The 288358-nt window shown below is 40.6% G+C and overlaps 1 protein-coding gene, 1 long non-coding RNA gene and 2 pseudogenes across 4 annotated transcripts; 3 read left to right on the plus strand and 1 right to left on the minus strand.

Moving 5' to 3' along the window:
- Window positions 1-49252: 49252 nt before the first annotated feature.
- On the plus strand, window positions 49253-169340 carry LOC148363873 (uncharacterized). 3 transcript variants are annotated; one of them, XR_015850624.1, is made up of 4 exons: window positions 49253-49447; window positions 75425-75552; window positions 127652-127716; window positions 169007-169340. It is a non-coding gene; the product is annotated as an uncharacterized LOC148363873 (long non-coding RNA). The 3 variants fall into 3 exon arrangements; XR_015850623.1 differs by lacking the exons at window positions 127652-127716; window positions 169007-169340 and adding exons at window positions 136177-136276; window positions 147892-148026; XR_015850622.1 differs by lacking the exon at window positions 127652-127716.
- On the plus strand, window positions 148734-154543 carry LOC148363874 (protein CFDP2-like). Its single transcript, XM_088337304.1, has 3 exons — window positions 148734-148740; window positions 153250-154228; window positions 154261-154543. The coding sequence occupies exons 1-3, from the start codon at window positions 148734-148736 to the stop codon at window positions 154358-154360; spliced, it is 1086 nt and encodes a 361-aa protein (XP_088193430.1). The 3' UTR covers window positions 154361-154543.
- Window positions 169341-197964: 28624 nt separating the features above from the next.
- Window positions 197965-198091, plus strand: LOC148363875 (U2 spliceosomal RNA; annotated as a pseudogene).
- Window positions 198092-212101: 14010 nt separating this feature from the next.
- On the minus strand, window positions 212102-212271 carry LOC148363876 (U2 spliceosomal RNA; annotated as a pseudogene).
- Window positions 212272-288358: the final 76087 nt, after the last annotated feature.

The raw sequence follows: 288358 nt of genomic DNA on the forward strand, positions 1-288358 counted from the left end.
TGTTGGGTTGCACTACGGCATAGAGAAACTATATTTACTATTCTGTAAATATTTTACTCTCCTGGATTTACTACACTCACGGTTGTAAGAAGACCATGGTTACATATCATTAATGAACGTGAAGGCTGCAAGAAACCTTAGGTGAGCTATGCGGATTTATATTTTCCCGGTATCTTGTTTTAGAACGATCTTGATTTTTCTGTGATGAGTCTATTTTTAAACTAAATTCAATTCAAAGTGTTTATTGTCATATGCACAGTAAAGAACCCCATTTCTCTACACAATAAAATTCTGACTTTGCTGTCCACACAGTTGCCAGCAAAAAATAAAATGGAAACTAAGAAATGTTTGTTTGGTGACATCGTACGGACACCGCATCCGCACGTGTCTACGACACGTATTTGCTTCTTTGCAAGCTTTGGGAATGTTAAGGGGGTAATAAGTTTGACTGAACTATCTGACTGTTTTGTCGACGTTCCCATTGTAGCGCCTTATAATCCGGTGTGCCTTATGTATGGAAAATATAGGACCAAAAACTATTTTTTGGGGGTGCGCCTTATAGTGCGGAAAATACGGTACATTCAGGACTTCATGTTACCAGTTTTTCTTATGGTAAATGGTGAATTGGTACGTCCGGGAACTGTTCAAGAGCGGACGCTGTCGTTCCATCCATTCCAAAGTGAGTTATTTGAAACAAAGACTGAGCGAACTGACTTCAATTATCAGTAAAGGTAAGACGATAACATTTTCAAAGTTACTTTTTCCCTCTGCCTCGGTTTTTATATTGTTATAGGAAATTGCTGGTTGTTAAATGACACTTTAAAACAAGGGTGTCAAAGTCAAACGGACAGAGTTCCAAATTAAAACGGAATGGATCGAACGTTGACATTTTTACGAAATGGCGCTCATAAAAAACTACTGAAACGCTATAATGCAATATTATGAAGTAATAAAGCACTGTTTATATACCTTTGTTAACTTCAATGTTCAAGTCAAGTCATGTTTATTCGTGTAGCCCTTAATCACAAAGAGTCTCAAAGGGCTGCACAGATCAAAGACTATTGCAAACTATTATGACTCCATCCCCTCATCTAAAACCTACATGAGGGCAAATAATACACATATGCTATAGAATAGAAGTGTGTTTTAAGCTTAGATTTAAACATTTCCACTAAGGTTGCAGATCGAATCTCAGGGGGAAGAGCATTCCACAGCACTGTAGCCCGAATGGAGAACGCTCTCGGACCTGCGGATTTCCTCTTGGCTCTTGGCATCGTTGGTAGACCAGCGTTTTCAGAGCGAAGGCTCCGGACCAGAACATAGGGGGAAATTAAATCTGAAAGATATGAGAAATGATCTGCATTTGTGTAGTGCTTTTCAAGTCAAGACTTCCCAAAGCGCTTTACATTGTGCTTCACATTTCCCAATAGCAGCCGTGCAGCCATGTAAGGCGCTAACCTGCTTATTGGGGGTTTTACGGGTTCAGTGTCTTACCCAAGGACACTTCGACATGTAACACGGAGGACCCAGGATTCGAACTGCGATCTCTTGATCCCAAGACGAGGGAGCAAGTCCATGCATGATTTTGTATAATACCAACAGAACCTTAAAAATTACATCTTAAGCTAACAGGAAGCCAATGCAGGTGAGCTAAAATTGGGGTACAGTGGGACCTCGCTACTTTGCGGTTCCACGTTCGCGGGTTCAGAGCTTTGCGGGTCTAAAAAACAATAATAATAAAATAAAAGAATATTAATAAAAAAAAGTGTATATATATATATACATATATATATATATATATATATATATATATATATATATATATATATATATATATATATATTTATATATATATATATACATATTATTATATTTTTTTTTTTAAGCATTTTTGAAGGGGGCGTCGCTACTTCGCGGATTTTCACTTTTTGCGGGTGGTTTTGGTCCCCATTAACCTGGTCTAAAAAATAATAATAATAAAATAAATTTAAAAAATATATATATATTTTTTTTTAAGCATTTTTGAAGGGGCGTCGCCACTCCGCGGATTTTCACTTTTTGCGGGTGGTCCCCATTAACCGCGATAACCGAGGGATTACTGCAATGTGATCAAACTGTCTTGTCTTTGTTAAAAGTGCGGTGGAAAGAAGCACTACAGTAATGTCCTGTACTCGGAAAAAGGTGCACACAATACAAAATCTAACAGCAACGTCCGGATATTTTTCCACATCCCGAAAAAAAAAGGTTCGTATCTACCATTTATCGTAAGTCGAATGTTCGTAACTAGGGAAGCGTCTGTATATCCGATTGGTAAGATGTAAACCTTGGATTGTTTGCCATTTTTCCTTTGCCCACTAGCTTGACAAATTGTAGCGTATGCATGAACTCCAAATGTTGATTGAGATGGCTTCTGTTTGCTCCTTACATGGGCACCTCTTTGGGACATAGTTTGCAGACCGCTGTTTTGTTTTATTGAGGCTTGGTGTAAACCCAAAATGTGTTCAAAATACTGGAGTGGTAATTTATAACTGCATTATTCCCAACACCGGTAATGAGACTTGAAAAATTACATTCTTTACTGGCCTTTTTAGTAAGTTCTTCCACCAGTAAGCTAGCCACTTCCACCAGTTTTGACCAAGTCCAGTTGTTGGCTCTTTTCAGCCACTCCGGGTAAATCCTTCTGGCTTCCATAGTGTCTTCTTCGAATGCACACCCTTCAGCTCCATTCTAAGCTACAATGACCACTAGTGGTGAATCATTGCACACCGTCTCTTTAAATAGGTTTATTGGCAAAAAAGGTAAAAGAATAAAAATCCAGGTCATTCAAAAGGCCATGCAATAAACGAATCAATAAAAATACTGGAGCGTTTATCGGTTTGCAATGTTTGAAAAATAGCGTTCCTTCCAATATCGTATCGAAAGATTCACCCTTGAGGGACTTTTCAAAGTTTCTATCACGGGGTGATAATGGCGATGTGATGAAACACTTATATCGGTTCTTGGGAGACGGTTCGGATCGATACATCATCTGAGGGTTCATTGTGTGAGGCCAGAGAGGTTGAGTTTGCGCTTGGATGCTGAGATTAAGAAATTAGGTGTGTGGGGGTGTAGGGTATATTATATTTTCAGACGCTTGGACATACATTAGGTCTTTAGGACTTTGATTTGTGTTTTAATAAAAGGTTTGGCACTATCAATGGAAATCTGCATCAAAACTACAGTAAACACCCGGTATATGGTATCCCCGCCTTAAGACATTTTCACTTTACAGTGTGTAATAAGTAATATTTTTTTTCAGTCCATGTTTACAGCATTTTCTGCACTATCCAACTCCAACAACCAATTGTCCAAAAACTTACCCAGGCGTCTCTATCTTATGATGTTTTCATGCCCTTAGTTAAGGCATTTTCCCCTCATTCCGTCTACAACAAATTCTTACAAAATTCCAATTTTGCGAGAGTTGCGTCTCCCAAGATTCATGTCTGCTAATGGACAATGCGACATATGCTGCTTGTCTATTGTGTATTGTCACAATATCAATAAGACGCTATGCTATTGGCTAATTTACTTCCTACAATGCTTTTTTCTATGTTTGGTTTATAATCTTGTGTAACAAACTTGAATATGTTTAGCTAGGTGCCCTGGGACTTGGTTATGCTGAAGGGTGAGGCAATAACCAAGGTGCCTATGCGTGCTTGACATCCTTGAAAATGCTTGAATTGTAAAGTTGTTTTCAAGGATTGAAATGTGCTTGCATTTTGGTGAAGTGCTTGTAACTGCTTAAAATTGTTGCCATGTTTCTCAATAAGTCTGCCTTGAAACGACACACACTTCTCTCTGTTGGCTTAGTTTGGCCATTACATTTCTTCTTACCCTGTGATTGAGGGTATATATAAATCAGACATATTTGTGGCTCTGCAAAATGCATGATTCACCCTGGATTGTTTTCTTTCAATGGTACTGTTAGTCATAAAAACTGCTTGAATTTGGCCATGAAAAAGGTGGATCCTGAATAACGGGATGACCATGGAACTGAAGCTCGCAATATTCAAGAAATATGATGAAGGAACACCCATCGTTACCCTACTACAATTATTTGGAATAACCAGGTGATTAAAGTTAAGTTTTCTAAGGGTATAACAATCCTCGGAAGCGGAAGTTTTCAAATTAGTTTAATTTTTACCTTACCATCTTCCCTCTCTGCATCCACCCGCTTCACCACTCGACCAGCTCAAATCACCAAATTTCAGAACATTTAATCATATGCATGTACACTTATTTATTTGACATCGTTTTGTTATATTAAGATTTGTATTCGGATTACAGGGGTTCGGATGGAGTTTAACAACTACAACTGTTTTTTTATTTTGTGGTATTCGGCAATTTCCTTATGCTATTCCTACCTCACAAGGGATAATTGTGGTATCCCGAGGGTCTACTTTATTTGATGCCTCATCTTCAAATTGATCTTGTGAAGCCTGTGGTGGTGCGGATATACACCCATTGATTAGCTGTCCTTTTCTGGTGGGGATCAGTAATATTTGTTTTGGTTCACATTGTCAGCATCTGTGGCTGAAGATTTAATTTATGCTTGAGCAATTGGAGGGGGGTTCTTTTTGGATCCGGAGAAAACAACAATTTGAACACTTTGTGTGCTCTTAAGCCTTTATTGCAAGTTTTAGCCAAACTGACAAATATGTAGTTAAAAAAATCAATCTACAGAATACTTGGTCATGCAGTGCTGTAGACCACCTGAAGGGAGCAGTGTAGCTCCATTGATGATTCCTCCCTGACAGCTCTGTGGAGGACAGTCCAGATGTTATGAGATGACACACACTCACACAATTTCTAACACTGCACAAGTAATGCATGAGCAAACAAAACTGGCAGGACTTCTACCTCCCTATTTCTCCACCTGCGATCCCACCTGTGTGTCCATCTGTGAAGAAGTGCAGCACTTGAGCCGTTGCCTCTGTAGTGCTTTCAAAATATCCTCTTCACGTCTCACCGAATAGCAATGAATTGGTGTTGACAAGAAAAGAGCAGTTTGAAATTGTTGTTAACGATGTAGGATCACAGCAAGATGCTTTTAAGCAGGAGTCGATTGGAATCCCTACTGCGCAGAGGGTCAATGTTCGTTTACCGAGATAAAGTGTAATCAACAGTTTTATTTGAAAACTTGTCTCATGAAGGCTTTTGAAATAATCGTTTGAAGAGACAGTGTGTGACAATTCATCATTCAAGGTTGTAGTTTAGAATTAAGTTGAAGCGTGTGCATCCGAAGAAAAAATACAAAAGCGAGAAGTTTAATGGTAGTGTTGCTTGCTACTTTTGTGTCAATAAGGCAGGGCTCCAAATTGTTACCAATTCACTCAAGTAAGTTCAATAATTGCAGTGCTTGTGGATGAAAAAAAATATTAGAATACAAAATACGAGATGCGTATCCTGTTAGTTTTAACATGAAATTCAGTGTACTGAACCTGACCACGATATGGAAACGTTGGAAAAGTTAACCTTCCCTCCTCTATTTTTAACATGTCTTCTACCGCCCCCCCGCTCGCACCAATAGTTGACCTGAGTGGACCAGAATGGAATGCAGCTACATAGGTGCTGTTCGTTTTAGGCAAATAACAACATACAAAAAGAGCCACCATGCAGCAAACAAATTTGCTCTATAAAGCCACTACTCTCAGAAACAGTCAACCAGGATTATGGATCATGGACAAAACTGTGCATTTTATTTAATGTGGGCGTCAAGGGCACACTACAGCGGCTCAAACTGGAAAAAAATGTGCTCAGACGGCTCCTGCTCTCGGCAATAGTGGACTGGGGATACTGTATAGTGGGAAAAATTGTATAGTTGGGCCAGGGTGTCACGCTTCAGTGTCCCAAATTGGGAAAAAAAGTACTTTGCTAGCTCTTGCCCTTAGCATCAGTTGACTGGGGATAATGGATCGCGACCAGAACCGTGCATTTCATTTTAAGGGCTCGGTCACACAGCCGTTTGCGTCTGTATCGCGGGTAAAATTTTGCGGTTTTTTTTTGCCCGTGGTTGCCCGAGATGGAAAATGCGCAAAATTTGCCAACCCGCTGTTCATCGGTGGTATGCCCGCAAAACAGACGCCGGCGACTGTTCCGCTTCCTCATCGCGTCATTTCCGCGTCATTTTCTCGTGTGGACCACGGGTATAAAAGCTGCCGAGCCGGCGTTACGCCGAGAAATGCATCCTTGCCGAGATTTGCATCCCCTCGCTACTACAACCACTTTTACCTCGTTTTATCTCACTTTTATATCACTTTTAGGGAATTTAATGGCGAACATATAACCAAAACCACTTCGTCTTGCATTTGTTGGGAATGTAATACAACTTAAACCATTCCGTCTTTGTATTTGTTGTGAATGTAATCGAACGGTAATGCACGCCGTATACAAATCACTTTTGAGCACGTAACATGTTTATTTTGCCTTTTTCTATTCAAATCGCTCGTATTGAAACTGTTATGCACTCTACCATAAAGCTTATTTCTGCATAATAAGCTTTACGGTAGAGTGCATAACAGTTCTCAAAAGTGATTTATATACGGTGTGCATTACCGTTCGATTACGTTCACAACAAAAACAAAGACGGAATGGTTTATGTTGTATTACATTCCCAACAAATGCAAGACGAAGTGGATTTGGTTATATGTACGCCATTACATTCCCTAAAAGTGAGATAAAACGAGATAAAAGTGGTTGTAGTAGCGAGGGGATGCAAATCTCGGCAGGGATGCATTTCTCGGCATAACACTGGGCTGTAGAAATCATAACCGCTCAAGACACAGTCCCGTGAAGATCAAGATTTCAAGCTATGGCACCGAAGAAGCCAATATGTTATTATTGTAATAGTTTTTCATTTTTATTTTATTATCTTGTTATCAAATGAAAAGAAATGTCAAGAAATAAAAATGGATTAAGACGAGCTCACTACGGAGACGGGGATCCATGTCCACCCCTTGACGTCTCGAGCACAACTGACGTGTGCTCAGCAAATCGCGCTGTATATACGCGGAGAAAGGCGTTTGACCGTCACACGCGTAACACGCTAATTTCACGTAATAACACCGCGATACAGGCGCAGAACATGTTATGACCGTGCTCCACCCACGATTACCCGCTGAAATTTCCCGTCCTAGCCATGTGTAACCACGCCCTGGCCGCGGCCAGAGCACGTCGTTCCGCATCATTTCTGCGTCATTACCTCGTGTGCCGCCCGCGGTTAACACGTGGTCTAAAGTTTTGAGCAGCGCGAAACTTTTTCGCGCGGCCAACCGCGTGTGAATTTCCGACCGCGTGTAAAGCACTGCTGTATCTCGTCTATATGGCGATCTCAAAGCGTCCAACAACGTCTGCTTCACGGTCAGAAATTTCTGGCCGTGATTCAGCCTCGTTACGCCCGTGAAAGGCTAGGTGACCGGGCCCTAAAGTTTTGAGCAGCGCAAAAGTTTTGAGCAGCGCAAAACTTTTTCGCGCTGCCAACCGCGTGTGAATTTCCGACTGCGTGTAAAGCACTGCTGTATCTCGTCTGTATGGCGATCTCAAAGCGTCCGACAGCGTCTGCTTCACAGGCAGAAATTTCTGGCCGTGATTCAGACGCAAACGGCTGTGTGACCGGGCCCTAAGCGAGCCAAAACAGAACACCTCCTGACAAAAGTAGCTTTTGCTGGTCCCCACTTGCAACAAAATGTGATTAGGGATAATGGATTGCGGCCAAGCATTCACTTTATTTTAGGTGAAAATAACAGCAAAAAAAGAGCTGCCAGGCTCGACAAATGTGCTCAGCAATATGCAATTGGAGCTAATGAATCGCAGAATATTTTTCAGTCCACGATGCACTGAGGCGACCGTATGGTAAATGAAGAAAAACCCTGTAAAGTCAAGCCAGATACAGTAGGTAACATTTCTGAGTGACGGCATTTTCGCTAACTTGCTTGCATGGGGTTACCTGAGGTGAAAGCAAGGTGGGAGGGGTTTCTCATCTGGGTTTGTGTGGAAAATTGGCGCACTCCATCAAACGAAGCATTCAAGGGATGCAAACCTGGTCCCGGTTAACAAAGGCTCAAGAAAAAAGCAGGGGGACATGCGAGGTGCAGGTCAATCAATCATCCGGTGGCCTCCTTTTATTTAAAAAGCGAGGACCACCGGACCCCAAAGGCCACACTCCATATTCTGCCTGGTTGAGCTGGCTGTTTTTCCTTTCAAAAGAAAGGAAAGGAGAGAAGAGGATTGAGGTTGGAGGTGCAGAAAGCTTTGGCCTGTGTCCCCCTGGCATTCCGGTGTGCTTCATCTTCTGGGTGCAAGGACCTGGAACTGGTCCTTGATGGGATTTTCAGCCCCGTGGCCTACGCTGTCCCAGCATCCATTTGGAAAGAGCCAGCCGCTCTGCGACACGGCCATAAAGAATAACCCGTAGGCGAGCCGCCGCCAATGATCTGAGGCTGGCGCTTCTGTTTGGCGCTCGCTGACACATTCCTGTCAGGGATACGAGCTGATCCCTGAGCTACTGTGTGCTTGCTGGAACGGACTGCATGCTCCGCAAGGCAGCCTCCATCCAAAAATTGACCGCTTCGGAGAGTAAGAAATTGTAAAAGGACTTCACCTTGAATGATGAAACAGCAAAAATACTGTAAATGAGTGTAATGTAAAAGCTTGTAAAGCACTCCTTAAATCTTGTGTAAAATTGACATTTGACATTTGAAAAAGAGACGATTGGATTTGACTAAGTGGGACTGCAATTTAATTTAGATATGGTTAACACTCTTAGAACCAGGGTTATAAAATTACAACATTTTAATTTTTTCCAAAAAGTGTTTTCCTTTTTGACATGCTTCACATTAACATAGTCATTAAGTCAAGTCAATAAATATTTATTTGTATAGCCTTTAATGGTCTGCATTTATATAGCTCTTTCAAGTCAATGAAGACCTCCCAAAGCGCTTTACAATGTGGTTCACAGTTTCCCTTTTACACTCTAACCGATAGCAGCGTCAGCCATGCCAGGCAACTACCTGCTATTGGGTGGCATTAGGGATCCAGTGTCTTGCCCAAGGACACTTTGACTTGTAACACGGAGGAGCCGGGAATCGAACATGCAACCTTCTTGATTCCAAGACAAGTGCTTTACCTCCTCAGCCAATGCCGCCATAAATCAGTTTCATTGGGCTGCACAGACCACAGATTATTGCAAACCACAGACTGTTATGACACCATCCCCTGATCTAAAACCTACATGAGAGCAAGGAGAAACTCAAAAACCTTAACATGAGGAAAATGAAGAAGCCTTTTAGAAGGGACCTCACATGAGGTCATCCCCCTTTCAAGGATGACCAGGCTGCAATGGATGTTGCAATAACAATTAATACACAGCTATTGTCAACATAACATTTAGGTTATTCATAGGCTATAGAAGTTTGTTTTAAGCCTAGATTTAAATAGAAGCTATTGTTGTTGGGAAATTTGTATAGATGCCTGGCCCACAGGTGTAGACTTTTCAAAGTTTGGCTGAGCAACACTTAGTTACCTTGGACTGGATTTGTCATACATTTCCTCGTAAAATACTACTAAAAGAGACAACTAAATTTTCATCTACAAATGCCCTCTCTAATACACAGTAAGTGGTTAAAATGTATTTTATGATTTTCTATATCTGGGTCATACAGGGGATTTAAAATACAGTAGAACCCCGGACCATAGTTATTGATATTTTCACGTTTTTTTTGGTCTCACTCTTTGTAAAGAAAGTGCAAAGTACTACTGTATTTTCATACTCTTTATTAGCTATGGGTCAGGATTTGGTGTGTTGGTAACACAATACTTTTTTTAAACATGTATACTTATTTATAAGTATATATTTGTTTAAATAAATGTACATAAATAATAAAATAAATCCATTGTTACCTTTGATGGTATCTCCTTCAAGTCAGTACACATCTTTATTATGTTTCATAAAGTTAAGACCCATTCATCCATCCATTATCTGTACCGCTTATCCTCAGTAGGGTCGCAGGGGGTGCTGGAGCCCATCCCAGCCATCTCCGGGCAGTGAGCAGGGGACACCCTGAACTGGTTGCCGGCCAGTCGCAGGGCAAAGTTAAGACCCGTGTTTTTTCAAATGGGGCATACTTCAAATTTATTTGATTAACCTGTTGTTTTGAAAAAAAAGATTGGGAAATTGATTGTAGCAAATTATGACTTACATTTAAACTACCAGAGACTGGTGTCGGTTATTGCAATATTTTAAGTAACTAGTAAATTGTGGTCTTTAGCTGGGGTTTATTGTTTAAAACTAATTATAAAAATGTCTTTATTAAGTAGCCCTGCTTTAAAATAAGATCGTTTTTAAAACCGTTGTGTGTGTGTGTTACACCCCCTAGTCGCATGTTTATTGCGTTATATATTCCTTTGAGTGCAATATAACTGGCACAGTATCCGGAACAATAATATCCCAAATACATTATCCACAATCAGGACTTAATATGCAAAGACGATTATTACGGCATCTCATTGTTGTATCCAATTTGGGCCAGCCCCAGGAGACAAAGTAGCAAGTAATAGACCGCCACTACCGAGAGCAATATCGACATTCGACGCGAAAAAGATTCAACCCGAAAAAGAACAACCCGATATGACCGTGGAAAGTTTGGAATCGAAAAAGCTTTCGGCGTCTCCGCAGAGCTGCGGCACGTTATTAGCATATTTCTTTCCCACTCGCCTGCCGACTGTAAATTCAGTAAATGTAGCCCCGTGGTGGTAAGGTGGGCAGACGGCAGACTGTAGAAATAAACAGAGTCTGTCTTAGGGCAGCGCAGTGGCCCCCACCTGCCTGACATCAATCAGTATTACAGCAGCAAGTGGCGCACCGATCGCACTTTTATAGGCTTGTGAAATGATCAAACATCTGCTCATAACCGGTCTCTGTGTATACATGTTTTAAACATGCGGTTCCGTGGAAAAACCTATGAGGCAATTTTTGATAAGTGACAAAATTGGAGTTAGGCAAATAGCCTTTAGTTTGAGCATTTTTCTGCGATTTGGTATCGTCAGCTGCGGCATGGCGGATGAGCGGTTAGCGCGTCTGCGACAGTTCTGACGTCATGCGATCGAATCCTCTTGTGTGGAGTTTGCTTGTTCTCCCCGTGCTTGCGTGGTTTTCCTCCGGGCATTCCGGTTTCCTCCCACATTCCAAAAACATGCATGTCAGGTTAATCAGTTGGTCCAAATTGTCCCAAGGTGTGAATGAGCAAGTGAGTTGTCTGTCTCTGTGCCCTGTGACTGGCTGGATGGGCTCCAGCAACCCCGCGACCCTACTGAGGATAAGCGTTGTAGATAATAATATGTGGCTGGATGGATGGATGGTATTGTCAGCCTTCAAGATAATTAACGGGCTGATAAATACAGTAATGCCTCGTTTATCTCGGTTAATTAGGACCAGTACTTCCGTGATTTGCTAAAATCTGCAAAGTGGCCCCCTTATTTTCAACATATACTCTGCTAGCCCCTGCTTGCAGCAATAGTCGATTGGGGATACTGGATTATGCCTACATGAGTGCTTTTCATTTTACGCAAAAAAAACAGTAAAAGGCTACCATGCATGACACAGATTTGGTCTCACTGCCTGTGCCCTCAACTAGAGATAATGGTTTGCAGCCAAAGATTCTGCCATCCATTTTAGGCGGGCCACAATGGATTGCTGGACAACTGCATTTGATTTGAGGTGGGTACAATTCCTGAAAAAAGTTTCCTCTGCCTGTCCCCACATGCAGCAATATTGTATTGGGGATAATATATCGCGGCCAAATGGATCCTTTTGCATTTCAGGCAGAAAAAGATGGAAAAAAGTTGCTATGCATGACTCAAATTTGCTTTTTATACCCCTTCTCTTAAGAAATAATCAACTGGGGGTAATGGATCTCAGTCAGAACAGTGCCATTCATTTTTGGCCAGCCACAATGGCGCGATTAAGCGGCCGGAACCAAAAAGGTGCTCTGTCAGTCCGCGCTCGCAGAAATAGTCTACCAGGGATAATGGTTGACTTGCTACCATTCATTTTGGATTGGGGCGTATGGATTGTGGCTGCACAAGTGCTATTCATTTTAGACAGAAATAATGGGCAAAGACAGATCTGCCAAGCCCTACAGCAGTGCGCCCTTCCTTCGCAGCAAAATTTGATTGAGGATAACTGATTGCGTCCACACTAGTTATTGTGCGGAGGCAGTGTATGAACAACTTAATTTCCCTCCATTAAATGCTCTCCATGTTTTCGTTCGCCATGGATATAAATTTCGCCTCTTGTCTCGTTGAAAGCAGGATAGCGATGTGCAGATCGCATAAATGCTCTCGACCGTTTACACAGCAGAAAAGATCAGATATGTATCGGATTTCAAACCACATATAAACGTGGCCTGGGTCTGGTGTTAAAAAATTGGAAATGTGCCATTCAGACCGACCTCTATGGATTAAATGAAGGTCGCGTTTGTGCAAAAAATAAATCTGATTTCCCTTCAGTGATCCTAGCCTAGGTAGCCTAAGACTGAATACGGGATTTCCAGTTTAAGACCCCAAAAATCTTGAACTGGAATCAGGGATTTTCTTAGCCAAAGCAGGTGTTCTTTTTATGCATGATCATTTTCTTATTCGTTTTGATTATAGCTACTAATGAGTACAGCTCAGATAATCCCACTTGATACGATGAGTGACTTATTTTTCTTAGCCAAGTAATGTGTGATGTGTAAACTATTGGATCACTTGTATAATGTTCAGAAGTGATATATTTTAACCCCCGTATTTATAAACAATTTCTGGGATATCTATATGTCAGTGTTATAGTGCTCATAACAATATCTTATTAATATATGAATCGAAAGTAAAATGACGATTTTATAGTTTTTCTCTCATCTGGCACAATCTTGTCGATCCTGCAATATGATTTGATGGCCAATGTTGTAGCTCTCAGGAATGACCTTTGACGAGAGCTACAGGAATTCAGATGAGAGCTCTTCCTTGTCTTCAACTCAGAAAATGATCGATCAACTGCAGAGTTACAAGCGACTTGAGCTTGTTCTCTTAACTGCGCCACAAATTCCCTTTTCGCTCAGCAGCTAACATCCATTTTCTTGCGCTTTCTTGCATCAATCAATACATGTGGCGAGTCCTTTCTTTTTTATAGGACGCATGTAAAAAAAGAGAGAGAAAAAGCTAACTCAAATAGAACTCCAGTAGTTACCTCTATGGGACTTTAAAGTCTATCGTTGATTCAGGAATGCATGCAACTAGGGATGCATGGTAACTGTTTTTCCCTATCGATTCCGATAAAATTCTGCTCCTGGGGACCGACAACTGCTAACTGCCTATATTTATTTATGATTGCATAATTTGTCCATTAATAACTTTTTTATTATTCTTGTCATTTCTAAATTATTAAATTAAATTATTCATTTAATCATTATTACGTAACTTAATTTGTTTAGACAGTACTACACAACTTTTCATTATTTCACCCGTGTTTCATTTTGTAGCCAGAAGTGGCCTTGAATGTTACGTCATCCATCCATTTTCTCAGCTCAGCTCCTTCTTCACCACGACGGACCGGTACAGGGTCCGCATGACAGCAGATGCTGCACCGATTCGTCTGTCGATCCCCCAAAGACCCATTTTTATAGTCGGGCAAATAAATAATACATTATGATAAAGTAAATATTTGTGTTATACCTGTGAACCAGGAGCAGGCTCATTAGCAGCAGTAGAACAGTAAATAAAACTATGTGCCTTTTGTGAAGTACATTCAACAGTTTGAAACGGTTTTAAGAACCGGCGTTTGTCGTTTTGAACATTTTAACTGACGAACTGAATGCATTTACTTTCCAATACGTTTGTCAGGCACAGTCTGGCATAACACTCAAGCTATCTTTGATAGGGAAATATACAATAAAAGTCATTAATACCCTGTTGAATGATAATTGAATCCTACCGAGGCAAATCAGACTTCGTTTTGTTCAACTGTCCGACTGTTCTCTTTAAATGTTCATGGATCACCGAGGTACCACCACGATACGCGGGTCTGCTTTGCAAACTTTGCAAGTAGTCTATTCATTCAAAGTATTCAGGCTAAAATGCTCCCAAACTCAAGAAGATTTGGTACGCGTATTCGATGTTGATACCGTCATTTTTGTATGTTCCCGCTGGATACAGACTCTATAATGCATGTGCAATTCTCAGCAGAGACTATAATTATGTAGGGATGCCTCACTCTGTTGGAAAAAAGGGGTCTGGCGACAACAGTCAGCAATGTAAATTATTTTTGACTACCGTATTTTCCGCACTATAAGGCGCACCTAAAAGCCTTTATTTTTTTCAAAAGCTGACCATGCGCCTTATAATACAGTGCGCCTTATATATGGATCAATATTAAGTCGCAAAGTCTTGCAACTAAAGCAAGCATCCGCCGACTATATTTTCCCCCGAAGGCGAAGTCGTCCGCGGTGTATGCTGGGATTTATATACCGGCGTTTCATTTCCTAACCAATGTGTCAATCATCATTTGAATCAGTCAGTATTGGCTAAAGTTGTTCGGAGGTAAAAGGGGCGGATCCTTTTTATCATTTACAGGCTTGCATTGGCTAAAGGGGCGAAACAAAGCCTGCAATTGGCCGAAAAAGATGAATGTGAATCACAGGTTGGGTTGCACTACGGCATAGAGAAAACATGTTTTACTATTCTGTATTTGTAAATATTTTACTCTCCTGGATTTACTACACTCACGGAATTAAGAACACCATGGTTACGTGAAGGCTGCAAGAGAACTTAGGTGAGCTATGCGGATTTATATTTTCCCGGTATCTTGTTTCAGAACGATCTTGATGTTTCTGTGATAAGTCTATTTTTAAACTAATTTCAATTCAAAGTGTTTATTGTCATATGCACGGTAAAGATCCCCTTTTCCCTGCACAATAACATTCTGACTTTGTTGTCCACACAGTTGCCAGGAACAAATAAAATGAAAACTAAGAAATGTTTGTTTGGTGACATCGTACGGACACCGCATCCGCACGTGTCTACGACACGTATTTGCTTCTTTGCAAGCTTTCGGAATGTTAAAGGGGTAATAAGTTTGACTGAACTATCTGACTGTTTTGTCGACCTTCCCATTGTAGCGCCTTGTAATCCGGTGCGCCTTATGTATGAAAAATATAGGACCAAAAACAATTTTTTGGGGGTGCACCCTATAACCCGGTGCGCCTTATAGTGCGGAAAATACGGTAATTCTATTATCAATTTTAGTCAAAAAGGTCATCATTGCAGCCCTACTTTTAATGAACAAATATTTGTTATTAGCATTTTTTGGTTGCACTACACGATGCAGTGACATTTAATGCTCATTTATTACACACATCCCATTAAAGAAGTACAGAATAAACACCATGGTTGTGCGCCACGCTCCTCGACCATTCTAAGAAAGACATGGTGACGGAAGTTCAGCAAACGACAAAAGTTGAGTCGAGCGACTAGCTTGGCATCCGCAGCCGACACGGGTAGCAAAGGCCCCGTCCACAGAGGAAGGAAATGAATCCAAGTGGTCCAAGGTTAATGGTGGCTTAGAACAAAATAGATTCCGTGCCAGAGGTGCGCTGACAGGTGATTTGACAAGACTGAAGGCGTTCCATCAATCTCGCGTTGGCCTCCCTGACCCTTTCCCCGCCCCATCCATTCAGCTAGAGGGCGCCAAGTGTCACGGTGCCCTGACCCGGACGGATCTTCAGACAGTCCACCTGCTGTCAGCCTGAAGCTTCAACAGCCTACCATCCCCCATGGCCTAAGGACACAGCATCACTTCATGCTCGAACGGCGTAATGAAACTGTGATTGGAAGATAGTCGACTGTGACAGGTGAGCGCTCGCCCCCGACTCGTCCGGCCCAAATCAAACACCTCACTTCAGGTATCCGCTTTTACGGCCCGATTTTTGAAACGGACTGACGATTTAATGGACCACAAAAGAGTGATCTGCAAGTGGAACTCTAAAACTGCACACGGGGAAGAATCTCGTAAGTCATTCGAACTGAGAAGAACGATCAGGAAAAGTAAGCGTCACGGTGGTCATGACAGTACGGTTAACGCGGTTCACTTTTCAGTGATTTACATAATGTTCTGCGTTCTGATTGGCTAAACTGTCCCTCTGCTTCTTCTCTACCTGTGTGTCAATAATGGTTTAACACTGTAGGTAGACATACGTGAATCCGCTTGCCAAGTTTATGTTACATTCTCTAAATCTCAGAATATCGACAAAACTTTCTTCACCGACAAAAGTGTTTAAGTGTACTGCTTATCTCTGAAGCGCGATGACTCTTTACACCAAAAAACAACGCCGACCAGATGATGAAGGTGCTGTATCAGTCAGATCAGGAGGCTTTTCCTGCTTCTGCTAACTGTAGAAAAACAGATTGTCTGTTTAAAGATTAAGCCCTGCCCAAAAAACAGACATGGAGAGGGATGGGCACCACCAGGCTGTACTTGCCCAAGACACACCACAGGAAGTGGTGCCCCCACGACTTTAGTGGTTAAGGGATCTGTGAATTGGGATAATAAAACAGAAAAAGGGTTTTTACATAATAGCCAAATAATAAAAAAGATAATTTTCAGATTTGGAAATGTTTTTCTACTAGCATGCAAGAGCGTCAATTTTACATTGAAAGTAGTTCTCAAACAATATTCTCACAAAAAAAGAAAGAAAATGGAACACAAAAGTGGTAATCATTCGTAACTTTATTGTACAAATGGGTCTGAAGATAACATTATTATTTGTGACAAACAACTTAATTGTAAAAATCAACATTTTCAATAGAAAAATGAACTTTTTTTTAATTTTGATTTTCGTAGTTTTCATAGGAAACCGGTCCTTGGTCATTTTGTATTAACTGCCCCAGTAAACTACAGTACTTATTACGAATAAAATAAGGGTATCATATTAAAAACATTATGAATAAATCTACGTTTAAATTACCTTTGGTGTGATGTCAAGTGGAGTGGTGGGTGGGTGCAGGGGAAAAGAGATATAAACTGTGGATTAATAAACAGATTACGGACGCTGCCCTACTTACGAGCGAGACGATCGTTCGTAAGTTGCTTCAGTGCTATATTTTGTATGCTTAAGGTTTATATAAATAGGGTGTGAGGCTTGTATAAGTAACCGGTATTGTTTTGTACTAAAACATTTCATAAAATAATCGGCTCTATAAAATGAAGTTTAACTTACTTTTGGAAGATGGGCTTCAAGAGATAGGCGACCCTACTGACTGTAAGCGGTGCAGATAATGGATGGATGAAATCGAACAAAAACAACAAAAACACTACACTTCTCTTTCAAGCTGCTGGAGTTCCCTTTAATCCACGAGGAACGATGATGAGTGAAAGCAATTAGGTTGTTTTTGGCAGTGACCGCCAAAGACAAAAAAAAGACACGTTTCTGTGACGCAGCCCTCATTCTTGTTTTCCTTTCACACAGTATCAAATATGTGCTCGCCCTCTTTGATCACATGACAACATCACAAAACGGCGCAGCTGAAACATTCTCCTACGGAATGAGTTTGCCCCGAACGTCTCTTTCCAAAAGGCAACAGGAAAGCATATAGGTGTGGTGGGAAAAAAGCATAAAGGCTCTTAGAACTAAGTTCTAAAATATAGTCAAGTCATGTTTATTGTATAGCCCTTAACTCAAAAGATGAACTCTACTTTTAAGCTTGCAGCCTAATATCTAGTTAGGCTTGTACCAGGGTTGGGTAGGGTTACTTTAACTGGATTACTTTCAATTACTTTTGGATTATTCCAATACCAAATATGCTAATAAAAAACAAAAGAAACTAAATATGAATAAAATGACTAAATTTTCTGCAGGCTTGGGGAGTAACGGAACACATGGAACGGCAAAAATGATGATGGCAAGCTGTTTGGATTTATTTTCATTTTGTTTCTGTCGCATTACATGTTAGTTTTGCCGGAGATCAAAGAGATCACATGCCTCTCAATGAGGTGCGCGCTGTAGTCCGGAACTTAGGGTGTTTATTTGTGTTGTAATTGTAAAACAAAGGTTTGTAATTCATAAATTCTCTGATCACTGTTTTTTTTGGGACTTAACCCTTGGAATAAATGAGCACTCACTGTATCTGTGGTAGCTCCGCCTTCCTGGCAGCACAGTAGCCCGCAGGAGGCCTGGCTTCATGTTTAAACCTGACGTAAATTCCCTGTCACTAATCCCCGAGGCAACCGGGCCTGCAGGCGCAAAAGCAAATATTTCTGTTCCTGATCACGGCCGTTGGCTTTTAACATCCTCACCCCTTCGCAACCCGCCCTCCCGCTCCTCCGAATCTACCCTAGCACCGCAAGGCAGCCATTTGTCACAAAGTAATTATAGAATTATCGATTGGCAAGCAATTAACACCTTTCTTCTCTTCTTCCACCATCATCGCAGCAGTCGCCCTAACCCCCCGCTCCTCCCCATCATTTAATTTGAACTTGGAGAAAGAAAGGAAAACAGGGCGGGTGGGGGGGCGTTTGGATGTGAGAGTAACACATTTAATCCTGCTGGCATTTCCTAGTTCTCTTCAAATGAATAGGACGACAGGGACAAAATGGCTTTTCTTTTTCTGACGCTGTTTTTTCTCGCCTTGTCTGGTTTGGTGATCGTTTTGGGGAGGACGAGGAGTGGCTCGAGCTAAAGTCCTTCGATAGAGGCGTGTGTTTATTTAAACATGAAGGATTTGGTAGGAATGCAATCCATTTTTTGTCACTGGATTTTCTTTTTTTTGCCCAAAATGAGGAAAAGTGCATTTTTCTTTCAGACGCAAAAAACCCAACCCAAAATAACAATGTTGTGACCATGTCACGTCAAAGCCAGCTTCACCCAGGGAAGTTTTGTGCATGTCACAGTTGTATATTTTTCATTTTAGAATAGAATAGAATAGAATAGAATAGAATAGAATAGAATAGAATAGAATAGAATATACCTTTATTGTCATTGTTACAAAATGGGTTAACATATTGTGACAACGAAATTGGGCATGACCCTCCAGTTTCACACATTCACAGTGAGGTGAAAAAGCCAAGAAGATAAAGGATCAGAGAAGATAAGGTTATAAAACAAGGAGGATAAGGTAATAGTTATAATTTACACAATATTTACACAAGAAATGTCGGCATGTAGGATGTTACATACAGTTTGCACTAGTTGCGCATGAAGTTAGGAAATTGAGGTAAAAACGGGAGTTTTTACCAATAAAACATATTTTCAAATGTTTTTGTGTGCCTCTGCTTCCTCGTTTTGTTAGCTGTTATCTGTACCTTAACTAAGTTAACATGCTAACCACCACAGTGCTATCACTTTAAATCCCAACAGTTTTAATTGTTAAAATTCAATCTCTGTGTAATATATTCTGTTTGTTTGGACCTGAAGTTGATCACCTGGCGCTTAGTTATGTGAAATAATTTTAATTGAATATATAATAAGTATTATTTTACTTTGAATATTCAAATTCAACTTCATTGTTGCATTAGACTGCACCGACTACTGCACGGCCACCGTTATAGGCAATGCACTTCTACTCCTGTTTTCTTGTCATTCTCCTGTCTGTTAATTGCTAAAACTTGCACCTGATCAAAGGGCTCATTTTTGAATTACTGGCAAATTTTGCTTTTGAGAACTATTTAGTTACACATTTGTGTTGGTTTTTGTGTAGTCTTGATTTTTGTTTTGTGTGAATATGTAACATTTCCAGATTCTAGTCTACTCTTAAAAGGATTTCCAAAGCCTAAAAAATACAAAAATAGTAAGTTTTTGGGGCGGCAGTAGCTCAGGAGGTAGAGCGCTCGTCTTGGGATCAAGGGATCCCAGTTCGAATCCCGGCTCGTCCGTGTTACATGTCGAAGTGTCCTTGGGTAAGACACTGAACCCCCAATACAAGGCCGCTGTTGGGAAATGTGGAGCACATTGTAAAGCACTTTGGGAAGTCTTGACTTGAAAAGCGCTATATAAATGCAGATCATTTCATTTCATTTCATTTTGTGTTGTGTGTATATGAATATATATATATAGATATAGATAGTCATTGGTATAATTCCAATTATTTTCGAGATAATGCATTTTGAAGACCGCCAGTCTCGTCGTTGACTTCTTGAGCTCTGACATCATGTGAAGCACACCAGTACCATATCAACCAGGTCACCCTATTGCTTTACTGGTTAACTAGTCGAAATTTTTTTAAGTGTTTTGGTACCAAGTTTCGGTAGTTTTTGTGTTGCAGATGGGTACAGCAATGGTATAACAAACGGCAATCAGCCAAAATGGGGTGAACTGGCAAACAAAATACGTAGAGTTAACCTAGGCTAAACCAGCTGAGACATGGCAGGCTAGCCGGCTGCCATAGAGGACGAACCGGGACCGTTCGACGTAAAAAAAAAAATTGGGAGACTGGCTGACCGAAAACATGCAGTAAGAAGCCAGGATAACCTCGTGCCTCAAACAACATCCTACTACAGCAACAAACACGAACCTAGCCAGAAGCAAAAAAAATGAACTTGGCAGATTAGCCAGCTAGCCGACTGTTAAGGGAGATAACCTAGAACAAAGAAAATTGGAAGCCTTCGGGAGCCAGCACGCTCACAGGCAGCTATCTGGACGACATTATATCAATTGCAAGACAATTGGCAAAAACATGAGAGGCAAAGACACAATCACATACCTAAAATGAGGCGAAGTCTAAATAGGAATGCACGCTGTACACGATGGCAGGTAAACTTACCCTTTGATGATTAATTTGGACAGAATGGTCACAATTCCCCTCGTGAAGCAGTAAGCAAAGTTCGAATTATGCCAAGCTGAATTGAGCGCTATGCATTGACTGATTACTACAATCGCCGTTTGTTTTGCTTCTCAATGTCAACCGGTGACATCACAGCTCTAGGTCAAACTATCTACTTCAAAAAATAATTTCTCAAGATTCATTGCGCGTGAAATATTTGAGTGTGGAGAGAAACACAACACGTTCTGTGCCAAATTGAAAAAAAAAATCTTTTTAAAACCCACACATCTGGAAGTGCGTCTTATAAACAGGTTTTTTTAAAGACCAGAAAATACAAGATAGTAGCAACGACACTATTTATTTGTTATTATAACCAGCCACTTATGTAAGGTACAATGTTCTTGCTTGTGCTATTTTCATTTTAGATCTCGCTACAGTTTCCTTTGTTTCACTTTGTTGACCAGGCACTTAAATGCCTCTTCGTTTAATGAGATTTTGATAAACAAATTAGCAACGAGTAATGTGCCTTTCAGTTATTTATAATTTTCTATTGCACCTTAGCAAGTCAATGTAAAATAAGTGTTTTTCTGAGGTGTTTGTGTTTTTCGCTAATCGTTTGATTTTCACATTTTTTTTTAGCTGTTTGCTAAAGCCTAGGGATGAAAGTTATGTGTTGTATGGCCCCACCACTTATCTAAACATTTTGGATACTGTTTTTCTAGACAGTGAAGGATTTTTTATTTTATTTTATTGACTATAAGGGATTTAATATAATACAAATTAAATTATGATGAACGCAGTGGGTATTTTTCACAGAAGGCTAAAGCTCGCGCCGTTCGAACTGTAGAGGGTTTTGGCTGGGGAATTTTGATAGCGGGGCGCTGACGAGGGAATTAGGCCTTGTTTGATAAACGCTTGGCATTGCTATAAGCTGATAAGCTTTCTTGTTTTGAGCCCTCCAGACGTGGCGGCGTCTTCCGGCGAGGAGGAGGCGGCGGCACGCCCATGGGAGGAGGAGTTCCTGGCCCGCCCAGGAGGAGGTGACGTTGGCACCTGGCCCGCCCTATGGGAGGGGCCGATGCCCCGACGTATCAAAAGGACGGAACACGGAAGATAGACAGACAAGACAGGAGCACAGACAGACAGAACCAGAGACGAAAAGATGGGAGGCTCGACAAGACTAATTAGACTTATTCGATAATGATTCAGCAAAATTTGATGGAATTCACTTAATAATAAATTAAGAAAATAAATCTGCCCCCGTGTGGAAAAGCCTGTCTCTTGTCAATATGTTTCCCTAAATTAGGAAAACCAGCATGCATTTGTTAGGAGGATAAAGTTCGTGTTTGGTTAATGGAGTCAGATAACTAATCTGAACAATTTGGTAAACGCTAAATTTATATTATAGTTTTTTCCCTAACAATAGTTGATCAAAATCTTCTGGGATGGCCGTTTTAAGAGTTGGTTTTAAAGAAGAATAATGTCGATGTTCAGAACTAAGATAACAGTCAGGATAGTTCCTGGGTGAAAAGGTGCTACCCAGGCTTTTTTTTTTGTTCATGACAATATTTGCACTATGAAAGAGCTTTCCTAGAATGTAACAATTTCATACACTAATTTCGAAAAGTTTGAAAGAAAACAATGAAAAAAACAAAACACAAAACGAATTTGCCAAAAACCTGAAAAATCCTAATTCCTCTCAATGACCACCACCAGAGATGGACAAAAGCAGACTGATATTGTTTGCTTTACAATCACAAAAAGCAGTGTTTGAAGTACCTTTAATTTTTCTGTTTTTACGCACCTAAGGCAGATCTCTAGCATGAAATATTATCTTTAGAAGCATATGGACGGGCTTGGGCAGCCATGCTGATTTCCCTTCTGCTATTTAGATCACAGCGAGCGTGACTTTTGATGCTCTTGTCACATCCACAGAGACACATTAGCGATTTTTTTTGACATTTAAATTTGCACGACGTTACTCTTAGATCTGAGAAAATGTGCGCATGTATTTCTTAAACTGTGACTCAGATCCTCAAAATTGGGTCACGGCGCCGCTTTTAGTGTGTTCCCACAAAGTGAAAGTACCAATAAATATTAATGAGTCGGTATCCCGGGATGAGGGACTAAATTTCCAATTTGGGGCCCGGCGCTAAAAAAGAACCCTGGTGTTATGCGGATTTCATTTTGTTCCGCTTTCTCAAGTCAGTGGCGCTTTAAATGACAATTTTTTTGCCGATGGGAAGGTGCAAATGATGGCACCTACCACATTCATTTCAACTAAATGAATCCTATTGATCAAGCTGATTATATGACAGTAGACGCCCAGGATACGACATTTCTTTGTTATGAGGTGGTGGTCGCAAGGTGAAATAGCTTTACTGAGGCGCATAGAAATCTGTGGTAATTTGCTCCTTTGTCGCAAACCCCAGGTAAAAAAAAAACAACAAAATAACAAAATAGTGTTGTAAGTGCTACTTATATGTAAGATCATCTATATAATCCAAACCCATTAGACCTGAACATACATATGTAAAGAAAAATAATTTGCCTTTTATTTACCATTGGTTTCACATGATTTGGCCTGGTAGAGTGGAGTAGCGGGAAGATGCAGGAAGAGTAGGATACTGCAGATTAAAACTAATCTTAGAGCATCCACTTCTGTGTATTGTCATGCCCTTATACCAGGGCTCTCCAACTTTTTTTAAGCTGAGAGATACTTTTTGTTTACTAATTAGTGCAAAGGACACCCAGTTTGATATGCACTTTTAAAAAAATATTAACTTATCATGTTTTTGCTACTTTGTTACTATGTTATTATTGGAAGTTGGGTTAAATATACCTAGTCAACCACTTAATTTTTTTTACAAGAAAATCACAGTTAACCAGCTTTGGTGAGCTATTTTTAAAACAGGTCCGCAGGCAGGTCAACTGTCCTCAAAGAGCACCACACCCTAGACTCCTGCCTTAGAATATTTTCTTGCTTTTATTGCCTCCTTATTTTTAGTAGTTCTCGATTAGTTAGGCCATGCAATTTAGCAAGAGTAACATATTGATTGTCTTCTTTGTATTTCTTAATAATTGGGGGCTTGTTTTCCATGGTTATCATATTCTTGCTCTTCCCTTTTCACTGCAAGTCTTAGGACCTATAACTGATGAATACAGTGTTCTATTCGTAAAGCCTTTACAAAATACCCAAGATTTAAACTAAAGAAATTTATCATCGGAAAGAGTTCAACCCATACCATTTCTGCTTATCCGGCATGTGACAAAGGTCAAATTTGTAGGACGCAGATTAATAGCAGCGAGTTTGAAGTTTTTGGGTATATAAACAAATTTGTTGTTGATATCCTTATAAGTAAGAAAAATGCCATAAAGAAGGGTTCAGTGAACCTGATCGGAGACCATTTATCACAGCAAAATTGCTCTAGTTTTTTTGGGTGCATGTGTGAGTGTATATATGTGGATGTGTATTTGTGCTCTTCGGTAAAAATATTCAAAGAACTTTGACATTTCCCACGTCTTTTTCAACTCTTAGCTGACTCAAGATGTCTGGAAAATGGCAGAGGTCAAAGGTAGATGTAGCAGTTAAGCTGAAAAAACATCCTATTCCGCACACAAAGTGGAAATGCCAAATGGCATATCCCAGAGGATACACTATAGTTGAAATAGTGCGGAGATTATGACACAAACGGGATATAAACGGTCTTAATTTTAACTTGTACACAGCACCTAATGAAAATGTCAGCAGGGCCTTTAGCGCCAAATGAAGGACCGGCAGCCGACGGCTGGCGTTCAATATCACAACTGCTAAGAGCTTCGGTGAGTGGACCTTATTTTGCTGGAATTGAGGGACAATTTGAGGTCATTGAGGGACCTTTTTCTTCCATGCCGAAACGCCGATCAATAATTCCTCCCGGAGTTTCATTCAAACAAACATACAGCGGCGCTCCGGCTTGAAAAAACACGGCTGTATTGACCTGTTTTTCTTGCCCCGCGGCCTTTCTTATTTTCTCAAAGGGGGTAACCCAGGAGACAGACTTTACTCTGGCTTTTAGAACTCCAAACTGGGACTCTTGTTGCCAATCGCATCAAAGCCTGCTTGCGCTTTTGCAAAGAGATTTGTGAAGTTGACGTCTGAGATAGTTGGAGAAATCACAGGATGATTTCCAAGGATCGGAGTTTGCCAGTTAATGGGTGAAGGAACGATTCATGTGTGGAAAAAAAACAATCAATTGATACTTTTCACAATCTGCCCTCTAAAACATGTATATCTTACACCAGGCTACTGTGTCCCTATCTTATGACGATTGTACTTTACTTTGTGGAACAATATAGTTTTTTTAATGGTAAATCGGTCAATTATTTAATTCAAAAACACATTTTTGATTTCCTCCACTTTATTTGAATATTTTTAGACCGATAGAAAAATAGTGCACAAGACAATTTTGTAAAGCAAGCAATTAAAGAAAAACAGACGATCCCCTACTTACGACCGTTCGACTTACAAAAAACAGTAGATACGAAAAAAAATTCAGGATTCCAAAAAATATCCTTACATTGCTATAAGTTAGATTTTGATTTTATTACAACAATTTGATTGAAACAATCAATAATCGTGATGATTATTAATGAAGGGATGATTAAAGCAACAAAATCTTCTAAGGGTATGAGAACCCCGGATTGTGGAAGTTTTATATTTAATTTTGTTTTTTTAATCCGTCTGAACCCCCCCCCTGCATCCACCAAATAACTTCACTGTACCAGCTCAAGTCACGTCATGTGATTTATAATGTTTAATCATATACACATATATTACATATAAGCGGTACTTACATCTTCTATTCTGTCTCTAATACCATCCATCCATTATCTGCACGGCTTGGAGCCCATCCCGCCATCTTCGGGCAGTGGGCAGGGGACACCCTGAACTGGTTTCCAGCCAGTCGCAAGGCACACAGAGACGGACAATTTGCTCGCTCATTCACACCTAGGGACAATTGAGACCAGCCAATTAACCTGACATGCATGTTTTTGGAATGCAGGAGGAAACCGGAGTGCCCGGAGGAAACCCACGCAAGCATGGGGAGAACATGCAAACCCCACACAGGAGATTCAATCTCATGACTTCAGAATTGTGCCGCACACGCACTAACCACTGCGCCGCCGTTCTGCCCGACTCTAATACCTAATATGTATATACAATTTTAGTGTTTACCGGGGGTTCAGAATGCATTAGTCTCTATCCCCTGCCATAAGACACATTTTACCTCAGTATTAGTAGTAGTGTCATATCCAGGGGTTTAATGTATTTGAAAGCCCACCATACCAGAAAAAAAAAAGTATTTTGTCCACAGTCAGCCAAGAATAGTTGAGCATGAGTCGATATCGGCCGTGGCTTTTTCATAGCAGCGTGCTCAGCGATTGTTTGACGTAGCACTTTGGCAAGTTGCGGCTAGCAAACAATATATCTCCGCGACGGGTGTCAGCCCCTTGTCCCTGACTTTGATGAGCCATCGCCGCATTAATGCCTTTCATCACACTGCCCGTTTTGGTCCTTTCATGAAAAAGTGAAACGCCTCAGTGTCGCCATTTTTCCTCCTGCAGACAAACACTCATTTTTTAGGCGGTCGCTCATCAAATCAGAAACGGCACACTAAATGTCCAGTGTGTGGAGAAGTTCAGATTTTCAGTCATGTTACCACGCATTAAACGTAAGTATTTTTGTATGCTAATTTTAAGTTTTCGTGGCTGGTATCTACAGTAATATTTTTAAAATTATGAATGAGCATGTGTCAAGGGGTGCGTTCTTATAATTTTATTTTCTCTGTTCAACTCAATGAACAGGTAAAATATTCATATTGGAGAGTAATTTAATGCGTATCTTCGCAGTTTTTTTTGCTAGTGTAGTGTCGTGATTTGCCAATTGCCCTCACCTGCGCTCACTTGTTCAGCCCCAACTGCCACTCGTTCCCTAATTAGTCCTCCTATTTATGTTCTCGTTCACTCCTGGTCAGTACGTCTGCCCTCAGCCCATTCAAGTCTAGCATTTAGACTGTGGCTTTTGTTTTGATCCCGACCTGTTTCCTGTATCGATCCCCGATCCAAGCTCCGTTCTCCAGTCCCGGCTACCTGTATCCTGATTCTGTTACCTGTATCGATCCCTGGCTTGCTTCTCGTCCCGGCTACCCGACTTGTTCCGATCTCTGATTACGTTCCGTCTCCCGTCCCGGCTACCCGACTTGTTTCGATCACCGACTACGTTCCTTCTCCATTCACTCAATTTGAGGTTCATTGGTTCCATAATTAGCATTGGCGGCATTGGCTCAGGAGGTACCCGACTTGTTCCGATCTCCGACCATGCGCTGTTCTCCTTTCTCGGCTACCCGACTCGTTCCGACCTCCGACCACGCTCCGTCTCCTGTCCCGGCTACCCGACTTGTTCCAATCTCCGACCACCAGATTGCTGTCTTTTTCCTGTCGCTTAATATATGCATGTACTTGACGAATGAACTGCCTGAGTCTGCAATAAAAACTTTTAGCCAGTAGATGGAGGCAAAGGGTAACAGTTTCAAATTCCAGACAGCACCTTTAAAGTTAAAGAAAATTGTTTAGAAATGGTTTGTATTTTTATCTTTATTATGTTTCATCTTTATTTGAATAATTATCATAGTACAGTCACACATTTTTAAAAATATTTAGGGTATTCATAGTTCTTCAAGTACACATTTTATTAATATTTTGGATTGCGTGGGACGTATTAAAAAATATTGTTTATTTGTACTGAAAAAAAATTCGGTACTTGAGTAATTCGCTTGTCCAACAGCAACCCCAAAACGTATTGTGGTCGACTACCGGAGTGAAACAATTGTAATGTCATAATATAATCATTGATTTTGCTGTTAATAACCTAAAGATAAACTAATACTTAATCTCTTTTTTAAAGATTTGGATAAAAAGCAATTTACAAAAAAAATGCCGTATATTGACCCAATTTGATTTGACATATTTTCAGCCAATAAGATTATCTAAATGCTTTGATTGGATCTTGATGCTTTAGGACGTTGATGCGAACTAAAGAAGTCATCAAATCGATATTTACAACAGAATTAAATACATTGGGGGTGAAAAAGTCACATGTGCATTTAAAATAAGTTAATTAGCTTCTAAACAAGATATGTTGTTAAAAGTCTTCAAGTACAGCAATACTTCTGTTCAATTTTTAACACTACAGCTAATGAAGACATGGACAAGCAAACAAGATATAAAATATAAAATAGCAGTATGCGTATAACGCTGAAATATAGAAACTCATCACGAAAAAATACCCTCATGTTACCTCAGTATCTACAAGGACGTGCCGGTAGTGGGTAAAAGTGCTTCCTTGTAGAAGGACCAGACATGCACCAAGGCGAAACAATGTTTTATTCCTACAAGGTTTTCATCAATATTTATTTAGTTTATGTATTTTGAAAAGGACTACAGCATGGCGGCACGGCGGCTGGGTGGTTAGCGCACACCCCCACGGTGTAGAGGTTCAGGGTTCAAGTCCAGCTAACGCAGCCTCCCGTGTGGAGTTTGCACGTTCTCACCGTGCCTGTATGAGTTTCCTCTCACATTTCCCAAAACATGCATGTCAGGTTAATTAGCCGGTTCAAATGGTCCATAGGTGCGAATGAGTGAGGGAATGGTTGTCTCTGTGTGCCCAGGGTGTCCCCCACCCACTGCCCGAAGATGGCTGGGATGGGCTCCAGCACCCCCGTGACCCTACTGAGGATAAGCGGCGCAGATAATAGATGGATGGACTACAGCATTCACTCAATTTGAGGTTCATTGGTTCCATAATTAGCATTGGCGGCATTGGCTCAGGAGGTAAAGCGCTTGTCTTGGGATCAAGAGGTCTCAGATTAGATTCTGAAATTCTAAAATGAACAGCACCGGCTAAGATCCATTATCCTTGGTCGACTGTTCCAGGGAGTTGAGCGGGCAGAGCGCATGTTAAAAATAATGGGTGAGGGGCTTTTTGTTGGGTGTGGGAGGTTCTGGTTCCCATTAACCACACTAACCACCAGTTACCTTGCATGGCTGATGCTGCTATCGGTTAGTTAGTGTGTAAAAGGGAAGAGTGTGAAGCACATTGTAAAGCGCTTTGGGAGGTCTTCATTGACTTGAAAAGCGCTATATAAATGCACACCTGCAATATTAAGTACATTTCAAAGAAGTAGGAACCATGCTTTTTATTTATAGTATGGCGTAACAAAATCTCAAGCAGTTTCCCTTCACCTGGGATATTTTTATGCTGCAAAGTACTCTAGGCTGGTTGTACAGGAGCAAATAATACTGCAAACTCTGATAAAACAGCACATGAATACAGTACTTTATTCCTGTACTTATATTACTGTATCAGTCCCAATCAAATTTCTCCCACCCTGCTGGCTTTAATGCTGTCTTACTTAAATGACTTTACCCGGAGGAGTGCAACTAATTCGAACATTTACAACTAATGAAAGTGGCAAAGGTTAGCAAAGGAAAAGGGGAACAACAGGAAAAAACCCAGCCATGGTCTCAATTGAATCTGTGTGGGCTTTCCACTATAAATCAATGCACTTTCCCAGTCAGTTGGCCTCTTGAATGATGTATCCAATACCAACTGCAGATGTTACTTTTGCACAGAATCACATTTGTTTTTGTGGAATCCAATCATTGCAATGTTGTATCTCGTTTGATGGATTGCAGTTGCATGGCAAATGTCACCAATTTCCTGTACAGCGTAGACTGCGCGCAGATTTACATGATGAAAGTCTTATTTTTCACAAATTTAAAAAAGAAAGCAACTGTATTATGGTTGTATACGGTGTTCACCATCACAGATTTAAAATAGCCTTTTTTTTATTGATGTTTTATTTATGTCAGTGTCCGGAGTGGCACAAAAGACAGATCCCATGATTGTAGACAAAATAATATTTTAGAAAATGATTTCTCAAAAAGGAATTGGTATCTGAGAGTTTACAGAAGCAGAAGTTTGCGAGAATCATTAGAATTCAAGTACATCAAAGCTACTCCACCACAGGCTCAACGATACATCCCTGCTACATAATGTTGAAACACTAACTAGATCGAAAAGCAACAAAACATGAAAGGAAAGCGAAGAAAGGAATTTTGGAAGACCAACTGCTTCTAACAGGATAAAATGCCGCAGGGAACATAGTCACGCGGGAATAGAAAGACTACCGTATTTTCTGCACTATAAGGTTATAGGGCGCACCCCGAAAAAATAGTTTTTGGTCCTATTTTTGACATACATAAGACGCACCGGATTATAAGGCGCTACAATGGGAATGTCGACAAAACAGTCAGATAGTTCAGTCCAACTTATTACCCCCTTAACATTCTGAAAGCTTGCAAAGACGCAAATACGTGTCGAGAACATGTGCGGATGCGGTGTCCGTACGATGTCACTCAAATGCATCGTTCCATCATTCGGAAGGTTAAAGTCTTGGGATTCAAGAAATGCCAACCATTCCTTAGTATCTATTTTCTTTTTCGCTCTCAACTTTACTGTGCATATGACAATAAACACTTGGAATTGAGTTTAATTTAAAAATAGACACTCCATTCCATCCATTATCTGCACCGCTTATCACAGAAACATCGAGTTCAGTCTGAAACAAGATACAGGGACAATATAAAACCGGAGTAGCTCACCGAAGTCGTTGTGTTCATAATAATGTGCAGCCAATGTCCTCTTATATCCGTGAGGGTAGTTAATCCAGGAGAATAATATATTTACAAATACAGAATAGAAAAAAATGCTTTCTCTATGCCGTCAGCCACGTGCTATACACATTCCTCTTTTTCGGCCAATTGCAGGCTTTGTTTCGCCGTTTAAGCCAATGCCAGCCTGTAAATGATACAAAGGATCCACCCCTTGACCTCCAAATAACTTTAGCCAATAGTGATCGATTCAAATGATGATTGACACATTGGTTAGCCAATGAAACACCGGTAAATAAATCCCAGCATACACCGCGTACTACTTGGCGTTCGGGGGAAAATCTAGTCGGCGGCTGCAAGTTAGTTGGAAAACTTTGCAATTTTAAAATTGATCCATAAATAAGGCGCACTGTATTATAAGGCGCATGGTCAGCTTTTGAAACAAATAAAGGCTTTTAGGTGCGCCTTATAGTGCGGAAAATACGGTACATAATGTTCCACACTAACCAATTATGACAGAACAAAACATAAAAGTGAGAGAACAAAAGACACATTCTAACATGAGGATAAAACAACAAGAGTGCCATGACGATGAGATCATGAAATACAACGCAGACACACAAGCAGTAACGAAACAACAACATGAAAGGTAGACAACTCGGGAGATGTTGGAACACTAAATAACTCTAACTGAACAAAATGGGAAAGAGGAACGTGCAGGGAAAACTCAATCGTGGATATACTGCTACATAATGTCCGAACACCAACCACCTCAAACAGAAGAAAACATGAAAGGAAGATGACACAGGAAACATCCACACACGTGGACAGAATGAGATTGCCACGGCAAGACTCGGCAAGATTTGTGCCTGCGTCATATTTCAATATATGAATGAAAACTTTATTTCGAACATTAAATAAAAACAGAACAAAAACAACAAGTGCAGAACAAAATAATGGAACAAAACATGAAGTGACGTTAATGTAGGATATGTTGAACCAGTAATTAGCTTTAACTGAACAAAACACAAAAGGAAGATGCAGGAAACATACACATTTACGGATTGAATGTTCCAAAACCAACTAGCTCTAACAGAACAAAAGATGAATGACACAATACCAAACGTGGACAGAGCAACAGAATGTCATGATGAATGGACAATGAAATATAGTGCAGGCACACTAACTAGCTCTAACGGGACAAAACATTAAGAGGAGGATAAAGGATAGGTTAAAAGCCAAGACGACAAGACCACGGAACATAATAAACATTAACCTGGTTCTAACTGATCTAAACATGAAAGGTAGACAATGTAGGATATATTGTAATTAAACTTAGTTCTAGCAGAATAAAACATTATCGTTAGAAGACACAAACTTTCTTACAAGTAGACAGAACAAGTGTGTCATGACGACTAGACCATGAAATATAATGTAGGCTCATTAGCTTGAACTGAAAAACAACATGAAAAAAAGGACAATGCGGGATATGTTGGAACACTAACAAACCTCTGAACAAAACAAGAAAAAAAGGATGCTGGGATCAGTCACACATGGAGAATGACATCATGTTCCAACACCAAGAAATATTCCCACACAGACCGAACAACAATGTGTGTGCCATGACGACGAGACCGTGAAATATAATGCTGGAACATAGCTGTAACTGAACAAAACATGTAAGTGATAAAAAGGAAATGTTGGAAAACTAATTATAACTGAATAACAAAAAAACAAAAAGGGGATGCAGAGAATATACTCAAGCGTAGAAAGAATGTCTACATAACTTTCCAACACCAACCATCTCTAACAGAACAAAACATAAAAGGAGCATACATTGAAGAAAATAAGTGTTTGAACACCCTGCTATTTTGCCTATTTCTCCCACGTAGAAATCATGCTGGGGTTTGAAATATTCACCATAAGTGCTTGTCTCCTGTGAGAGAGATGAACTAAAAAAAGCATGCATTGTGATTTCTGGATTTTTCTTTTTAGTTTATCTCTCACAGTGGACGTTGAAAATTTAAGACCCCTCCTTGATTTCTAAGTGGGACAAATGGCAAAATAGCCTGGTGTTTAAATACTTATTTTCTTCACTGTAAGCATTCCCAAACATGGACAGAACGACAAAAACGTCATCATGACAAGACTGTAAAAAACAATGCAGGCACACTTCTTCTCACTAAACAAAACATGAAAGGGATGATGCTGGTTATGTACCTATGCGTGGGTAGGATAATAACGACTGAACAAGTACGGCGAGGCCATGGAACAAAATGTTGGAACGCTAACTGGCTCTGATTCAAACATGAATAAGACAACGCAGCATATGTAGGAATACCATTTAGATGTAACAGACCAAAACATGAATGTTGCATGCCAGAAAGATCCCAAAACATGGACAGAACAACGAGAGTCATGACGGCGAGGCCGTGAAATATAATGCAGGCACACTAGTTGTAATTGAACAAAAACAAGGAAGAAAGACAATATAGTATACGGTGGAACAGTAACTTATTGAACCAAAACATAACAACACTAAATATGTTGGCACACTGGTTCGAACTGAATAAAACATGAAAGAATGATGATGCAGAACATATTTCCAAACTTTAACAAAACATGAATTTGTGGTTTAAAACATAGTTCAATTTAATCTAATCTCAATAGAATTCACGACCTCAGTGCATGTGCTTTGCTAATCACTGTGAGGAGCATAGCAACAATTAGCTAAACGCCGCTCCGTTAGCTTGCTACAAAATAATTCCAACCTCTTTGCATAATGGACAAACAGGGAATACCACATTACATTGACCGGACAGGTAGGTCAGAATATCGTTTATCCTCTTTATATCAGCGTAACAACTCAATGAATTAGCGTCTTGAGAAAGCGCTAATTGAGCTAGCAAAAGAGGTTAGCCCCCTCCTTGAGTGGGTCTCACCAATATACAGAAGATATTTTTTTTCGGCGTTGAGGGGAAAACATGGCGGAAAACGGCGCCGTCCTTGTTCCCGGCTGAGCCAACTCGCGAGGCCTCTCGTTTAACCCTACACTCGCTTTCCAAGCTCTCATTTTCCACATGATTAGCTTGCCACCTGTCCTCCGACCGGCCCTTGGCCTCCAGGTTTTCACGTAGTGTTTAGTGCCGGCAACGCTATTATTAAGGTTTTCGGGAAATGGCTGTGGAACTAGGCGAAATTGTTTCTATATGCTGTAAATTTTGAGAAAGGGATTTTTCAATAGCAAAAGTTTGTTGAGTTTCTCATACTTTGATGCTATTAGTCCATATAGCGACCCCTGGTGCAACAATTTGTAATTCTTTAATCTAATATTTGTTCAAATACTAAACAAAAAACACAAGTACTATCTCATAAATATTTTTAAACCACTTGTAGGTTTATAGTTTATAATTATTTTACACAACTTCAAGCTGTGATATTTAGCCGCCATCCTACTGCTGCGGAAGCCCGAATGACCATTTTTAAAAGCTAGCTTGTCCTGGCTGCTTACATTCCACAGAGCTCTGTATGTAATGGTCAACTCGTCCCATCATTCAGGCAACTGGCTTTTTCCCATTGTTTCCGTCTCCAGCCCTTAGCTACAAACTGCTATTGTTATTATTAGCTGCTCTTGCTTCGTCCATGCGTGTCACTTGCCTTTCACAGCCGGTCATGCAAGATAATCTTTAAATTTGATGATTCAGGCCTCTCACACTTTTTTCCGATGTTTCCTTCCCTAGCCACTCATTTTAGCCACTTGGCTGCAATAAATGGCTTGCTGCTAGTGGTCATTGATACTTTTAGCTGCTCTTTTTCGCCCTTCAATGTCACTCACCTCATGCAAGTGAACATCGCAATAGCCAAGTGGCTAACTCGAGTTAGCCACTTGGCTATTGTAAGCTGCTCCTTCTTCGTCTTTCAGTGTCACTCACCTTCCACAGCTGCTCATGCAAGCGAACATCACTGAGTTCCATGATTCAAGCATCTTAAAGCTTGTTTTCTACTGTTTGCTTTTCTAGCCACCCACTATGGCTTGCTGCGAGTGTTATTGTTAGCTGCTCTTTAGTCATCCATCAGTTTCACTCGCCGAATCCAGTGATTAAGGGATCTTTCGTTTTACCCACTATTTCCTTCTCTATCCACTCATGTTGGCCACTTGGCTGCAGGTTGTGGTTTGCCGCTTTCCGACATTGTTATTGTTGGCTGCTTCGTGTCCTTCAACATCATTTGTCTTTCAAAGCTAGTCATGCAAGCGAACGAGTCACATGCTTCATCCATCTCAAATTTTGACAGCTAGTCATTATTCAGCGACGTTTACTGAGTTTGTGATTCAGGCTTTTAATGCTTGTCATATTCTACTTTGTTTCTCACTGTTTCCTCCTTGAGCCATTCGCGTGGTTGAGTTCCATGATTCAGAATCGCGAGGCTTGACAAATTCTGCTTGCCTCTTGCAATCTTGTGAACCCCGTTACTGGTCTTCGTCACTCCTGTGGCCGAGGGAAATTTGATATGTACAGAACAACTTGAAAGCATTCCTGGGCATGTTTAATATATTGAGGCTATGCTGATACTCCAAATGGCTCAAGTACAGCTTCAGTTTGGGTGCACCTTTTGAAGCAGTCGGGTAAAAATACCAGGTGACTTGCAAATGTTTATGGTATTTTAGTTGCCTTTCCTCCTAGCTACTACAGTTAAAAACTAACACTAGCTACGTAAGGTTTCAGCCCCAACCAGGGTTTTAAAGGGACAGTGTGTAATATTAAGTGCCTCCTAGCAGTACTGACCAACTCTAGCGTGTAGCTCTTTTCAGCCGCTCCGGGTGTATCCAGCTTACTGGATCTGTTGTCGTTTACAGCTTACATGTCCTGTTTCTGGCTCATTTATCTTTGTAAAAGCATGACAGTATCGGAATAAGCATCTGAATTTGGTCTTCAGTGTTCCGTAGTGTGTCACCCTTCAGCTCTATTCTAAGGTACAACTTCTAGTACTGAAATATTACACACTTACATACTGTCTTACTAGTCCAAACCATTTTATATGTCTCAACAGTTCTACAGTGGGTCCATGGTCAAAGCAAAAAAAAAAAACAGTCTGTAAGTCCGTTGTCGAACGCACTGTTATAAATCCCTGTTTGCTAAGCTGTGTAGTTCTCTTTTGAATCAGCGGGAGGGGCTGTTGACTACCGAATGTGCACTCAGCTTTGCTGACTGCCATCAAAAGAGCGTCTCCTCAGACAATATCAGCAGTCTTAACGCATTAAGAATTCATACACTGAAAGCAACAGCTGGAAATACATTAACATGACAAGATTAGATGCATCAAGACACTGACAGTCTTCAACAGGATTTTTTTCTCATCAGATTCAACAGACGTTCTTGTTTGCATAATGGAAAAAAAAATACCAGATCTAGATGTGTCCGGATCGTACGGTGTTTGAAAGCAGTTTTGTTTCCTCCGACTACATTTTCCACTTGTTTGATATGGAGGAGAGATCCTGCCATACGTAGAAATAATCGTTTAAATAAATGAACAGTTACAATTATTTGCCATACAAATAAATAACCGCATAAATAAATCTTGTAATACCAAAATATATGACAAAAAAGGCTATGAGTTAATTTTTGTCATCCATTTTGTTGTGTACTGTATTTTATCGTGTATTACGTTATGTATTTTTCAAGTAATTGGTTGTGTATTTTGTCACAACAAAAATGACTGCGCGGGTCAAACCTTTCACCCATACCTGATTTGTTCATCACAGATCAACCAATAGATGAAAAGATCAGGCAACATGGTTGCCTCCTCATTTGAATAATAGACCCACAACAGTTGGCCCGCGGGCCGTAATTTGGACACCCCTGATATACACAATAAAATAGACTACAAAGACACGAAATTAAAAAAAAACACAACAAAATATGTGAATAAACGTACAAATACATGGCAAAATACATGATGAAAACCGCAAAATGAATGACTAAGTACAAATAAAATACACAACAAAATGCAGAATAATATGCACAATAAAAAACACTACAAAAACAGAATAATAAAAATATACACAACAAAATATATAACAAAATACTTGACATGACAAAATGCGTGAGAAAGCACATGACAAACGACATGACAAAATTAATGAAAAAAGAACACAAAATGTGTCACGAGACCGGACCAGATCGGAGGTAGGAGGCAGGAAGGATGAACTCAATCGCGTAACGACCAGTTACTTTTATTTAGCAAAATAAAAGTTGTCCAACACTCAGGGACAAAACAAAACAAAAACAGGCTTACAGGCAAACAGGAACTCAGACTAGGAATACTGTACTCACAAAACAGGCTTTTGCTCAAAACGGGCAAACACAGGTTCCCACAAGTCAAACACAACAGATTAATGCAGAACAGAAAACGCAATGAACCAGCACCCGGCAATACCCAAAACCCCCCTTAAGAAGCACACAGTAGCTCAGGAGGTAGAGCGCTCGTCTTGGGATCAAGGGATCCCAGTTCGAATCCCGACTCGTCCGTGTTACATGTCGAAGTGTCCTTGGGTAAGACACTGAACCCCTAATACCCCCAATAAGCAGGTTAGCGCCTTACATGGCAGCAAGGCCGCTATTGGGAAATGTGGAGCACATTGTAAAGCGCTTTGCGAAGTCATTGACTTGAAAAGCGCTATATAAATGCAGATCATTTCATTTCATTTCCTTTTCATTTCATTTTACACTCAAATTAGACGATCTACTACAGCTGGTGCCCAGGGGGGGTGGGGGGGGCGTCTGGTGTGTGGTCAGCCCGTCGCCACGGCGACCATGCTGGACATGACAAAATGAATGACATAGCACACGGAAAAATACATGATAAAATAAACCACAAAATAAATGTAAAAAAAAATCACAGTATCAATCAAGTATATGACATACACAACAAAACCCAAAGGAAAAATAAATGACAAAAATAAACCAAACATATGACAAAATACACAACAAAATACACACAATAACCAATGAAAAAAAAAGTCAAAGTACATGACTAAATATACAACAAAAAAACAAACAAATACCACTGACAAATTAAATGACAAAATCCACAACCAAATCCACAACAAATATATGACAAAAAAACGTCAAAATATATTCGACAAATAAACAACAAAATCCACGACAAAATAGATTAAAAAATATCCTACAAATTCAGTCATTTCCCTACTTACGGACGAGATTCCAAACGATTGTTTGTCAGTTGCATCAGTGCTATATTTTGTATGTTTAAGGTTTATATAAATATGTTTAAGGCTTGTATACGTAACCTGTATTGTTTTGTACTAAAAAGTAAACATTTAATAAGATAATATGCTCTATAAAGATAGATAAAGTTCAGTTAAACTTATTTTTGGAAGATGAGCGTCAAGAGGTCCTCCTCCATAATAAAAACTGGCCAAAAAAAAAGCGATCCAACCATTTTCGCAACCGCATCAATCTTTCTTATTCCACTTTCATTCTGAAATAAACTGAACTTGGGCGGCAGTAGCTCAGGAGGGAGAGCGCTCGTCTTGGGATCAAGGGATCCCAGTTCGAATCCCGGCTTTCCCTGTTACATGTCGAAGTGTCCTTGGGTAAGACACTGAACCCCTAATACCCCCAATAAGCAGGTTAGCGTCTTACATGGCTGCAATACAAGGCCGCTATTGGGAAATGTGAAGCACACTGTAAAGCGCTTTGGGAAGTCATTGACTTGAAAAGCGCCATATAAATGCAGATCATTTCATTTCATCATCCCCTCTCCTTTACACTTTACACCGACCATTTTGAATGGATGCACTAGATATTAAACAAAAAAAATGTCAAAGTTCTTAAAGCGCTAGAGATACAGTACACGTAGTATGTTTACACACAAACCAGGAAGTAGAAGGCAGATTTCTTCTTCGGTGTGGATGCTGGGTGAACTCTCACAGCCCCACCACTCACCGGTAGCAGCACGACAGTAATGTCCCGTAGTGTGAAAAAAGGTCCACACAATACGAAATCTAACGTACATCAATGTCTGGATATTTTTCGACATCCCGAAAAAAATGTTCGTATCTACCGTTTTTTGTAAGTCGAGTGGTCGTAAATGTAATTGTAAATGGTCTGCATTTACATAGCAAGTCAATAAGGACCTTCCAAAAGCGCTTTACAATGTGCTTCACACTTTTCCCTTTTACACACTAACCGATGGAAGCGTCAGCAACTACTTGCTACCGGGGGCATTAGGGATTCAGTGTCTTCCCCAAGGACACTTCGACATATAACAAGGAGGACCCGGTAATCGAACCTGAGACCCCAGGTTCTCGCTCGGTAGCTATGATCCCAAGACCAATGAAAACAAAATAAATGAAATAAATACACAAGAAAATATATGACAAAATATAAATACAGACAAAACCACTGACAAAATGCACAGCAGAATACACGACAAGATAAATGAAAAAAAAAAAGACCAAAAAAAGGACAAATATACAAGAAAATCAACAAACAACATCCAAAATAAAAGTAAAATACCAGGCAAGTATTTGTCCAAATAAATGACAGAATGCATAATGCATGTATACTTATCGATAAGGGATATTTATACATAATATATATGTACCTTTTTTTCCACACTATAAGGCGCACCTAAAAGCCTTTTTTTTTTTCAAAAGCTAACCATGCGCCTTATAATACAGTGCGCCTTATATATGGATCAATATTAGGTCGCAAAGTCTTGCAACTAAGGCAAGCAGCCGCCGACTAGATTTTCCCCCGACGAAGTAGTCCGCGGTGTATGCTGGGATTTATATACCGGCGTTTCATTTCCTAACCAATGTGTCAATCATCATTTGAATCAGTCACTATTGGCTAAAGTTTTTCGGAGATAAAGGGGGCGGATCCTTTTGATCATTTACAGGCTCCCATAGGCTAAAGGGGCGAAACAAAGCCTGCAATTGGCCGAAAAAGATGAATGTGAATCACACGTTGGGTTGCACTACGGCATAGAGAAAACATGTTTTACTATTCGGTATTTGTAAATATTTTACTATCCTGGATTTACTACACTCTAGGTTGTAAGAAGACCAGGTTACGTATCATTATTGAACGTGATGGCTGCAAGAGAACTTAGGTGAGCTATGCGGCTTTATATTTTCCCGGTATCTTGTTTTAGAACGATCTTGATGTTTCTGTGATGAGTCTATTTTTAAACTAAATTCAATTCAAAGTGTTTATTGTCATATGCACAGTAAAGAACCCCGTTTCCCTGCACAATAAAATACTTACTTTGCTGTCCACACAGTTGCCAGCAAAAAATAAAACGGAAACAAAGAAATGTTTGGCATTTCTTTAATCCCAAGACTTTAACCTTCCGAATGATATTTGGAACAATGCATTTGAGTGATTGGTGACATCGTACAGACACTGTTTCCGTACATGTCTGAGACACGTATTTGCTTCTTTGCAAGCTTTCGGAATGTTAAGGGGATAATAAGTTTGACTGAACCAACTGACTGTTTTGTAGACATTCCCATTGTAGCGCCTTATAATCCGGTGCGCCTTGTGTATGGAAAATATAGGACCAAAAACCATTTTTTGGGGGTGCGCCCTATATCCCGGTGCGCCTTATAGTGCGGAAAATACGGTATACATAATATACATATGTATATAATATATAATATTATTTATATATATATATATATATATATATATATATATATATATATATATATATATATATATATATATATATATATATATATATACATTATACATGTGTGGATATTCATTTCTACATGTATTTCAACATATGTATTTCAACATATCAGTCCTCCTTGCCGGCTTGCATAATGAATCATTTCTGTGGTTTAACTTCGACGTGTCCGCATTGCATCCCATGTTCGGAAGCCATTTTCTTCCCCTTCTTCTCCTGCGAATACGTTTTCCACCTGTTTGAAGCCGCTGTGGGATACACGATGGCGACGCGTGACACGCCGCGTTATCCTTTGGCGACGATGCACGGCGCGGTGGCGTTGCGGTCTCCGCCAGAGCAGAGGATCGCTTCTGACCGTGTTGGCTGCACTTGTGACGTCGGTAGCTTCGGACAGTGCAGAGCGGGACGGAGGTCACCGTGTTAAAAAAAAAAGAAAAAGGAAAAAAAAATCCTCCATCTAAAACGATGACAGCCTTCAGTGTCCGTGTTCATTTTTACACCTGCATGAGTCGACATTATGAGCCAATGAAATTTCATTAGAACATTTGGTGCTCACTGAGTGATTTTTATGAATGTGGGATGAAGTTACTTTTGCTTTGCCTTTAAAAGGAAGTTTGCTTGGATAAGAAGTCGGCCTGCGGCATATTGTGTGAAAATTGTGAACTACTGTACGCCCCCGGGATACCGCGTCCCCCCCTTTTTGTACAAAAAATAAGTAAAAATACAGAGCCAACTAGGCGCAGTGCTCGGTCAGTAGAAACATAAACCAATTATTAGGCAAATGTCATAGATATAATAAAATTAACATTTTTCCCTTTAAACGGGCTCATTCGCAGAAGTAAAACAGTAGATAAAACATATATGTATATTTTGTGAAGTACATACATCGATCAACTGCAAAGTCTGTCATAAAAGTACTTAACGATTCTCAACAGTTTGAAATAGAAGGGTTTTAACAACGAATGTTTGTCGTTTTTCGAATATTTAAAATCTTTTGTTTTCAGACTGCATGCATTTTAGACACAGTCTGGCATAACGCCTAAGCTAAAATATACGTGTATAAAAACTACAATGCATTTCATGAAAACGTATTGGCTTGAAGGCTACATGAATTTTAGGTAGGCGCAGTTAATGTTGACGCCGACATGTTCATATTGCCGCTCCAGACAGAGATGCTATTGTCTATTACGCTTGAGCGACTCTCAGCAGAGATTATTCATGTAGAGATGCCTCTCTCTTGGAGAAACATGTCTGGAGTCAAGAGTTGACAATTAAACTCATTGTGGACTATTTATATTATCAATTTTTTTCGACAACATGGACTAATTGTTGCAGCCCTATTTGTAACAATGCAATTCCATTTACACCACCATATTTTCCGGTATATTATTCATTTATATATATTTGAGACCCCTCACGACCTTGTGCTTCGGTTATCGCTGGTTCATTCCCTCACTGATGTTGAATTGATATTCTCTTTATGGTCATTGATATAATTGTATCCTGCATTGTGTTCTGTTAGGACAGCGGAGACAGATTAGGGAGGGCAATCTGTGTTGGGTAGGTGGGACTGTTCGCAAGTGTGATAGGCTGATGTATGCTGTCAGTCAAACAGTGGGTGAGCGCTGCCTCCGTAAACAGACGTGGAAGCATCGCTACCGCTATCTTTTAGTTACTCGTTACACTGAAACAAAATCAATTATTTGATTCATCAATGAAATCGGACTTTGCGGAATGTCAAAACAGTGCAAAAAAATGGTGATCACCAGTGGGTGCTCGCTGGATTGTTATCGGGCTCCATACGTGACTGCAGGATTGTCTGTGAGAAGGCAAGAGTGGTGCTGCTGGTCCGACCTACTGTTAACGGCTAGGCTAACAAATCTCACCTCACTGCTGCGGAGCCTGTATCTTGACAATGCCTGGCTCGTTAGCTATGAAACAGATGACCTGGAGCTACAATTTGTGGGAAACTGCTGGATTTGACAGTTTCATTTAATCATCGAGGAGATCTAGCTTAATCCAAGGACAGCCAATGCTAGTGTGCAGCTAGCCGGCCGCTCTCTACATTGCTTTCTTTCACTGACGTCATCCCGAAGTTATTTGAACTCTTTGGGGGCTTTTATAAAGGTGTGATGCTACATAGCGTTTTTTCACTTTTTGTGGGTGGTTCTGGTCCCCATAAACCTCTAAAACCAAGGGAACACTGTACACCAATTTTGACCTTGACTTTCCACAGAATCCCAGGGGACTACTGTATAAAACCCCTTGACAGTCTCCCAATGTGCCCTTTGCTAGCGTAGGTCCACAGTTAAGCGCGGGGAAGGCCTCTGTCACGGCAGTGGGCAACCCAGCCAGTCAGAAGTCATTACACCCGCTATTAACTCCTGCTCGGCTTCATTAGGCATGCAAATTGAGGAGGGACAAAGACCTGAAAAACTTTACTCAGTCTGACGCACTCCTCGCCCCCCCTTCGCCCTCTCACGTTCCCTTCGAGACAAAACTCCAATCTGTGCTCAATTATGCCTGAATTTGTATTGAATAGAGGGAACTACTGTAAGAGTTCTACAGAATGATTTAGATTTGACAATATGACCTTAAGGACCAAAAAGTACTCAGAAGAAAATGCTTGAAGTAAAGACGCTCCCCTACTTACGACCATTCGACGGTACATACGAACATTTTTCGGGATGTTGAAAACTATCCAGACATTGCTGTAAGTTAGATTTTGTATTGTGTGGCGCTGTGAGTGAAAAAAAAATCCGCTTCCTCCTCCTAGTTCGCGTGTAAACATTCTATACCGTATTTCCAGCGCCCTAAGAACTTTGACATTTTTATCATTTAATATCTCGTGCATCCATTCAATATGGATGTTGTAAAGTGTAACAAAGAGGTGAACTGTTTCATTTGAAATGAAAGTGGAATAAGAAAGCTTGATGTGGTTGAGAAAATAGTTCACCTTTTTTTTGGCCACTCTTTACCACGGAGGTGGAAGTCGCCCAACTCTTAAAGCTCATCTTCCAAAAGCAAGTTAAACTTAACTTTATTTATCTTTAGAGAGCATATTATTTAATGAAATGTTTATTTTCCCTGTCGGGGGCGGCAGTAGCTCAGAAGGTAGAGCGCTCGTCTTGGGATCAAGGGATCCCAGTTCGAATCCCGGCTTGTCCGTGTTACATGTTGAAGTGTCCTTGGGTAAGACACTGAACCCCTAGTACCCCCAATAAGCAGGTTAGCGTCTTACATGGCTGCAATACAAGGCCGCTATTGGGAAATGTGAAGCACACTGTAAAGCGCTTTGAGAAGTCATTGACTTGAAAAGCGCTATATAAATGCAGATCATTTAATTTAATTTCATTTTTAGTACAAAACAATACAGATTACTTTTACAAACCTTAAACATACTTATATAAACCTTAAACATACACTCCATACAAAATATAGCACTGAGCATCTTACCAACAAATTAACCTTACGCTGCCCTATAAGTATTATCCAAGAATAATGCTCATTTGATTTGTTTTTTACCTCATTGTATTATTTATTATAATTGTCAAAATATTACATCTGCCTGATGTAGTTTCCCCTCTTTCCGTTTACATTTGCATATTACAGTGGTACCTCTAATTGCAAAGGTCTCGACATACGAAAGTTTCAGGTTACAAGGTACCTGAACGGGAAAATATGTCATCGAGTTACGAGGTCAAAAATACAGTACTGCTATTCGACGCTCTCAGTTTCCTGAACAATAGACAGTGAAAGTGCACCCCCTATGGCACTGTTCACTAACTGCTCTACATCAACAAACTGGCTATCGCTTCAAATCTGCCTGGCAACCAGTGCACATGCTTACTCCCAGCATGCTCTTTGTTGCACCATTATTGTTCCGAGTTTTACAGACGAGGAGGAGGAGCATTTCCGGAAACACGCAGCCATCATTGAATCAGCCCAAATTGAAGACATTTTACCAAAATTCTATGAAATTGCGGAATTTGTGGGAAGGAATCACCCCAAAAAAGTGTTGAAAAGTCAGGCTATCGCTACATCTTCCTCACGCATTTCCGACAGATTGTCAAAAGCTGGGATAAATCAGACGTCATTGGATCAGTTTTTCAAGAAAGGGGCGGGCAAAAAAACACTGCTCAGGATCAGTAAACAAAGAAGCCAGTAAAAAGTTAAATTCATATTTGTATTAATCGAATGAATGAAAACTTTATTCGAACATAAAATAAAATAAAAACAGAACAAAATCAATAACTGAACAACAAAATAATATTACATAATATGTTCGTCAAGGGGTAGTCAGAAGCAAATGCTTATATTCCCTACCCCTTCATCTTCCCTATCAACTACACCAATGATATAACAATAATAGTAATCATATTAATAATAACAGTTATGATATAACAACAGCAACAATAACACAAAGTTAATCATAGTTCTAGACCCACTCGTAACACCCGATTTTCTTCATCTCTGTATTCCGCCAGGAATGGTTTTTTTGTATTTAAATTTGAACAAGTGAATAGTTGGACATTGTTTGAAATCCGCTTCCTCTTCCTCGTTTGTGTGTAAACCTTTTTTTACTGACTTTGTCTATACAATCTCCAGAACTTTGGCATTTTAATTGTTTAATATCTCGTGCATCCATTCAATATGGTTGGTGTAAAGTGTAAAGAAAAGGTGAGCCATTCTATTTGAAATGAAATCGGAATAAGGAAGATTGATGCGGTTGAGAATATGGTTGGATTGCTTTTTTCTTTCAAAAGTAAGTTAAATAAAGTTGAGTTTATCTTTTAACGGGCATATTATTTGATGAAATGTTTATTTTTAGTACAAAACAATACAGGTTATATCTAATATATAATCACTGGCAGGTAAACGAGGCTATTGTGTATTCAGCACCTATTAGTTATAAAAAATGTTTTTTCATAAAAAAAAAAACTATTTATTTGAATAGTCAGCAAAATACATGAAATACCATATAGACCTTCATTGTTTTTAAATTTCTCGGATGTTGAGAAATATGCACTTAGTTAATGTAACGTGAGCCTCATCTGATAGGAGTTGACATATTGTCCACCATATTGCTGCTAAGGGTACTGGAAAAAAGAGGGAAGAGAGAATATAATAATAATAATAATAATAATAATTTCCTTGTATTGTCATTCTGTGTAACAATGTACACAGAACGAAATGTCGATTGCACCCGACCCGTTGTAGCGAGCCGATGCAGCCGCAGCCAACAGAGGGCGCCGCCGACCACTTTTTAAGTCTTAGGAATGACTCGGCCGGGGCGCGAACCACCGACCTCCCAGTCAATATGTTGCATTTGATAATTTTGAGTCATTATAGTTCGTATTCTCCCTTGTGTTTTGTAGCACCAGTTTTTGGTTGCACGTTACATTACAGCAACATCTCTTGGAAAAATAATACACACTTTCCCTTTAAGTTTCTAGCTAAGATGGTTATATTTCGGATATCATATTTTTCTTCGAGAGCTATCGAGGATTTCGTATAGCGTAAACAGAAGAATACTCGGAACTTAGGAATTGGCCCAAGTTTGACAGTCCAGACAGCGATCCCCTCCTCAACCCCCGAACCCCTTTCACAGCTGTCTGGCGCCTTCTTTTTCATCCCTGGAGCTGATGTGTTTTGCAGCATTTTTGGCGCGTCTCACAGAGAATTCAAGTTGGCAGCGATGCCCACACCGGCCACGCTGTGCCAACGTTCCTGCAATCGTTGACCGAAAGACACGCACACATTCACGTACGGTGCTCACGGCTACAGATGTAGACTGGACCAGCTCATCTCCGCCAGGTGTTGCTTTATAGCCGTGTCACTTTGAGGCTGACTCCATCTGCCACGCTCGGCGGGGGGGAAAAAACGAGGAAACGCTTTCTTCTCTCTCATGTAGAAAAACAGAGACGTGTACATGTTGTACATGTGCAATGTTGGCCACATCGGAAAATAATTCGATTGGAATAGGAAAATGTGGCATTCACTAACTGGAGCATTTAATGTACCACAGGTGCTACTTATCTTCATGTCCCTTTGAATTACATGAAAGATAGTACAGTGTTCCCCCAATTTCACGGTAAATCTATTCTTTAATCAAAAAGGTTTTACAGCTGCTTGAAATCCTGGAAAATGCTTGAATTTTAATGTTTTGTCTTCAAGGCTTGAACGTTGTTTGAATTTTGGGTGAAGTGCTTGTAAATACTTGAAGTTGTTGCCATTGTTCTCATCAAGTCTGCTTAAAAATGACGCTGACACTGCTTTCTGGTGGCTTTTCCTTGCCATAGCATTTATTCTTTATTTGTGATTGACTGCACCTGGCATTAGTTTGAATAGCATTTTCCTATGAAGCATCTACAGGTTGCTACACCTAAACAGGGCACTATGAAATGTGTATTCGTGCAAGGATCACGTATCATTTATTTAGTTATGGGCTATGCAAAAAAACTATGGTAGAATTTCCAAGTGGTAAATTGTAATGGGAAGAACTTCCTGCAACTGAAAATGTAAGCTACCTACTGTATGACAGTTATATACCCAACATCTATATGGGGAGAGATTTTTCTCCAAAATATTTATACACGTATTGTTCAGATCCACAAATATATTTGCGATTCACACAAGATTAAAAATCACATGAGTAAATTGAATATATATATGTATATATATATATATATATATATATATATATATATATATATATATATATATATATATATATATGGATCGGTCTTAAGGGCCGTTTTATGTGCTGGGAGGTACCAACTGCTCTTTGAAAGACAGTATGGTTGCAACCGGCCAACAGCGAGCGTGAATACATTCCACCGGACCAACTAGACGTGGTCAGCATTGGACGACGAGGTATCCCACTTCTGAGGCAGACCCTCTCCAACCAACCAGTGAGTTTTGATTCACTGGTCCTCTTTATTACAAGATTACAGCCAAACAGGAGGGTCCTGACTGACTTTAGGGAACCTACACTCCTAGCCCACCGTCAGGAAGCCTCAATGAGTGTTTAATGTTGACTACCAGGTGTGCCACAACCATTCATGACATCCAACACTTATTATTAGGCCTGTCCAAAAGCCATCTTTAAAACTACTGCCACACAGGAAGTACGACCTGGCCAAATGCAACCTTGCCCTTTCACCGCAGACCGACCACACCCCCGCCCGCCACTACCAGGTAAGACAGATGGAGCAACCTTTAAATACGGGATATCTCAAAATATTAGGGTTGGGACAAACAAATCGATTCATGTTTACATCGTGATTTTCTTTTCGGGGATTTTTAAGATTGACGTTTGTCATTGGAATCGTTTTTTGTGACATCATATCCGGGACGTAAAAAATGCTGAAAAAGCAAACTGAAGTGAACAGTGGAGGAAGAACATGCGTTCTCCACTGCTGGGGACATTGTTACACCTCAGTGGGACACCCTAACGGCAGAGCATGTTGATCAGTTCTAGATTTTGCACAACCACCTTGATACTCCTAATCACAAGCTCAATTAACAGAAGTAGATAAAAGTAACAGTAGCCCTTTTACCTGCTTGTACCAAAAAGTGCTGTAGGTTTTGTTAATTGGTGTTAATCTGCAATCCAGGTTCTGTAAAAACTGAATTTCACACATTTAAATTTCAAAGCTCACAGTTCAGCTGCCTTCTTTCAGACAGTTTTTGAACAAATGTTGTATTTTATTACCCTAAAGCATCACCCAGGACAGCAATGCTGCAGCACAGTGTTCTTTTGTAAGCTGTTTTTTATTTTATTCTATAATCTTACAGTTTTTACTGTAAATAGGATACCTAACACCACCACAAGCCAACTACTTGCCATCGGGGCATTAGGGGTTCAGTGTCTTGCCCAAGGACACTTCGACATAACACGGAGGAGCCGGGAATCAAACCTGCGACTTCCTGATCCCAAGATGAGCGCTCTACCTCCTGAGCTAATGACGCCCCCAAGTCAAGTCAAGTCAACGTCAGATTCTGGACTGACTGACTCAGGTTAATGCGCATCACGGTTTATTGTTTCAGAAGTGTACGATTTAATTTGCTTGTTTTTAGGAAAGAAAATTAAATCGCGATCATCAATTATATAGAATCTTAGTCATATTTTAATCACAATTATCAGGAATATTGATATTAATGGAATCTGCACCTTATGATTGTGATAAAAACAAATCGTGACATAAGCATATTGCCCCACCTCTTAGAACTGGGAAAGCAGTGATACTTTGGTCTGACGAGTAGAACCTGGTTAGAACTTTAGTTGCGGTTTAATAGAGATTTGGTTAAACATTTGTAGACATGCAGATAAATGTTAACGAGTGCTTTGGAAGAACTTTGGTAGAGCATCTGTTGAACTTTGGTCGAACATCTGTAGAACTTTGGTATTTTGTCAGGTAGGTCCAAGAGCGATGAAGGTCTCTGTCTCAATTGACGTGAGCAGCAGTGCTAGAAAAGCCTGAAATGAAGACAGAGGTGAAGGTCCTTTGCTGAGGAATCTGGCTCCAGTTCTAGTCCTCCTCCATGGACTCCCCTCCCACGGTGCCTTTGCTGTTGGGTTTACATCCTTGTAATCTGAATACTTACAAATGGCATGTATGAGGGGTCATTCGAAGCCCAAGAAACAAACATTGGTTTGAGAATTTGTGAAGTGAAGTAGTAATTCCGCAAAGTGCGTAAATATCCTTGTAACCTTTTCATAGATGAAAATCTGCACAGACGACTGGAAGGGGGAATAGTGCATGCCGATTCTTGTTTCACTTTGCCATCCAACGTATCTTTCAGCACGTCAATGTTCTGTGCAAACTTGATACCTTTCTTCGCCTGCATTACAGGTTTTTTGGCGCCCCCACATTATTGCTTTGCCTCCCTCTCCAGCAGCTTCTAGCATGGCCGCTAGATGAATAGCGTGCTGTCAGTCGGCCTGCTCTTCAGAGGGCTGGCGCTCTGTATGAGGAAAGTGCCAGTCATTAACAGGACGGGGAGGAGGGAGGGCGGCAGGATGAAAAATGAGTTCATTTACGGCTGAGTCCTGTGAGCTGCAGAACGTCAGCAACAAGGCAGCCCCAACACCTTCTTCCTCCCACCGCTTTCCTGTGGCGGGGGGGAGGAGATAGAAGTTTCTCTGCAGATTTTCTATAACTGAGAAAAAGTACAACCCTTTCAGGTAATTTGTGTGTGTACGTGGTTCAGTGTAAATCATGGGTGAGGATTGTAGATTGTGATCACAGCTTTATTGAGTTTGAAACTGTAAACCTTAATGTATTCGTTTTAGGCTGGGTTGACATTTTGTTGCTTTCTGTTGACTGAGATGGTCATTTGTTCAGAGGGTTAAGAGATCACAACTTTCATATTTTCTGACTTTGGGGCCCTTTTAACTCATTCAATGTCAGACGCTTCTCTCAAATGGAAAAAAAAAGCTTTTTTGGCCATTTTGAATCATTTTTGAAGGCCTACATAAAATTTAGTTCTGTAGCTATACAGGCATAGGATACGCCAAAAGAAAGCTTTAACCCTCATCTTTCATTTAAAACAAGAATGCTATTCTAGCTTTTACCAATGTCTAGCAAACAGTCTGACATTTCTTGACAAATTTCGGAGAGAAAACTGCTTTTTGTGTCAGAATGCATTTCAAGCAGAACTTTTCACTTTGATGATTTTGTTTTCGTTTGTGATACCTCTAATAACGAAACAATGCTTTCCATAAACACCAGGGCACTTTGCTTGCAAAAAAACAACATTTTATTGCAAGAATACTGAACTTATGCATGAATGATAAGCTTGGAAATATCTTTTAAAAGCCGGAAGTTTCCAATGAGGTGATCACACTATTTCGGTCACCCTGGTGCTCGCATTCCTGCCGACATGCACAACTCCACTTGCTAGATGGCTAGCTAAGAGTAAATAGCCAGATAGAAAGTTTAAAACAATTTAATAAATAGCTAGAAAGGAGGCCAACATTTTGCTTGATAACTATAAAAAGAGTTAGATACCATGAAAAGATTGTCAAAAGCTAGCTAGATAGCTTGCTAAATATCTAAAAAGTAGCTTGATAGTTAGCTATAAAGTACAGGTGAAAAAAAATAAAAGAGAGCTAGATAACTAGGTGAAAGAGTAGAAAGCCAGCTAAATAGACTGATAGAAAGTTAAAAGCAAGCTGGTTAGATAGGAAGCCAAAATTTAGCTTGAAGACTGGCAAAAAAGATGAAATGTTCGCTAGATAGAATGCAAAAATCTCAAATTTAGCTAGCTAGATAGCTGGCTAAATACTTTTTTTATAAGGTAGGAAGATAGCTAGCCAAAAAACTAAAAAGTTTGCCAGATAGCTAGCTGAAAATAACTGCATATTGGCTCCTTCGGTTTATAAAACCCAATAATTGGAATTTAGTTTGTTGTTTTTCCTGTAAAAAAACTAAATTAATAAAAAGATGAATGGATAAATGTGTTTAATGTTGAATCGATTCACATTTTACTACTTAATTAATTGCTTAGAATAATTATCAATACTTGTCAATGAACTGGAATTGAATTTTTGAAATGTCAACTTACCACTATTACTATGTTGTTACTATGTTATTAAGTGGTTAATTATGAAAACATAGGGTTTAATAGACCCAATCAACAAATAAAGAAAATCCTTTTACGAGAAAATCAAAATGACCCAGAACTAGTGGTCTGCGGGCAGCTCAACTGTCCTCAGGGGGCACCCTGGACCACGTTACAGACTACTGCATGTGCAAAAATGAAATCAATTGGCTATTTTTTCTCTCTGGCCCCAACCAACTACGACTCAAAAAGTTTGGGGACCCCTCTTCTAATGGATGTTCGAAATATTTTCCCGTGTCAGCAGCTATCGGAAAATTGTCTTCTTTCCGATAAGCTTGCCCCCCGTAGAGCTTGTCCCCAACACTGATTCCCCAAAATTTCACCACCCCCCATCAAGCAACCCTCAAATTTACACCGACCACAGTGAGCTCCGAGCGTTTTCCGCCCGTCCTCATCTTTTGCGCCCGTCTCTTTAATCACTGTTATTTCCCGCAGGCAAGTGAAGGCAACAATGTTTATTGTGTTAGGGCGACGCTGTCACGGTTTGCGCCAAACGCTGGCCGTTTGTCACTGTCGCCTCGGCATATGAGAGGAAGGTTGGGCCGGTCGTAAAGCCGAGACTTTGGAAGGCGCGATTATGCCCGGCCCTTCTCTCGAGTGCTTAACCGCGACCGGCGTACAGTAAACACGAGTGATGGATGCAGATGTCTCGTCGCTGAGAGTTTGGCCACGGGCGGAAATAAACGCGTAGGAAAACTCGCAGGGGTACAAGCGCCAAAACAGGCCGACGAGTTTTATGGGAGGCGCTCTTTCAACTCTAGGGAGGGCAGACGTTTTTCTAAATTATTTACGAGCGGCGCCTCGCTAATACGCTCAACAGATAAGGGACAATAGCTCTGAACCGGAATTAATTACGACAACAGAGTGCACTGAATAACTATGCTAACATGCTGATCGGTGCAGATTACTTTTTACAAATTCTTCTTCCATTGGCACGTAAAGCTTCGACTTGCATATTTTTCCCGGTTATAATTCCCGACAACGGAGTTGAGATCGCACTAGGCTGCAAATTCACAATTAGTTAGAAATAAACATACGTGATAAGGATCAACCGATGTGGGTTTTTCAGAGCCGATACCTAAACCCATTATGAGAATTAAGAGGAGTCCGATAACCGATATTTAAAGCCGATATTTATTGGCTGTGAAAGCTTAAAAATTGGCGTAAGGAATTTTGAATAATGCAAAAAAAAAAAAGAATATTTCTAAGAAAATATATAGCTCTCCGAAACCCTTTACAGTAAATACATTAGAATTTCAACATGACTAACATGACTAATCTTTCTCTTAGACCAAAAATCTTACAGTGCAGGAAATATAATTAGGCTTAGCAGCAATTCGTATAAAGGTACATCAAATTGAAATAGTTCAGCGATCTTCTTTACGATACAACAAGCAAGGCATGGATTTCTCAGGCCTGGCAGTATCTCTTTATCAAAGTTGAATACAAATCGACGTCCAACAGCTTTATAAGGAAATAGTATATGAAACGAATTTAAATACAATTTTCACAGAAACATGAGTGTAAAATTATTAAGAAATTGACATTTAAACTAAAACTGCAGAGTTGAAAAGGGTGCACACTCCTGTTTCAAAACCAGATTGACAAACTAATGTTATGATAATAGCTAATCACTTGGCTTTCCTTTTAGCGGGCCATTTTTTTCCCAAACGTATGTTAATAAAAAAGCTTGATGCGGTTCAGAAAATGGTCGGAACGCTTTTTTCGGCCACTTTTTACCACAGAGGAGGACTTCTTGAAGTCCATCTTCCAAAAGTAAGTTAAACTCAACTTTATTTATCTGTATAGAGCATATTTTTTACGTTTTTTTAATTTTATTTTCTAGTACAGAACAATACAGGTTAGGTATATAAACCTTAAACATATAATACAACTTACGAACGGTCGTCCAGAAGCTCGTTCGTAAGTAGGGCAGCGCAAGTATTATCCAAGAATAATGCTCATTTGATATATGTTTTTACCTCATTTTATCATTTATTGTATTTGACAAAACAATTACAATTTGGTTTAGACACATGGACAGAATGGGTGAGGAGCAAATGTTGAAGTGGATCTAAAGAGCAGAAGTAAATGGAAGGAGACCAAGAGAAAGGCCGTGATTGACGCGGATGAATAGTGTTATGAGTGCACTGCAGGAAAGAGGTCTAAAATAGTCAAAGCTAGAGCTTTTGTTGGTGATAGGAATGAGTGGAGAGGTGTTGTAAAAGGATAGGGGATGTCTAGACGTGTTCTAAGGGATGGGCAGGGCACCTGTATGATGCAGCAGGGGTAAACCAGTGAAAGCTGTCGAGCCCTGCTGTTGAACAGAAGAGTGTGTTGTGTCACCCTCACCCGAGTGACACGGCTGCTTTCTTGTGTCTTGTTTCATCTGGAGTGACGAAAGCATGACCAACTTTGGTGCCGAGCTGCTGAACTTGTTTGGGTGTTTTGGCATTTGGGTTGGCCATAGTCCAAAAATGTTTGTGTGTGTTTTTTGCTACTTTTTCCCCTTTTTTATTTTCTTTGTTTTTGTATGTGTTTGTCTTGCTGTCGGTCACCCCTCTCAAAGGATATGACCAGATAGATAGATAGATAGCCAAAACAATACATCTGCCTGATGTTGTTTCCCCTCTCTCAGTTAGCATCTGCATACTACAGTGGTACCTCTAATTACAAAGGTCTCTACATACGGAAGTTTCAGGTTACAAGGTATCTGAACGGGAAAATATGGCTCCTAGCATTGTGAAATTGGCCGCTAACCGCTATTGCTAGGGTCCTTGCCTTAATGCCTAATGTCTAACCGTCTGGAATATTGTTAAAGAAGAACTATTGGAAACCATTTATTAAACTGGTTTATTAGTTGTTTGAATAGATTTTTAAGAAATTGTAGTGAAAAAAAAATATTCGATATCTTTGCCATACTGCCCAGCCCTATTTGCAGCACTGAGGCCAATGGCATTGTTTTCGTTTGTATTTTTCATGTATTAGTCTTTCTGAAAGATACATTACCAAAATAGCAAACAATGTAAAAAAGAGGCGGACAGTACAGAAAATATGGTAAATAAAAAGTAAACATGTCCATTATTCCACTTACACGGATTGACTCCATCTCCGACATTAGCATTAGCCGTTAAATTACACTCTGGTTGTGTAGCACTGTGTCTGTTCAAAGATAAACTGTCCAAACAAGTAAAATAAATATTTGCAATTATCCTAGCATGCAGTTTTTTCATGCGTACCGCGTACAGTGTAAATAAACCTTCATAAACCCTTTGGAGGTGCAGCAAGACAAATAAGTAGTATCTTCCGGCTGTATTTGCGGTGAACTGTCGCTGACCCGACGCTCCCTACCACCTTCCAGGCGAGAGAATAAAGCCGATTTCTCACCGGGGAGCCATATAATGTGGCATCGTTATTTATTTTTTGCCCTAGTCTTCGACTTAACCTTTTGCCGTTTTGCCTCTGACTGCTGAACGTTGCTTGACGACAAGATTAGACACACGTGAACTCTTTCGTGACCTCGCCTAATTACACACAAAGGGAATACACACGTACAAGCTGATTCATGACTTTGTTTTTCCACGCCGGCGATATAATTGGAATTATTAATATGAATGAAAATGCACCGGATGGGGATTTAGATCAGGACAGGTGCGACAACATACTCCACGGTTGCTTGACATTTTTGTAAATACTCAAGGATTGAAGTGCTTGTGATTACCTGATATTGTTGCCATGTTTTTCAACAAAGCAGCTTAATAATTATGCCGACACTGCTCTCTGATCTCTCGAGTTTGCGGTTTCATATCATCTATCTTTGTGGTTAACGGCAGTTGGCATTCGTTTGTATGGCTTCGGCGTATTAAACGTAATGGACCCCTACGGTCGTGCCCAAGTGGACAGGTGCATGTCACACCTAAACAGGGGACTTGAAATGCAAGATTACATATCAATTATGGACATTTATTATTGGCCATGCAAAATATTAAGGTATTGTTTCCCAATGGTAAATTGTAATGGGAAGAACTTCCTGCAACTGAAAATGTGAGCTACAATTTTTTGTCTTTTTAACCTAAAACCTATATGGGGAGAAATTTGTCTCATATTTACCGACCTATTTTTCAGATCCACAAACATATTCGCGATTTTCTCTATAACTAGTACAGATGCTCCTCTACTTACGACCATACTTACGACTTGCGTAAAACGGTACATACGAACATTTTTTCCGGGATAAACATTGTTGCCTTCACTTGCCTGCGGACATATCCGGACATTGCTGTAAGTTATATTTTTATCGTGCACAAGTACAGGACATTACTGTAGTGCTTCTTTCCGCTGCTACCGGTGAGTGTTGGCGCTGTGAGAGCTCACCCAGCATCCCCCCTCTTCCTACTATACTGTATCTCCAGAACTTTGGCATTTTTATTGTTTAATATCTCGTGAATCCATTCGATATGGTTGCTGTAAAGTGGAAAGAAGAGGCGAGCCGTTTCTTTTGAAATGCAAGTGGGATAAGAAAGCTCGATGCGGTTGAGAAAATGGTTGGATCGCTCTTTTTTCGTCCACTCTCTAAACGGAGGAGGACCTCTTGAAGCACATCTTCCAAAAGTAAGTTAAACTATTTTTATAGAGCAAATTATTATATGAAGGTATATTTTCTAGTACAAAACAATACAGGTTACATATACAAGCCTTAAACATATTTATATAAACCTTAAACATATAAAATATATCACTGAAGCAACTTACGAACAAATTCAACTTACGAACGATCGTCCGGAACTGGAATCTTGTTCATAAGTCGGGCAGCGTCTGTAATCATATGCCTTGGTAAATGCACACCAAAGATTAAAAATCACATTCTTAAATCACAGATCCTGTATATTTGTGGCTCTTTAAAAATACTTAATTCACTCTGGATTTCTTCTTCTAATGGTACTAGAGAAATCGGAAAATTGGCTTTCAAAGTCCTTTAATTCGGCCATGAAAAAGGTGTACAAACCCTGCTTATAGTCCAGAAAATACGGTACTTTTCCTAACTGTACTTTTTGCAACGAATTACCGCTGTGATACAATACAGGACATTACCCCCCCCCCCCCCCCCCTGCTTTGAGGAGAATTGTGCATTGTGGCCGTTGCAGCTGCGCCTGGTGCCGCTGGCGAGACCCAGCGGTATGTCAGGCAGCGGAGCAAAGGAAACGGCGGGATAAATGATTATTTATGATCTGCCACCTCCCATCCTCTCAGCCGTCCCGGGGCCCCATTCATTACAGCTGCAGAAAAGCACACACACCAATGTAAACACCCAGACGTACCCAGCCAAACGCACATACTTGCCAACGCCAGCCCTGCGCCAGAAAACTATTTTGTTCTCCAAATATCTCGCTGTTTGCGGTAAGAGAAATGCAATAGACCCCTGGGATAGGACATCAATCTGTTCGAGGTGGGGAATTGCCTTATAGTGGGGGATAGAAACCTATGGTACTTAGCTAATGCGTTCAGAACACCTGGTGCCCTAGATAAAAAGTCTTCTCTGTATATCATATTATACAAATATGATTAAATACAATTATGAATACATATACAAGTAAAGAAAAAGATGTTTTATTTACACTTGGTCTTTTTATTTTATTTTTAATTATTATTATTATTCAGCAGTGTCAACCATCAACATGATATCTACCGGAAATCATTTTGTCACGCGAAGCTATCGACGTAACTCGTCGCCTTCGATCGGCGCCGGGTCTTTAGACCCAACTGCTGTGTTGGGAGTCGTTAGGTGACCAAACCCCCCAATTCCAACCCTTAATGCCGAGCGCCAAGCATGGAGGCAAATGGGTACCAATGTTGTAAGTCTTAGGTATGACTCGGCCGAGGCTTGAACCAGCGACCTCCCAGTCTCGGAGCAGGCGCCCTACCATCTAGGCTAACGAGCTGGTGTGTCATGACTTGAGCTGGTGAAGCTGAGTGGCCGGTATATGTAGAGGGAAAAGGCATAGATGGCAAATCAGAAATTACATTTATCTAATAATGAAAAAACATTCTAACTATAAATGATAGATAGATAGATAGATAGATAGATAGATAGATAGATAGATAGATAGATAGATAGATAGATAGATAGATAGATAGATAGATAGATAGATAGATAGATAGATAGATAGATTGATAGATAGATAGATAGATAGATAGATAGATAGATAGATAGATAGATAGATAGATAGATAGATAGATAGATAGATAGATAGATAGATAGATAGATAGATAGATAGATAGATAGATAGATAGATAGATAGATAGATAGATAGATAGATAGATAGATAGATAGATAGATAGATGGATACTTTATTCATCCCTGCAGGGAAATTCACATCCCTTCGCTGAGAACAATACAATAATAAAGCAAAAGGAATACAATATACAAATACCGAATGTGACGTGCTAATACTTACTGTAGCGTGTTGTATAGAGTATTTAAATAGTGCTACATAAAATACACACTGCAATAAAAGTACGGTAATATGCAATGTAGGGGCATATTAGGGGCAGTCTCTAGACTGTGGTAAAAGTCTCCCTATCACCTAACCCCAACAATAACCCAATAACTCTAACTCCCTAATACTAACCCTTACCCTTGAGGGGGTGTAATAATAACTTTTGTTTTGTTGAAATTCCTGCTGAAATATGTTTGTATAGTTTGTGTATAAGTGTCTTGCAATGACGAGTCCAACAGTGCCACCTGCTGGTATGGGGTAAGGTTTAGTTTAGCCTCTGATTTTATGACCGGAAGGAGGAATTTGTTAGCAGTCTCCAGCGCGCTGCTAACGGTAAGCCACGACTTTTTGGTGCTCCGCAAAAAGTTAATTGACAACATTAAAACCACAAATGACAAATCTTGCAACATACACAGTAATGTAATCGATGTTGTCAAGCTGTTTGGGTTTATTTTCGTTTTCTTTCTGTCGCCATTTATGTCACTTTTGCCGTACGTTGTACTCAACTGAAATGCTAATAATACCTCATACAGGGAGTGCAGAATTATTAGGCAAATTAGTATTTTGACCACATCATCCTCTTTATGCATGTTGTCTTACTCCAAGCTGTATAGGCTCGAAAGCCTACTACCAATTAAGCATATCAGGTGATGTGCATCTCTGTAATGAGAAGGGGTGTGGTCTAATGACATCAACACCCTATATCAGGTGTGCATAATTATTAGGCAACTTCCTTTCCTTTGGCAAAATGGGTCAGAAGAGGGACTTGACAGGCTCTGAAAAGTCAAAAATAGTGAGATATCTTGCAGAGGGATGCAGCACTCTTAAAATTGCCAAGCTTCTGAAGCGTGATCATCGAACAATCAAGCATTACATTCAAAATAGTCAACAGGGTCGCAAGAAGCGTGTAGAAAAACCAAGGCGCAAAATAACTGCCCGTGAACTGAGAAAAGTCAAGCGTACAGCTGCCAAGATGCCACTTGCCACCAGTTTTGCCATATTTCAGAGCTGCAACATCACTGGAGTGCCCAAAAGCACAAGGTGTGCAATACTCAGAGACATGGCCATGGTAAGAAAGGCTGAAAAACGACCACCACTGAACAAGACACACAAGCTGAAACGTCAAGACTGGGCCAAGAAAAATCTCAAGACGGATTTTTCTAAGGTTTTATGGACTGATGAAATGAGAGTGAGTCTTGATGGGCCAGATGGATGGGCCCGTGGCTGGATCGGTAAAGGGCAGAGAGCTCCAGTCCGCCTCAGACGCCAGCAAGGTGGAGGTGGGGTACTGGTATGGGCTGGTATCATCAAAGATGAGCTTGTGGGGCCTTTTCGGGTTGAGGATGGACTCAAGCTCAACTCCCAGTCCTACTGCCAGTTTCTGGAAGACACCTTCTTCAAGCAGTGGTACAGGAAGAAGTCCGCATCCTTCAAGAAAAACATGATTTTCATGCAGGACAACGCTCCATCACACGCATCCAAGTACTCCACAGCGTGGCTGGCAAGAAAGGGTCTAAAAGAAGAAAAACTAATGACATGGCCTCCTTGTTCACCTGATCTGAACCCCATAGAGAACCTGTGGTCCCTCATCAAATGTGAGATTTACAAGGAGGGAAAACAGTACACCTCTCTGAACAGTGTCTGGGAGGCTGTGGTTGCTGCTGCACGCAATGTTGATCGTGAACAGATCAAAGCACTGACAGAATCCATGTATGGCAGGCTTTTGAGTGTCCTTGCAAAGAAAGGTGGCTATATTGGTCACTGATTTGTTTTTGTTTTGTTTTTGAATGTCAGAAATGTATATTTGTGAATGTTGAGCTGTTATATTGGTTTCCCTGATGAAAATAAATAATTGAAATGGGTATACATTTGTTTTTTGTTAAGTTGCCTAATAATTATGCACAGTAATAGTCACCTGCACACACAGATATCCTCCTAAAATAGCTAAAACTAAAAAAGCCCCACTCCAACTTCCAAAATATTCAGCTTTGATATTAATGAGACTTTTGGGTTCATTAAGAACATGGTTGTTGTTCAATAATAAGATTAATCCTCAAAAATAAAACTTGCCTAATAATTCTGCACTCCCTGTAGATGTTGAGAAACAGCGGAGGTGCTAACCACATGGTGTGTGTGTGTTGTGTCGCTCATTGCAGTCTCCAGCGCGCTGCTAACATAACTGAAATAAAAGCCTTATCATCCAGTCCAGCCTGAATGTGGATCCTTGGTGGGACGGGTACACCGCGGTTGCATGTGTAAACGATACATTGAATGTTATCTACCCACTGTGTGACGTGACTTGAGCTGGGCGAGTGGAGTAGCAGGTGGATGCAGAAAGAGGGTTGAGACAGAGACGGTAAATTAAATTTGACTTCCGCTTTAAAGACTTCATTGCTTTAATTGCCTTCTTCCAATTATTTATTGGTTTCAGGCCTGCAACTCAGCAAAAATAGTGATTTGTGTGCCTACTTCGTATTCCTTTATTCCTTGTCATCATGTTTTTGCTTCTCCCCTTAGCATCACCACGACCCTTGGAACCTATTGGAAATACTGGACGAAAAATACAGAATTGTATTATCAGCGCACACAATTTTTACAAAGCACACGGGATTCTAAACTGAATGAAGAGAAAGGCATAGTGGGGGCTCGTTCACCCAATACCATGTCAGCATCTTCATGATGCTGTGACATAAAAAAAAACGCAATCAATATCTAAAATGTTAAAGAAATATGCATCTAGAACTGCCTAATCTAACCATATCCCTATCACCTAACCCTCAACAATAACCCAATAACTCCCTAATACTAACCCTTACCCTCAAGCTCTAACACCTAACCCCTAAATCTAACCTACCTAATCCAAAACAAACCTTAACCCCAACCATAACTCTACCCTTAACCATAAACCATAACCCCAACCCTAACCCTACCACCCTATCACCATACCCTGGACCCTAGCTCCCTAACCTTATCCCTAAACCCAAACCATAATCCCTAAACTGTACCCCATAATCCCTAGACATAAGCACTAAACTTAAGTTTTTCACATGACAACAACACATTGCTTTTATATCAAAAAAGACAAAAACAACTTAAAATCCGCAAATTTATCTGCAGTGAGATCAGTCACGTACCGATGAAGTAAAGAGCAGCGCTAACCCAAAAATGAGCTCTCCCATCAGGCATTGAGATCTGCAGAACACTGCCTATTCCATGTTTTAAAACCACCGTGTGATGGTTTCGCTATCGAGTAGAGTGAGTTAGGGCGTGCTTTAAATGGAATACACTTCACATACATCAAGAACTTGTTAAGGGAATGTATAGATAAGTCCCAGGGCCAAAGCCATATGTTACAGTAGGTCCATTTTGCTGTTACTGAAAACGGGACAGCGTAATTGCCCGCCGGCGATCGGCGATCAGAGTCCGCTGAGCCAATGGGAGCTAGCTTTCGAGGATAACTCATTGGAACAGTCATCGGCTGAACATTCAAGCGGCGGGCTAACATGCTTGAGGGGAGTATTACAGTGTGCTGTAATATATGCGGAATCGATATATTGGATTGTAATATGTTCGGAGAGAGTCTTCATCACTTGGTCTTTCCCAGCAAAGATTGCGGTGAAAATAATTAGATCAATTTAATGCAATTTTCTTGGTTATTTTGCTTACCAACCAACCGATTTTCTGTCCTGTTTTGAGTAACCAAGCAACCAACTACCCAACCAGCAAACCAGCTGATCGCTTTTATTTCACGTTTAAACCAATCAACAAATCAACCAAACAAATGTATTGCCAGTTTTTCCCACTTACATACCTTCCTACTTACCTACATACATACCGACCTATCCATCTTAACTAACAATAACCCAAATCCCAACAAACCGACCCAAATACCAACCAACCGACTTAAAATATTGACCAACCAAATACCAACAAACCTACCCAAATCAACCTTTCCAACCAACCAACCTACTTGCCTAGCTACCTGCCCCAAAATGCCAATCAACCATCCGGCCCCAATACCAACCATTTGGCCCAATTACCAACCAACCATTCAGTCCAAATACCCACCACCCAACATATCCACATACCAACCAAGCTACCATCCATCCATCCATTATCTGCACCGCTTATCCTCAGTAGGGTCGGGGGGGGTGCTGGAGCCCATCCCAGCCATCTTCGGGCAGTGGGCAGGGGACACCCTGAACATAGGGACAGACAATTCGCTCGCTCATTCACCCCTGGGGAAAATTTGGGGAAAATTTGGACCGGTCAATTAACCCGACATGCATGTTTTTGGAATGTGGGAGGAAACCGGAGTGCCCGGAGGAAACCCTCACAAGCACGGGGAGAACATGCAAACTACGCACAGGAAGGTTGGTAGCTGGATTTGAACCCATGACCTCAGAACTGTGCCGCACATGCTACAACATACCCAAATAGCACCTAAATGACCGATTCACCCAAATACCAACCGACCTAACCCAAATACCTACAAACCGGCTTAAAATATCAACTAAACAAACATACCCAACTATGAATCTTCCAACCAACCTCCTTGCCTACCTATCTGCCTGCCTACCCACAGCCCCAAAATGCCAATCAACCTTTCGGCCCAAATACCAACCAACCATTGAGTCCAAATAACCACGACCCAACATATCCACATACCAACCAAGCTACCAACATACCCAAATAGTAAATGACCGACCGATTGACCCCAAATACCAACTGAACTAACCAAACACCAACTGCACTACCCAAATACCAACTGCAAATGAAATGAAATGAAATGATCTGCATTTATATAGTGCTTTTCAAGTCAATGAAGACTTCCCAAAGCTCTTTACAATGTGCTTCACATTTACCCCTTCACACACACTCACACACCAATAGCGGCCGTGCAGCCATGCAAGGTGCCAACCTGCGGTTCAGTGTCTTAACCCAAGGACACTTCGACGTGTAACATCGGGGGGAGCCGGGATGCACTACCCAAATACAAACTGAACTACCCAAAGACCAACCGATCTAACCCAAATACCTACCAACCTAACCAAAATACCAAACATACAGAGGCAAATACCTCCCCACCTACCAATCAATCTCCTTGACAGTTTTGTCCGACCGACCGACCTACTTGCTGTTAAAGTGATTGGCAAAAAACAGCGACTTTCCACTGACTTTGAGCGCAACGGTATCTTAAGTGGCCCAACCGTCGTTAATTAAACAATCAAAGTTTGCAGAAAAGCAGCGCCGTTGTCCCCTTTTAATTTGCCCCTGAACTTCACTGCTCCCCCCTTCCCCTGCCCGTGAGTGATACAGTCAAGCAATATGCTGCAGGAGAAAAGCCTCATTGTTAGCGTACCTTGTTTGTATCCTCTTTCCTTCCAGGATGACCCATCGATAATTACACCCCCCCCCCAGCCGTGTTTCCACCCCCCCTCTTTTTCCTTCTCGCCTTTTATTTTCTCTCCTCCGCACGTCAACACAGTCAGGTCCCTCGGTGGTGACATGGCTTCCCCTCCGTCCCCCCCTCCATTACAATGACAATAACCGATAAGAATATTTATGATGTGGGCCTTGTTCCTTCAAACATCTCTTGGGGGAGGGGGTTATAGGGCTCTAACTATCACCCCCACCCCCCAAAAATATGAAAAACACACATCCATTCCTTGTTGTGATGCTCCTTTATCAGTCCTGTGAGAAAAGAGGCGTCCCCTTCCCGCTTTTAATTTTCCTCCCCCTTTACTGACTCATTTTGGGGGGGATGCATGCGGGACCCGGTTTTGTGATAACTGCCACGCAGAAGGGACATCTCCCTTGTTTATTGGCTTTTGAAATCCAATCCATTGTCTGGCTTGGGAAGTGATAAAGGGAGTGGAAATACAGACGCTCTTATCGCTTCGGCTTCCTGAAAGAAAGTTTTTTTTTCTTTCTCCTCTTGCGTCCCACCCCCCTTCCCTCCTCCTCAAGATGCTTTCGTTTGTTATGCGCTTCGCCATATCCGAATAATGCTTCAGTCGAAATGCATTGACTTGGCTGATTATTCAGATCCTGGAGTGCGGCTGGAGTGTGTAGTATTCCCATTTTTTCGATGTTTTCTTAGCATTTGATATTGTGTCTTTTAAAGTGGAAAGTAGGTTTTTTTTTGCGGTTCCATCCTCTGAAAAAAAGTATTATTATTATTGTTTTTTTTTATCATTTCTCATGTAATCTTTTTCACACCAGATGAAAAAAAGCAATGTTCCATTTTTTTGTTTTAATGTTAGCACATCTTGTGGTTTAATACCATTAAACGTGGTCTGGCTGTTTGTTGTTATTCATTAATTTATTTTATTTTTCTCCATGTTTTGAACCCACTCATTTTGAGCCTTAACCCTGTTTTAGTTGGAATTGTCAAGGTAATAACTTGAGATTGTGTTACGATGAAGAAAAGAACACACTCTGAAATAAGCCCTTCCATCAGAGGCGCGTTGATCAAAGATCGGCTAAGAAAGGAACCGCGCTCTCTCTATGGCGAGAGACTAATTTATTGAAAAACTTAGGCGTACAAAAACACATCTGATTGGCTTAAGCGAGGTCACATGAATATAAGAAACAAATCTGATTGGTTTAGACAGAAATCACATGTTTATATGAAGTGAATAATGATGGTCGCTAGATGGCGTGTGAGCATAATAAATAAGCAGTAAGAAAGGATAAACTTTGTAACACAGAGGGTACACTGCGTTCCTGTTAAAGAAAGGAATGTGGAAGAGGAAGCAAACTCTTGAGCAGGCTTCCCGGCACTAAAGTAAAAGCTATCTTGATTATTCGTTAGCGGGCCCCAAGGGGATACATTTGTTGGAAAAATACAAACAGCTCCTGGATATAATATTTGGCGTCGTTAAGGTACTTTTGAGGAAAATAGCATAAAAAGGCACATACAAACTATAATTTCCCTTATTTACAATTCTGAGGTTTTATTCATTATAAAAATGCCATGACCGGAACAGGCAGTGGGCCCAATTGCGTAACGTTTCACACAATTCTTTATTGGGGGATTGAGGAAGTCAGGTGAAGGGAAGAAAAAACAACAGCGATCTGGTGCTCCCTGGGCAGGAGGAGCAGGAGGCCCTCGCAAACGAAGCGTGGTCGGAGATCCGAAGCAAGTAGGGCGGACGGGAGAATAGAATGTGGTCAGAGATTGGAAGCAAATCGGGCAGCCGGGATGGGAGACGGAGCGTGGTCAGAGATCGGGACTTGTCAGGTAACTGCAGACGATCAGGAAGCCAGGAACACCCGAGCAGGAAACAGGAACAGGTCGGGAACAGAACGGCACCCAGAATCAAAAATGCTTGCCTTGCATGTGCGGAGGTTTGCTGACGGACTGATCAGGAGTGAACGAGAATGATTTGTTTAAATAGAAGGAAGGACGAATTAGGGAACGAGTGGCAGCTGGGGCTGAACGAGCGAGCGCAGGTGTGGGCAATTGGCAAATCATGCCAAAAAACATTTTTGTTTGACAATTGCTATAGAGCCTTTTCTGTGTTTGTAAACAAGTGTGACGTAGCCAAGCTGCACAAACATTGCCGAGGCAGAATTCATTTCAGTTTATAGCATGTACTAGCAGTAAAATAGTGACTTTATTTTAGTCGTCGAGGCAAAAAATATGTATTGGAAAAAAATGGAAAATTTGACCTTAAAAGTGCTTGACCTTGGCCATGAAAAAGGTGTACGAACCTCGAGAACAAAAAGAAATTCTGGCATAAGGGCATCTCACAAGCCATGAAAAGCAAATGATTGCACGCAGCTCTTTAATTGATTGATTGATTAGCGCTGAAGGTTTTTGCATTGACATAGCACTTCAATCACCGACAATCCAACTCGACGTTTCTGACGTTCCGACGTACATATTAGATATCCTCGTTATCTTGTTACTCTTCCCTTGAATTCATCTTTGAGACACTGAGTGAGTGATTTACAGAGAGAGGACAGAGTAAAGGTGCTTTGATGGGAACCATATGTTAGTGTCCAATGCAGAATATGTTTATTGAATTTTGTAACTCATCCCCGGGTTACGGCGTCCTTGGCTTACAATGTTTTCATGTTACAATATGGGATTTGTTGTATTCGGCCCCTCGTTGCGTCATTTTTTGCACTTTAATAGCATCAACCAGTTATTTTTTGTGCTTAATTTGTGCAAAATTCAAACTTCCTTTTTTTTCTCTTTGTTTCTTTTTGTTTCTGTCTTTCTGTATTTCAGTTTTTCTTTCAGTCTTTCAGTGTTTCCGTATTTCTATGTTTCTGTATATCTGTGTTTCTTTCTGTTTCTGTGTTTCTGTGTTTCTATGTTTCTGTATTTCTGTTTTTCTTTCAGTCTTTCTGTTTTTGTGTTTCTTTCTTTCTGTTTCTGTGTTTCTGTGTTTCTGTTTTTCTTACTTTCTTATTTCTAAGTTTCTATATTCACGTGGTTTCTTTCTTTCTTTCTTTCTTTCTTTCTTTCTTTCTTTCTTTCTTTCTTTCTTTCTTTCTTTCTTTCTTTCTTTCTTTCTTTCTTTCTTTCTTTCTTTCTTTCTTTCTTTCTTTCTTCCTTCCCTCCCTCTGTCCGTCCGTCCGTCTCTGTCTGTCTCTCTTTTTGTTTTTCTTTTTTATTCTGTTTTTTTTTCTGTTTCTTTCTCTGTTTTTCCTCTTATTTTCTTTCACTTTCTTTTTCTCTCTCTCTTTGTCTCTCTCTTTCCCAGTCACTCTTTCTCTGTCTCTCGTGTCTCTCTGTCTCTGTCTCTGTCTCTGTCTCTCTCTCTCTCTCTCTCTCTCTCTCTCTCTCTCTCTCTCTCTCTCTCTCTCTCTCTCTCTCCCTCATTTACTACCCCGGCCCCGCAAGAATAAGTTTCCTATCATGTGGTCCCCAAGCGAAAATAAGTTTGACACCCCTGTACTATAGTTTTATTAATGTTTTATATAAATATTAAAATATGTACCGGAAAATTCCGACTATAGAGAGCACCTGATTGTGAGCCGCACCCAGTACATTTTGAAAGGAAAAAAACAATTTTGTACATACATTAGCCGCACCTGAATATAAGCCACATGGGTCCACATTGAAAGATGAGATATTTACCAAGAAAGCCTGTAGACAGAAAGAGTTTAAATAGAAAATGGTACCTAAACCCCTTAACGTTCCAAGGGCCTGTTAAGGGGTTAAAGTAATTATGTTGCATAATTTAGCTGCATCGTTGCATAAGCCGCATAAGCCGTATATGCAATTTTTAGGTTTTTACTAGGGGTAACGGGGGTTGGAAAGCATGACTATACACCACCATACGACTATTTCACCTTGCAACCCCCACATCCAACACATTCATATCCAAAGGGGGTTACTGTAATTCATCGTTCAACCCATTTTTAATTGAATTTGCTACATTTTAGTCCCAGTAGAGCGCAAATGGAAACAAAGCAACCCAGCATCCTCCCTAACGTCTCTTGAAAAGAACATAACAGTCTTTCAGACCACTTTGGACGGGTTCCCATCATAAAGCGCAAATTCATCATTTTGTGTACAGGCTTTCTCGGCGGACTCATTAGCTGCTATTCCCCGACTGTCTGCTGTGGGGCTCCATTGCACAGATAATCACCTTTTTCCCTCGTCGATCCCAAAAACCCAATGCTTCCTTTCACGGAAAATGAATTTCAGTCCTTGAAATGTCAGATCTTGACTTCAAGATTGACTTTGAAATATGACGTTTTTCATGCAAAGCATCTTCAACGTTTAAAGTCAATGTTTACTGCTGTGTCGACTGTCTGGAAATGCCCTCGAGCATCGATTTTTATCGCGTGTTTGGTGTCAGTAATGCCTCTGGTGTGAGATTTTGTATTTCAAGTCAAGTTAAATCATGTTTGTTTGCAACGCCCTTAATCACAAGGAGTCTCAAAGGGCTGCACAGACCACAGACTACTCCAGTCTACAGGCTATTATGACACCATCCCCTGATCTAAAACCTACATGAGGGCAAGGAAAAACTCAAAACCCTCAACATGAGGAAAAAACATGAGGTAATCCCCCTTCCGAGATGACCAGGCTGCAAAAAACATCAATATTCATATTTTACTTTATTTCCTATGAGAAACAATCTTGTATTTTGGGCTCATTTGGGTTTCAATGTTACAAATTGTATTTACCCTTTTTATTTTGATATTTTGGTTATATTTAGTTATGTTTCTTTTCTATTTAAGCTTTTTAAACCAGTATTTAAATCGTAAATTTTTATCCTGAATGTTGCAAACGTCAATTTACAATTTAAATTAAATAATCTATGTTAATAGTTTGAATTATCTATGTACATATGATAAGATTTGAAAGAAAAAATTTAAATCAGCAAAATCGATACAGGAAAACCGTGAAATTACTCGAAATCCCCAACAATCAAAATAAAACAAATATATACTATTTGTGATAATTTTTGCTGTTTTAAAGTCTCATATTTTTTGCTGGTTTACCTTAAAAAAGTCAAAATATATCCAAGCAAATAGAATACTTATTCAATATCATCTAGGAACTTTGCAGGAATTGTGTGTATCACACAGGAAATGAAAAAAATAATAAGGAACAAAAGTGAAACGGTACAAATTAACCACAAAATGATACAAAATGATATAGTCTCTAAAAATGAAGTTTTTGGTCTACTTCGATGAACACAACTGCGAAAAATGTCAAGAGAAAACAAATTAATTCCATGCTACTTTTTCGACAGTAACTCGGTTAAAGAGTACATAGACTCCCTGAGAATCCATTTTTTCACTGCGTGCTTTCACAAATTTCAGCTCTTTAGCTAACATATTAGCCTCCCATTTTCAAGGTTGCTTCTTAGCGGATGAATGTGGAAAAAAAAACCTGCAGTCTGGTGTCAAAATGTCGCGGCTCCAACGCTAACGTTAGGGAACCTGTTATGTCACGATAAGCACGATACGTCGTTCCTGGAAGCGTCTGTCGGCCATTATGTGTCAATCATCAATAACTTGCAGTGGTTTCTTTTCGGCATTCAACATATGGCCGGAGGCGTCGGCGTGGGTGCAGATTTAGCCGTACGCTAACGCCGCGTTGTCAAAAGTTACGTTGATTAAAGTTGATTGGATTGGCTTTTCCGAATTGAGGCGGCTGACCGCGGCCATGAACGCTGGAGAAAACGAGACATATTTTCATTTTCTCGGAAGAGTAAAAACATAAGAGCCTCCAAAAAACTGTCAAAAGGCCTCTAATCAAATGGTTTAGGGCAGGGGTCTTAAACTCGCGTACCAGAGGCTCCAATTGTGGCCCCAGGATAGTAAATTTGGGGCCCCTGCAATAATATGAAAGCTAAAAAGCAGTAAATATTGTTTTCCCACTAGATGTCGCTGCATTCTCTCGTCACCATCCAGCGCTAGAAGCGCTACGGTGGAAGACAAAATACGAAGACTCAAAGTGACCAAAACGCGCCTTATAACTTAAGAAGAGAAAAACAAAAGTAAAAAAGAAGAAATTACAAAAAAGAAGAGAACATCTTAAAAAGTGGAAACAGTATAACTCAAGAAAATAAGAAAGGAAACTAAAAAACAAAAAGAATAATAAAAAAATAAAAGAAAAAAAGAGAATATAGCTTTTATTTTTTAGTTATCTAAATCGTTTATTTTCTTACTTTACACTTTTTTTTCTTTATCTCCATATTCACTTTTTGCTTTTTTTCCTCCTCCTGTTTTAAATTCCTGATTTCCTTTTTTTGCCTCATTTTCTTTCTCATTTCTTCCGTAGTTTTATTCATCTTTATAAATAATATTATCCCTTCTTTTGGTCTTTCTTAGAGAAAGGCTGGGTAGACATTATGGCGAAAGCCGGTTATTAGCACCTGTATTTAGGAATTCGACGAATATCAGTCTCATTTTTATTTTTTTAACAGTCCGATTATTTAGGCTCAGATGCAGCCTAGCCTCTCACTTGCTTTCCTCCGTCTCAGATGCTACTTAGCCTGTGCCTTCTGATTGCCTTAGCAACCTGGGGCGGAGCCACTGAAGCAGGAAGAATTACATTTGAGCGCAGTAAATGCTTTTGAATCAAGACCACTGATAATATTTAGATTTTTGAGTATCTCGAATCTGTGGTCTGCGTGTGATTAAGAGAAAGCGTAAAAAGTGTAGTTGTTTTAGGGAAGCATTTTCAGGTGAAGACTAATGAATTAGCTCTTATCTTAACATGAGTTTGTCAATCAGGCGTGTGTTTGTGTCTGAGAGAGAAAGCATGAAAAACATGCTAAAGTGGAAGGCTGAGTGATTAGCTACTACCGTAACATTAGTTTAGCGATCCCAATACGCACACCTTGACATTTCAATGCACTTTTTGTTTTAGGTTTATTTTGTTCAGGTTGGTTGTATTGATGTTTTTATTGATTTATTGTAAATACAAAGACAAAAAATAATGGGAAACATTATTACAGAATTTTTCCATATTGACCATTTTCTCTCACGGTCTTCCAGTGTTTACTTAAAAATCGCTTTGGGTGCTTCGCAGCAAAGCTCAATTTTCTTTTTCTTTTTTCTTTATTTATTTTTCATTTTTTTTAAACGTCTCCCTCTTAAGAAATTTTATTGCTCGGCGTTGTTTTTTGTAATCTTCCCCGGCGCCAGAAGGAGATTTCCCTTGGCGTTAAGTGATGATGATGATGACACAGTACTGCTGTAATGTTTTTTTTCATATTGGATTTTATTATCAATTCGACTCAATCTCCAGGCAGGTGATTAAATTGAGAAAAAAAATGAGACAATTACGGCCACAACGCTGCCCCCCGATGGATCGGCACAGAACCGCAGAACAAAAGTCATCAAAATATGGAAGCCGTGTTGTAAGCTTTTTTCATTGTGTTGTTTTATGTGCTAAAAAGGAACTGTTTTCTTCTTTTTTGTTGCCATTACTGTATTTCCGCCTGAGATGAACTGCGCTCGACAGCAGAGATCCATTATCCCAAATAGAGGGGACTATATTGGACCATAAACTAAACAGAAAAATCCAGAAATCACATGGCATGATTTTCCAGCCCTGTCGAGGTGTACATTGTGCATTGTGGTTTCTTGATTTTTCTTTTTAGTTTATCTCTCACAGTGGACATGCACCTACGATGAACATTTCAGAACCCTCCATGATTTTTAAAGGGAGAAAAAACAAAATAGCAGGGTGTTCAAATACGTATTTTCTTCACTGTACATCCCAGCATGCACCGTGCACTACTTCCTCTACGGGGTTAAATCGAGTCGGCGGCTGCCTACCGTAGTTGTGAGACCTGTTGCGACTCAATATTGATCCACTGTATTATAAGGCGCATGGTCAGCTTTTGAAAAAATTGAAGGCTTTAAGGTGCGCCTCATAGTGTGGAAAATAGGGTATTTTATACAAAGTATCTAATCTAAATGGATTCAAAAATCCTGGTGTGTTAGTGTGTGTGTGTGTTTGTGTGTGTGTTAGTATGTGACTTATGGGCTCTGAAACGGCTGAACTGATTATTGTGAACATTTCCACTGTTGTACCTTTGGGCTCTGGGAGTGTTTTAGCTAGGTTTTCTATCAAGGCATCCAAAATAAATACCAACAATATCTATGAACGTGGCCTGGCATTGCCTTCTTTTCGGGGGCTGTGATATGCTGAAACGTGAGCATTATGATAGACATTTGGACTGAGCAGGTGTGCGTTTAGGCATCGCTTATTGGTGATGAGAGCCGGTGACATATCCATTCACTCCGGGCGGAGTCAGAAGCCATACTTCTGCAAGCTGTTACTTGCGATTCACGAGTCGGATATACCGGGTCCTTTTCGGACGAGCAATTGGCGGTGGGAATCCCGGCTCTTTTTCAGAAAGCGGCACTTTGGGCTGAGCTCACTAACAGCCCCAACAACATACCTGTCAAGTTCTAGGGCTCCATGCCCTTACAAACCGTCATATTTTACCTTACAAAATAATCTTACACCATATTTTTTTTTTCAAATGTGTTTATTTATGTAGTTTAACATGCTATATTGTACATGTATTTCATTATATCATATAGATTGTTAATTAACATTTTGTTCTGAGATACTGAGTTGCTCGACATGAATGAGGTTTATTGTAAAAAAGTTTAGAAATGAAGTCGCCTGGACGTTCACTGTAGAGGGAAAAAATACATGCAAATATAATTAAGTAGAATAATATATTTTCTTATTCAAATTATGAATTCATTTTCTGCATGAAATTATTGTTGGTAATATACTGATTAAAGGGATACCCAAAAAACTGTCTTTTTTCATTTTCTCTTTTTATACTTCCTTTTTTTTCTTAACTTCTTTATACAACGTAATAATTCGTAACATAATGCATCGAAGCAAGTGAGCCGTTTGAGAGTCGGCTCTCTTTCATGAGTTGAGCCGAAAAAGCCAGTTGTCTAAAAAGAGACGGACTTCCTTTCACTACACAACTACCACGGAATGATGCATGATGGGAAATCCCCAGGCGGCAGACGCATGTGCACAGTAGCATCAAACCGCTCGCTTGTTTGCAACGGAAAAAACGATACCAAGATAGAGGCAACCACGGCGAACTCTGATTTGATTGATTTGCCGTTTCGTGATAGTCGGTGTATACCGGATGGTACTCATAATTAACAAATTTGCGTTTTTCCGTACAGATTTTGTCGTACGTCTTACACATCTTAAAATGCATAATAAACGTACTTTGTACGGCAAAAACGTACAGGTTGACAGGCATGCAACAACCTTGCCCAAGTAGAATTCCCGGGCCATTCTGCTGGTTTATACATAAAGTTATAATGCAATAGGAAAATTCAGGTGAAATTGCCCCTTTGGGAAAGGAATTTATTAGTAATTCGAAGACTTGTGCATAATGTGATTGTAGAAATGAAATCATGAAAAGGAGAATTATCTCAAAGCCTTGAGAGTGACCAACCCCGGACTGATTGGAGTGAATTCTCTGTCAGGTTATTGACAGGGGCGTAGGAAAGAAACAGGGGAAAAAAGGAAGGACAATCTTACCCTGTCTGTCTGTTCAAGGAGATAAAAAAAACAAACCCAGTGTGTGCTTTTCCCTCCTCTTTTAACATATTTTCTTCTCTGTTGCTGTCGAAAAAGCAAGGCCACTTTGATCAGAGCGTTATCTGGCACTGCTGCGGCCTAATCCGTGTATTTGCTCCGAGTCTTAGCCGGATCACGGCGCTGCAATCAAAGCGCTAGCGAGTCGGCGGCGCCGGCGAGGGCATCAACGTGTGGGAACACGAGCTCGTACAGTTTGCTCGTTCAAACGCACTTTGAAAAAAAAAAGGGTTGAGGCAGTTTTTGGAGGTGCAAAGTTCTACCGAAATCAAGTTTACTCGGATGGTAACTTTGTAACTGATGCATTATTACGTAAACACAACTTATACTCCAGTGTGATGTGTTAGCTTGGTTTCTTTGATTTTTAACAGTATCGTTACATAAGCCATCGTTACATACACCAATGCAATTGATGTTATGCATCGAAAACTAATCTTATTTTTTTCCAATTGCTTTGCAGGATCGTTACATAACTCACATACAATGTGACTTATACTCCAGTGCGATTAAAGTCTCACGTCGAAAACTAACTTCTTTTTTGTTATTAGCAATTTTGTTTTATCCTTAAACGGAGCTTAGTTATTTTCCATTTTTGAGCAATTTGATTTATGTTTTATGTAAAAACAAGCTTTGTCCCCCCACCCCCCCCCCCCCTTTTTTTTTTTTTTTTTTGCAGGATTCTTCCATAAGTTACAAAATATGTGACTTATACTCCAGTGCAATTGATGTTTTTCACTGAAAACTAGCGTGGTTTCTTCAATATTTTTAGCAGCATTGTTACATAAGCCACAGACTTATACTCCAATGCAATTGATATTTTGCATGGAAAACTGCCTTATATTTTCAATTATTTAGAAGGTATGTTACATAACTCACCAAAAATGTGACTTATATTCCAGTCCGATTTAAGTCTCACATTGAAAATTAGCTTGTTTTTTGTTTCATGCAATTTAGGATTTATACTTAAAAATAGGTGCAGTGTTTAGGTTTTGGGAACCTCCTGTGTAGGTTCAAATCCAGCTATCGGACTTACTGTGCGGGGTTTGTATGTTCTCCCCGTGCTTGCGTGGGTTTCCTCCGGGCACTCTGGTTTCCTACCACATTCCAAAGACATGCATTTCAGGTGGATTGGCCGGTCCAGATTGTCCCTAGGTGCGATTGAGCAAGCGAGTTGTCTGTCGCTGTGTGCCCTGCAATTGGCTGGCAAACAGTTCAGGGTGTCCCCTGCCCACTGCCCGATGATTGCTGGGATTGGCTCCAGCACCCCCGCGACCCTACTGAGGATAAGCGGAGCAGCTAATGACATGAGATGAGATGAGACTTAAAAATAGCTTAGTTCTTTTCGCTTTTTTAGCAACACAAAAACACATCTTTTACTTCAGTATTGTTACGTGCCACAGAAAAGGTGACTTATACTCCAGTGCAATTTATGCTGTTAACCGAAAACTAGCTTAACTTGTTTTTTGTTTGACAATTTTTAGCAGGATTGTTGAATAAGCCAAAACTTCAATTCACACTCCAATGTATTCTTTTTTGCTCAGGCAAGGCACGTGGTCGAACTTATATGTAAGATGACGTTGTTTTATCTACTCCAAATTGTGTTTGCATGTTATTTTTCTTTATTTTTGTTTTTATTATATAATTTTTTTAGTATACACTACTTAAATCTCGTGAAATGCTCACATTTAAAGCAAAACAGTATATTTTGTCGCCAGTTTGAAGCAATGCATATGATATTTAGTTTTGTAGTATTGCTGAACTTGTATTTGTGTTGTACACAAAAGTATTTCTGTCATTGAATAATGTTTGTAGTATTACTGCATTTTAATTTTGTAGTGTTTATCTAGTATACTATTTGTAGTATATTTGGAGTTTTTCTGTAGTATTATAGTATTTTCATAGTGCATGTTTTGTAGAATATCTGCAGCATTTATGTCGTAGTATTTTTCTACCCTACTATTACTGTCATAATATTTTTGTTGTAGTTGTATAGTATTTCCATAGTTTTTGTCATATCTTTAGTATTTTTGAAGTTGTAGTTGTATTTTTGTAGTCATTATGTAATATTTCCAGTGTTGATTTTTTTGTAGTACATCTATAGATGTATATTTGTGTTTTTTCTGTCGTAATTTTTATGTAGTAGTAATATTTTATTATAATATTTCTGTAGTGGTATTGTTGTAGTGTTTCTGAAGTATCTTTTAAGTATAGTACTTTTTACCATAGTGCTTTTGTAGTATTAATGTAGTATTTTGGTAGTATTTCTGTTGTAATATTACTATAGTAGTTTCTAGTATTTCCATAGTAACTTTCTCTGCAGAACGAAAGAAAAATAATGTATGAGCCCCATGTTTTAAGCACTTGATGATTAGGTTTATAGTCATTTTGTAGTATTGTTTTAGTATTTCCAAAGTAGTGTCACGACCAGAATGGAATTAGGACTCAGATGCGTAACCCTAACCACAGTTTTTTGAGATAAAGAGGAAAGGCAGCGCCTTCCGAATGCAAAAGTGGATCTTTCGGAGTGTGAGATCGTGGTGTCGAAGACGGAAATAACAGGTCGATAGCCGGGACAGGAGAGCAAAACATGTTTGGGATCAAAAAACAGGTCGTAGCCGGAGACAAATGGGGAAATCAGGAACAGACGGGTGGAGAAAGGTTGAAAAAAGCGGGACTTACCGGAGTCGGTCGAAATGCTTGCCTTGTTGAAACAGAGGTTCGCGGATGGACTGACAACAGGTGAGTGAAAGGACCGAGCTTATGTAGGACGGGGAACCAATCAGGAAGCCCGCGGCGGCTGGCGCCAAACGAGCGGGCACAGGTGAAATTAAACCCACTACACACGGCGAGGCTGCAGTAGCTGGACTTGAACCCTGAACCTCTGCACTGTGGGGCTGTGCACTAACCACCCATGCACCGTGCCAAGACTATATGTATATAAATATATGTATTTTTTGTTTTGCAGCGTAGGAGACGAAAACAATCTCCCCGATGGGGCCCCTCCTCCTCCGATCCACCGTCCCAACGGCGTTCGATCAAGCCTCCGGCGCTTCATCGTTCTCTCCCCCTCACGCAACAAGCCGGCAACTCCATGTAAGTAGATGGCAAGTCACAGGAAGGTTATTCGCTGAAGACAATTTGCGTTTTGTGTTTTCCTGACATGTTAGCGTCCCCTGCCAGCATATGCTCCATCACTGTAGATACGGATCCTTACAAACAATCTCCCTAATGCTAATTGAGGTAATTAAATGCGCGGCATCCGGAGCGTGCAGGTGCAGGTGGTAGGCATTACTCATGTCTCCTTGCCCTTGGAGGTAACCCTCTCCATCTAACGAGGTAAACAACGCACAAACGTCGTTATTCACTCTTGTCGGACGAAAAGGCGAGACGACAATGAGACATATTTCCGTACGGATGTCCTTTTTCGTGTGCTAAGTAAGCCCGTCGTTGAATACGAAGGCTATTGAATTCAGTCGGACAATAGTTGAAGGTAGAGGGGTCGGGAACCTGTGCAGGGTTCCTGCAGAGCCTTGAAAAGTCTCAACGGGCATGGACTTCATTATCATAAAAATAAGGCCTAAGTGAGCATTAAAATGTCTTAAATCCATCCATCTTTTGCACCGCTTATCCTCAGTAGGGTCGCAGGGGTGCTGGAGCCCATCCCAGTTATCTTCAGGCAGGGGACACCCTGCCTGGACTGGTTACCAGCCAGTCGCAAGGCACACAGGGACACACAATTCGCTCGCTCATTCACACCTGGGGACAATTTGGACCGGCCAATTAACCTGACATGTGTGGAGAACATGCAAACTCCACACGGGGACGCTGCTGTAGCTGGTTTTAAACCCTGAATCTCCGCAGCGTGGGGCTGCGTGCTGACCACCCATCCGCCATGCCGCCTGGGTCTTAAATCCAATTTTCGAAAATGTGAACATAATAAAATGATTGATATATCTTTGAACAGAAAATATTTAGGAATTTTCAATTTTCTTTTTTAATTATTCGCCGATTTACTTTGGTGGCACCATGGCGCGCCAGGTATTATTTACGAAGTACAATAAATTGTGTGCAAGAAATATTTTTTTTTGTTTTTTGTTGACTTGGTCTTGAATTTGATTTCGAATTGTATTAAAAAGGCTTTTATCAAACTTGAGCTGTATGAACCCTGCTATGGCTAGCCAGCCAGATAGGGCTCTTTTCATGAGTACATATGGCTCGGGGATCAGAGGGGAGGAGGGAAGGGAAGGGGTAGGAGCCATGGAGAGGGTGGGCCGCTTTGTGCCTTAAAAATCGTCTCGTCGAATAAAACAAAATAGCCGCTAGCCGTTAAACTCCCAAATATCGGTGCGGAATATGGGTCTACCTAATACTCGGTTAACCTCTGACTTACAACCAGAAGGCCCCAACCGGGGTTTGAACTGGGCACAGGTGCAGCCAATTATCCTAAACCATTTAAAAGGACATTTTTGATCAGCAAACTTTGTCGGGTCATTTTCGGTTTTTCCCTTGTTCTCATTGTCATTTTTATTTCCACCAGAATGCCAGATATTTTCCAGTTCCAGCTTTTGGTTTGTTTTTCCTGTTTGGACTTGGTCAGGTTTTTTTGGACTTGCCATTTGCTTTGTGCTTCCTTGTTCATTTGTTACTTTAGTCCTAGTTTTGTTATTAATTGCAATCCCGAGCTTTGAGCACCTCTGCCCCCAGTTCCTGTTTCCCCCACATGGGTCCATCCATTACTAAATTTAACACGCTTCTTATAAAATGGAAACTAGCATTGTCTTCCTTTAGGTGGAGGGTGCTTCTACTCACACATAGAACATTAGCATTGTCCTCGTTTGCATGGAAAGCTGGCATCATCTTCTACACCCAAAAATGTTGCATGTTTTTTTTTTTTTTTTTTTTCTAATGAATCAATCTAAGATAAGCCTCAAAAAGGGCTTTATATTCTGGTGCGATACACAGTAGGGACCCCCTTGTTACGGCGTCCCCGTTTGACAAAATCTTCACCTTATGATTTGGGATGAACTCTACAACATCAACAACAAACCCCGTACCCAAAAGCTTAAAGGGACATTGTGTATTATTTAGCTCCCCTACTAGTAAAAACAAAAACTTGTATTGAAAATATTGAAAAAAAATATGATCAGATAAACAAGTAATAACATAAGGCTCACTTAAAGGGAGCTGGTAGTATTGTCCGCCATCTTGCTACCACGGGTACCCCAAATTAGATTAAAATGTTGCATGTTAGTCACTTAGACTCTCTGTAGTTTGTAATCTTTCTTGTGTTTTGTAGCCCTCAGTTTGGTAGCCCAACACATTACCTTCATTTACCACATTATGTTCGTCTTATGAATCCAAAAGTAGCCTTGTCGTTCTTTGCGTGGAAAGCAAGCGTCATCGTCTACAAGGAAAAATGTAACATGAATTCAGGTGTAATATATAGTAGACTCTGATTTGACGGCATCCCTGCCTCATGATGATTTGAGTTTCAAATGTAAAATAATAATACTACCAGTAATTCTTTGGCATTTCCCTAACTATACGACATCAATAACAAAAAGATAAAATTCAAACTTTGTGTTGTGTGTGCGTGGAGGAGTAAAGTCTCTAAGATAGCCTGGATGCTACTGATCGACGTTACATACGATAGTGGTTTGTGTCACGGTATCATAAAATTAGAGATAGGCTATTGGCTAAACTACTTCCCACAATGTCTTTCTCTTTTTGTATTCAGTTCAGAATTGTGTATGCTTCATAAAGTCTTTACAAGATCAATACTGAATTTAACATCCTGTATCTGTTCGCTATTGGTCCAAGGGTTGCAGTAAGGGAGAAGAGAAAACATGATAAACCGAGAAACGAAGCTTTTCACAAATGTGCATATATATATATATATATATATATATATATATATATATATATATATATATATATATATATATATATATATATATATACAGTATGTACACAGGGCTGTGGTGGTTGGTAATGCCTAATCAATAAACAGTTGGTGCATTTGCCATTTACAAAATGGACTTTTGAAAGCATACTTAAAGCTCGTAATTGCAGAAACAGAGCTTGGCGGCAGTACAAGAAAAAGCAAGATGGAGAAAAAAAAAAGGGTGGAAAACAGTGGGAGGGACATCTCAACTGGAGTTTATTAAAAAGTCTTTATTTCGAACATTCTGCTAAGCAGTAGGTCCGTGTTCAAACAACAAATCAGAGAGAATCAGAACCGTTAGTCCAAACCCAACGTTTTACGGAGTAAGAAACAGGCTGGTTTTTATTTTCGGCATATTTTGCCGTTATTGTTCCAAAAACTATCAGCCTTATAGCTATTGCGTATCCCTATCGACAACTGTTAAATCCTGGCAAAATTGGAAAATCCACCTTTTCGGCGTGTTTTTAGGGTTTGCCAAACTGTTAACCAAAGTGAAATAATGGCAAAACCTCCAACAAGTCAGTCACTCATCTGCAACACAAATGCGACAAATGCAATTAAATCCCTTCAAAATGTTGGTGTTTTCTCTGGGTTTGCTGTTAAACTGTGAAGCAAACTGCCGCAATGGCAAATTATTGAACAGATCAGGAACACATCCAGGACTCAAATGCGACAACTGTTAAAACCTGCTGAAATATGACATTGCACAACCTTGTTTGATGTGTTTTTTGGGTTCACCTGTTCACATGTGAACTGATAACTATGTTTTTATTCCATGACTCACAGTTACTGAGTTATTTGATAACAACGGGGTGTGATATTTGTTGCATTTGGGATGATGGGGCGTTATCACGCATGTGTGCATCAAATTATCCCCCCCCACACCGGAGCCAGTAACCTGGATGCCCGGGAAACTGCAATTTAGTTTGAAAGAAGCCAGCAAGGGGACAAGAGGTCTGGCTTACAAGAAGCCAAAATAATTATTTTTGAACCAGAGAAGAGGTCCAGCCAAACAAGCAGCACAGGACCAAATCCTGGCCTGCTTGAACAAAAAAAGTTCTGGCCCAGTCCCAGTTTAACAAGCAACTAGAGATCCTTGCTGAGTCAGTGCCTTAGCCTGATTGACGCAGCGACCTCAAATAAATGCTCCAGACACCTACAGCCAACGAGGGCTTCAACACACTACATCCCGTGGCCCTGTTTCTGACCCGTCTCCAGCCTTAAGCGTTCCTCGCCGCTTGACAGCAGAGGACCTCCAGACTCATCGAACCAGAACCATAGTCCATCTCATGGTGCTAGGTATTGGCTATGAGGGGGATTCTATCAAATTACAATCGCGTAACAATGAAGCTAACATTATTTTCTATCCAAATGGGGCCAGTTAAGATTCCAACTCTGATCTTTCTTTGTTTAGTTTTCCTAGTCTTGTTTTCTTTTATGTTTTATTGGTTTATTCCGTAGATGATTAGTAAAAGAAAACACATTTAAAGTTGTGTGTAGCCACCCTTTAAAATGACTAAAACAGTTTTTCATCTGTTTTCCTGATTTAACAATCTAGAAAAGCCAGGACGAGTTTTGCAAAGAATAAACCCGGCTCTTTAATTTAATCGGTCAATAAAGTATTAGGTGAAATCATTTATTCATCACACAAATTTAGCTACAGCCAATAAAGTGTGAAATAAACAGCCACAATGAAGAACCCCACGACAAATCATAAACACATGTGATGCAACAACTGTTAATACCTGACGAAATCTGACACTAGACAACCATTTTTGGAGTGTCTCCGGGCTTCGTGGTTAAACCGTGAAGCAAACGGCAACAATGGCGAAACCTATCACAAATCAATAGCACTTCTGCGACACAAATGCCACAACTATTAAACCTAAGAAAATGCGACATTCCATAACCTCTTTCAGTGTGTTTTTTGGGGGGGTTCGCCATTCAACCGTGAAGCAAACATGCTCAATCTGGGAATTAGGGCAAAGTTGCTAAATCATTCATGCAGATTAAAGCGAGCCTTAGGTTATATACAATTGTGAGAAACTGACAGCGGGGGTCCGGTCACACACACCCGTCGGATATTTAAATCTGCGTTTGTGTAAAAATCAATAGGACTGTAAAGAGGCCGGCCGGAACATAAATGAAAGGTTTTCGGTATCGATTGGCGAGTGTGTCTGCACACAAAAAGTCACACTTTGCGCTTGTGTTTTTAACAAGAGGTGCTTTGTGCAGACGGGACTCAGAGTGGAATTCATGCTTTGAATTAAAGCAGGGTACTTACGATGGCCGACGTGAACCTACAGCAACCTCCACCTCTAGCATTTGCCTTCCGCGTCTGTACCGAGAAAGCTTTGTGCAAATGTCAGCCGAGAAAAGCAGCAGCAGACTGACTTTCCGCACAATGTTCCTGTTTTTCTGAGCTGTAATTTTTTCGCTTTTTAATGAGTTGGTGACTTGGGTGTTGCAAAAAGGGGACGGATCACGTCAGGCCTGTCACGAAACTGGGGGCAGGTCCGGACCTCAGGCCAGTGGTCAGCACTAATGAGTATTGACAACAACCTGAGCCTGTTTCACCCCAATGCACTATAGCACATATGTCAAACTTGGTCACGGCACGCGGGCCAGATGCGGCCCGTGAAATGATCCTGATTCATTATTGTATCTTGCACAAAGATTCTTTTTTTTTTTTTTTTTTTTTTTTTTTTTACAGAATGTTACTTTTCCTTCCAGAAAGTGTTCTTTGGTTAATAGATTTTTGCACTCTATTCTATTGTAATTCATCCATCCATCCATTATCTGCATCGTTTATCCTCATTAGGGTCGCGGGGGTGCTAAAGCCCACCCCAGCTATCTTCGGGCAGTGGGCAGGGGACACCCTGAACTGGTTGCCAGCTAGTTGCAGGGCACAGAGACAGACAACTCACTCGCTCATTCACACCTAAGGACAATTTGGACCGGCCAATCAAACTGACATGCGTGTTTTTGGAATGTGGGAGGAAACCGGAGTACATGGAGGAAACCCATGCAAGCACGGCGAGAACATGCAAACTCCGCACAGGAAGGCTTTCATTTGAACCCATTACCTTAGAACTGTGCCTAGCAGGCTAACCACCCAGCTGCCGTGCCACCTGTTTTAATTAAGTTAAACTATATTTAAAACAATATTTTAGCCAAGTAAATTATATTGCTATTATCACGTTTTCCTTTGAAGTCAATTTAGCCCACTTTTGCCAAAATAAAAACTTTCAGTTCTTAAATGTGCCTGAATAATAGCAATTTCTTTCATGTCTTGTTCAAGTTATGGGGATTTTCATATGAAGGAAATTTGTCTTTTGGGCCTGTTGAGAAGTCAAGATCACTGATAGAGGCATAAGACAATATTGCTTTATCTATCTGATTGTTGTTGAAAGGTTCGCATCTACCGTTTTTTGTAACTCGAATGTTTGTGAGTAGGGGAGCGTCTGTAACACTTGGCAAAATTCGGAAGCTTACTTCCATATTTTCTTGCATGAGCATAGATGTATATGACTTAAAATGTCAGTAAAACATAGCGAGAACAAGGCAGAATTTTTGGGGACCCACCATCATGCACCAAATTGGCTTACACGAGTGGCTAGAAAAGGAAACGGTGGTAAAAAGTCAAAGGTGTCTGAATCAAAGAAGTGGCTATAACATGCAGGGTTTAGCTGTGTCTGGTAGAACAGGACTCAATGAGCTTTATTTACACAGAGCAACCATCAATAACAATAGCAGCTTGTGTCTAACATGAGTGGATAGAATACAAAACAGTGAAAAAAGTAGAAAATGCCCGGAACACTTGACTCAGCTGTGTGAGGCAAGTGACACTGAAGCACAAAGCAAGCTTTTTTCAACAAGTAGCAGCTATCAGTAACAATAGCGTCAAGCCATAGCCTGCGGCTGAGTGGCCAGCGTGAGTGGCTAGAAAAGGAAAAAAAGTGGACAATGCCTGAATCATTGGACTCATCTGTAGACAATGAAGGACGAAGCAATCTGTATTTACACAGAGAATCTAACAATAAAAATAACGGCTGAGCTTAAGGGGGGCAGTGTAAACAAGCACTTTTCTGAATGCCAGCGTGGAGAAGATCATAGCAGGAAAACTCCAATTATGGTCCCTGATAACAGTTGCTCCCCTCAGGCAAATGTTGAGCGTCTCGAGCATGACTCCCCTCCCAAGAGTGACGAGGCCATCTGAAGCAAGGACAATACTCTATTCAACCGTAAGTTCTGTTTAATCTTTCTGTCATAAACCAGGAACGGAGACAGGACCCAATAGCCTTTGTTTTACTCATTTTTTATTGAGAAAGAGAGCAGTGCTTGCTTCCACGATCCAATGATTGTCAGTCACGAATGGGGTATGGCAGGAACGCGGAAGTGGCACTTCCGTGTCGAACGAGGGTAATCGGAGACGGCTAGGAAACAGGTCGATGGCCAGGACGGAGGAGCAAAAGCGATAACGAGTCCAGAAAAGAGGTCAGCAACAGGTATCAGGCTGGAAACAGGGCAAAACAGGTTGATGGCCAGAACGGAAGAGCAATAGCAGAAACGGGTCCAGAAACAGGTCGGCAACAAGAATCAGGCAGGAAAACAGAGCAGGATATGTCGGATAGTACAAAGCTTGCCTAGCTGAGAGCATAGGTTCGCAGACGGGAGCCAATCAGCAACCAGGCTGTTGGGGCCAAAGGAACGGGCGCAGGTGCCTCGCATCAGTAATCATGACAGTTTCAATTTGTAACAAATGCCTAATACATTTCCAAGAATTCTTTCCCTGTAGATGAAACAAATAGCATGTGTCCTTCACAAAATGGCCATCGACATATCAAGTCTTATAAGTCAATTTTAACGCCGACCGTATATGAATTTATTAAAATATATTGGCCAATAATTAGCCAATTTGTATGTGATCCTCATCCGTCCTTCCGTCCCCTGACATCTTCTCGCGCCGGTGATCTTAATAATTAGCGCTTAGAAAGTCACCGCTGCCTTTGTGACTCCACCAATTTGCCTGTCATTATTCCCCAATGTATTCACGACATCTTTTTGAGTCATTTTAAGCCCCGTTTGGTGCTCTATTAGCTATGGGTTATGATCATTAGGATAAAAGAGGGGCGTTTTGTGCCCGAAAGGGACAAACTTCAGAGAGCCCAGCTCACTTTGTGCCCGGGCTTAGGCGGTCTTAATTGTGCCTGTCATAAAAGCTTCACTTCCCTTTGCTAGCGAAAAAAAGGAAATGTGTGATCTTCTGTGTCCGGAGAGGAGTTTCTCAGATTTTTACGTCAGTCCGGCCTACCGATGCCTAATGAGCACAAGTGCCAGCGTCCTTCCTCATTCTGTGATGGGGGAGCATAGACTGCATTTACATGAAGAGAATAGTCTGACTGGGATCAATCTTCAGAATTTCTGAGCAATCTGAATATACATTTTTCCATGCTTTAAGACAAAAAAATAATGCCTTATACATGCAGTGCCTCGCGATTAAGGGGGCCATCACCAGTGGCATCAAATATACGTTGTTTTCGCACTTAACCTTTAAAACTGAGGATTCTTTCATTCTTGTCACTCACAAAAATCAACAAGTACTGTGCTTGTTTGCTATACGTTCACTTCATTGCTGAGTCCCGTTTGCTACACATAAATGCAAAAAGCATGGACTTACTTTATATACGGATGGATAAAAATGTTGTGCCCACTTAAGAACAAGGTAGAAAGACAGAGCTAGAGAGAGAAGAGAGCAATAGCGAGAGGTAGAGAGGTAGATAAAGAAAGAGAAGTAGGGAAAGAGACATGCAGAGAGAGAAAGATATTTATAGAGATGTAGAGAAACAGAGTGGTAGAGAGGTGGTGAGAGAGGTAGATATAAACAAAGGTTTAGAGAGAGGTAGAAATATAGGTATAGAGGGAGAGCGGTAGAGATGTAGAAGGGACATTTTAGCGATGGAGAGGGAGAGAAGGAGAGGTATAAAGGGAGAGAGGTAGAGATGTAGAGGAGGAAAGGGAGGGATAGAGATAAAGAGGGAACAAGAGCGGTAGAAGAGGATGGAGAAAGAGAGAGGTGGAGAGGGAGAGAGAGAATGGTAAAAAGGGAGAGGAATAGTAAGCTATGGGGAAAGAGGGTTACTGTGGTGGAAGAGAGGCAGATAGAGATTGCTAAAGGGGAGAATGGTAGAGAGGGAGCAATAGAGAGAAAGAGGTAGAGAGAAAAACATTTCAGCCGGCGTCTGCGTGTATCATTTCATGCACTTGAGCAATCGGAATACTCGAATGTAGTTTTTTGAAAAAATAACACAATGGTATCATAGCAACAACATAGTAATAACATGTTGCATATTTATTTAATGAATGCATATCAAACTAGTAGTCACTCATGCTAAATAGCTGTTATTAGTACAGTATACGGTATTAGTCTGGAAAAACAAGACATCTTTAATAAAAAAAACGTGTTTGAGCATCCCTGATTGATATTTGTATTCCCACAATTTAAAGTGTGATTAAAGTAACCTTTTTTAGAGTATGACATACCTCCTACCAGCAGAGGGCCCCAACTGCGGCTTGAACTGGGCAAAGGTGTGTCCAATAATCACACCCCTGCCAATTATCCCGAATGCTTTTAAAGGACATTTTGAACATATGTTGTCTGGTAAATGTCATTTTCACTTCCATCACCGCGCCAGGTTTGTGTTTGTTTCCGATTTTCTTTGTTACTTTGCTCCTTGTATTTTCCAGTTCCAGTTTTGGGATTTAGACATATCCAGGTTTTGTGTTTTTGCCACTTGGTACCTTCTTTTGTTAATTAATACCATCCCTCTTTTTGAGCACCCTTGCCTGCAGTTTCTGCCTCCCCCTCATAGGTCCATCTTCCACCTAAAAAACTTAACGAAAACGTTGGCCAAGGAATGAGCAGGAGGGACATGAATTGGGCATTGTGGCATACCAAGATATGCTTTTGAAAGTCCTGCAGTTGTAATTGTCTGGCTTTGTTGCTGCTGGAGAAAAAATGGTCCTTTCAGTTTTTTTCTTCTTGTTTTTTTTTGGGTGTAGCGGTTTGATGTAACGCTGAAGTTTTTATTGTTGTACGGTAAAGTGCTGTCATTAGCGGCTCTCGGATCAATATGCTCTTAACGGCGCGTCCGTATTCACTGGAGTGCAGGGGCCTTTAAAGAAGCTGTTTAACGGCAATAACAGCCCTAAAAGATGCAGCAGACCACCGACTGCTCCTCTTTGAAGCTTTCTACCCAATTGCAGAGAAACTCGCTATCGAGCGATCACAAAACTTGAAAGGACTTCGAGTCCGTGAATAATTGCAGGATCAAAAGGGCATCAAGGAAAAAGGTTTAAGTGGAAATTAGTGCACAGATGATGGGTTGCTTCGAAAGCTTTGTTCCACTCTAGGGATAAAAAGCAGTCCCTATTGCAGGTAGTTTTTCTACAATTTCAAATATTACAAGTTTCATTACTGTTCCTATCAAAAAACATTATTAACAGAACTCAGCAATGTTCTCCTGTATGGCTGTGAAAGGTGACACTGAAGGAACAAAGAAGGAGCATCCGACAATAACAATAGTGGCTAGCGGTGAACCGTAGCATGAAGGCAAGTAACCAACACTAGTGGCTGGAGAAGAAAACACTAGATAAAGAAGCACCAGATGCCTGGACCAGTGTTTTTCAACCTGTGTGCCGGGGCACACTAGTGTGTCGTGAGACCCCCTGGAATTTATCCAATTTTATCTTTCCAAAAAGTCAGGCCATTATTCAATATTTTTGCTATCTTTAGACGAGGAACTGTAATAGTCATCCATATCAGTAGGTGGCAGTAGATGTTCATACCGTTTTTATATACTAATCTGCTCGTGAGGTAGCACAGTACATTAAATAACTTAATTTGTTTAACAAATCGGTTTGAAAAAAATAAAAAATAAAAACATAATTTAAGTATTATTTTCTTCTTTTTATATACTAATTACCTGGTTATGAGGTAGTACAGTTAAATATTTGACATAATTAATTTTCAAACATTTTCGACGGACGGTGTGCCTTGGAACTTTTTTATAAATAAAAGTGTACTTTGGTTTGAAAAGGGTTGGAAAATACTGGCTCAGACAATGGGACTAGGCAGCTAACAATAGTAAAAGCCATAGCCTGCAGCCTCGTGTTTAACATGAGTGGCTAGAAAAGAAGAACTGTGAATAAAAAAAAAAAAAAAAAACACCTAAGGTTTGAATCTCAGGACTCTGAGAATGCAGCTAACAAGGACAATAGCGGCTAGCAGCGAGCCATAGCTTGCAAGTGAGTGTCTAACATAAGTGGTGAGAGTAGGAGATAGTGGTGAAAAGTGCAAGATACCTGAATTACAGGACTATTGGCATTTGCAGTTCACAATAACAATAGCGGCTAGTAGTGAGCCAAACCTTGCAGCCAAATAACAAGCATGAGTGGCTCGAGAGGGAAATTGTGGGGAATAAAGTGCCTGATACCTGAATCACAGGACTTGGCTATTGCAGCTAACAATAAAAAAGGCCATTAAAGCGGCAGTCAGTAAGCCATAAACCTGCATCCAAGTGGTTAAAACGAGTGGCTAGAGAGGAAACAGTGAGAAAAAGCGGAAGATGTCTGCGGCTAACAATAGCGGCAAGAGATGCAGCCGAGTGGCTAGAAAGGGAAAATGTAAGGAGAAGTGCCAGATACCTGAATCACAGGACTTTGCTATTGCATCTAACAATAACAAAACCGGCAAGCTGTAAATCATAAACCTGCATCCAAGTGGTTAAAACAACTGGCTAGAGAAGGAAACAATGGGAAAAAGCAGAAGATGCCTTGATTTTGGGACTTGACGACGGCGGCTGAGAATAGCGGTAAGTGATGATCCATAACTGGCAGCCAAGTGGCCAACGTGAGTAGAGAAGGAAAGAGTGAAAAAAGTTAAATGTCTCTAAAACGAGGGACTAGGCAATTACAGCTAACCATAACAATATAGCTAGCAATAGCCTGCAGCCAAGTGGCTAACATGAGTGGCTTGACATGGAAAGAGTGAAAAAAAGGAAAATATCTCTAAAAACAAAGGACAAGGCAACTGAAGCTAACCATAACATTAAAGCTAGCTATAGCTTGCAGCCAAGTGGCTAACATGAGTGGCTGGAGAAAAAGAGTGATAAAAGCAGAATATCTCCAAAACAAGGTACTAGGCGACTGCAGCTAACCACAACCACGGCGGCGAGCCAGAGCCTGCAGCCAAATGATAAACACGAATGGCTAGAGAAGGAAACAGTGGTATAAGAGTAGTAAATGCCTGTCAATCAGGACTTGGCAACTGCACCTAACAATGTCTGCAAGCAATGAGCGATAATGTTCAGCCATCATGAGTGACTGGAGAAGGAAAACGTGAAAAAAATAACTCTTGAACGAAGCGACTGCAGCTAACCATAACAATAGCGGCGAGCCATGGCCTTCTGCAACTGCAGCTAACCATAATAGCGGGCGAGCCACAGCCTGCACCCAGGTGGTTAACACGAGTGGCTAGACAAGGAAACTTTGGTACAAACATAGAAAATGCCTGTATATCAGGACTTGACAACCGCAGCGAACAATATTTGCAAGCAATCTGCAGCCAAATGGCCAACACTAGAGAAAGAGTGAAAACATATCTTAAACAAGGGTATTCAGCGACTGCAGCTAACCATAACAATAGCGGCGAGTCATAGCCTGCGGGCAAGTACCTAACGTAAGTGGCCAGAGAATGAAACAATGGAAAGAAATGTTGACAATGCCTTACAAATGTACAAACATGCGGGAAAAAAAAATCGACATGCGAGATAGTCCATGTATTTTTGATTTGTATCGATATTGTTATATTAGTTAAAGGGATGATGTTTACACCACCATGGGTCACAAAGTAATCCACAGTAGGGCTTTAAGTCATTTCATAGTTTTATTATTCGATTTTCAAAATCTTAAGTCACTGAATATACGCACAAGCGAGTGGATGTGAGCTTAATTATTTCCTTTTATCACACACAAGCCGGTTTGAAAGGGTTATTGTTTCCTATTTTTAATTTCGACGCCTCGGGAAGGAGGGGAGGGGTGAGGGAGCGCGATCCATTTTCAAATATTCTCTAATGAGCAATAATGTAATCGCTGTGTGATAAAAAACAAGCTCCCGGACGCCCACCGCCATCGCTACCAATCTCGCACCATCCCTGGCATTTGCTACCGTGGCATTTCCATTCAAATACCGAGAGGTATTTTCGGACACGCTTTCTTAATTACGTAGGGGAAAAAAATCGGGAGCCAGGTGTATTTGTTAGAGGTTGACGATTATCGATTGGGTCGATTATCGGCACCGATATTTGGGAATTTGACGGATATCGGTATCGGCGTATTATTAAGCCGATTACTTAACACATCACCGGGCAACAGCCAAGCCGATTTTTTTCCTCTTCCCCTGCTTTCTGTCTCGGACGCTAACCAACCCGCACCGTCTGATTGGATAAGCAACTGGGGGCGGAGCCATTGAAGCAGGAAGCCCACTCCGCAGTCACAGAGCAAAAGTTGATTAATATTTTCGTACGTGCAAATATTTTTCACATTCGCAAATAACCCTCTTTGTGACCACCCTTGACTGAAATGCTGAGGAAATGTCGTCAACGTGCTGCTACGCACACATGGAAGCAGAAATCACTGGTTTCAATCTCCCTTTCACGTGAACACGAACTCTTAGTTGCCAATCCTTCTCACCACTGTTCTTCCAATAGAACGAGTGGCATGATTGTAATTTTTACCTAGAAATATTGATCAACGTGATTGTCAAGGTTAAAATTGTATTAAGATGAAGAGTTTGAGATTAGGTTTTTGATTGCCCTTCCATCGGAGACGCGACCCACCTGAGCTTTCTTCTAGATCTGCTTCCGAGATTGGCTCAGGAATGAATCACTCACCCCCAATGGCTAGACTCATTTATTGAAAACACAGGCATAAAAGCCGCTCACAGAATCGGAATGTGTTCCAAATGCGGAAGTGGATCTTCTGGAGCAGGAGATCATAGTGTAGTAGACGGAAAAATGCGTCATTAGCCGGGACGGGAAATCAAAACGTGGTCGGGGTCAGAAAACGGGTCGTAGCTGGAGACAAACGGGGAAAGCAGGAATGGACGGGTGGAAAACAGGTGAAAAAGCGAGACCGACGGGAGTCAGAGTCAAGAATGCTTGCCTTGTAAATACAGAGGTTCGCTGACGGACTGACAACAGGTGAGTGAAAGGATGGAGCTTAAGTAGGACGGGGAACCAATCAGGAAGCCAGCAGCGGCTAGAACCAAAAGAGCGAGCACAGGTGACATTAATCAGTCATCATGACACTGAACTTCTGGACAGTTTGCTGCACTGAAAGTAAGGGGTCTGAATAATTTTGCACACCCACTTTTTCGTTTTTTTTTTTTCTATTACAATTTTTAAAAAATATCCAATAAAGTGTGTTCCACTTCATGATTGTGTCCCACGTATTGTTGATGCCTCACAAGGAATTCCAGTTTTATATTTTGATGTTTGAAGTCTGAAATGTGGCAAAAGGTCACAAAGTTCAAGGGGGCCAAATAGTTTCGCAAGCAACTGTCCATACAATGTAAGGAATCCATTAATGCACAACCAGGCGCAGAAACATTTGATGTCTTCAATTGCCTGAGCTGTAACCAGCCACACCATCAAATATGATCCAAGCGAGCTTCCTTGATATTTCAAATCGACCCGAGTGACCCTCCACGTTTTCCAGTTGTCAGCGCGCATCAATCGTCAAGGTGCGTCCCCACCTACCGGCCCGTGATGCGTGCGCTCGGATTCAGATTTCCAATTAAGTTTTCAAACGATCATTATCCCAGACGCTATGCTGAAGCCTCGCGTAATGAAAATAGAAACGCACGTCGAATCACGTAACCCTGTAACCTGCTATCGTGCGCATGTTTTTTTTCCTCACTCGTGCAATTCCACGGGGTTAAAAACAATACCAACGGAGGCTTTTAAAAGCGTAAACGCAGGAGCGCCCGCGAGATTGCTAACGTAAAATGATATCACGGGCGCTATCGGGAATAAATAATGGACAACGTGGATCTTCGACAAGTGCACGAGTGCAAGTTGAGAACAACACCACTCGGTGAATGTGAGTTATTGATCTCAACATCTTGGCCAGGAGATAGCCCCCCCATTCCGATTGACACCTTTTACACGATGAGGGTCTGTTCATGCCAGTTTTATTTATGCACACAGCACGAAGTTGACTTGTGCCTTCCATATATACCACCTGTGTCACGCTTACTTTTACTGTTCAGGCGCCCCCTGGCGGCCGTTAGAAAATAATGAATGGATTAGCCACGTCATTTGACAAGATGCAGGCTTGAAAGCTTTGGGGGAAAACTCAACGGCTTATAGTCTGAATTTTACATTCTATTTTTACGGGAAGGAGACACACAAAGGGATACAGGGGACAAGAGTGGCATAAAAACAAACATTTTTTTTTTAGTAGTACTTCATTATTTATTCATTAATTATTGTGTATTTACAATTTTCATTTGGCGGGCCAGATTAAAAAGTTTGAAGCCTGGATATGGCCCGCATGCCTATCCTAGTACTACAATTTGAAACAGTGAATAAATAGTAACAATAGAATAATGTGCGCGGCATGGCGGATGGGTGGTTAGCGCGCATTTTAAGGGTTCAAGTCCAGCTACCGAAGCCTCCCCGTGTGGTGTTTGCATGTTCTCCCCGGTTTCCTCCTACATTCCAAAAACATGCATGTCAGGCTAATTAGCCGGTCCAAATTGTCCCTAGGTGTGAATGAGTTGTCTGTCCCTGTGTGCCCTGCGACTGGCTGGCAACCAGTTCAGGGTGTCCCCTGCCCACTTCCCAAAGATAGCTAGGATGGGCTCCAACACTCCCGTGACCCTACTGAGGTTAAGCGGCGCAGATATTGGATGGATGGATGGAGAAACGTGTGCTTGATTTCTATTTTTGACTCGGTCATATTTTTCTTGCAGTTATTTTCACAAAACCCAAAATAAAACACGCCTCCTGAAACGTTTCAATCTCGTACTATCCAAAATTCTCTCAGGGAGAAAAAGTGTTTTACAGCCGTCCCGCAATCGTAAGTTTAATATCGCCTCTTAGTTTTGTTTTGGTCTCCGCTTCCTCCCGAGGGAAATATTAGCTTTTAGGAGCTCGATAGTGCGAGATGCTCGATACGATGGCGCTTATCTCGACGTGGAGGGTTTAAAGGATTCTTTGAAATGTTCTGTCCTATAAAGACAGCTGCCAAATAAGACGACGAATTGGCTTCCTGATGTAAGTGAAGTGATTTTATTGACCTCCAGGCAGTATTTAAACGGGTGATAGGGTAATCCTTTGTTTATCACTGTTAATTGGGACAAGAACCTGCGATTTTCCAAAATCCATGAAGTAATCCCCACCTGCCCAATCTTTTACATGAGCTCTACTAGCAGCAATAGTCAAGCGGGGATAATGGATCACAGCCGCAGCCGTACTGGTCATTTCGGGCGGACACAATAAAAAAAGGGCCACCGAGCACTATATAAATGTGTTCTCCTGGGCGCAGCTCTTGCCAATTGTCAACCGTGGATAATGGATCACGGCCACAACAGTGTCTTTTATTTTAGACAGGCCAAAATGGTCCCCGACAAAAGTGCCTTGTGCTTGTATTTGGTCACAGCACGATAGGATGAGAGATAATAGATCACGGGAATGAATGCCTTTTTTTTTGTGGAAATAGAAACATAAGGGCCACCACGCATGACATAAATTTGCTTAGTTTGTCCTTGCTCACAACAATTGTCAATCAGGGGTAATGGATCCAGGCAAAACAATGCAGTTCATTTCAGGCCGGGAACAATCACATGCTACTGTGGCTGGAACCGTAAAAAAGTGCATTGCTGGCCCCTGCTTTCAGCAATAGTTGACCAAGGATAACTGATCACATCCATAAGAGATCATTTCATTTTTAGTGGGCCAGAACGACACCCTTCCCCAGTCGCAGCAATATGGGATCAGGCATAATGGATCACGGCTGCATGAGTGCACTTCATTTCAGGCAGAAAGACAAAAAAGAAAAAAGCTGACATGCATGACACAACTTTCCTCGCTCGACCCCAACTCTCATCAATGGTTGACCAGGGATAATGGACTGTGGCCCAAACAGTGAAGTTCATTTTTGACAAGCCACAATGGCACACTTCAGTGCCTCAAACTGAAAAAATAATACTCTCTTTGGCTCTGTTATCAGCCCTAGTCAACCAGGGATAATGGATCCTGACCGCAACTCTGCATTTTATATAAAGTGTGGCAGAATGGCATGCCCGCCAACAAAAATGCCTATTGCACTCACAGCAATAAGGGTTTGGGGTTAATGGATAACAGGGAAAAAAGGCACCGTGCTCTTGACTGGAGATCATCGATTGCAGCCAAAAAAGTACAGTTCCTTTTTGACGGTCCAAAACTGAAAAATTGTGCTATGCTGGCCCCTGCTTTACGCAATAGTCTTTCAGGGAAAATGGATCTTGGCCATAACCATGCATTTTATTTTATTAACGGCATGCCAGAACTGCATGTAGGTGCATGTCCACTGTGAGAGGGATAAACTAAAAAGAACAATCCACAAATCACAATGCATGATTTTTTTACGATTTATTTGTGTGATATAGCTGCAAAAACGATTGCTGATAATGGATCACAGCTGCACAAGTGTAGTTCATATTTTCATGGACAGATCATCAAAAAAGAGCCACCAGTCCCCACAAAAATGTGGTCTTCCAGCCCCTGCTCCTTAGCAATGTTGACTGGAGATAATAGATTGTGTCCACAATCCAGCATTTAGTTATAGGCGGGCCAGAGTGGCAGCCCCGACCCGGATAGTGCAGTTCAATTTAGGCGTAAATACCGGCAAAGAAAAAAGAGCCACTGTTCCTCATTCGCAGCAATATGGGATTGAGGATAATGGGTCACAACCGCACAGGTGCAGTTCACTCTTTTCCCAGATAGAAAAGCAAATAAACGCCTGATGTGCTCTGATACACAGTAATATGTGATCAAGGATAAAGGATCGTGGAATGTTTGACACACTGAAACCGCAAAGCAGGATGACCCAAGTAGCAAACGGAGATAACAGAGAGCCTTCACCTTTAACCAAATCTTCATTTTTTTCACGTCTCGAGCGTTTCGGACTTCAATCTCCGTCTGCGCTCTCGGGTGCCGAAGCTTCTCGCTACCTTTTATTGAAGTGTTTACAGAAGCGCGCGATTGGCTAGAGCTAGCTAGCTAGCAGGAGGAACAGCTTGCCATCCTTCATGAAGGTAATCTCCTCACGGCTACTTAGGACGCAAGGCAATATCCAGTCAAGTTTGACTCGTGACAAGTAGAGATTGCGGCGCAGCAGCTGGCGAAACCTGGAAAGGAAAAGTTATTACCATATCTCTAATTTGATTGCCGTACCGTCTCTTTTAGCGTTAGCTTCGACGCGGAACGGAAATGAAGACTGGAGTGTGCGGTTCATTCGACAGCTCGTGTGTTTGGGCGAGCTCCGTTTTGCCTTAGACGAAAACAGTTTTTAATGGGAAGTTGTTATTGCCTGAAACATTGAGGCTAGCATTTATCCAACTAGCTTCTTGGTAGCTAGCAGCTAGCGACTGATTCATATAGGAGTGGTCGGAACATAAAGACATTCGGGCAACTTAGCTCTCTTTTGTGGTTTGTTAGCATTGGGTAGGAAGCTAAAGCTGTCTGTTTTAGTTAGTTCAAGGACCTCAGTTTCCAGAGTTCCTCACGCTCCTTCCTTCCCTAATGTATTATTCTTTTTAGTTTTGTCCTTCCTTTTCCTCCCTCTTCCCTTCCCTCCTTCATTCTTTCTTAATTTGTTTTTTATTTTTTTCCTTTCTTCCTTTTGACTTCCAATTATATTCCTTCCCTTCTTTCTTCCATCGTTCTTTCTTTCTTTCTTAATTTATTTTTATATTTTCTTTATTTTGTCTTTATTCATTCTTTTTGCTTTTTATTTATTTTTACTTCTATTCTCTTCCTTCCTTCCTTCTTTCCTTTTTATTTATTTTTTTAGTTTTTTTCCTTCCCTCCTTCTTTTCCTCCCTCTTCTCTTCCCTCCTTCCTTCTTTCTTAATTTGTTTTCATTTTTTCCTTTCTTCATTTTGACTTGCAATTATATTCCTTTCCTTCTTCCTTCCATCCTTATTTCTTTCTTTCTTCATTTATTTTTATACTTTCTTTCTTTTGTCTTTGTTCATTCCTTTCTCGCTTTTTTATTTTTGTATTTTTTACTTCTATTCTCTTTTTTCCTTACTTCCATCTTTCTTTCTTTTTAAATTTCTTTCATTTTTTTGTTTTTTCCTTTCTACCCCCTTTTCCTCCCTTTTCCCTTCCCTCCAACCTTCCTTCTCAATTTATTTTTCATTTTTTTACTTTCTTCATTTTAACTTCCTATTCCTTCATTGCTTCCTTGCTTTCTTCCTTCCTTCCTTCTTAACTTATTAACATCTTCTTTTTTTCGTAGTTCATTCCGTTTGTTTTGTCTTCCTTCCCTGCTGGCTATTTTGCTCGCTTCCTTCTTTCCTCGCATCCTCCCTTGCTTCCTTCCTTCTAATTTCTTAACTTCTTCTTTTTCTTAGTTTAGTTTGTTCGTTTGGTCTTCCTTCCTTTCTTCCTCGCACCTTATCGTTTCTTTCCTTACTCATTTCTTCTTTTTCTTCTTCTTCTTTTTTTTCAATTTTTTTACATTTTGTCTTCTTTTGTTCCTTACTAAATTCTTTCTTTCCTCCCTCTCCCCTTGCTTACTTCCTTTCATTTTTTTCTTTCCTTCTTAATTTATAGAATAAAGGAGAAAACCTTTATCGTCATTACACAAAGTGTCAATGAAATTCAAAGCTTCCCCTTATAGTGCACCTATAGAATTTAAAGTGACATAAAGTTTGAACAGTAACATTATAGAAATTGTTTTTTAATTTTCCTCTCTTTCTCCTCTGATTTCCTTTCATCCTAGTAATAAATCTCACTTGATACATGATGCTACCTGTTGCTGTTTTGAACGTTGAAATAATAACAAAAACTAAAATTATATGTTTATAGCGCTTTTTCTGATATCACGAATTTTCCAATCAAAATTAATTTGGGTGCATTCCGAGGAAACCTCCAAGGACGGCCGCACGGGTGATAGTCTGCACATTGGCAGTACAATCGTTCGTAAGTTGAATTTGCTCGTAAGTTGCTTTAGTGCTATATTTTGTGTGTTTAAGGTTTGTATGAGTATGTTTAAGTATAAGTAACCTGAATTGTTTTGTACTAAAAAAATAAACATTTGATAAAACAATATGCTCTATAAAGATAAATAAAGTTAAGTTTAACTTATTTTGGGAAGAGGTAGGCGACTTCCCCCTCCGAGGTAAAAAGTGGACCAAAAAAATGCGATCCAACCATTTTCTCAACCGCATCAAGCTTTCTTATTCCAATTTAATTTCAAAAGAAACGGCTCGCCTCTACTTTACACTTACACCAACCATATCGAATGTATGCTTAAGATATTGAACAATAAAAATGTCAAAGTTCTTAGTGGCTAGAAATACAGTGCAGTGTGTTTACATTACACACGAACTAGGAAGTAGAAGCCGTATTTCTTCTTCGGGGTGGATGCTGGGTGACCTCCCACAGCGCCACACGCTAGTAGTGGCGGAAAGAAGCATTACAGTAATGTCCTGTACTCGGAATAAGGTGCACACGATACAAAATCTAACTTACCGAAAAAATGTTCTGTTGTGGAATGTGGATCTATGAATGTGAATGTAGGCATCTGGTGAAGGTCGTGGGATGACGTTGTTGCAGGAGGTCACAAGCTGATATGCTGGGGGAGCTGGGGCGGACGACCTTCACGAGATATCATAACTTTATTTGAGAACACTATAAAGGCCAATGTTGAACATATGGATCTTTGAACGTATAAAGAGTGTTCCCTTTATGCCATATCTCCTCTCTGCGTATTTTTTGGGGCGACGCCCAACGACGATCTCTCCAAAATAAGTCGAGTGGTCGTAAGTAAGGGAGCGTCTGTATCGTTCTTTCTTGTTCTCTATCTCTTTCTTTCTTCCTATCTTCATTCCCTTCTTTCCTTCCACCCTTTTTTTTAAAAACCTTCTTCTCTTTTGTATTATTCTGTTGGATTCGGAGAGCAGATGCCAACGAAAGCCTCCTCTTTATTATCTAAACTCATTCCGTTTGGCAGGGTCACGGCTTGATCCACCTTTCCAAACATTTCCTTACAAAAAAAAGCATCCGAGGAGCATTTTTTATTTCATTTTTTCCCCCGCCAAAGTAGCGGACGCAGCGGACCTTTTCGGTGGTAGGCAACTTCTTGTAGTGCAAGCGAAAGGCGGTTTTAGCCTTGCGCCGACCTTCGGGCATGAATAGAGATTAGTCTGTGGGGATTGTGGAGCGATATAAAGCAGATATGTCGAGGCAGGGTCTTTTACTGCCCGGCGCATCGCCTCAACGCCAGGCCGCTTGTTTTTCGGTGCGGAAAACCAGTAATAGTGGAGGTTATTTCAGGTAAAGCCCTATTCATTTTCTAGCCTTTCTCTAAATCTCCGGCTGGGATAATCTATCCGTCCTACAGCTGAACAGGAGCACTCAGATTGTGCAAAATGATAAAAGTGAGTTGGAGAGTGAGGAATGAAGGGGCAAGGGGTGAGCTGAAGACTTGATAGATTCAATTTTATGGCCAAGAGGAATTTGAAAACCCATCACATATGGGCTAGAGATCAGCGCAAAGAGGCCTTCTCCACATGTTTTTTTTAATACTCAGGCGAGTACAGGGGGAATATTTGTGATCCTTTAATTGTGGATGTTTATGCTCATATGCTTCCATTACAAGATGAGAGATGGACAAAATGAGGTTTACAGTTTTTAAAGTAGGATATTTTGTATGTTGTCATTGATTTTGACATGGATTTTCATACCTGTCAAGCTCCAGGGCTCCATGCCCTTACAAACTGTCGTATTTTCCCTTACAAAATACAAAATAATCTTACACCATTTTTTTTTTCAAACGTGTTTATTTATGTAGATTAACATGTTGTATTGTACATGTGTTTGTTTATATCATTTATATTGTTAATTAACATTTTGATGTGAGATACTGAGATGCTCGACATGAATGAGGTTTATTATAAAAAAGTTAAAATATTAAGTAGCTTGGACGTTCGCAGTAGAAGTAAAAAATACATGCAAATATAATGAAGAAGAATAATACATTTTCTTATTCAAATTATCAATTCATTTTCTGCATTAAATTATTTTTGGTGATATACTGATTAAAGGGATAACCACAAACCTGTCTTTTTTTTCATTTTCTCCTTTTAAACTTCCTTTTTGCATTATGTTTCGACTTATTACTGAGATTGAAGAAATGACAAATTTTGTGTTGATTTTCACCTTCCCTCGACGACAACCACTCGGAGCAACGAGATCTCATTTGCCGAGATCGGCGTGCAGACAAAAACTCGAACCGCGAGACCAAAACAACAATGGCGGATCTGCCCGACGAAAAGTTTGGAGTGCAGTAAATCTTTGTTTAAAAAAAAAAGTAATCGGTTAATAATGACAATTTTGTGTCAAAAAAGTTGTATCCCGGGGACGCACGTTGATTTGACACTATGCGTCCCCAGCAAAAATGATGCGTCTAGGACGCAGGGACACGGGCAAACGAGAACACTGCAACAATAATGATTCATAACATAATGCATCAAAGCAAGTGAGCCCTTGGAGAGCCGGCTCTCTTTAATGAGTTGAGCCGAAAAAGCCGGTTCCCTAAAAACAGACGGACTTCCTTTCACTACATATTCGTTTGCAACGAAAAAAAACGATACCGAGATAGAGGCTACCGCGGTAAACCCGTTTGACTTGATTGATTTGCCGTTTCGTGATAGTCTGTGTATACCGGATGGTACCCATAATTGACAAATTTGCGATTTTCCGTACAGATTTTCTTGTACGTCGTACACGTCTTAAAATGCATAATAAACATACCTTGGACGGCAAATACGTACAGATTGACGGGTATGGATTTTGTTATGTAGTGTATTTATTTTGTCACCTTATGATAATTCAATTGGGGAATATTATTATTTCTGGAAGGCTTTATATAAGCTTTAGGTTATCCTTGTCTCCCAAGTCTGTCGCTATAGCGATATCATGACAAACCAAAGCATTTCTTATCTGCCGTGTCAATTAGCACCTTCTTCTGGTTCCTTCTATTGAAATCCTTCCTCCTATTCAATCCACCACAGCTTCGTTACACAGAGACCGGTTCATGTATTGTGCATTGTGTTCTGCAGCAGACAGAACAGCAAATGCTATCACGGAGGTGCAGTGATGAAAGTGGGAGTGACTGGGTGTGCAGCTGGTGTAGGATTACTTGCGAGGAATCGGGAGAAGGAGGTGGTGATTTTGGCCGACTTCGCCCACCCAACGCCCACGCCCATTTCTCTGTTCCGGATAGTGCGGAAAAGTGCAAGCGTCAACCAGCGTGCATGCTGCGCTGCGTGGTTCCTCTACAGACAAGAAGAAGAGAATGACGGGTGGGTAGTTCAATGAATATAAAGTCAGCGAGAGAGAAATCTGGCATGAGCCTGACGTAAGGATTGACATCTAAGGCCTGAGATTCGGGCCGGGCTTGTGCTCGGGCCTAAGATCTTATTTCGAACTTCAATTCTCTGTTCTTTGCTTTTATTTATAGATATATAGTTGTTATTTTTGTTGTAGTCGTATTCTCTCAGTTGGTAACGACATCTGTGATCTTCAGGTAATTTTTCCCCTTGTAGGCTTTTATGAAGGTGCAATTGTCACTTTTCTCAGGTGGTCCCGGTCCCTAGCTTTTGCCATTGATTAGTAAACAATAGAAAATACTTGTGAGAAAAGGTTGCATTCGAAGCAGTACTTTCACTTCGGTGTTTTTTTTTTCTTTTTTAAACAATGATTTCTATAAACACAAACATGCAAACATTTTATTGCAATAACACTGAACTCATGCATGCACTTTGCAACAACACTTTAGCCCCTGATGTTTCCGGTGACGTGATCACATGATTCGGGTTGCACAAAACGTCTCCCCTCTCTCCCTCAGCGTTGACAATGGGCCTTTTTTTTCAGAAATGATAAAGCTTTTTATCGTTCAACTTTCTGCAATTGTATTTTTGTGTGTGGACAAAGATTTGATCAAAACTACTCCTGCCATCTAGTGTTGATTTATCTTACTGGAGCTTGATACTTACTGAACAGCAGCGTCAAAGCCATTAGAATAGTTTAAAAAAACAAAAACATATTTTTTCGTTTTGGCACTGAATGAGTTAACTGCGATAACCGAAAAATCACGGTACTTTTTAGCAGCATTCAACCATTATTGCCACCACTAAAATTCAAGGTTTGTACTAGTACTTAAATCTTTGAAAACACTTGAATTATAAGGTTATGTTTTCAAGCTTTGAAAAGTGGTTGAATTTTAGGAGAAGTGCTTGCAAATACTTGATATTGTTGCTATGTTTTTCTGCAATCTGATTCAATTGACCACAAAGAAAAATAAAACAAGTATGCTTAAAAATTACGCCAACACTGTTCTTTGGTGCCTTGGCTTTGCCATTGCAATTTCATCCTTCATGATTAATAGCAGCTGGCATTAGTTTGTACGCCGTTGACATGAGAAGTGTTATCGCCCCCTAGCGTCGCACCCCCAAGGGCATGTGCTGTTTAAAAGAATCATAAATTAATCAATAATTATTATTATTACCAATATAACAATGTATAATTTATTCTTTGAAAGGTACTGGAAAATTGGTAGATTGGCTTTGAAAGTCCTTAAAAAGTGCTTGAATTTGGCCATGAAAAATACCCTTTGATGCAAAATTGCGCACTAGCTCGCTTCGTTAAGGCAAAGTATGAGCGAGCGCTCGCTCTGATGGTTCCCCGGAGAACTCCGCCTCCGTGGTGATGACGAATGAGCCAGTCCATCACCATTCCGCCATTTATTAAACATTATTATCCAACTAGGCCGTATCGTTAGTCATTATGTGGCAATTTGAGAGGATTTATGACTCCAGCTAGCTTACTTGGCTACTTACAAAAAAAAAGCAAGACCCTTAGCACTTCTTCTTGTCATGTAAAGATGAGATGGAGCAGGTGTTCGAGGACAGTATGATGCAGTGGTGCCCAGAGGTGGCGCCCATGCGCATAATGAGGCAAGTGGCCAGATGGGGAACGTTGCAGAGGACCCGTTCAGACGTGTGTAGGAATAAATGTATAAATAAAATGGGTCCGTACAGGTGCTTGAAATCCTTAAAAAAATTCTTGAATTTTAATGTTGTGTTTTCAATGTCAGGAAAATGGTGAAGTGCTGGAAAAATCTTGAAATTGTCGCCAATGCCATGTTTCTTGGCAGTCTGACTATAAACCTTGCAATTAATGAAGATATATATTTTTAAAAAGTGCGTGAAAATGAAGCCGACACACCAGCTCTTGTGGCTCGTCATTATGATGTTGTCATCCGAAGCATCACCTACTGGTTGCAACCAAGAGGACAGCTCTAATCAGAAAACCGACTCTTTTGGCTCAGCTCACTCAGAAGAGCCGACTCTTTTGGATCCCAAGGTGCTACTCAAATGTTTTGTTTTTTCAATGATAGATAGATAGATAGATAGATAGATAGATAGATAGATAGATAGATAGATAGATAGATAGATAGATAGATAGATAGATAGATAGATAGATAGATAGATAGATAGATAGATAGATAGATAGACAGACAGACAGACAGACAGACAGACGGACGGAGGGACGGACGGACGGACAGACAGATAGACAGATAGACAGATAGATAGATAGATAGATAGATAGATAGATAGATAGATAGATAGATAGATACTTTATTCATCCCCGCAGGGAAATTCACATTTCCAGCAGCATCCCTGAGCTGAAAACAATATAATAATAAAGCAAAGAGAATACAATATACAATATACAATATACAAATACCCAATGTAAATTATCAATAATAATAAAACATTATGCACCAATTTTTTTAGTAATTAGTTACTGCATATGTTTTACAGGGATCCCTAAATAATACATCAAATATGAAATAAAATTAAAACAGATCTCCAAATAAATAAATAAAATACTTTGTAGAATCCCCCCAAAAATTAGCTCTTTACACACTGAACAGCTTCAAAAACACAAAATCCGTTAAAATTCAAAACAATGTAATATAAATTAAAAATATTTATATTTAATATTTATCTATTAACAATTCTATTCTAAACAATTTAGACACAGATCTTCTGGAAAACATGCAAAAAATAGAAGTAGAAATAAAAATAAGTGAAACAAAAAGATTGATAGATTGAATGCACTCTGCTCCAGAGCGATAAACATCATTAAAATTATTCAAAATTTGGCTCATTTTTCAGTGTTTTTATCCAAAAAGTACTTTATTTTCTTTCCCTCCATATTGAAATCAATTATTACCCACCACCTTTTTAAACCTTTCCGTGTATGTAAATAGGTTAGACATAGTTACGTACGCATGTATTGAAGCAATATGGCAGAATTCATGCCAGTTTATAGCAACCTGTTCACAGAAAATGATCGCAAATCACAGATGGAAACATATCAAATAGCACAAAGTGTATGCTAGCAGCAAGATCGCAACTTTATTTTAGTCACAAAAGTCTTCAACAACAAAAAGTTATTTTGATTGGCCCTGGATTTTTTCCTTTGAAAGTACTGGAAGAATTGAAAAACTGGCCTTGGAAGTACTTCAAAAAATGATTGAAAGTATCCATAAAAAAACGTACTAACTCTGATTAAATACCTAGAAATATATGCCAAATAAATTGATGATTGAATAAATCACACAATATCTCAATATATGAGATTAATATAATTTGTTCATTTATGTATGCGTTTTGTCATTAATATTGTCATTAAAGTCCGGTGGAAGAAAATGTTCTGAATTTACTGTGGCAAACGAGTGTTCGCGTAAGCTAAACAAATTTGCCGTAAAACGTGTTGTGATCTCGGTGGCGGTGATAAAAAAATACAGTATGTGCTTAAAGTAATGGTGCACTAATAGACACAACGTGTAAATATTTATAGTGTCGGCTGAAAAAAACTGTTAAGCATTGGGTTAATGACTTCAATGAGAGACTTTTTTGTGATGTCGGTTAAAGCTGTCCTCTAAGAATAAATAAATAAGTACTTAATAATGCTTAGTTGTTGTTAAAACAAAGTAATAATTGTAATTATGATAATAGGGCAATGAAAATAATAAAAATAGCTAAATCAAATAGAAATGAATAATAAAAAAAAAAACAAAATTGAACTAATAATTAAGACACATAATAATAATATAAATGATCAATAACAATTTATTACATTTATTTATAGAAACATAGTAAAAAAAAAAATAAATAAAATATATATACATATATATATATATATATATATATATATATATATATATATATATATATATATATATATATATGTATAATAGCGAAATCATATAAATACCTTCCTCCCCTAAAATTACAAATAATAAATTAAAAACGAATACAATATCACAAATCAAAATAATGAAAATATTGTTAATTAAAAAAAAACATTATATTTCGTTGTTCTTAAAGAAATGTAACAATTTCAACAAAACAATATTAGTATTATAAATAAAAAGAATAAAAAGGATAAAATAATAAAACAATAATACATTAATAATATTGAAACAATTTAAAAATAAAAAGGAAAAGTTATAATGAAAATGAATAATGGTTATAAAAATATAAAACAATAATGATTAAATTATTAATTAATTATATTAAAAAACATAAATGTAATAATAAAATAAACAACAATAAGATAATAAAAATATATTTTTTCACAATTATATATAATGAAATGAAATTAAAAATAAATAATAATAAAAATACAATAGCTAAAAGGATTATTAGATGATAATGAAGAAATAAAATAAACAAAAACAATTTAAAATTAGTAAAACAAAGTGATTAAAACATTTAAAAAAGAGAATCACAATGCTTAATAATTAATAATAATATTAAATAAAAATAATAACAATGTTAAAATGATCATAAAATACCATCGATAATAACAATTTAAAAATAATAAAACAAAGCGACTTCAACAAAATGAATTGAGAAATCACAAAAAACATGAAAAATAAAAACAATTCATGATTATACATATTAAAACGAAATCGTTGAAAAACTTGCACTAAGACTGGCTAGCAACCAGTTCAAAGGATAGGTGTGATTGGCTCCAGTAACCCTGCGACACTACTAAGGATAAGCCCATCCTGGATAAGCGGATAGATAAAAAGGTACAGGACACCATCACGAAAAACAAAGTTCATCGATCTATCAGCCCGGTGATTTAAACCAATATGGATATCTGTAACGTGGTAATCCCTTCTAAAAGAAACCATTCTTTTGCACAGATCTCATCTGTGTTCTTGTTAGTCTGCCGCTTTCTCCGTCTGCTGAGAAATCTCATAGAAGTTTCATCTTTAGTCAAGCTAATGACTTGATAAGCCCATAAAACTTTGGGATTTGCCTAATAATTGTGAAATGGATAAAGAATGGAGCACCAAGCTTCGGGACTGCTTTATTACATTGTCATCCCCCCAAAAAATAACTTAATCATGTTGCATTCAAATCCTTGACCATATGTCTTCATAATTAAAACTAAATAGCTTACATCCTACAAAATAATCTGGTCGTCAACCGTCCAATTGTATTCTTTCACTACTTTATGCAGAAATTTCAAAGAATAAACACGTTTTTTCATGCAAATGGAGAACGATTAATAATAACTATCAACCATCACTTTATATAAATGTTGTCTGGTGAAATAAATATTCCTTTTTGTCCCTGGATTTGGTCCAATTAGCCTACAATCTTTTTCAGGAGGAACATCGCCATCATTTTTTAAAAAGTTCCAACAACACTTTACTCATACAAATCGCTCATCATTCTCTTCGTATCTCAGACTCTCATTTGTTGTCTGCAATTGTCATATCAATTTATCCCGAGTAGGTTCTCATGTTAAGTTTATGCGTTTATGGGTTAGGATTTTGAGTCCAGACAAATCGCATTCATCTTCATAGAAATGTCGGGTATGACCGTAAAGGACCTCAGCATTTATTACTTTTTTATCAAGGGATCGTTATTTAAGGATGTAGGCGGAGACGAGAGTAAACGCTTTTCCTTACGACTCGTGCTCCCATGATGCAAGTCAAGTCATGTTTAACTGTGACACCCTTAATCACAAAGAGCCTCAAAGGGCTGCACAGACCACAGACCATTACAAACCACAGACTATTATGACAGCATCCCCTGATCTAAAACCTACATGAGGGCAAGGAAAAATTCAAAATCTCAACATGAGGAAAATGAAGAATTCCACAACACCGGGCCCGTATAGAGAACGCTCTCGAACATGTGGTTTTCTTCAGGCTGCCAAAATAAGATACAAAATCCAAACAAGTTGCGAAGTCAAAGTACATTCTATTTGTCAAGTTCCTCAGATGTATTTGACATACAAGTATTCCAAATTCAGTTTCCCGTGTGGCGCCAGCTGCAGCTTGTTGACGGATTGGCTTCCCCACAATTTTTTAAAAAGTGCGTGAAAATGAAGCCGACACACCAGCTCTTGTGGCTCGTCATTATGATGTTGTCATGTTGTCAAACCCTGTGATGTCAATCCCCGGTTGTCGGTCCATCTGCAAATCTCCGTTTGTACACGGCAAGCCCTTTTTCGATCCTGACTCACGCCTGTCCCGTTTTTTGCTCCTGTTTGTCTCCCGCTACGACCTGTTTTGATCTCGACCACGTCTGCTCTCCCGTCCCGGCTTCCGACTCATTTCTGGCCCCGACCACATCTTGCTCTCCCAGTCCCGTCTATTGACCCGTTTTTTTCGTTCCCGACACTGCCATCGCTTGCTACGGAAGATCCATTTTGCTTCCTGCGTCCAGCAATCCCCGGATCGTGGGTGCAACCCTTTCCCTTTCTTCTAATAAAACTTGTGAGAAACGTTACGAGAGTGGGTCCTGTTTCCGTTCTGCTCCTGCCATTGCACACTTACACCTAAATCGATAACGTCGACTAATCGTTGCACCTCTAACTCCAATACAGTCCTGATAGTCTCATAGCGATGCCTGACTTCAAGACCTGGGAATGGTGCTTCTAAATATGGGTTGTGAGATTGCGCGTGGGAAGAGTACGGATGTGGGGGATGGGCGAGAAGGTCTGTTTACGGGTGTGTGCATTTGTGCGTACGTGTGGGAGGTGGGCGGTGTTTTGCCGGTGGGACCTGCCTCTCAGTGTAATTGAAAAATGTGACCTGGAAAATGTTTGCCCAGCGGAGCATGAAAGTTACCTCCACATGGATGGCGCTCTTCTACGAGACGGCTCACCTGCACCCCCTTGACAGCGAGAGCCTAGAAAAGCTCCTGAGAACAAAGCCCCCCCCTCTCCAACCCGGTATAAACCTCCTGCATAAGCGGGAAAATTAATTATTAAATAGGAATCGGAAAGTGACCATCCGAATGCAAAATAATTCATGCATAATCCCCGCGAGATTGACCTCGACGAGGACTTGGGAGTTACCCCCCCTGCGCTTTGAAAATCCTTCGCCCGATAAAGGTCTGCGTAGGAAGCGGTTACTGGAAAATATATTTTATGTGCGGAAGGGGAAAATGGGAGATGGAGACTCTCTGGCTTCATTTATTATGGGGGTGATAAAATGCAATGGAAAAACATGAGCTCCCTCCTGCACACTCAGGTTCCCTTGAGTCATTTTCATTAACCTAAAACCATTATTTAAGCAAACGTGTGCGGCCCTCCGCCAGGGCGGTTAGCTAAACGCCTGAGTGCCGCCGCGTTTAAGTAACGGGAGATGGAGACGGGTGCAAAGTCAGCGGAAGATAAGATGGACAGTAGACCCCCAAGAATTGACCCTAGTCCGTTCTGAGGTAAAATTGTCGTATGATGGGGGATCGTAACCTTTGGTCTTTAGCTAATTGGTTCAGAAACCCAGGTAGCACAGCAGCTAAGTGATTAGCGCGTCCGCGGCACAGCTGAGGTCATGAGATCGAACGTTCCTGTGTGGAGTTTGCATGTCCTCCCCGTGCTTCTGCGGGTTTACTCTGGGCACTCTGGTTTCCTCCCACATTCTAAAAACTATCTATCTATCTATCTATCTTGGTCATATCCTTTAAGAGGGGTGACCGACAGCAGGACAAACACATACACAAAAACAAAGAAGAGAAAAAAGAAAAACAGTAGCAAAAAAAACACACTCGGGTCAGGGTGACACAACACACTCTTCTGTTCAACAGCAGGGCCCGACAGCTTTCACTGGTTTACCCCTGCCGCTTCATACAGTTGCCCTACCCATCCCTTAAAACGCACCCAAATATCCCACTATCCTTTTACAACACCTCTCCACTCATTCCTATCACCAATAATAGGTCTAGCTTTCACTAGATTTAGAACTCTGTTCTCAACTGTAAAAACAATGATTAATAATTAATAATAATATTAAAATTCAACAAAAATAATAACAAATAATTGTTAAAATGATAATAAAACACCTTCGATAATAACAATTTAAAATAATAATTTAATAATTCAAAAATAATAAAACAAAAGGACCTCAACAAAATGAAATTAGAAATCACAAAAACATAAACAAATAAAAACAATTCATAATCATGCGTATTAAAACTAAATCGTTAGATAAAAAAGATGCTTGAAAAAGGTACACTAAGACTAGCCGGCAACCAGTTCAGGGTGTCCCCTGCCCACTGGCTGGGATGGTCTAGAGCACCCCCGGGACCCTACTGAGGATAAGCGGTGCAGATGATGGATGGATGGATGGTTCTGAACCCCCAAGCACCTTATAAAGTCATGTACATTATATATACATATTATTTAATACAGTGGTACCTATACTTACTAATGTAATTCGTTCTGATAGTAGCTCCGTAACCCGAACACTTTGTAATATAATTTAAAAATGCAAATGACCCAAGTCAAGTCAAGTCATTTTTATTTGTATAGCCCTTAATCACAAAGAGTCTCAAAGGGTAGGAAGCCATTTTGAATGTAAATGCACTAATCCGTTCCAAGCCCTGCAAAAGTAATTGGATCCAATTGGAAAGGTTTTCCAAGAAGCTCCATGCAAAAAGGTAATTGAATATTTTCATTATTTTCACTTATTAGTCTTATGTTTATTGTGTGGTTAAATAACAATATGATACATTTGTTTCATGTTCTGATGGTCTTTTATGATTTATTACAAAATATTATACTTTTGTGGGGGCTTGGAACAGATTAGCAAATTTACATTCAAAACGCGTCTCTGCTTACAAAGTTTTCAGGTTACAAAGCTACTCCCAAAACGAATTAAATACGTAAATAGAGATATCGCTGTATTTGCATTGATTTAACGTGTTTATTCACTCATTAATCGCACGACACAATTGATCGATGATGTAATTAGTTGCCAAGCTTTTGATTTGATTTGTATTTATGTCACGGACTAGGAACGGAGATGGGACCCAATAGCGTTCGTTTTACTCAGTTTTTTTTAAAGAAAGAGAACAGTGCTTGGATCCACGATCCGATCATCGTCGGTCACAGGTAGCAGATAGCAGGGACGCGGAAGTGGCACTTCTGTGTTGAGCGAGGGTAGTCGTTGGCAGCGAGAAAAACAGGTGGATGGCTGGGGTGGAGGCGCAAAGACGCAAACGGGTCCAGAAGAGAGGTCAGCAACAGGTATCAGGCAGGAAACAGGACAGGATAGTGTCGGAGAGTACAAAAGCTTGCCTAGCTGAAAGTATAGGTTTGCAGACAGTCTGAGGGCTTCCCTTTGAAAGACGGGAGTTTGAAAAGAGTCCAACAGCAAAATCAGGTCCCGTGGCTGTTGGCGCCAACGGGGCAGGCGCAGGTGCCCCGAATCAGTAATCATGACGTTTTAATCAATTGTATTGATTTGTTGTTGCAGCTTTAATGTAATTTTTGCAGTTTCGCAGTGTCAGATTGTATTTAATGCAGTCTAATTCATTCACAGCCTTTGACGACAATAGACAGCCCAGATTTCAACTGAACTGACCGCGAATGAGTAAACTTCCCTACCTAATGAGTCAATTGGGACTTACTTCTCGCATTTCTCTCATTGTTTCACTTTATATGTAAGAACACACCGAAATAGAGGCAACATTTCCACTTTGCTCCTCCTCCAGCCACCCAAATCCCCTCTCATCTTTGCCCCGTAAATAACACGGCAAATGTCATATCGGGCGATATATTAATAACAACACAAATGAGCTCAGCGACTGTGAATCTAATTAAAAGATAATGTCGCGCCGTTTGTGGAACGCTCCACGCGCGGAAGGGAAGAGGGAACCTGCGGCTCGGTCGGGCCGGCTATCTGTTGAGCTGGATTGCTCTCGGCTCCGAGGCGCTATCTTCAGTTTGCCTGCTATCTCGCCCACTTGGTGGCATTTATGCTCGGCCGCCCTGTCCAAGCTTTCTGCTGCCTGCTCTATAGTCAATAGAGACCGATGTGGGTTTTTCAGGGCCGATACCGGTTGTTAGTATTAAGGGGAGGCTGGTAATCGATATTTGGAGGCGATATTCTCATTTGCTGTATAAGCTTAAAATTTGGCGTAAAGACATTTTGAATAATGCAAAAGGAAACCAAGAAACCTTTTACAGTGTATACATTCGAATTTCAACACATGTAACATGATAAATCTTTCACTTTAAGCCAAAACTAACAGTGCAGGAGATAGAATTAGGCTCAGCAGCAACGCGTATAAAGGTTTATTAAAACTTAAATAGCTCCCTAATTTTATTTATTTTTTTACAATAAATGAAAAAATCTCAACCGACATGACTTAAATTACTTAACACAAAAAGTGCAAGGCAATGTCAACTGAAGGTATGGGCACTCCTGTTTTTGAGCCAGATAGGGAAACTAATGTTATGAAAAGAGCTCATCAGCCATTCACTTTAGCATGCTTTTTGTCAATTACAAACACCCATCCATCCATTATCTCACCACTTATCCTCAGAAGGGTCGCGGGAATGCTGGAGCCTATCCCAGCTTTCCTTGGGCAGTGGGCAGGGGACACTCTGTCAAACTGGTTGCCAGCCAGTCGCAAGGCACACAGAGACGGACAATTCATTCGCTCATTCACACCTAGGGAAAATCTGGACTGGCCAAATACCCTAACATGCATGTTTTTGGAATGTAGGAGGAAACCGGAGTGCCCGGAGGAAACCCACGCAAGCGCAGGGATAACCTGCACAGGAAGGCTGGTGGCTGGAATGAATCCAATGACGTCACAACTGTGCCGCACACTTGCCAACCGCTGCGCGGCCTCAATCACAATCACACACATCTGAAAAAAATAATTCAATTTTTTTGGTCCCTTTATGGAAGTTCATTTTTACCGACTGTACCTTCTGGGTGCAGTCAGTGCTGTTGCAGCCGAGCGTGCACCAAAAGACCTAAAATACAAAACCTGGTATTTCAAGGCTGTCTCCCATCTGAGTACTGACCAGGTCCTAGCCTGCTTAGCTTCCTGACATCGGGTGTTCTCAGTGTGAATGGCAGTAAATAGATTTTCAAACTAATGTTATGATAAAAGCAAATAGTTGAGTCTCCACCTGAATGTGCTTCCTTTAAACAAGTAGACTACCCTTTTTACGACGTCTCTTAATCGCAAATACTCTTTTCTATCAAGGACTTCTTAAAATCTCAATATTATCAGCGGTCTTGACTCATAGCCATGGACTTAGGAGTTAGCAAAGCTGCCTTTATTAACTCTGCTCTAACGGTATTCTTCCTGCTTTAGTATTTATAAATCAAACGCACGCTTTTCTACCACTGACTTTTTAATTGGAATTGTCTTCATAGTCATTGGCATCATCATTAAGAAACGTATGCTTTGAGATTAGATATGGCACTCCATGGTAAAACATATAGAGTATATATGTATAAGTAATATGTAACATAAAATTTCAATATAATTAGCGGTCTTGATTCCTAGGACATTTGGGGACTCAGGAGTTAGCAGAGATGCCATTGTTTACTCCCGTTACCCAATTTAGAAGACCGTTTGTGGAACGCTCCACGCGCGGAAGGGAAGAGGGAACCTGAAGCTCGGTCGGGCCGGCTATCTGTTGAGCTGGATTGCTCTCGGCATCTGTTTTGGATGGGTAGCGTCCAAAACAGAGAAGGGAAGAGAGGGAGGGAGAGGCTCGGCTGCACCTGAGCCTAAATAAACGGCCTGTCGAAAAAATATAAATGCAGATGCCGATATCTGTCAAATACCCAAATGTCTTTGCTGATCAAACTCTACTTAGAATCAACAACATGTGGGACACACTCGTAAAAAGAATCTAAATTCTGGGATTTTTCTAATAACAATAAATATATGAAAAGGTAAATGTACCTACTAAATGACTCGTATTGTGTGCCTAACGAATGCTTGCAATGCGTGCCAGTTTTTAATTTTGTCCCACGCAGTGTTTACAACGCTACCGTTAGCATTTTTAGCTACACGCTAACATTTATGCTACACGCTAACATTAAGCTAAGATAATAACAAGATATTTGGCCAATAGAATAAATCATACGAATTCGATAGCATAAACGTTTCATTTCTTTTCCCTGATTGCAAACCAGATCATTTTAATGAGTGTGTCATGATGACTGATTAGGATCACCTGTGCCCGCCCGTTTGGCGCTAGCCACTGCGGGCTACCTGATTGGTTCCCTGTCCTTTCTAAGCTCAGTCCTTTCACTCCCCGGTTGTCAGTCAGTCAGCGAACCTCTGTTTCTACAAGGCAAGCACTTTGACTCTGATTTCCGTCGGTCCTGCTTTTTGCACCCGTTTTCCCACCTGTCCGTTCCTGATCTCCCCGTTTGTCTCTGGCTACGACCTGTTTTTTGACCTCGACCACGTTTCCTCTCCAGTCCCGGCTTACGACACGTTTTTGATTCTGACCACATTTTTGCTCTCCTGTCCCGGCTATCGACCTGTTTTTTCCGTCCTCGACACCGCCATCGCTCGCTCCTGAAGATCCACTTCCGTATTCGTAACACGATCCCATTGTGTGAGCGGCTTGCTTCCTGCGTCCAGCGAGCACCGGATCGCTGGCGCAGCCCTTCCTCTTTCTATTAATAACTTGTGGTTAACGTTGCGCATTTGGGTCCTGATTCCGCGCTGGTCGTGACAGAATGCCCTGGTCCAATCTTTGCGCTTTAACACAATTACCTCAACTATCCTCAAGAGTGTCTAGTAGGATTCCGTAATTGTACTTCAATTTACAATCACTAACATTGTTTCTCTAATTCTGGCACACAAACACACGACATGATGACAACTTTCTTTTCATCTGTCTCCTGACCAGCGCAAGTATGTTTTTTTGCCTACAGGATAAGCCCTGCCCACCGGCTACATCACAATGTTTACAAACAAATGAAAGGGTCTGTAAAAACCCCTATGTTAACCGACAGTCCAATTTCAACAGGACAGATGCAAATATTCAGCGGGAGTTTACAACTTCATTACATTTATTTGTCCGAGTCATGAATTTATTTGATTTGACTAAAGGTGCGGCATGTTTCTCTTGGATTTTGATGTACAGTATACGGGACTTGCATTTTCATCAGTACGGCGTCTGATGTTATATTTCGCATGCACGACAGCGGCGGGATCACGCGTTTGATTCCTGCGCTTCTGAAGGGAATGCTCTGTGGAAGAAAACATGCCTCAGAGGCAAATGTTGTTTATTTGAAATAATACGTATTCATTCAATCAATATCTCGAACCGTGTGGTAAATTGCAAGGCACTGAGAGAAATTCTGCCAGATAGTTCAGCTCATTTTAGGTTTTAGAAAAAAAAAAACTTTTTCTAGTCATAAAAAAATATTGAAAATGCAAACTGACCTGATGATTTCATTTTGAGATTATTTACATTATTTTCCAGCTGAATTATAAAAATCTTACATTTTTATCATGTAATACTTGATATAAATGTGTTCTATTACATATGTATATAAAGTAATATATGTAATTAAAATCCAAACAATATTCAATTTTGATTTATAAACTAATCAGACTCCTAGCTTTTATTTATTTATTTATTTTTATTTTACAATATTTATTCCTGTTTTTCTATGAAATATGTGAACAGGAATATATAAGATATATAATGCAAAATAGATCTGATATTTTCATTTTTATTGTATTTTACTTATTTTATAGGACAAACTTGTTTTCAAAAATATACATAAAATATACATATACTCATTTTATGTATTTGTATAAAACATAACAGAATCTGCATTTATATTTAAGCAATGTTAATATTTAATGAACAAATTAATCTGACATTTCACCATCTCAATGTATTATTTTCGACTAATTCATTAATATTATACATATATAATATATACATGTATAGTCACGGATTTTTCTGGATTTATTTACAACTTAAATAAAAAAAAAACATTTGTTGTCATGCGAAAATATGATATACATCTATCTATTTTATTATATGTGGATTTAAAAATAATACACTGTATATTAATTCATATTTAAACAGTATTTAATTTTTTCAGAACATTTCAAATATTTTTCTTGACTTATTACGTATTTTCCTATTTACCCTTTTTTTCTTGTCAAAAAATGTGAAAAAAATACATCAAATGCAATTTGATCGGATTTTCAAAGTATAACATATTTTATAATTTATATAGATACATCTATTGTATGATGTGTTTATATAATTACACTATCAAATAAAAACACAATCAAAACAGTATTTATATTTATTGAGCACAGCAATTTGCAATGTTACCATTCCAATGTATTAATTACGACTAATTAATCAATAATATTTATGTATATGTATTGAATGGATAAGGCAACCATAAACAATTACAAGTTACTATATTGTAATTCCGTTCCCCCTTCCCCGTAAGAAATAAAGAAAGCCAGATTTCCCAATTTTCTTAAACGCAGCACAAGTCTGCAGTTGTTTCAGTCCTGTTACATTTCAACTTCAAAATAAAAATACAAGGCACTCGTAATAACTCCGGTCGAATGGTTTACTGACAATATTTTATACTTCGATGATGTACGGTGTACTATCGCTCTAACGGATGGGAAAAGATGAAATGGAATCGTAAAAAAACGAAAGGAAATACACCGCCATTTATTGCTTTTAAACGTCTCCAACCACGTCCATGCTGACTAATTCAGGTGTGACCCATTCACAAGTTGTATTAAAGGGACAGTGTGTCTTATTTTGGTCCTGGTAGTGGTTTTATATATATTTTATATATATATATATATATATATATATATATATATATATATATATATATATATATATATATATATATATATATACGTGGGTTCAAATCCAGCTCCAGACTTCCTGTGCGGAGTTTGTATGTTCTCCCCGTGCTTGCGTGGGTTTCCTCCGGGCACTCCGGTTTCCTCCCACGTTCCAAAAACATGCATTTCAGGTGAATTGTCCGGTCCAAATTGTCCCTAGGTGTGAATGAGCGAATGAGTTGTCTGTCCCTGTGTGCCCTGCGATTGGCTGGCAACCAGTTCAGGGTGTCCCCTGCCCACTGCCCGGAGATGGCTGGGATGGGCTCCAGCCCCCCCGCGACCCTAATGAGGATAAGCGGTACGGCTGATGAGATGATATATATATATATATATATATATATATATATATATATATATATATATATATATATATATATATATATATATATATATATATATATATATATATATATATTTAAATAATAAGCAAAAATACATTAACTGTATTTGAATACTGTTAGATTGAGAAAACTTCATCATGGCTGGGCAAAAAAGCTCAATAAAATAGTGATTTTTAGTATCTTTGAGCGTTGGTATTTTGTATTCTTACTTGTGGTCTTGTTTCGGTGGTCAAATAAACACTAAGTAAAAGCATCTGCCATATCAGCGAATGTTGCTTTCTATGTCATGTTTTTTAAAAGATTTCCGGAAAATAGTTAGATGTCAGCACCAGAACGGAAACAGGACCCATTTGCGTTACGTTTCTCACAAGTTTTATTGAAGGAAAGAGGAGGGGCTGAGCCCACGATCCGGTGTTCGCTGGGCGCGGGAAGCAAGTCGCTCTCGCACTCTGATTGTGATCTCAATACGGAAGTGGACCTTCTGTAGCTAGCCATGGCAGTCAGGGACAGAAAAACGGGTCAGTAGCCGGAAGAGCAAGGTGTGGTCAGGGTTGGAAGCGAGTCTTAAGCCAGAACGGGAGAGCAGACGTAGTCGGGGACAAAATAGGTTGTAAGCCTGGGCAGGAGAGCAGACGTGGTCAGGATCAAAACGGGTTGTAGCCAGAGACAGACAGGAGCAAAAACGGGACAGGTGGGAGTCAGGGTCCAAAAAGGCTTGCCTAGTATCAACTGAGGTTCGCAGACGGACTGACAACAGGGGACAGAAAGGACTGGGTTCAAATATTGACAGAGAGCCAGCCAATCAGAACCCGCAGTGGTTGGCGCCAAATGAGCGGGAACAGGTGGATCACATCAGTAATCATGGCAATATAAAAAAAAAAAAACGTATTTAAAAATGTAATACTTTTTAAACTAATATTTAAAAGTATATTTTGTCCTACAGCATAATTAATGCTCGAATATAATGGGTTCTAGAAAAAAGTACAATAAAACAACAATAATGAAAAACACCCTCATATCTGTTAGAGACACATTGTGTGTTGCTTAGTAATACATTGAAAAGAAACAACATAGATTAAAAAAACAAACAAAACGCATGGAATTTTTCAAAAACTACTCGCACTTCAAGAAATTACCATTACATATCATATGTTTGCCCAAAACTCAAAAAGGCTGGGCAAAATAATAAAAAGTAAAACGGTGTGTTCTGGTCACTTTAGTTTTCCATAGTTTGTATTCTTCCTTGTGCTTTTTAGCACTTGTTTTGGTTACATTACACAATACAGTGACATTTACTGGTCACATAATACACACTATCCCTTTAAAGTTGCACTGCTATCGTCAGTCGAGTGAAGTCCCAGATCTTAAAATCCCTTTTTTCGCTGTTGATAGCAACTTAAAGGGACAGTGTGTATTTTTCAGTGCCTCCTAGTGGTGAAAAAAAAAACGTTTATCATCGAGGAATAAAGAGTATCGATTCAACCCTGGGACACAAGAACCCTTTTCTTCTTTGTGAAGGTTGAATAAATAAAAAACAAACGGTGTATAATATAAACTTTTTTTTTTTTTGTCATTGGCCCCACCTAGAGGGGGATGACATCATGGTCAGTAAAAGCACGCGCGTGGTCGTGGTTTACTTCATTTGTTGGATGAAAATGCTGAAAGTAAAAAAAGGACTTTTTTTCAACCAGTCCAGATGCCAACCCGAATCCCCAAAAATATTAAAAACGAAAGAGTCTATTCGAGCACATCTAAGAATATATGCACGCGCAACAAAAAGAGCTGCAATGTTGATTTCAACCAGAAGATGGCGTCAGAAAGTAGAATACTTTTGAAGTTCCGTACATCACCTTTAACTCTGCCCATAACTCTTCTGACCCTCAACACATGGCAGGAAATGACTTGAAATGTCATTTACTTAACTGTCGCGCTCTTATCTTTTTCATTTCTTTCCTTTTCCCGTCGTCGTATTTTCGGAAATATTGATTTCTCGCCTCGCCCTTTCCTCCTCTTTCCATCTTCTTCAAAATCTCTGCGCCCGAGCCCCTCTGTGTTTTGTTTTCCATCTTCTCTTTTTTTTATTTGAAAAACTGGTAGACTATCTTTAGGTTGACTCATTTCACTTCTTGGGCTGACCGAATACAAAAACAATGACATCGATATTCTTAAATTAACTCAATTAGGGAAATGATCCTCAAAGACACAATTGACTGCTCTCGATGATTCACTAGATTAGCGTTGGGCTAATTAGTAAGCGGAATGATACATTTATAAATACGGTAAATATTAAACAGATGATTGTCTATGTTTATGATTCTTTAGCTTTTGGAGCAGGGGTTTACAAACATGTTGAAGCTAAGAGCTATTTTTTCTTTGATAATTAGCGCAAAATTTGATATACATTTCGGAATGACTTCAATGTTTTTCACTAACCTTTTTCATTGCATTGTTATAACTTTTTTACATTTTTGCATTTTTTTATAACTCTTTTTTGCCTGTTTATCCTGATAGTGTCATGATTACTGATGCGAGGCACCTGTGCCTGCGCCAATTGCCTCGGACTCCGATTGGCTCCCGGTCACTATTTAAGCCCTCGTCTATCTGTCACCTGTTGTCAGTCCGTCTGCGAACCTCAGTTTACTCTAGGCAAGCGTTTCGACCCTGACTCACTCCTGTTTAGGCTCCCGTCTGTTTCTCGGCTATGACCCGTTTTTTTGCTCTCCTGTCCCGGCTACTGACCTGTTTTTTCCGCTCCCGACACCGCCAACGCTCGCCACAAAAGTGCCACTTACGCGTTCAGAGCGACCTGCTCCCCGCGACCAGCGATCACCGGATCGTTTGTGCAACCCTTTCCCTTCTTCCTTATAAATTGTGTCGTGTCTCTGTTCTGGTCCTGACAGATAGTCATTTCTAATGTTTTCTCTTCATTTTTTTTATTGTTATTGTTTTACCCTGGAGTGCCATGTCTAATCTCTTTGCATAGTGTTTCACAACGTTGATATCAAAGACATTAAATACCATTCAATAATTCAAATTTATTGTCAAATATGCTGTTAGTGCAACATACAACACAAATTAGCTTACTTCTTAGGGTCTGGCGTGCCTTTGTCTAACAAAAACCGCCAAATAGTTTTGTAACTGAGACAGTTGTGTCCAATCCCCCCACACCTGTCCCTATTAAGCTTGGCGCTTTATAAGAACACTTTGGACAGACCCTGTTGTGGGGCCATTTTTTAGTTGCCCCTTGACCTTTTCCAGGCCATCCTGCTTTCTAAGGTTTGTTTTTGTTTTCTAGTTCTTACAGTTTTATCGCTGTTTTTGGCCATTTATGTTTTACTTTGTGATACAACGCCCTCATTTTTGTACTACTTGGTTCCTGCTCACTGCATTTGGGTCTACCGCCAAATTATAATATGACTTTATCTTACCCTGGTGCAAACATGCAATAAATAAGGCACAATACTAAAAACACATAGCAGCAAGTTTTCTTTTGTCTTTTTGTAAAAAAAAAAGTATACATGTAAAAATAATACATATAAAAATAATAAAAAGCATGTGACAAGGAATAGCCCTACTCTAAATAGAGGAATTTGGGCAGAAGGAAGAGAGTTGGGAGGGAGTAGGGCAGGGAGAAACCTCAGAGTCCTGACAGCCTGGTGGAATAAACTGTCCTTGAGTCTGCTGGTTCTGCCTCTGAGACTCTGCAGGCTTTTCCCTAACAGCAGCAGGTTAAAGAGGTTGAGAGATGGCTGGGTGGGGTCACCTGCATTCCTGGTGGCTCTGCAGGTGAAGCGAGAGTTGTAGATGTCCAGGAGGGGCATTAGAGGGAAACCAATGACTTTTTCTGAAGCTGTTCTCCTGTTCTCACGAGTCTGTCAGCAGGACATGGTGGAAGTGCCATACCGCACGGTGATGCAGTTGGTCATAATGCTCTCAATGGTGCCTCTGTAGACTTAGGGCATGATAGGGGTTAGGATGTTTGCTCTCATGAGTTTGTAGAAAAAGTACTAAAGTTGATGGGCTTTTTTGGCCATGGGTATGATGTAATGGCTCCAGGCCAGAATCTGGTTGATAAGCACACTTATCACAAACTGAAGAAGAAAGTCTTGTGAGGAGAAGCTGGTCGTCTTGGCGAGTGAATGTATTGAGCAGGAATCAAAACGTTTCAGGAACGTAAGGCTGGCGAAGTTGGCGAATGGTCTGATTGTGAGCAACTGGGCAGAGGAATTGTGAAAGTTACTGGAAAAATGGGGTAATTCTGCCATTTTTTGAAAAAGGAGAGGGACTGCAGGCACCAAACCATGACAGGAACTCTTCTTTCATAACTGAATTAACTTTGTCCATTGATTTATAATTACTGCTCATGGGATTACAGACGCTCCCCTACTTACAGACCATTGGGCTTACGTAAAACTGTAGATACGATTCTAAATATGCATCTCAGATATTATTGTTTTTCATGTCTTCAAGGACACTTGGTTATAGGGCGCACTATGGGATTTCTAGCAATGTATAGCAAATGCCTGGAAAGTATGTTAATTTTAATAAAAAGCTCCTTCTAAACACGTTTTCCCTAAATTTGTGATCCCAGGTACAATGGAGCATCGTCCGATTTGATTGGAATTGCAAGCTCGTAAGTACCTAGCAAGTGCTAGCCTGCTTCTCAGCACCACCTGTAGATTAGTTTATTACTACATTTTTCACAAAATTGTAAACTAAAGCTCCTTTATGACACTTTTCCCTGAATTTTTAACCCCAGATACCGTCTACCTTAGTCCGATTTGATTGGAATTGCGAGCTGGTGATGTGTAGCCTTGGCGCTATCTGGCAGATATGCGGAGGGCTCTTTGCTCAGGGAGAAGCGAGATGATGCCCGGATAAGACGTTGAGGGATACGTTCTCGGTGGGGGCACGCCAGGGAATTAAAGGTGTCCTCTCCCATCTGGGAAAAAATGGTCCTTGCACCTGACACTGCCAAGCACCTTTACTCAAGATAAGACCTAATCTGGACTTGCTTGTATCTTTCTTCATTTGAGTCAAGGTTATAAGACCAACATCCTGCCTTCTACGATCAAACTACACAATAGTGATAAACTCTTTCAACTTATTTTGGGTAAATATTTGCTTTGTATGTGCTTGTTGACAGGCCAGGCAAAATTTATGGTTGCCGTCGATATTTGTTAATCGAAATTGGGTAAGGTGTCCGAATATATTTTTTTGCTCAGTGGATCTGGTCCAAGACGATTCATGATAGCATCATTGTTTTATTATTTCTTAATTTGTATTGTGTGTGTGCGTGTGTGTGTGTGTGTGTGTGTGTGTGTGTGTGTGTGTGTGTGTGTGTGTGTGTGTGTGTGTGTGTGTGTGTGTGTGTGTGTAAAGACGCTGCCCTACTGATGAACGTGATTACGGACGATCGTTCATAAGTTGAATTTGTTTGTAAGTTGCTTCAGTGCAATATTTTGTATGTTAATGTATGTTTGTTTGTATGTTTAAGGCTTGTATAAGTAACCTGTATTGTTTTGTACTAAAGAATAATAATTTGATAAAATAATATGCTCTATAAAGATAGAGAAGTCGAACTTACTTTTGGAAAATGAGCTTCAAGAGTTAGGCGACTTCCTCCTCTGTGGTAGAAAGTGTCAGAAAAAAAGGGATCCAACCATTTTCTCAACCACATCAAGCTTCCTTTTCCACTTTTATTTCAAAAGAAACGGCTCGCCTCTTCTCTAGACTTCACACCCACCATATTGAATTGACGCACGAGATATTAAACAATAAAAATATAAAAGTTTTTAGCGCACTGGAGATACAGGATAGAATGTTTGCACACGAATTAGGAAGAATAAGCTGTATTGCTGGGTGACTTCTCACAGCGCCACATGCCGGTAGTGGTGGAAAGAAGCACTACAATACTATGTGGTACTCCGAAAGAGGTGCACAATACAAAATCTAGCTAACAGCAATGTCTGGATATTTATCGACTCACCTAAAAAAATGCTCATATCTACCATTGTTCGTATCTCGAATGTTTGTACGTATGGGAGCGGCTGTATGTGCATATTTGTTTGCTTCAGTATAACTCTTCATAGGACTTTCTGAAAAGTTATCCTCTCTCATCCCCTAACCCAACAAACTCCCTGAGGTTTGGTAACCTCCGGTCACAGCAATTCCATGAGAACCAAACCCGGGACCCAGAGCAACGCCACTGACCAGCCAGCCCCAGTCAAATGGCGCGGGAGTGTTTTCATATCGCTCGATATAAGAGCAATTATAGATAAATGCACGATCTGGGAATGAATAATCATGGATTTAGACGTATCACTGTGTTTTATCACTGACGGTCAAAGTCTTTATTAAGCACTATGGAACTCAACAAAGAGAGACAATAAGTTTGGTGTCGTGAGGTGTACCCATTGACAGGACAAGAAAGTTTGATCACATTACACCGATTTTAGCTAACCTGCATTGGCTCACTGTTAGCTTAAGATGTTTATCTAAGGGTTTGTTGGTAGTGTACAAAATCATGCATGGACTTGCTACCTCATATCTTCCAGATTCATTTTCCCCTATGTTCCGGTCCGGAGCCTTTGCTTTGAAAATGCTGGTCTACTATTGATCCCAAGAGCCAAGAAGAGAACCGTAGGTTTCTAGAGTGTTCTCCATTCAGGTCCCTTGACGTTGCAGAAAGAAACATTTTATTATTATTAGAGACTTTAGATTCGCACCAACACCGCAAAGGTTTTGGCCACACAAAATAATTGTTTGTTAAAGTCGTGAGGTTTGGAAAATGCCATAACGAGGGACTGGAATACTATTTTATCCCACAGAGTAAAGTGTAGATAGTGATGACAGACAGTGGATCTGAATTATAAAGGTTTGTTCCAATAACCTTTGTCAAGCGAGGAATAACAGAGACATAATCCTGGCACCGCGCTCTTTCGATTGCTCCCTTGCTGTCACTTGACACAAATAAGACAGTGACGCCAGGGATGTGGCGTTGCGGGAGGGGGAATGTTGGGGATATGCCATCTTTTGACCCCCAGATGCATTTCAGAAAAGGTCAGTCTGACAAACGTGGTTTTGTCAATCCGCCGCCGCGACTTTGTCAGTCCTTCGGCGGGCGGAGTTTTGGAAAGAAATCTTCCCATTCGGATTCCGCACCACCCACTGGTCGCTCGCCCTAGAGAGTTGGACTAGGGTGGGGGTAGACGGGGTGTGACCTTCGCAGCTACCTTATCTAGCCGAAAGGTCACAGTGAGGGCCTCTTAAAAAGCAGAGGGGTGGGCACGATCGATCGGAAGGCTTCTTTTATTTATCTCGGTGGACATGCTGCTCCTGGTGTTCTTCCAGGCCAGTGGCGGGGAGGCGAGATACCCATCTATTAGTGTTGCAGATATCCTCCTCCTTACCTCTCCCTTGTCTCACACCTACGCACCCCCACCCTCTAGTTTTTGTGAGACAGGAGCTCGTTCCATGACAAGAAACTCAGAGGTCAACGCAATGGGAAGAGTCACATCCCTGGGTCAATGCAATCAAGTCATGTCGCAGGCTAATACAGTCTTTATATAGTTTAGAAATGGGATCATCTTGATGGAAAGTGCAAAGCTATTAGGAGACCGGGAGTAAACGAGACATCATCAAAAGACCGTGCAGTGCTGTGTCCGTCCCCTTTGAATTGTACAGTGCAGAGTATAGTGGCTCGTCTTTATCAAGGTTTATCTTTCAACGGCGCAATAGGTTGGACGTGGTTGAATCGATCAAGGGATTTGATAAGATTGGCAAGATAATTATGCAACGGAATGATTTATCTTTGGACTAGAGTATCATCGCTCATCGACAATGCAGGCCAGCTGTGTTCGCCGTCTGAACGTATTTTTGGGACTATGAGTCATACTTATTTCCTATTGTTGTTTTTCTTTAGGACGTATTATACGTGAAATCAATTGATGTAATTTCAGTGTTATCTGGTTCATCATATTCCGCACAAAAAATGGATTTTAGACACCTTGTTTAATAAATAACAAAAAATACATCATTTTCTATGCATTTTTGTCCAAGTATGACTCATAATACAGTGCGACGAATGGAACTGATAATATGTACAAGTTATCTTGATTTATACTCAGCAAATTCCAGTTTAGAGAATGAGTAGTAGAGCATCTACATTGAGACTGGGAAGTTTGAATTTAATTTCCAGGTGGGTCATAACAAAAACCATGAAAACTGGACGCCTTGCCTTGATTATTAAGAGTTAAATTCAGTAAATACCACTTTAGACTATGATAAACAGGACATTTGTCCTGAGACTGGAATATTTGAGTTCAATTCAGAGTTGGGTCGTACCAAAAAAAACAATAAAACAGGACCCATTACATTACTGTTTTTTTATTGGAAGGTTCAGCCTAAACCTTAGCCTGGTTCTTTTATCTTACACACTAGCGATGCTGGAAATAAAAACCAGGAGACTGCATATTCCTGTCTTCCTGGATACCAAAAAGATTGAGCAATCTTTCAGCATGACACGGAATAAATCATATTTAAAATAGTCAAGTCAAGTCATGTTTATTTGTATAGCCCTTAATCACAAAGAGTCCGTGTAATAAATTCTAGCATCCTTCAGAAAAATAAAAAGATTAATGGTGGAACACAAGCAACCCCTAGAGGGAAATTTGTTTACTGATTGCAGTAAGTCAAGTCAAGTCCTATTTATTTGTATAGCCCTTAATCACAAAGAGTCTCAAAGGGCTGCACAGATCAAAGACTTTTGCAAACTACAAACTATTATGACACCATCCCCTGATCTAAAACCTACATGAGGGCAAATAATACACAGATATTTTCAACATAAAATATAGGTTATTCATATGCTATAGAATAGAAGTATGTTTTAAGCTTATGCTGCCTACTCACTAAGGGGCAAGGTGACTCAGCCTCACCAGTGTGCCAATGTGTGACTCGTTAACTGCTTTAAACTCGATAATGTGTGCTTCTGGATAGGAAGGCGCCCAGCAATGACCAGGTACGGCAACCTATGGACTCAGCTCAAGTCTTCTATCGAATATCTGAGAGACCTAATCTAACAATATCATGGAATTAAGATTTAAAATTTGTGGGTATGATCCCCAAGTGACGATTGTCAGCTTTACTGCAAAAGCCGACAATGTCCGGCAGACCGAGCAGTCCATGATTTTCTAGGCTGTTTTGATGGTTCTCTGTATTGTTCTCTTGTCTGTTGCTGTGCAAATGTTTCATATGTTTCTATACCATACACTAAAAACATTCCCAGAATAGACCAACGGCACTTTTGCATGTCATAAACTAGCCCACCCAGCTAAACTTTTGCCAAATATTTCTCTATTACCCTGCCAACACGGTCAATTAGGCCCCGCCTTTTATCTCCTTAACCAGGGTTCTCATCTAGCGCTTGTGTCACAGGCCTTCGCTATAAATAATTCAGAAGAGAAGGGAATAATTTACAGCTCCCGTCTTACACAGTCAGGCTGTAAATTCTCAATGAGGTGAAGGGGGGGATATAGTCGGGGAGAAGGGGAAGGTAGACGATAGGAGGAGAAGGGGCTGCGGGGAAGCGGTCCCAGGGGGCCCATAGTCTCACACAGGCAACATCATAAAGTCACCATTAGAACGCTGTATTTATAACAGAGGGTTTGCCCAAGGCTGCGGCTGTGATCCGACGTTCTCCTTCAGATGCATAGACAATTTCTGTCTCCTCCACTTTTCGGAACGCTAATCACGTCAGCATAATAGTGCATGCTAGGAGGGGTGGGCGGATCAATACCAATGTCGATAGTATCGATACTAAAAATATACTCGGATAGCATTGAGACTATTGTCCTGGAATAAATTCTTTGTAAAATAATGTATCCTAAATGCTGAAATTTGAAAATAAATTCGAGTCAAACTGTGATCTTTGAGAATCTGGCCAGGAAAAAGCAGGATTTAAGGGTAGAAGGTGAATATTTATATTAAAGATATGGTTACATTACAGTTTCAGGTAGAGGAAATACCGATTTTCGAAAATGGGCATCATGGCGTCTTCACAATATTCAGTAACATAATGAATTCATAAGCAGTTACATAACATGCGCATGCTTTGTTTACAAGTACTTGCATTTTGGGTAAAGTGCTTGGAAATGCGTACATATTTCTCTGAAGACTGACCTGACCGACTTTTAAATTAAGATAAATAAAATGTGTCTGCTTACAAATAAAATGAGTCTAGTCAAGCGCGTCTAATAAACTGCTCGTACATGCACATTTCGCAATGGAATGTATTTTACCTGTCATCTTGACATTGTACAGCATTTGTATTTTTTATTTCATTGAAGCTTTTTTTGGTTTTCCTCCATTGGACTTTGTTCTAAAATAGTTTTAATACAAATATTTTTTTTATTTTGGTTTTACGCTGATAACGCTTTTTAATGTTATTTATTTAAAAATGAAAAGTTTTTAGTGTCTAAAACCTTTCTGCTAAGTTTATCGTAATAATTATCAATCTAAATGGGAAGAGTTCAATTATTCAATGGTCATAACATTTCCACACTAAATGCATCGGATAGACGATGTATCAATCAATACAACTATGTATTTACTTGGATATGAAAGATGTAGAACCACTGCTCCTACGCATTGAGAGGAGCCAGTTGAGGTAGCTTGGGCATTTGATAAGAATGCCTCCTGGACGCCTCCCTCGGGAGGTGTTCCGGGCATGTCCCACCGGCAGGAGGCCTTGGGGGCAACCCAGGACACACTAGACAGACTATGTCTCTAGGCTGGCCTGGGAACGCCTCGGGATCCTGTTGGATGAGCTGGAGGAAGTGGCTAGGGATAGGGACTTAGCCTCTTACAACTGGACTTCTCTTTTAAGGCTGCTGCCCCACGACCCGACCCCGGATAAGCGGAAGACAATGGATGGATGGATGAAAGATGGCAAAATTCCCAGTATCACCCACCCGTACATGCTAGCATTAGCAATGTCGGCATGATAATATATTATGCTAAGTGTTCTGAGGATGTCATAAAACACACACCGTGTTCTCTCTCTAGGGCTTTTGTCCCTGTATGGAATACAGCTGTGCGCCCGCATCGCAGGATATCAATGGCTTAATGAGGCGAAGGCGCTTCCTGATCCACGCAACATTGCTTCTTTGGGAGGGTTACGGAGAGCGAAACGGCTTTGTGTGCCGATAAATGCGCCCACCCGGCCTGCGTGGAGCATACTCAGGGTTTGCCTGAAATGAAACTAGCTACACAGGAATCATTGTGTTTTTGTTTCCTAATGTCCAGTGTTTTCTTTGTACGTCAACTACATCATTGAAGCTCATTAAACCGAAGAACTTTTAGGTCGTTTGTTACACTTTTTTTTTTTTTCTGGTTTGGACACCAATTTACGCGCGAAGCAAGTGTATTACCATATTTATTTGAGTAACACACAGATCTTTGTACATAAAAATGTTGGTGTACATTATAAACAAGGTCTGTCGTTGAATGTGTTGGAAGTGTTAAACTTTCCGTTTGTTTGGTTATACTGGAAAGAGAAGAACAGGAACTAGAGATCTGGACAATCGCCTGGACATAGTACGACTCAGTATTAGATAGAAATGAGCACAAAAAATTAAGTTATTGACCAAAACCCCTCAAGATATTGCCACCAACATCTCCATCAAACACCAAGAGTTTGAACCTCTCACCAAATGCAAATACTTTGGAGCTGTCATCTCAAGAGGGGTATGAACCAGAAACCACAGCCGCACTTGCTAGACTTAAACCCATCACGTTCGGACACGCCGGCGAGCATTCGTGCTGCTGCACGAATCCTCTGGAAAGAAACAAAAACGCAAAAGATCACATGGCGAATGGTTCATTTAAAAAAAAAAAAAAAAAAAAAAAAAAAAAAAAAAAAAAAAAACAGCGAGAGAGAAGCCAGGCCCAGTCAAGCTTGAATTAATGATTGACATTTTAGGCCCGAACCGGATTTCTTTTTTGAAGTTTACTGGAGGGAGTGGAACATTTTCTTTAAAAGTCTTAAAATAATGCTTAAATTTGGCTCTGAAAAATGCATTAAGAACCCTGTCCCTTATATTATGACTGATGCAACTTAATCCCTGCTCTGCAACCAACTAGAACTTGCAGTTGCACCAGTGCTCCAGATCAATTTTGGAGAATTAACACAGACGCTCCCCTACTTACTTATTTTTATTTGCCTTATGCTGTTTTTCCTTGCCCCTGAGCAGGTTTCAGATCAGGGGATGATGTAATAACAATTGTGGCCTGTACAGAGCTTGAAGACATTTTGTGATTAAGTGCTATACAAATAAATGTGACTTTTCATGACTCTGTACTAACTGATCTAATTAAGATTTTATTCCTGACGCAATATTGCCCAGTCCCACCTCATTACATGTAGTGCCTTGATACCATATGTGAGTGGTAAAACAGATATGAAAATAGCATGTAATCGTACTCGGAAAACAGAAGGGCATTCAAGAATCCCCAAAGCTTTCTCTCCCAATGCCTAAAAAAGCAATAAAAGCAGCTAGCGTAGGTTTTGTTTATCCGTACCGTTCATGCGTTTACTGTCAAATCTTGTTTGGGAATATAATTTCCCTTTAACTGGCCTTTTGCCTTTCTGGCACTCATGTCAGCTGGTCTACAGTGGGGCCCCGTGCATGGGAATAAATTCCTTTTATTTAAAGCTAGCCACAGGGGTCGGAGAGCCTGATCTGTCATTGGCAGTGTAATAAACTGAAAGAGAGTTCCACATAAACACCTCCGACCAATATGAACAGGAAATGAAAATGCAGCCACAGGAAGTTAACCCTTCATGCGGCGGCATCGCTTGAGCAAACGCCTCATCTGCCTTTGTTTTTTTACGGAGAATGGGCCCCCAGGTCTGTCTGGACCTGCATTAATTGGTTGTCATGAAGAGATACCACTAACACGACAAGGTTTCGGTGTCCAATCCTTTTTAATGAAAGAGTAAAAGCGTAGTGGGGGGTTGTATTGACCCGCTCCTGAATAACCAGTTGTCTCCGGCGATCGATTACGGCACAATGCGACACAATGAGGAAGTCATGATTTGTGAATGACGGCCAAGGTTAAAATATATTGCCTTGGTTCCTCACTCGGAGTATATCGGTGTTTTCTTTGTCTCTCAAATATTCCTGGTCATAGGCTTAATTCCGGAGGAATGTAACAGTGAAGGGAAAATCATTAGAATCTGTTCGGTATGAAGAGTCAATCACAAGAATTCTTTGCCGAGTAGTTTATTAGAATGAGCTTCAACATTCCCAAATGTATTTATCCATTTATTTTCCCAGTTATCTCTACCCACAGCTACTTGGAGCTGAGGTGGCTTGGGCGTCTGGTCCTGATTCCTCCTAGACTCACTGATTCTTAAGGTGGGAATAGCAGCGGCGGCGAGACATTCACTCACTGAATCGTTCCGTCATGATTTGTTCTTTCTCTGATTCGTGAGACGGAAATGTCAGCGACTGCAAGAAATTAACTCACTAGATCTGTCCACTGTTTCACATTCGGGACGGAAATAGCAGCGTCTTCGCCAACTAAATCTTTAGTAACAATAAATTCCAGCTCAGTGTAGGAAGAAAACACTTCAGGAAGTGATTAGTTTACTTGTTTGTTGAGGTGGTTTGGGAATCTAATCCGGATGCCTTCTGGACCCACTTATTCCTGAGGTGTGATTAATTCTAATTCGTTCATTCTTAATTTGTTTTTTTTTTCTCTGATTATGGAGACAGATGTGTCTGCAAGACGTTTTGCTCACTAGATCTTTCTTTCTTGAGCTGTCCACAGTTTCACCCTCTAAGGCATAAGCAACACTAACTAGGACTTTTGTAACAAAACATACCACCCAGTAAAGGACAAAACATTTCAGAAAATGTTTCTTTCACTTGTTATTACGTTCAGAAAAGTTGGCTCACTTATTCGTGATATGGGAATAGCAGTGTCCACACAGAGTGTTCACTGACTGAATCTTTCCTTCTCGATTTGTTCTTTTTTTTTGATTCCTAACATGGATATGTCAGCAGCTGCCGGATGTTGTCACTTAGGTTGTTCACCGATTAAATAACTATGTCTTTTGTTCCAGCAAAAAACATTTTACGGATTTCTTAACCGCCCAAATCGTCGGGGCACCACAGAGGACCAAACTCTGGACTACACTGTTGAAGGCTCCTGGTCTGAGTTTGGACCGTCCATTCCTTGATGTTGTGGGCCCAATTCTTTTTCTGTCTTCCTATTCTTCTGGCCTTTTTGACTGTGCCCTGAAGAATGTTCTTGGCTGTCTGGTGACGTGACCATACAACTGCAAGGCACAGTTGACAACGGTTGAATGAATGAGTTAAACCTTATTTTGGAAAAAAAAACAAAAAAAAAAAAAACAATGCTACGTAACATGTCCGAAAAGGACAAAAAAAAACATGCCTATTTTATCGAACCCCCAACGTCTTTAATAATTGTGTCTTACAACTAAATCTCTTGTGTATTTACACGTAGCAAACACTTCATGAATATACATTTTTACACAGGTTCTGTGGATGCACAGTAACGTCATCATTTTTATCGTCACATCACTGTTTTCACCCTCATCATCATTGATTTATCCATAAACTTTTAGCTGACTATATAATAAGCATATCTTTTTTCATAACAATAATTCTCATTGGTGCTCATTGTGGCAACTGACTGTTTAGTGGTGTGTGTTTTCCATCATACTAAACATATTTGGACCTGCTGCTAGAGGGAATCCGCCCCGATGCAGCAGGACCATCCATTGCTAAGTGTCCTATATTGTGCTGTAAAAAGTCAAGACATGGGAGCTTGAGCCAGATGCTTCCAGCATCAATCTCCCACTTGTCTGCCCTAACTATGAATTGTGAAGGATATGTCTGTTTTGTGTTCTTCTGCATCTCTATGTGATTGTACCCCCCATTTATTTCACCATCATCACTAACATCATTTATTCACCTCATTGTTTTGTTTATCAATATAGATTCAAATTGGGATGGTTGTGCATAATATGATGGTGACAGGAACATAAAAACCATAACAACATTCAACAATAACATTAATAGTCATATAAATGATAAAGATAGTGATTAGGGTGGCACGATTAACCAAAATCTGATCGACGTTGCGATGTGACGTAGTGCGATTGTGTGATTTAAAGGATTTTCAGACGGCAAACGCAACATAGTTCCCCAGAAGAGGGCGCTATTTACTTAAATTACAACTCTTAGTAATCATATAAAATGCACCTAAAATCATAATCAAAGAGGTACCCAAAGTAAATGGAATTCTGTTATTGAACCGTTTAGAGATACTGTACTGTTTTGGTCTCTTTTGAAAGCTCGTAAGTTTTGTCCCAAACTAAAATAAGCACTGCAAGTGCTAATAACTTGAGCAATCTAAGTTGGAACACGCAGAAATCGTAAGCTTTTATTCTCGACAGATTATTTGTTTACTTATTTTTTGCAATCACATGCAAGATGGGTGTAGCATTGGGCATCTTAGCTGTAAAACAGTTTGGGACAAATGCATGAAGCCTTACATAGTCCCAGGTAAAACTTGACCACATTCTGAAAAACTAAACATTAGTATTTTGCACTTTTTTTGAAGGGTATGTCTAGGCATTTCCAAAAGTGGCAATTTGGAGAGTCTAAAAGACCAGTTACTGGTGACATCATACAGACACCACTTTTCTTCTCAACAGCCTGTCAGCTCGCTGGCAGGTTAAAGCATGTCACTAATATTAGCCCTTGCATGCATAAGTGGAATGAAAAATTATTTTTCAAAATCTTTTAAAATAAAATAGTTGTAATACTGTCATATTCCAGGTATTCCTCATAAAACATGTTTTCCCCACTAGTTATCAACCCCTCTCATAGAAGAGTGTATGAACTGGTAGGCCATGCATCCAAGGGTTAAATACAAAACTAGCACAGAAAACGTACTTTCCTTTAAAAACCTAAAATTGCATCGAAATTGCAATTCTGGTATGACAAATCGCATATAGTTTTTTTCCCAAAATGGTGCAGCCCTAATAATAATAATAATAATAAAAAAAACCTTAAATATTAACTTGACATATTCATTGACTGTATATGTCATGAATACCGATATGCATCACCTGTGCCCGCTTCTTTGACGCCAACTGCCTCGGACTCTGATTGTCTCTCTGTCCCTATTCAAGCCCACTGCTAACTTTCCCCTTTTGTCAGTCCATCTGCAAACCTCAATTATCACTCGGCAAGCCTTTTTTCGAGCCTGACTCCCACATGTTTTTGCGCCTGTCTGTCCTCCGGCTTCGACCCGTTTTTTTTATCCTGACCACTTCTATTCTCCCGTCCCGGCTTTCGATCTCTTTTTGTCCTCACGTCTACTCTCCTGTCCTGGCTTACGACTCGCTTACGACCCCGGCCACGTTTTTGCTCTCCTGTCCCGGCTACTGACCCGTTTTTATGTTCCTGACACCGCAATCGCTCGCCACGGAAGATCTACTTCCGCACTCAGAGCGACCTGCTTCCCGCATTCAGCAATCGCCGAATCGTGGGCGCAACCCTTTCTCTTCCTTCATTAAAACTTGTGAGAAACGCAACGCAATTGGGTCCTGTTTTTATAAGAATGATCAGTAAACATAGTAATATTTATAATAATAACAGATTAATTATTAATTTTACCAATCTGTATTGCCACTAATCACTAAATATATTCATACACCAATACTATGATAATAGTGAAAATAAAGGTTAATGAAAGTTATAATAATAATGATACCAGTATTAATACAAATAACAACTTTAATTATTTGCTTGAACCATCCATTTGCTTTATCATCCAGACCCTATTTTCTTCCTCTCTGTACTTTAACAATTTTGTTTTTTTGTATATTGATTTGAGCAGGTGAATATTTACACATTATTTATGCTCATTATTTAATTTGTTCCAAAGTTTCACTCCACATAAGCCAAACACATACTTTTCCTGGTGTTTCCCACCGGTTTGATCTTGAAGTAATATATCCCCTCAAGTTATAGCTACAGTTCTTTGTAGTGCACCATGTGTACCCTTCAGGTAACCTTCAAAAAGTGATTTGTTCACTCGTTTTTGCGTTGAGAGGAGCCAGTTGAAGTCGAGCATCTGGTTCGGATGCCTCCTGAAGACCTCCATTATAAGATGTTGTAGGCATTTCCCATCAGATGATCTCTAGGCTAGACTGGAAACACCTCGAGATTCTGCTGCAAGAACTAGTCGAAGCGGCTTAGGCAGGGAGGTGCCCGTACCTTGCAAAAGATTCAAGGACGGATGGACATTTTCTGAAAATATTTGAACTTTTAACCGAATCGTTCACGAACTACACCAGGAAAACTCGACCCTTCAAGGACGCTCCTCTGACTCGTTCCTCAGTGTCCTCCGTCATCCTCTCCTCTCACTCATCTTATTCCCTGCGGTATGCCCGTCAAAGGACAGAAGCTTCGGCTGGTTCTTCAGCATGCCAAGTTTTGAAAACGACGGTAACTGAAAGAAGCAGGGAGCGGTAGACGGACAGAGGCCGAGACCATTCATGCAACTTTGAGAGTTGAGTGAATAAATTCCCTGTCTACTCGGAAACGGGCGCACTCACTCTGGAAAACCCGGCACGCATGCATAAAATCCTCAGGGTCGCAGGCTCGGGAGAGGAGAGATTTTTTTTCCACGGGGAGATTGATAACGCACCCCGCTTCAAACGGTCGGCCTGACTTTTAAAGACCCGGATGAATTGTGTCTGGAGACGGGTCAAGGGCGATGCGGGCGACGGGTGGGCGAAGAAGGTTTGCTTATCAATCGGAGAGTCATGAGAAAGATTGCAATCGGCCGAGTTGGGGTCCTTGAGAAGAAACGACGAGAGAGTGTTGAAGCTCTGTTGGTGGTTGAGAGATAGACAATTCATTTCATATTTGAAAGGAATAAGGTTTTGTAGAATCTGGTTTTGTTGATAGGACTACCCAAAAATACTTTAATTTTTTGTACTTTTTTTGAGTTCGCAATACGAGTTTAGGTCACTCATAATAGGTTCATTTTCATTTTGAATTGATTTACTAAAACCCCAAAACATAAATGTGACGAACTACTAGTATGGTAGGATAATGACTGGCAGGGATTATATTTTAAATCAAAACAATACTGACAATGTGGTTACTACAATAGTGCATGTAAAAAAAAAGTACTTTGTCAAAGTTTGAGGTTGTTTTTGTTTTGTTTTAATGTGTATTTTCCACTTTTGTATGTTTTTTTTTGCATGGATAATGTACAGAAAAAGACAAAATCCCCTTTGAAAGGTGTTAAAAAGTATTCCTCAGCGTGGAATAGGAATTTAAAAAAAAGACCGAAAAAAATATAAAGCAATTAATACTCACCCCAAAAATCCATTCAAATATTTTAGCATTTAAAAAAAAAACTATTCTGAGAACAAGAATAATCAAAATGTTGAGGTGGCAGCCCCACCAACCGACTATCCTGCGGAGGGCTAACAACTCACCCAGGAGAAACCCCCTTTGTTATGAAACTGACCAGAGAAAGAAACCGGACTGACCAACACGGTAACGGACCCCAGCCTGCCCCCGACCAACGAGTACGGATCGACCTACGTCATAAGACCCGTGTCGCCACCTGGAATGTCCAGACACTCCTTCGCCCCGGAGCTGCCACCCTGCAGTCCCGAGAGCTCTGTCGCTATAACATCACCCTGGCAGGGCTCTGTGAATTACGATGGCAAGGCAATGGTGAAACAACAGCTGGCAACCATTGCTACATCTGGAGTGGCCCAGAGAGTTGGACCAGCCTTTACGGTGTGGCTCTTGCCATTCCAAAAGCCCTCCGGAGGTCCCTCATCAGCTGGACACCCATAAGCGACAGACTACTGTCTGCTCGCTTCCTCCACCATCACGGCAAGATGACAATGATCGTCGCCTACGCCCCCACCAATGTCGCTGATGAGGATGCGAAGGACGCGTTCTTTGACCAACTCCACCAGGCTGTCGACCAAGCCCCACCACACAACGTCACCATCATCCTCACTGATGCCAACGCCACTCTATCGAGCAATGATCGGTCCCCCGGCTCACCTGTCGGCACCACCTTCATTGACAGCACAACAAATGACAATGGCAACCGCCTCCTCCTCCTCTGCCACCAAAACAACCTCTGTGTTGCTGACACCTGGTTTCCCCGGAAACGCATCCATCACTGGACGTGGTACAGCCCAGATGGCAGAACCAGGAAGGCATTGGACCACATCCTGATATCACGACGCTGGAAGTCGTTTGTAACCAACTGCCGGGTGTTCAGAGGAGCACAGCTTGGCAACACAGACCATCGTCTGCTGGTGGCCCAGCTCAAGCTAAAGATCCGAGCCAACCAGCACAAGACTCTGCCTCGCCCCGACTCCTCCCGACTCAGCGACCCCAACATCGCCAGAGACTTCAGTTGCTCCATCCGCCGCACTCTCGATGCCCTGGCTCCTGACAAGCTGACAGACTGGGCGGCCTTCAAGGAAAGTGTCCTCCAGTCTGCTCACAATGTCCTCGTACGCCCGCGATCCTCCCCGAGAAAGCCCTGGATATCAGAGAGGACACTCAACATCATAGACCAGCGGCGTGAGGCCAGGCTCCGAGGCGACCTCACCGAGTATCGGAGACTGAACCGCCTACGCAATGTGGCCATCGCTGAAGATAGGGAGAGGTTTTGGCAGGCAGAAGCCCAACAGCTTGAGTCCGCGGCCAACAACAACAACATGAGCCGCGTATTCAGTCTACTACGCCAAGCCCGTAGCAGCCCACACATGAAGACAGCCCTGGTAAAAGACTCAGACGGCAACCTCATCATGACAGAAGCCAACTGCCTCGCGCTCTGGAAGGAGCACTTTAGCCTCCTCTTGCAGCACAGCACCATCCCGGCTGATCCCACCCTCCTAGTGGCTGCAAACACGGCAGCTCCTAGCGACGCCTGCTGCACAGACCCTGTAACACCCGAGGAAGTGAGAGCTGCTCTGAAGAAGCTGAACACCAAGAAAGCCCCGGGCATCTGTGCCATTACCGGTGAGATGCTCAAGGCCGGCAGTGATGGCATGGTGGATGGCTAACCTGCCTATTCAACCAGGTGTGGGAATCGGAGCAGCTGCCCAACGACTGGACCAGAGGAGTCATCATGCCCTTCTGGAAATGCAAGGGTGACAGGCTTGTCTGTGGAAACCACAGAGGTATAACCTTACTCTCCATCCCGGGCAAGGTCTTTACCAGGATCTTGCTCAGCCGTGCCCTTCCAGCAATCAGAAGCTGCCGCCGTCCCCAGCAGGCTGGCTTTATGCCCAACCGCTCCACAACGGACCACATCTCTGCCGTCCGTTTGCTGATAGAGAAGACCCGTGAATTCCGTAAAGATCGCCATCTGTATATCGGATTCATTGATCTGAAGGCCGCCTTTGACACCGTCTGCCACCCTTCACTGTGGAACATCCTCCAAGCTCTCGGAGCACCACCCAAGATCATAGCCCTGTTCAAGCTGCTCTACAGCAACGCAGAGAGCTGTGTCCGTATCAACGGCATTGACTCCGACTGGTTTACTATCTCCAGCGGCGTTCGTCAAGGCTGCGTGGCTGCTCCCGACCTTTTTAATTGCATCATCGACCATCTGATGTTCAGGGTTAGTGAGCGCATCCCCGGAGTGTCTTTCGGCAACTACCACCTGACTGACCTGGAGTATGCTGACGACACCATCATGCTTCGCACTTCCTACAGGCAGCTGAGAGACGCTCTGAGCATTTACAGGGAAGAAGCAGCGCGGCTTGGCCTCCAAGTGAGTTGGACGAAAACCAAATTCATGTATGTCGGTGATGGACCAAATCCACCTCCCATCCAAATTGGTAGCGACATCGTAGAGCCTGTCAAGAGCTTTGTGTATCTGGGGTCCATGGTGACAGACAATGGGGACCTAAAACCAGAGATTCTCCGCAGAAGAGCCCTGGCAGCATCTGCTCTGCAGTCTCTCTGGAAACCACTCTGGCGGCACCAGACCATCGCACGCAAGACGAAGCTCCACATTTACAACCTCGCCGTACCCTCTATCCTGCTTTATGGCTCAGAAACATGGCCCCTGAACGACACCCTGGCCACAAGAATCGACGGTTTTGATAGCAGGGCTCTCAGAACCATCGAGAACATCAGGTGGCCCCAGCGAGTCTCCAATAAAGAGCTCAGAGCCCGCACGTGCCAGCCCCGAGCATCTTCCTTGGTCGCACAGCGCCGCACCCGCTGGTTTGGCCATGTCCTTCGTCTACCACCAGACCATCCGACACGAGCCATTCTCCAGTTTGACCCAAAGGCCGCAGGCTGGAGACGACCACGAGGGAAACCCCGCACTCGATGGCTCGACGTCATTGCGGGCGACCTCCAACAACACGGAGTTGCTGTAGAGGATGCAGAACAGCTGGCACAAAACCGCCAGCATTGGAAAAACCTGGTTCATCTGGTCGGCTCAACGCACAGGGACGGGACCCCCCGACCTTCGCTGGAGCAATAATCAATCAATCTATATATATATATATATATATATATATATATATATATATATATATATATATATATATATATATATATATATATAGTTGAGTAGGACCCCTTAGCCACCAGGGTCGCCATTTCCTGTGGTGTGTCTTGGGCAAGTACAGCCTGATGGCGCCCATCCTTCTCCAGGCCTTTCTGCTAAACTAAATATTGTATTTTTTTTTTCAAATCTTATGTGTCCAAATTTCATAAGCACCCGACCAGACAATAATCCCTCAAATATTTTCACCCGCCCTGCAGGCCCCACACAAGACGAACGACCCCACGCTACCGAGTGACCTGAATCAACATGATTGGAAGCAACGTCCTCCATTCAAAGAACATCCGAGAAGAATAACAGGTGGGAAGGTCTTTCATAATGGACAATCAATATCCAGAATTTACAGCACAGAACAGCCTAAATGCCAGCCTGCCCTTTGGCCTCTTATCACTGCCCAATCACAAGCAATCAAGCTCTTTTGAAGACTGATGAGACGCGCACACTCCAGCGCACAAAAAACAGCATCGGCAATATCGCCAGCCAGATTAAAGAAAGGTTAGAGACAAAGGTGACGTCTCCTCTTTTCAAATGGCAAGCGCGTCGTTTGACATGTAGCGAGAGGGTGAGCGCCCGGGTGAACAAAAGGATGGCGTAGCGCGAGCGAAAGGGCAGAGGCGGTAGGAGGGTGCACTGATGGCGTGGGGGTGGCAGGACTTTAATTAAAAGGATTATATTGAGGTGCAGCAAAGGGAGCTGTCCGCCGGGTACGGATGGACTACAGTAATGAAAATGATCCCCGTCAAAGGAGCCGTGTAACGCTGTTCCGATCGTTTATTCGGAAAACTGAAGAATAAACGCTCGTCCAGCATATTTGCAACCTCGGAGTCGTAAATACACGTTCGAGGTCGTAAAAATTAATGACAAATAATCAACGGTGTTCAATTAGATGTTGTGCGACAGGGGTGGGCAATTTTTTCAGTAACGTATCCAATTTTTCTCATTTGCATACATGAAAACACATACACGCAGCTATGGACGTGCTATATCTATTTTTATATCAGTTTGTAAACAATATGTTATGTCAATTCGGTTTTGAAACGCTCAGAATTGAAGCAAAATACTACATTAGGTCCCTGTTTTTAAGGACTAGTTTGCACTATGCCTCCACCATGTCTCCAACCAGATCAAACACCTGATCCTGGAATTTTTGCCAATTTCTGGCATAGGTTTACTTCTAGGTCGGTAAAATCAGACTGGCATCGCCTTGGGAAAGGTATAATGACAGGTTGGCATTAAACATGGTGATCAAGTCTGCAAAGGTGAAATGTATAGGGCCCCTATCCAGAACAGGTTTTCCCCAGCGTCCCGTAAGAGCCTAGATGAATGACAAATCACACGGGTGAGGCTGAGGTTCAAGCCCTTCAAGTCAAGGTTCATTTTTCTGAAGAAGGGGGAGGTGAGGAACAAGTTCCGGTTTTCGATCTTGGAACAACCAGTTAAGAGCCTGGACAGGCTCTGTAATGCAACTCTGTGAGACTGTGATGTCAGCCAGAAGGCTAGTGAGCAACTGTCAGTGTGGCTCACCAATGTGGAAATGTTCGACCTGCCTGGTAGATTTAAAGCCTGGATCTAAAAGCACAGGTACTTGTGGCCTATCCTTGTCTATGCAGTCCTGCTTACAAGTATTCAGTCCCTTGAAAGAAAGATCAATGGCTTTCTTTTGACGTGACTGTGAATACTTTCCGGATGCACTGCATATAAATTGTCATGATATGTTTACCATTTTTGTTCAGAGGGCCGGATTGAAAGGGCCATAGTTTGCCCACCATTGTCGTGGCAGATTAAAGTCATCATTGAAAGTCTTGTGGGCGTGGCCAAGCGAGTTTTCCATTTTTAATGTAAACGGATGCTAAGTTTGTCGTATCTGTCCTCATTAATTCTTTATCCGTAGAGATATAATGAAGTCTTGGCGGCAGGGGGTCTGATGAGTTGTCAATTAGGGGAAAAAATGCCTCCGAGGTGCAGTTATTGATTGCGGCCTGTCTATTACACGATAGTAAGCGTCACTTGTCATCTTCTGCTTGTCCGTGCTTGTCCTTCAGTCACACTAAGAAGCCTGTAACTTTTAAAGGAGATGTAACCAACTTTTGGAGCTCATGTCATTCGAAATGCCATTTTTTAAATAGAAAGTCATAACATTAGCACTAAATGTTTTAGTGGGTTTGGGCTAAATCTCGACTGGTCCATTTAAGGCGTGATATAGTCGAAAAATAGATGTCTAAAATAGAGTTGTGTTTTGCCCAACCAATGTGGACCAGATTTAGCCTTATATTGGTTGTTGTTGCGTTAACACTGTTTAACTTACCGAATATCCCTTATTACAAAGCACACCGGATCAAAAAGTGCACCCCGAACACAACAATCTTTTGTGAGATAATTTTCATATTAGAGGCAAACTGGACTACACATGGGATTAAAACTTCAGCAAGAGCCCTCCAATTTCATTTTACTGTTGTATGATAAACAAACCATTCATTCAACTGCAATTATTATGAAATGAAATGAAATGATCTGCATTTATATAGCGCTTTTCAAGTCAATGACTTCCCAAAGCGCTTTACATTGTGCTTCACATTTCCCAATAGCGGCTGTGATCTGTGCTGCCATGTAAGGCGCTAACCTGCTTATTGGGGGTATTGGGGGTTCAGTGTCTTACCCAAGGACACTTCGGCATGTAACACGGACAAGCCGGGATTCGAACTGGGATCCCTTAATCCTAAAACGATCGCTCTACCTCCTGAGCTACCGCCGCCCCATCATGTATTATGTATTGTGTGTTATTGTTTGTATTCTATAATTGTTATTTTGTAACAGTCATATACAGACGCTGCCCTACTTACGAACAAGCAAGGTGCCCGACGATCGTTGAATTTGTTCGTAAATTGCTTAAGTGCTATATTTTGTATGGAATGTATGTTTGATGTTTATATAAGTAACCTGTATTGTTTCGTACTAAAAAATAAACATTTCACTAAATAGTATGCTCAATAAATCTAAAGAAAGTTAAGTGAAACTTAGTTTTGGAAGATGAGCTTCAAGAGTTAGGCGACTTCCTCCTCTGTGGAATAGTCAAGTTATGCTTAATTCTACCGTCGCTGCCATACTTATGAACGAGATATGGTCCGGACAATCGTTCATGAGTTGAATTTGTTCGTAAGTTGCTTCAGTGCTATATTTTGTATGGAATGTATGTTTAAGGTTTATATAAGTATGTTTGAAATGAAATGAAATGTAATGATCTGCATTTATATAGCGCTTTACAAGTCAATGACCTCCCAAAGCGCTTTACAATGTGCTCCACATTTCCCAATAGCAGCCTTGCAGCCATATAGGCGCTAACCTGCTTATAGGGGGTATTAGGGGTTCAGTGTTTTACCCAAGGACACTTCGACATGTAACACGGACGAGCCGGGATTCGAACTGGGATCCCTTGATCCCAAGAGGACCGCTTTACTTCCTAAGCTACTGCCACCCCCTGTTTAAGGATTGTGTACATACCGGTGTATTCTTTTGTACTGAAAAATGAACATTTAATGAAATAATATGCTTTATAAAGATAATAAAGTGAAGTTCAACCCACTTTTGGAAGATGAGCTTCAAGAGTTAGGCAACTTCCTCCTCCGTGGTAAAAAGTGGATGAAAAAAAGCGTTCCGACCATTTTCTCAACCACATGAAGCTTTCTTATTCCACTTTCATTTCTTTACACTTCACACCAACCATATTGAATGGATCCACCAAATATTAAACAATAAAAGTGTCAAACTTCTGGAGCTACAGTATGTTTACAAACGAACTAGGAACAGGAAGCCGGATATCTTCATCTGGGTGGATGCTTGGTTAGCTCTCACAGTGCCACACGCATTATAGTGATGTCCTATACTCTGTAAAAGGTGCACACAATACCAAATCTACCTCACAACCGTGTCCGGATATTTTTCGAAATCCCTAAAAAATGTTAGTATCTATCGTTTTTCGTAATTAGAATGTTCGTAAGAAGGGGAGCGTCTGTACTCTTAGTCGGTAATGACGTTATCTCGGGGTAAGTTTACCCATTGAGGAATGTTCGCAGATTTTCACTCCGCGCGGTTAATTCTGGTCGATAACCGGGGTATCGCTGTACTTCATTAACAGCATACCTTAACGAAAACATCGAGATTTGACGTGATTTAATGTGTTGAAGAGGACGCGTCTTGAAAGCACGTCTCATAAATCGCAGCCGATTTTTGCAATTCAGTCCACTCGGCCTTCCAGACGCGAAACAGGCTTTTCAAACTTCTTCAACAGAGATAAACTTGCTGTGTCCGCCTCAGACTGCGTTATCGTTCTGATCCGTTATGTTGCACCCAACTGCCCGGTTTCCCACCGCTGCCGACCGAGATTAGCATTATCTCGGACCACCCTGTCACAGAACCCGAGTCTTCTGTAAATGAATTGGACCGGGTGGACAGAAAAGCTTCAACTTTGGTCACCAACTGTCTGCCACGTCACTGTTTTCTGCTAAGATAATGCTAGTTTGTAGCATAGAACAATATAAACCTGCTCGATCTGTCTTGAGGAAGGTGACACTTGTTTACTCGTTAGAGTAAAAGGCTCATTTCCACTAGACGAACACATTAAAATATAGAAACCCCTCGCTACTTCACGCTATCACTGGTTAATGAAATGAAATGAAAAGAAGTGAAATGAAATGATCTATGAAATGATCTGCATTTATATAGCGCTTTTCAAGTCAATGACTTCCCAAAGCGCTTTACAGTGTGCTTCACATTTCCCAATAGCGGCCTTGTATTGCAGCCATGTAAGACGCTAACCTGCTCATTGGGGGTATTAGGGGTTCAGTGTCTTACCCAAGGACACTTCAACATGTAACAGTAGCTCTACCTCCTGAGCTACTGCCGCCCCCCTGGTTCACTTCTTCAAAAAAAAGACTAGATAAAATGAGCCGATTGGCCAGCACCCTTTGACTTGAGATCTTGCTGAGAAGAGTTTGAGTCTTGCTCCAGTCAGGCATTCATGTCGAACTCTCTGTTCTCTTTTTTGTTTGTTTGTTTGTTCGCTCTCTCTTTCTCTCGTTTGTTTGTTTGCTCTAACTCGTTCTGTCTCTCGTTCACTTGCTCTCCCTTTTGTTTGTTGATCTCTCTCTCGCTCTCTCCCGCTCATTTGTTATCTTTCGTGCTTACTCTCTCTCTTGTTTGTTCTCTCTCTTTCTCTCTCTATCTTCCATTATTTTGCTCTCCAGTTTGTTCTGTGGTTCGTTCCCTCTGGTTTCTTCTCTATTGTTTGTTCGTTCGTTTGCTGTCTCGATTGTTCATTCGCTCTCTCAATCATTTTTGCTCTCTCTATTTTGTTTGTTCACATTCTCTTTCAGTTGTTCGCTCTCTCTTCCTTCTTCACTTTCTTTTGTTCGTTTGCTGATTCTCTTTTATTCCCTCTCTCTCGATTTGTTTTGCTCTCTCTTCATTCTCTTCTATTCGTCCTCTCTCGTTAGTTTATTCTCTTGTTCATTCTCTCTCACTTGTTCTCTCTTGCCTGTTCACACTCTGGTCACCTAATAACTAAAATGGCTGCGCCCTGTTTGGCTGCGGCTGCATCGGCTCGCTACAGTTTAACTGTACGGGTCAGGTGTATCTACATTTTGTTCTGTGTGCATGGTTGCAAAGAATGACAATAAAAGTAAATTCTTCTATTCTTCTTCTTCATTCGTTCTCTCTTTATTTCTTTCATTTATCACATCACTCTCTATCTTTCGGTCATCTGCTCTCTCTCGCTCAATCACTCTTTCGTTTGTCCACTCTCTCTTATTTCTTCTCCCTCCTGTCCATTTGCTCTCTCTCTCTTTCTTTCGGTAACTCACTCTCCCTCGCTAATATGTTCCATTTTGTTCATTTTCTCTCCCTTATTTGTTTGCTCTCTTTCGTTCGTTCGCTGTCTCTCATTCATTCACTCGCTTTCATTCTTCCGTTTGTTGGCTCTCTTGTTCAGCCTCTCTGGTTTGTTTTATCTCGCCCATTTTCTCTCATCGGTTCTCTCTCATACGCGCACTCTCATTGTTCGTTGTCATTTGTTTGTTCGTTGTCTCTTGTTCGTTCGCTCTTTTGTAATGTGATCAAACTTTCTCGTCTTCCTTAAAAGCCTCGCTGCAGCATTTTGTACAAGCCGAAGGCTCTTGATTTTGGACTTCGGAAGACCGGAGAGTAGTGCATTACAGTAATCGAGACGGGAGGTAAAAAACGCATGAAATATAATCTCCGAATAGTTTGTTTCAAAATTTTTCAAAATTAAAGCTAGAAAAATCCCCACGTTTTTAAAAAAGTACTTTTGAAGAAAAAAACCTCAGTGTTTTCTAGTTAACGTTTTACAAATGATATATACAGTCGTTAGAAAAACGGAAAAGTTGCCCTTGTATGTTGAATGTCGCCATTTGGCAAACACGTTTAATATAATCGCATCTTGCAATGTGCTCCGAGCACACATATCATATTTCCCAATCACCATCTCACCAATCTCAATGTGAAATACAAAACAATGACAAACGACGTCATCCCAGATGGTCAACGGACGGTCACGACGAAGCGGGGATCGCAAATCACTTCAACGCGGAATATATTTCTTCTCTGTACAGTACGCCGGGCGGAATTTCGGCTTCGGGATCGTGCGACGTCTGAGATAATATTACCTCGCATCATCTGAATTTATAAAGGTCAGCTGGAGAAAGGCAAAGCTGTCACAGACAATTTCATATTTCCCAATAAAAAGCATGACTACTTTTCAAGGTGCACTGTACTCAAGGACATTGAATGTGTTAACACGGACTTTCCGCCAGATTTACTGTTGCTCACCTGTCAACTTTTTTTGTTAGCGCTAAATGGCTTGCGAGGGACGTCTGACATTGAAGCCGTGTTAGCATCTAACCAACCCAAAGCTGCAAAACACATTAAATATTTCCGATGGCTGGACATTAAAAGTCCATTTCGTTTTTAATGTAGTGCCAGACTCGCATTAAATCTTGCTGTACGGAGTGTCCTCCTAAGAAAGTACAGTAGATTGACTAACTCATGTGTTTTTGACTTTTTCATGGAATTATGTGGAGTTTGTGGTGTCCTTAAAAACTCTCAAATCAAATATTTTCTTCATTAAGTATGAGTTAAAAATCCTCAACTGAGTTTAAAGAGCCCATATGCTTTATTTTCCATTGCGCCTATTGTTTTTGTTTTACTCTTATCAGGCCTGTTTTCAGAAATAACCCCCAAAACGGTGAAAAAAAGAAGACTTCTAAAAATAAGTGTAAAAGTCTAGATAATAAACGCAAATCATGTGTTTCTCTGCCGCCCTGGCTTTAAGTCAGGATTGCAGCGTTGAGTTTTCAAATTGCGTACTACACCTTTAAAGCCAGTGTTGTACATGTTTCCATTATTGCAATCCTTTATCCCCTATCCCACATTGCTTAAGCGGGCTCAGGGAGAGGGAACATTTTAGCAGGAAGCATGCTGTTCTGGCCATCCAAAAATTAAACTATTATCTATTATCCCCGTCGAGTGGTTGTCTGGAGCGCTGAGGTGTGCCACCCAAATTCAACTGCACTATTTTTGCCGCGATCTATTATCTCCAGTTGACCATTGCTGAAAGATTGGGCTTACCTTAATCAGGTATTCTCTGAGATATTTACAACTCAAAGAATATCATGTTTTTGAAACACACTGTATATTAAAAATCTTGGCATTATTCAGTTTCAAATGATATTTTCTACTGTAGCTATTATGGGTGGTGAATAAATTATTCTAACAAAGAATTTATTGACCAATTGGATTAAAGAGCCGAGTTTATTCTTTTCAAAACTGGTGTTGCCTTTTTTGAGCACCACATACGTTTTTAGATCATTAGGTCAGGAAAACCGATGAAAAACCTTTTTTAGTTATTCTGAAGGGTTTCTATACACACTTTAAGTGACTTTTTTAGATAGAAAGATAGATAGATAGATAGATGGATAGATAGATACTTTATTCATCCCCGTAGGGAAATTCACACTTCCAGCAGTATCCTTGTGTTGAAAAAGGTCGCTGGCTTTGTCCCACCGGTTTGGCCGCTAGCTTGATCAAGCTTGGCTTGCTGACATGGTAAGGTTCTCTGGCTGCTTTTTGAGCTGAGACTTGGTCAGGACCAGCCAGGGTTTGGTCCTGTTCTTCTTGTTAGGATATGCCCTCTTGCCTTCTGGCTGGCCAAATTCAGACTGCCCTTGCGAGGTGAGACGTGAACCAGATTTCGGTTCCAGTCTCCAGGGAGGGGAACACCCTCTATGGTGGAGTTGTCACGGCAACCTTTGATGCTGTAATGCAAGCTAAAGCCCCCTCCCCAACCTCACATTCCACCAGTATCAGTCAGATAACATATCTATGTGATTGACTTAAATAACAGTATTCATTTCACATGTGTTAACATTGTTTCATCATTTTCTGACACTGCGAAACTGAATTTTGACCAAACGTTGAATACTTATGCAAGCAAACCAAATCAGAACCAAATCACACACACTTAAAGTTGCTAATGTTTTGCCTTGACTTTGCATAAAGCCATTTTGAGTGAGCTTGAAATTCCTTTCATCCCTTCTCCCCCTCCCTCATTTCCGTGACATTTGAGATGCTGACCTCTATTCAAACTATGTCTCACTATTACAGAGCTAATCCAGCCATGACAATGTTCAATTTCCTCTGGGGGAACAATCCACGCTAATGACGCTCGCGCTACCTCCGAGAATAGCGCCTTTGTCTGACACTCAAATTAGTTTGGAAAGCGTTGGGTAAGAGCTGTTGAAGTACATAAAAGTAAACATGTACAATTAGGGGAACTCAAATGTGTTGTAAATTTAAATACATTTTAAGGGTTGAGTTACATTTAAAAAATTCACAGTTGCGGTTTTAAGCGAGCTCAAATGCTTTGATGGTTTAAAGACATGTTAAGATTTCAACTACTGTTTAAAAAAAATCATATTTTACCTACAAGAAAATGACTTTGAAAAAGGTTGAGTGTGATTTATAGAAATATATAAAAAATGACAATTAACAATGTAGGCTTCATCTTACTCAGAAATAACTTTGGAAAGTTTTGAGTGCGAGCTATAGAAAGACATAAACTTGACTTGACTTGACTATAAAGTTAAGTATAACTTACTTTTGGAAGAGTTAGGCGACTTCCTCCTCCTTGGTAAAAAGTGGACAAAAAAAAAACGATCCAACCATTTTCTCAACCGCATCAAGCTTTCTTTTTACACTTTCATTTCAAATGAAACGGCTGGCCTCTTCTTAACACTTTACCCCAACCAAATTGAATGGATGCACGAGATATTCAACAATAAAAACGTCAAAGCTTTAAGCGTGCTTGAGATACAGTGCAGGATGTATACACACCAACTAGGAAGCAGAAGCCGGATTTCTTCTTCGGGGTGGATGCTGAGTGAGCTCTCATAGCGCCACACGCCGGTGGCGGCGGAAAGAAGCACAAAATCTAACTTACAGCAATGTCCGGATATTTTTCGACTTGCCGTAAACATTTTGTCGTATCTACCGTTTTGCGTAAGTCGAATGTTAGTAAGTAGGGAAGCGTCTGCAATGACAATAAAACTAGCCATTCAATGGAATTATGTGCTGTGTGTTACTATTTGTAAATATATTGTTGTTATTTTGTTACAGTCAGATATAGACTTACAAACGAGATACGTCAGTCGTAATGGTGGAATCTTAAGGTTAGTTCAATCCACGGGGTCTTTTGTGAAGGTGTGACGCTACGTCACAGATTTTCACCCTTTGCAGCCGCTTCTGGTCCCCATTAACCATAAAAACCAAAGGATCTCTGTATACACATGTAAAATCATTTACATTCTGTTATTTTTTTGCGATATAGGACGACAATATATTTTTTGCTATTATTTACCACTTTGAATGCACCTAATAGATCCCTTTGCCTACCAACCGGTGAACTTACAAATACATCAGCTGCCACGAATGGCAAGAAAAAAAGCGAGAAAGTGGACGTGTGAGAGTGACTACGAATCTGTCAGCTCTAATAAGCTGATCTGCTCAGGCGGCTAAGACAGTGACCTACAGGTGGCAATTAAATGTCAAGACATTTGGATTCTGATTCCGATCTGCCGTCGAGTCGCTTGCTAAAGTTCGGAGGTGTCAAGATATCACTTTTAGTTTTGGATCCAGGCTCTACCTTTACCACCTTCAATGTTGACATCATTTACCAGGAAGAAGAGTTTCGTCCGGATTTCGACATAATCAGTCACTACCTTTTAAGAAACTCTGTCTCAATTTTCATAAATACATGGATAACAGATATAATAAGTAATAAGAAAATATGCATAATTACACACACATGAATGCATGTCACTGACTGTAAAGACTAAATACTTAATCCTGAAAGATTTTCTTAAAAAAAGAAAAAATAATTGGGGTTGCTAAAAAAATGAATACTTGAGCTTTCTATGCTGCAAACTAGTATGGTTTTTCTTGCCAATCACTCCTGAAAGCAGGCTGTCCTCACTGGAAACGGAACTAGTGTCAGGATCAGGACCCAAACGCGTGACTTTCTCACACAAGCCTTTTATTTTACGGGAAATGGGGAATCATGCAAGTTAGGGAGCAGTCTGGCGTGAAATGACAGGAAGCCAGAGGCCGACGAGATCCATACCAATTGCCCGAGTTGATATCGGACAGACGGGGTCGATAACGGACAGGACGGGACAGGCAGGATAGATAATGAAACAGAAAATTAACAGGACAAACTAGACGGGAACGGAAACTGGAGAAAATAATAAACAGGACAAAAATAGACAAAAACAAAACTGGACACCAAAATTAAACAGGACAAAATTAACAGGAACAATACCGGAGAAGAAATGCTAACAGGAACAGGACCGTGTCGAAACCCACGTCTTGCGGGGCAGAAGTTCGTTGACGGACTGACAAAACAGAGAGTGAGAACACTGAACTTGAATTGAAGGAAAGCCAATATGTCAACAAGCCGCAGCTGTCGCCACACGGGCGGGGCCAATTGGGCGCCATGGCAACCGTGACAACTAGTCTATCCTTTGACGTAAACTAGCTTTTTTTTCCTGCACCCAAAAAAAATGGTCGATTTTCTTCAGTAAAACAGGCACCATCTTCTCTGGGTAAAAAACAGCCTATTCTTTGACAAATACTAGTGTTTTCTGTACTATTTAAAACTTTACTTGCTCTCTTTGAGCAAAAGGTAATATTTTCTTCTCCACCAAAAACTGCTCTGTTCTTCTTCGCTGAAAACAAACCTAGTCTTTTTTGTGTTTCTGCATGGAAAGCCAGAGTTATTTTTGTACCACTTAACACATGCGAGTTCTTTGGCGTTATACAGTGTGGAAACCTAGCGTCTTGATTGAACCAAAAACTACAATTTTCTCTGCAAAAAAAGCCTGGCCTGTCTTCCTTTATGTGCAAAGACTAGCCTACTCTAAATGAGCATTATTATGTTTTACATGGAAAACTAGCTGCTTCATCAACTTAAAACGAGCGTTTTCTTCTTCAGAAACTGGTCTTTTTGTTTGTGCAGGAAACAGGCATTGTCTTCTCAAGGTAAAAATTAGCCTATTTTTTGGAAAACTAATGGTGTAGCATTCACATCGAAAGATGTGTTATTTTGTACAACATGAACATGCAAATTATTCTTTGACAATGACTAGATTTGTCATTTCTGCTCGGACTCAGATTGGCTCCCTGTCCCTATTCAAACCCAGTCCTCTGTCCCCTTTTGTCAGTCAGTCTGCGAACTTCAGTTAACACTAGGCAAGCCTTTTTTGACCCTGACTGTTACCTGTTTATGCTCCCGTCTGTCCCCCGGCTTCTACCCGTTTTTGATCCTGACCACTTTTACTCTCCCGTCCTAGCTTTCGACCTCTTTTTGTCCCCGACCACGTTTTTGCTCTCCTGTCCCAGCTACTGACACGTTATTCTGTTCCCGACACCGCCATCGCTCGCCACGGAAGATCCAGTTCCACGTTCAGAGCGACCTGCTTCCCGCGTCCAGCAATAATCGGATCGTGGGCGCAATCTTTGTTCCAATAAAACTTGTGAGAAACCCAACGCAAGTGGGTCTTGTCTCTGTTCTGGTCCTGACAAATACGAAAAAAGAAAGTGAAAACTAGCACTTTATGACACAAATAGGCCTTCTCTTTTTATACAACGGAAAATGATGTCTTCTTTGCTGGAAATTAGCGTTGTCTTTTACTCACCCTAACACTACAAACTCTAGACCCTCAACCCTATTCTTTGGCACTAACCCTATGGTGTCTATGCCAGAAATTACCACCATCTTCTTTGACAAAAACCGAATTATTTTATTTATTTTTTTCTGAAACCTTTGCTCTTCTTTGTTGACAAACAAATGGCATCTTCTTTTCTAGCTGGAAAGTGCATTTGTCTGTTCTATGCCAGAAATAAGTCGTCTTCAGAGATAAAAAACAGCATCATCGTTTTTTCTACCTGAAACCAGCATTGTCAATTTCTATTTCAGTAACGAGCACCACCTTACTGAAAAACACAAAAACAAAAGCCAAGTACTTTCCAACTTGTTAAGCTAAGTCATGTTTAGCCCTTAATCACAAGAAGTCTCAAAGGGCTGTACAGACTAAAGCCTACTATCATACCATTTGTCACGGTTGCCATGGCGCCCAATTACCCCCCCCCCCCCCCCCCCCCCCTGGCGCCCAATGCACAGACATCATGAAACATGAAAGGTAAGAACAGAATGTCTGTCTGATAGCTTCCTGAGGTGAACATCATTCATAAGCTCTTGAATATAAGTGTGTTTTAAGCCTCAAATCTCAGAGGGCAGATCGTTCCACAGCACCAAGGACAGCACCAATGGAGAAAGCTCTCAAATCCGTGGATTCTTCTTGTGTCTTAGGATCACTAGTAGACCAGCGTTTTCCAAGCAATGGCTCAGAGCAGGAACATAGGGGAATTAAATCTAAGAGATATGAGGGGGCAAGTGCATGCATAATTTTGTGTATTCTTTTATTTTTTTCTACGCAATTACGTATTTTTGAACTTATACTTTGGAGTTAAGATTGTCAAGTTTAGACTGAGAAATGAAATTGTGAGAGCCAGAACTGAAGTAGTAGTGGAACTGAGCAAGCGTGTGGATAAGAGAGTACCCGGTTGGTTTGGACACATGGAGAGGATGGATATAGAGCGAATGTTGAAGAGGATCTACAGAGCAAAATTAAATGGAAGGAGACCAAGAGGAAGGCCGCGATTGACGTTGATGGATGGTTTTATGAGTGCACTGCAGGAAAGAGGTCTAAATCTAGTGGAAGCTAGAGCTCTTGTTGGTGATAGGAATAAGTGGAGAGGTGTTGTAAAAGGATAGTGGGATGTTTAGATGTGTTCTAAGGGATGGGCAGGGTACCTGTATGATGCGGCAGGGGTAAACCAGTGAGAGCTGTCGGGCCCCGTTGTTGAACAGAAAAGTGTGTTGTGTCACCCTGACCCAAGTGACATGGCCGCTTTCTCGTGTCCCGTTTCATCTGGAGGGACGAAAGCATGACCAGCTTGGGTACCGAGGTGCTTAACTTGTTTGGGTGTTTGGGCATTTGGGTTGGCCATGGTCATTTTTTTGTGTTTTTTGCTACTTTTTCCTTTTTTTCTTTTCTTCGTTTTTGTATACGTGTTTTTCTTGCTGTCATTCACCCCTCTTGAGGGATATGACCAAGACAGATAGATAGATAGACTTTGGACTTATTTTTCTTCTGAAAAATACTCATTTTTAGCCAGAAGAGGATGAAACTTCAATCTAAACTAATCCAACTTCGAAAGGTGCAATACTACCGTAAAAGATAACGTATTTTGCCGTTCCAATAGTCATGCAGTTCTTCAATAATTTTGTCATGTTTTTTTCTTAGTATTTAATGAATTCGGAGAGATTACGAGTTGTTTATCCTGGGCACTGCAGTGTAGCGCCATGAATTCAAACTCCGCCCAATAAACTGATAGCAGTGCATACAAATGGACGCGCGGAGCCGACGTTCAGATATCGATATTGTGCGTTTTGCCATTCTCATCACATTTCATATGTATGCTGTCAGAGGAGCCTGCGGAATGTCAATGAGCTCGCAGGAGACATCCCGACATCCAAAACATCTCCAAGGTCGGCCCAAGAAACAGTATTTCGAAGCCCCGTCCTGCTCCTCCCTGGCGATCAATATGGAGTTACTCAAACCTTGTTGCAAGAAAAACTATTTTCAATTTTTGGTGTTTTGTGGCAAGCAATGTGACTGTGTTTGAACATTTCTTTTAATAATAATAAAGCAAAACTGTTTGGCATTCCATTAACACTTGGATCTAATTGAAATCATGAAATGCTAATATTGTATTTTACATTAGTGGGCAATCGTTTTGAGTCATAGGCCCTGTTGGGTTAAGAAACATGATTCGATTTTTTTGTTTCATACGATCTCAAATCCAATACCTCGGGAATACATGATGGAAAAAGATAATGTAGGCCTATCCAATTGTTCTCATATATTCTCTTCGATTAAAAAAAAGTACCTGACTATTATTAAGTATTTGACTATTACGTTATTGTTATCGTTATCAACTATATGTCTAGTGTTATTGCTATTGTTGAACATTGTTGTTATATAACTGTCACCATCATATTATGCAAATCCGCCACAACCTGGACATATATTTATATACAAAAAACGATGAGGTGTCAAGAATCGGAACAGGATCAGGACCCAAATGCGTGACGTTTCTCACACAAGCTTTTATTTTAGGGGGAAATTGGGAGTCACGCACGTCAGGCAGCGGTCTGGCGTGGAAAGACAGGAAGCCAGAGACCGACGAGATCGATTCCAATTGCCCGAGCAGGACCGGACAGACACGATTGATAATGAAACAGGATATCGAAATTAAACCGGACAAACTAGATGGGAACGAAAACTGGAGAGAATAATAAACAGGACAAAAATAGACGTGAACGAAACTGAAAACCAATATTAAACAGGACCAAACAAATGGGAACATTACCGGACAGGATATACCAACAGGAAAACAGGACCGAGTCAGAACCCACGTGGGGCAGAGGTTTGTTGACGGACTTACCAAGGAAAAGTGAGAGCACTGCGCTTAAATAGACGGAAAGCCAATCTGTCAGCGAGCCGCAGCTGGCGCCACACGGGCGGGGCCAATTAGGCGTCATGGCAACCGTGCTCCATACTCTTAGATGTCTTGTTTTAATGAACTCAAATGTTTCGTGAAATAAGAAAAAATTATAAAATGAAAAAAAAAATAATAAATAAAACAATTATTTAAAAGTCCACCAAATTTTGACACAGGTCCTCTTAAATACACATGAAAAATATACATTAAAACAAGTAATACAAAAAAGGCAAACGATAAACAGTTTCTAAAATTGAAAGGTTGAATGCACCCTGCAATCACTATCATTAAAATGAGTCCAAATTCGGCTCACATGTTTGCTTTACATACATACAGTACTTTTTTCCCCTCTTCCATATTGAACTCAATTACTACCCAAATTCTATAAAGCCTTTCCCATGTTTGGAAACAAGTGTAGCCAAGGTGTGCGTGTATTGTTGAAGCAGAATGGCAGAATTTGTTTCAGTTTATAGCAGCCTATTGACACAGATTATAGATAAGAACAGCTCAAAACAGTGTATGTGCTAGCAGCATGATAGCGACATTATTTCAGTCATCAAAGTCAACAACAACAAAAAATCATTCTTTCAATTGGCACTGGATTACTTCCCTTGAAGGTACTGGAAAAATTGGCCTTGAAAGTGCTTAATAAGTGGTTGAATTTGGCCTTGAAAAAAGTGTACGAACCCTAAAAATATGTTGCTCTGGTTATTCTAATTTAACTAGATTTTCTACATCCAAATATGATCATGAAAAACTATAAAAGTTCTTTAGAAACAGTTAAAATTCTTGAAATATAACCTCTCATTAAAGTAAATTATTGTTCTTAAAAATTTTGATACAGCTTATGTAGTGGATCATACACAATTTTCATAAACACAAGTCTATTTTCGATTTTTACGTAATTATCAATATAAGAGAAGACGGCAACATATGTCTTCCATCTGAATCAGACTTAGGAAAGAAAACCTAGGTTTCAAACACACCTAGCTAGAAAACATCAGACATCCAAGATATGGAATATCACAGTTGTCAAAGTGATAAATCTATTATAAGAGAAATTAACCATTGTTTTTTTTATCTTCATCTCTCAAATGTAACAAGCTTTTTTACACCCTCTAATTACTCTCAGCAATTAAGCTAGCATCTTTGCAACATTGAGCTTGGTCTGGCTTCTGGGTTTTAGCGAAACTTTAAAAATCAACCATTTCTACATCGTCTATTCCACAAAAAAGGTTCAGTTTATACCTGTTCATAACTGCATTTGCAGTACAGAGCTATGGATAAATGCAAACCCTGGCTTACTTGCTAAAAAACCTGTGTGTTGATTAATATCTCCAGGGCATTTCTGTTTTTTTTTCTGCTCGTATGCCGAAAATATTAGGGTCCATATAGAGTGGATGTTACAGTTGTATTCATCCATATGTAGTGTAATTCTATGATTCTGGTAAGCCACGTTCAGCACGTGTACACTTGTGCTTTCCCAGATTGGCAGATTGTTCAACTATGGCATGTATTAAGTGGTAACTACTTTGTCAGAAGACCCCTAATGATGAGACAAAACTTTGGTCCTCGATTTCCCTCGCCCGGACGCGGGTTACCGGGGCCCCCTTCTGGAGCCAGGCCTGGAGGTGGGGTCCGCTGGCGAGCGCCTGGAGGCCGGACCCTTACCCACGGGGGCCGGCCGGGCACAGCCCGAAGGGACGACGTGGGACCCTCTTCCCATGGGCTCACCACCTGTAGGAGGGGCCAAAGGGGTCGGGTGCGCAGAGAGCTGGGTAGCAGCCAAGGGAGGGGTCCATGGCGCGACGATCCCCGGCTACAGAAACTGGCTTTTGGGACATGGAACGTTACCTCTCTGGCAGGGAAGGAGCCCGAGTTGGTGCGTGAGGTTGAGAAATTCCGACTAGATATAGTCGGACTCACCTCTACGCACGGCTTGGGCTCTGGTACCAGTCCTCTCGAGAGGGGTTGGACTCTCTTCCACTCTGGAGTTGCCCGTGGTGAGAGGCGCAGAGCCGGTGTGGGCATATTAATTGTTCCACGGCTCGGCGCCTGTACGTTGGGGTTCACCCCGGTAGACGAGAGGGTAGCCTCCCTCCGCCTTCGGGTGGGGGGACGGGTCCTGACTGTTGTTTGTGCTTATGCACCAAATAGCAGTTCGGAGTACCCACCCTTCTTGGGGTCCTTAGAGGGTGTGCTTGAGAGCGCGCCCCCTGGGGACTCCCTCGTACTGCTGGGAGACTTCAACGCTCACGTGGGCAATGACAGTGAGACCTGGAGGGGCGTGATTGGGAAGAACGGCCCCCCTGACCTGAACCCGAGTGGTGTTTCGTTATTGGACTTCTGTGCTCGTCACGGTCTATCCATAATGAACACCATGTTCAGACATAAGGGTGTCCATATGTGCACTTGGCACCAGGACACCCTAGGCCGTAGTTCGATGATCGACTTTGTCATCGTTTCGTCGGACCTGCGGCCGCATGTTCTGGACACTCGGGTGAAGAGAGGGGCGGAACTGTCAACTGATCACCACCTGGTGGTGAGTTGGCTTCGATGGTGGGGGAAGATGCCGGCCCGACCCGGCAGACCCAAGCGTGTTGTGAGGGTCTGTTGGGAACGGCTGGCAGAATCTCCTGTCAGAAGAAGTTTCAATTCACACCTCCGGCAGAACTTCGCCCATGTCCCGAGGGAGGCGGGGGACATTGAGTCCGAGTGGACCATGTTCCGCGCCTCCATTGTCGAGGCGGCTGATCGGAGCTGTGGCCGCAAGGTAGTCGGTGCCTGCCGCGGCGGCAACCCTCAGACCCGTTGGTGGTCACCGGCGGTGAGGGATGCCGTTAAGCTGAAGAAGGAGTCTTATCGGGCCTTCCTGGCCTGTGGGACTCTGGAAGCAGCTGGCAGGTATCGGCTGGCCAAGCGGAATGCGGCTTTGGCGGTTGCCGAGGCAAAAACTCGGGCATGGGAGGAGTTTGGCGAGGCCATGGAAGCCGACTTCCGAACGGCTTCGAGGAAATTCTGGTCCACCATCCGACGTCTTAGGGGGGGGAAGCGGTGTGCCTTTGACACTGTGTATAGTGCCGATGGGGCGCTGCTGACCTCGACCCGGGACGTTGTGAATCGGTGGGCGGAGTACTTCGAAGACCTCCTCAATGCCACCGGCACGTCTTCCTCTGGGGAAGCAGAGCCTGAGGACTCTGGGTTGGGCTCTCGTATCACTGGGGTTGAAGTCACCGAGGTCGTCAAAAAACTCCTCGGTGGCAGGGCCCCGGGGGTCGATGAGATCCGCCCGGACTTCATTAAGGCTCTGGATGATGTGGGCGTGTCATGGTTGACGCGCCTCTGCAACATCGCGTGGACATCGGGGACAGTGCCTCTGGACTGGCAGACTGGGGTGGTGGTTCCCGTCTTTAAGAAGGGGGACCGGAGAGTGTGTTCCAACTACAGGGGAATCACACTTCTCAGCCTCCCTGGTAAGGTCTATTCAGGGGTACTGGAGAGGAGGGTCCGCCAGGAAGTCGAATCTCAGATTCAGGAGGAACAGTGTGGTTTTCGTCCTGGCCGTGGAACACTGGACCAGCTCTATACACTCTTCAGGGTCTTTGAGGGTGCATGGGAGTTTGCCTGTCCGGTCTACATGAGTTTTGTGGACTTGGAGAAGGCATTCGACCGTGTTCCTCGGGAGGCCCTGTGGGGGGTGCTTCGGGAGTATGGGGTACCGCACAGTCTTATCCGGGCTGTGCGGTCCCTGTATGCCCCGTGCCAGAGTCTGGTCCGCATTGCCGGCACTAAGTCGGATTCGTTCCCGGTGAGGGTTGGGCTCCGCCAGGGCTGCCCTTTGTCACCGATTCTGTTCATAACTTTTATGGACAGAATTTCTAGGCGCAGCCTTGGCGGGGATGGAGTCCGGTTTGGGGGCCTCAGCATTGCGTCACTGCTTTTTGCAGATGACGTGGTGCTGTTGGCTTCCTCAGGCCGTGATCTTCAGCTCTCGCTGGAGCGATTCGCAGCCGAGTGTGAAGCGGGCGGGATGGGGATCAGCACCTCCAAGTCCGAGGCCATGGTTCTCAGTCGGAAAAGGGTGGTATGCTCCCTCCGGGTCGGGGAGGAGGTCTTGCCCCAAGTGGAGGAGTTCAAGTATCTTGGGGTCTTGTTCACGAGTGAGGGTAGGATGGAACGGGAGATCGACAGACGGGTCGGTGCAGCGTCTGCCATCATTCGGACCCTGTACCGGTCTGTCGTGGTGAAGAGGGAGCTGAGCCGAAAGGCAAAGCTCTCGATCTACCAGTAGATCTACGTTCCTACCCTCACCTATGGTCATGAACTTTGGGTCATGACCGAAAGAACTCGATCCCGGATACAAGTGGCTGAAATGAGTTTCCTCCGCAGGGTGGCTGGGTTCTCCCATAGAGACAGGGTGAGAAGCTCAGTCATCCGGGAGGAACTCGTTGTAGAGCCACTGCTCCTCCGCGTTGAGAGGAGCCAGTTGAGATGGCTCGGGCATCTAATAAGGATGCCTCCTGGACGCCTCCCTCGGGAGGTGTTCCGGGCATGTCCCACCGACAGGAGGCCCCGGGGGCGGCCCAGGACACGTTGGAGAGACTATGTCTCTCGGCTGGCTTGGGAACGCCTCGGTGTCCCGTCGGATGAGCTGGAGGAGGTGGCTGGGGATAGGGATGTCTGGGCTTCCCTTTTAACGCTGCTGCCCCCGCGACCTGACCTCGGATAAGCGGAAGACAATGGATGGATGGATGGATACTTTGTCACTAACCATATTAATGATTAATTTGGAATGCTCCAATCAGCGTCCAGGAAATTGAAGGCAGTTTTACGATTGGTTTTAGTGTACTGGTGGTTTTACCGACGCCAACATTTACGAAAGTGGAACTGAGATATGTCGAAGGAATACGAATTACCATTCGAACAACTCTTTATGCTATAATCAGCTAACAGAGGTATAATCTTAAACCATGTCAATCATTGCGGTCAGGTCGGGCCGGGCTTCTCTCTTGCTGACTTTTTTTTTCTAGAGCTAGTGGCATGGGTCATGATGTCCAAGATATATTGGGATTGAATTAGTATCTTGTCACAACAAGTGCGTTCAGGCATTCCGAGGCTAGGATTAGTTTTGGCCAGGAGAGACTGTGGTCTGCAAAAAAGTAGAACTTGCCCCATCACAACAAGTACTGTACTCGTCAATTTATCTCCAGTTTATCTCTGTCTATCATTGATCCGTCATTGTTCTTCTTTGTCTCTCTCACTTAAAGTATTGCGCTTTATCCTTAAGGACGTACTACTGCTTTGGATTATGGCCCTACTTTCAGGCCGTCAAAATGAAGAACGGCCCTAAATTTTTCCCGCCAACTCAGTCAATGACTGAAAATTGTCATTTAGCCTCTGCAGACATAGAAATATATAAGATGTATAAGTTTATACAGCCTTGTCTAACTTAGATTTTGTTACAAAAGACAAGCTTACATTTGTCATCTTAAATCACCTTCCATCCTCCCAAGTCCACAATTACAATTAGAGCTAAGATTCATGGCCCGAGCCCGAACCCGAACCCGAACCCGAACCCGAGGCAATTTCGGGCCGGGTCGGGCCTGAAATGTCAGTCATACGGTTCGTTTTTTTTTTTTTTTTTTTAAATTAATTAATAATTATAAATATATGTTCATTAAAAATATATACTTAAACTATGTATGGATATTAGACCAAGGAATACTTGTTATAAAATAAATAATTTGGATAAAACGGAGAAGGAGCTGTAATTGCTTTTAACGGAGCCAGAGCATGCTCTGTGCACGTGACGTGACGTGAATGCTGTCCTCTTAATAATCTTCCCCTCCGCAAATTCGCGTGATTTTGGCCTGGTATCCCCGATATGGAGTCGGACCAACAAGAAGTTAAGGATAAACTCAAGAGAGGAGAACTGACGAGGAAAACGCACTCTGGTAAGAGTTTTAATAAGCGTTTTATATAGAATACGATCGCTTTTGTCGGAAGTGTACATTGACGTTGGTGACATTTTCATAGGAGTCGGAAAAGGGCACAACACGTCAACACCCCCTCAATGATAGTGCCGCGCTAAAATCTTAAGGACGTACTACTACTGCTGCTGTGGATTATGGCCCAATGATCAAGTCGTCAAAATGACGGACGCCCTTAAATGTTTTCGCTACCTCAAAAAAAAAAAAAACGTCAATGACAGATTGTCGCTTAATGTAACATCTGCAGTGCAGACACAGAAATATAAAAGATGTAAATGTTTATACAGTTTTATTTAACTTAGGCCTAGATGTTGTAACAAAAGGCAGAGTTTAATTTGTTATCATAAATCACCCCTCCTTATAAATAAAATATGTAATTTCGGGCCCCCTCGGGCCGGGCCAGCAAATCCAGTTAATTAGTCCGGCTCGGTCCGGGTCGGGTTTAATACCCCTCGGGCCTGCGTCGGGCTCGGGTGCTTTTTTTGGGCCCGATCTTACCTCTAATTACAATATTAATTTTTGTGTTCGCTTCAGGTTCAGTCCTGCAAATCAAGTCAGTTGGCTGGGCTTGGGCTGGATTTTTTAGGCCTGATCTTACCTCAATCGTCAAAAAAACAGTTGATATGGAATTTAATATACAGAGACCTGGAAACGGGTACAAAATGACTTTGATCCGCGCAAACAATGGATCTAAATGAGCTTGTTGGCCGGATTATGAGTGATAAAAAGGCATTATGTGCCAGCAGAGTCATTTGTGATGCAAGTTAGCGAGCAAGTTTAAGGCCTACCTACTGGGACCCGGTTGGAAATGAACGCAATTGGTGTTTGCATACATTACCACCGTAAAGTTTTAACGGGCAATAGCTGAGCTGACGACACGCCGGCTCCCTACAGGAGAGCAGCCATTAGCGTTGTTGCGCAGCTGTCAGGAACTCTTATCCAAAAGCTAGTCGTCGTAGCGCACGTCGGGGTGCGGCGAGGGCCATAGCTAACGCGTTAGCGAGTCATTGAATGTGTGACACGAGTTGAGAGTGATTGGCAATGAAATATGCTTGGGATGAATAGAATGGTTGTTAAGAAAAAAGGGATTGCGTTGCAAAGAGATATAGGCTCTTTAGTAAGTTCAGTGCCATTGACGGCTATAGACGTCAAAATTCCTTGTTTATTAGACTGGCAGGGATGCTTATACACTTTAAATGCAAACTTCCTTTCCATGGGGTTTATGATTATTCATAGATCCAACAGTGAGCGCTAAGCCACGCCTACCATAGTCACAATATCTACGTATCATGGCCGAAGCCAATAGGCGGCCGGAACGACAACAGCGAAAGACTCTTTGGCCGATATTTTTGGTTGCAAAACATTAGCATCACCACGTTTGGTAAAAGTATACAACTAACTTTTAAAAGTTCCATTTTCTGTGGAAAGAATATTATTCAGAATATGACAATATCAGCATTTAACAGTTCTTACATATTAAATAAAACTATAAGATGCACTTAAACCCCTTTCCAGGGCTAAATTAATCAACTGTTAGCAACTGAAAACGGTGAAATTCCTGCTTTGAGCGACATTAGCATCAACACGTTCGGTAAAAGTAGACAACTAACTTCTAAAAGTTCCATTTTCTGTGGAAACAATATTATTTGGAATATGAAAATATCAGCATTTTACTGTTCTTACATATTAACTAAAACTGCAAGATACACTTAAACCCGTTTCCAGGGCTAAGTTTATCAACTGTTAGCAACTGAAAACAGGAAAATTCCTGTTTTAGCGACATTAGCATCAACATGCCAGATGGTAAAGAGAAAACTACTATGTTCTAAAAGTTCATTTTCTGTGGAATTAATTTTATTCAAAATATGATGAAATCAACATTTTACAATTTTTACTTATTAGATGAAACTGTAAACATACAGTCAAAATATTTTCCACGGCTATAAAAAGTAGAAAAGTAGAAAAAGCCTGCAGCTAGTACAAAATTCTGCAGCGAAGCTTTTAACTAAGACAAGAAGTTTTACTTTACATTACTCCGAGGTTTAGGCTGACCTGCACTGGATCCCTGTTAGTTTTAGATGTGATTTTAAGGTTCTGTTGATATACAAGATTATGCATGGACCTGCCCTTTCATATCTCTCAGATTTAATTTCCCCCTATGTTTCTACTCGGAGGGCAGCACGGCGGCGTAGTGGTTAGCGCATGTGCAGCACAGTTCTGAGGTCATGGGTTCAAATCCAGCTACCAACCTTCCTGTGTGGAGTTTGCCTGTTCTCCCCGTGTTGTCGTTTCCTCCGGGCACTCCGGTTTCCTCCCACATTCCAAAAACATGCATAGCAGGTTAATTGGCTGGTCCAAATTATCCCTAGGTGTGAAAGAGCGAATGAGTTGTCTGTCCCCGTGTGCCCTGCGACTGGCTGGCAGCTAGTTCAGGGTGTCCCCCGCCCACTGCCTGAAGATGGCTGGGATGGGCTCCAGCACCCCCGCGACCCTACTGAGGATAAGCGGTGCAGATAATGGGTGGATGGTTTCTACTCGGAGCCTCTTCTTCTCTTCTTCTTCTTCTTCTTCTAGTTCGGAAAATGCTGGTCTACTAATGAACCAAGAAGAAATCCGCAGGTTTGTGAGTGCTCTCCATTCGGGACCCAGATGCCTTCATGTCCTCATGCTGAGGTTTTTGAGTTTTCCCTTGCCCTCATGTAGGTTTTAGATCAGGAGATGGTGTAAAAACAGTCCGTAGTCTGTACAGCCCCTTAAGACTCCTTGTGATTTAGCATACATGTCAACCTCCATTGCTCCATGCCCTTACAAACTGTCGTATTTTCCCAAAATACAAAATAATCTTACACCATATTTTATTCTTCCATTTTTCCATGTTTTATTTATGTAGTTTAACATGTTATATTGTACATGTGTCTCGTTATATCATATATATTGTTAATTAACATTTTGTTGTGAGATGCTGAGTTGCTCAACATGAATGAAGTTTATCATAAAAACGTTAAAAAATTAAGTAGCTTGGACGTTCACTGTAGAAGGAAAAATACTTGCAACTATAATTAAGTAGAATAATACATTTTCTTATTCAAATTATTAATTCATTTTCTGCATTAAATTATTGTTGGTAATGTACTTATTAAAGGGATAACCATAAACCTGTCTTTTTTCATTTTCTCCTTTTATACTTTGTTTTTTCTTACCTTCTTTAAACAACATAATAATTCATAATATAATGCGTCAAAAAAGTCAGCCGTTTGAGAACTGTCTCTCTTTAATGAGTTGAGCCGAAAAAGCCGGTTTTCTAAAAAGAGACTGACTTCCTTTCACTACACAACTACCACGGAATGATGCATGATGGGAAATCCCCAGGCGGCAGAGGCATGCGCACAGTAGCATCAAGCCACTCGCTTCATTGGCAACGAAAAAAACGATACCGAGATAGAGGCTGCCGCAGCGAACTCGTTTGACTTGATTGATTTGCTGTTTCGGTCTATACCGGATGGTACCTAAATTGACAAATTTGCGTTTTCCCGTACATATTTTCTAGTATGTCGTACACGACTTAAAATGCCATAATAAACGTACTTTGTATGGCAAATACGTACAGGTTGACAGGTATGGATTTAGGGATGAACAAATAAACATGATTTGACTTGGTAGCACTTCCTGATTACCTTTATCATGTGACCACAATAAACCAATCAACAGTAAGCAACACAAAACATGGAGATATAGCGACAAAGCACAAACGTTTCTTGAAAATAAACAGCAACAATACAAATTCTAAGCCAAGAAAAACCATGATACTGTTCGCACAAAGCTCATGATTAAGTACACAAAAGCTTTGACCTTGTTCCACACGAGATTTCCTTTGTTTTGTTTTGGTTTCAAACACACAACCCGCGGATTTACCGCAGGGCCAAAGAGTAACCGCGCATATAATGTCAAGGACTGTTGTCAGCATTCATACATCATAGCCGCGTACGTAATACACGCTTGTTAAATATACATGCTCCCATGAAATAAACATGACCATTATTTATACAAAGCTCCCAGCAGCGCTGCTGATTGGTCGGCCGGAAATGTGAATCTCCCACAGGTGCTTCTCCATCTGTTCTTTGTTTTATTCAGCACTAGCCAACATTAGCATGTCGGGCATTATAATAAAACACACAAACGCTTCGTCATGAATATTTGGTTATGATGGGAAATAAGTTAACTCTCTAGTCCAGGGTATCTCAACTGGTGGGTCCGGGACCCAAAAGTGGATTGCGTACTTGTTTTTAGTGGATTGCGAGCCTTTGTAATGGAAAAATAATGCTCAGAAGAAGATAAGGGAGGGTCATTTACTCTCCTTAACAGAGGGGCCTCCAACCTTTTTCAAAGCAAAAGCTTCTTCTTGTTACTTTTTAACACAAAAGACACTTTTTGATATGCGTTTCTAAAATAACAACTTAGCATGATTTTTCTATGTCGTCACTAGGTTATTACTACGGTATTACTATGTTATTACCAGGCCAAATATTTGAAGTGTGGTTAAATAGATTCAGTCGACCACTAAAAAAAATAGTTTTACTAGAAAACCACAATGAGGACTCAGGACTGGTGAGCTGTTTTCAGAACTGGTCCACGAGCAACTCTTCTGTCTTTAGGGGGAACCAGGTTGGAGACCCGTACCTTAATAGTAGATGGGGATAATTAATCCATCCATTATGTGCACTGCTAATCCTCAATAGGGTTGTGGGTGTGTTGGAGCCCATCCTCGTCATCTTCAGGCAGTGGGCAGGGGACACCCTAATTCGGTTGCCAGTCAGTTGCAGGGCACACAGGGACAGAACTCTCACTCGTTCATTCACACCTAGGGACAATTTGGACCGGCCAATCAAACTGACATGCATATTTTCAGTAATGCGGAAGAAAACCCACGCAGGCACAGGAAAAACATGCAAACTGCACCGAGGGTGGCTGCGGTACCTGAACTTGAAGGCTGAACCTCGGCAAAGTGGGGCTGCGCGCTAACCACCCATCCGCCGTGCTGATGGGGATAATGTCCTGCTAAATGTGTTATACCTGCCCCGTCTTATGGCACTTTTGAGAGGAAACACATCTCATTGGTTTGTGATTTTGTTGGTTTTATTTCCCTTTTCTGCCCATAGTAATGGCTGATAAGGAGAAGGAAAAGTGGAAAACAGTGACAACAACAAATCAAATAAATAATTGTGAATTACGAAAATGGTGTGTCTGCATTTGGAGCCCTGCTAAAAAGTACAGTAAATGGTTTAAATGTTATATATTTTAGTTTTTTACAATGACATTTACCTTTGTTAACTACATAGTTTAAAAATGATCAATGTTTAGGTATACGCTAAAATAGCATATTGGCTAGATGGTTTGCCAAATGGCTAAAACGTAGCTTGATAGTTACCAAGAAAATTAAATGGGTAAAAAACTAAAAGGGAGCTAGATAGCTAGGTAAAAGAGTAAATTGCCAAATAAATAGCCAGATAGAAAGCTAAAAAAATAAAAAAAATAAATAGCCAACATTTAGTTTGACAACTAGCAAAAAAAAGCTAATGTGCTAGCTAGATAGTGTACAAGAAATGTAAAAAGCTATTTAGATAGGTTGCTAAATACCTACAAATGTAGGAAGATAGCAAGATACAAAGCTAAAAAGGTAGCCAGATGGCTAGCTAGAAAAAAGTTTGCTTTTTTTGCTTTATGGGCTGCCTACCCACTTTCATTTGCTGGATACTGGAAGCAATATGAGGAAGTGGGGGCTCCCTGGATGTGAAGATCCGACCAACTCCACTCCTGCCATCTAATCGTGATTTTTCATACTGAAATCATTCCAAGAGGGCTAATACTTACTGATGAGTGTCGCCAAGTTTACTGTGTAATATATATAAAAAAAAAAAAAAAATATATATATATATATATATATATATATATATATATATATATATATATATATATATATATATAAAATAGAACAAAAAATAAACATATTTTTATGTTTTGGCACTCAGACAATGCTTCTGAATACATTCTAATATGTTGTGGCAGTGAATGAGTTTCTAAGGGTGGTTATGGAACAGATTAACCGCGAAAGCTGACGTTTCAATAATTCGAGCCAGAGAGGCACAACAAGATTGTGGGAGAAATGGGTTTATTATCAGGCGACAATAGTGTTAATAAAAGAGGTAAGATACTCAGTGAATGAACGGGCAAATTTAACTCATCTAACATGTCTGGCTTAAAAAAATCGATATTCTTTCCTCTCCAATAGGCCTAATGCAAAATTTGTCATGCTGTGGAAAGCTCGATAATAGATACCAGGTAACACAAGTGTGAGTATTGTCAAAGTAATTAAATTTAATGGAATTTTTAATTATTTGTCGGTCTGATAGAAAGTGGTATTTACATTTTTCCAAGAAAAAATATTGTATTTCATTATTTAATTATTTAATCACTGTAGTTTTTTTTTTAAATTATAATCATAATAAAAATGTATTCTTTCCACAACTAAAGTAAAATAATATATTAAGTTCATGTTTAAAGAACTTCATTAGATATTTAGTTTTGTAGTACTACCGTAACTGTATTTATCTATTTTTGTTGTATTTTCTAGTGATTCTGTTGTAGTATTTTTGTAATATTTACATAGTTTTATTTTTGTAGTACTTCTGTATTGTGTTTGTACTATTATCTGTATATTAGTCTTTATTACTTCTCTATTTCTATACACGTCACGACCAGCACTCAGGGTAGACCCAATCGCGTTTTCTCATAATTTTAATGAAAGAAAGAGGGATGGCAGTGCTTGTGATCCGATGCTCACTGAACGCGGGAAGCAAGTAGCTCTCGTACTCTGATTGTGATTCAAACACAGAAGTGGATTTTCCGTAGCGAGCGATGGCGGTGTCAGGGACAGAATAACCTGTCGGTAGCTGGGACTGGGAGAGCAAGGCGTGGTCGGGTCGGAAACGAGTCGTAAGCCAGAACGGGAGAGCAGACGTGGTCAGGATCAAAACAGGTCATAGCCGGAGACAGATGGGAGCAAAAACGGGAGAGGTGGGAGTCAGGGTCTAAAAAGGCTTGCCTAGTATACACTGAGGTTCACAGACGGACTGACAACAGGGGATTGACAGGACTGGGTTAGGGGACAGGGAGCCAATCAGATATCCCGAAGTGGCTGGCGCTAAATGAGCGGGCACATGTGATTCCAATCGGTAATCATGACAATACAAGTATTTTTTTTTTCTTGTATGACTGTAGTGGAATTTTAACAGTTTTTCTGTAGTACTTTTTGTTCTTTTCAGAATTAAAACTAATTAAGATGGTAAATCTCTTATTAACCACAAAAAATGTATCTAGTATTGCAGTATTTTTTTTATAATCTGGTAGTATTACTGTTGTAGTATTTTGGAGTAGACAGGCAAAGGGATAATGGGGACAAGGCTAGTTCACCCCCCCAAAAAAATTCCCCAGTAGTATTTTGTTAATCATTATATATATTGTCATTATATTTTCACCATTTTTGTTCAGCGGATTAAAAAGCTTGACGAGCCACAGCTGGCCAGCGGGACACAGTTTGCCTACCCTTGCTCAATGTTATGGTATAAATATATTTTGGGATCATCGTGTACTAGAAAAATCACTACAAATAGATATATTCATAGATCTATCCAATTTTAATGAAAAAAAACAAGCTTCTTAATAAGGACACATTTAAATCCAAATACAATCATGGCACAGTCGAACATTTCTCCCTCCCAAGTCGAGAGTTAGAAAAGAGAGATTAGCGTCATAATCTGATCTATTTTGCTCATTTTTATTTCGATTTATTTCAAATTGGCAGCAGTTCTCCCCGGGAGGCAAAGTCATTAAGCTTTATACATAACCGTTGCTGCCACATTAAAATCGCATTACACAACACTGATAATCATTGCATTCAATTACACATGCTAATAAATAGCCAACACCCTCTCCACGAAATCCATTAGCCTGGGAGACAAACAGATGCAAACACCAGATCGACGAGTTATTCTTTTGTAGATCTTGTCGTCTCGCTGCGAGGAAATTAAACATTTAGATTTATGCGTTCATAGGACAAACAAAAACAAGTCCAGATGCCACATACACTATATACTGTCGACACTATAAGGCGCTCGGATTTTAAATCGCACCCCATGTGATATATTTTTCATATACTTAGCTTATTGCCAACAGTGTTTACAGCTAGCATGAGTTAATATTTTTTGGCAGCCCAACACTTTTCCACCGTGCTAACAGCATTGATGGCAATGAGTTAGCATAGCATTAGCTCGTCCCAGCAAGTAACTGGGCTGGCGACAGTGTTTACAGCTAGCATGAAGAAGGCGCAGTGGACTATAAGGTGTATGGAATTGAAACTAAAGTAAGAGCTAAGGTTATATAGAAATAAAAATAATTACATTTATGTTTATAGAACATATATTTACATCTGACATCTGGTTTCACCACTGAAATTAATTCTAGCAAGAGAAGAACGACAAGATGGCACTCGAAGGACATTTTACATGTTTCTCAAAGGCAGAACAGTTACCATGTGCAGTTTTTATTTACCTCAACCCATCATTTTGCATATATAATATTATCATGTTTTTTTCTTTTACTACAAGTTTGACATAACTTTGCTAATGTCTGGATTGAAAAAATGAATTATGATTACGACTTATACTATACTTATACTATTCAGACTAATGCAAGATGGCGGCTGCGCATGGATACATGCTTGCGGCTAGCTCTCCAGCTAATCTTCTATTTATTGCCGTTCTCTTGTCTTTTTTGCTTTCACTTTTGGACACATGTGTGGCCAAAAACACTTACAGTAGGGACGAACTTATTCGGTTGGGTGGGCGTCTAAATTTCGATTTTTCGGGCACTTTTTATACCGCCCATGATATACCGAGCGAACTTCAAAGAGACCCGGCATCCTTGTGGACAGCTATTCCGCTAAATAAACGACGCCGACGACGCCGTAAAGAAAGGACACAGAAGCGTGGTTGCCGTGCAGGTAGATGTGTGAAGCGTGTGAAGTCCAAGCAGCAAGATGGACGCGAGGATGTAACTAATTCCACCATTCATTCCTCGCCGGACAATCGACGCTTTAAACTCAGCGCTCACGAGCGGCCACAACGCCGGGAGCTTTTGAAGATCTCGACAAAGACTACAAAGAGTTCAGCTAAGTCAAATGATTCAGCAAAGCTGAAATTTGGTCTGTTAAATATCAGATCGCTTGCTCCAAAAGCTTTACTTGTTGATAACATTATTCGTGATTATAAACTTAACTGTATGGGTCTTTGTGAAACGTGGTTACGCCCGGATGAGCACTTAGCGCTAAATTATGCCTCTCCCCCAGACTACGAGAATAGTCATATAGCACGCACGCTGAAAAGAGGTGGTGGTGTTGCGCTAATCTCTGAAAAATCGCTCAAATTTAATACACGTACCTCTCATAATTACAAAACGTTTGAGGCTCTTGTGATGCGGTCCCCTCAATTGTCAATTGATGTAATAACTATCTATCGTGCACCTGGGCCATACACAACTTTCTTAGACGAATTTGCTGAACTTTTGTCTGAACTAGTAACCTATGCAGACAAAATTATAATTATGGGAGACTTTAACATTCATATGAACTCCCCACACAGTTCACTTACTATTGCGTTTAGTTCTCTAATTGATGCATTTGGTTTTACTCAACTGGTTGACTTGCCAACCCATAAAAATGGGAACACGCTAGACTTGATTCTGACTCGAGGAGTTTTAACCTCAAACATTATGGTTCTACCGTGTACTACTGTTATCTCTGATCATTATTTAGTGACATTTGAGGTGCTAACTAAATGTAGACTTAATAAAGCTGAGGGATTTAGCGGACGCAATATAAACACTGGCACAGTTTCTGAGCTCTTTGAACTCCTTCCTGGAGCAGTTGCGTCCTTTCCTAAATACAATGGCTCGATTGACTCACTCATGAATGAGTTCAATACCACCCTGACTAGTGTGCTGGATTCAATAGCGCCCATAAAACTAAAATCACGTCCTAAAAGACGCACACCTTGGTTTACTGATGAAACTAGAGCCCTTAAAAAAGAATGCAGGAAATGGGAGAGAAAATGGCGCGCTACCAAGCTTGAGGTTTTCCATCAAACCTGGTGTGACAGCTTGTTAAAGTATAAAGCGGCCCTTGCCTCTGCAAAATCGGCCTACCTTTCGAAGGTGATTGCGTCTCAAAAGAACAACCCCAAAGCCCTTTTTGACACTGTAGCATCGCTTACAAGGCAACAGGCTATCGCAGACAGTTCGACACACTCTGCTCAGGACTTAATGGTCTTCTTCACTAAGAAGATTCAATGCATACAGGAAGAAATTGCAAAAGATATTGTTAGTACCACACGTATTAAAGGACTGAAATTTACAGATGCACGACAGGGTGGCTGCCCTGGGAAAATGGCCGGTTTTAGTGAACTGTCACTTGATGATCTCAAACAAGTGGTGAATGCGGCCAAACCGACAACTTGCCAGTTCGACCCTCTCCCAGGTTCACTTATTAAAAGTCTTTTTAGCGTCCTTGGGCCTTCAGTTCTAAATATTATAAATACATCACTCTCCTCAGGTGTAGTTCCAGCAGCTTTTAAGTCCGCCGTTATTAAACCCACACTGAAACGACCCAACCTTGATCCAGAAATATTAAGTAATTACAGACCTGTGTCAAACCTACCTTTCCTCTCTAAAGTACTCGAAAGAGTAGTGGCACAGCAGCTGAATGCTTTCATATCGGAGAATAACCTTTTTGAATCCATGCAATCAGGATTCAGGGCTAACCACTCTACTGAGACAGCTCTGATCAAGGTAACAAATGATCTCCTAATGTCAATGGATTCTGGCGCTTCATCACTTTTGCTGCTGCTGGATCTTAGTGCTGCTTTTGACACAGTGCGCCACAATATCCTACTAGAACGGTTGGAAAAATGGATTGGTCTCTCAGGAGCCGTCCTCTCGTGGTTCAAATCTTACCTCTCAGATAGGACGCACTGTGTTAAATATGGTGAAACGACATCTGAGCCCTTTAATGTTACCTGCGGTGTTCCGCAGGGTTCAGTGCTCGGCCCCCTACTTTTCAACATTTACATGCTTCCATTAGGTGATATTATTCGCAAGTACAATATCAGCTTCCACTGCTACGCAGACGACACTCAACTCTATCTTCCGTTGGAGGAATCTTCCACACTAAACTGTGGAAATTTGGAGGCCTGTCTCACTGAGATAAAAGAGTGGATGTCACTCAATTTCTTGCGTCTTAACTCTGAAAAGACCGAAATGTTAGTCATTGGTCCTTCTAAATGCCGGGACTTATTCGCAAAAACTGCTGTGAACATTGACAAATGTCGCATCACACAGAGTGACTCAGTTAAAAATTTAGGTGTCATATTTGACCCTGATCTATCCTTTGAGATGCATGTAAAGCAAATTACTAGAACTGCCTTCTTCCATCTTCGCAACATTGCTAAAATCCGTTCAATACTGTCTCAGTCTGATGCGGAAACAATAATTCATGCATTTGTTACCTCCCGTCTCGATTACTGCAATGCACTACTCTCCGGTCTCCCGAAGTCCAGAATCAAGTCTCTTCAGCTAGTACAAAATGCCGCAGCGAGGCTTTTAACTAGGACAAAAAAGTACGATCACATAACACCGATTATGGCTAACCTGCATTGGCTCCCAGTTAGCCAAAGATGTGACTTCAAAGTTCTCTTAGTATTGTACAAAATCATACATGGACTTGCTCCCTCTTATCTTTCAGATCTGATCTGCCACTATGTCCCGGTCCGAAGCCTACGATCTGAGAGTGCTGGTCTTCTGATGATCCCGAGAGCAAAGAAGTCTTCTGCTGGTTCGAGAGCGTTCTCCATCCGGGCACCGGTGCTGTGGAATGCTCTTCCCCCTGAGATTCGATCTGCAACCTCAGTGGAAATGTTTAAATCTAAACTTAAAACTCACTTCTACTCCATTGCATACGAATAACCTACTCCTCTTGTCGGTTGAAAATAGTTTGTGTAATATAGTGTAACAATCTGTGAAGCCCTTTGAGACTCTTCGTGATTTAGGGCTATACAAATAAAAATGACTTGACTTGACTTGATAACTGAAAATGGTTTTGTAAAACCAATCATAAAATGAGAAAAAAGACCCTTTATCTTTCAAATCAGATAAGTATATTTGTTTAATAACTAAAAATTAATAGTCAAATAGTGTCTTTTTATAGCATTTTCCCAACTAGCTTAAAACTAAGTTTAAACTAGTACTGCAGAGTACTACACTAAGACAAATAAAGAAAATTATAATTTACCTCAAGCCAACATTATGTAAACATACATTACCCGAACCATAGACTTACACCAGGGGTGGGCAAACTTTTTGAGTCGTGGTCGGCATTGGCTTAAACACATTTCGTAAGGGCCAGGAGGAGAAAAAAATTACATTACATTTTTTGTATATAGCGATACAGTCTCGAATACAAACTGCAGCAATACCTGAGTGTCGCTGCTATGCTGTTAGAAAGAGGAAAGAAAAGCTACTGGACTTGTTCTAGGTTTGAGGAGTGGTAATATTTATTTTGTTAAATATGTTTAATTTCGGGCAGCATGGCGGGGCAGTGGTTAGCGCGTGTGCGGCACAGTTCTGAGGTCATGAGATCGAACCTTCCTTTGTGGTGTTTGCATGTTCTCCCCGTGGGTTGCGTGGGTTTCCTCCGGGCACTTCGGCTTACTCCCACATTCCAAAAACATGCATGTCAGGTTAATTGGCCGGTCCATATTGTCCCTAGGTGTGAATGAGCGAGAGAGTTGTCCGTCCCTGTGTGCCCTGCAGATAATGGATGGATGGATGGATGTTTTATTTATTTTTCGGTTTGATAGCCGGTCATCTACTCTAATTTCGTTGTTAACCTATTTTTAGTTGCAACATTTACGTTTATCTGCACTGATAAGGGTTAGAATTAACACTCAATCTATTTTGTGTCAGAATAAGTTACACAGTAATGCACTTTGAATTTCAATGACAGTTCAAATGAATGCCAAGAAGGTTCATTAAATAAGCAAAGAAAACACAATTCCAATGTTTTTCAGTTCAGGGGATCCCAAATGCGAGGGTGAAGAAGCACTTTTTCCGTTAATTGCTCCATCTAGTGTTAAAACTGAGAAGTGCAACAGAGTTGAGCTCATATTAAACTATATTTTCAGAATTTGCTGCGGGCCAATAAAAACTGACCCCGCGGCCGCAGTTGGCCTGCGGGCCGTAGTCTGGACACCCCTGAATTGACACATCAGGCTTTTTCTTTTAGCAAGTCAGCAAGAGTTTGTGTGTGCTTTGCAGCATAACAATATCCCATAATATGTCATGTGCACATGAATAGTTTAATTTTGTTATGCTTTTCTACATATTATAAATCTTGAAAATTGTGATAAAGTTCTCTATTTTCTATAAAAAAAAAAGAAAAACTGTCACACTTTCTGGATTCATGATCATTCAACTGAAAAATAATACAGTTTTATTGTTTTAATATTATTGATATTGTTATACCCTTGTCAATATGACTGATTGCATTCACCTGTGCCCGCTTGTTGATTGCCAGCTGCCGCTGGCATTCTGATTGGTTCCCTGTCCTACATAAGCTAAGTCCTTTCACTCGCCTGTTGTCAGTCCGTCAGCGAACCTCTGTTTCCACAAGGCAAGCATTTATGACTATGAATCCCGTTTTTTTCAACTGTTTTCCACCCGTCTGTCCCTGATTTCCCCGTTTGTCTCCGGCTACGGACTGTTTTTTGACCCCGACCCCGTTTTGATCTTCCGTCCCGATTAACGACTTGTTTTTTGACCCCAGCCATTTTCTGATCTCCCGTCCCGACTAACGACCGGTTTTTCCGTGTTCTACACTACTATCTCCCACTACGGAAGATCCACTTCCGCATTCGGAACACGTTTCAGTACATTTATTATAAATTTAGATTTCATTACATCTTTTTAGGACTTTGTCACAAAATTCAAATCTTCTATATATCAAGGCGGCAACTATTGAATATATCAAAAGTTGACTGGTCACCAACGATGGAAACAATTAATCAAATAACCGGAACAATGTTTTTTTTTCTCTCTCAGATTTTTATGAAGTTGATGGCAAATAAGGGCAGCACGGGGGCGCAGTGGTTAGCACGTGTGCAGAACAGTTCTGAGGTCATGAGATGGAACCTTTCCTAGTGGAGTTTGCATGTTCTTTCCGTGCTTGCGTGGGTGTCCTCCGGGCCCTCTGGTTTCCTCCCACATTCCCAAAACATGCATGTTGGATTAATTGGCCATTCCAAATTGTCCCTAGGAATGATTGAGCAAATTTGTTCCCTACGACTGGCTATCAACCAGTTCAGGGTGTCCCCTACCCACTGCCCGAAGATAGCTAGGATGGGCTCCAGCACCCCCGCGACCCTACTGGGGATAAGCGGTGCAGATAATGGATGGCTGATGGCAAATAATATTGAACATATGAAGAAAAATGGGCACAGTGAAACAAATGCATCGATTATTAGACATCCTGCAATTTGTACAAAAAATAAGTAAAAATGTACAACCAATTAGGCACAGTACTCAGTCAGCAAAGAGAAAAATGTATAAATAAACTTCCGTCCATTTTTTAGGGACAGGCAAATAAATTATAAATATGACAAATATTATATGCATTTAGAGAAGTATGTTCAGTGGTCAACTGCAAAGTCTGTAACAATGCACTGAACGATTCGCAATAGTTTGAAATAAAATAGTTTTGACCACTGACGTTTGGCGCTTTTAACGTTTTCGAAAACTGATGTTTGTTTTTTGTACTGCATGCATTCCATCTCAAATACATTTGTCAGGCACAGTCTGACATGATCTTCAAGCTCACTTTTATAGCAAATTATATGTGTCGAAAATGTACAATGTATTTCATCGAAACTGTAATTACTTGAATCTTACCGATGCGAGTCAGACTCTTTTCCGTTTAAATGAATAAATATCCGTGCATCACCGAGCTACTGCCATTATATGCAAAGTTTGCTTTGCAAATGTTGCAGTAGTCTTTAATCACTATATCCAGGCTAAAAGACCATAAAACTTTGGAAGTTTTGGTATGCAGTCATTTCTGTATGTTACCTCTCAAGACAGGGATGCTATTGAGCGTGAGTGACTCTCTGCTGATCTTAAAATTGTTAAAGATACGAATCTCTGTTAGAAAACAATGTCTCGTGACAATAGTCCACAATAAAAATTGTTGTACACTATTTCTTTTCTTGACTTTTGTCGACAATGTCCACATTACTAATGTATACCCCTTGCTACTTTGCGCTTCAGTCATCGCTGGTTCACTCCTACACAGGGAAAAAAATTGAATAAAATAAATGCTTCTTCCACCATTGAGGAACGTTTTGGGTAGCCAAGAGTCAAGCTGATTTAATAGAAGAAAAAGAAAAGCGACAAATAAAAAATAAAAAAGAACAAAAACATTAAATGCTTACTGTACTGCTCTCACAAGTTCACTCTCGTTGTGCCCGATCAACTGTGTGAGAGAGGGGAAGTCGTAGGCTTGGCCAGGCAAGACTCACGCCGGTTGTCTAGCACCTCTCCACTTGAAATATCCGATGCCGTTTGGCCAATTCATATCATAGCATCTTTCATAAAACATTGTGATGGGACACCTGTTCAGTGTTCTCTCAACATCTCGCTGAGAATAATTCTCTCAGTCAGCAAGGCTTTGATGAAGGCAAAAAATACACCATCCATCCATGTTCTGCACCATTTATCCTCCGTAGGGTTGCGGGCGGGCTGGAGACCATTCCAGCTACCCTTGGACAGTGGGCAGGCGACACCCCGACCTGGTTGCCAGCCAGTCATAGGGCACACAGGGACAGACAAACATTCAAACGCTCACTTACTGCTAGGGACAATTTGGAGTCACCCATTAACCCGCCATGCATGTTTTGGGGATGATGAACAGCAATAATAACAATAAATCAATTATTTAGAATATGTACTGGGTTTTAATTTGTTCTCTGTCTCTGTCTCTGTCTCTCTCTCTCTCTCTCTCTTTCTCTCTCTCTCTCTCTCTCTCTCAAGTCTGCTCTAATGAAGGCCAAACCCCTCCAAAAAAGGTGCAACACTATTTTGTGGATTCTCCCTTTTCGCGAGTGGTTCCAGTCCACATTAACCGAGAAAACCGAGGGATATTTCTATATGTATTTGTATAGTTCCTACTTAGCTGGGATTTATTTAATCCGGTGGTATTGGAACAGACTAACAGTGAAAATCGAGGGAATTCTGTATTAAGGTTTAAAGCGTCTCTACTCCCCCTCACACCAGCCCCCCGCCCTTTTTTACTTGATGGCGGCTTCACTTGTAATTAACCGTTATGCGGGGGGGATTGATTGCGTACAGCTTAGCATTGAGCAGCTTCATTATGGAGTCCCTTCAAAGTGAGATTCGGGTCCTGCCAATACTCCCGAGTTGATTTCAGCCCAGGGATCAATAGGCAGCGCATTAAAAGCTTTATTTGGACTTTGTCCGCCCCTTGAGTCCCCCTCGACCCACTTGCTCGCCGCTTCTTAATGGTACCACCACCGTGCCGGCTTAAACCTTTCGACGATGGATGGGTAACGGTTGATCGGGTTTGGGAGGTGAAGATGCACTGCAAAATGTCCAGCTAGTAAAAAAAGATGGGGAAAATAAAGTAAAATAGAGAAAAATAATCAGTTTTAGGAAAAAATAGTCAAGTCGTGTTTAATTGTACAGACGCAGCCCTACTTACGAACGAGATACGGTACGGACGATCGTTCGTGAGTTAAATTTATTTGTAGGGTACTTCAGTGCTATATTTTGTATGGAATGTATGTTTAAGGTTTATATAAGCATGTTTAAGTCTTGTGTACATAACCGGTATTGTGTTGTCATTGAATAGTATGCTCTATAAAGATAAATAAAATGAAGTTCAACCCACTTTTGGAAGATGGGCTTCAAGAGTTAGGTTACTTCCTCCTCCGCGGTAGAAAGTGGCCGTAAAAAAGCGATCAAACCACTTTCTCAACCGCATTTACCTTCCTTATTCCACTTTCATTTCAGAAGAAACAGCTCGCCTCTTCTTTACACTTTACACCAACCATATTGAATTGATACACGAGATATTAAACAATAAATATGTCAAAGTTCTTACAGTATAGTATGTTTACACACAAACTAGGAAGAGGAAGCCGGATTTTTTCTTCGGGGTGCTTGCTTTTTGACCTTTCACAGCGGCACACGCCAGTAGTGGCAGGTAGAAGCACTACAGTACTCTACTCGGAAAAAGGTGCACAATACTAAATGTAACTTACAGACATGTCCGTATATTTTTTGACATCTGGAAAAAAATGTTCGTTTCTACTGTATTTCGTAACTCAAATGTTCGTAAGTAGGGGAACGTCCGTATAGCACAGAATGTCTCAAAGGGCTTTACCGACCACCATTACAACATCCCAGGATTTGAAACCACAATGAGGGAAAGGAAAAAACAAAAGTTTAGCATGAGCAAAATGAAGAAACCTTGCAAAGCATCAACAGACAATCAACATCAAATATCGGTGATGACAGAATGTCTAGTTGACAGCTTCCTGCCCCAAAATCTTCACGGATGAAGCAGGTTCTAGGTCACAATTATTTTCTGTCATGCCCCCCTCGAGTGCCTCTGAAATTTAAAAATAAAATACAAATACTCTATTACAATTATTGTCCGACCATGTCAAACCATATCGAACTGAAAAACGAAATTAAATAAAATCAGAAATATAAATTCTAACTGATCACCAACATTAACTCAAGAACACAATAATAAGAAGATGCAATATAATTAGAGCATATGGCAGCACGTAGGAAATTTGTGTTCTTTTTATTTATATTATGCCAAAAATATTTTGTTGGTTTATTGAAGTAGGGAGGCAGGATTTTCAGTGGCTGGTCGTGACAATCTGGGCGGGTACAACAGGATCCGTTAAAAACTAATTTTGGTCTTTACATCACTGAACAACTTGCAAATGTATTCGGCTTCATTCTGTCTGCTGCCAACATTTTTAGACAGAGTTAGACACCTATATTTTCCTCGTACATAGTCACACTTCTTCATATTTCCTCATCTTGGCTTTCCGGGAGGCTTTGGTTCGTCTGTTTACCTCCGCCTGTCTTCTCTTCCCTGTTAAATATTTTTTATAGTTTAACTAGAGGTTCTGCTACACTTGGTGTCAACACTTCAAGCCCTGGACAGAGCGCTAATGCTCAATGCAAACACATTTCTTTTTACCACGAGCGGACTCTGCCAATGAGAGGCCTATGGCTCCATACAGCAGTGGGAGTGCAAATGCATTTTATTCTAACACAGTAAAAAAAAAAAAAATCCCCAAGGTCACCAAGCTCTCCCTTATCAAAGCATTGCGCCGCCCTCACACATTGCATTTTTATCGTTGCCGGCGACTTTAATCGGGCATGTTTAAGGACTGTACTTCCCAAATCCATTCAATACGTGGACTGAGCAATTAGGGAAAAAAACACTGGACCGTGTGTACAGTAAGATCAAACATCTAGTTGGATCCGCCCATCTCTGTCTGTCCCTCACCCCCTCACACCCCCCCCCCTCCGGCGGAAAACAAAGCCTATACAACAAGGACAGTACAAAAATCTTCTTTGTTCCTTTATCTCTCGGTTTTCCTTATATCCTCACTGTAAAATGTGGAACTGGAGTGCCACGTCCAATTTCGTTGTCACAATATATCCCATGTTGTAACAATGACAATAAAGGTATATTCCAGGGGTGGCCAACCCGGTCCTCAAGAGCTCACGCCAAATGCACAGCTTGCAAACAATCTTAAAATTTGCATCACCTGAGAAACCTCCAAAACATGCAGGACATGCGGCTCTTGAGGACCGGGTTGGCCACCCCTGGTATATTCTATTCTATTCTATTGTATTCTATTTTCATCTCATCTCATCTCATCAGCTGCACCGCTTATCCTCAGTAGGGTCGCGGGGATGCTGGAGCCCATCCCAGCAATCATCGGGCAGTGGGCAGGGGACACCCTGGACTGGTTGCCAGCCAATCGCAGAGCACACAGGGACAGACAACTCACTCACTCAGTCACACCTAGGGACAATTTGGACCGGCCAATTCACCTGAAATGCATGTTTTTGGAATGTGGGAGGAAACCGGAGTGCCCGGAGGAAACCCATGCAAGCACGGGGAGAACATACAAACTCCGCACAGTAAGGCCGGGAGCTGGATTTGAACCCACGCAGGAGGTTCCCACGACCTCAGAACTGTTCCGCACACGCGCTAACCACTGCGCCGCCGTGCTGCCCTATTCTATTCTATTCTATTCTATTCTACTTCCTTAAAAGTAAATTTAAGTTTGGAGACGATTGTAAAATGAGTATAAATATTTAAAATGAAATCAACCAAATTATATGATTATAATTTATGAGTTAAGGTAAAAATATTTTTTTACAAAAACAGAAGGATGGAATTACACTGTATATGCGTACATACAAATGTAATACTACAACGCTATGAAAATCAAGAAAATAAGTATACATCTTTAAATCGAGAGTGCCATCTGCCAGTCCAGTGTATTACCATTTACGATTTTTAAAAGGATACATATATTTCTAGTAAAACAGAGCTAAAATGCAATAACACCAAGTTGTGCTGGTACGTGGCTTGTCAGAAGCTTGGATTTACACTATATATGGATGGATACAACGGCAGCTTTTTTTCTTTTTGTGTTCATGTGTGTATTTTTAATAACATTATTTTAATATGAATTTTTTTTTTATAATTCTACATTTTACACAACGCATGCAACTTTTGTGAGAACAAGTTGAGGTAGGGTGTCCCCTGCGACAAGATATCATTTTGTCATTTAGCACGCCACAGTACAAGATCTATCTTCCCTAGCAAAGCGCCGGCAGCCAACCCAGCTCCGTCCTTGTCTTGCACACCCAAAAAAAAAAGCACTCACACCCCGGGAGATGGAGCGAGCATGGCAGACACATTATAAATGACGATGAGATTCGCTTTCGCTCGCTCTTTTTCTTTCTTCTTTTTTTTACTCTTTTTTTCCCTTTAAACTTCCACTTGGCATCTCCATCCCATACACACTTACAGCAGTCTCCATCCGAGACCATTACAAAGATATTCCCAGTAGGAGCCCCGTGGATACAAATGATGACCTTGCCCTAAAGCTGTTCTTCATGTTGGGGTCTGAAATAAATCTAGAATGGGCATATACCCTGTGCAGCGAATATGGGATATGAATGAATTAGTCTAACAAACAATTTATTGACCAATTGAATTAAATAGCCAAGTTTATTCCTTTGAAATTTCGTCTCGCCTACGTTTTTAGATTATTAGGTCAGGAAAACGGATGGAAAACCTTGTTTAGTTAATCTGAAGGGTGGCTACACACACTTTAGGTGAATTCTTTTTACCATTTTTGATAGTTCAATATAATTAAATATACTTCGCCTTGCAAGGTGAGACGTGTACCAGCTCTCCGGTCCCCTGGGAGAGGCGGACCCCCTGTGGTGGAGTTGTCACAGCAACCTTTGATGCCTTAATGCAAGCGAACGCCCCCTCCCAACCTATCATTCCACCAGTATCAGTTAGATAACATAACTATTTGAATGACTTAAAACACAGTATTCATTTCATGTCTTGACACATTGATTGATCATTTTCTGACATTGTGAAACGGAATTCTGACCAAGCGTTGAATACTCTGTACCCTGTCAGTGATATTGGAATTAAATATTCAGCTAATTCAATGCTTTCGTAATCGGTTACCTCTTCATAAAAAGTTTGATAATGTCTACTACCACACGCACACACGTATGACGCACACCCTTAATTTTCAACTAAAGATCAGTATGAAATATTTTTCCCGGCTCAAATTTTTATGTGTGGCCATGATAAAAATCATCTATTGAAAATGTAAACTATAAAGACAATACCGGAATAAAATGTACACTATTTATCATAGCTCACGTTTCAGTGTGAGGCTATGCAAGAAAAAGAAGAGGCGAGGCGAAGTAAATGGATATATAGACACAAAATTTTTGTATTCTGGTGACTCGTCCTCTAAACGTTTCAAATAGACTTTCCGAATTTCAGTTTCTAGAGTCTTTCTCGCCCGTCATTTTATCTGACAGGAATGAGTCAGGACACGCCAAATGAGGCATCCTCGCCCTTAAACCAGCTAATAGTGGAATCATTAAAGACTACTCTGTTGACCTTTTAAAATGCTGGGTCCAAACTCTGCGTTCTAAATCTTCCGCTTATTGACCAGGCAGCTTCCTCAAATTCTTCTCTTAAAGGAGCCATGCAAGGAACCTTCATTTTCATTTTCAGTTCGAAACAATGCAAGGACTAAAATCTAGCCAATTTTAAAATAAAAATATAAAAGACATCATAGATATTTCAGCTATCGTTGCTTTCATTTAAAGAATAAATACATATATTTGTTCATTATCTGCGCCGCTTATCCTCAGTAGGGTCGCGGTCTGGAGCCCATCCCAGCCATGTGTGTGTATATATATATATATATATATATATATATATATATATATATATATATATATATATATATATATATATATATATATATATATATATATATATATATATATATATATATATATATATATATATATATATATATATATATATATATATATATATATATATATATATATATATATAAATGTAGTAAAACTTTTTTTTAAATTTTGATAAATATTTTCTACAAAATTACAACAATGACACTTACAATTTGCAGAACTAGCAGCTATTTACCAAATAAGGCAATTTTTAAGTAATTTTATATATTTCTTAATTTACAAAAAATTAAATGAAGACATTTAGTATAAGAGCGATCCTGTTGTAAAATTAGCAAACATTTATTTAATCAACACATTAGTATATCTAAAAAAGCAAAAAGGGAATATTTTCTCATTATTTTCATTATTGTTTGCAACAAAGATGAGAAAATTTCACTTAAATGTGTCAGAACTCGGACAGGAGGAGGACCCAGATGAGTAACGTTTACTCAGAAGTTTATTGGGAAAAAGAGGAAAAACGAGCACCAGCGATCCGGTGCTCGCTGGGTGAGGGAAGCAAGCCGTTTACGGGATCGGAGCGTGTTCGGAATGCGGAAGTGGATCTTCCGAAGCGGGAGATCGTAGCGTGGACCAACGGGAAAAAACGGAACGTTAGCCGGCACGGGAGATCAGAACGTGGTCGGGGTCAAAAAACGGGTCGTAGCCAGAGACAAACGAGGAAATCAGGATCAGACGAGTGGGAAACGGGTGACAAAACGGGTCAATATGCTTGCCTTGTGTAAACAGAGGTTTGCTGATGGATTGACAAAGGGAGAGTGAAAGCACTAAGCTTAAATAGGAGGGGGAACCAATCAAGTAACCAGCAGTGGCTGGCGACAAACTAGCGGGCACAGGTGAGTGTAATGAGTAATCGTGACAAAATGAGCTAAACTATCATCTACCAAAGAAGACCATTTTTATTTACTGTATAGATATTCTTTACTTGACCAAAAAAAGGAGTAAAAATAATTATTACACAAAATTCATGAGATGCAAATGATTGATTACGGTACTTAATCTGGAAGGTACTGTCAATAATCCAGTGGAAGTATTCACTCTAATATCAAAATGTAAATATCAGTCTACTCTTAATCTATCTATAATACTCCCAATCCATGGAGCCTGCTGTATTATTGGTATGTATCACCGTCTAAATTTGGCCATGGTTATTTCATTCCGTCATTATAATGTTTCAATTATTTCGGTCATTTATATTTAGGAAACTGAAAAAGTGCATATACCTTCAAGTTATGTACTAAAGAAACCTTATATTTTTAAATTATCAAACAAAAAAAGTGCCAGGGAGGCTTTAGGGAGGACCGAAGACCCCCATGTGGCTCAAAAGCAAGTCTAGCGGGTGGACAGGTTTATGTTTGTTAGCTATAGAAAGCATATTCATTTGTTTTGCCAGTCAGAATACAGAACTCAATGCTCTATGAAAAACCGCAAAGTAGAAAAAACGGGATAAGTAACCCGATACTGCAAGGGATCATCCTTTTTTAGACTTTATTTTGAAAACCTACCTCTTGGTTACCCAGAATCAAACGAAATTTACAACAATTCCTTCATCTGGAGACCCATAATACTCGTTTCTATGGGTAATTTCAAACATTTAAGCGTTTTTTTCTTTCCAGATCTTGTCGAAAGTCCGGAACAGCATAGACGTTTAGCATCGGTTTCCACTCTGTGTTTAACCTTTAATCGCCGGAGGCCAAACAATGCATCAATGAGCTTTACTTTGTGGCTTTGATATCTTCTCACCGGTTGTCCTTTCCGTGTGTGGCCTGGGAACGTTAATCTCGGCGATGCGTTGAGGTTTTCAATTAATTGGCGTCATTAGCGCAACAGTCGACCTGTGTTTCGCCGAGACGTGATAAATGGGCAGGTGGATGGGGATGCCCACTTGTTTGAGAGAGAAAGCGTGGATGGGGAAAGTGCTGGGCGATATGAGCCAAAATACAAATTTGGATTGACTGATTTTCCTGAACGTGCTTCTTAAATTCTAACATATGAATATGCATGCACGATTGCGAAAAACAGACCTGGTACATGACCTGGCGCCATACAATGAGCCAACACTACTTTATATAAAGATTCTAATAATTTTACAATGTATTCAGATTTTCCAAAGAAATAGTGGCAGAACTTGGTTGTGTCTCCTCCCTACGTCTTCATAATGTGCGCAAGGCGTCGAAAATCTTGGCCATCATCAGTCCCATGGCTCAGAAAGTTGTTGCACGGCCTTTTGAACTAGGGTTTATGGAAAAAGTATTTCATTTTGGTCGTGTCTCCGTTCTACCGCTTCGTCATATGCACGAGGCACCAGAGAGCTCAGCTATGAAGAGTCGCATGGCTTAAGAAATTGTGAATTTGGGTGATTAAGAACAGTTTTTAGTTTTGGTCGTGTATCTTCCCTACCTCTTTATAATGTGCGTAAAACATAAAATAACTTGGCCATAATCAATTTCAAGACTCAGACTTTTGTGATTGTATAGGCTTCTTAACTTGGGTTTATAAGAAAAAAAGAATCTTATTTTGGTCGTGTCTCATCCCTAGCTCTTAGTACTGTGCGCGAGGCATCGTAGCGACTGACCATAATCATTTGCAAGGCTTGGGTATCGTAAATGATCTTTGGGTTTGGGTTTTTAAAAAAAATGTTTAATTTTGATCATATCTCCTCCCTACCTCTTAGTAATGTGCTTGAGGCATTGGAGAACTTGGCCATGATCAATTGCAGGACACGGGATGTTGTATGGGCTTCTCATCCTGGTTTTATGAAACATTTCACGACCAGAATGCATTTAAGACCCAGATGTGTAACGTTAACCACAAGTTTATTGAGATAAGGAGGAAAGGCAGAGTCCGCGATTTGGTGCTCGCTGGACGCGGGTTCCGAATGCGGAAGTGGATCTTCCGGAGCAGGAGATAGTAGAAGGTCGATAGCCGGGACGGGAGATCAAAACGTGGTCGGGGTCGAAAAACAGGTGGTAGCCGTAGACAAACGGGGAAATCAGGAATGGACGGGTGGAAAACGGTTGAAAAAAGCGGGACCGACGGGAGTCAGAGTCAAAATGCTTGCCTTGTAGAAACAGAGGTTTCCTGACAGACTGACAACAGGCGGGTGAAAGGACTGAGCTTAAGTAGGACAGGAAACCAATCAGGAAGCCTGCGGCGGCTGGCGCCAAACAAGCGGGCAGAGGTGAAACTATCAGTCATCATGTGGTGTTTCCTCCCTACCTCTTTGTAATGTGTGTGATACATTGGATATTATACTCTGTCACATGGCTCAGGATGTCATTGTACAGGCTTCTGAACACACACACACACACACACACATACATACATACATACATACTGTATATATATATATATATATATATATATATATATATATATATATATATATATATATATATATATATATATATATATATATATATATATATATATATATATATATATATATATACTGTATATATATATATATATATATATATATATATATATATATATATATATATATATATATATATATATATATATATATATATATATATATATATATATATATATATATATATATATATATATATACAGTGCAGCCGGAAAGTGTTCACAGCGCTTCACTTATTCCACATTTTGTTATGTTACAGCCTTATTCCAAATTGTATTAATTTAATCTCTTATCTCAAAATTCTACACAAAATACTCCATTATGACAATGTGAAAACGTTTTTTTTTACTTTTTTGGAATTTATTAAAAATAGAAAACTAAGAAATCACATTTACATAAGTATTCACAGCCTTTGCTTAATACTTTGTTGATCCACCTTTGGCAGCAAATACAGCCTCAAGTCTTTTTGAATATGATCCCACAAGTTTAGCAAACCTATCTTTAAGCAGTTTTGCCCATTCTTCTTTGCAATAAGTCTAAAGCTCAATCAGGTTGGATGGGAGACGTTTGTGCTCAGCCATTTTCAGATCTCTCCAGAGATGTTCGATCGGATTCAAGTCTGGACTCTGGCTGGGGCACACCAGGACATTCACGGAGTGGTTCTGAAGCCAATCTTTTGAGATCTTGGCTGTGTGCTTTAGGTTGTTGTCCTGCTGAAAAATGAACCTTCGTCCCAGCCTGAGGTCAAGAGCGCTCTGGAGCAGGTTTTCATCCAGGATATCTCTATATATTGCTGCATTCATTTTTTCTTCTATCCTGACTAGTCTGCCAGTTCCTGCTGCTGAAAAACATCCCCACAGCATGATGCTGCCACCACCATGCTTCACTGTAGGGATGGTATTGGCCTGGTGGTGAGCCGTACCTGGTTTCCTCCAAACATGGCGGCTGGCATTCACACCAAAGAGTTCAATCTTCGTCTCATCAGACCAGAGAATTTTATTTCTCATGGTCTGAGAGTCATTCAGGTGCTTTTTGGCGAATTCCAGGCGGGCTTCCATGTTCCTTTTACTAAGGAGCGGCTTTCGTCTGGCCACTCTACCATACAGGCCTGATTGGTGGATTGCTGCAGAGATGGTTGTCCTTCTGGAAGGCTCTCCTCTCTCCACAGAGGAACGCTGGAGCTCTGACAGAGTGACCATCGGGTTCTTGGTCACCTCCCTGACTAAGGCCCTTCTTCCCGGATCGCTCAGTTTAGAAGGCCGGCCAGCTCTAGGAAGAGTCCTGGTGGTTCCAAATGTCTTCCATTTACGAATAATGGAGGCCACTGTGCTCATTGGCACCTTCAAAGCAGCAGAAATGTCTCTGTATCCTTCCCCAGATTTGTGCCTCAAGACAATCCTGTCTCGCAGGTCTACAGACAGTTCTTTTGACTTTATGCTTGGTGTTTGTGCTCTGACATGCACACTCAACTGTGGGACCTTATATAGACAGGTGTGTGCCTTTCCAAATCATGTCCAATCAACTGAATTTAATGCAGGTGGACTCCAATTAAGCTGTAGAAAGATCTCAAGAATGATCAGTGGAAAAAAGATGCACCTGAGCTCAATTTTGAGCTTCATGGCAAAGGCTGTGAATACTTATGTAAATGTGATTTCTTAGTTTTCTATTTTTAATAAATTCAAAAAAAGTAAAAAAAAAAAAACTTTTTCACATTGTCATAATGGAGTATTTTGTGTATAATTTTGAGATAATAGATTAAATTAATACAATTTGGAATGAGGCTGTAACATAACAAAACGTGGATATATATATATATATATATATATATATATATATATATATATATATATATATATATATATATATATATATATATATATATATATATATACAGGTGTTGGGTTGAGCGAGGGGGCTGGGAATCCCCTCCTCTCTCCTACTCTCAAAAAGAGTAAAAAAAAACAAGAATGTTAATGTGTTCTTTTGTATTCTAGCCATGTCCCATTAGGGGGATATGGTTCTGGTATATACATACATACATACATGTAATGGGTGTAATATTAACTTTTGTTTTGTTGAAATTCCTGGTGAAATATGTTTGTATAGTTTGTGTAAAAGTATGTTCCAATGACGAGTACAACAGCGCCACCTGCTGGTGTGGGGTAAGGTTTAGTTTAGCCTCTGATTTTACGACCGCCTCTGATTTTGTTAGCAGTCTCCAGCGCACTGCTAACGGTAAGCCATGATCTTTTGTTGCTCTGCAATAAGTTAATTGACAACATTAAGACCACAACTGACAAATCTTGCAACATACACAGTAATGTCATTGATATTATCAAACTGTTTGGATTTATTTTCATTTTGATTCTGTCGCCATTTATATTAGTTTTACCGGACGTTGCTAATTTCCCTTATAAATGTTGAGAACCAGCGGAGGTGCTAACCACATGGTGTGTGTATGTTGCCTCGCTCAATGCAGCAACTGTAATAAAAGCCTCATTATCCAGTACAGCCTGAATGTGGATCCTCGGTGGGACGGGTACCCCGCAGTTACATACATACATACATACATACATACATACATACATATATACACGATATACAATGTCTGACAGTTCATAAATGCCAGGCATTGTTCAAGCAAATCCATTATCCTGCTCACCAGCTACCCAATTACGGCCCCGAAAATCCTGGTTTGATCTTCTGACTTCCATCTCGAGGCCCCCGAGAGCGCCCCAACCCCACTGCCCCTCAACTGGCCTCCAGCATCGTTTACACGTCCCAAACGCGCTGACTTGGGTTGCTTCCTACCGCTTTTTAATGTGAGCTACAGCCCCCCCACCGCACGCCATCCCTGAAAAGCGGCGAAACGGTCTTCTCGGAAAATGAGGACAGCGAATGTGACGCAGCACGACTTCTCATTACGGCTGTGGGAATTTTTGTGTTTTTTTGTTTTTTTTCACGCCGGTGTTGGCATGGGTTTAGATCATCAGACACGAGGGGGTTGGCTTGAGCTCAGCTCGGTCGTTTGCCGAACAGGAGGAGGGACGAAAAGAAAGAGGGCGGCAAAAGGAACATACTGGAATCCGGGGTGGATACACTGTAATGCCTCGGAGCATCGTGGGTACTTTGCGATCCATTATCTTCAATTTATTTCTGTGAGCAGAGGCCGGCAGAGTGCACTTCTTTTCCACTCAGTAGACCTAAAAGTGAACTGCACTCGCGTTGCAGCGATCCATTCTCCCAGGTTCACTAGTGCTGTGAGCTGGGGCAGGTGGAGCTTATTTTTAGTCAGGCCTGTTCCCCAAAAAGGTAAACTGGGATCTTGAAAAACAGGAGCAGGCAGAGCACATTTTTTTTCGGTTTGGGCCACTGAAGCGTGTCCTTTTGGCCTAGCTAGAATAGCCTGCACTGTTTTTGCTATGATCCATTATCCCCATTTGACTACTACGGAGAATGAGGGGTGAAAAGGGCAAATTTGTGACAGTTATGGTGGCTTTGATGTTGTTATTTACGCCGAAAATACAAGGCACCAGTCCGGCTACGGTCCATTATTCTCAGTCCACTATTGCCACTGGATTCTAACAAAAGACATTTTTTTTCTATTACTCTGTTCTTGCTAGCGCTTTGTCTCTGCTAGCGTGAGTGATACAACAGACAGCACTACAATTATTTATTTTGATACAGTTTGACTTGTTTATCACACCAAGATTTTATATAGTCATTCACAATTATTTGTCCATTATTCTCAGTCCACTATTGCCACTGGATTCTAACAAAAGACAATTTTTTTCTATTACTCTGTTCTTGCTAGCGCTTTGTCTCTGCTAGCGTGAGTGATACAACAGACAGCACTACAATTATTTATTTTGATACAGTTTGACTTGTTTATCACACCAAGATTTTATATAGTCATTCACAATTATTTAAAAATACTGGCTGTTCAATTAAATTAATGATAACGTTTTTAATAAAACTGTTAACTGTTGTTTGTTTATTTCGGAAAGTGAAATTGTTATCACCAAAGCCTTATCCCACGTATTTGTTGTGCTAGATTGAACCTACTTTATAAAAAGATTCCCAGTGGCCCTCCTCTGTCAATGAAGCAAAATGTATTCCGTTATTACGACTCGAAAATTTTTTCTATGCTTGTGACGAAAAGGCCAAACACTTCCTTTCTCTCGCTATAAATTTTGCTTGGACTTTCCATTGTCCAGAATCCCCTCAAAGTGTTTCCTAGACAGGAAATGAAATTGCATTTCAAGGTGTGGCGAATGAAAGAGTGTCAGTGCAGAATCCTGCTCCTTTCGCATGTGTTAATGATGCTTGACTGCCTGTCTTTGTTGTTCTGGATTGAACATCACCCAAAAAACTACCCAGTGGCCTGTCTTTGTCAATAATGTTAGATTTATTTTGTTAAAACTACTCTATATATATTTTTTAGCATGTCGCAGAATACATGTGACGGAAAGCCAAACACTTCCTTTCTTCAGGCATGAACTCATTTAGCGCCATAACGTATAAATAAGTTTGCAAAAGCATTGTCCCTCCGTGCCAAATTGTTAAAATATATTTTTTTTGTTGTAACATTGTAAAGTATTTAGCACAGCTTATCAGAACATTACATTACATTACATTACATATCAAGCATCTGGGAATTATTTCAGTGTGAAAACGCACCACAAGATGGCAGCAGTGGGTTTGATCAGATCTTTGCCCACACAATTAGGGAGCCCCTTCTTACCAGTGTTGCTTCAGCTCCTTGTTGTGAGTAGGCGTACTGGAGCAGTTTACTTACTTGTACTTGTTTCGGCATTTACCCACGGTGTGTTGAGCCGGCTCCAACGTGTTCACCGTGTCACAAAAAAGGGCGACCCAGCCTCGTGGATCAACAGGGTGGACTTCGGCGAGCTCCAGCCTTTTGCAATTCTAGTGTTGGATGCCGTAGACTTTGTGGGGGTCCGGAGGGTCGCTTCATATCTGTTTTCACCATCGCTAGCCATTTTTTTAGAGGTCCTCCTCCCCATTACACCCAGCTGGCAGGAGATAGTTCTTCTGGCGGGTGGCAGAGAACTAGAGCGAACCACAGTATCCTCCTTTTGAGGAGGGTCGCCTCAAGTGTCGACACTAGTCTGAATAACGGCATTAGGGATTCGGTCAATCGGCCGAAAATTGAACAGCCGTCCGAGGCAGTACATGTCTTACTTGCGGCGAGGCCATTTTTTGCACCCGTAGAGTAAGAACGAGTGAATGAGTGCCTGGAAGATCCTACATTTAGTCCTTCGTTTGATCTCCTTGCGGGACCAGAGGCAGCAATTTAGAAGGCAGAACGCCGGACAAGCTTGGTGTATGCGGATGGCGATCTCATCATTGTGGCACCAGGGTATTTGAACTGAACAAGCTCTTCTACAGTGGATCGGTTGAGAGTGATGTTTAGGCGATCGGCAGGGGGATATTTGCAGAAAGAATTTGTCTTCTCAGCTTTTTTCTTCATGCCTACTTGTTTCGTCACATTGTCGTTTTTGTCAAGGACCTGTCATGATTACTGATGCGGGGCACCTAAGTCTGCTCCGTTGGCGCCTACAGCTGCGGCCGCTGATTGGCTGCTTCCTCTTTTTTAAACCCCCGCTTTCCTGACAACACTCGTCGGATTGTTTGTGAACCTACGCTACACGCTAGGCAAACTATTGTGACTCCTGACTCTATCCTGCCCTGTTCTTCGTCTGATTCCCGTTGCCGACCTTTTTCTCAACCCGCTTTTTTGCTCCTCCGCCCGGGCCATCGACTTGTTTTTTCCTCGCTCTCGACTTTGCCTGCGCTCGACACGGATGTGCCACTCCCGCATTCCCAGCGATCTGCTACCCGTGCAAGTCCTTTCTCCTTCTAAATAAAACTGAGTAAAACTAACGTGGTGAATGCCAAATCGTTGGCAAGAACAGAGCTTATCCCTTCCAAAAAAAAGTCCCAATCGTCTGGTCAGAGAGGAATGATGTTTTGTGCTTCCCGAGGGAACGTGATCGCCATGATGACCGAAATTATGTGATCACTTCAGCGGAAAAAATGGGCGCTGAAAACTTCTTGCAAAGTTCATGTATCATCCATGCATAGTTTTTGAATTTCAGTGTATTTCCAATACAATTTTATTTTGCATGCAAATTGCCCTTGTGTTTATCAAAAGCATTGTTTGGAGATATCACAAATGCAGCAAAAAGTACAGAAGTGAAAGTTCTCCTTAAAAGGAATCCTTTCACAAAAAGACGTTTTTCTCAGAAGTTTTCATGGAAATGATTACTTTCAAGAGGCCTCTGGAAGCAATGTTCAACTGTTAAAAGCAAGAAACACGCTTAGGGTAGAAGCTTTCTTTTGAGATGTTGTATGCCTATATAACAAAGAAAAATTGTAGCCCTCTGAAAATGAGTCAAACTGTCAACATTTGACTGGCACAGGCTCTTCCCATTTGAAGAAAAGGTCTAGCATTGAATGAGTTAGTATTTTGCTTGGACCTTCCATTGTTCAGACTCCCCTTCAAGTGCTTCTTGTAGAGGAAATGTAGTCCCACTTAAAAGCGAGGCGAGGTACCCGGTCTTGAGCGGGAGATGCAGGGGGTGACGACACCATTGAAGCTGAGCAGGGGTTGAGTGGGGTTGGCGTCACACTGTGGTACAAGCCCCTGCCCCCCTCCACACAGGCGAAGTTAGCGAACTGGGATGGTACCGGTTAACGCTGAGGGACCCGGGGCCATTTCATTACAGAAAGTGTCGGTCCAGAAGATGGGAAAAGGATTATCCTCCAAACAGGATTTATTGGAGGGGATAATTCCTTGGCTGAACCCAAAGTGCTAAAGTGCCAGATAGGTTGAGGTTACAATATCGCTTCATTCACACTGATCCCGTGCCACCAAAAGTGTGTGTTTGTGTGTGTGTTTTTGTGTGCGTCCGGGCCAAATTCATTTTACTTTATTTTGAAAATCTGGGGATAACTACTAACATCGGTCGAAACAAAGCAATCGCAGAGAAAGTTTACACGCTTTTTTCTCAGGATTTGTTTAATCCAGAACATCAAAGACAACAGACACTTGATTTGTGCATGCGGTAGGAGGGGACTTGCGCTCTTATGCTCTCTCACCCGCCTTGCTTTCAAGTGTAACTACTTTTAATGTCCTGAAAGCACTTTGAGAATGATCTGGACAATGGTGGACACAGACTAATGACTGAGATAAGAAAGGCCTTGGTCACGTGTTTTCGGTTACATGCAAAAAAATCAAGGGCGAGTTGTAACATAAACGCTATATTCAATCCAGGACAATAAAGACTACATGAAAAAAAGCTCGATTTACGCCTGTTACGTCAATTCCAAATACATCTGTTTTCTAAACTAGTATCAAACAATAAATGGTTATATGTCTGCCCCCAATAAGCAGGTTGGCGCCTTGCATGGCTGCACAGTCAGTATTGGTGTGTGAGTGTGTAAGTTTGAAGCACATTGTAAGGTGCTCTGGGAGGTCTTCATTGACTTGAAAAATACTATATATAAGCAGAACATTTGAAAAGACATTGAACACACGTTCCAAACGATGTCTCTTTGAGTTTAGAAAGGCTTTCAGAATTACATTCTGTCATGTCAAACATGTGAAGTGAATACTGTGTTTTAAGTCAATCACATAGATATGTTATCTGACTGATACTGGTGGAATGTGAAGTTGGGGAGGGAGGCGTTAGCTTGCATTTGCGCATCAAATGTTGCCTTGACAACTCCACCACAGGAGGAGACCGAAACAGGGACCTGGTACACGTCTCACCTTGCATGGGCAGTCTGAATTTGGCCAGGGAGAAGCCCAGTCTGAGTTTGGCCAGAAAGAGGGCATATCCTAACAAGAAGAACTGGATCAAAATCCTGGCTGGTCCTGACCAAGTCTAAGCTCAACAAGCAGCCAGAGAACCTTGCCAAGTCAGAAGCCAAGCTTGATCAAGCTCGCGGCCAAACCAATGGGACAAAGCCAGTGACCTCAGAAAAGCCTCAAGCCACCAACAGTCAACATTGAATCCAGTGGTCATCGTCCCAACCGGCTCTCCACCATGATTCCTCATCGCTCTACAGCCGAGGACATAAAGACTGGGCCGCCATCTTTATCGACGCAGATCTTTACAGAACATCTCATGGTTGCTAGGTATTGGTATTGGTGTGACGTTAAAGGGGGAACTCTATCAAAATACAAAAATTTAATAATCAAGCCAAGGTTGTTGTCTATCCAAATGGTGCCAGTTTAAGTTCGCAACTTCTAGTTGTCTTTATTTTATTTTATTATTAGTGTCTTGTGTTATATACAAGCTTCTTCAGTAAATTAGTAGTAAAAGAAAAGTCCATTAATCCAAGAGTGTGTGTGTGTCTTCATTAAAGTACTTGAACTTTGGGGGCGGCAGTAGCTCAAGAGGTAGAGCGATCATTTTAGGATTAAGGGATCCCAGTTGGAATCCCGGCTTGTCCGTGTTACATCTCGAAGTGTCCTTGGGTAAGACATTGAACCCCCAATTACCCCCAATAAGCAGATTAGCGCCTTACATGGCTGCACAGATCACGGCCGCTATTGGGAAATGTGAAGCACAATTTAAAGCGCTTTGAGAAGTCATTGACTTGAAAAGCGCTATATAAATGCAGATCATTCCATTTCATTTCATTTCAACTTTCAAAAACGGTAAAAAGAATTCACCTAAAGTGTGTGTAGCCACACTTCAGAATAACTAAACAAGGTTTTTCATCCGTCTTCCTGGCATAATGATTTAAAAAGAGAACTACCAGGAAAAGTATGTGTGTGTCTGTGTCTGAACATTACTGGCGGAATACAGAGATGAAGATAATGGGGTATGAGTGATACGAGAGATTGGAAATACTGCGTTTACAACTATGGTTAACTTAATTGTTATTGTTGCTATTGTTATATCATAAATGTTATTATCAATATTATTGCTATTGTTGTTATTATCATTGGTGTCACAGTGATGTTTGGCGACTAATGGCATTATGACGTTGAGGGATGGGTACTACGATGATTAGTGTATAAAATATGTAACTATTGTTATTATTATAATTATTGATATCTGACCTATGTAATGTGTGTATCCTTGTGATTGTATTGTATTTAGACACAAAATAGGAGCTATCTATAGAAAGTAATTAATAGGGAAGCTGAAGGGGTAGGTAAAATAAGCGTCTGCTTCTTACTACCCCTTTTCGAACATGCTATGTAACATTATTTTGTTGTTGAGTCATTGTTTTAGTCCTGTTTTTATTTTAATGTTCGAAATAAAGTTTTCATCCATTCATTCATAAAAACGTATGTGGTGCTCCCAAAAGGTGAGACTAGTTTTGAAAAGAATAAACTCGTCTCTTTAATTCAATTGATCAATTAATTGTTTGTTAGAATAATATTCGCTACAAAACGATGACTTTTTAGGGGGTACATTTGGACCACTGTAAGTAAGGTAGACACAAAAACGACTATTTAAGGACTAGATCTGATCCAGGGTGGATGGACTACAACTGAATTTTAGTTGTTGATTTTTTTTTTTCGTATACTGTTTGAATCAGACCAGACTAGATCCACCTTCAAATCAAGGTCCAAAAATTGCCTTTATTTGGAGAAAATGTGAAAGTTCAACGTCTTTTTGAAAAAGAGGACTATCGGGGGGATAAAATAGGGCTCATTTACATGAAGGGAATACATCTTTTTTGGCCTAAATTCGGTCAGCGTTAAATTGACTAAACAAAACCCAATTTTGAAGGTCTATTTTTGGACTCAATCGTGTTAAAAAACGGACCAGAGTTGATCTACCTACTGTACAAAAGACGTCTTGATGTGGTCTAAAAGTGAAAGTTAGAATAAAAAAAGTTTTTCAACTTATGAAGTACATCAAAGCAGTTTCAGGAGATTACTTGTAAAACCCTAAACATACCATATGCAAGTGTGGCTTTGCTGGTACTTTTGTTTTTGGGGAAGAACGAAGGTGAGTATAGTGTACCATATCTGCTTTAAACTGCACACTCCTTTTATTTGAGAGGTGAAATAGTTTTCTTGATTTGGGTCGCAGCTTGTCATTCGGGTGGAAAGTTAGACCAATTCAGAACCCGTGGACTAAACACAACCAGAGTTGGGTAGAGTAGCCAAAAAAGTACTGTTACTTGTCAAGTCATTTTTATTTGTATTGCCCTTAATCACAAGAGGTGTCAAAGGGCAGACCAAAGGCTATTACAGACTCTTACACCATCCCCTGATCTAAAACCTACATGAGGTGAAGGAAACACTCAAAACCTCAGCATGAGGAAAATGAAGAAACATTGAAAAGGGATTGCACATGAGGTAATTACCCTTCCAGGATGACCATGCTGCAATATATGTTGCAATACACAGACTTGAAACATGGGTCATTCATAAACTTTAGAATATGTATGTTTTAAACATAGATTTGAACAGTTGAAATTAAATGAAATGTTCTGTATTTATATAGCGCTTTTCAAGTCAAGACTTCCCAAAGCGCTTTACATTGTGCTTCACACTTACCCTGCACACACTCACTCACCAATAGGGAGTCAGCCATGCAAGGCACCTACCTGCTTATTGGGGGAAATTAGGCGTTCGGTGTCTTACCCAAGGACACTTCGACATGTAGCACGGAGGAGCCGGGATCGAACTGCGATCTCTTGATCCCAAGACGAGCGCTTTACCGCCTGAGCTACTGCCGCCCATGTACATTTTGTTCCGGTATTGTCTTTATAGTTTACATTTTCAAAAGATGATTTTTACCTCCTGAGCCACTCAGGTCCACTGAGATTGCAGACCGGGTCTAGATTTTTGTAGCAACGTCTTTTTATCGATTTTTTTTCAAACAACCATTCAATCAGATTATCAAAATCAAATTATATTAAATTTAAAAATATATTCAAAAAATTAAGGTAAATTCAAGTACTTCTATAAACAATACAATTTTAATTATGTGAATCAAATAATTACATCAAACACAAGTCGCATGTTTACAGCCCAAGTACTTTGTGTTAGCAGACTCTACAAGCAAAACAACAAGCTAACCTCAGGGACAGCACCCCACATTTTTGAAAAATCGGATAGGACCAAAAAAAAATACATTTGTCAGATGCCACAAATATTAAAAGGCTTATATAAGCCTAATAATAAACACACATGTTGTATTTATCAATATTAGCCTATTGTTGGATGCTGCACATCCTGTGGAGAATGACGTGACTACTCTGTTTCATTAGACCGCCTCGAGTTTATCAATGAATGATGAAATGTTTAATTCTTTTGATAAATCTAAAGAAATGCAATTAAGAAATCCAAATTTTGATGTCATTTGATTTCAAGGTTTGGAAAAACGAACCACAACTTTGCATAATGTGCTCCTTAACTGGCCAACAAAGAGTCCAATAAAATGTAGCGTGAATTTATAGAAATAAAAAGGAAACTTTTTGAAGAAGTAAAGTAAATGATATCACCTGTCAAGTCAAATAGAGTCATGTTTATTTGTATAGCCCTTAATCGCAAAGAGTCTCAAAGGGCTGCACAGATCAAGGACTATTGCAAACTACTATTACAGACTAGTATGACACCATTCACTCATCCAAATTAGGGCAAATAATACACATATTGAACATAAAATTCAGGTTATTCATATGCTATAGAGTAGAAGTGTATTTTAAGCTTAGATTTAATAATTTCCACTGAGGTTGCAGATCGAATCGCAGGGGGAAGAGCATTCCACAGCACCGGGGCCCGAATGGAGAACGCTCTCAAACCTGCAGATCACTTCTTGGCTCCTGGGATCACTAGTAGACCAGCATTTTCAGAGCGAAGGCTCCGGACCAGAACAAAGGGTAAAATTAAATTTGAAAAATATGAGGGAGCAAGTCCATGCATGATTTTGTATACTACCAACAGAACCTTAAAATCACATCTTAAGCTAATAGGGAGCCTATGCAGGTTAGCTAAAATCGGGGTAATTTGATCAAACTTTCTTGTCTTAGTTAAAAGCCTCGCTGCAGCATTTTGTACCAGCTGGAGGCTTTTGAATTTGGACTTCAGGACAAACGGAGAGTAGTGAATTACAGTCATCGAGACGGGAAGTAACAAAGGCATGAATTATAATCTCCACATCTGACTGAGACATCATAGGACAATACAGTTTAAGTTTGATTTCTGTAGAGTTTTTGTTCACTTTTTAACTTTGGACCCTATGGCCGATCACACAGCCGCAAGTTTTCTTTTAAACAGCCACCTGCTTAGTATGTGACGCTGCCCCTTTAAAAGGGGCAGAGCTTGGGCCTCATAGTGGCTCACATTTCGGGGACCACGGAGAGAAAAACACAAGTGAAGGACTAGGAGGGGATTCAAGTTACTTAGTAACCGGTTAAGTGTAGCCTAATATTGCGGAGTAAGAGCACTGTTTCTTCTTCACAAATTAACTCAAGTAAAAGAAAAAGTATAGTGATTTAAAAAAAAACAGACATAAGAAATGTCTTAAAACTTACTCAAGTCAATGTAACAGAGTAAGTGTAACTCCTACTATCCACCCTGAACACAACAACATTTTAGACCTCTATTTGTGGACTAAATCATGTCTAAAATGGACCGGACTAGATCAACCCCAAAATCCAACATTCAAAAGATGTTCAGTACAGGTTTTTATTTTCTATTTTTTCCTACTTAGATTTTTCTAAGTGTAACTATGTTGACATGCAAACGAGGCGCATACAAGCACAGTCGCCAACTGTGTCCAACCGCTTCTTGTCCTTTCATAATGTCTCCAAGAATCGCCCCCCCAAAAAAGAGGCAGAAATCATTCCCTCAAAAGGCCGTTGATTGGGGTGCCGGGGTCTATAATTTGCAATTAACGAGCGGGCTCAGGAATTTGATTTGGGTCAAGGTCCTCATTTGCATATCCCTTCCTGACTAGAAACCAGACTCCAGGGGTGTTCTGTCTTGATGACGCCGTCTCCTTGTCTGATTTATGTTAGGTGGTCACGCCGGTGGGGACCGCGTGGGGCCCGTGGGGGCCCGTGCCACCTCGCCACACTCCTGGTGGCTCGTGGCTCACTTTCGTTTAATGAATTCTTAGCGCAAGAGGCGCTTTTCTATCGGTTCACCTCAATTGCTTCTTAATGTCTGAACCATAAGGTCAGAGAAATGGCAAACTGGGCTCCCGGCGGTGGTAGGGTAGCAGTATTGTCTCGGGGTCGTTGGCCCCTTGAGGATTTACGGCATTCCTGCACCTTTTCATACATAGTAATATACACGCCTATTCATATACAGTCTTTCAAATCAAGTGAATCAATCAGGTTGGGCGGGTTCGGGTCGGGTAAGATTTTTTTAGCCCCAATCATGACTCTAGTGCGCCTTATAGCCTGGAAAATACGGTAACACATTTTTAAACAGCTTTCACTCACGAGATTCCTTATGAATTGTTTCAGCCCGCAAGATCAAATGCCACTTTTTTTTCCTGCAGTTACGCAGCAACCTCGAGAAAGATAAAGGATCAAGGGAGGTAACGAATACCGCAGATACCTTTTTGTGTTTGCGCCTCTCGAGCCATCCCTCACCTGGCCCAACCGTGGCCTGAACTGCGGTTGAACCGAGTCCCGTGGGATTTTCGCTTGGCCGGATCGTTAGCCGACTGACCCGACCCGGGAGAGAAAGGGAGATGAGAGTCGGTCGGGTGAAATGCACGGGAACGAAAAAGGGAGCGTCCGACGGACGCCGGGTCATCTTGAAGTAACATGACAGAAATCTGAGAACGACTCAGGCAGAAAAAAATTAAGTAACTCAACTTTTGAATTCTAAATCATAAATTTGGAGTTGTCTAGAACCCAAAAGTAAGGGTACAAATCCTTTGCTGTCTTTTTTAAATTCCTGCAATATGAGAATGTTTACCAGGTAAATGCAATAATGCAAAAAAAATAAAAATGTATAGATAAAAACCCCTCCTTACCACTGGAGTGGTGGTGTCATACTCAGGTCATCTACTAGAGGCCTGGGAGTTTTAGGGTCCTGCACAATATCTTAGCTGTTACTAGGACTGCACTCTTCTGGACCGAAGTTTCAGAAGTTCTTCCTAGGATCTGTTGGAGCCCGTCTTCCGGTTTATAGTTTACTTGCCTGAGTGCCCTCACCACCAAGTGGATCACGCTGGCCTTGACCATCCACTCTAACTATTCCAGGTGCTCTATTAACCCTTGCCAGTTTCTCGTGTTTCTTATCTTTATCTTGGTGTTAGCTGGGATAGCCACATCGATAATCACCACCCTCTATGGCTCTTTGTTCACCACCACTATGTCTGATTGGTTATCCCAGGGCTCCTTTTCAGTCTGGAAGCTGAAGTCCCACAGGATCTTGGTCCTGTTGTTCTCAGCAACCATCTGTGGTATGGCCTACTGGGATTTAGGTACTTCTAAGCCATACTTGTTGCAGATGTTCCTTTACACTATTCCAGCTACCTGGTTGAGCATCTCTATGGATGCTGGTCCAGCTAGCATCCTACTCCCTGCCACAATGTGCTGGACTGTTTAAGGGGCATCTTTGCACAGTCTGCATCTTGGGTTTGATCTACTCTGGTAGATCCTGGCCTCTATGGCTCGTGTGCTTATGGCCTGTTCTTATGCTGCCATGATAAGAGTTTCTGTGCTGTCTGGCAGTCCTGAATTTTCCTGCCACTGGTAGGATTTTTTTAAAAACAGGCACCTCCTCTGACAGTGGAATATTCCATTTGGGGACCTCGAGCATGTGTCCTCTTCCTCCTCTTCAATTTCACAATGTTTAAGTATTATTTGTTCTATTTTACTAAATCCAAAATTAAAACGATGGCAAAATAAATACAATACTTATCCTCTATCAACTTTGAACTTTGCAGAACACACAGGAAATTACATATCAATCAGGATTAAAATAGTACAAAATAAACGACAATGACTGTGGAAAATAATACAAATTTATATAGTCTTAAAACGCTGTTCTAAAAAAACAAGGTTTTTCTTTCCTTCCTTTCCCTGTCATTTTTTATTATTTTTTTCACATTTCCTTTCTTAGTACCTTGCTCCACCCTTCCCCTCGTCCACCCCCCAATTTATTGGCAGAGTGCACTGAGAGCACAGCCTTCTTCTGTCAGGCCTCCACACCCCTTCTTCTGCTTCACAGGTAATTAAATGGATTTCCTGTCTGGTAGTCGGTGAGAGAACATGACCCTGCACTCTGCCGGAGCGTGTCCGAAGGCACTCGGGGGCCGCCATCTGCATCTCGCTGTCCGGGCAGAGCGCTGGCCCTAAACAAACACACTCGCCCCCTGGGGACCGGACCACTGCACGCTCCGCGCTTTTACACAAGCCACGGATACGGGGAGCCTTAATACACTATTGGGAAGGACAGCGTCTTACCTAGTAAACTTAAAATATAGTAAGGGAAGGCAGGTAAGGACAGTTATGGTCTTCTACTTAATGTGTGAAAGGCCTAATTAACGCTACAACGACCTCCAGGGGTGAATTATTACACACTGTCACTTTAAGAATTTGTGATGGTGACCGCAAACTTAAAAGATGAACCTCAACCTAACGGCACACGACACTTGATCAAATAAGCAAAGAAAACACAATTGTGATGTTTTCAAATTCAGGGAATCCCTAATCCATGGGCATCAGCTTGGCCTTTTGATTTTTGCATTCCGGAGATGGAATAAGAGCTTGCTCTGTCCACTCCACGCATCGGCCCGGTATTGCAGTACCTCCGGGAACGGTGCATTCGCAATGATCGCAACAAGGCTTTAGGGCTAGGACCTTAGCTTAGCCTTTTGGCTGAGAGTAAGTGTCCCGGCTTCTAGGCTTTGTAGCGTATAATGAACTGACCGATAACGGATAATGGATAATGAATAACGAAGATAGATCAATAACCCTTAAAAACCCCATCGCTATTTTCTCAAAGCCCATAATCAAGATTAAAGGAATAATCCAATTCCTACCGAAACCTTGATGCAGAGCTCTCTGATGAATCAGATCCTTGATGTGGATTATTCGTCCGGGTAGCTCGCTACTCAAAAATGCAGATAATGGAAGTTATTGTTTATCAAATATTTAATCTAACACTACAATGACCTCTAATGATGAATTATTACAAATTGCAACTCTAAGATTTTAGGATGGTGACTAAAACGTGGAACTTGAAACTCAACCTAACGTGACACGACACTTGAACCTTGAAAGTCCTCAAGTACTTTTGGAATCAACCTATATCTGAAAGTTGATCAAATAAGCGAAGAAAACGCAATCGTGAAGTTTTCCAATCCAAGAAATCCCCAATCCATGGGTATCGCTTGTTTCTCAAAGTTTATAAATCCACAATCAAGATCAAAGAAATAATCCAATTCCTACCGAAACCTTGATGCTCTATAATGAATTTTTGGTCTGGTGTAGCTGGCTACGTAGAAGCAGATAATGGCAGTTATTGTTTTTATCTAATATTTACCGTATTTTCCGTACTATGGGGCGCAACGGGTTATAGAGCGCACCCCCAAAAAAATAGTTTTTGGTCCTATATATTCCATAGATAAGGCGCCCCGGATAATAAGGCGCTACAATGGGAACGTCGACAAAACAGTCAGATGATTCAGTCAAGCTGATTACCCCCTTAACATTCCCAAAGCTTGCAAAGAAGCAAATACGTGCCGTAGACACGTGCGGATGCGGTGTCCTTACCATGTCACTCAAATGCATCGTTTCAAATATCATTCAGAAGGTTAAAGTCTTGGGATTCAAGAAATGCCAACCATTCCTTAGTTTCTATTTTCTTTTTCGCTCGCAACTTTACTGTGCATATGACAATAAACACTTGGAATAGAGTTTAATTCACTCAACTCATCACAGCAACATCAAGATCGTTCTAAAACAAGATACCGGGAAAATATAAAGCCGCATAGCTCACCTAAGTTCTCACGTTCAATAATGATACGCAATCATGGTCTTCTTACAACCGTGAGTGTAGTAAATCCAGGAGAGTAAAATGTTTACAAATACAGACTAATGAAACATGTTTCTTTATGGCGTAGTTTAGCAAGCTTGCTATTCAGTCATCTTTTTTGGCCAATTGCAGGGTTTGTTTCGGCCTTCTAGCCTATCCGAGGCTCCGAATAACTTCAGCCAATAGCGATCGATTTAACGGATGATTGACACATCTTTTTCGGCCAATTGCAGGGTTTGTTTCGGCCTTCTAGCCTATCCGAGGCTCCGAATAACTTTAGCCAATAGCGATCGATTCAAATGATGATTGACACATTAGTTAGCCAATGAAACGCCGGCATATAAATCCCAGCATACACCGCGGACTACTCCACGTTTGGGGGAAAATCGAGTCGTAAGTTGCGTAAGTTGCAAGACCTTGCGATTTAATATTGAGCCATATATAAGGCGCACTGTATTATATGGCGCATGGTCAGCTTTTGAAAAAAAATAAGACTTTTAGGTGCGCCTTATAGTGCGGAAAATACGGTAATCTAACACTACAATGACCTCTAGTGGTGAATTATTACACACTGTCACTTAAACATTTTATGATGGTGACTGCAAACGTGGACCATGAAACTGAACCTAACATGACACGACACTTGGAACTTGAAAGTCCACAAATGCTTTTCCTCTAAAGGCCACATGTTGCATCGATTCAGCCGGGCGAGTACGTCCAAAAACATCAGCGATGTGGGCGGCTCCATTGCTTGGGTTTTTCTCCCTGGCAGTAAAAGCAAAAAAACCCGAAAGATCTTGCTCTGCATTCCCCGCATCAGGGAGTAGTCAGTCATTTCAGATTAGAGCACGGATGGGAGGTCAAGGGGAATTGAATTGTCTACGGGGTAGAGACAGTACACACTCCATCTCTTTAGGGCAATTAAATACTTTTCTATCAGGCAGGAAGTGAGGGTAGAAAACAGGCAATTTGGATCAGGGATCGTGTCATATTTTCATAAGCAATCGCCGTAATAAAGTTATGTTGAGGTTATGGATTCCTTATCCTAGTTTCACTCTGTCGTGGATTTTAATCATGCATTGTGTATTCTGTATTCTTATTGGCCAAACAGACAATGATGCTTTCTATTGGCAACCAAGGTGGACTGGACCTTTCCACTCGCTAAACCTTCTATGGAGCCACATGCGCTTCTTTAGCGTTTGTGGTGGCTTCCTGGCACTTTTTCAAAAATGTTTAATAATGGAAAAATATATGGTTTCTGTAGCACAGAACCATAAGGTTAATGCAGTTTTCCATAAAATGGCAGCAAAGTATCATGTAAAATCAAGTGGATCAGGTCCTTAATCCATACAGTTGACAATAAAACAGTAAAAATACTTTTTGAATTATAATTCAACAGTAGGGAATTGACTTGTTAAAAAGCATATAAAGTAAAGTACTTTTATTTGTCCAACAAATAATTGAGCCTACAAATTGGATTTGTTCTTGAGTAAAACATAAATAACTACATAAATAAATTAAATTTTCTACTTCACGTATTGACTATTGCTGGACGTTATTGGAACGTAACCCCCACCCGAAAAAAGCGAGACAAATAGTACAGTATTTGGCATAGAAGAAGACAATGTGGTTTTTGACGAAAAAAAAACAAAAAATTCTGTCCAAAAGAAAACAAACCCAGCTTTTATTGCAAAATAAGAAAAAGCTAGTTTTTGATGTAGAAGAAGAAGGTATTTTTCAGCCAAGTTGAAAAACACCTGTTCAAAGTGTAGAAGAAGAAGCTAGTGTTTAAAAGTAGTTTTTGAGAAAGAGAAAACCGGGGTCGTGCGTAAAGAAGAAGATGCTAGCTCTCCATCCAGAAACCTAAATACAAAAATTAAGACATTTACAGCTAAACAAAAATATAAAAGGTGACCAACAAAAATAAACAAAACATGAATAATTTAAAATATTACCCTGAAGCACAGGTCCCAAACTCATGGCCCGGGGGCCAATTGTGGCACACAGGATGATAGTTTGAGGCCCTGCCGTAATATCATAGTTTAAAGGGACAGTGTGCATTACTTAGCACTTCCTAATGGTGGAGGGGAAAACACGTTCATTTAAAAGAAAAAAAAACAATATTCAATACATATAGAATAAATTAAAAAGCAAAAATACACAAACTATGAAAAAAAATCTGCCTTTTAAGAAAAAATACTTATGTACTAGGTTGAGAAAGTTGTATTTATTTTATTCAATATGATCTAATTTCCTGCCAACTTGCTGCTACGGGTACCAAAAAAAGAAAAATCTCAAAATTGGTCCCTTAGCGTCTCCACAGTTTGCATTCTCACTGGTGCTTTTTAACACTTGTTTTCAGTTGAACTACACAATATAGCAACATATAATGGTCAAATACTAAACAACAGCTCTCACAAAATATGAATTAATTTAGTTCATTGTTATTGTTGTTGTTTTTTTTTTATTCTAGTTCTTATTATCTGTAGTAAATTTTGTAACAGGCACTTGATAACAATTGAAAGTTCTTATCAGGACTATTTTGTGGAAAACACGATTTGGCCCTAATGAATGACAGAAGCATTTTTTAATTTTTAATTACATTTTAAAAATGTACACCCAAAGACTGATAGAAGAAGCAATAAATAAATAAACACTTTAAATAAAACAAATATCTAATACGCCAACATCCTCCAGAGGGGACCAACTCACAGACAAAATGAAGAACCGCTTCACACCTGCTCAAGGACAGCAACAACAGCAAAAGCTGTTGGATCTTTGTTGCCTTTGATATTCTTGATATCCTAGATGACTATACCTGTCTTTGATCTATTTTGGACATAACTTTCGCCATTTGGGGATGTTTTCCAGGCTGTGTTTGTTGTTACTCGCTTTCTCCACCCCTTCCCATTTGTGGAGCGCCTTTTGTTAATTCCATTGCCTCCAAATGAACTTTTATTATATCGCTCTTGTTTTTCTGCGCTGGGGTCCGCCTGACCCAAATATAACAAATGTACAGCTAAAGAAAATAAAATAAGCTTCAAAAAAATTAAATCTAGAAAAATCGAACTCAACCTGCAGCATGTGGTCTCCAGTGCAGTCTGGAGGTAACAATTTGCTCAGCTGCCACCCAGTGCGGTGTGTTGCACCAGAGAAATGCGCGGGGGGTTGGGGGGCGGGGGGGGGGGGGGGGGGGGGGGGGGGCTCAAGCGTACCTCACACGGGCGTCTCAGGACAGGAGTGTCAGGACTCGGCATCTCTCACAAGCTGAGTTCACGCTCTGTTGCCCCCACAAGCAAACTATCATCTCCAAACACCTTGCCCCGTATCTGCTGGGAGTGATTTATGGAGGTTTTACCGCTGGAATGTTTTGTTTCTATTTAAACAGTTTGATGGGATGCAAAAAATGGCCAACGAATAGCAACACTCAGTTTATAGCTTCATCTATGGTAGGGAATCGTGGCTGGCAGGGGTGATCGTCTGACCTTAATATACAAGCCTAAAGGACAGTTGTTATTATTATTGAGTGCCTCCTAAAGGTAGAAGAAAAATAAATTATTAAAAAGATCAATATTATTGAAAAAACACTTCAAAATACACAAACTATGATATAAAAGTGCATTTTTAAAAATAAATACTCATGATATTTGCATTTTTAAAATAACATGAGCTCACTGTCAGCCATCTTGCTGCTACAAGTCTCTAAAAACCTCAAAAAGAGTGGGGAAGAAAAAGGGAGATGAAATTGTGCATTTTGGTCACTTTGAGTCTCTAAGTTCTATGCTTCCTTGCACTCGTTTTTGGTTGCACTACACAATACAGCGACATCTTGTGGTCGAATGACATTCACCGTCCCTGTATTGTAAGTGAAGCCTATGTAAATGAAAATGAGTCAACGCCACGATAATGAGCAGATTTGGCTTCATTTTAATGATATTGATAGCTCCAAAGCAGAGTTCATTGTCTATCAGTGGCAGAAGAAGCCGAATCAGTCCCTTAATTTGAGGCATTTGTTTACTTGAAATCTGTTTAGTATATAAAAAGCTAAAGTTGTTTTGATCCTACAATTTTTTTTTTTTTGTAGATCTGCAAATATATATATTTTTTTAATTATTATTATTATTATTTTTTTATTGTATTGTTTGTTAATGCAGAATCAATTGCAGCCTGGTCATCCCCGAAGGGAGATCACTTCTCAAAGTTTTTTCATTTTCCTCATGTTGAGTTTTTTGAGTTTTTCCTTCCCAGGTTTTAGATCAGGGGATGGTGTCATAATCGTCTGTAGTTTGCAATAGTGTATCAGACAACAGCTTTGTGCCCTGCGACTGGCTGGCAACCAGTTCAGAGCGTCCCCTGCCCACTGCCCAAAGACTAGGATAGGCTCCAGCCCCCCTGCGACCCTTCTGATGATAAGCGATGCAGATAATGGATGGATGAATAAGACAACACTAGTTTTCAAGAAAGAGGGGAAGAACAGTTTCCAGAATAGACACTACCTATCCCCATTTATAAAAATAATGCTAAGTTTGGTATACAAGAGGAACTCGTTTTTACCAGAGAATAAGACAACCCTAGTTCTTAAGGGCCCAGTCACACAGCCTTTCACGGGCGTATCGAGGCTGAATCACGGCCGGAAATTTCTGCCCGTGAAGCAGACGCTGTTGGACGCTTTGAGATCGCGATACAGACGAGATACAGCCGTGCTTTACACGCGGTAAGAAATTCACACGCGGTCGGCCGCGCGAAAAAGTTTTGCGCTGCTCAAAACTTTAGACCACGGGTAACCGCGGCGGCACTCGTGGTACACACGAGGTAAAGACGCGGTACGAACGTGCTAGGACGTGCTACGGCCGCGGCCAAGACATGGTTACACGCGGGTAGGACGCGAAATTTTAGTGGGTAATCGCACGTTTGTTCTGCGCCTGTATCGCGGTGTTATCACGTGAATTAGCGTGTGCAACGTGTGTGACGGTCAAACGCCTTTCTCCGCGTATATAGAGCGCGATTTGCCGAGCACACGTCAGTTGTGCTCGAGACTTCAAGGGGTGAACATGGATCCCCGTCACCGTAGTGACCTCCTCTTAATCCATTTTTATTTCTTGACATTTCTTTTCATTTCATAACAAGATAATAAAATAAAAATGAAAAACTATTACAATAATAACATATTGGCTTCTTCTTCGGTGCCATAGCTTGAAATCTTTATCTTCACGGGACTGTGTCTTGAGCGGTTATGATTTCTACAGCCAGGCTCGGCAGCTTTTATACCCGTGGTCAACACGCGGAAAGGACGTGGAACTGACGCGATGAGGAAGCGGAACAGTCGCCGGCGTCTGTTTTGCGGGCATACCAATTTTGCGCATTTTTTACCGCGGGCAACCACGGGCAAAAAAAATCCGCAAGATTTTACCCGCGATACAGACGCAAAAGGCTGTGTGACCGGGCCGTAAGAAAGAAGAGAACAACAGTTTCTGTTGCGAAGAAAAGAATGCTGGCCTTTCTTGTGGAATAAGTCAATGCTAGTTTTTGATGCAGAAGAAACTAGCTCTCAGCAGTGAAGGAGACAATGCTAGTTCAACAGCATAGATGAAGAATCTAGTTTTCAGCATGGACGACGACAACACTAATTTGGAGGAAAACAAGATCACAGGTTCTCAATAATAAAGGAATAATACTAGCATTTCACATGGAAGATGACAATCTAGATTTCAGTTGAAGAGTAGAAAACAACAATTTCTGTCATAAAGAAAATGCTAACCTTTCACTTTGAAGAAAAGAAGGCTATATGTTTATGTGGAAGAAGAAGAAGCTAGTTGTGGTTGCAGAAGAAGTAGAACGTAGAAGAAGTAGCTAGTGTTCCGCATAAAGCTAGACAACAGTAATTTTGTAGAATGAAAGACAAATGGGGTCTAGAAATAAGAAATATACACTAGTTTTCCAAAAAGAAGAACATTTTCCACATGGTTTTCAGCATAGACTATTCTCTACTTTGTCAAGTTTTCTATTTTGTGTATCTTGAGCGGAGGTCCAAAATACTTCACACATTAAAGCGAGCACGAGCTCTAAACCTCTATGATGAGCGTACCAGCAAAATTATTACCGACTCTCTCCTGCGCTTTCATGTTGGAAAGAAGAAAAAAAATCAATGCGCCGGTGGAGTTACCAACGCCATGTTCTGCTGAATGATTTATATCCTTTCTCCGACCGAGAAAGTATAAGAATCCCTTTCCTCGCTCTGGCTCTTTGAAAGCATATGCTTTTGTAGCTCGGAATCCCGAAAAAAGTGTGCCATAAATTAGGCTTGACTGGACAAAGCTGGGACTCTGCCTTTTTTTTGCTACAAAAGGTTTTTTTTTTTTTGTAGCCGCAAAGCAAAGTGGTCTCGGGTGCCGAGGCCGAGGCTGCCGCCGCCGATAGACTCGTTCCAGCTCTTTACCTCAACTCGGCCCAGGAGCAGATGGAGAGGAGAGTGCAGAGGGGGAGTGGAACTTCTCCCTGGTTGCCGCTTGGCGGATGCAGTTACTTTACTGTACAGTATTCCACCCTTCTTACATGGTTTGACCTTGGCATCCTATGAATTGTTTTCGTTAGAAGGTTCCACAAATGAATGAAGTATTCTGTTTATCTTTTAACATAAAATAGAACTCAATGTTCTGGGGTGCATTATAGACAAGGTTTTTACTCCAGTATAATAATGAGATGACTCATAAGTCGAAATATATCACTGATCACAACTGCAAAACATTGAATGCAACGGTAATAGAACCCAGGTAGCGGCAGTGAGAGTGCCAAATCCTAACCACTTGTCCACATTAATATAGATGACATGAAAAAGGCATTGAGTTTATGTTATTGTCACTCTATGTTTGGGGAACCCCTGTCTGTCTGTCCATCCACCCGTCCGCCTGTCCATCTATCCTTTCTATCTACTATAAACCCACCTATCCATTAGTTTATTGATTTATTGATCCTCCGATCCATCTATTAATCAATTCATTCTTTAATTTATTTTAAAATCTTCAGTGAAACTGAGAAAATATTTCAACAGGGGTACATAAACATACAACAATAGAGAAAACCGTTATACAGAATGTAAATTCAATTTGATTTAACCAAAAATTTCGCCCAGATTGCTTTAGGAGCAGGAAAAAATCTGCAGCAGTGTTTAGGAAAATCCCGCGTTTATTGTGAAAAACTGATTTCCCTATGCCAGATTTTGATTCTAGTCTGAGGGCCTGATATCTGTCTCTCTTGTGTTTAGGGTTAATTAATAGATCCGACAGAGAGGGCTAAGCAACGCCCACCATAGTTATGGTATCCATGTATCACATGCTGAGCAAATAGAGCTGCTAGCATGCCATGCATTGTGTGTGATACAAAAAGGGGCCGGACTGTCGTCTGTCTCGCGTTCTGATTGGCTATCAATTATCAGAAACTTAGCTTCAAACAAACTAACGAATTTTACATACTTTAAATCGCAGTTTTTTCCTAGTTTGGCCGAGGGTGGGACTTATACTCCGATGAGACTTATCTGTGAAATCATTAACACATTATTAAATCCATTACAGTAATCCCTCGGTTATCGCGGTCAATGGGGACCAAAACCACCTGCGAAAAGTGAAAATCCGCAAAGTAGCGACGCCCCTTCAAAAATGAGATTTTTTTTTAAAATATTCCATTTCATCATTATTATTTTTTAGACCCGCAAAGCTCTGAACCCACGAACGTGGAACCACGAAGTAGCAAGGTCCCACTGTATTTAATTTTTTATTACTTGTACTGTATGTCACTTCACACTTTTTTTTCACACTAAATGCCGCAAAATGGCTCTCTAGGCCTGTGTTTATAATATCAAACTTGACCGCAACGTAAAAGTATAAGGAGGAAGCTTTTGTCTACCTCCAGAGTGAGGGGAGTTGTTTACCGGTAAAAGTGACCCGAGGATGAGTATTTAATTGGATTTAATGATGCTGAGTGTTTTTTATCCTATAGTTATTTGAATAACTTGTATTATGTTACGTCGTTACTGACTTATCTGAGCATGTCTAAGATGTTTATGTAAGTGTAACGTTACTATACCGTGTTATCTTATGTATTATTATTTTAAATTGCATTTCAAGATGACATGTATGGTTTTGGTATTTTTGATTTAAACAAATACATTTCCCCCAAAATGTGACTTATATATAAGTGCAACTTATATATATTGTTTTCCTCTTAATATGTATTTTTAGCTGGTGCAACCAATACTCCGGAGAGACTAATAGTCTGGAAAATACGTTTAGTGAACAAAAGATTTGAAAAGATACTTCCCACAGTTCTGCGAGTTATCAAAGATTTGGCAGATGGCCCAATGAGACGTTGCAAGACCGATGCGTGGAAAATTGACTTAATCGGAAAACGCATCGGAAACTTGAACCCCGATCACGATCAGCCTGTAACCGGGCAGAGCAGCGCAGGAAAAAGAGAAAAGTAGGAGTGTCCCGTCCTTTCTAATTATGCATTTGAGACAGCTCACCAGCAATTATCTCCCCTTCAGTAGCATCTGCCCTTCCAATGACCGCAGCGTTAATGTTCGGCTAGCTCACCGTCGGCTTCGCAACTCGCGCTTAATGTATGTTAAGCTAGTGAAATCGCGCTAATATCTCATGATAACAAACTCAAGGTGAGACAAAGTTTAGGCAAAGGCTGAACGGTTAATTGGCTCCCTTTTATTTTCATGCAAATATGAACATAGGCTGACTTTGTGTGTTCTTTTTGTAGACATATTTATCCCGAAGGTAACCCAATTAATTTGACGGACAGGGTTGCGTCTGGTTACGTTATTGTTGCACAATAATAAATGTTGTTTACAAGTCCTACCCTTTAGGTACCTATCTATACCCCTTTCGTTTTTGTTTTAGTCTTATACTGTATTTAATTTTACTGTATTCATACAGTATGGGTCCCAAGGCTTGCAGTGATGCTAAAGAGAGAAGCCAAAACATAATAACCAAACAAAGCTTGTGATTATCAGCAAATATAACAAAGTCAAGTCAAGTCATGTTGATTTGTATAGCCCTAATCACACAAAGTCTCAAAGGGCTGTACAGACAATACACAGACATCGTCTTCAACATGAAATACAGGTAATGGAATGTCCGGTTGACAGCTTCAACAACTCAACATCATTTAAAGGCCATTGAATATGAGTGTGTTTTGAGCCTATATTTAAAAACCTTTACTAAAGATGCAGATAAAATTGCAGAGGACAGAGCATTCTGTCAGAACCAGCACAGGAGGAGGACCCAGATGCGTAACGTTTCTTACACAAGCTTTATTTACAGGAAATGGGGCATTCATGCACGTTAACACAAACGCCAGTGATACGGCGATCGCTGAGCGGAAGAAGTAAGGCAGCAGTCTGGCGTGGAACGACAGGAAGCCAGAGGCCGACGAGATCGACCTCGGTTACATTAGCAGGTACCGGACAGATGGGGGTCGATACCGGACAGGACGGGACAGACAGAATTGATACCAGACACTGGAGACTGGAGTCCGATAACAAGCAGGACGATATAGACGGGAACAATACCAGACACTGGAGAATGATATCAAACAGGAAAAAATAGATGGGAATGATACCGGACAAAAAACACCGGCAGGAAACCAGACAGAGTCAAAACACACGTCTTGCGGGTGCAGAGGTTCATCCACGGACTGACAAAGGGTGAGTGAGAGCACTGAGCTCAAATGGGAGAGAAGCCAATCAGTCAACGAGCCGCAGCTGGCGCCAAACATGCAGGGCCAACTGGCAACCGTGACACATTACACAGCGCCAGGGGAGGAATGGAGAACGCTGTCCATCCAGTGGATTTCTTTTTGGCTCTTGGCATCACCAGTAGAGCAGCATTTTTTAAGCAAAGGCTACGAGCAGGAAAATAGGAGGAAATTAAGGCAAACACACTGCTAATCTTGCTAAAAAGGAAATTTATACCACCTGCACCACAATTTAGACTTAGGTTCACCTCATCAAAGATACTTCATTCAATCAGGACTACTTAGCAACATTTGACTGAGCTAAAATCTTTATTTACATAAATTAGATATTAAAAAAGTTAAACAGAAACAAAACATTTCATTTATTTTTTAGTCAGTTTCCCAAGGTTTTTTTCTTTTAATCATGATTAAACCAGTTATTTTTACATTCTTAGTCGAAAAACATTTACAAAATGCATGTAATAATGCCCTATTTACAAATTCCTCCACAAAGTGCCCACAGCTAAAATGGCTCTCTGACGACTATAGCCGCCTACTGCACCCCAGCTAAAATTGTTCTTTGACTTGTATTGCAGTCAACGTTAGCCTAGGTAGAATAGATCTTGATGATGTTTATAGCTATCAACGGCACTCTGGCTAAAAAATATTGTTTTTTTAAATATACAACAGTCAACATTGATCAAGTTAAAATGGATCTTTTATGTCAATAGTATTCTACCGCAGCCTAGTTACAAGGTATTTTTGACTTTTATAGTCGTATATGGCAGCCTTACTACAATGAATCTTTGACGTCTATAAATGTCTACTTTACGATGGATTTTTAATTTTTATAACAGTCAACTGCAGAACATATGACATCTATTGCAGTCAAAGGTTACCTAGCTAAAAGGGATATCTGACAACTATAGTCGTCCGTCGCAGCAAAGTGACAATGGGTTTCTGACGTCTATACCGTCTACTTTCACATATCTAAAATAGATCTTTGACGACTATAGTCAACTATGGCAGCCTATGTTCGACATTGGTAGCAGTCTACTTCAGCAAAGCTAAAATTGATCTATGACAATCAATGCCTTCTATCACACCCTAACTATTATGGATCTTTGATATCTATAGTTGTATATGGCAGCCTAGCTACAATGTGTCCATGACATTGTTAGCCATCTTCTTCATCTGGCTAAATGAGATCTCTGAAGTCTATAGTTGTCCAAGGCAGCCAAGGTACTATGGATCTTTGACTTATATATCGGTCTACTTCTACCTAGGTACAATGGATATTTGACAACTGGAGTCATCTATGACAGCCTAGCTACAAAGGAACTTTGACACCTATAGCCAACTACTCTAGCTAAAAATTGATCTTTGACGACTACAGTTGTTCATGGCAGGCTATCTTCATTGGATCTCTGACGTTTATATTTTTCTGTGGCAGCCTGGCAAAAATTGATCTTTAATATCAATGCTAGCCTAGCTAGAATTGTGTTAAGGCCTACTTTGGTGGTGCAGGAGGAGAATGAAGCAAACAGATTAGTGCAGTGGTCTTTATGACAGACAGGGTTCGGTACACACGGAGTAGAGGTATCGAGGCAAAAGAAACCTAAACAACAGAGGCAGAAGTCGTGGTCCAGTAGGCTGACGACAGGTCAGTGATCGAGCAGGGTACTATGGTGGCAGCCCAAGAATTCAGCAGGCGGTAACCGAGATGCACAAGGGCCGGCAAGGTTTCAGTACACTGTGATAAACCAGAGTGTGACAAGAATGCTTAGGAAGATACAATATAGGCAACAAACAAGCACTGAGCAGAGAAAACTGAGTGTTTAAATAGTGAAGGAATAGAGGTGGGAAATCAGGACAAGAAACACCATTTGTGGGGTGAAAAATTGTGCCAGGATGTGAATGACCGAATAAGGTAAGAACAAACGAGAGGGAGAGAAAGAGGAAAGTAAACCTGATTAAACGACTGTGACAAGTTGGTCTTTGACAACCGTAGTTGTCTTCTGGCAGCCTAGCTTCATTGATGTCTATAGCAGTCTATTTCTGGCTAGGTATAATATAATTGCTCTGCCCTCTGAGATTCGATCTGCAACCTCAGTGGAACTGTTTGAATCTATGCCCAAAACACACTTATATTCTATAGATTATGAATGACCCATGTTGATGATGTCTGTGTATTGCAACATCCATTGCAGCCTGGTCATCATGGAACGGGGATGAACTCATGTGCGGTCCCTTCTCAAGGTTTCTTCATTTTCCTAATGCTGATGTTTTGAGTTTTTCCTAGCCCTCATATAGGTTTTAGATCAGGGGATGGTGTGATAGTCTGGAGTCTGTAATAATCTGTGGTCTGCCCTTTGACATGTCTTGTGATTAAGTGCTATACAAATAAACATGACTTGACTTAACTTGACTTGTCATCTATAGCCATATACGGCAGCAAATGAGTTAAGCGGGTGCCATTATAATCACCCTCCAAGATATTTCAGCCGCGAAAGCCATTAAAAGTAAACATTTAACTTGTCGCCAACGATGTTACGCTGGTCCGACAGAGACGTTAAAACGAATCAGCAGGCCACAAGACGACAACCGACGTTGCATTTGTTTTCATAGCAGACTGACGTCAATTGCAGCCGACAGCTCCCAAGCACGGATGCCTTCATTGGTTATGTGCTCGTTACTTCTTCTCTCCTTCGCTCTCAGGTGACCCGGCAGGAAGACGGCAGCTGAGGTGATGTACGAGTTGATATGCTAGCAGACGGAAACATATTCTGATTTATTTCACCCTTTTTTCTTCACACATGAATGCAAATATACTTAGCATATTTTCCAGACTATATAAAATGCATAATTTATAATTCATATCAAAGTATACGTCGCATTTTGGGGGAGGGGGGTTTTTAAGGGTTATTGTTCTATCTTCGTTATTCATTATCCATTATCCGTTATCGGTCAGTTCATAATACGCTACAAAGCCAAGGAGCCGGGACTCTTACTCTCAGCCAAAAGGCCAGGCTAAGGTCCTAGCCCTAAAGCCTTGCTGCGATCATTGCGAATGCACCGTTCCCGGAGGTACTGCAATACCGGGCCGATGCGTGGAGTGGACAGAGCAAGCTCTTATTCCATCTCCAGATTGCAAAAATCTGTGCTCACTACAAGTACAGTATGTTTCTTTAACAGAGGCTGAACCACGGCCAGGAATTTCTGGCCGTGAAGCAGCTGCCGTTGTCCGTTATCGTACACAATCCACAATCCAAAATGTATTTGATGAAATCCAACACCAAAATCATAAATGTCGACTTGAAAGCCAAATTTAAATAATAATGAATTAGAGAACACAGTATACTAATGTTACACATATGTGCATATCTTAGACACGCTCGTCAGTAACGACGTAACATTTTAAGACTTATTCAGATAACTCTAGCATAAACAACATTCTTATGAAACTATCATCCTCACTCCAGATAACTAAATTAAATCAAGTCAAGTCGTGTTTATTTGTATAGCCCTTAATCACAAAGAGTCTCAAAGGGCTGCACAGATCAAAGGCTATAGCAAACTACAGACTATTATGACACCTAAATGTTTAAATACTTTATGCATTTCCGTATTTTGAGCTATATGCGGTGAACCAGGTTAGAAGGTGACCTTTCAAATTTCTTGTCAATTTTGGGATTTTGCGTGCGCCTAATAGTCCGGAAATACGATTGTTGTGTGTTGCGCATCTTCATCTTTAGTGTCATTGTTACCGGTAGACAACTCCCTGCTGATCCAGGCAGGAAAAGATGTTTCGGCTTCCACCTTCACGTTGTGATCAAAGTTAAAATGATTAACACTGGCCTGGAGAGCTCTCTTGTGGTTTAGTGTGAAAATAACAAGTGAAGTGATATACTTGTTATAACAAATTTTCAACTAAATAGTATAATAATGCATGAATATTTTCACATATAGGTCTCACCAGGAGTTTAAGTCTGACCCTCGGCCAAACTATTAAAAAACTGAAACTTAGTCTGGAAAATACTGTATATGTATATCTGCTGAGAGGCCACAAGGGCTAAAATAAGACAAACAAACTGCAGAAAGGTCAGAATTGATATTCAAACGGAAAGCTAGCTGTGGGGCGAATATGCTAACATGGATGAGTATCAAAGGTTCCACCTATTGTATTATGGAGCTTAACACAAAATTGTACTCAATGTTTAGTTATCTTTGAATCACAGCTACAAAGACAGACATATAGTCATATTATCCGTGACACAGCTGCCAGTTATATTAGTTTTCCACGGGAGGCGGGTGAACTTGAGGGTCATAGAAAAATAGGGGTGATTGGGGAGGTGGGCAGCTCTGTGCAAATCTTTGATGTTGCTATACGCATTGTCCAGTGTTTTATATCCTGGAGATAGCTAGCAAGCAATACAGCAGGTTACTGCGAGACATTGAGTATGAAAATATTTTATCCATTTTGCCACTGGTGTGCTAATTATACTAAGCTAACGTAAACTTTCATGAGCCTATATTATGTTATGGAGTAAAAGTGGCGCTGCCACGAGCGGCTGCCTTTTCCAGCAGCTGCCCTATTGTTTTATTGTCTGCTCCTATCTTCGGTGTTTTTTCTTCCCGTTTTGACAACTACACTATGGATTACTTCTATCCTATGGGACATGGGTTTTAGCGCACAAAAAATGCGTGTATTCAAGGAATTTCAACTCCTTGCCCTGAAGAATTCTCGTGCCGGCGTGATGAAAGGGCCTATCGTGGAAGAAGTGCCGGAGCTAGCGAAGCGGCTAGCGGCGTTATAAGTCTTCGGTACCATCCGTAATCATGGTAAACGCGAACTCACGACCAAATAAGATCATCGAGTGCTGGTGGAGAACATCGAAGCGCACAGGGAGCGCAGTTGCTGTGTTTTGCGGAAACGTGGCTCACGTTTAGCATTCCGGACGCTAACGTGTAGCCACCCGGAGCTACCCGGAGCAATCCGGCTTTAACACCGCTAAACAGAGACACGAAAGCCGGGGGGAATCGGAGAGGAGGCGGACTTGCTAACACGAGGTGGTGTATCCCTGGATTTTCACAAAGAAAAGTTTTCCATCTGCCGCAGGGATGTCGAACTTTTGGACTGGCGTGACGTCATCCACTCCGCTACAAGCACACCTAGGGCATCATGTTCATCTGTTAATAAACAACGGGGTAGACTGCTGGAAGTGTGAATTTCCCTACGGGGATGAACAAAGTATCTATCTATCTATCTATCTATCTATCTATCTATCTATCTATCTATCTATCTATCTATCTATCTATCTATCTATCTATCTATCTATCTATCTATCTATCTATCTATCTATCTATCTATCTATCTATCTATCTATCTATCTATCTATCTATCTATCTATCTATCTATCTATCTATCTATCTATCTATCTATTATGCTTCATGTGTGGTAGTAAGAAGGAGACAAAGCTAACATACTATTTTCAGTTATCAACGAAAAATAGAACTATTGTTATATGCTATGATCAGAAATATGTATCTTGAAAAAATACACATATAAAATACACATGGTATCCGTTATTATCCAGCGTGGTTTGTGTACAAAATGATAGTAATATTTTCACTAGCCATGAGATGACATGTGTTAGATGGTCCAGACTTGCGAGTGTCGCAAATGCTGATCAGAGCTAGCTAGCAGTCCGGCATGCTACGGCGACAGTTATTCTGCTAGTTCCCACTAGGATAACTATCCTAGCTAAGCTTTGTGTGGCTCCCTATCTTTTGCATGTTGGCATTGCATATTTAGAGTGATATAGCCAGTTCTCCCCAGGATAACTACAGTAACTATGCTAAAGGAATCATCAGCGTTTAGGTTTTGGTGCCTGAAGTCATTAGAAGTACGCACCCTATTCTCGAAACTAAGACAACTGAGCAGAGTAGACTCGCTACGGTAAGTAGTTTCTTCAATCTATTCAGGGTAACACACCACTTTCAACCATCAGTAACTGTAATGGCGGGGGGGAAATAGATTTCCTTGTTACTGAAAAAATAACGCGGTTATGTAATTCCCATCACATATATCTACCAATTCAGTCCTTAAACATCCACAAAATGCAGACAAATCAGTAAACCTCGAGTGCCATTATGTAACATTTTGTCTTTTTTTTCTATGAAAAAAAAACTAGTTGCACTTTTCTCTTATGCTAACCTCGAGTAGGCTGATCCCTGCTGATCCATGATGGAGTGAGCCTGCATTGGTTGGGTTAAATCATGCAGTCGGTGGGCTTTAGCAAAGTGAATCAGCCAGATGCAAAAGTGAGTGCGTTTGTGAGTGTGTGAGAGTTGTGTGTCCATGAAAGAGAAGACCTTTTCCCGCACTGCAATAAGCTTCACTGGAGCAAGCAATTGCAGTGTAGCCATGTGCGAAACGGGCCAGTTAGAGTGACTTTTGCTGATGGCTCTTCCAAAACTCAACACTTTTGATAGTGGGACACATCATGCCAAACGCCGGACAAACATTGACCAAAGTATTTCGTGCTAAGCCGCTTCTCAGTTTGGAATGGCTTTTCATGGTAATTCATCAGTCAATATAGAGTTAAAAAGACCCACACTAGGATAGTCTTCAAATTGTATTACAGCAACTTATGGCTTGCAGGGCAGTACATATAGTTCGGAGATAATGATGATAATGGTTTCCTTCTATATAGAGCTTTTCAAGTCACTGAAGACCTCCCAAAGTGCTTTACAATGTGCTTAACAGTCACCCATTCACACCAGACATGGGACCAAGTCACACATGTGCAAGTCTCAAGTAAGTCTCAAGTCTTCACCTTCAAGTCCCAAGTAAGTCCCAAGTATTTTTTTCTTGGGCAAGTCAAGTCACAAGTCAAGTCCCGAGTCTTAGATTGCCAAGTCCAAGTCAAGTCACAAGTCATAAAAACAGCGACTCGAGTCGACTCGAGTCCAAGTCACTAAGTCTCAAGTCCCCATGTCTGATTCACACACACACAATGTGCTTCATGCTTACCCATTCACACACACGCTCACGCACCAATAAGCGTCGTCAGCATATACGACAAAAAGTATACAATCAAAATACTAAAAAAAGTATATGCTTGAAATACGAGAGATAGAATTATTGACATGCAAAGTTATGGCGTTCCAATTACGAGTCGAGATTGTTGCTTACATAGCAGGCGTAATGCTAGTCGCATGATTGGTTTGGTCCAGTATATCGAGGGCAAAGTCCCAACTACAGTTTACAAGGTGTCACATCAACAAACCTGTTTCAACTAAACCTTGCTAAGGAATCCTTTATAAGGAAGCTCATTAAACAATTTAGGTTCACTGTTGAGACACTTCATGATTAAAACTTGTAAAAGAAACTCTAAACACCAAAAACGCCAGCCAAGCACAGAGAGCAATTTGATATGGTTAGCTGTAGGGGTTGGCGGAGCAATGCACAAAGCGCAGTCTGCATGAAAGGTAAATATGGCAGTATCCTTGTTAGCAGTATTTTGTGACATTTTTACAAAAAAAGAACCAAACTCTTGTTGAAAAACCATTATTTATGAAAAAAATGAAGGTAAAAATTATCTTTGATTATCCTAAGTAACTGTGGGAGGGAGAAACGTTTAAAGTTGGATATTTTTTTATGTGAGACTTAGGCTCTGGCATTATTCTTATTTCATAAATCGTATCAAAAAATCTAACGTCATACAGTGAAATAACTGAACATTTAGACTCTGTCTGGGGAGTGTGTTTGGTAGTTTTGCTGAATTTTGTCTTAATATATAAGGGAAAAAAAAATCCAAATTAAAATATTTTTCTATTATGGCTCTTTAGGTCCAAAAGGTTCCCGAGATCTACATTACAGTATTTATATATATATATCTATATCTATATATATATATATATATATATATATATATATATATATATATATATATATATATATATATATATATATATATATATATATATATATATATATATATAGATATATATATAGGACCCTTTTTTGTGCGCCCATAGAATATAACCAACTGAACAAAAGTGGCACCGAAAGATCATAATCTGCAGATTACAAACTAAAAATAATGAAAAATCCAGCCACTGACCATGAGTCTGATGTAAGTGACGGAGAAGGTGGAAGTAGTTGGATTGTTTACCATGCCAGTGACGCTGAGGATAAACATTTTATTGGATTTAGTGATTTGGAGTGAAAATGATAGTTTGGTAAGCATGTTCTTTATGCTAGAGTTACCTAAGTAACTCTCGACCTATAAAACCAAAATACTAAAAAAATGATATGAGTGTCGCAAATTTTTAAATTGCCTTTCAAGATAACATGTATCTGGTTGGTATTGGGTTTTATGTTACTCGCACTCCGGGTCATCTATGTTTTTTCCTTTTTAATTTTGCATTTTTTGGCTGGTGCGACTTATACTCCGGAGTGAGATTTCGTCCGGAAATACGGTATATGGCCCTGTTTAAATCAGAGTCTTAAGTGGCATAAAAATATTCTATATATGTTTCTTGCTTTGCGGAAATTCACTTTACGTGGGTGTCATGGAACAGATTAAACGCAGAACTCAAGAAACTACTGTGTATGTACTTTCTGTCTTGTATTCTTGATTTTCAGAATTATAGATTGAACGGGAAAGCGCTGAGTTGTGGCCTCAACGCTGAAGGCCTACTTCCTCTCGCATGGCGTATTTTATTGACGGCATTGGCTCCATTAGCAATCAGTGCAACAATCGTGTCCTTGTTCACAGCAATAGCAACCTACCCTCGCTATAATATTAAAAGGCAAAGTACGCGAGACCACGTCAAACACAATTAGGCGCAAATGTAGGAGGTCCAAAAACACATCCATTGAGATGTCGCCGACATCTTCACGGGGGCTCGCAAACGCCGTGTAATCTCGACAGTCGTCTGGCCGACGTGTGTTTCGTGCATATCCGAATGATGTGGCAAGCGTGCCGGCGTCGTTGCAACTCACTTTGCCATTTGTGGGACACGTGTGACACGCTTGACTGCTGGTTCACATGTTTGCATGCATGCACGTGATGTCACGTCACCGTGTCAATCAAAATTAGAGAAATAACATTTCGAAAATGACAGAGCGTGTAACTGTCATTGTGAATATATCAGGGATCTCTATTGAAAAGATGAGGTCATACTGGAACTCCAGTAGCAATTGAGTCACTGACTGTCAACTTTTAAAAAAAAGTGTTACAGTGTTCCTTTTATTTTTGCGGTAATCCTTTAAGTGATTCCCCATAAAGTAGGAACCATTAAATTACTTGGTTATTCTAGCATGAAAATGGTGAAAGTAAGAGCAGGACTTTCAAATAGTCAAAATGCCAACCCTTTAAAAAGATGAAAAAAGAAGAGTTTAGACATGTACAAGCATGTGCCATACATCAACTTGACAGAAGCTGCAAAGATGATTTCAGCCAGAAGATGGCATCAGTAAGTAGAATATTTTGAAGGTACGGACACCACGTTCAATAAACAGAAGGTATATGGGTCATTTAATTGTCACTAGCCTTCAAAAGGATTGTTTCAGAGTGCTTCAATCAATACCTTGGAAACAGATGACAGTTCTTCGATTAGTTTTAGCATACTGCTGAGCGTACTGGCACTTGTAAAGAGACGCTGTAGTTCTGTGAACTATGTATTCATCAACTGAAAAAAATCCACAATCCATTGAGGATGTCGAACTGAGAAATGATAAGGGGATACTGTTCTCTAATTCACAGACTGGATTGTCTGTTATTGAGACAAAGACACTGGAACAACTAAAACATGAAACATAATTCCACAGGCACACGTCAACATAGCTACTGTCTTTTTCTACTCTGAAAACAAAGAATCGTTTCCCTATTGTCCATAGACTTAAAGTCCAGAAAACAGGATCATTTTCTCTGTGATAGCTTCGTTCACCATTGTCACGTGGGCTTTCATTCCCCCTTTCACCCCTCAAGCTGATAAGGCCGGTTTCCTCGACAGCTCCTGCCACGGAACGTTCTGTAACAGTCTAATTGTGGCTAATGGTTTGTGCAGCTAATTAAAGTGTATGAATTACAGTAATCAGTCAGCCGCATGCAGGCCTCGCGTTGCTCCTTGGAGCATGGAAAAGGCTGACACTAAACTGGGGGCAAAGGGAAGGGGGTACCGGGGGGGGCAGGAAAGGTGAGATGAAAGTGATGAAGAGGAGAGGAATGATGATTCCCGAAGCGCATCAAAACGAACCTAGGAAAGACCGAGGGCGAGAAACAGAAAGACTACAAATCAGTGAGCCTGAGAAATTTAAATGCAGGAATGGATTTCTATTTCTATGATTGAAATGAAACAAACGGAGCCCAAAACGGAGGGAGGGTTTGATTTGAAACACAAGGGCAGACACGTTTATTTTTTAACCCTGTGACACTCTCCACTGATGTATTTGAGTTCTATATTTGCAGTTAATATTGACCCTGTGGATTCCTTTTTATTTAAAATCCTGGGGGTTTTACTTCAGGTCATTCTGGATACATCTGAAGTGGAAACTGTTTGAGGAAGGACCCTTTTTTGTGCGCCCATCAAACACCTTTGAAAAGATTGAGAATGGGATTTGTGAGCCAATGCTTCACTCAAGCACTCACCTTCTAACAGGACAATGACCCTAAACATACTGGACTGTCTCAGAAAATTAGAATATTGTGATAAAGTTCTTTATTTTCTGTAATGCAATTAAAAAAACAAAAATGTCATACATTCTGGATTCATTACACATCAACTGAACTATTTCAAGCCTTTTATTATTTGAATATTGCTGATTTTGGCTTACAGCTGAAGAAAACTCAAAAATCCCATCTCAAAATATTAGAATACTTCCTCAGACCAAGTAAAAAAATAATTTTATAACAGCAAAACTAAATCAAACATTTGAAAATGTCCATTGATGCACTTAGTACTTGGTTGGGAATCCTTTTGCACGGATTACTGCAGCAATCCAGCGTGGCATGGAGGCAATCAGCCTGTGGCATTGCTGAGGTGTTATTGATGCCCATGATGCTTCGATAGCGGCCTTCAGCTCATTTGCATTTGTAGGTCTGGTGTCTTTCATCTTCTTCTTAACTATACCCCACAAATTCTCGATGGGGTTCAGGTCAGGGGAATTAGCAGGCCAATCAAGGACAGTGATGCCATGGTCAGTGCACCAGTTACTGGTGGTTTTGGCACTGTGGGCAGGTGCCAGATCATGCTGGAAAATGAAATCCTCATCTCCATAGAGCTTTTCAGCAGATGGAAGCATGTAGTGCTCTAAAATCTCTTGGTACACAGTTGCATTTACTCTGGACTTGATGAAACACAGTGGACCAACACAAGCAGCTGACATGGCTCCCCAAACCATTGCTGACTGTGGGAACTTCACACTGGATTTCAAGCAACTTGGATTTTGCTCCTCTCCAGCCTTTCTCCAGACTCTGGCGCCTTGACTTCCAAATGAAATGCAAAACTTGCTTTCGTCTGAAAAGAGGACTTTGGACCACTCTGCAACTGTCCAGTGCTTCTTCTCCATAGCCCAAGTCAGACGCTTCTTCCGTTGTCTTGAGTTCAGAAGTGGCTTGACCATGGGAATACGGCTATTGTAGCCCATTTCCCGGACACGTCTGTGAACTGTGGCTTTTGATACCTGGACTCCAGCTTCAGCCTACTGTCTTTGAAGCTCCCCCAAATTCTGGAAGCGGCTCTTCTTCACAATTTTGTTAAGGCTGCGGTCATTTCTCTTGGTTGTGCAGCGTTTCCGGCCACATTTTTCCCTTCCAACAGACTTTTTGTGGATATGCTTTGAAACTGCACTCCGTGAACAGCCTGATCTTTGAGAAATTTCTTTTTGTGTCTTACCCTCCATCAGGAAGGTATCAATGATGGTCCTCTGGACAGCAGTAAGATCAGCAGTCTTCCCCATACTTGTGATTTAGTTTACTGAACCAAGCTGAGTGTTTTTAAGGCTCAGGAAACCCTCGCAAGGTGTTTCGAGTTAATTAGATGATTCAGGTGATTAGTTGAATAGCCTACTTGTATACTTTTTCATGATATTCTAATATTTTGAGATAGGATTTTTGAGTTTTCTTAAGCTGTAAGCCAAATTCAGCAATATTAAAATAATAAAAGGCTTGAAATAGTTCAGTTGATGTGTAATGAATCCAGAATGTATGACATTTTTGTTTTTTTAATTGCATTACAGAAAATAAAGAACTTTATCACAATATTCTAATTTTCTGAGACAGTCCAGTAAAGTAAAATCTACAATAGAATAGCTAAGAATTGCCAAGCCAAAACTCAGACCTCAATTTTATAGCATATTTGAGGAAAGATCTGAAAAATAATGTGCTCCAACAATCCCCATCGAACCTTGAGAAATTTGAGCTGTTTTGTGAGGATGAATTGGGAAATATTGTGCAAAATGCATAGGAACTCAACCAAAAAGACTTGTGGCTTTTATTGGAACAAAATGAGGTTGTACAAAGTTTTAACTTGTAGGGGGCCAATATTTTTGCAATGCCTTCATTTCAATTTTTCTTTGTTAGCAAATATAAAATTATGTCTCACATGTTGTTGATTCTTAAAACATATTTTTGCCATGATTATCGATGTGTTTCACCTGTGCACGCTCCTCTGGAGTCAACTGCCTCAGACTTTGATTGGCTCCCTGTCCCTATTAGAACCCACTCCTTTCTGTCCCCTTTTGTCAGTCCGTCTGCGAACCTCGGTTAACACTAGGCACGCCTTTTTCGACCCTGACTCCCACTTGTTTTTGCTCCCGTCTGTCCACCGGGTTCGACCCGTTTTTGATCCTGGCCACATCTACTCTCCTCCCCTGGCTTGTGACTCGTTTCCGACCCCGACCATGTTTTTGTTCTCCTGTCCCAGCTACTGACCCGTTTTTCGTTCCCGACACCGCCATCGCTCGCCACGGAAGTCCCACTTCTGCCTTCAGGGTGACCTGCTTCCCGCGCCCAGCGATCACCGGATTGTGGGTGCAACCCTTTCTCTCTCTTCCAATAAAACTTGTGAGAAACGCAACGCAAGTGGGTCCTGTCACCGTTCTGGTCGTGACAGGTTTTTCTTTTTTTATCTAGAAGTTTGATGCCTGAAATATGGCAATATGCCAAAAAGATATTGGGGACCAATCCGTTTGTGAGGTACTATAACTAATGGCCAGGGGTCTCAAATTGAAATTGCCGTGCTCTCAGGACTACAAGCCACACCTAAAAACCCCAATTTGGCCAGAAATTTAAAAGTTCGCCTTATAAACGACTGAAACAAAGAGTTGCACGGTGCATTCTCATTCAAACAGTCTCTCCACCACTTCACCAACAAATGTTAGAGAATGGAGAAAACAAAGTTTTCAACAAAATACTAGCTCTTTTATGTATGTATACATGGGAAACCGCAACAATATTGACACACAGGTGATGAAGTGGAGAGATTGTTTATCCTATCAGAGTACACTATGCAAATCAGTCTGCTAGGCCCATGAAAATAGTGTGATACTGAGATATACTTTATTGCATTTGTATATGTCATATGTACCGCTGGTGGGTCCAGTGGGGTTAGGTGTTGGCTTTCACACCGCCACTACTTAGGTTCAAAAACAATTTTGTTTCCGGCTCCATGAAATTATTTTGATTCTGATTCCAGCAAAAGGAGGTTGTACTCAAATGGGGCCAATATTTTTGCAACACCAACTTTTCCATTTTTTATTTGTTTGCCCAATATAAAATGTCGAATACATTCAGTTGATTTTCACGATTGTGTCTCACACAAACTATGATTTAACAACATTAAAAATAAATGTACATGAAAAACAAAAAATGATACTGTATTTACCTTCTGTGTTATGTAACTTAAGCTGGTCAGGCAGAGTAGCAGTTGGATGCAGAGAACAGTAGACGAGAAATCAATAATTAGACCTATTTTAAAGATTCCACTTAGAAGATTTCCTTGCTTTACTTGCCTCCTTATTTTTAATAATTGTCTCGTCCATTGCATATGGCCGTTTGTGTGCCATCTTTGTATTCATTGATATTCATAAGCTTTGTTTCTATTGCTATGGTCTTTTTGTTTCTCCCTTTAGCTCACAGAAAATCTTGGGTCTCATAACAAATAACTACTGTTCAAAAATACTTTGTTGTATTGCCGTCTCACAGTCTTAACGCAGCCTGAAGGAACCAATAAGAGCCCATGAGGAGAAAGGTATTGTGGGATGTAGTTCAGCCAATAGCATATCAGCATTTTCATGATGCCGTGGCACAAATCAATACCGGACCAGCATTTTATATGACGTCAACCAGCATCTTAGGAAACATAACTCTTGAGGGCCGATACTTTTTTCAAGGGACTCTGACAGACCACACCCTTAGCCGAGCAATGATAAACCCACCCGGGCTTTTTCAAAGTTTCCCAACTAATGACTTTTGATGAAAGGAAAATTAATCAAGTGTCCACAATAAAGAGAACTCCTCATTACGTGATAGTAAGACACACACATTTCTCCGGAAAGCCAAACGACTTAGCAACCCAGCGATTTATTCCTTTTTAATAGGGTCTCCATCGCGGCGGCCACACTTAGACAAATGAGCAAACAAGTCAGAGAGTGACAGTGATATCCATTATGTGTTTAATTATCTTCAAAGTTCCAGCGAAGGGCATTTCTTTGGCTAATGGGGAGACGGTGCAGCACGTCACCGCAAAGTGCTCTTCAAACGCTCCGGCAAAAAGCAAAAAGACGTCTCGCCGTTCCATTTTGCCGCCTCTTATCTGAGCTTTGACAGGTGGCATTAGGTTTGGGAAATTGCCCGCAATCAGTGTCCTCATCAAGAATAACTGACATTCGTTGGCTATTTGTTTTCTTTTTGCCAGAGTCAAATTCCCCCCTGGCGATAATTTGACTGACTTCCATTAGTTGGCAGTGAAACAAGGCTCGTTGATTGGTGCATTCAGGGTGAGGATGATTGATACCGAGATTGGAGCTTGAGCAGAAATCTCGTTTCTGAGAGAAGCTGATTGCATTGTGCTAAAGCAGGGATCTGATTCCCCCCCCCCTTTTTTTTAGCATTAATCACAAAGAGATTAGCTGCATCCTGTGACGACGTCGTGCCGGAGTTGAAATAAATTCGCAGCTGGATGCCCTACTTACACGATTATTCTCGATTAAATATTATTAATCGGGTTTAGATATTCCCAAAATATTTGTAAATCATTTTGTCAGTCTTGAGGTTTATCTGCCCTCTGTCTGGTTAGCATTAACAACAGGTACGTTTACATGTAGGCAAAATGTCGGGATCCAGGACGCCGCTATTCCCCCAGAGGGCACTATCTCCCAAGTAGAATCCCCACACCTGTATCCAATAATCCACACGTAATGCTCATTACCAATGTGGTATAAAATGTCTGCACTGACAACTTCCTGTGTCGGATCGTTCGTCCATTAAGCTTTTTTCCATCTTCGCAACATTGCTGGAATTCGCCCTATGCTGTCACCGTCGGATGCGGGGATTAGAATTCATACGTTTGTTACCTCCCGTCCCGATTACTGTAATGCACTACTCTCGGTCTCCCGAAGTCCAAAATCAAGAGCCTTCAGCAAGTACAAAATGCTGCAGCAAGGCTTTTATCTGAGACAAGAAAGTTTGATCACATCACTCCGATTTGAGCTAACCTGCATTGGCTCCCTGTTAACTTAAGATGTGATTTTAAGGTTCTGTTGGTAGTATACAAAAACATGCATGGACTTGCTCCCTCATATCTTTCAGATTTAATTTCGCCCTACGTTCCGGTCCGGAGTTTTCGCCCTGAAAATGTTGGTCTACTAGTGATCCCAAGAGCCAAGAAGAAATCCGCAGGTTCAAGAGTGTTCTCCAATTGGGCCCCGGTGCAGTGGAATGCTCTTCCCCCCGAGATTTGATTTGCAACCTCTGTGGGAATGTTTAAATCTAAGCTTAAAACACACTTATATTCTATAGCATATGAATAACCTATATTTTATGTTAACAATATGAGGGGGTGGTGTCATAATAGTCTGTAATAAAAGTTTGCAATAGTCTTTGATCTGTGCAGCCCTTTGAGACTCTTTGTGATTAAGGGCTATACAAATAAACATGACTTGACTTGAACTGACATTAATAACGGGTACGTTTACATCCAGGCAATATGTCGAGATCCAGGACGCCACTTTTTCCCCAGAGGGCTCTAACTCTCAATTAGAATCCCCACACCTGTATCCAATCATCCACACGTAATACCAATTCGGTATAAAATGGCTACACTGACAACTTCCTGTGTCGGATCGTTGCTCTATTTACTGATGGAGTTCCTGCCTCGATTCCCTTCTCTTTGACACCCATACTCTGCCCACGTAATGCTTTCTTTATTCTACCAGCCCAATGTTTTGGACTGTGTTGCATGTTCTATTCCCTTCCTACCAATGAGAAGTGTTTTTTGTTTATTCATTTTACACCATGGAGCAGTCAACTACAATCAGAATCACACCTTTAATAACATTGTCTTGCTAAAATGAAATTAGGGTTGCACAAGTATGAATACAATTTATTCAGATCACTCCAAAAATCTAATTGCTAAGTCGGACTATTACAGTATGTCATAAAAGTGAGTACACGCCTCACATATCTGCAGAGATTTCATTATAATGTTTAACAGAACATCACTAAAGAAACATAACTGTCATGATTGCTGATTCGGGGCACCTGTGACTGCCCTGTTGGCGCCAACAGCCCTGGTCGCTGATTGGTTCCCTGACTCCTTTTAAACCCCCGGCTTCCAAGAGGAAGCTGTCAGACAGCCCTCCGAACCAACGGTTTCAGCTAGGCAAGCTCTGTACCTTCCAACACTCTCCTGCCCTATTTTCTCCTGCCTGATACCTGTTGCCGACCTGTTTCTGGACCCGTTTCTGCTCTGCAACTCTGTCTCGGCCATTGACCTGTTTTGCCCTGTTCTCTACCTGATACCTTTTGCCGACCTCTTTTCTGGACTCGTTACCACCCTTGCTCCCCCTATTGACCAGTTTTCCCGTTGCCTACGACTATCCTCGCCCTATGCCGAAGTACCACTACCGCGTTCCTGCCATCAGCTACCTGTGTTCGACGATCATCGGATTGTGGAAGCAAGCACTGCTCTCTTTTTCAATAAAACTGAGTAAAAAAGAACGCTATTGGGTCCTGTTTCCCTTTCTGGCTGGTGACAATCACTTTGACACAATGAAAATAAGTATGTGAACAAAGGCCACGGATTATTGGAAAGATATCCTCTGAGCTAATGAGTCAAAGATTGATTTTTTCAGCTCAGATGGTGTGGCGCATGTGTGGCGGCAACCAGGTGAGGAGTACAAACATGTTTGTGTTGTGTCTAAAGTCCTGGTGTTGGGAATGTCATGGTTTGGGGCTGCATGAGTGCAACTGGAGTTAGGGAGAAAACCTGAACTCAAGCATGTACTGTGAAATACTGAAGCAAGGAATAATGCCCTTCCTCCGGAAACTGGGTCGCAGGGGCTAAGGGTAAAGGGGGACTGACCAAGCATGTCTCCAGATCTAAACCCAACAGAAAATATTTGGGGCATCCGCAAGCGGAAGGTGGAGAAGCACAAGATTTTGAATATTCCCCAGCTCAGTCATCTTGTCATAGAGAAGTCAAAGAGCATTCCAGTGGCAATTTGTGAGGCTCTAGTGAAATCCGTGGTCAAGAGGATTAAGGTGGTTCTGCTAAATCGTTGTGGCCACACAAAATATTGAACTTCTGGAACTTTTAGTTTGGGGTTTACTCACTTTTGTTACCAGTGGTTTAGCTACTAATAGCTATGATTTGAGTTTTTTGAGGGTTAAAATGAATTGACACATACTTCTTTTTATTGTGTCCAAAAAATGTCTCCCCGGTGTTGTTCAATTAAACACAATGATGAAATCTCTGCAGTAATGTGAGGGGTGTTCTCACTTGTGTGACATACTGTACGTCTAATTTCTTTGATAATATCCATTCATTTTTTTACCGACCAGGAAAACAATTCGACATCCAACTGGCAGTAAAACTGCTATATAGGCCAAACACGTCATAAATACGGCAAAATGTTCTGATTTATTTGGGAATATTTGGAAGCAATGAATAGGAACATCTGCCACTGTGTCGTGCCATGCTTGTGACTGGCATCCTGCCCCAAAATACCCACTATCGGCTTTGAGCTTTTTCCGATTGTTTGTTTTGTTTTTCTGCTTGGGATTATGCCTCAGCGGTGCCCGTGTGTACGCATGTCACTTTTCATCATTCTAAAACATCATCATTTTAAAAACGGGACTGTTATCCTGACTTCAATATGTGCTATTTAAATGTGTCATGTAGAGGCAAGCATGATTAGCAAACATGCAAAGGTAGTTATTTTTTTGGGGGTGTGTGTATAAAAAAGTTGTTCCTTTTTTCAGTAATAGAAATACGACTAGTTCATAAATTTCAATGTTATTTAGTTTAATAAAGTAAAACAAATGTGCCTGAAAAACAAACGCTAAACAGAATATTGCATTTACAAACCAACTAAAGCTGGTGTGTTTGGGATCGTTGTCCTGCTGGATATTCCAAGACCACTTGAGTTTGAGGGCACAATCTGACATTTTGCTTTAGGATCTTCTGGTAAACCATTATTCCGTCAACCACAGCAAGTTGTCCTGGTCCTGAGGCAGCAAAGCAGGCCCAGACCAACACACTTCCACCACCATGTCATGATTACTGATGTGACTCAGTTGTGCCCTCTCTTTTGGCGCCAACTGCCACGGGTTCTGATTGGCTCCAGATCAGTATTTGAACCCATTCCTGTCTGTCCCCTTTTGTCGTTCCGTCTGCGAACCTCAGTGAACACTAGGCAAGCCCTTTTTTTTTTCCTGTCTGTCCCCGGCTTCGACACGTTTTTGATCCTGACCACGTCTGCTCTCCTGTCCCAGCTTCTGACCTCTTTTTGTCCCCAAATACGTCTTCTCTCCTTTTGTGGCTTACGACTCGCTTCTGACCCTGACCACGTTTGTGCTATCCTTTCCCGGCTACCGACACGCTTTTTTCGTCCCTGACACCGCCATTGCTCGCCTCGGAAGATCCACTTCCGCGTTTGGAGCACAATCCGAGTACCAGAGTGACTTGCTTCCCACATCCAGCGAACAATGGATCGTGGGCACAGCCCTTTCCCTTCCTTCCAATAAAAACTTGTGAGAAACAAAACGCAAGCGGGTCCTGTCTCTGTTCTGCTCCTGACACAACATGCTTTACTGTTGGCATCATGTCCTTTTTGCCAAATGCTGTGCCATTTTTCCATCATATATAATAGTCTTCACACCTTCTAAAAAGTTTTGTTTTTTACTTATCAGTCCACAAAATGTTTCTACAAAAGCCTTGAGGATGATCAAGATGCTTTTTGGCAAATCTGAGACGACTCTTTGTGGGTGTTTTTTGACAGCAGTGGTTTTTGCCTGGGAACTCTCTCATGGATACCATTTTTGACCAGTGTCTTTCTTATTGTGGAGTCATGAACACTGAGCTAAACAAGGCTGTTTTTGTACCTATAGTTACTGTTTAAAGAGGGGTCCGTTCATTTTTTCTCCCCCGTGTTAATTTACCCGGAGAGCAACCAATCCGAGGGTTTGAGTCATGTGTGGCAGTCCTTTTTTCTATCTCCACCTAATATGTACAGCAAACATGCACCAGTGATCCATTATCCTATGTTGACTATTGGTGAATGAAGGAACAGGCAAAGCTCTTTTTTTTTGGTTGGGGCTGTATTAAAACATGCAGCGTACAGTAAGAAAATAATATGACAGGACCCACTCGCGTAAAATTTCTCACAGTTTTACGGGGAAGAATGAAAAGGATTGCACACCCGATCTGGTGATCGCTGGTCCCGGGGAGCAGGTCCCTCTAAACGTGGAAGTGACACTTCGGTGGCGAGCGATGGCGGTGTCGGGAGCGGAAAAAACAGGTCAGTAGCCCGCTACAGGAGAGCAAAAATCGTGGTCGAGATCAGCTAAGAGTGGAAAGCCAGGAGAGGAGAGGAGACGTGATCAAGATCAAAAACAGATCTTTATTCGGGACAGGAGAACAGACGTGGTCGGGTTCAAAACAGATCGTGGCAGGAAACAAACAGGAGTAAATAACGGGACAGGCAAAAAAGGGCTTGCAGTGTAAAAACAGAGATTCACAGACGGACCGACCAAAGGAGACTGACATGACAGAGTTTAAATACTGACAGCTGCAGCTGGCACGACACAGGCGGGGCCAATTGGGCGCCATGGCAACCGTGACATAATATCCCCCCCAAAAACACCAAACACACAGACACGACAGACACTTGCGGTGATCCATTATACCCTGTCACAATTTTTGCATATTGCAGTGGGTTCAGGTCCCCATTACCCATTTAAAATGTGATTTTTCCAGTATTACATTTAATAATGAATCGTTATATACCAAGTAAAAAAAAAAAAAGTAGAACAATGAAATTGAGCATGCTTCCATAACCCAACCCCAAAAGAAATAACTAGCATTTAAAACGTTGACGAAAGACAGTGTTTTGCTTTTGAGTGTTACTGCCATATTGTCTACAGATATTATTAAAAAAACTGTTCTTATGGTCATACCTCCGCCCCAGTGTCTAAATAAATATTCCCTGAGTGTTTTTCTTTGCATTGTTTCTGCTTGAGAGAGATCATTCCATTTTAATCCACTTATGCTGAGTGCAGTGTTAACGCATTTGTAATGCAAGTGCTTCTCAGAAAAACACGTACGTTTGTGTCGCAGCAATAATTAAAATCGTTCTAATGTAGCTGCACGTGTCTTATGAGTCAATTGCACATTCAATTTTAATTAAGTGGGAATAGAATTGTAAACTCGGACTACCTTTATCCTATGTGGCCATGTCAGCGTTTTTCGAGGTTGGAAAACAGTCGGGGTGAGAATCTTTGGATTCCTGAAACATTTATTTTGTTTTAATTATGAACACTTGCAAAAAGAGATTTCACAGGATACCAGTTTTGTTATTTTGACTGTAATCGCGCACTCTCGTTCGTTGCTTTGACTATAACGTCCTTGCCGCTAGTGACCAATCATGTTGCTGTTTTTCGATAACCACAATCTTATAATCTTATAAAAAAAGGTATCATGGGAAGGCCTATAGAACAGATTAGAATTCCTTACCTAAAGGTTTATCTTCCTTTTTTGCTTACAAGATGAAAATCCATTGATGACTTCTCACCTTATTTTGAGTGTCTACTATACTTTAAACTTAACAGTACTTCACTTCAGGAGGTGTGATTATGATTAAAAATAAACTTTTTTAAAAAATATGTTTCCATATTAAAACATTTATTAAAATACATGGTTATGTTTCTTTTTTTGATGATATAAAGTTAAAGTAATAAATACTTGTTGTGAGAGAAACACTGCGTTCTGTTTAGTGCGATTTTAGTCAATTAGACCAAACTCACAGGATACATCATTCATCCGTTCTGAGGAGGTGATTGCATTGTGAAATTGTTGTATGGTGGGGGATAGAAACCTATGGTTATTAACTAACACATTCAGAACCCCTGGTGCCTTAATTAGAAAGATTAAAATGACAAAATTGTATATATTAAGTATTACATCTGTGTAATTTATGGAAATATGATTTAATAACTTTAAAAATAAATATACATGGAAAGGAAAAGATGACACTCTATTTACCTTCCGTGTTATGTGGCTTGAGCTAGTCAGGTGGCGTAGCAGTTAGATGCAGAGAACAGTAGACAAAAAATCAATAATAAAACCTATTTTAAAGATTCCACATAGAAGCTTCTCTTGCTTTACTCACCTCCTTATTTTTAATAATTGTCTCATCCATTGCATGTGGCCATTGGTGTGCCATCTTTGTATTTATTGATAATCACAAGCTTTGTTTCCATTGTTGTCGTCTTTTTGTTTCTCCCTTTAGCTTGACTGAAAGTCTTGGGTCTCATAACAAATAACTGCAGTACAAAAATACTTTGTTGTATTGCCATCTCACAGACTTAACGCAGCCTGAAGGAAGCAATAAGAGCCCATGAGGAGAAAGGTATTGTGGGAGTTAATTCAGCCAATAGCATATCTGCATTTCCGTGATGCCGTGGCACAAATCAATAGCAGACAAGTGTTTTATATGACGTCAACCACATAAGAGACATAACTCCTCATATGCGCTGCACACAAAATTATTAATCGTTGATGTCGAATATTTGGAAAAAAGCTTTCAAGGGGAGCCAAAAAGCATCTTACTCATACCAAAGAGACAAAAGATTGTCAGTTAGGGTCACCATATCCCTGGGGTCTGCTGTATTTTCAATTTAAACAAGATAATGTTTGGTGGACGGGGAGCACGGCGGCGCAGTGGTTAGTGCGTGTGCGGCACAGTTCTAAGGTCTTGGGAACCTCCTGTCTGGGTTCGAATCAAGGTTCCTGTGCGGAGTTTGTATGTTCTCCCCGTGCTTGCGTGGGTTTCCTCCGGGCACTCCGGTTTCCTCCCACATTCCAAAGACATGCATTTCAGGTGGATTGGCCGGTCCAAATTGTCCCTAGGTGTGAATGAGCGAGCGAGTTGTCTGTCCCTGTGTGCCCTGCGATTGGCTGGCAACCGGTTCAGGGTGTCCCCTGCCCACTGCCCGATGATTGCTGGGATGGGCTCCAGCATCCCCGCGACCCTACTGAGGATAAGCGGTGCAGCTGATGAGATGTTTGGTGGGAATGCCTAAATGATCTTACATGTTCCAATGATGATGGCATATTCCTGGTTTACAGCCCACTTAAAAAACAAAACTTTTTGAAAATTTGAAAGAACACAATATAAGCTGGTGCGCTTTAATCACTAGAAAATATGGTACATACAAATGAAAGAGCACGAATAAAAGAAAGGCTACTAAATACGGTAACCGTTTATGAATGAATCAGTTTAATTAAGTGGTGATAACAGAGATAGAAAATTATGTTTTAAAATGCGTTGGGAAACATCAGTTTTTACAGTAGTTTTCATTTCATGCGCCTTATATATGAAACATAGCTCACAAAATAATGTTTTTGATGGTGCGCCCTATAGTCTAGAAAGAAAAGGTTGTTTGACAATCAAAATGTGGACATTTATGAACCGATTCAGATCATACCACGACAAAATAACTATGTATCCCAAAATTGGAAAATTCCCCCTACAACCCTTGAAGGCAGCGAGGATTCTCGTCGTCCCAGTTGACGCTCAACATCAATCTTTTCTACGCTTTGAGGCCACTTCCAATCAATTTCTCCGCTGCTCGCGGCCTAATGGAGGGCAGGCGATGTGCCAATTGGGCCAGGATTGAGAGACGGCTGGACGGGCCAGGGACATTTAAGAATACGGACCTGCAGTCACTTCTAACGATAAGCAGAGGGACGGTCAAACAGACCAAACCTGCACCAGGGAAGATATGGAGGAGCTTGATCTGAAGTGACAGCCAGTCCACCATTACCGCCTCAAAATATTTATTCTCGGTTTTGGCAGTCAAGTGCTAGGCGTAAGAGTATTCTGACTTCAGGAGGAAGTGTTTGGAAGAAAGTTTATAAATATCCAATGCTTTTAAAAACTTTTCTTGAGGGTTCAACCGTTGTCAGAATACGTCCCATTTGAGTCGTTGCAGGAAAATCTCGGATAAAGTGAACATTTTCACGGGGAAAGTTGACAATTACTTCAAACTCTAAACACAAATGTGACGTATTTCGATGACTGTTGAACCCTGATGAAATGAATTAACTAAATTTATTGCATGTATATGACATCGCTGTTTTCCATCTGCCATCAGTCTGGACCTGTATTTACGGTAAATTCCGGACTATAGAGAGCACCTGATTATAAGCCGCACCCACCACATTTTAAGAGGAAAACCGATTTTGTACATACACAAGCTGCACCTGTATATAAGCCGCATGTGCCCACATTTAAACATGTAACACAAACAGAAAAATTAAGCCAAACTCGACTTTAGGTCCCGTGATTGAAACTAAATGTCCTTTATAAAAGTACACAGTCCAAAAATCCTAGCCGGCAAAATAAACGGAAAATGATACCGGTACTTAAGGTTTGATGCAAACCTGCAGAGTCCAGGTCCCGTTGAAAGTAATCCAAGGAAAAAAGTGTATATTTCCAAAGGTAAGGGTGGGAAAAATATATCAGATGAACACATTTACTCACACAACTCCTTTTTCTTTAACCAACTTTTTACCCCCTCTTCTTTCCTTGTCTGTCCCTCACTTTTAGCGGTCCCCACTTAAACTCGGCACCCCGCGTTTGTTCCGCCCCTCATTTTTCGTTCACCCGTGCAAAACATATCGGAATAAGTGTTCTAAAATAAATACAAATAAATACATTACAAAAATATACAGTCGCAAATACATATTATACATGGGTTACACATATTTATAAAGAAAGACGGTACACCGAGAGAGTTTTCAAAGCTTTAACAATAAAAATAATATAGCTTTGACAGGGCAGTTAGTGGTAGCAACACTCGAGCGCCGCTAGCGGCCATTAGAAAAATTACATAAATTGGTCGCATCGCTGAATAAGCCGCAGGGTTGAAAGTTAGGGAAAAAAGTAGCGGCTTATAGTCCGGAATTTAGGGTACTCATCTTCATTCATGCAATGTTTGCGTTGCGTCGTCTGCTACAAGCTACGTGAACTCCTTTTTCCACGATGCTTTTAATGCAGTTTACGTTTTGTAGCGTCATCCATTTTGTTAGCTTTGTTTGAATATTTCTTTTGGGGCTGAGGTTTTGGCTTGATTCCTAACCACTTCTCCATTTTTCTTGTCTTTTCTGTGCGTCTACTTTGGAAAATGATATGCAAATGCATGACCTTATAAGGCTCGGGAAAGTCCGGAAGAACGAAGATATTCGATGCAGGCTCCCGATTGGCTGCCGAGTATGCAAATTGCCAGACGAACAGAAATTCTGAAATTTCCAAACCAAACGAAGATTTCGAAATCGGAATAAAGCAAACGTTTGATTTTGGGGGAAAAAAAAAGAAAAACGAATTTTTTTTTTTTTTTTCTTGAGAAAGTTGTTGGCCACCCGGGCGGAGACGTTTTGTAAGTTGTATGCCCAATTAAAGAGATGCACGCCCCGGGCATCCGGGCAGACGTTATTTCAGACACTAATATTATTTTCACATTACCATATGGAATACAACGTTTGTTCCACCCTCTCGTCACGGCTCTTATCTCAGTGACTGAGTACCCGATTTGGCCCACCCTCACCCAGACCCTAGCAAATATTGTGTGTTCCCAAATAATAATCTTTGTTATATATTTTTCATACATAAGGTGCACCGAACTATAAGGCACATTAAATTGAGACTACAGTAAGAGCTAACGTGTCATTTGTGTACAATACACTTACGATATCGATTATTACAAAGATAAGTCGATAAGTGACACGGCCCAAAATCGTTTTTGAACCCGAGTAGTGGCAGTAAGAAAGCCAACACTTTACCCCACCGGACCACCAGGGAGACATATGACATATAAAGATGCAATAGAACTTGTCTCAGTATGACATTATTTTGATGGTGCCAGACACACTGATTTGCATAGTGTACTCTAAGAGCATAAACAGTCTTTCCACCTCATCTCCTGTGCGTCAGTATTGTTGCGGTTGACCATGTATGCATACGTAAAAGAGCTTCTATGGTATTTTGTTGAAAAACTTCTGTTTTCTTTATTGTCTTACATTTGTTGGCGAATAAGTGAAGAGACTGTTTAACCTATCAAAGTGCACTAGGCAAATCCTTGTTTCTGCCATATATAAGGCACACTGGTTTATAGGGCGCACTTTTAAAGTTATGGACGGATTGGGGTTTTTAGGTGTGGCTTGTAGTTCGTAAAATGCGGTAATTTCAATTTGAGACCCCTGGCCTATAGTTACGGTGCCTCACAAAAGTACTGGTCCCCAAGAACTCTTTGGCTTCAAACTTCAAAAAATATATATGTTTTAAGAATGAACAACATGTGAGAATTAATCATGGAAAGAATTCCTATTCATCCAACATTTTGTATAGTGCTGACAAACAAAAATTGAAACGAAGGTGTTGCAAATATCGGCCCCCTATGAGTTAGCACTTTGTACAACCTCCTGTTGCTGCGATCAAAGCCACAAGTATTTTTGTATTGCACATCTTGAAACAGAAATATTTTCCCCTTCTTCCTTATAAAACAGCTCACGTTCCTTAAGGTTTGATGGTGATCGTTTGTGCACAGCATTTTTCAAACCTTTTTACAAATGTTTTATAGGATTAAGGTCTGGACTTTAGCTCAGCCATTATATCTTTATATCGTTAGTTTTTCATTTCATCTTATTTTTTTCTTTATTTTTAAGGTCGTTATCCTGTTGGAAGGTGGACCTGCGCATCATTCTCCGGTCTCCTGCAAACTCCAACAGATTTTCTGACAGAGTTGCTATCCATTTTCCCATCAACTCTAATGAACTTTATAGTCCTGCTTTAAAAAAGAAATCCCAGAGCATGATGCTGCCCCCACGATGTTGGACAGTGGGGATGGTGTTTTCTGGGTGATGTGCAGTTCAACTCTTGCGCTTAACGAAATACTTCGCATTCAGCCTAAAAAGTTAAATTTGGGTTGATGCTGATGAGAGCACCTTGTTCAACATGTTTATTGTTAACCCATGTGGCTTCTTGTAAAAGCCAAACGGGCCTTTTTATGGTATTCGTTCAGAGAGGGCTTTCGTGTTGCCACTCCTACATAAAGGGTAAATATGTACAGAGTACGACTAATAGCTGTCTTATACACAAATTGTGTGTGTGTGTGTGTGTGTGTGTGTGTTTGCTTGTGTGTGTACAAATCATGGTAAAGCTAACATTTCCCTAAAGAATATCTCAGTGATGATGCTATTAAGTTTCAACAGCAGTTTACTCTCAAAGTTCTTGCAGTGAATCTGTGACTGTCTAGCAGTGAACAGGGTTAGGGTGAACAGCATGACTGAAAAAATCTCTCACAGGCTGCAGGTGACATTGGATGGCCGAGGATAATAATAATCCATTTTACTTCAAAGCACCTTTCAGGACACCCAAGTTCACTTTAAACTGAAAATCAAACAACAATGAAACAAGACAACAACAAGTAAATAGCAAATAAAACCAAAGTAAAGTTAGAATTACAATATCGGAAACTTTCTGCTACATGTTTCCTCAAGTTCAATGATGAATTCTTGAATTTAGGAATCTCCGTTTGTTGAGGCAAACAAAGGAGACGTTGCATGTTGTAGCTGGTTTGGTTTTCCACACCGTTTTTAAGGGGAACAGGCTTTTGATGTGAGGCCAGGGGTGCTCCTCCTCTTTTGTCGGTATTGCTAAGCGACATTTTGGATCTGTCTGGATCAGAAGTTGAATATGGTCACGTGACGAGGCTGCTACATTTGATTGGTTAAAAATGGTAGAGCCTGCCGGAGGTCTCCGTCATGACAAATGCGCCTTAGCAAAGACAGACATATGCGTACTTACGTGAAGAGTATCTATTATTACTTCAATGTTTCATGATGTAGCACAGTAAAACTAGTGTTTTTTTCACAAATTTACTCAATTCAAAGTAAAAGTATAGAGATTTCAAAATACTCCTAGAAGTACAAAATTTCGCAAAATGTACTCAAGTAAATGTACTCCATTACTACCCACCTCTGGACATAATTTGAAAAGGACATTTTCGCCCCTCTTTAAGGTTTACAGTGGTTTTATTCTCTCTTCATTTTGATATTATTAGTCAGTGCTCTGGGGATGTGTAAATGTTGTGAAATTAGTCATTTAGGTCGGCTTTGAATCATTCAGAAGTCACCAGGGAACTTCTGGAGTCAGTTGGCTGGGCTGAGAGAACATATATATTTTCAACACCTACTTGCTCCCACATCCATTATTTTTTCCTTGTGAATATAATATAGAATGTTAGTTTTACTTCACAATGGTGTCTCATGTTGTTGAGTTTTCAAAACTTTTTTAAGTTTTTTCGCTGAACCCTGAAATGTTGCAATATGACAAACAGTTCTTGGCGGCCCAATGCTTCCACTAGGCACTGTAAACGGAGTGTTTTATTTATGTTTTTGGTTTTGTCAGCTGTCAAACGCAGCTCCCAAAAAACAAAAGCATCATCATAATGCACGTTTTTCGCCAATGCGTATCATCCGTCTTCTGTTCTCCATCCAAAACAACATTCTCCAGACCAATCGCATCGATGACGACTTCACGGGGATACATTTTCCTTTTTAGCTCAGAAATGCTCGTTTGGGTTTGCCTCAAGTGGAAGCTGTCAGCGGCTGACTGAGCAGCCGGTGGGGAGTCAACGTAGCTGATGGGCGAACGTTGGTCCAGAACGGACTCCCGTATGACAGTAATGCAGTCCGAGTGTTGGTCCCCTCAAGGCTGCAGTCGAGCTCATTCCCCCCCTACGGTTTTCAGCCGGCATCTACAATCCCCCCTTTGGTACATGTCACCCGCCACCGCCTCCATTCGCCGGACCCAGAAAACGTCACCCCGCCGTGAGGGTCATTACGGCAAACTGTCAGTGGGGACCATCACCCGGTCCAGGATCTGAGCCTCGCTGTCTGCCAAGTTAGCCGACGTTCGGCATCAATCTTCTTCAGATAAGAAGTTCTAAAAAAAAAAGTCTTTTTACACCACACTCGTTGAAAAATAAAATACAGGAAACCATCATAGACGAGCATAATGTTACAGTGGGTAGTTTTCCAAGATAGGTAAAATAGCCACAAATTTTACTCAAGTGAAAGCATTGTTACTTAAGAATAATATGACTCAAGTAGTAGTAAAAAGTAACCAACCAAATAATTACTTTAGTAAAAGTAAAGAAAGACTTAGTGAAAAACATACTCAGTACTGATTAACTCTAGCAACATCTAATTTCTTGATTTTTATTGACTTTTTTTTAAACAACCATTCAATCATCAAAGTCCATCCAATCAACAATAAATTACATTTACTTTGAGATAGTGAAAATAATTAGTTATAAGTTATATTTGTCAGTACCAAGACAGAAACGGGACCCACTTGTTACCACAAGTTTTATTAAAAGAGAGAGGAAGGGCTGCGCCCACGATCCGGTGTTCGCTGGGCGCGGGAAGCAAGTCGCCTAGCGAGCAATGGCGGTGCCGGGACTGGGAGAGGAAGACGTGGTCGGGGTCGGAAACGAGTCGTAAGCCAGAACGGTAGACGTGGTCAGGATCCAAACAGGTCATACCCAGAGACAAACAGGAGCAAAAATGGGACAGGCGGGAGTCAGGGGCGAAAAAAGGCTTGCCTAGTATACACCGAGATTCGCAGACGGACTGACAAAAGGAGAGTGACAGGACTGGGTTTAAATAGCAGGGAAGCCAATCTGTCAACGAACTGCAGCAGGCTCCACACGGGCGGGGCCAATTGGACGCCACGACAACCGTGACAAAATTCAAGTACTTCAATAAACAGTAATGGTATAAACCAAAGAGAAAAAAATTAAGCGCAATTAGCACATTTAAAGACCCAGTATTTTTTTAACAGCATCTGCAGGCAGAACAACGAGCTAGCCCAGGGGCAACTCAAAATGTTAAAAGAGCCATATTGCACCCAAAAACAAAATTGTCAGGAGTCGCGAAAAAATATCAACCTTATATAAGACTTATAATGAATGCAACACATGCTGTTCATATGTATATTAGCCAGCTATCAAAATGACAGAGTTGGATGCAGTACAGAGTTACAGGACTACTATGCTGTATGCGACTGCCTCAAGTTTGACTTTTTTAATTGTTTTGAATCAATTAAAGAAATGTAATTAAGAAATACAATTTTTAATGTCATTGTTATTTTAAAGATAGGAAAAAAACAACAAACAGGCATAATGTTTTCCTTATCCGGGCGACTGCTGCCTAACGTGCATGACTCCCCATTTCACGTCAAATATAAGGCTTGTGTGAGTAACGCCACACGTTTGGGTCCGGATCCTATTCTGGTTCATGACAGATTACCACTTATGAGGCCCCTTCTCCACGTTTTCTTATTTTCTTGGTGCTGAGGTTTTGAGTTTTTCCTTGCCCGCATGTTGGTTTAATATCAGGGGATGGTGTCATTGTAACCAGTGCATTCCTTTGGGACATTTTGTGAGTAAGGGCGTCACAAATAAATGGGACTTGACTGAAAATAATTGAGAAACACTGTTTTAAAGGAACGTTTTGGCCTGTGCAACTTCTCTTTGGTGTTCTGTTTTCTTGTTTTTCTTCTCTTCAGGAAGTCCTGCTTGTTTTAGAAAGTGTGTTAGTGTATTTGTGTAAACCAAGTCAACTCCCTCAGGGGTTTCTCACCGGGTGAGCCAGTCTACTTTGTAATCACAGTGTCCACTCCAAAGCCGATTGTTTCATTTCGTTTGCCCCGGTTTCTGCAAAAAACGCTCCATGCTTCACCTTTAGCAATTTTGGTTCCTGCAGCCAGCTTTTTATATGTATTTCTATGCTCTTATCTGCAATGAATTAAGCCCTGTTGTAGATTTTTCCTCGTTTCTTTGTTTTACTGAATGTTTTTTTTTCCTTCTTTGGGTTGATTGATGGAACTTGTTTTGAGTTAATTACATTGCAGGTGTTGCAGCCGGGTCGGTGATTACCCGTGAAGAAGAAAACTCTAACTAGTTAGGGTTAGGGTTGGATTACTCCAAAAATTAATGCTGCTGGCTTTGTTTGTAAACATCTTTGTTTGTGGGTTTGTAAAACGAATTGTTTTAATTCCTTCATGTTTTTGTTTTTGACAAAGATGTACGATAATAGTTTTATTTTTCATACTGATAATCGATGAAATCCTGCTTCTGGAGACAGAGACTGATTACCGGGAACTGTGAAACTTATTTCTTATATTTGCAATTTTTTTCAATCAAAATATTTTATTAATTCCTGTTTACGTATTTATTTTATTTAGGGATGCATGATAACTGTTTTTTTCAACTGTGATACTTTGAAAACAATTGCAATTATAAGAAAAATGTAATTATTTTTTGCTTCCTATTTATTTATATATGTATTTATGTATTTATATATTTATTAGGGATGCATGATAATAGATTCAATCCTGCTTTCGGGGACCGGTACTGATAACTGGCAACTGTGATACTTGGAAAGGTATTGCAAATATAAGAAATATATAATCTATTGCTTGCTGTTTATTTATTAATTAGGGATACATGATAATTTTATTTATTTATTTATTTTTATTTTTATTTTATTTTTATTTTTTTTTTATTTTTATTTTTTTTTTAAATCCTAATAATCGATGAAATCCTGCTTCTGGAGACCGATACTGATAACTGGCACCTGCTATACTTGAAATAGATACATACGAAAAATCAGATAATATTTTTCCTTTCTTCTTTTTTTCTTTTATTTAAGTGATGTATGATGATTATTATTTTTCATACTGATAATTGATTAAATCCTGCTTCAGTAGACCAATATTGATAACTGGCAACTGTGATATTTTGTAAAAAAATGCAAATATGAGAAAAATCTAATTATTTTATTGCCTCCTCAGGTTTCTTCATTTACCTCATGTTGAGGTTTTTGAGTTTTTACCTGCCCTCATGTAGGTTTTAGATAAGGGGATGGAGTCATAATGGGCTTTGGTTTGCAATAATCTGTGGCTTGTGCAGCTCTTTGAGACTATCCATTCTCAAGGTTTCTTCATTTTCCCCATGTTGAGGTTTTTGGAGTTTTTCCTTGCCCTCATGTAGGTTTTAGATCAGGGGATGGTGTCATTATAGTCTGTGGTTTGCAATAATCTGTGGTCTGTGCAGCCCTTTGAGACTCCTTGTGATTAAGGGCTATATAAATAAACATGAATTGACTTGACTTGACCTCCTATTTATTTATTAGGGATGCACTACAACTGTTTTTTCATACTGCCAATAGATGAAATCCTGCTTTTGGAGACCGGTACTGATAACCGGCAATTGTGGTACTTTGAGAGAAATTGCAAATATAATAAAAAACAATTTTATTGCTTGCAAATAAAAACGACTTGACTTGATCTCAGTGCATCAGGCCTCCAAATTTCCACAAATGAACTGCTCCATTGGAAGATACACTTGAGTGTCAACTACTACACAGAGAGAAAAATACAGCGGGTACACGTCTGCAGGAATAATTTTCCTTATAAAGTGAGACCTCACACTCATAACACATATTTGCACTCATCCATAAAAATAGTTAAGTACATCTGACCTGCAGCTGCAGCTTATTGTGCCCTTGGGGAGTGTGCGCCAACGTTGATGCTATTGTATATTTAGAAACGGCAACCTATCAGGCATCAGTTGTGGACTGCTTCTCTTTAACCGGTTGTTATTTTGATAGGATATATTTCTATGAATGTGGTTTGTCTGAATGTTGATTTGTACTAGACCAGGGGTGTCCAATTTTTTGAGAAAGGTGGCCAGATTTGTTAAACTGAAACTGTGTGAGGGTCGACCATTCAGCCTGGCATTCTTTGAACAGCCTTTGACAAACTCACCCTCCGTGAAAGGTTCGCAGTGCTTGGTGATCAGCGTCACAACCTCATAGCTCGCCTTTGTAGCATTTTCATTTGACTCGCAGGGACTCGTGAAAAAGCGTTGCTGTGCCGTTAAAACAGCTTTCAGTCGATTCACTTTTTCACAGCATTCGTTTCCAGTTAGCTCCTTGTAGTCAACATGTGTGGTCTGGCAATGCCTTTTGATATTACATTATTAGAAAACAGCCAAAGTCTCTTGGAAAATTATTCACAGTCAACTTTCTTTTTTTTAATTTACAATTGTAATGTTGGAAATGGAGTGGGCTAAAAGTATCAAAGAAAGCAAAGGGCAAGCTGGCCAAAGGGCTACTGCCATCATCTGGTATAGTCCGATAATGAATACAAATCTAGCTAGGCTAACACAGAGCTCTAGAGTAGGTTTAGATCAAGAGTCCCCAAACCTTTTCAGGCTAAGAGCTACTTTTTTAATAATTAGTGCAAAGGGCTACCAGTTTGATATACAGTTCTGAAAAGAACCCTGTTCTTACTAGGTTAATATTTTGAAATGGGGTTAAATAGATTCAGAACACCACAAAAACAACTATTTTACTAGAAAAGAACAATAACCTGGCACTGATTAGTTATTTTCAGGACAGGTCTGTGGGATATTCAACTGTCTTGGGGGGCATTCTGGTGCTCGTGGGCATCATGTTAAAGACCGCTGATTCAGATTGATAAAAGCTAGTAGCAATTAAAAAGCTTGTTTTATAAATCAAGAAAGGTTAATTACTTGAAGCTATATCGCATATCTTACCCTGCAGTTCATGACCAATGCTGATTCTCCATCTTCTTGCTGAAGATGGTGATGACAGATTTATGACGTATACATCGTAACCCGAAAAGGCATGTAACACGCTTTTGACCATCAGTAAAGGTGACTGCAGAGAAAAATGTGATTACCCGTTACTAAAAACGATAACATCGTTATTCCCAACACTGTGGCAAATTTATTAGATCCCCGGGATAGGATATCCCCCGCCTTACAACATTTTCACTTTATGGTGTGGATTTTTTTTCACATAGCAGTGTTGGGATTTAATTATCAAAATGTACTGTTTACCAAATTGTTAGAATTGGTTATCTGACTCCAACAACCAAGCACGACCTACATTCATCCAACAATTATGCACGCTCATTTTTCGAGTGAAATTACCAGGAACCACACAGGGGCGTATTTTTATTATTCCTAACAGCAGATCTAAGTGTAAACAGGAGACGGCCCCCATCCGAGTTGCCCGGGATCATTTATACATTTCAACAAACTATGCAAAAACATCCTACTATTCCTCTATTGGCTATGTGTCATCTGCAGCTGACTTTAGCTTTCTCTTATTGGTTATCTTCTCCCCGCATGCTGGCGTGTCGGCTCCTCCCATGGGCGTGCCAAGGCAGTTGTTTTGTGCCCAACAATCTCTGGTCGTTCTGCGGCAGCACACCCAGGCTTCCTGTGATCATAAGTATCCTAGACAAAACAACTTCCATTTATGCATTCCACACAGCCTGCTCTGACCTTTTATTGTACATTGAACTAAAGCACAGTCAGTGAATATCTTTATTGCATTAAACTGAATACATGCAACTTGTAGTCAATCGTATAAAATCCTTTATAGTCAAACGTATAAAATCATTTGTCAGTTATAAGTTTCCCCACTATTCCTTGTCCTTCGAATGTTACCTCAGAACAGATTGTTGTATCCAGGGGTCTGCTGTATATTCCAAAATAATCATTCTGCTCATTCTACAATCGTCCGGCTTCAAAAGGGAGCATCTCACGATGCAAGTACTGGACCCCGTCGATATATCGCCTTTCACCAATCTTCTCGCCGGTCAAGTTGATGTTTGATGGCAGGTCAAAACAAGCTTCAGGCTACGGGGAAATGATGCTTTAATATTGCAACACGGCCTTTGATCGTGTCGGAACGCGGCCGACTCACTGTGCCATTTCATTAGGCTCCAGCGTGAAGCCTGACAGACACAAGACCAGGGTGTCTTTAAAATTGATGCTATCTTGATGCCTTGTTTTGAAGAAATATCACACGTTCCTGAATCCCTTCAGACTTGCTACACTTGTTAGTAAGAAATTAAATGGCATATTTATTCAAGTATAGTGCGCACAAGTGTGAAACATGGACTTTTTCGATTGAAAATCAGTTAGTTTGAGCCAATATACTGTAAATAAATTAAGCATTTTAGGGAACAAACTTATTCTGAATTACTTTGACAACTTTAACTATGTTCACAATACTGACATTTTACACTATTTATGGTAACCCACGATTCAGTCCAAGCAAGGCCTGGCTGAAGATATGGTAATAAACCAACTACCATTTGTCAGGACATGTAAAGAACCGGAACCGATCAGGACCCAAACGCATGACGTTCTCACACAAGCCTTTTATTTTACGTAAAATGGGGAGTCATGCACGTTAGGCATCGGTATGGCGTGGAAAGACGGGAAGCCAGAGACCAACGAGATCGATTCCAATTGCCCGAGCAGATATCGGACGCATGGGGTCGATACCGGACAGGATGGGACAGACAAGATTGATAGTGAAACAGGATATCGAAAAAAAACAGGACAAACTAGACGGGGAAAAAAAACTGGAGAGAATAAAAACAGGACAAAAGTAGACTGGAGCGAAAAATGCTGGAAAGGAAACACCAACAGGAGAGCAGGACCGAGTCAGAACCCAAGTCTTCCGGGGCAGAGGTCATTGATGGACTGACAAAGGAAAAATGAGAGCACTGAGCTTAAAAAGACGGAAAGCCAATCTCTCAATGAGCCGCAGCTGGTGCCACAAGGGTGGGGCCAATTGGGCGCCATGACAACCATGACACAACAGACTATAAAAATTGTACCGTCTGACTAATAATGCTAATAATGCATTTGATTATTGAATATCAATTTGATTAAAGGGGTTGGGATCCCCCGCCCCCTTTTGCAACGGTATGCCCCAGTGGGGGGTGTGTGTGTGTGTGTGTGTGTGTGTGTGTGTGTGATTCCATGTTCAGTTTACTTGAGCATACCTACGGTTCTCTGCCTCATTATTATGATTACAGAATACAATTTCTTTGGATGCCCCTTGCCTCTGTGCACGAGCCATTGTGAATTACAGGGATTCCATTTGTTTCGTCCATGCAAGTGATTTATTTTTATATATTAGGTGTATTTGTTTTTTTGTTAACCACACTTTTACTTTTTAGTGTCTGTTTAAAATGTATTCATTTTCATGTATTTATTTATTTTTCATTTTAATTTTTATTTATTATATTGTGTAATTTAAATGAATTAATTTGTTCCTCCTTTTTTCCCCTGGTTGAGACTTTTGTCTTTCTTTAAGTTTCAATATTGTGTTTAACATGTAATTGCTTAATTGCCTTAATTTGTTTTTGTTTTAATATAGTGATTTATTGGGTGTATTGTTCTTTATTGTTCTTTCCCACAATAAAATAGTTTTTTTGGGTTTTTTGAGTGTGATTAACCTGTATTTTCATTTACTTTAATTTCATTTCAATCTTTACTTATTAGGTGCATGGTTTTTATTGGTTTAAAAACTATTTTATATGATTAAATGTACTTTAATTTTACCTTTATGCGTCTGGTTATTTCTATATTTTGTACATTTCTTCTTGGTTCAAGCAAATGTTACATAGTTAGGTGCGGTATAACTTGCTCTTTGATTTCAAATTGAATTTTGTTTTTTTTACAGTCTATTTTAACATTTACCACTAGGTATTTTAGTTTTATTTAAACGCAACACAGCGTTGATCTCGATTACTGTAATGCACTACTGTCAGGTCTCCCGAAGTCCTCTATCAAGAGCCATCAGCTGGTACAAAATATTGCAGCGAGGCTTTTAACTAAGACAAGAAAGTTTGATCACATTACCTGTTAGCTTAAGATGTGATTTTTAGGTTCTGTTGGTATTATACAAAATCATGCATGGACTTGCTCCCTCGTATCTTTCAGATTTAATTTCGCCCTATGTTCCGGTCCGGAGCCTTCGCTCTGAAAATGCTCGTCCACTAATGATCCCAAGAGCCAAAAAGAGATCCGCAGGTTCAGGAGTGTTGTCCATTCGGGCTCCGATGCTGTGGAATGCTCTTCCCCCTGAGATTCGATTTGAAACCTCAGTGGAAATGTTTAAATTTAAGCTCAAAACACACTTCTTCTCTATAGCATATGGCTAACCTATATTTTATGTTGATAACTTGTGCATTATTTGCCCTCATGTAGGTTTTAGATGAGGGGATGGTGTCAAAAAAGTCTGTAGTTTGCAATAGTCTCTGATCTGTGCAGCCCTTTGAGACTCTATGTGACTAAGGGCTATACAAATAAACTTGGCTTTAATGAAAACTGCACAAACCTGACTGTGAGATTCTCCTGGTGACCTGGACCTGCAGCATTGAAAATGTAATTGTCGTCGTTAATGGCCTCGACAACATTTTCTCATAATTCAATCCCAACACCTTTTGATATCTCTTTTAATGGCTGTTTATCATCAATCGGGGAGAACAAGATTTCTATTTATTATTATTTATTCATTTTTCCGGCAGGCGAGAAACACTTTCATTCCAATTGCGGTAAGTAATTTTCATTAAATGTCAATTTGTTATTAATTCGGAGCAACGTCGGAATCAAATGGCGTTCATTAATCACGGGGCCGTCCGGCGGCTTGCTAATTAAAATGTTGGGGGCCCGCTCGTTACTCAACCCAGAACCTGATTGTTAATGTCCACTCATTGTCCTCTTTGCCCGTGCTATCATTTATTTTCTTTGCTTTTTTCTACACTCTTGGTAATTGTAGAATCGTTTTGTTTGTAGTCTCGTGTCCATTTTCATATTATAGTCAAGAGATAAGAACTTCGTGTTAGGACCCAATAAGCCGTCAAATTTTACAACAGATGGAATTAATATTGTTCGCTGATGACAGCTCTGGTCCTGAGATGAATCCCTGGGGGAATGCAGCAGATATTGGGTGCTCAATAAATTATTGGAACAAATCATCGATTAATTGAATTGAAGAGGCGATTTTTTGTTTTGTTTTCTAAACTCACCTTTTTGAAGGACCACATATGTTTTTAGATAATTATATTGAGAAAACAGATGAAAACCCTGTTTTAGTTAATCTGAAGGCTTTGGTTACACTGTTATTCTAAGTGAATTATTTTCACTGGAACTAAGGAATTATCTTTACTCATCCATAGAGGAAACTTGAATAGAACAAAAAAATCAAAGAAATACAGAAGTTGGCGTCTTGGCTGCACCATTAAGATAGAAAACCAACGTGGGTGGCTTTAATTATTGTCGATAGAGTTTAAGATAACTGGGTGTCATTGTAATTTGATAGAATTCCCCCCTCAAGTCAAAATAATCCATACCTGGCAACATGAGATGAACGTTGGTTTTGGTTTGATGATCTTGGATGGCCTGTCTGGATCTGAAGTGTGACAAATGTCAAGGCAACCAGGAGTGTTACTTTATTTCCACAGATGCGAGATAACACCAAACACCCAGGGCCGCATCAGACAATCCTGTCAGCATTGCCCTCACCTGTGCCCGCTCGTTTGGCGCCCCTCCTATTTAAACTCAGTGCTCTCATTCACTCCTGGTCAGTCCGTCCAACGAACCTCTGCACAAAAAATGCATTTTCACTGTGTCCGGTATCCTGCTCATGTATCCGGTATCTGGTATCGACTTGCTGTTGTATCCAGTATCCAGTATGGATCCCGTCCTGTTCGGTATCGGATATAACGGGATAGGATCGATACCAGATACTGGAGACTGGCGCAGGATATCGGAAAGGATGAGACAGACGGGATTGATACTGGAGACTGGAGTCAGATATCATACGGGACGAGATAGATGGGATCGATACCAGACACTGGAGACTGGAGTCAGACAACAGGACGAGATAGACGGGATACTGGACAAAGTCAATTCGCTCGCTCATTCACACCTAGGGACAATTTGGAGCGGCCAATTGACCTAACATGCATGTTTTTGGAACGTGGGAGAAAACGCGAGTGCCAGGAGGAAACCCACGCAAGCACGGGTAGAACATGCAAACTCCACACAGGAGGTTCGATCTCATGACTTCGTAACTGTGCCGCTCACGCACTGACCACTGCGCCGCCGTGCTGCCCGTCTAGCAATATTACCCCTTAAATTCTCGAATTGTAATGTGTTTTCAAGGATAGAAAGGTTGACTTTTGGGTGAAGTGCTTGTAAATACTTGAAATTGTTGCCATGTGTCTCAACATTTTGCTTGAAAATGACACCAACACTGCTCTCTGGCAGCTTCACTTTGCCTTATCTTCTTCCCTTTTAATTAATGGCAGCTGGCATTAGTTTGTATGACATTGTCATATGAAACATCGCCTCCTCTGGGTCGTGCCCAAGAAGACAGAATGCAATGCAAGGATGTATTTTTATGGGCCATGCAAAAATTTACGGTACCGCTTCCCGCTGGTAAATTGTAATGCGAAGAACTTCCTGTAACTGAAAATGTAAGCTACATATGCCTGTCATATTCCCCCAACACCTACCTACACAGAGAGATCTGTTCGAAACATATTTACACACATTTGTTCAGATCACAAATATATTTATGATTTACTCAAGATCTGAAAATCTCATGTCTTGGTAATGCACATGCAAGATTAGAAATTGCATATGTAAACAGCAGAAATATTTGTTTCCCTGCCCAATACATGATTTGCAACGGACTGCTTCATTTAATGGTACTGGAGATATTGGAAAATTGGCTCTTAAAGTCCTTAAAAGGTGCTTAAATTTGGCATAACAAAAGGTGTAAGAACTATGAAACCCGTTTTCCCATTTGTCAATTATGCATGTTATTCAGCGGCAGCCATATGTCTCTGTCAATAGCTTTTGCTGGTATTCAACTGCTGTCTGTGTGGGGATTTGTGCCTTAAATAATGCAGTAGCCAAAGGTTAGCCGCGAGACGAGGTAGGGTCAATGCTTGGACGGGTCGCCCGAGCGGTGTCGGAGGAGGGGTATCGGTTGCAGGAAAGCTCCGAGAGGCAGCCGTTAATTTCCAGGTCAGTTCCAATAATGAAATGCATACGCTAAATGTCAAACAGCGGCCGGTAATCAGTAATCCGGCTCAGCTGGGAAATAATGAATGGCTTTCTTGGAAAGCCCCCTAAAACCTTATTGGAGCCTTCGCTCCAATGATTTCGAAAACCAATTTTAATTGTGTGTTCTCACGCGACCCAAACATGTAAAAAATAGCGGCCGGACTTTTAAAAGTTCCCACCAAAGTAGTAAATTATACTTTACATTTCTAAATGTATACAGTGAAGCTAGCTAACAAGATTCTTGAGTATAGTTTATTTTTCTTTAGTGTTTGTACATCATATTTTTCAGATTATAAATGTATCGCGTATTCTACAGATGCTGCCCTACTTACGAACAAAATCGTTCGTAAGTTGAATTTAGTTCGTACGTTGCTTCAGTGCTATATTTTGTATGTTTACGGTTTATATAAATATGTTTAAGGGTTGCATAAGTTACGTGTATTGTTTTGTACTTAAAACTAAACGTATCATAAAATAATATGCTCAATAAGGATAAATAAAGTTAAGTTTAACTTACTTTCGGAAGATGGCCTTCAAGGGATCCTCCTCCGTGGTAAAAAATGGCAGAAAAAAAGTGTTCCGACCATTTTCTCAACCGCATCAAGCTTTCTTATTCCACTTTCATTTCAAAAGAAACGGCTTGCCTCTTCTTTAAACTTTACACCAACCATATTGAGTGGATGCACGATATATTCAACAATAAATATGCCAAAGTGCTGAGTGCGCTAGAGGTACAGTATAGTATGTTTACACACGAACAAGGAAGAGGAAGCAGATTTCTTCTTCGGGTTGGATGTTGGTTGACCTCTCACAGCACCAGTAGCGGCAGGAAGAAGCTCTACAGTAATGTCCTGTACTCGGAAAAAGGTACGCACAATTTGAAGTTTAACTTGCAGCAATGTCCGGATATTTTTCGACATCCCGATAAAAATGGTCGTATCTACCGTTTATCGTAAGTCGAATGGTCGTAAGAAGGGGAGCGTCTGTGTAAGGCCAGAAACAGTGTTAGATAAGGGGAAAAAACTGCTCTAAGTAATGGGTATTGAATAACCATACAAGCGTTTTGGAGAACAGCTCCTAATTTTTGGTTAAAAGATGTCATAAGTTTGTGCAAAAAAAACAACAATGCTTTTTGTTAATATAGAAAGGAGCTATAGAGGGGCGGCAGTCCGAAGTCGAAGTCAGAAGTTTGAACGTTTGTTTGACAATTTGTACACAACACATTAGGGCTGCACGATTAACCAAATTCGAATCGACATCGCGATGTGACGTAGTGCGGTTGTGAAAACGCAAGGCACTGTGTTTTTTTTAAAGGTTTAGTAGTGCGTGATGGAGTTTTGGACAACCACAATTGTTCACTGTTCGAGTTTTAAAAGCGCTGACCAATCAGAGGCAAGTTTTAGAAATTGCACATGGCAACTGTAAACAGAGCAATTGAAAATTAGGAAAATAATTTAAATTAATGCACACCATACATTACTTTCAGCTCTATGAGTTCTGATATGAATTGCTAATCCCAAGAAAATGGATTCAATGAACCAGGCTGTTTGAAATAACACACACAATTTATTAACACGGAGAATTAATTATAGGACAAAAAAGGGAAGGGAAGGTATTGGAGATAATGAGAGTTTTCGACTGCTTAGAGTTACGAGCACAAAAAGAAAGCTTCCTGCTATAATGCTAGTTGATTTGGGGAGCTTCCTTTGCACAGAAAGAAAACACTCATTCTGAAGAACCTGCAAACATGGTGTTAAATCTGAACTTCTTGTTGCGGTGAGATTTGGTCTCGTGCTCCACTTGATCTCAACGTGAGGCCCACGTGCTGAACTCAAGGCCGCGACGCATGCCCGCACGGCCGCGCCACGTTGCCGACCTGCAACGAGTCAGCCAGGCAGCCAGCCAGGTAGGACAAAAGAGAGCAAGCTATCGATCAACTCCTCTTTTTATGTGGACCAGGGACGTTTGACCAGATCATGCCTCTTTGGGCGTAGTCTCAGATATTTGATACCACAAGGATCGGATGACGGTGTTTGAAGTTGCTAAACTTGTTAGAAAGCCAAAGAAGTAAGACATTTGCATAATGTTCTGTACTTGAGAATGCCCCTCCAATCGACATAATTACGTACGGGGAGAAACTTATTGTTTCAATACAAAGCCTTGGATGTTTTATTACATTCAAAACATCATGTAATCAGATTTCATTATGGTATATGGCGAATTAGTACGACCCGGAACCGTGCAAAAGGAGACATGGTCGTTGCATCAATTCCAAACTTCTGAGTTACTTAAAAACCAAAAAGGTGGGAGTCAATCTTGTGCGGGGCTTATTTCCTCTACAGTAAACTGTTGGGTGCAACATAAAAATGCCTTTTAAAGAAAATCCTATTTTTTACAAAATATACCAGTAATTTGATGGCGTCGTTTTTCCTATCACTGTAACGGAATACAAAAACATTTGTATCTGGTATTCTGACGACGTAACGCCGTTACATGTATCCCGTTACTCCCCAAGCCTAGTTATCAACAAGTGACTTTCATGGTCATAAATTATGGGAGATAACAAGAAGACGGCTCCCCTCAGCGCAAGAGTGTAGGCAAAAGGGAAGAGAATCCAAGGTGAGTGTGACTCACAGACTCCATTATCTTTGGCTCCAATGTCAGCAGCAAAGGGAGACATTCTGCTTTCATCTCTCGTCCTTGTTCTGTTTTTCTGCGGGAGGAATACGCGGGAGTTCTATTTTTTTTTTGTTTTGTTCTGGCAACAGCGGGAATCGACCCTGTTTGTGGAATTTAATGAGGGCCGCCATGATTTTTGACGACGCTTTCGCACTTGACTTCTGATCCCTCCGTTACAAAAGCTCAGTTGAGCATGCACGTTCAAAGATGCTGAATAATAAATGGGATCAAATAAATAAAAAGCATTGAACTGGAGACAAAATGCGAGAATTTGTTGCATGAAAAATAAAGAATATTTCCAGCAAAAATAAAATATCTGCAAGTAAAAATTGAATTAAAAAGCAATTTTCAAACTCAAATAATTCATAATTTTTTTGCATTTTTTTAATTCTTGTTTTAAAAACCTAATAATTTACAGGTTTTGTTTTAATTGTGAAATCATGTATTTTAAATGTATTCATATTTTTTTTGTATTTTATTTTTAATTATTACAAAAATTCCTTTTCCATGTATGATTTAGGCATTATTAAGCCACCTGAGTTTGTATTTAGTTTTGATTCTGTGTATTCTGTGCATTCTCTTTAATATTTTGATTTTGATTTTAATGTTTTAATAACAAATGAAATATTTAAAAACATTTTAGTTGTATTTAATTTGTATGTGTATACATTACAACTGTTAATTTATACATTTAAAGTTTTCACTCATAAATATTTTTTTTGTGTTCACATTTATTTTCAGTATTTTTATTTTCCACCCAAGGTAAGAAATTAAATAAATAAAATACAAGTGAAATGAACAATAAAAAAAATATGATATTCCCAAAATAAAACAAAATACAAAATGTTCTAATGAAAACACAGATGTAAAAAAAAACGTAATGAAATACGACAAATGAAATTTGTAACTTTAAAAATAATACATTATATTATATTACTTACGTTATACATTTATGTCAACGTATATGTATTTTTTTCAATTCAGACAAAATTAATAGTTAAAAATAAATATTTGCAAAAATATTTTCAGATTAAAACTATTGTTATGATGCACAATTATTTTTCATTAAAGTCTTTTTATAACTCAGGACAGTTTTCTAAACACTGCATTGTACTTATTTTTTGCCTATTTATCACGATTTTCCTTTATCCTCTATGCGGAAAACTAGCTTTTTCTAAGACCAAAAATTATTTTTTTGTATTTTTCACAGGAAGCTCGCTAACATTGTCTTATCCACCAACAGCAGTTTTGTTGTTTTAAAGGAAATATTGAAATGTTGGTCTTAGAAGAAGCTAGTTTTCCATGTAGAAGTGCTTTTCAATTAATTTCCGTCATGCCACCCGAAGGAAGAAGAAAACCTCTCACATTTATTTTCCTGAGTACGCCTCCTCATTGTATACTTCAAAGTATGTATCATGACATGTTTTACCCTGGAGTGTCGTGTCTAATCTTATTGCATACAATGCTTTACAACGTTAACATCAATGACAATAAATATCAATTAAAAATATTTCAAAAATTTTAAAAAGCGGCGATATGTTTAAATTGATATACAATATTATTTAATGATAATTTTCATAAATGTAAATAGTAAAATTGCAGGGATTCACACACGCTAAGAGGCAAGAGAAAACCCAAGCACCCCACCCACACAAATACGCAAACGTTTATGTTGGCCCCCTCCCTTGGCCGTTTCTCTGGTTTTATCTTTGTGCACACATACATCAAGCGTTTGCACACATGCAAACAAGGAAAAGAAGCATTTGGAAACACACACATGCACCCAAACACCTAAGGCGTCGGAATAAATGCATCTTTAATGATAGCGGATAAGGACTTCCAACCAGGCCCGTAGTCATAGCTCAGTGATTTAGCTCGCAGCCAAAGCCGCTAAGGGAATGAAAAACAAGCTAGTGGAAACTTCCCGGGCCTCTAGGAGTCCCCCCACCCCAAAAAAATCTGTCGGACGAAAAGGGAGGAACGCTCACAGCTACTTTTTCAATATGTTGTCAGACGCTAAGCTGTGTCTCTTAAAACTACCAATGAAAAAGACAAAAGTTATTTCAGGGCTTGAAAGAAGCTATTTCTCAGCAGTGTGGAGGTGTTTCTCAATTGTTTACTGTCATGCCACCCCCAAGGAAGAAGAAAACCTCTCTCATCCCCGGTATTCCACTCCCCTTTGACTAAAATAGTGTGATTTATAAAAGTTGGCCTCCGTATAACTATGAATCCTCATACATTTTGTTTGTTTGTTGTACATGATTCAATTGTTTGTTTGTTTGTACATGATTCAGATTGAATCGTTTCTTGTACATGATTCAATTGTTTGTTTGTTTGTACATGATTCAAATTGAATCGTTTCTCCGGCGCCGTCACGAATGGCAGCCACTCCAGCAGCTCCCGTGTTATTTTTCGATTGTTCTCAGTTATTTTCGATTGTTCTCAGCTTAGGGATGCTGCTGGAAAAGTGAATTTCCCTTCGGGGATGAATAAAGTATCTATCTATCTATCTATCTATCTATCTATCTACATATAATGCATAAGAGAATGTAAAAATGAAATATGAACCAACTCCCAACAAAGTAAGATTTATAATTCAAAATTAGAATACAAATCCTTAAATCAGGGGTCTCAAACTCACGGCCCTTTGGATGATAGTTTGAGACCACGCCTGAATAGGAAAATTCAAAGGACGGTGTGTATTAGTTGACCACTAGTATTCTGTCTTGCAACAGGAAATGAGTGCTAAAAATCTTAAGGAAGAATGAAAACTACAAAGACCATAAAGCACCATTTTTCTTGTTTATTTTTTTGCTTAGCCTTTAACTGTCATGATTACCCAAGTGGAGCCACCTGGGGTAATCATCTGACACGCTGGAATGTGCTTCCTGATTGGTTTATGTTCCCTTTTTAAGCACGCTACGCCGAGACCTCTTCGTCTGAGGATTACTTTTGTACCCCGTTTGACTCTCCTGATTTACCTGTGTCTTCTTGACTTGTTTACCTGATTCTGCCTGCCTCCCATCCGACCTGCTTCCGTCCCACGCTACGATCTTCGCTCCAGTCCCGGTAAACTCGACGTGCTTCCGTCCCACGCTACGATTGACTACGTGTTCCGAAGTTGTCTTCACGGCGTTGCTGCTGACGTCCGACGGTCATCGCGTCTCCCGCTAACCCTTTACACTTCCCCAAATAAAGACTTGTAACGAACGCTCTGGGGTCTCCTGCTCTGTTCTGGTCCTCCTGACATTAACCATTTTTCTTGTTTTTATTTTTTTGGGTTACCTGTGGCAGACAATACGTAATCTACTTTTCGGTGTGGCTCATGTAAAATAGAAGTTTCTCCCCGTACATGTATTTAAAAAAAAATCACATCTATATAAGTTCTGGTAGTGTTGCTAATTATTTACCGCTAAATAATACACACTGTCCCTTTAACTCCAGCCCTAGCTAATTATGGATTAATTTACTAATTGATTTAATCATTTCAATTTAAATCAAAAATATATTTATTTAGATGTTATTTTGTGTTGTACACAGATATTTGTAAAAAGAGTGCAATCTTTTTTCGGACTTTTTTGTGGAAAACCCGATTTGGCCCAACTCCACCCAGACCCTAGCTCAAGGAGACCCCAAATAAGTCGATTTTCAGACCCCTGCTTTAAACAATAAACATTTTGGACTGACTGACTCTCTTAAACCATGTACTGTAATACTAAAAAATACAATTTGATGAAAGCAGTAAATAAGAATGTATTCAGATTGATAACCAACTCAATAGAACAATATTTAAAGTTAACCTACAAAATATATTTTAAAGTGTTGTTTAAAAAAAAAAAAAGATGCTGTTTGGATTTATAGTTACAATGAACATGTTCTGCAATATATAGACCACTTTTCAAAGCAGGGTTTGAAGGCAGCACATAGCAAATCTTAACTCCTTCTCACTCATATGTCAACAATGCTCGCTGGTCTACTGAAGTAGGGTTAATGGTTCGCATACCGGAGTGACTAATCTGGAAGAACGGGAGTTTCCGCGATTGGCCTGGCTCATGCCAAGGTGGAGTTTAGGCTGGCCGGATGAGAAAAATAATTTTAACATGTGCTGGTCACTTGCACAATCTATGAAATTAGTTTTACCATAATTCTCCCCTCCTATTTTGAAATGGTTTGACCCACCACCATTCTTTTCTGTAGCGGTAAATAAACACAGTGCCACGCATAGGATATAAGTCAGGTAGGACGGTTAGCCGAAAGGTGTTAGTTGAAGCTGAAAAAGTCAGGAAAAGAGAAAAAAAACGTGTTCAATTAGGAACTGTTGTCATCCATTTCACTTATTTTGCATTTTTTGCCTGGCATCCGTATGTCCCCGGTTGTGTGTTGTGCTACGTGTTTGCACAATGTAGAAATTAACTGAATTTACCGGGAGGCTCAATGTTTGATGCCGTTTGGTGGGACAACACTCTCCTGGTCAATTGGCACAGAGTACCGTATTTTCCGCACTATAGGGCGCACCGGGTTATAGGGCGCACCCCCAAAAAATAGTTTTTGGTCCTATATCTTCCAGGTAACTTAAAATTAGTTTTATCTGGTTATATCAGTATCAGAAATATTTTATTAACACTCCACTTATTGAAACATGAATATTTTGTTTGTTTGTTTGTACATGATTCAATTGTTTGTTTGTAAATGATTCAAATTGAATCTTTTCTTCCGGCGCCGTCACGAATGGCAGCCACTCCAGCAGCTCCCGTGTTATTTTCGATTGTTCTCGATTGTTCTCAGCTCAGGGATGCTGCTGGAAATGTGAATTTCCCTTCGGGGATGAACAAAGTATCTATCTATCTATCTATCTATCTATCTATCTATCTATCTATATATAAGGCGCACCGGATTATAAGGCGCTACAATGGGAACGTCGACAAAACAGTCAGATGATTCAGTCCAACTGATTACCCCCTTAACATTCCCAAAGTTATAGTTTATCAAATATTTAATCCAACAATACAATGACCTCTAATGATGAATTATTACAAATTGCAACTCTAAGATTTTAGGATGGTGACTAAAACGTGGAACTTGAAACTCAACCTAACGTGACACGACACTTGAACCTTGAAAGTCCTCAAGTACTTTTGGAATCAACCTATATCTGAAAGTTAATCAAATAAGCGAAGAAAACGCAATCGTGAAGTTTTCCAATCCAAGAAATCCCCAATCCATGGGTATCGCTTGTTTCTCAAAGTTTATAAATCCACAATCAAGATCAAAGGAATAATCCAATTCCTACCAAAACCTTGATGCTCTATAATGATTTTTTGGTCTGGTGTAGCTGGCTACGTAGGAGAAGCAGATAATGGCAGTTATTGTTTTTATCTAATATTTACCGTATTTTCCGTACTATGGGGCGCAACGGGTTATAGGGTGCACCCCCAAAAAAATAGTTTTTGGTCTTCCATAGATAAGGCGCCCCGGATAATAAGGCGCTACAATGGGAACGTCGACAAAACAGTCAGATGATTCAGTCAAACTGCTTACCCCCTTAACATTGCCAAAGCTTGCAAAGAAGCAAATATGTGCCGTAGACACGTGCGGATGCGGTGTCCGTACCATGTCACTTAAATGCGTCATTTCAAATATCATTCGGAAGGTTGAAGTCTTGGGATTCAAGAAATGCCAAACATTTCTATGTTTCTATTTTCTTTTTCGCTCACAACTTTACTGTGCATATGACAATAAACACTTGGAATTGAGTTTAATTCACTCAACTCATCACAGCAACATCAAGATCGTTCTAAAACAAGATACCGGGAAAACATAAAGCCGCATAACTCACCTAAGTTCTCACGTTCAATAATGATACGCAATCATGGTCTTCTTACAACCGTTAGTGAAGTAAATCCAGGAGAGTAAATTATTTGCAAATACAGACTGATAAAACATGTTTCTCTATGGTGTACTTTAGCAAGCTTGCTAAGCTTGCTACGCCATTGCTAAACTCGGCCAATTGCAAGATTTGTTTTGGTCATCTAGCCTATTGGAGGCTCTGAATAATTTCAGCCAATAGCGATCGATTTAACTGATGATTGACACATCTTTTTCGGCCAATTGCAGGGTTTGGTTTGGCCATCTATCCAATCCGAGGCTCCGAATAACTTCAGCCAATAGTGATCGATTCAAATGATGATCGACACATTGGTTAGCCAATGAAACGCCGGTATATAAATCCCAGCATACACCGCAGACTTGCTACGCCATTGTTAAACTTGGCCGATTGGAGGGTTTGTTTTGGCTCCGAATAACTTCAGCCAATAGTGATCGATTCAAATGATGATTGAAACATTGGTTAGCCAATGAAACGCCGGTATATAAATCCCAGCATACACCGCGGACTTGCTACACCATTGTTAAACTCGGCCGATTGGAGGGTTTGTTTTGGGCATCTAGCCAATCCGAGACTCCGAATAACTTCAGCCAATAGTGATCGATTCAAATGATAATTGACAAATTGGTTAGCCAATGAAACGCCGGTATATAAATCCCAGCATACACCGCGGACGACTTCGCGCTCGGGGGAGAATCTAGTCGGCGGCTGTTGAGTAAGTTGCGAGACCTTGCGAATTTAATATTGAGCCATATATAAGGCGCACTGTGTTATAAGGCGCATGGTCAGCTTTTGAAAAAAATTAAGACTTTTAGGTGCGCCTTATAGTGCGGAAAATACGGTAACTGGTTTATTTTATTTTTGTAACTTTGTAATAAAAGTCCTCAACTGAACCATTCTCTTCAGATCTTTTGTTCGTCCAAAGACTCTGTTTGGTACCACCAAACTCAGCAAGACACGAATGGTCTACACCAGGGCCCGCCAACCCCTCGCCCGCGGGTCCGTTCTAAAAATAGACCTCATTACGAAATAGCAATGTCTGAATTGTGATTACGTTGTGTTGCGATGTTTTTCTAAAATCCCATGAACAGCGATGTAAATGGAAAAACCAAAAGTATAAAAACTTAAAAAAACAAAAATCCTAGTTGCAGAGTTTGATAATCTGAGAACTCTGACGTAACACGGGGCAGAGGTGATGACAATCGTATTCTCGATCTTGGGCGTTGCGACGGAGTCCAAAGCGATTTCTACATTGTTAACAATGGCGGTAAAAATAATAAACTGTAAACTTTTCGTAGAGAATGGGAGTAAGAATTATTTTTGATTAATTTGAAAGAAATCTCTCATTTGCCGCACGATTGTGGCTGCGGCAAATCGGCACAACATGGAGTGCCAATTCAGCACTTGTCACAAAATCTTCCATGCTACTGTAATTTCCCGCCCAGCAGCGCACCGCAAACTGAAAAGTCCAGCGAATTAAATGCAACTTTTTACAAGGCCCGTATAAACTTTCAAAAGGCACCTGAAACCTTTTTAGAGCCACACAATTTTTTATAGAGGAAGAAGGCATTTTCTAGACTGGTTGGTTCTTAAAGAGGCAAACAAACATATAACAATGTCGTTTGTGGCAAAGATGGAGTTAAAATATTGAAAAACTGTGAAAGATGTGTCACTATGTTTAAAATATATGCTTTGTTTTATGGCTGCACATTTAGTGATTAGTCAAATTTTGATATTTTATTTTTATTTAATTTAAAAAGAATTTAAAAAACACTTTTATTCTCTAGCTTATGAATGACTTATAGTGTCATGATTACTGATGCGAGGCACCTGAGCCTGCTCCTTTGGCGCCAACTGCCTCGGACGCTGATTGGCTCCCTGTCACTTTTTAAAATCCCGTCTTCCTGTCACCGGTTGTCAGTCTGTCTGCGAACCTCAGCTTACACTCGGCAAGCTCTTCGACCCTGACTCTCTCCTGTTCTGATTCCCATCTGTTTGGGCTCTGACCCATTTTCTGATCTCGATTACAATTTTGCTCCCCCGTCCCGGCTACCGATCTGTTTTTTTTCCGCTCTCGACACCGCCATCGCTCGCCACGCAAATACTACTTCCGCATCTGAGCAACCTGCTCCCCGCAACCAGCGATCTACGGATCGTGTGTACTATCCTTTCCCTTCCTCCCAATAAAACTAAGAGAAATGCACGCAAGTGGGTCCTGTCTCTGTTCTGGTCCTGACAAATAGTTCACATTGACAATATCTGTGTATTATTTATTATTGCAACATCTGTTGCAGCCTGGTCATCCTGGAAGGGGGATGATCTCATGTGCGGTCCTTTCTCAAGGTTTCTTCATTTTCCTCATGTTGAGGTTTTTGAGTTTTTCCTTGCCCTCATGTAGGTTTTAGATCAGGGGATGGTGTCATAGTAGCCTGTGGTTTGCCATAATCTGTGGTCTGTACAGCCCTTTGAGACTCCTTGTGATTAAGGGCGTCACAAATAAACATGTCTTGACCTTTTTGAGTTTTTCCTTGCCCTCTTGTAGGTTTTAGATCAGGGGATAGTGTCATAATAGTCTGTGGTCTGTGCAGCCCTTTGAGACGAATAAACATGACCCAACTTGACCCCTGATTTATGCCAACACTAAGTGTAGAAGAAGTTGGTTTTCAGTGTCAAAGACGACAATTGCTCATTTTAAAGTTTTGGGTGCAGAAATAAATGCCAGTTAGCTCCAAGTAGAGAGGACAAATTATGTTTTGGGCTTAAAAGCTAGTTTTCTGCATATTGGACAATCCCAGGTACTTGTACAGACGCTGCCCTACTTATGGATTGTTCGTAAATTGAATTTGGTTCAGGATCAGGCAATGGTGTCATTGTAATCCTGTGCAGTCCTTGAGACATCTTGTGATTAAGGGCGATACAAATAAATGTGAATTGACTTAAATTTGTTGGTAAGTTGCTTCAGTGCAATATTTTGTATGTTTACGGTTTGTATAAATATGTTTACGGCTTGTATACATAACCTGTATTGTTTTGTACTCAAAAATCAACATTCCATAAAATAATATGCACTATAAATAAAGTGAAGTTTAACTCATTTTTGAAAGAGTTAGGCGCCTTCCTCCTCCGTGGTAGAAAGAAAAAGCGATTCAACCATTTTCTCAACCGCATCAACCTTTCTTATTCCACTTAAATTTCAAAGGACACTCTTCTTTACAATTCACACCAACCATACTGAATGGATCCACGAGATATTGAACAATAAAAATGTCAAAGTTCTTAGCGTGCTAGAGATACAGTGCAGTTCAGTGTGGATGCTGGGTGAGCTCTCACAGCGCCACACACCAGTAACGGTGGAAAGAAGCACTACAGTACTGTCCTTTACCCGGAAAAAGGAGCACACGATACAAAATAGAACTTACACCAATGTCTGGAAATTTTTTCATGTGTGAGATGGAGCATTCTTTATTCATTCACTCCTATCCAAACACCGAGGCGCTAGCATAAGCCCAAGCTTAAATAAATGGCACGGCGCTCCCGCAGGCCTGTCGGCTGACATTTGCCGGATTTATTATGCATGTGGACGGGCTTCGGGGAATTCAGGTGACGCTAGATAACGCAGAGGTTAGGACGGAGCGTTTGTACGTCTTGCAAAAACACAGGCGGGAAGTGCGGTATCGGGGAACTTGGACGGGTTCGGAGCTCGATACTCGAGGCCCGGTGCTGAGAGCGACGCGAGCATGCTCTTCCATATTTTTTCCTCTTAATTCTTCTTTTGCTTCTCGGAAGAGGACTCTTGTGCCTTCTCGGCATCAACATTTTAATATGCACACATGCAGAATGCTAGATTTTATTTTTGTCATTTTGCTTCCCGTTTCTGAAGTACTTGGAAAAGTTGTGGCGCAGCAGCTGAATGATTTTATATCTGAGAGCAATCTTTTTGAATCCATGCACTCTGGATTAAGCGCTAACCACCCTACTGAGACAGCTCTGATTAAGGTAACCAATGATCTTCTACTGGCAATGGACTCCGGCGCTTCATCACTCTGCTGCTGGACTTTAGTGCTTTGACACTGTGGATCATAATATATTACTAGAACAGTTGGAAAAACGGATTGGTCTCTCAGGAACCGTCCTCTCATGGTTCAGATCCTACCTCTCAGATAGGATGCACTGTTATATATGGTGAAATAACATGTGAGCCCTTTACTGTTACCTGTGGTGTTCCGCAGGGTTCAGTACTTGGCCCCCTTCTTTTCAGCATTTACATGCTTCCATTAGGTGATATTATTCGCAAGTATGATATCAGTTTCCATTGCTACGCAGATGACACTTGACTTCACGGAATTTCCCACTGCAAAGGACTTTATGCCTAGAGCAGATCATTTCGCTCATTTTATTTTTTACTATTAATATTTTTTAAATCTAAAAGGTCATTTTACTTAACCACTAAATCCAATTCTATATTTTGGGGGATTTTTTTCCCGATTACAGACTTGTTTTGGGTTATATTTTTGGTAAAAAGAAAAAGAAAGTTGATAAAAACATAGTAACAATATATGAAGATGTTTTCAAATTTGTTTTCCCAATATTTGAAAGTTGTTTTAACTTTGAAAATAATAAAGAATATATTACTTAACGACAGGATACAGCTCTGTATTTTTATCTTTTTTTTACGTAAATATGTATGTATTTATTTAAGTTAAAGTAACCCTACCCAACCATGTATATATATTTATTTTTTCCTGTTTTATGACATGTTTGATGTTTCAGTTTTGCTTCATGATATTCCTTCTATTTTAATAAAAATAACAATATGTCATGACCAGAACTGAATCAGGACCCAAATGCGTAGCAATGACCACAATTTTTTTGATACAAAGAGGAAGGGCAGCGCCCGCGATCCGGTGCTCGCTGGACGCGAGAAGCAAGCCGCTCAAACAATCGGATCATGATCCGAATACGGAAGTGGATCTTCCGGAGCGGGAGATGGCGGTATCAATGAAGGAAAAACGGGTTGATAGCCGGGACATGAGAGCAAAAACGTGGTCAGGATAAAAAACGCGTCCTAAGCCGGGACGGGAGAGCAAACGTAGTCGGGTTCAAAAAGCGGGTCGAAGCCGGAGACAAACAGGGAGATCAGGAACGGACGGGTGCAAAACGTGGGACTGACGGGAGTCCGAGTCTAAGTGCTTGCCTTGTAGAAACAGAGGTTCGCTGATGGACTGACAACGGGAGAGTGAAAGGACTGGGCTTAAAAAAGGACAGGGAACCACTCAGGTAGCCCGCAGCGGCTGACGCCAAATGAGCTGGCACAGGTGATAATCAGTAATAATGACAATATACAAATATATGACAATATGTTTTTATTAATTTTGTTCAATATTTTTTGTTTTTAACTTTAAAGTTATTAACACCAGCACAATTTTCATTTTATAACTACATTTTTTTTTGTTTGTTTAATCCATGGGTGTGTTCTATCGTGATATTTCTCCTGATAACAATGATAAAGTACACCGATCTTTTTTAAAAAAAATGTTTTAATGTCAATATATTATTATTTACTCTTTATTATTTATCTTTTTTTTTAATTTTTATAAATATTTTTCAGAACTGTTTCTGTTTTACCATTAATTTCAGTGTTTTTTTTTTCTTATCTTTTTAAGTTGTTTTTTTGCAGATAGTTATAGTCATTTTTTTTCGTATTTTCCAACATTTCAAAATGACTAAAAAAAAAACCCGAAAATAAATGTAAATAATGGATAAATCATACTGGAAATTTACAATAAAAATAATGTCCCCAGAAAAACAGTAGTTGGGTTTTGTAAAATTGATTCTGAATATTTTACCCTTTTTAAGTAAATTTCTCTCAATTCCCTTTTTCACTAACCTTTTTTAAAGCTGAGCGTTAGCTTTTTGTAACCAATTAGCGCGAAGGGCTACTAGTGTGATTGGCATTTCTGAAGTAACTTATCATATTAATATTATTTAAATGTCATTTTGTTATTGCCAAGTTGCAACTATAATAGTAGTACTAGAAGCCTCAATCATTTCACATGACAGAGCTTAAATGTCCTCAAAATTCTGCCATTACCTGAACTGGTGTGCTACTCAGTTGATCTTAGGTGGCTACCTGGTGCTCTCGAGCACCACGTTGGTCACCTGTGGTTCTTGAAAAAAAAATATTTTTTTAATTCACCAACATCCATCAATACATCCATCACTGCCTCGTTGCATGTAATTAAACAAGTGTTGCGTAAGAACCTCCATCTGCTCTTCATTATTCCCAATGCGAATTAAGGTTTCGGTCAGCTTGTAGTAACAAGCTCATTCCAAGTCGCCCCTGGTGTTTTAAAACAAAGCCTCAAAGAAAGAAAAAAATCTTTGGAATAGCTGGTTTATGCTCATTTACAGCATAGAAGGCTGTGTTAGCTTCTTGTGTCGCAGACAATAGTGGTCTTTGGGTTTAGAATAATCTGCTTTTCACCATAAAATATGTTTTTGGTGCAGAAGACCGTTCCTGCTAGCTCCCCGTGAGAACAACCAATGCTAATAGACAAAGCTAGCTTCTTGTTTAGTGGACAATTCTTATTTTTGGGTTTGGAATGAGTTACTTTTCTTCATTACAGCAGTTCTAGTGTAGAAAACAATGCTAGCTCCCCGTGAAGAAAACCATGCTGATTTTCTAACGTAGAAGAGCTAGATTTCAACGTAAAAGACAATGCTAATTTTCGGTGTAGCAGAAGATGAAACTAGCTTCTTGTTTAATGGACAATTCTCGTTTTTTGAGTTTGGAATGAGCTAGTTTTCCTCATCACAGCAGTTTTGGTGTAGAAAACAATTCTAGCTCCCCATGAAGAAAACCCTGCTAGTTTTTTTAACGTAGAAGAAGCTAGTTTTCAGCGTAGTAGACAATGCTAACTTCTTGTGTAGCAGACACTTCTAGTTTGTGGGTATGGAAGAAGCTAGTTTTGTTCATAACAGAGGTTTTTGGGGTAGAAAAAATGTTTGTTAGCTCCTTGGGTAGAAGAAGATCCTAGTTTTTGATTTGGGAGGCAACAATCTTTTGTCAGAACCAGTACAGGAGGAGGACCCAGATGCGCAACGTTTTCACACAATCTTTATTTTACGGGAATGGGGCAGTCATGCGCATGAACACAAACGCCAGTGATTCGGCGATCGCTGGGCGGAAGAAGTAAGACAGAAGTCCGGCGTGGAAAAACAGGAGATCGATACCAGATACATGAGCAGATACCCGACAGACGGGGTCGATACCGGACAGGACGGGACAGAGGGGATTGATAGCAGATACTGGAGACTGGAGTCAGATATCAGACAGGGACCAGACAGACGGAATCGATACCGGATACTGAAGACTGGCACAGGATATCGGACAGGACGACACAAACGGGATCGATACCAGACACTGGAGACTGGAGTCAGATATCAAACAGGACGAGATAGACCGGATCAATACCCGAAACACGAGCAGATACCGGACACACGGGATTGATACTGGACAGGAAGGGACAAACAGGACCAGATACTGGAGACTGTAGTAATATATCAGATAAGACAAGCCAGACGGGATCGATACCAGATACTGGAGTCAGATATCAGACATGAGGAGACAGACTGGATCGATACTGGATATTGGAGACTTGCGCAAGATATCAGACAGGACGAAACAGACGGGGTCAATACCAGACACTGGAGACTGGAGTCAGTTACAAACAGGCCGAGATACCCGATACTGGATACTAAGTCAGATATCAGACAGGACGAGATAGACGGGATCGATACCGGACAGGATTCACAAGCAGGATACCAGACAGAGTCAAAACACAGGTCTTCCGGGTGCAGAGTTTTGTTGACGGACTGACAACGAGTGAGTGAGAGCACTGAGCTTAAATAGGAGGGAAGCCAATCAGTCAACGGGACGCAGCTGGCACCAAAAGGGCAGGGCCAGGTGAGGGCAATGGGCAACATTGCCCTCACATCCTCATATTTAGTGTAGAAGACTATGTTAGATTATTTTGCAGCAGACAATGCCAGTTTTTGGGTTGGAAATTGGCAATCTTTTTCCATAAAGAAGATTGCACTCCATTTAAGTATAAGATACAACAATAGTTTGCGGGCTCCATGTTCTCCCCGGTGTTAAAGGGAAACATCAAGCCGAGCTCGACGAAGAAGACGCAACAGGAAGAAAAAGGAAAGTCTTTGTGTGGAACGAAGGCACACCTTTCATTGTCCGTTCGCAGCCTGCGGTGCCGTAAACGATAAGATAGCCATTGGTATGTAAAACAGGTTGTCGTTGCGAAACGCCTTCGGACTTGTGACGAGAGCGGCTCAAAATGTCACGCCAAAGTCATTAATCAGAGGCGATGGTGAAAATCCCGGACAAAAAGTTAAGAGGGCCTCCTCTGGTCGAAGATGATGTCGAGACTTCCGCCTCAAATGCCAGCGAGATTTCCACACGCCGAAGATTAGCATGCTTTCGTTTTCTTCGAGGATTGTATTGTTTGGTAACAATAGCACCATGAAAAAATAGTCTGCCACAATCAAAACCAGCATTGTCTTTTTTTCCCCTACTACACTCAAATCAACATCAGTTTCTTCTGTGTGGAAAGTTTACTTCTACGCTTAAAAACTAGCATCAGAAAGCTGGCCTTATTTCTTCTACACTCAATGGCATCAATTTCTTCTGCAGGAAGAGTTAACTTCTACTCCGACCCTAGGACAGCTAGCTTCTACTTCTACACTCAAACAATGATCAATTTTTTTTGCGGAAACGTTAACCTCTACTTCAACTCTAGGAACTATAATTTTATGCGTGGACAGCTAATTGATATTATATTCTACACTAAACGCTAACATTCATTTTGCGCAAAAACAAACTTCTAGGTATTCATGTGACACTAGCATCTGCTTCTGTGCGTAAAGCTAGGCTTGTACTGCACTCAAGATTAACATTGACGTTTACTGCGCGGAAAGCTAGCCTTATCTTTTTCACTCAAAGTTAGCATCAATTATTTTCTTCGTGAATGGCTAACTTCTACTTCTCAACTGGAAACTAGCTTAGTCTTCTGCTGCGTGAAAAGCTCATTTCTACTTGTAAACTGGAAACGTGCGCAGTCTTTTGTGGCAAAAGCTAGCTTTATCTTTCACATTCTCAAAACAAGCATCACATTTTGTGTGGAAAGCTAATTTCTAGTCCTATACTGGAAACTAGCATTGTCTTCTGTGCAGAAAGATAGCTTCTACCTGTAATCTGGAAACTAGCATCATCTTCTGTTGCATGGAAAATGAAATTATACTTTCACACTAAAACTAGCGCAGTCTTCGGTGTGGAAAACTAGCTTCATCTTCTACACTCAAAACATTGATTCCTTCTGCGCTATTTAAAAAAAAGTCAAGTCTAAATCAGAGGTGATTAGTTACAAGTTACATTTACTTACATTTACTTAAGTAAGTTGTACTTCTGGGAGTATTTTTACATCATTGTGCTTTTAATTGAGTAGATTTGTGTGGAAGAAATAATACCCTTGCTCTGCTAAATTAGGCTACATTGAAGCCGTTACTTGGTAACTTAAATCCACTCAATGCATTTCTCCGAGTACTTTGCTTGCTTTTTTCCTCTTTGGTAAGAGCTACTGTGCAGTCCAAGCCCCACCTCTTTTAAAGGGGCAGCGTCACATACCGAGCAGCAGGCTGGTGTGTGATAGTCCATGGAGTCCAGAGTTAAAAAGAGAAAAATAATTGCACAGAAATCAAACTTATTGTATTCATGTCATTTTATTTACTTTACTTTTTCAAAATGTGTCCTTATTTTAATTTGTATTTATGCATGCTGCATTTTATTGCACTCTTCTTGTTGCCCATATTAGGGTCACACTATGCACCTTTATCATTGTTCCTTCCAATCCTTAAAATAAAAAAAACACATGCAAAATGGGATTTCTTAATCATAGTTCTTTAATTTTATTACCACAATTAAACATTCCGTTTTTAATTAATGAACTTCCAAGTGCTTGAATTGACTTTGATTATTTCAATCTATTTTAAAATTAAATGTATTTTTTGTTGATTGATTGGATTTAAATGATTGGATGATCTGATTGAATGGTTGTATAAAAAAATAAACATCAATTTATAAGATGTTGCTACAGTTACTCAATGCTTGTAGTTTTTTCACAAAGTACTTCTATACAAAAGTAACTATTTGGTTGTGAGCAATATTATTCTAAAATAATAGTACTTTAAAATGTTTTTGCTACTCTACCCACCTCTGGTATAGCTACAACTTGTGAATTGTAACAAGAGAATAATAGTGTTTTGGTTGTTCCCGTAGCAGCAGGATGGAGGAACAACATGTCTGCTTCTACTAGGTGAGCCTTAGATATTATTCTGAAGTAACAGTACCTTAAAAATGGTTTGCCATTCTACACACCTCTGGTATGATAACAAATTTGTGAATTGTAACTAGAAAAAAATACTTTTTAGGTTGTTCCCGTAGCAGCAGGATGGAGGAACAACATATCTTCTTCCACTACGTGAGCCTCAGATATTATTCTAAAGTAAGAGTACTTTAAAAAAGCTTTGTTACTCTAACCAATTCAGGTATAAATACAAATATGTGAATTGTCACTAGAGAAAATATCATGATTACCAATTTGGATCACCTGTGCCGGCTCATTTGGTCATCTGATTGGCTCCCTGTCCTTTTTTAAGCCCTTCCCTGTCACTCTCAGTTTGTCAGTCCGTCTGCAAACCTCTATTGTTTCAAAGCAAGCCTTTTTGACCCTGACTCCCGCCTGTCCCGTTTTTGCACCCGTTTTTTCCACCTGCCCATTCCTGATCCCCCCCATTTGTCTCCGGCTTACGACCCGTTTCTGATCCCAACCACGTCTGACCTCCCGTCCCGGCTTACGACCCGTTTCCAACCCCGACCACTTTTTTGCTCTTGTCCCGGCTATCGACCTGTTTTTCCATCCCTGACACGCCATCGCCCGCTACGAAAGATCCACTTCCGTATTCGGATCCCAATCCGATTGTGAGAGCGCAGCCCTTCCTCTTTCTTTCAATAAAACTTGTGGTTAACGTTACGCAATTGGGTCCTGATTCCGTTCTGGTCGAGACAGAAAAATAATTTTTGAGTTGTTCCCGTAGTAGCAGGATGTCTGCTTCCACTAGGTGAGGCACAGGTTATATGCAATGAATCCAAATTTCTAAACCTACAATAGTTTTAAAAATGCTCAGTTCATGTATTTTTACCTATTCAAATCATTATAGATTTTTATTTTTAAATGAAGGTTGTTTTAACCACTAGAAAGCGCTAAATAATACACCGTCCCTTTAATAATATACATTCTACGACATTTACATCTCAAAGGATATCTGATCTTTGAAACACCCTGTATATCATAAGCTTGCTTTGTTTCCCCGGAGACTTCTAGGCGAAATAGGGGAAAAAATGAGACAGATTGTAGCCAAAACCAGTAAGGGGCCAAAAATGAAACTCCGTCAAGGGTATCAGAGAAGCGAGAAGGGAGGCCATAGATCAAAGCGGCGTCCAAGCATTTGTTCCCGAAGAATAATATCTGTGATGTGCGGCAGACCCGCTGACCCGCTTGAAGAATAAAGCCGAGATGTCGCCGCCTAAGAGCAATGACCTTGCGTGGATGAAACCTGCCCCAAATCCGAGGGAGGGGGGCTAGAGGGGGACCGAGATGGATGGGACGAGGGATACGTAAGCGGGAGGGGGAAACAATAACAATCTATATAAAGCGCCATCGATGTCCGACGCGGCTCCTCACTCAGACTGTTGACAGCTGCCTCTTAAGAGCGGACCGATTTTGTTAGCCTTGGAGCTTGGTCGCGTTATTTGTAAATGCTAGCAAAAACTTTATCTTATCCGGGAATTTAAACTTTGTTGAGCTGTTACATTATACGGTAACAATATTCTCATCAGACAAGAAAATATTAACCGGCGTTGTGTTATTCAGCGGGTGAAGCTAGCTTTTTCTTCTACTACATCAAAACTAGCATCAATCATGAGCAAAAGCTAACTTGTTATACAATGGAAACTAGCATCTTGTTCATGGAACGCTAACCTAATGGCCCTCTTTACTTAAAATTAGACCACATTTATAGTTGATTTCTACTCCAACACTGGAAACTAGAAACTGGCTAGCCTTACCATCAACAATCAAAAGTAGCATCATTATTTTCTGTGCAGAAAGCTAACTTGTGCTACACTGAAAACTACCTTCTTCTGCGTATGAGACTAGTTCCATTTCCTTTAAACAAAACTAGCAGTGATTTCTCCTGCGCTGAAACCTAACTTGTAGTTTTACACTGTTAACTAGCTTCTTCTGCGTATGAAGCTATCTCTCTCTCTCTCTCTCTCTCTCTCTCTCTCTCTCTCTCTCTCTCTCTCTCTCTCTCTCTCTCTTTCGATCTGTCTCTCTGTTTCTGTCTCACTCTCTCTGTCCCTCTCTTTCTGTCTCTGTCTCTCTCTGTCTCTCTTTCTCTCTCTTTCTATCACTCTCTCACTTTTTCTCTCTCTCTCTTTGTCTTCTGACTTTCTCTCCATTTTATTCTTTGTCTTTCTTTCTGCCTCTCTCTCTCTCTCTCTCCCTCTCTCTGTCTGTCTCTTCCTCTCTTTCTGTCTCTGTCTCTCCCTTCCTGTCTCTGTCTCTCTCTTTCTATCTCTCAATCTATTTTTGTCTTTCCTTCTGTCTTTATCTCTCCATTTTATTCGTTGTCTTTCTTTCTACCACTCTCTCTTTCTCTGTCTCGCTCTCTCTCTCTCTCTCTCTCTGTCTCTCTCTCTCTCTATCTCTCTGTCTCTCTCTCTCTCTCTCTCTCTCTCTTTCTATCACTCTCTCACTTTTTCTATCTCTCTCTTTGTCTTCTGACTTTCTCTCCATTTTATTCTTTGTCTTTCTTTCTGCCCCTCTCTCTCTCTCTCTCCCTCTCTCTGTCTGTCTCTTCCTCTCTTTCTGTCTTTCTTTCTTTCTCTACCATGTAGCCCCCAAGCTAAATGAGTTTGACGCAGTCAAAATGTTTTTAAAAATATTGAATCCAAACGTCTGAGTCCAGCCTCTCGTCAACCGTCGCCAGTCAAACGTCGAGGGCACGGCCATTTTGTAGAAAGGGAGACGGGCGGCCCGCTTGATGGGAACCCTTTTTCATCGGCTCGCAACGACGGCCTATTCTCATCCATTCAACCTTGATGGCTCCTTTCAGGCCACTGTTGGCTCCCTCGCCGGCAAACACAATGAACAGCAGTCAGCCGTCCTGTCTCTCTCATAGACTTTTATCTCGGGAGAAGCTCAGAGCTTGCGGAAAAGCCTTTTGTGAGCTATCTGTGAGGTGGCTGAATGGCTTTTTTCGCCTCCCCTTTGATTTGTTCTTGCCACTTTTCTCGCACTTTGGATGCTTCTCCCTCGCGAGTTCTCCGTCTAAGCCGGTGGGCGCCTCCATCAATTTGACAGTTATTTTCGGGGTCTCGGGATACAGCGGGACTTAGCTATAAGGCGCTTCACTTTTCATTATTTCACCGATTTGATTGGCTGAAGCGGGGTTGGGGCCTCATTAAATTAAATAAGGTGACCTATCACATTTTTTACCCCTTATGAATTGATATACATGCAGACATATTATCTCATCATCTCATCAGCTGCACTGCTTATCCTCAGTAGGGTCGCGGGGGTGCTGGAGCCCATCCCAGCAATCATCGGGCAGTGGGGAGGGGACAACCTGAACTGGTTGCCAGCCAATCGCAGGGCACACAGGGACAGACAACTCGCTCGCTCATTCACACCTAGGGACAATTTGGACCGGCCAATCCACCTGAAATGCATGTCTTTGGAATGTGGGAGGAAACCGGAGTGCCCGGAGGAAACACACGCAAGCACGGGGAGAACATACAAACTCCGCACAGTAGGTCCAATTTATATTCCCATTTAAATAGATTTGTTTCATCAAATTGGTTCTGAAAACATAACAACTAACCCTCTTATTACCATGGGGGAGCTGGCGCCCCCGTTTGATGCGTGCTATTTGAATTACCGCAACTATAAGACTGTTGGCCTTAAAGGAATAATTCAAAGTGTTCCTTAAAGAAAAAAAGATGAGCTTTTCCCTCAAAATAGTTCTCTCAAAAACCCACAAGATGGCAGCAACTTCTCACAATGGATTTTTTGCTTATCACAGGCATCCATGTGTGGCAACAGTCAAATCACAGGCAAGATAGGGAGGTGGAGCAGAGCAAAGACGGAGTGTTAAGAGCTAGCCATTTTGTTACTGATGAATTAAAATAATTGAGGAAAAACATCTCTGAGAATGACAAACCTTTTAAAAAGGTGGATAGAGGAGGAAAGTGGTGAGTTGCATCAAGGAATAAGTTTGTCTGCAGCTAATCGATCTTGAAGTAATAAAAAAATTCCATGCAGTGTATGATACTTGGTCAATAAACGGTTGAAGCAAAATAATATCAGGTCCCTGATTAAGCACCTAATTTTATATTTAGTTTTGTAGTATTAGTGTTGTGGGATTCTTGAAGTAATAATTTAGCATTTTTATAATATTACTGTAGTTTTATTTTTGTAATTGTAATTGAATTTTGCAGTATACCTGCAGTAATATTTTGCCATGTTTCTGTAATATATCTCTAGTATTTTTCGTAGTATTGTTGTAGTTTTGCAGTATTTTTGTCGTGATATTACTGTAGCAGTATTATTTCCCCCCTTCAGGTATCTTGTAACCTGAAACATTATTGTATAGAGACATTCATAAGTAGAGATACCACTCCATATCCATTTTGGTAGAAGGTGTGGCTTGTTATGTTGCCATTGTATCTGAAGCACCACTATTGCGCCACCTCAGCCCCTTCCTGGACCCGGTAACAATCCACAAAGCACTTGCTGGCAATCAACAACTTCTGACTTTCCTTAAAGTCTGATTCAAAAATGAATTTATTTTCAATATAACAGGCCGCTAAAAGCTAGCTGCCGCCACGCTTCACATTTTCTCTTGGTGGCCACTCTGACTTGTGCGTCGTCCACGCTGTTTCACATGTTGCACCCGCTTATCGCAGAAACAAACACACACACAATCTGCCCCTGTGATAGTATTTGCTATCTGCTGCAGAACACAATGCACAATACGTTATCAATTACATCCATCCATGTTTTGCACAATTTATTCTCACTAGGGTCGTGGGGGTGGCTGGAGCCCATCCTGGCTATCTGGCCAGGTGTCATGATTACTGATGTGACTCAGCTGTGCCTGCTCATTTGGCGCCAACTGCCATGGGTTTTGATTGGCTCCCTGTCAGTATTTGCACCGAGTCCTGTCAATCCCCTGTTGTCAGTCCGTCTGCGAATCTCCGAGTGTACTAGGCAAGCCTTTTACGACCCTGACTCACACCTGTCCCGTTTTTTGCTCCTGTTTGTCTCCCGCTATGGCCTGTTTTGATTGCGACCACGTCTGCTCACCCGTCCCGACACGCGATCTATTTCTGATCCCGACCATGTCTGCTCTCCCGTCCCGACTTACGATTAGTTTTCGACCCCGACCACGTCTTGCTCTCCAGTCCCAACTACTGACCAGTTTTCAGCCCCTGACACCGCCATCGCTCGCTATGGAAGATCCACTTCCGTGTTCGGATCACAATCTGAGTACGAGAGTGACTTGCTTCCCGCGCCCAGCGAACACCGGATTGTAGGCGAAGCCCTTCCTCTCTCTTTCACTAAAATATTGTGGTAAACGTCACGCAAGTGGGTCCTGTTTCCGTTCTGGTCCTGACATCAGGGGATATTCTGAACTGGTTGCAGGCCAGTGACAGGGCACACGGAGACATACAACTATACACATGCTCATTCACACCAGGGACAATTTTGGACAGACCAATTAACCTGATGTGCATGTTTTTGGAAAGAGGGAGGAAACTGGAATACCCGGAGGTAACCCACGCAGGCACGGGGAAAACATGCAAACTCCGCACAGGGGGGCTGTGGTAGCTAGAGTTGAAGCCTAGACCTCTTCACCATGGGGCTGCGCGCTAACCACCCAGCTCTCCGGGTCTCTGTTTCTGTCATTGAGATGATTCAAAGTCGAACACGACCTGGCAAACCTCTGGCCGATGAACTGGAATCAGTGGCGGTGATTCGAAACTTGTCCCCCTTCGGAGGAATTCACAACTTGTGCCTCCTCGGCCATCCCGCCGACTCCAGACGCCAGGTGGTGTCACGGCTGTCAGCCAGAATGCAAATTCTATCCCGGCGATGCTTCGGTTCTTACAGTTCCCCATTTGTCAGGGGACGTGTTCATTACCGGCACCTTAAAATCAAGGTCGAGACAACATGACGGTGCCAACGGTCCACCTGCTGCTCTTGTTTCGGTTTTCAGCTTCATTTGTGGTTATGTCGTGTAATCTCTGCATCGGCATTTGTACATTTATTGTTGCGAGTAATATATACGGATAAAATGTTGCCACTTAAGAATGAGTTATGTATTTTTCTTGGGAAAAGGCATATGTGACTTTCAGTATTATAACACTTGTTTGTTTTTGTAGGACTCTTATTTTCCCATCGTCGACACACGCAATCATACTGCATGCATGCATGCATTTCCTGCAATGTGTGTGTGTGTATGTGTATGTACTATATATATATATATATATATATATATATATATATATATATATATATGTGTGTGTGTGTGTCACATACCAGGAACGGAGACGGGACCCAATTACGTTAGTTTTATCCAGTTTTTATGAAGAGGGAGAACAGGACTTGCATCCACGATCCGATGATCGTCGGTCACGGGTAGCAGGAATGCGGGAGTGGCACTTCCGTGTCGAGCGAGGGTTGTCGTTGACAGCGAGAAAAACAGGTCGATGGCCAGGGCGGAGGACCAAAAACGTAAACGGGTTCAGAAAAAGGTCGCCAACGGGAATCAGACGGAGAACCGGGCGGGTTAGAGTCAGGAGTCACAAAAGTTTGCCTAGCGTATAGCGTAGGTTCACAAACGATCCGATGAGTGTTGTCAGGAAAGACGGGGTTTGAAAAAGAGGAAAGAGCCAATCAGCGTCCGTGGCTGTTGGCGCCAAAGGAGCAGACTCAGGTGCCCCGCATCAGTAATCATCACAATATATGTATATGTATATATATATATATTGAATTATTTTTGAACTTGATCTGTCTTTATTTGTTGAACACACATACTTTAGTACTAGTTATTAAAAATTTAAAAAAATGAATTAACAATCGTCTTGTATATTACATCAAAGCTAGCCCGACAGTCGACAAAGACAACTTTGGTTTTCCCCCTTTCTACAAACCCACGGCGGTAATGGTTTCTTTGACCTCCGTTCTCCCCATTACCGTTCGCTTCACCTGACATCAAGCGTCGGCTGACATCACTCATCCACGCACGCCCACCGACAGATGGCAGATGCTAACCCGGCAGACGAAAACGGGTTGGAAAATTTTTGAAAAGAAGTTAAAAAGATACTGAGGTTCCGTCCAAAAGACGTTTTTCTTTAGTTGATGAGTGACCATCTTATTTTTAAAGATGATCTGGGCTAAATTTGGGCCACATTGGACAAAGTCGACACAACGAATACCAACGTCGGGCTCGCTATTAGCGATGTTATATGATAAATGTATTTTATAACATTTTCTGGACTGTAAATATCTTCAGAGTACAGTTAAAGTAAAATCGAGGGAAAAAAATGCACTAACTAGTGTTTGATTATAGAAAGACTACGCTATCTTACTAAATCTTAGTGTAGAAGAGGACGCTAGCTTTGAATGTTAAGAAAAAAAGGTTAAGCTAGTTTGTGATAAAAAAAAGAAAATAATAGTCCAAAAATGTGCCAATTTCCGTTTTGAAAAAGAGGAGACTAGTTTATTGTCACAGAAGACGAATTTAGTTTCGCCGAAGAAGATGAGACTAAATTCCAATGTAGAAGTTAGATTTCTGCGCAGAAGACAATTACAGTTTTTAGTGTAGAATATAATGAGGTTAGCATACTGTCCAAAATGGTACAATACTAGTTTCAATTTAAGAGTTTGAAGATAGCTTTCGACAATGAAGACGCTACTAGCTTTCAGTGTAGAAATAATTGATGCTAGTTTTCCATGCGGAAGGAGTTGCTAATTTCCTGTATCGAAGGAAGCCGATGGTTTCTGCACATTAGAACATTTTACAAGTTTTGTGTGTAGAAAATGATGAGTTTTCTGATGGATTTAAACTGTACATATGTTATTCTACTGTTGCATAAGGTGTGCCATTCTTGCTTAGTGTGCCATTCTCGCCGAGTTCAATTGTTGTAATTGTTGATATGATAACATGTTGTTGTGAGTGAAAACAGGTCTCAACTGTTTTTTCCTCACTCCCGCTCCCTTTAGCAGAAGAGACCTTATGTAAATTAGGGCGTTCCCAATACAATAAAAAGGTAAGGACAATAGAGACTGTTTTAGAGTGAGTTGGTAGACTGTAAGGGCAGTCGCCGGTCATTCTCCTTGCAAGTAAGTTATACTCACGTCTCTGCTTCTTCTTTGAGTGCAGGTTTTATTACAAGTGTTGGGGTTAACCTAACACTTTCCACATAGAAGGGGGCGCTAATTCTCAGTAAAAGAAAATACGTTCAATTTTGGGCAAAGGTGATGCTAAATTTCTTTTCGAAAGAAAGGGGAGCAATAGTGAAGACGATGCTTGTTTGTACTGTAGAAGTATATGCTAGTTTCTCATACAGCAAATGAAGATAGTTTTCAGTGTAGAATTTGGCTTCCTGCGGAAACAAGAATATAGTTTCCTGTGTAGAAATTGGAGTTTGCCTCCTGTAAAAAAGAAAAAAATGCTAGTTTTCATTCCAGGAATAAGACCATGCTCGTTTCCAATTTATAAGTAGAAGCTAGTTTTCATTGTAAAAGAAGATACGGCAGCATTCCAGGCATAAGACCATGTTCGTTTCCAATGTATAAGTAGAAGCTAGTTTTCTGCAAAGAAGATGATGCTAGCTATCTATGCAGAGGTAATGTATTTTTTTTTGTGTGTATTTTCTGCGCAGAAGATGCTAGTACAATTAGAAGTTAGCTTCCATTAAAAACGTGTCGAAGATGAGGCTAGCTATCTAGGCAGAATACAATGCTATATTTTAATGTAGTCTATAGATTGTAGTTAGCCTTCTGCGAAGATAATTCTAGTTTAACTTAACAAGATGAGACTAGCATTCCACTCAGAAGACGATGCTAGTTTTCAGTGTATACATAAAAGCTATATTTCAATGTAGAAGTGTACCATTGCTCTCTGCTTCAAGCTATATAGAAAAGAACAGAATGGTTGCTTTTACCTGAGAAGAAAAGAACGTTAGTTTTCTACGGGTTAAAAGCACAATGAAGCTTATTCTCAAGAGTGGAAACACTGGAAAGGTCAGGCAGGGATTTCTCGTGTTGAGACTAGTTTTTAAAAGAAAAATCTGATTTATTGACAGATGAGAAAAGGATTAACCTTTACCAAAGTGGTCAGAAGGCGGAAATGGGATGTTCTCAAGATCGCCGGCATACAAGTTGCAATCTTCTGGAAATGTCTCACCAACCAAGACAGAATTAACAGTCAAAATTGAAAACCTTCGGAAAATGTAATTAACTTACCATGTAGACAGTCAAGTCATGTTTATTTGTACAGCCCTTCATCACAAGGAGTTTCAAATGGCAGCACAGACAACTATTACAATAAACATAGAGAAAGAGATTGTTTACATGGTTAGAACACATAAAATGATTTTGATACATTAGCAAATTTTTTTTAATATTACGAGCAAAATGGTTATCTATCCTATTAGCAAGACGAATCATATTTAGCTCGCTTAGTATTTAGCCAGTTTTCAGATGGCCACCGGTCTTTATAATAGACAGGTAACATGTACTCAGTTGTAAATAGCTAGCTAGCATTAGGCCGTACTTAATCTAGCTAGCTACAGTAGCTCTTCAGCTAGAACAAAATTCAGCTAGGTACAACAAAGTAAGTTTATGTATGTAATCTTTGACATATTCTAAACTAAGATGCTTAGCCACCCTGTTAAAAACACTGATAATACAGGGAGTCTCAAAAAATGTACTCACTCTTTTTTTTCCCCAGACCTAACACCCATGGACTTTTTTTTGGGGACACTTAAAAGACCACGTTTGTGGCAACAAACCAAGGACAATTGATGCATTGAAATTGGAAATTGAAAGACAATGTCGTGATGTTCCTAATGACATGTTTCGCGACGTTTGCGAATCCCTTGGTGCGCGTATCAGCGTTGTCTGGACAATAATGGTCATCATTTTGAACATTTGCGAACATGATTCTTCAATTACATTTGTCTCATGTATTCAATGCTATTTCACTTCCCTCTATGTTCATAAATAAAGGTTTTCTTGTCATTCTAAGCGTGAGTACATTTTTTGAGACACCCTGTATATAGTTAGCTTATTTATTATCTAGCCAGCACAGCCTTTAGCTTAGGATTGCTTATTAATGGTAAAAATGTACTCTGTCAAAGATAGCTTGCTCAAAAAAGCACAGTGTTTAGCCAGTTACAACCCAGTAGACTATTAATTTTATGTGTGTATTTTTTAATACATTATAACAAAGTTTTTAGACAAAGGTAGGCCTAAAATGGGCCTTATTTAGCCTATTTGCGAGACAGATAATATTTAACTAGCTTTGTATTAAAATTTACTTCTTTAGCTAGCTTTGTATTTTGCTAGTTAGCACAGTATTTAGTCAGCTATCTTTCTTGCTGTTAGGCAGTTAAAATGTGCTTTGTTGTAGCTCGCAAAATGCTGTGCTAACTAGTTCCAGCAAAGTAGATTTGAATGATTTTATATATGTCAAGTTTGAAATATTTTACCTGAAGTTATCAACCTAAAACGGTTAGCTGTTCCATTAGCAAGACGGATCATCTATGATGCCACTTTCCTGTTTCTTCAAAAACATTCGTCTTGATCAAAGCTAAATACATAGCATTGCCTTGAGTGACGATTAGTAAAGACGCTTTAATCATGCAAATATCCTCATAATTTATGACGTGAATATTTTCCCGTCAAAGTCGGTAGGTTAGCTAGCTTCCGTCAGGGATGAAAATTCATATTCCATGACTTGTTTGCGTACGTGACAGTTGTCAGCATTAGCAAGATGCTCAGTTTGCAGTAAACGTAGCAATTACCTTCCAAAGTCAATTAATAAGCTTTAGCAAAACATTATCGTGACTGTTACAGAAGCTTATCAGACCTTGCCAGGCTCTTCTCTTTCATCCCTCTTTTAACAGACACTGAGTCAATAATTTGGTTAAGCCTCGCAACATTCCCTGTGTGTGTTTGTGTACAAGCTCTGTTTGAACGTGTCCCCAACAAAACTGCTCTATTTAAGGGAATATATAAAAAAAACTTTGACACTATTACAATTATGTCACATTTGGAGTTTCTGTCATGCATTTTTTTTTGTAGAATTTCATTTCGTGTGACATTTTCAGTCCAACTCTGGAATATGACACTCTCTTCAGACGTGGGAATCGGAAAGTGAAATTGCAAAAAACGATGGTAATGCGTAGCTATTTCTGATCCCACGCTACCCCAGATAAAAACATGAAAACGACAAAGTTGTATAGCGTATGTACTACTTATGAGTCCAATATGTATATAGTTTTTTTACTAACATATATATATATATATATATATATATATATATATATATATATATATATATATATATATATATATATATATATATATACATTTAAGGAAAAAAAACATTTTTTTTTTTTACCTTTATGACATGACTTGAGCTGGCTCAGTGGAGTTAGCGGGTGGATGCAGAGTATAACGGAGATAGCAATGGCAGATGAAGAATGAAAGATTTCGAAACTTTCACTTGCAAGGATGTCATTCCCTTTGATTTCCTTGTTTGATCGCCCCCTTACTTTTGCTGCTAATCCTGTCAATTTGTCTATTGTCCTTAATGATGGGAACCATGCGTGTGCCATCTTCGTGATCCTTAAAAATCACAGGTTTCCCTTCCATGGTTAGCATATTTTGTCATTATCTTTCTCACTGCAAGACTTGGACCCACAGTGCAAAACTACAAAAAACTGCAGTATTTTATCGCAAAAGCTTAAAATAATCAATTTTTTGCACCGAGTAAAACTAACTTTTGCTTCTATAACGATAAATATGCCTTCTTCATAGTTCCCCCAAATCACAAGCTTCGTTTCCATGGTTAGCATGTTTTGCCATTCTCTTTAAAATCACTGCAAGTCTTCGACCCATGGTGAATATCTACAAAGAATACAGTATTTAATCGCCGCCGATCAAGATAAGCATCAATTTCTTCACTGCGTAAAACTAACTTTTACTTATATAATGATGCATATGCCTTCTTCATAGTGCCCTACAGATGCAAGCTTCGTTTCCATGGTTTTGCTTCTTACTTGCGACCCATAGCTAACACATATAATATTACGGATTATACAGTATTGTATCGGCGACCCACAACCTTTATGATACTGATATTATGAACTGAATGGATGGAAATGCATTGTCGGAGCCAAGGGCTTGGTTTTGGCATGGGCAAAGGGAATGGGTCCCCACAAATATCAAGCGATAATTGTTTTTTTCCCCCACCAAATGAAGTGTTTACTAAAAATATGTGCTATATCCCCAGGAATGACAAGACCATAAATATGCCTTTGGTGGGAGTTAATTCAGCCAATAGTATCGGTGTTTTCATGCCATAACTCAAACCAATAGCAGACCTGTATTTCATGTGATGTTTAAAGTAGGGGTAGTGGGATGGTTGGAGTGTTCAACAATCCAACTAATATATATTCAATTGCACAATACTTTGAAAATAAAGTCAGTAAGAAGCTATTTCACCTATGTTGCCATAGTTTGTTCAGGAACAGTAACGCGATTACAGTTGTGATTACATCTCTTGGCACCTTGCAGGGTGAGTTTTATTTATTGATTTGGCGTAAATGTGTAGTGTTGCCACAGTAACAGACCACAGTAACACAGAAATTAAACCTGGCGTTAACCTTTCCGGTTTGGCTCCGTATTTTCTTTGTTACTAGTAGGGGTGGGCATATCAATTTGGTTGTGTGAAACAGTCCGTTGCCCTCTTTTTCCTGGTGGGTTGGATACCGGAGCCCAGTCAGTGGCCACATGGGGAAAGGGGCTGGTCAAGTGTTATTTCAATTCTTTTCAAAGCGTCACTTCTCTGCGTACATAGAGGCTAAGTATCGATACCAGAATAATTGTATTGATCCAATCCAAAGACTTGCTTAGTTTCCATAATTACTTGAGAGTAAAAATGTTTTAAGGGGGGGACACTCTATCCCAGGGGTCTACTCCATTTTGCAGTTTAATCTACACAGATGTGCAAAGATTATTTCTAGACTATAAGCCAGTTTTTTTCATAGTTTGGGGGTGCAATTTATACTCCAGTGAGACTAATTTGTTAATTGTTAAAGACATTATTACTGGGTATAACATTTCACGTGTAATTTTCACAATAAACCACAAGAGGGCGTGTAAGGCCTGTGTTGATAAATTACACCTTGCCATTTTGTGCCGAAAAATATCCCCCTTTTCTTACGAAGCAGGATTTTAAGCTGGAGGACATTTTTCGCCACAGTACCAGTTATTTATAAAAACAACTGAAAAGGCAGAAAAACAAATTCTGCTAATTACGGCGCAGTGGTTAGCGCGTGTGCGGCACAGTTCTAAGGTCTTGGGAACCTTCTGCGTGGGTTCAAATCCAGCTACTGGACTTCCTGTGCGGAGTTTGTATGTTCTCCCCGTGTGCTTGCGTGGGTTTCCTCCGGGCACTCTGGTTTCCTCCTAATTCCAAAGACATGCATTTCAGGTGGATTGGCCGGTCCAAATTGTCCCTAGGTGTGAATGAGGGAGCGAGTTGTCTGTCCCTGTGTGCCATGCGATTGGCTGGCAACCAGTTCAGGGTGTCCCCTGCCCACTGCCTGATGATTGCTGGGACCCTACTGAGGATAAGCGGTGCAGCTGATGAGATGAGATGAGACAAGCTGTACATAGTGAAATAAACCAAAATCAGAAAGAAAGTTTGGAGTTTTCAAATGTCTTTCAAGATTTAACGTATGTTTTTGACGATGAATAATATTAATAAATGTGACTTATAATAGAGTACTACTTATGCATGTTTTTTTCCTTCGTAATTAAGTATTTTCTGGCTGGTGCAACATACAGTATGTCAAAAAAGTGAGTACACCATTTTGCATTTCTGCAGGTATGTCATTATAGTGTTTGATAGAATAACACTGACAAAACATAGCATTGACAAAAAAAAACGGCTGTGTAAAGCTTACAGTATATAGCAGAGTACATTTATGATTTCCCTGAAAAAAAACTCAAAATAAAGTCATCAATAACCGAACCCATGGCAACAAAACTGATAAGAGCCCAAAGACTCTACACCGCTATATGTCCCAAAAAAGCACAGCTTATAAATTTCAGGAACTTTCACTTTAGAGTGTACTTACTTTTGTTGCACAGGGGTTTAGTTATTGATGGCTATATTTTTATATTTTTTAGCGTTAAAATAAATTTAGATGGGTATAATAGTTATACAGAGACTCGCTTTCATTGTGTCAAAGCTATGGTTCTTCAGTGTTGTTCTACTAAACTTTATAATGAAATCTCTGTAGAAATATGAGGGGTATACTCAATTTTTGACATACTGTACTCCGGAGAAACATATAGTCCAGGGGAATACGGTCCATAAAGTGAGCACATTTTTGGGGTCTTGCATATGCAGTCACGGGCGACACAAAAAAGCTAGTGGAGAGAGTTGAGCATTCTGACAGTCTGATAAATGACACCGTTTGACAGCCTTGAGGACCAAGCCCAGAAGCTAAGTTACCCCCTCCCTGAAGGCATGAAGGCTGAGGAGGGAATGTGGGAGTTGGCCAGAGTCGCCATTTCGACGGCTGAGACGAAGGTCTGTTGTTGAGGGCAGATGGGCACCGAGGATATTTTGGCCAGAGGACGTACAGTTTCCGATTATATTGCCAGTGGGAATATTCCCGGGGTCAGAATATAACAAATTCAAGTGTTATGTGGCTCGTGACAGCTTTTCAGTTATCATATTTCCATAGGTGCCACTTATACATTCAGGGTAGAGTGTGTCATTTGAGGTGTCCTTAAAAAGTTGAAAGGAGAATATTTTCTTTATCAAGTATATGGGGCGTCAGTAGCTCAGGACGTTGCAGGTTCGATTCCCAGCACAGGGGTGTGTGAATGGGTGAGTGTTAAGCACATCGTAAAGCGCTTTGGGAGGTCTTTAGCTTGCATACAGAGACACACAAAAAAATCTAGTTTTACTAGTGTTTTGATTTTTGTTTCCATGTACAAAAAATATTATACAGCTCATGTAAACATACCTCCAAAAAGAAGTGTTGAAGATGCCAGAGCTTGACTATCAATCAATGGATCAATGCTATCGTATATATATAATGACAAAATATTGTTCTGAATAACATAAAACTGACATATTGTCACGGTTGCCCATTGCCCCCAATTGGTCTCGCCCGTGTGGCACCAGCTGCGGCTTATTGACTGACTGTCTTCCCTCCTATTTAAGCTCCTTGCTCTCACTCAATCTTTGTCAGTCCGTCAACGAACCTCTGCACCTGCAAGACGTGTGTTTTGACTCAGTCCGGTATCCTGTGTATCCTGTCTGGCATCGATCCCGTCTGTCTCGTCCTATCTGATACCTTGCTACAATCTCCGGTATCCGGTATCAATTCCACCTGTCTCATCAGTCCGATATCTTTCGATAGTCTCCAGTTTCCGGTATCGATCCCGTCTGTCTCGTCCTATCTGTCTCCGGTCTCCTGTATCTGATATCGATCCTATCTGTCCCATCCTGTACGGTATCGATCCCGTCTGTCCGGTATCTGCTTGTGTATCGGTATCAATCCTGTCTGTCCCGTCCTGTCCGGCATCGACTCCATCTGTCCGGTATCTGCTCGTGTATCTAGTATTGATCTCGTCGGCCTCTGACATCCTGTTGTTCCACACTGGAGATCTGCCTTACTTCTTCCGCCCAGCGATCGCAGAATCAGTGGTGTTTGTGTTAACATGCATGACTGCCCCATTCCCGCAAAATAAAGCTTGGGTGAGAAACGTTACGCACCTGGGTCCTCCCCCTGTTCTGGTTCAGACACATATAAATGTTTCAAAAAGTGCATAATGTTAAGGGTGCATTGTGTGAAAATCCATAATTTCTAAACATTATGCAAATGCTCCTATAGTTAAGTTCACGCACTCCTTGGCTAAGAAAAATATAGCACTTATTCTTATCAAGTTGCATTATCTTAAATGTACATATTAGTTTCCATAATGAATACAAATGAGGAAATTACAATAAAATGTAGCGGTCTGCCTATCACAACTGTTGTCTCATGGCATTTATTTTTTTCCTTTTTTAGTTAGAGCAGAAAAATAGTTCAGAAAACGAAAAAAATAAAAAGACAAGACTGAGTCATTTTCTGGTAATTGTGTAAGACTTTTAAACGTTTAAATTTTTTTGTACTCCAATTGAAAAGAAAACAAAAAAAAGTTAAAATAAGCATAAAAAGATTCAGCAGATTGGGTAAAACTTTTTTTTTTAATTCCAGTAAAAAAAATAGGGATACCGAATGATTGTACAGACGCTACCCTACTTTCGGCCATTCTACTTACGATAAACGGTACATACGAAAAAAAATGTCGGGATGTCGAAAAATATCCGGACATTGCTGTAAGTTAGATTTTGTATTGTGTGCACCTTTTTCAGAGTACAGGACAGTACTGTCGTGGTTCTTTCTGCCGCTACCGGCTTGTGATGGCGCTGTGAGAGATCACCCAGCATCCCCCGTGAAAAAGGAATCCGGCTTCTACTTCCCAGTTTGTGTGTAAACATTCTATACTGCATCTCCAGCATGCTAAGGACTTTGACGTTTTGAAAGTTTAATATCTTTTGCATCCATTAAATATGGTTGTTGTAAAGTGTAAAGAATAGGTATGTCGTTTATTTTGAAATGAAAGTGGAATAAGAAAGCTTGATGCTGTTGAGAAAATGGTTGGATCGCTTTTTTTCTGGCCACTCAGACACGGCGAAGGACCTCTTGGAGCTTGTCTTTCAAAAGTAAGTTAAACTTACCTTTATCTACCTTTATAGAGCAATATACAGCAAGACAAACACATACAATAACAAAGAAAATACAAATGGGGAAAAAAAGACAGCAAGGCAAAGAAAGGGGGCGGGAGACCAGAAGGTCCCGCAAAGCCTAGTCACTAAATGTGAGAGGATGTGGAAGTAAAGCGACTGAGTGGAAGAAAGAGGAGATCGGAAGGATGACGACCAAAAGGAAGGTTAATGTGTTAGCCCTGAGTGAAACAATGATGAAAGGAAAGGGTGAATTACAGCTTGGGCGTCTGTATGGTAGAACGTCTGGAGTTACGGGTGGACATGCTAGAGGAGTGGCTGTGCTTGTGAGTGAGAAATCAAATGAAAAACTGGTGGAGCAGAAAGAGATATCTTCGAGATTGATGTGGGTGAGGTTAAAGTGGGGTGTAGAGGTATGGATGTTTATAAGTGCATATGGATCTGGTTCAGAAAGAAGTGCTGAGGAGAGAGAGGAGTTCTGGAAGGATTGGTCCAAATATGTGGCAAGTGCGAAAGAAGGTTGGAAAGTGGTAATACCAGATGACCTGAATGCTAGAGTGGGTGAAGGAACGGTTGAAAAAAAGTGATTGGTAGATATGGAGTACCAGGAAGAAATGAGAGTGGGAAAAAAATTGATTGAGTTATGTGTGGAAAATGAGTTGGTGATTGCAAAATACATTGTTTAAAAAGAGGGACGTTAATAAGTATTTGAAATAATACCAAATGAAAAGAATGAAAGTGTGGTTGATCGTAGATAACTGACAAATCTATACAGAAAATAAAAAGAAACCACGGGTGCTATTGTGTCATGCTCGACCCTCAAAATACCCCTTTGGTGATAAATGCTTTGTGACCACCTCTGAGTGATGCATTCTGGGACAGCCGACAATCAAACGATCAAATGAAAATATAAATGAATGAAATGATGACCAAAGGCGCCATCAGTCCTCCCTGACGGGCTTCTGACAACAGTTTTCATCTTCATGTTCTCATATTGATGCGTTAATGCTTTTTTTTTTTTTTTTGCTTTTCATCTGCTGCACGGCAAGGTGAATGTGCACATACCCCCCCCTCGGGCTTTAATGGCCTGTTGTACAGCGCGGAGTCAATCTGAAGCTGCAGCCATAGATAAATCACAGCAAGGGAGAGCGAGATGTGGGATGAAGATGGGCTAAATGCTGCAGGTGTGCTTGTCCTGATCCACTTTTCTCCAATCTCTGCTAAGGCAATAACTCACTGGGGGCGGACAGGAAAAAGGGAGAGGGGGGATTCCACTCCTCAACTTTTCCCCCTCGCTATCAAAAGAAAAGATAAACAGATTGAATTTTGACACCATAGCCACTCCATTTGGTGGAGAAATTGACTCCGGCATCTTCATTTCCTTTTCCGGTGACTTTAAGATCCCCCGTCGCGTATGCAACTAAATTAATCGTTGTCTTTTAGAGTACCGGTCAGTCGGTATGTGTCCACAGTGGGCAGAGAGCACCCGATGTTCTTCTGGGCTGTGTTGATTACTCTTTATGCTCTGCCTATCCCCCAGTTAATGCCAAGTAAAATACTTAGGTGACTTTTCACCTAGTATAACACCTAACTAATACTCACTACTAAGTGTAGTGTTAAACGATAACACCAACAAAAGACTGATCTAGCTGTAGATATTTAAAGTAGCTGTGAACAAAGAATAGCTAAAGTTGGTCAGAGCTGCTGTATTTGGCTAACTTTAGCAGCTAGTGGGAGAAACTACTAAAATGGCCAGTAACAGACTGCAATTGCAAACTTCATTTACAGAACAATAACGACAAGCAGCGAGCAATAGCCTGCAGCCAATTGGCTAACATGAGTGGCTTGAAAAGGAAACAGTATCTTTGTTTTTGCTAATGATTAACATCAAGTGTTGGTTTAAATGAAAGTTTTTTTTACACCACTAGGGGTCACTTTATAAGACACACAGACGCTTTAAAACATACAGTTCATATTACAATACAAGACTTTTATTGCGCTCCGGGGTGAGGTCGCAGGTGCAGCAGCCTCAGCTGGGCATCCAAGACCTTTTTCTACCCAGCCACTTCATTCAGCTCATGCGACCAGTCTCGAGGTGTTATCAGGCCGCTCTGGAGACGTAGTCTCTCGAGGTGTGTATACGGAATCTTTTTCTTCTAACCCTCAGTTGATGAACATAGGTAGGAAGGTAGATCGACCAGTAAATCAGGAGCTTAGCCTTTTGGCTCAGCTCCATCTTCACCACAGTGGACTGGCGCAGGATCCGGATGACGGCATACACTGCACCGATCCGTCGGTCGATCTGCCATTCATTCCATCCTACCCTCACTCGTGAACAAGATGCCGAGATACTTGAACTCCTCCACTTAGGGCAGGATATCATCCCCAATTCGGAAGAAGCATGCCACCCTTTTCCGGCTGAGAACCATTGTCTCGGACTTGGAGGTGCTGATCTTCATCCCGGCCGCTTCATACTCCGCTGCAAACCGTTAGAGCTGACAAATTTAGGAAGATTTCGGCTTGAGGAAGCCAACAGCACCACATCATCTGCAAAAAGCAAAGATGCAAGGCTGAGGCTTCCAAACCGGACCCCTTCCCCACAAAGGCTGTGCCTGGAAATTACTTCCATTAAAGTTATGAGCAGAATCTGTGACGAAGGGCAGCCCTGGCAAAGTCCAACTCCCACTGAAAACTAATCCGACGTTCTGCCGGCAATGCGGACCAAACTCTGACACCGAGCATACAAGGACTGCACACCACAGATAAGATTCTGCGGTACCTCATACTCCAGAAGCACTCCTGATAGGTTGGTCGTTTTGGTTGTAACATTTCTCAGAATTCACTGTGTGAATATAACTTGTTTTTATATTCCTAAATATAAAAACAATCTTTCACACACACACACACACACACATGAAGTAACGGTTCAATAATCAATCTAATTGCATCTCTTCTACGTTTATCAGTTTTGTACTCTTTTATTTTGAAGTTGCATTTCCGGTGTATTTATCTGTTTCATGTGTGACTAAAGTTAACTAGACACACGGGGGCGCGCAGTGTGGCCGCAGCCCTGGCCGGGGCGAGAGGTGATGGCCCCGATGGTTCACCGGACAGAGCTAATAAATCTATTTACCTTAATGCTTGTTTTTATTTGTTTAATTCTGCCAACATAGAGTTTATATAAGTTTTGACTTTATCAACTCCCTACAGGGCTTCCCGAGGAACACGCTCGAATGCCTTCTCCAGGTCCACAAAACGCATGCAGACCGGATAGGCAATCTCCCATGCATCTTCGAGGACCCTGCAGAGTGTGCAGAGCTGGTCCACCGTTCCATGGCAAGGACCAAAACCAGAGTGCTCCCCTTGAATCCGAGATCTGACTTCCCGACGGACCCTCCTCTCCAGTACCAGGGAGGCCGAGATGTGTGATTTCCCCCCACTCCTTTTTTGTTTTTTCCGTTTTAGGTATCGACGCTTGATGAAAGCCTCGACGAGCAAACACTTGCCCTGAGCAATAACATACCTGCCAGGCTCCAGGGCTCCTTCCAAACTTGTCGTATTTTCCCTTACAAAATACAAAAAAAATTTACACCATATTTTTTTTTCAAACGTGATTATTTATGTAGTTTAACATGTTATATTGTACATGTGTTTCGTTATATCATTCTTTACATATTCTTAATAATAAAATGAAAGATAAAATAAGAAAACAAATCAGGAACAATTGGCTAAAATATCCTTTAATA

This window comes from Urocampus carinirostris, chromosome 6 (genome assembly GCF_059441175.1).
Source record: "Urocampus carinirostris isolate Australia breed hairy pipefish chromosome 6, RoL_Ucar_1.0, whole genome shotgun sequence".
Taxonomy (NCBI): domain Eukaryota; kingdom Metazoa; phylum Chordata; class Actinopteri; order Syngnathiformes; family Syngnathidae; genus Urocampus; species Urocampus carinirostris.

Bases quoted from the DNA above. Each gene is read 5' to 3' on its own strand.
- LOC148363874 (XM_088337304.1), top strand. The intron at 154,229-154,260 runs CTTTGACACTGT...CCGATGGGGCGC, and splicing joins AGGGGGGGGAAGCGGTGTGC to TGCTGACCTCGACCCGGGAC.